The sequence below is a fragment of the Lampetra planeri genome, chromosome 7 (genome assembly GCF_965212315.1).
Source record: "Lampetra planeri chromosome 7, kcLamPlan1.2.h2, whole genome shotgun sequence".
Taxonomy (NCBI): domain Eukaryota; kingdom Metazoa; phylum Chordata; class Hyperoartia; order Petromyzontiformes; family Petromyzontidae; genus Lampetra; species Lampetra planeri.
The window spans coordinates 3,652,041-3,905,734 of record NC_136113.1 but is presented as its reverse complement, the minus strand read 5'-3'; the positions used below and the strand labels follow the sequence as shown (position 1 = coordinate 3,905,734).

The window sequence follows — 253,694 nt, the reverse complement described above, 5'->3', positions numbered from 1 at the left end:
GCCTACGACGAAATCGGGGTAAATGCATTCATTCGCGTGCCCCTGTGCTATTGTTGCTAGAATAGCAGTGACGACGATGATGATGTTGTTGTCTGTGTATGGGTTGCGCTTGTGTGGGATTCGCTGGGGTGAGGGCTCACATTGGCATGCCGCGGCGCGCGCCGTGCACACGCACAACACACACCATACACAATATACACACACGTGAGCAACGCGGCGCAGGCCGGGCAGAAACACACCCCCCATACACACACCGTATACACACACCATACACACCATACACCGTATACACAATATACACAATACACAATATATACACACACCACGCACACCATACACACACCATACACACCGTATACACAATATACACACCATACACACACCATACACACACCACACACACCATACACACCGTATACACAATATACACACACCATACACAATATACACACACACCATATACATACAACATACACACCGTATACACAATATACACAATACACACAATATACACACACCATACACAATATACACACACCATACACAATATACACACACCATATAATACAATACACACACACCGTATACACAATACACACCGTACACAATACACACACTATACACACCGTATACACAATACACACCGTATACACACAATACACACACCGTATACACAATACACACCGTATACAATATACACACACACACCATACACACACCATACACACACACCGTATACACACCATATACACACACACCATACACAATATACACACCATACACAATATACACCGTACACACACAATACACACAATATACACACGCCGTATACACACAATGCACACACCGTATACACACACAATATACACACACACACACCGTATACATACAATACACACGTCATATACACATAATACACCCACACAATACACACACTACACACACACCAGAGGTGGGACAAAGTCATTGTTATGCAAGTCCAAGTCGAGTCGCAAGTCATCAAATTCATGACTCGAGTCTGACTCGAGTCCAAGTCACATGACTCGAGTCCACACCTCTGACACACACCCCATATATACACACACACCATACACACACACACCATATACACACTACACACACAATATACACACACTACACACACCATAAACACACAATACAGACCATATACATACAATATACACGCACAATACACATACACAATATACACACACCGTATACATACAATACACACACATCATATACACACAGAATAGACACGTAAAATACACACACACACAATACACACATCATATACACACACACACACCCCATACACACACCATACATGCACCATATACTCTCCATACATACACCATATACACACCATACACAGCCAAAACACACCAAATATACACACTGTACACACATACACATACACACCCAATACAACCAAAATAAACCCCTACACACACCGTACACACATACACACACCAAACAAAGAAACACAATACACACTATACTGTAGACACAATACAAAATACACACGCACACACCACACACACCCATTACAACCCGTACACCCACACCATCCACACGATACACACCCCAAAACCACATGCACCCTCACACCATATACACACATACCACACACCCCCATACATGCGTACACAGCCCAACATACACACACACACACCTATCAACCCATACGATTTACTCGTATATTATTGTACAGGGAAATTTAGTTACACAAAGACACACACACCATAACAAAGACACACCCACCATAACAAAGACACACCATCACATACACAAAGACACACAATACCATACACAAGAACACACACCATAACAAAGACACCCGCCATTCGCCACTAAGTGGCGGTAACGTCACCACGACGCTTGTGCCAGGCTATGTGCACCTTGAGGCCACGTGGAGTGTCGAACGCCCGCTGGCAGGAGGTCACGGGGCAGACCCAGGTGCCACGGGTCGACTGACTGAGATGACCGAGATGACTGGCTGATGCCCCACCTGTGCCCCCTACTGTGCCACAGTTGGCACACCATGACATACACAACGACACACACACCATAACATACACAAAGACACACACACCATCACATACACAAAGACACACACACCATAACAAAGACACACATCATAACATACACAAAGACACACACACCATGACTACACAAGAACACACACCATAACAAAAACACACCATGACATACACAAAGACACACACACACCATGACATACACAAAGACACACACACCATGACATACACAAAGACATACACCATAACAAAGACACACCATATACACAAAGACACACCATAACAAAGACACACCATAACATACACAAAGACACACCATAACATACACAAAGACACACACCATAACATACACAAAGACACACACACACACCATGACATACACAAACACACACACACACCTCCAACACTCAGGCACGAATCCCCTCCCTCTTCCTCTCGCATCCACGCAGTCTCATCCACGCAGTCTCGCGCCCACGGGGGCGACTCGAGCGAGTTGCTGGGGGCAGCAGCCGGGATTGTCAGAACGAGGATCGTGTCGCGTTGTGTGCCCAGTCACGGGGGACGAGGGGAACGAGGGGGACAGGACCCCTGGGGGGGGGGGGGCACTGTAGTGAATTAACTGGAGGAGGTGGTGGGGGGGGGTCGAGGAGTCAGTGGGTGAGGGAATGACAGGGAGTCACGGGACCCTGTGGTGAGCGGACTGGGAACGAGATGACTTTGTGATGAGCGGATAAGTGGACCACCCTCCCCTACCGCGATAGGGGTTCTGGAGTGGTGGAGAGGGAGGAGGACCACGAGGGGATTTGCCCCGTGCGCTCCCTTTCAGCGGGCGCCGTGCTCTGGAGTTTGGCTCTTCCGGGGCCGAATCAAGCGATGGGTCTTGAGTCAACGATTTCGCCTGGCTAATACCTTGAGACGGACCATCTGCTTTGCGAGGTGGTCCAGGACTCCAGGGCGCGCCGTGTGACTAATGCGAGGCCCCGCGTCACCCCGCGCTCTCTCCGTCTCGCCCAGGAGGTCGGGCGCCCTGAATCGAGGGGGAAGGCGCCACCAGGCGAAGATGAGGAAGGAGCGCGTTCGGGGCCGTGGAGGGCCTCACCTGACCGCCTGAGGGAGCCTCACCTGGTGACCTGAGGGAGCCTCACCTGGCGACCTGAGGGGACCTCACCTGGTGACCTGAGGGGACCTCACCTGGTGACCTGAAGGGACCTCACCTGGTGACCTGAGGGGACCTCACCTGGTGACCTGAGGGGACCTCACCTGGTGACCTGAAGGGACCTCACCTGGTGACCTGAGGGGACCTCACCTGGTGACCTGAAGGGACCTCACCTGACGACCTGAGGGGACCTCACCTGGCGGCCTGAGGGGACCTCACCTGGCGACCTGAGGGGACCTCACCTGGTGACTTGAGGGGACCTCGCCTGGCGACCTGAGGGGACCTCACCTGGCGGCCTGAGGGGACCTCACCTGGCGACCTGAGGGGACCTCACCTGGTGACCTGAGGGGACCTCACCTGGCGACCTGAGGGGACCTCACCTGGCGGCCTGAGGGGACCTCACCTGGCGACCTGAGGGGACCTCACCTGGTGACCTGAAGGGACCTCACCTGGCGACCTGAGGGGACCTCACCTGGTGGCCTGAGGGGACCTCACCTGGCGACCTGAGGGGACCTCACCTGGTGACCTGAAGGGACCTCACCTGGCGACCTGAGGGGACCTCACCTGGTGGCCTGAGGGGACCTCACTTGGCGGCCTGAGGGGACCTCACCTGGTGACCTGAGGGGACCTCACCTGGCGGCCTGAGGGGACCTCACCTGGTGGCCTGAGGGGACCTCACCTGGTGGCCTGAGGGGACCTCACCTGGTGGCCTGAGGGGACCTCACCTGGTGGCCTGAGGGGACCTCACCTGGCGGCCTGAGGGGACCTCACCTGGTGGCCTGAGGGGACCTCACCTGGCGACCTGAGGGGACCTCACCTGGCGGCCTGAGGGGACCTCACCTGGCGACCTGAGTGGGCCCTTGTTCACTGCGCGCGCCCCCCTGCCAACATGAACGACAGCAGGCCGGGGCCCCTGCTGGCGCCGCTGCACGCGTCCGCCTCCCCGAGCCACCACCTCCTCCTCCTGCCCCACAGCCAGCCGCAGCAGCAGCAGCAGCAGCACCTCCTCCCCGACACCGGCGGCTCCGGACCCGATGGGGTCGGCCCCGCGGCGCCGGCCCTGTCCCGCGCCACGCTGGCCGCCTGCACCCTTCTGCTGGCGCTGCTCTTTTGCGTGGGCACGTACGGGAACCTCGTGGTGTTCCTCTCCTTCTTCGACCCGTCGCTGCGCAAGCTGCGCACCCACTTCGACTTCTTGGTGCTGAACCTCTCCTTCTGCGACCTGTTCGTGTCGTGCGCCACGGCGCCCATGCTGGGCTCCGTGCTGCTCGTGCGCCACTGGGCGCGCGGCGCCGTCTCGCACTCGCTCTGCTTCTCGCTGCAGCTCACGGCCGCCGCCTTCCCGCTGCTGTCGCTTCAGACGGTGTCGGTCATCGCCGTGCAGAGGCTGCGCCTCGTGCTGGGTCAGCAGCCGAGCCAGGCAGCGGCGATGCTCGTGTCGCACGCCTCCTCCGCCTCGGCGCTCCTCCTGTCGCTGCTGCTCTGGGCGCTGGGGCTCATCCTCGCCGCGCTCGCCGCCCTCCGCGGGCACACGAGGGGCCCCGGGCCGGGCCCGCAGCTCTGCCTGCCCCTGCTCTCGGGGGGCCTCGTGCTCTACGCGTACGCCGCCGACTTCCTGCTGTGCCTCGTGGTGCTCACCGTCTCGTACGCGCTCATCGCGCACGCCCTGCGGCTCAAGGCGCGGGTGCGCAAGGGGGCCATCATCACCGTGGACGTGGCACCGGGGGCCGGGGAACGGCCGTGCGCGCCCGACGCGGCGGCCGCGGCGGCAGCGGCCCCATGCGCCGGCGCGACCCGCGACCACGGGCCTGGCCCCGCCGACGACCCCGCGTCGAGGATGCGAGGGCCCGGCCTCATGGCCACGGCAAAGGACTCGAAGGCGCTGCTCACGTGCCTCGTGATCGCCCTGTCGGCCCTCGCCTGCTGCATGCCGCTGTCCGTGGCGCTGCTGCAGGGGGTCATGTCCGCGGGCCCCAACGGCGGCGTGGCCAGCACGCAGCTGGAGGTGTTCGGCTACACGCTGCTCTTCCTCAAGTCGGGTCTCAACCCGTTCCTCTACTCGCGCAGCGGGGCAGGGCTGTGGAAGCGCCTCTCCTGCTGCCTCCGCGCGCTCTTCGCGCCGCTGCTCGGCGTCTGCACCTGCTGCACCTGCTGCTCCTCTTGCTGCTGCTGCTGCCGGCCCAAGACGCGGCTGCGCGCCGTGGGGAGAGGAAACCTGAGCGCAAATTGCGCAAAGTCGTCCCACCACGACACCAACTCCGCCTGCATCCTCTCCCCGAAGCGGCCGGCGTCTACGTACGACCGTCCCCACCACCACCACCATCATCACCACCATCGGCACCACCGGCATCAACAGCAGCAGCAGCAGCCGCAGCCACCTGGTCCACGCGGGGGCCGCGTGGACCAGGCGTGCGGGCCCAGCCTGCACAGCCTCCAGGCCGGTGCCGAGGGGCGCCGGGGCCCCGGGCCGCGTTCCGAGCGCCGCCCGTTCGCGCACAGCGCCTCGTCGCCCATCAACAGCCGCGTGGAGCCCTACTACAGCATCTACAACAGCAGCCCGTCCCCTCCCAGCAGCCCGGGGGGCAGCGTGCAGCACCAGCGAAGGGGGCAGCATCCCCGTCGGGGGCAGCGCGGGGCCAGCGGCTGCGTGTGCGCTGCCCCCGCGCTCACGGAGTTGCTGATGGAGCCCGAGAGGCCAGCGGACAGGAACATGATCCCCCTTCCGTCCGTGTGACCGCGGGATCGCTCCCCTGCCCAGTCCTCGCGTCTCTCCCCCTCGACACTCTCCGCTCTCCGCCCTCCGCTCCCCACTCCGCTCTCGATGCATCCTGTCTCCACTCTCCCCTCTTCTCATCTTTCCACTTCTCCATTCCCGTGTCTCCTCTCATCCTTCCTCTCCTATCTCCACCCTTCTGTCTCCAGTTCCTACTCTGCACTCTCCTCTCCGTGGTCCCCTCTATGCCGTCGTCTTGTCACTCTCCTCTCTCCACTCGCATCTCCTCTCTCCACGGAACTGGTTCGCCGATGATTTCGCATCAGCCGCACCGCGCAACCTCCGCGCTCAAGCGGGTCCGACACGGACACTGTCGTGACTGAGCTAACGCGGGCACAGGGACCTGGGACACGCACGCAGAGACAGGGACCTGGGACACACACACAGAGACAGGTACCTGGGACACGCACGCAGAGACAGGGACCTGGGACACACACACAGAGACAGGTACCTGGGACACACACACAGAGACAGGGACCTGGGACACACACACAGAGACAGGGACCTGGGACACACACGCAGAGACAGGGACCTGGGACACACACACAGAGACAGGGACCTGGGACACACACACAGAGACAGGGACCTGGGACACACACACAGAGACAGGGACCTGGGACACACACGCAGAGACAGGGACCTGGGACACACACACAGAGACAGGGACCTGGGACACACACACAGAGACAGGGACCTGGGACACACACGCAGAGACAGGGACCTGGGACACACACACAGAGACAGGGACCTGGGACACACACACAGAGACAGGGACCTGGGACACACACGCAGAGACAGGGACCTGGGACACACACACAGAGACAGGGACCTGGGACACACACACAGAGACAGGGACCTGGGACACACACGCAGAGACAGGGACCTGGGACACACACACAGAGACAGGGACCTGGGACACACACACAGAGACAGGGACCTGGGACACACACACAGAGACAGGGACCTGGGACACACACGCAGAGACAGGGACCTGGGACACACACACAGAGACAGGGACCTGGGACACACACACAGAGACAGGGACCTGGGACACACACGCAGAGACAGGGACCTGGGACACACACACAGAGACAGGGACCTGGGACACACACACAGAGACAGGGACCTGGGACACACACGCAGAGACAGGGACCTGGGACACACACACAGAGACAGGGACCTGGGACACACACACAGAGACAGGGACCTGGGACACACACGCAGAGACATGGACCTGGGACACACACACAGAGACAGGGACCTGGGACACACACACAGAGACAGGGACCTGGGACACACACACACAGAGACAGGGACCTGGGACACGCACGCAGAGACAGGGACCTGGGACACACACACAGAGACAGGGACCTGGGACACACACACAGAGACAGGGACCTGGGACACACACAGAGACAGGGACCTGTGACACACACACAGAGACAGGGACCTGGGACAGACACAGAGACAGGGACCTGTGACACACACGCAGAGACAGGGACCTGGGACACACACACAGAGACAGGGACCTGGGACACACACACAGAGAGACAGGGACCTGGGACACACACACAGAGACAGGGACTTAGGACACACACACACAGAGACAGGGACCTGGGACACACACACAGAGACAGGGACTTGGGACACACACACACAGAGACAGGGACCTGGGACACACACACAGAGACAGGGACCTGGGACACACACACAGAGACAGGGACCTGGGACACACACAGAGAGACAGGGACCTGGGACACACACACAGAGACAGGGACCTGGGACACACACACAGAGACAGGGACCTGGGACACTCACACAGAGACAGGGACCTGGGACACACACACAGAGACAGGGACCTGGGACACACACACAGAGAGACAGGGACCTGGGACACGCACGCAGAGACAGGGACCTGGGACACACACACAGAGACAGGGACCTGGGACACACACACAGAGACAGGGACCTGGGACACACACAGAGACAGGGACCTGTGACACACACACAGAGACAGGGACCTGGGACAGACACAGAGACAGGGACCTGTGACACACACGCAGAGACAGGGACCTGGGACACACACACAGAGACAGGGACCTGGGACACACACACAGAGAGACAGGGACCTGGGACACACACACAGAGACAGGGACTTGGGACACACACACACAGAGACAGGGACCTGGGACACACACAGAGAGACAGGGACTTGGGACACACACACAGAGACAGGGACCTGGGACACACACACAGAGACAGGGACCTGGGACACTCACACAGAGACAGGGACCTGGGACACACACACAGAGACAGGGACCTGGGACACACACACAGAGACAGGGACCTGGGACACACACAGAGAGACAGGGACCTGGGACACTCACACAGAGACAGTGACCTGGGACACACACACAGAGACAGGGACCTGGGACACACACACAGAGACAGGGACCTGGGACACACACACAGAGACAGGGACCTGGGACACTCACACAGAGACAGGGACCTGGGACACACACACAGAGACAGGGACCTGTGACACACACAGAGACAGGGACCTGTGACACACACACAGAGACAGGGACCTGGGACACACACAGAGAGACAGGGACCTGGGACACACACACAGAGACAGGGACCTGGGACACACACACAGAGAGACAGGGACCTGGGACACACACACAGAGACAGGGACCTGGGACACACACAGAGAGACAGGGACCTGGGACACACACACAGAGACAGGGACCTGGGACACACACGCAGAGACAGGGACCTGGGACACACACACAGAGACAGGGACCTGGGACACACACACAGAGACAGGGACCTGGGACACACACGCAGAGACATGGACCTGGGACACACACACAGAGACAGGGACCTGGGACACACACACAGAGACAGGGACCTGGGACACACACACACAGAGACAGGGACCTGGGACACGCACGCAGAGACAGGGACCTGGGACACACACACAGAGACAGGGACCTGGGACACACACACAGAGACAGGGACCTGGGACACACACAGAGACAGGGACCTGTGACACACACACAGAGACAGGGACCTGGGACAGACACAGAGACAGGGACCTGTGACACACACGCAGAGACAGGGACCTGGGACACACACACAGAGACAGGGACCTGGGACACACACACAGAGAGACAGGGACCTGGGACACACACACAGAGACAGGGACTTAGGACACACACACACAGAGACAGGGACCTGGGACACACACACAGAGACAGGGACTTGGGACACACACACACAGAGACAGGGACCTGGGACACACACACAGAGACAGGGACCTGGGACACACACACAGAGACAGGGACCTGGGACACACACAGAGAGACAGGGACCTGGGACACACACACAGAGACAGGGACCTGGGACACACACACAGAGACAGGGACCTGGGACACTCACACAGAGACAGGGACCTGGGACACACACACAGAGACAGGGACCTGGGACACACACACAGAGAGACAGGGACCTGGGACACGCACGCAGAGACAGGGACCTGGGACACACACACAGAGACAGGGACCTGGGACACACACACAGAGACAGGGACCTGGGACACACACAGAGACAGGGACCTGTGACACACACACAGAGACAGGGACCTGGGACAGACACAGAGACAGGGACCTGTGACACACACGCAGAGACAGGGACCTGGGACACACACACAGAGACAGGGACCTGGGACACACACACAGAGAGACAGGGACCTGGGACACACACACAGAGACAGGGACTTGGGACACACACACACAGAGACAGGGACCTGGGACACACACAGAGAGACAGGGACCTGGGACACACACACAGAGACAGGGACCTGGGACACACACACAGAGACAGGGACCTGGGACACTCACACAGAGACAGGGACCTGGGACACACACACAGAGACAGGGACCTGGGACACACACACAGAGACAGGGACCTGGGACACACACAGAGAGACAGGGACCTGGGACACTCACACAGAGACAGTGACCTGGGACACACACACAGAGACAGGGACCTGGGACACACACACAGAGACAGGGACCTGGGACACACACACAGAGACAGGGACCTGGGACACTCACACAGAGACAGGGACCTGGGACACACACACAGAGACAGGGACCTGTGACACACACAGAGACAGGGACCTGTGACACACACACAGAGACAGGGACCTGGGACACACACAGAGAGACAGGGACCTGGGACACACACACAGAGACAGGGACCTGGGACACACACACAGAGAGACAGGGACCTGGGACACACACACAGAGACAGGGACCTGGGACACACACAGAGAGACAGGGACCTGGGACACACACACAGAGACAGGGACCTGGGACAGGCACGTGGCCGCGATGTGCATCTCTCGCAGTCGCGCGGCCCGTTTCGTTATCAAACGCGGCGAGACCGAGGAGCGGGTCTGTGTCGGCTCTTCCGCCCGTTATCACGCGAATGTTGCGAGGCTGTACTTGTGTTTGGTTGAGCGCACAAGTAATGTACCGTATTATAATTGGTGTAAACTACTGCTTTCTTGAATTGTTGAGCAAATTCCTGCGATGCTCCAGACGTTCGTGCGGGGATCTGCTTCAGGGCAGGACACCGCAGACGCACGTGCACAAACGGTGCCTCTCCCCAGGCCACCCGTCCCCGATCCCCTCCACGAACTCTGTGAAACTTCTGTGACCCCGAGCGGCGCTTTGGTTGTAAACTGCTATGAACGGACGAATGGATTAGCCGTGTCCAACAAAATTCACCATTTGGCTGCCAAAACCCCACTGCGCAGCTCGTCACCCATTCTTTATTAACGACTGCAGTGTCGTGTGCTGGGGAGCTGTGGAGATGGAAGCTGTGGAGATGGGAGCTGTGGAGATGGGAGCTGTGGAGATGGGAGCTGTGGAGATGGGAGCTGTGGAGATGGGAGCTGTGGAGATGGGAGCTGTGGAGATGGGAGCTGTGGAGATGGAAGCTGTGGAGATGAGAGCTGTGGAGATGGGAGCTGGTGGCTGGGAGCTGTGGAGATGGCAGCTGTGGAGATGGGAGCTGTGGAGATGGGAGCTGTGGAGATGGAAGCTGTGGAGATGGGAGCTGGTGGCTGGGAGCTGTGGAGATGGCAGCTGTGGAGATGGGAGCTGGGGAGATGGGAGCTGTGGAGATGGGAGCTGTGGAGATGGGAGCTGGTGGCTGGGAGCTGTGGAGATGGCAGCTGTGGAGATGGGAGCTGGGGAGATGGGAGCTGTGGAGATGGGAGCTGTGGAGATGGGAGCTGGGGAGATGGAAGCTGTGGAGATGGGAGCTGTGGAGATGGGAGCTGTGGAGATGGGAGCTGTGGAGATGGGAGCTGGGGAGATGAGAGCTGGGGAGATGGGAGCTGGGGAGATGGGAGCTGTGGAGATGGAAGCTGTGGAGATGGGAGATATGAAGCTGGGGAGATGGGAAGCTGGGAGCTGTGGAGATGGGAGCTGTGGAGATGGGAGCTGGAGAGATGGGAGCTGTGGAGATGGGAGCTGTAGAGATGGGAGCTGGGGAGATGGGAGCTGGGGAGATGGGAGCTGGGGAGATGGGAGCTGGGGAGATGGGAGCTGTGGAGATGGGAGCTGTGGAGATGGGAGCTGTGGAGATGGGAGCTGGGGAGATGGGAGCTGGGGAGATGGGAGCTGGGGAGATGGGAGCTGGGGAGATGGGAGCTGGGGAGATGGGAGCTGGGGAGATTGGAGCTGTGGAGATGGGAGCTGTGGAGATGAGAGCTGTGGAGATGGGAGCTGGGGAGATGGGAGCTGGTGGCTGGGAGCTGTGGAGATGGGAGCTGTGGAGTAGGGAGCTGGGGAGATGGGAGCTGTGGAGATGGGAGCTGTGGAGATGGGAGCTGTGGAGATGGGAGCTGTGGAGATGTAATCTGGGGAGATGGGAGCTGTGGAGATGGAAGCTGGGGAGATGGGAGCTGTGGAGATGGGAGCTGTGGAGATGGAAGCTGGGGAGATGGGAGTTGTGGAGACGGAAGCTGGGGAGATGGGAGCTGTGGAGATGGGAGCTTTGGAGATGGGAGCTGTGGAGATGGGAGCTGTGGAGATGGAAGCTGGGGAGATGGGAGCTGTGGAGATGGAAGCTGGGGAGATGGGAGCTGTGGACATGGAAGCTGGGGATATGGGAGCTGTGGAGATGGGAGCTGTGGAGATGGGAGATATGAAGCTGGGGAGATAGGAAGCTGGGAGCTGTAGAGCTGTGGACCTGTGGAGATGAGAGCTGTGGAGCTGGGAAGCTGGGAGCTGGGAGCTGTGGAGATGGGAGATGTAAAGCTAGGAGCTGTGGAGATGTGGAGATGTGAAGCTGGAGAACTGACAATGTGGGGGAATGCTTTAGTTTCGTGTTTGAGTTGTGCGTTCACGCCTGCTTGAACCAATGGCAGGCAGTGGCAGGCAGTAAGTTCACAGTGTATCGGTGTTATTATTACAATATTGGTGTTAACCGTGTTAAGAGATGGGCACATTTTAGTATTCAGCAGCAGATCGCTTTGATTTGTACATTTCTTAAACGCGTAAATAGGTTGAAAGGAAGTACTGTGCGGTATTGTAACACGACGGAGGGTATATTTTATCGTTTTTTTTCAGTACTGTACATAATAGAGAGTGGAAAGTAATTTGTAACAAAAACATTGGCCGACTGAAAACGCCAAATCTCGCTCAGCCATGAAACGAAACAATCTGTGTGCTTTTCCTATTTCGTATTGAATAAACGGATGATCACTGAAGAATCACCACCGATAGTTTGTATAATGCTCACGCTTGCAGAGTTCCACTTTGAGACATGCTGTTGCATGGCAAATCGGCGATGTGTGTGTGTGCGCGCGTCTGTGCACAGGTGATTGTGGTGCGCGTGTCAAGGTGTGTGTGTGGGGAGCGGTGGTGTAGCGGTTAGCGCGCTGGGCTACAAACCCGACGACCCGAGTTCGATTGCCGCTCACGGCCAACACCAATGACGCTCATATTATCTGAACGGATTCTGGGCCTCCTCTAGGTCGACTCAGTCTCAAATGGGTACCTGGGGCGATGTGTTAAACGTTGCCACTAGGGAGACAAAGGCGGCCGCGCGTGGTGTTGACTATGTGCTCTGCCGGCCTTGACAGGTGGTCGCTCACAGCACTTGCCCCAAAAGTCTGTTTACGGCTATACGGGGGATCTTTGTCTTGTATGTGTGTATAGGTATTCAGTGTACTCTGTTACAAAAAAAAACAATTCACCAGCAGCGTCGTAAACAATGGCCTTCTCACACATCGTCAAGATAACAGGCGACGGTTTCGAGCAATAGCTCTTTCTTTTTTTCAAGAACTATTGTTTGAAACGTTAGCGTCCTGTCGGGAAGCTGTTGTGCGCGCGTGTAACTTGATAGCCGAGGTGTTTTATGGAATTGGGCTCCACCGCAATTCGTCATCTAACTCAGTGGCTCTTCTTCTTCTGAACCTGGGGGGTGCATCACGCGCTCCCTGGGGGTGCGAGATGCCCTCTCTGGGGGGGTAGCGGTTTTTTTGAAAGCTAAATCGTCAAAACACGGCCACGTAAATGCAACTTAATTTTTATTTCATCAACCCCTACGTATTTTTTTAACGTTATATATATTTATTTTTTTACGATTGAGAACCAAAGGGGTTTTGCAAGGCTGCAGTCAAGGTGAAGAACCACTGCCCTGACTACTCTATACGCGCCACCAATGTCACGACTGACGTGGCTGATGTTGATGTAGACCAGTGGCTCTTCACCTGGGGTGCACGCATCCCCTAAGGGCGTGCGAGATGCCCCTTCTGGGGGTACGAGCCATGGCCAGATTTCTTTAGAAGGTAGAATCATCGCAACACACAAATTTATTAACATGCTACGTTGTTTTACGATTGATAACCAAAGCGTGCAAGGCTGCAGTAAAGGCTATCCCAGTGTTCTTCATCGCAAGGCCTGCCAGCCACTGGTGCCCCCCTTGGTGGCCTTTAGTGCGGCCCCCCCCCCCCCCCCCGACAATAGACACACGTGAGAACACCCATCATCATCATCGTCGTCGTCGTGCTGCCAAATCCCAGTGGTTTCAAATGTGTGGCGGCCCTCACACTGATGCCTTGTCGGCGAAAGTGCCCCCCTCCCCCCCGCTCTGACAATGAGTGAAGATCGCTGCTAAGGGGCCGTCCATAAATGACGTCACGCACCTAGGGGCGGGGGGGGTTAGATATTTGTGACGATGTGTGACGAGGGGGGGGGGGGTGAGAAATGTAACGTCACATTAAAATGCGCAACTTTAAACAAATATAGACAACACGTTCTACTTAATTAAATAGACGTTTTGATAAATGTTTTCTCCTACAACATCAGATTGCAGTGCCACATTAAATACGCACTACAATGACAATAGTTTAAAGCGATTTGAAGCATGTAAAAAAAATATTTGGGGGGGGGGCAGAGCTTTGTGACGTCATATTTGAGGGGGGGGGTCTGACTTTTGTGACGCCGTGTGACGAAGGGTTGGGGGGGGTCAAAAATCGTCAAAAATCGCGTGACGTCATTTATGGACGGCCCCAAAGAGCGCCTAATGTTACATCGGCGGCGGTCGAGGCAGATTAATTATTTGCGTCAGGAGTATCGGATTCTTAGGTTTTTTCGGTAAAGTCACGTAGGTAAAACATCAAAATTAATGAAAATAAAATAAAAACAAAAATCACGACGTTTCGGAGGCAACACAAGTCTCCGTCATCAGGTGGGACCGTCACAGCCGAATTAGCTGCATCTAGTGTTGCCTCCGAAACGTCGTGATTTTTGTTTTTATTTTATTTTCATTAATTTTGATGTTTTACCTACGTGACTTTACCGAAAAAACCTAAGAATATGATGCCTTGCAGTCACGAAAGCTTCAAATCTAGAATTAAGGAGTATCGGAGTTGGTGTATCGCCGTGATCATTTGGGAATCGGGCATTGAGTCGTGGGATGTCCCACGGTCTGTTGTGGGTAGGGTGACCACAGTCGGCACAATTCGCTCTCTTAAAACCATGGCTTGTTTAGAAGGGCCATTGGCACGAAACGTCGCCCATTATAAATGCACTGTATTTTCACCCCACCTTGAGGACGATGGTAGTGGCACAGACTGGAAAAAGCGTTGCCCGGCCGAACCGCAGCAGTGACGTCAATGCATTTAAATTGCCTCGAGACGCTGGTGGGGGTAGTGGGGGGGATGGAGTGTTGAACGGCGTTCGATCTTAATTTTGGAGCTTTCGTGACTGCAGGAATTATTCTTTGGTTCTTTAGATCGTCGCGGCGAAGACGGCGCTGCCCGCAACTTTTACGGTGACCATTCCCCTTGCTCGCGTTCCCTCCGCGGCCTCACCAGAACACAACAGCGACCGTGCGCACGAGCATTGACAATGTCAGCCTCTCAACACGCTCGTCACTGACACCGCTCTTCAACAGCAATTACAATATACTGTGCTAAGCGACGTTTCGGGCAATGACCACTAGTTCATAGCCACTTTGTCCCGCTGATTAGAAGGCCCATTGCCCGAAACGTCGCCCGTTATATTTACCCCCATTTAAGGACGGCGCTGTTGATCAATGTGTTGAGTTGTTGTTTTTTCTCTACGAGATCTGTGTTCCCCCTCCCTCCCCCCTCCCTCCCCCCTCTACCCAGGGTTGCGTCTTCTGCCAATTAAGGCCGAATACACAGCAGCCTGATAGCACGAGCGCCAATGCTGTGACGGCGGTGGTGGTGGTGGGGATGTGATGAATGATGGAGCAGCGCGGGAGGGTGGTGACTCGGGGGAGCCGAGCTCGCGCACAATCCGCGCGCGATGACGTCAATCGCGAGCTGCCACCACCACCACCGCCCGCCCGCCCGCCTCGGCCTCTGCGTCACCGGGAGGACGAGGAGAGGGGGTCACACGGCCCTCTCGAATTTCCTTCGCTTTTTCTGTCCCTCCCCTCCTCTCCTCTCACCTCACCCACCCGCGGCGCCGCATTCCCTCGTTTTATTTCCTTCCTCCTCCTCCTCTCTCCTCTCCTCCCACTCCAGCCTTCCCATTTCCCTCGATTCTCCCAACGTCACGTCGCCCTCCATCTCATGGTTCTCGTTGCTTTCCTCTCTACTCTCCTGCTTCCGCATCGTCTGGCCTCCCTCCCCCATCTTCCTGTCCCTTCTGTCCTCCTATCTCTCTACATCATCCCCTAGCTTCCATAAATTCTCAAAATATCGCCTGCCCCCCCCCCATGCTCCGCCCATCTCAATCCCATTTCGCCCGGAGCACCTCCTGATCGCCCACGCGGCCCGGCGATGAGGACACGTGTGCCGCTTTCAGCGTCCGTCCGTGCCCACCTCCCTCCTCTCAATCCCTTCGTCGCATAGCTGGCAACCCATACGGTTTACCCGAATTATTTTACGGGGAAATTGAGTTTTCAGGTCCATACGGCGTACAGCCGTTTCAATACGGGCACATTTTTTTTATGCTTTGTCTGTTTGTGTTTCTCCCTTGTGATGGGACTTTGTAGGATGAAAGTTGCGATTTATAAGGGCACGGGGTGACCAACAAGGTCTGAATTGGTCGTAATAAAGGAGGCACTGATAAGGGGTTGACAGGTTCCCATAACCCGATGCCAAAGCGAACAATGCAACCTCAGTGACTGCGTTTCCATCGTGGTGCAATTGCCCCACGCTTGCGAGTTCTACATTATAAAAGATGAGTTGTATCCGTCCTACGGACCGACTAAAACTCATTTATTCAAATAAAAACATCAATTAACTCCAGCAAACACGCTAATTGGAAGCAGGCTCAGCCTGCTGTTTATGATACAGGTGATACGTTCACCACGCGGATGGGTGAGGGTGGCCTTCATGCAGTTGGTGGATTGACCACGTGCACGTTGTAAGAGTGCAAGCTATTGGGGACAGTAAACGTGGCATTTTCTCAGACACTGCACGCGTCTATCGATGAGTGAATATGTACACGAGAGGGGATTGCATTGTGTACGTGTTGTGTGGCGATTAGCCACGTGTTTTTGTCCATATATAAATTAGGGTCCGTATAAATTTCGATTTAAAGCTTACGTGACTGCAGGGCAACAACACAAGCAGCCGTCCTCAGGTGAAGAACAGGTCTGTCGGAAAGACAGCATCTTTCAGCGTCTTTCCGGCAGACCTGTTGTGGCCGAAACGTCGTGAGAATTGTATTTTATTGTTTTATTTTTATTATTGTATTATTTCCCTTCTACGTGACTTTACCGAAAGAACCAAGAAGAAGGGTCCGTATACTTGTATGTACGCAATAGGAGTGATGACCAATACACAATCCCTTTGGGTTTTAACAAATCACGCCCACGTCAATGCCCTAATTTGCCCCAGTGATTAATTCTCCACGTGGAAGACCATCGGTCTCAATCATATACGTATTTTAATTGCGATTACGTTCAGGCAAGATGCAGCTGTGAGGCTTTGTGCACATAGACGACGACAATGTAAACAAACAAAAAATGACAAGAATCGGATAACGCGAATCAGAAACAAAATCATGCCGGAGGAGAGTGAATTCGGCATCCCTCCCGTGGTGTCTCAGCTGCCCCAAAAGCAGCAGCAGCCTTGTGTAGCTGCCCCATCACTGCCCCCCCCCCCCCCAATCACGTAATCTGCCTTCTCATGAAAATACAGGAATTTGTAATGCTTAACAACATTGCACTTGTTACGATTTAAACAATTCCATTATAATAACTCAAGACTTTAACACTGTACGTAAATGGACTTGGCAGTTAGTTGGCAGGCTGAAAACACTTGACTGCCACCATTAACAAACACTGGCCTATAACTCAAATATACACAAACATCGAGGGCACTGTCAATCACAGTTGCGGTAGTTGTGTGGATAATAAAGTTGGCCAATAACTGGTACTACTTCTAGTCCTTTAATCCCAGGCATGACATTTAATCATAATGAGCAACAATCAGAATAATACACTGCAGTGGCTGAATATCAAATATTAGCACAATAAATATGAAATGTATCTTCAAAACAAGTCACGATAACACAGCTCTCCCGAAACCTGTGAGACTTCTCTCATCATAAGTGGCTTCCAATTGTGAACACGTGCCACCCCGTTTGCGAGTTACGCTTGCATTGAGAGTTTCGTTCAGCTTCAGTGGTTATAAAGACCATTGGCCTACTCAGCCACGAACCTCCAACCCAGAACTCCACCCTCGCCACCGCTACGCCCGTCGTCCTCGCTTCGCGTCGTTGCCGGCTCCTGCCTAGACGAGGTTGTCCAGCGTGAGCTGCTGGGGCCTGACGTCGATGTCTTCGTGGTCGTCACACGGCCCCTCGTACTCCGGCGCCAGCTCCTCCTCAAACATGCGCTGCAGCAGCGTGTCCACCGTCCTGTAGCCTGCGCCGCACGCACGCGCACACACCCACGCACACGCACACACCCACGCACACTCCAGTGATCATACGAATCTCTCACCGCGTTCCACTCACAGTCGTTCATCATCACCTCCGATTAGCACGGTTGGCTACGTACGGTGCGAAAGAAGTTCACCATACATCATTACATACGTTGGCGCCTTTCTAGCACAAATCTGCCACTCAAAGTGAGTTATGTATGTTGAACTTCTGTCGCACTGTACATAGCCAACCGTGCTAATCGGAGGTGCAGGAGGACAACGGCCGTATAATCGCATCTGAAAGCGCGCAATGCAGTGACCGTCTTTGTTGAATGGCCAGCCAAAAGCTGCTGCGTGGATGACTGGAGTTTACGCTCCTTGACGAGATCAGCGACGTATTGTGGTTCATTTGTGGCGAGCACTTTGTGTGTAACGAGTGCGACATCATAATGTTTTCGTTCGGCAACCGGAAAGCAATGCAGCTTGACGAGCACTGGACAGATCTGGTCAGATCTTGCAATTTGCACACGCTGCAGCTGAGTAATGTTTTCCTTACTGAGAGCCGAATGTGACTTTCAAATATGGTACCTTCAGTGGACCACACATGACCACATACACCTCAACCACTTCTGTCACTGCAAGAGGCCCTTGCGGTGACGAACGTGAGACTTGAGCGTGCTCAAATTAGAAACGCGCTGTTGCCACGTCAAAAATATTCCAATCCAGTACCGGATACATGCGGCTAATATGCTTGCAGCGATAGATAAAATATAATTTGGATGGTTTGGGAATGGTAGGCCCCGTGTGGGCACGAGCCGTATGAAATGAATGAGCAGGCTGTATCGGCCCATGGTCTGAAGCTTTCCCAACTCTAGTTTCACTCCCGGGAAAACACATTCCGCAGACTCTCTCTCTGCGCTGCTGCTACATTAACAGGGGCAACGTCGTGGGTGGCGTCATCGGTTTGAGGGAGCAGCACGTACGCTTGTCCGATATTTTGAACATGATGCGGCTGCCGGCGGGCTTGCTGGTCTCCACGCCGCTCGGCTCCTGGTCCTGCGTCTCCATGTTGTCGACGAGCACCATGCCGTTACCCGCCGCGTCCTCCCTGGGAAGACAGCTGTGGCTCGGAAAACGAAAATTTTTCTCCTGCATCTACGGCCATCGCTGCCACCCCCATTATTATTATTATTCACAACCCTCTGTCAATCCACTTCTGGAAAAAGGGATCCCCACACTGTCGATCATGGGGTTTGACCGTACTCCACTACGCTGGCCTGTGAGGATTGATAAACTAGAAACTAAAACTATTTTTTATTTTGCCAGGTAAGGCCCACTACCTTTTACAGCTCTAATGGATGTGACTACTCAACATCTATTGGTCTGCCAGCTTCTGGAGAAGTCATGTACTGTAAAGGACACGCCAGGCCTATAGTCTGAGCCATACTGAAAAAAAACCCAACAACAACCACCTATTATTGTGGCGCATCAGACAACATTTAAAGTCATGTTTACAATTTTTTTTATTTTACCAGTTAAGGCCCACTGAGCTATGTAGCTCTTCTCCAGAAACGACCTGGCCACATATGATAGCTCAACGAAGTGGCTTATCGCTTGGAAATGTATAGCAGCCAAATACTCAAAATGCATGTGGATTCCAAATGTGGAAAGAAAAACTGGAGGACCCGGAGGAAAATCTACACAACCACGGGGAGAACATGGAAACTCCTAATATACAGCCGTCAGGGTCAGGATAAAGCCACACCCTCCTGCATACCAGGCGAGGGAGTTAACATCTCACCACCATGGATTGGTAAGGGCATGGGGGGCAGAACCGGTTCAGATGTTAGCCGTGACCGATAATCAAACTTTGGTAACCAGCCATAGCGCAGTTTAAAAACCACTGTGCCACTGCTCTCCCCCTCCCCCCACCACCCATTTCCTCTGCTGTAATGTCCAGAGTTGAAGTTGATCTGGCTTACCATCATACCTGTAAATTGTACGCATTCATTTTAAATAGAGCTAATCTCAAGGACCGAACAGCCTGGATGATCATTGCTCATCCGTCGTCAATGACGCGGGGTTGCGTGCACGCTCCTCTCCGATAATGGAGCCGCCCAGCTCGGGCTGTGTTGAGTAGCCTCGGGGTGTCGCGTGGAGCCTCACTCGGCGATGCCCAGCCCCAACTCCTGGATCTTCTTTTCTATCGCCGACTCCGTCTCGCCCTTGTCGAGCGTGTACTCCAGGATGAATGCCTCCAGGATGAAGGCGATGAATATGCTGGAAAGGGAAACCGTACGCGCAGCACGCGGCATTGAGCTACTTGACTCTGGGCAAGAGAAATGCAGGATGCAAAAAAACTTATTTGTTATCAAAATGCGTCGCCGTAGAGGAGCAAACTCACTTGATGACCAAGATGACGACGATCATGTGGAAGAGGATGAAGTAAACCCTGGCTCCTACGTTGGTAACGGCCACAAATCCGCTGGCGAGAAGTGCTTGCATCAAGGAGATCAACTTCAAACATTTCTAAAGCCTCTCGTTGTACTTTTCCCAGAACTACTATAAACGATGCCAACTAACCTACGAGAGAAGCTATTGCTTAACAGCAACTACGGTCTTTGGACGTTTTGTGAATAATGTGAACCTAATTCCCAATACACCTTGGCACATTCCAAGGTGCTGTGTATGAAAATATATAAGACAGAGAGTTGCATTGAAAAGCAAATTATGGAAAGGGGTGTTTGTTCAAGAAGACACGTATAATGCGTTAGATTGCTACGGTATGGCAGCTTAAGCTTGGGTTTATAATTAATTAGATTTTAACCGACTTTCTCGAACGAGGTAATCATCAACCGGGCCTACATCTCCCGCCCCCCCCCCCCCCCCACATAATAACTCGCGTGGGGGCTGCGAGAGGGAGGATATCATGCCACTGGTTCACCACGGTGAGCTCCACCAGCAGGACGAAGGAGGAGGAGAGATCGTTGAAGTTGTTCTTGCAGTACTTCTCGTTGTAGAACTTGGAGCCATTGAGCAGGGGGTTTCCGCAGAACGGCTGAGCGTCCGAGCTGCCAGCCGGAAAGAATCGGATCTTTCCCTGGAACAGCTCCATCCCGAGGATGGCAAACGTGTAGTAAAACACCTGGGGCGGGACGAGGTGGCCTGTCAGAGGTGGCCTGCTGCACGCGCCTCTGCTCACGGAGCGCAGCAAAGACGACGACAGCGGTTCTCAACCTGTGGGGGTGTACGGCCACCCCCCCAGCTCCACCCCCACCCGCCCCTCCCCCCGGCACCAGCCCTGGCTCCGCCACCCTATACGGAAGGGTGCAGGTTGCAGCATGAATACTGTGCAAGAGAAATGTTTTTATGTGCGCGGGGAATGTCCGCTCCACGTTGCAAGTGACAAAACACACTCCTACGCAGCATGAAACGAATGACTCACTCGCACATTTCCGCGTTGACTCGAGACGGGGGCATGTGATTTGTCTGTATTATCGTGACTTTAGTAAACTCGGTTAGCGGAGTGGGGCGTACCAATGAGAGCTGCTGCCCAATGATCAAGAATGTGCCCGTGCTGGTTGGATCTTGGAAGCTAAGCAGGTCTGAACTTGGCTGGTGTTGTAGTGACCACATGAACATACCAGATATTGTAGGCACATGATTAGAAGTGCTGAGGTACCAGGAGATGGTACTACAGCAACGGCGTTTGCTCTAGACGTAGATTTTATCCACACATCAGATTTGAGTGTATGTGGAATCAATAAGGCTGTGCAGAGCTATGTTATCCCCTCGTATGCTTGGGTTTTCTCCATGTAGCTTGACTTCAATAAAAATCCGAATACTCGTAAATAGTATTGGCCAAACATCCCAATGCACGGCTCTCCTATAAAAAAAAAAAAGTGTCTTGAGACTTGTCAGGCTTTGCTGGCTAAATAATTGGTATCATTATTATGAACAACGGCCTGGTCGGCAATCCACAATCACTCTCACCATGACGAGCCCTGCGTACGTCACCATAGTGGGGCCGATGTTGATCATGGTGTGAATCACCACGCGGAATCTGTGGCGAGACCATAAATCGGCAGCAATTACATTTACTTGTCAGCAGTGACTGCCGTACGTTGCAGGGCGAGGACAGAGTTGTGAGTGACGTAGCCTGACGAACGTTAAACATTTCTGTGCAATACACCCTTCCTTGCCTGCAGAATTAACACAAAAACTCAACATCAAGAGTGAATGAAAATAATAACACCTGAAATATCGTCACACTAATTATCAGAATTGTTATGGGAATAACGATGCATGAGGTCATAGATTAATAATGATTCGATTGCTGGCCGTATATGCATCGAATCATGCGTGTACGGATCAATTCCTTTTGATTGGTGCATTGTTCGGTACCTGTAAATTATAGTTATTAGTATTACTGCTACCTTGTTTTGGGTTCATTTGACCCCTGCTGGCCACAAGATGGCGCCACATTGACCACAACAGAAACAAGAACCGCAACCCCCGAACCGTGACGATTCGTTAAATTGTGAGGTAGTGGAGGGGGGGAAATCGTGATTAACCGAAACACATTCCTGCGGAGTGAGCTGGTAGGAACGTTGGGTTGTTCGGTCAATGGCCAGGGTCAACGGCGGCGTGGCGTATTCCGCAAATATGGCCGACTGTGAGGGCGGGCACAAGCCGGCGTGAGAAGGTTAAACGTTGAGTTTTATAAGGGCACCACAGGGTGACCAGCCCCTCCCCACGCCTCCCACCCCCCACCCAGCCCCACCCCTCCCACCCCCCACCCAGCCCTTCCCCACCCAGCCCCTCCCCACCCTCCCCACCCAGCCCCTCCCCACCCTCCCCTCTCCACCCAGCCCCTCCCCACCCTCCCCTCTCCACCCAGCCCCACCCCTCCCATTTTTGGATGCACGACGGACGGACAGAATAAACCCCTGTGGGCTGGTGTAACCAGGAGGTTCCTACCAGCATAATTATGCTTTTGCAGACAACCCTGTGTCTGTCCGAGATTTAGACCGTTAAATATACGCCACTTGGCTTTTCCCTCACAACTCACCGCTCAAAACTTTCAACGATCCTCAACAACCGCAACACACGGATGATCAACAAGAAGTCCAAAATCTGAGTGCTGGACGTGGCTGGAAAAAACGAAACAGAGGCGGTCAAGACTCCTGTAAGCTTACTCGATCTGCACGGCAGTAATTGAAGCTGCATTGCTATAGGCGTGCCTCCTTCTGTAATAAAAAATAGATTCCCGTAGAAGCAGGTTCATCATAATCCTCTGACAATACAATTGCATTATCCCCCGAATGTACGGGCGATTGTGAGAGATAGCACTGCAATGAGGAGGCATGGCAACATTCATCGCTGATGTCGGCGCTACGCGCAGCGCTATGCAAGGCCATAGGAGGGTTACTGCTGGTGCTTGTTGGGATTATAGATTGGATTAATTTAGGAGGAGGTAAACACCTATTGCGATTAGAAGTGTCTCAACCCGAAACCTGGGTCAAGTTTCAATAAACAGCGTACATCGAGCAGTTGGCAGAGTAAAACATTAAGTCAGAATCCACAAATTGAACTGGATCCCTAACACTGATATAATTTACTGAATAATAATACTTAACTGCAGCCAAGTGTAATTATATGAGTGCAAAAGTAAAACAAAACCAAACACACACTTGCACGTATTATTAATAGAGATTTAAAAATGGCTCTTTCCATGAAGCGAAAGCAAATGTCATTGAGTATTTTTTTTTGGTAATTGATATAATATTTCACTGAACGGATGCTCATATTTCACATAACTGCACCTTTAAGTGAGGGTTCAAATGCATGGACAATTTGAATCTGGCTACATATATCACCCATCAAATACCAGCACTTCTCAACAATATATTCTGTAGCCCTCATAAACAGTCATGATTAAACCCACAACTGCATTACCATAGCAGGGAATAAGGGTTCTGACCTCCCACAGATGTGTTCACGTACAATAATATAATATTAAAGCAGTTATAATAACGTGCGTGTCATCCTTTAGCCATGAATGAGCCGTGATTGTTTACTCACTGGAATGTACGATGATCGTTGCAAGTAGAGCCGAGACGACGATCATCACGTCAAACCTGCATTTAAAAATAAAGATTATTGTGCGGCAAAGTGGAGTCACATGGGCAGCGAAAGAGACGTACGTCACTTGGTCAGCCTTTATTGGGGCGACTTGAGGACACGTGGTCGAAAAGTATTCCAGGCGGGGTCATGGAATTGACCCAGACCAGTCTTGTAGTGCCATGGGCCACGTCTTGACTTGTGTTCGCGGCTCGCTGCATCAAATGTTGTGGGTGTTATAAATATAACTTATCTATTATTTTAAATAGGGTTGCATCTAGTAAATGCTTACCCCGAGCTCTCAATACTCTGATAGTGCGCTGTTTTTGAGTTGTATGCCTTTTAGCGTCATCTGGTCCAACACCAGTGGAGACTAGGCTCTAAGAAAAGCCGTCTCGGGTGTGGACCAATCAATTTCAAGGACAGTGCATATCATTATCAGAGTTGTCTATTTTTGTTTGCATTTTGACTGCTTGTGTTGTGGTTATTGCAAACATGATCCCTTGTATAAAGGTGTCAGTTTTGGTGCCAGATAAAAGGGTAAAAACCTACTACTATATCTTGCTACTGGCAAAGGAGGTCTCATAAAGGGTTGCATCTGTTCTGGTCAATTTATGATTCTGAACAGGGCTGCAAAATCTTAACATGGCCCCACTCATCTTCCTTAATGAGAGCACTCCACACCACCCTTGCGAGAAGGGTGTGTATGATGTACTGTGGAATGAATGCAGACCGTGCAATGCACCACGGGATGAAGCTTGTTTCACTTGCCAGTTCCAGAAGTTGCTGCGTGAGAAGAAGGTCTGTGGCTCGTACGTGTACAGCTTGAGCAAGATCTCCAGCACGTAGAGGCCCAGGAAGAGCCACTCAGCTTGGCGGATCACCAGGCTCGCCTCGTCACCCGCGATGAAGCCCGCGTTCAGCAGGATGACCCCATCGAAGAAGTAGCGGAAAAACCTGCGCCGATTCGGCAAGATGGCTCGTGATTACCGAGGACTATAATCGGAATATTTATTTATACGGGGGGGAATCCGATGAGCTATAAAGCGCTTTTTCACAGATGTGCAGTAGGGGTGGTTCAAAATGTTACAATAACAAAACAAAAATATGATAGGAGTGCAAAGTATATGAAAGTTCAGCAAATCGCCAAAAAAAAAACAAAACTGAACTAATTTTTTATTTCACCAGCTAAAGCCCACTGAGCTATTAGCTTTTTTTTTCAGAAGCGACCTGACCACAAATGATATCTCAACGAAGTGGCTTGTGTCAAAAATTATAGCAGCCAAATGATCTAAACACGTTTCCAATTTACAAGCAACTAGACAAAAGCCCTGTTACACGGCAGGACGACAAGGTCGGTGCAATCGACAAGGCAAGTATTGGCGACCTGCACTCTACAAATGTTTTAGGAGTTTCATTCTTACACAGGCTTTCACAACCAATATTACGATTGACAATTGTATCCTTTCGGGTTAGATCGCCTACGTATAATGGCAATTAGAAAGAAAGCAAAACTCGACAATTTTAATAAACTTTGTCAAAACTTTTGCTGAAAAGCAAATTCGCACATTTGCCCACGTGATATGTATCCCGCATCTCCGATTAGCACGGTTGGCTACGTACGGTGGCTCTCACTGATATCATACCTGCACGATCTCACCCAAAATAAACCAATTCCGAATAATTTTTGTAAGTTGCCTATTCTCAATGGTGCAGAGCAGTGGTGTGGTGGTTCATGCATTTGTCCAAGAACCGGGGGGCAACCTGAGTTTGCTTCCTCGTCATGGCCTGCATGAGTGGCGATGTCTAAACTGGTGCAGCAGTGAACACAGCAGCGTCGTATCATGGTGAAGATATATGTTGAACTTCTTTGACACCGTACGTAGTCAACCGTGCTAATCGGAGGGGCAGGCGAAAGACAACAAACTAAACACAAAAATCATGATGATGATGATGATTACGATCCACTCAATGGAAGGGGCACGAGACGCGTAGCATCGCGCTGACCTGTGATGTACGACGTGACGCAGGGCCTGGCTTGCGGCGGAGCTGTAGACGCGGGGGGCACAGCTCTGCAGGGGGTGCTGCCGCCCCCTCGTCTCGATGACCTCGATGTTGAGCAGATCGGTGAGCCGCACGAACGCCTGTTTGCCTGCCACACGGCACCGGGTGAACGCGCACCGCCATGACGAAATCACGCAAACGTAACTTGTGTAAAAAGAATAATGCACGATTGCACTTTGGCCCTGGCGATTTGTGCAGTATTTGTTGAATATTAGACGATTGATTCCCATCCATATGAATGTTAAATAGCCACCATTTCCTCAAGACACTCAATAAAAACTAAATTAAGTAATAAATACAATAATAGATACAATAATAACATTATTGTTACGGGAGCCACAACTCACATCAGTGACAAAGTCGTATCGAAACTGGCCTTAGGCCTCCCATAGGTTGATGAGCCCCGCCCCCCCCCTCCCGATACGTTCCATTCATTGACCACATTCTGATAAGCTCCCCCCCCCCTCTCCTCCCCCTTAACTTGTATTTAAGAGCTTGCATCTTGAATCCCTGCCTCACTTGATGCAGCAAATCTGGCTGTGACGGTCCCACCTGATGACGGAGACTTGTGTTGCCTCCGAAACGTCGTGAATTTATTATTTTATTTTTATTAATTTTAATTTCATTTTTTACCTACGTGACTTTACCGAAAGAACCAAGAGTATGATGAGTACCTGCCGTGGCGAGCAAACATCGGCACTGGGGAGATGGAGGTGGCCAGGCCATGGTTCCGGACACGCCATCCCCTCGTGTGCCGTGCCAGCCTTAATCGGTGCTCACTGACAGCACGACGATGTTTTGCCCCAGCAGTGTATACATGCGCAAGCCTTACCAATGTGGCCCGTGTGCTCCTCGTCAGACACCTGCCACAGCAGCAGGCGCTGGGCCTGGCTCATGCTCGGCACTGCCATCCCCACCAGCTGCATCCAGCTGTGCTGGCTCACCGCCCAGCCCTCCCCGAGCCGCTCGCGCAGGATCCCAAAGGCCTTGGCCATCGTCCGCCGCTTGCTGAACACCGAGTTGCGAACCTCATTCTGGAGAACGCAAAATGCACATTGATCCCATTTGTCCTTCACGTCGTCATCGTTATCATCATCAAGATCATTATAGTCATCGTTATCATCATCAAGATCATTATAGTCATCGTTATCATCATCAAGGTCATTATAGTCATCGTTATCATCATCAAGATCATTATAGTCATCGTTATCATCATCAAGATCATTGTAGTCATTGTTATCAAGATCAAGGTCATTGTAGTCATTGTTATCATCATCAAGATCATTATAGTCATCGTTATCAAGATCAAGGTCATTATAGTCATTGTTATCATCATCAAGATCATTATAGTCATCATTATCATCATCAATATCATTATAGTCATCGTTATCAAGATCAAGGTCATTATAGTCATCGTTATCATCATCAAGGTCATTATAGTCATCGTTATCATCATCAATATCATTATAGTCATCGTTATCAAGATCAAGGTCATTATAGTCATCGTTATCATCATCAAGATCATTATAGTCATGGTTATCATCATCAAGGTCATTATAGTCATCGTTATCATCATCAAGGTCATTATAGTCATCGTTATCATCATCAATATCATTGTAGTCATCGTTATCAAGATCAAGGTCATTATAGTCATCGTTATCATCATCAAGATCATTATAGTCATCGTTATCATCATCAAGGTCATTATAGTCATCGTTATCATCATCAAGATCATTGTAGTCATCGTTATCAAGATCAAGGTCATTATAGTCATCGTTATCATCATCAAGGTCATTATAGTCATCGTTATCATCATCAAGATCATTATAGTCATCGTTATCATCATCAAGATCATTATAGTCATCGTTATCATCATCAAGGTCATTATAGTCATCGTTATCATCATCAATATCATTATAGTCATCGTTATCAAGATCAAGGTCATTATAGTCATCGTTATCATCATCAAGATCATTATAGTCATCGTTATCATCATCAAGATCATTGTAGTCATCGTTATCAAGATCAAGGTCATTATAGTCATTGTTATCATCATCAAGATCATTATAGTCATCGTTATCATCATCAAGATCATTATAGTCATCGTTATCATCATCAAGATCATTGTAGTCATCGTTATCAAGATCAAGGTCATTATAGTCATTGTTATCATCATCAAGATCATTATAGTCATCGTTATCATCATCAAGGTCATTATAGTCATCGTTATCAAGATCAAGGTCATTATAGTCATCGTTATCATCATCAAGATCATTATAGTCATCGTTATCAAGATCAAGGTCATTATAGTCATCGTTATCATCATCAAGATCATTGTAGTCATCGTTATCAAGATCAAGGTCATTATAGTCATCGTTATCATCATCAAGATCATTATAGTCATCGTTATCATCATCAAGATCATTATAGTCATCGTTATCATCATCAAGATCATTGTAGTCATCGTTATCAAGATCAAGGTCATTATAGTCATTGTTATCATCATCAAGATCATTATAGTCATCGTTATCATCATCAAGGTCATTATAGTCATCGTTATCATCATCAAGATCATCATAGTCATCGTTATCAAGATCAAGGTCATTATAGTCATCGTTATCATCATCAAGATCATTATAGTCATCGTTATCATCATCAAGATCATTATAGTCATCGTTATCAAGATCAAGGTCATTATAGTCATCGTTATCATCATCAAGGTCATTATAGTCATCGTTATCATCATCAAGGTCATTATAGTCATCGTTATCATCATCAAGGTCATTATAGTCATCGTTATCATCATCAAGGTCATTATAGTCATCGTTATCATCATCAAGATCATCATAGTCATCGTTATCATCATCAAGGTCATTATAGTCATCGTTATCATCATCAAGGTCATTATAGTCATCGTTATCAAGATCAAGGTCATTATAGTCATCGTTATCATCATCAAGATCATTATAGTCATCGTTATCATCATCAAGATCATTATAGTCATCGTTATCATCATCAAGGTCATTATAGTCATCGTTATCAAGATCAAGGTCATTATAGTCATCGTTATCATCATCAAGATCATTATAGTCATCGTTATCAAGATCAAGGTCATTATAGTCATCGTTATCATCATCAAGATCATTATAGTCATCGTTATCATCATCAAGGTCATTGTAGTCATCGTTATCAAGATCAAGGTCATTATAGTCATCGTTATCATCATCAAGATCATTATAGTCATCGTTATCATCATCAAGATCATTATAGTCATCGTTATCATCATCAAGATCATTGCAGTCATTGTTATCATCATCAAGGTCATTATAGTCATCGTTATCATCATCAAGGTCATTATAGTCATCGTTATCATCATCAAGATCATCATAGTCATCGTTATCATCATCAAGATCATTATAGTCATCGTTATCAAGATCAAGGTCATTATAGTCATCGTTATCATCATCAAGATCATTATAGTCATCGTTATCATCATCAAGGTCATTATAGTCATCGTTATCATCATCAAGATCATAGTCATCGTTATCAAGATCAAGGTCATTATAGTCATCGTTATCATCATCAAGATCATCATAGTCATCGTTATCAAGATCAAGGTCATTATAGTCATCGTTATCATCAAGATCATTATAGTCATCGTTATCATCATCAAGATCATCATAGTCATCGTTAAGGCTTCGGTTTGTTAAGACACGAGCGATGTTGGTTAGAGGTGACCTGCTCGCACACACCGTGGTAACACTTCCTCTTGTAGTGACGTGCACATGGAATATCCTCTCTCATGCTGGCGGGGGGGGGCTAAATTTAAATCTCTGAGCCTGAGATACTTCTGCTAAATGCTAAACATTCCAATTACCCACAGTTCAGCTTTGATTTACAAATGACAAAGTTCACATGGCACAGTTTTGCTTCACTGTGTACCCGTCGCACTGATCAATTACCCGTAACCGTTGCCGCCTGGTAATGCACGTGTACCGCGAACGCTCGGCAGCATGCGACAATCGAGGATTGCGACGGAGGGGCGTCAAACCGGGACTGGGCCCGTGCGCCCCGGCCGTCCGGGGTTGTGCGTGCGGACCCAGCCCGTGTTCACCTTGAGGTGCTTCCTGTAGTTGTTGTAGACCACCGCCAGGAAGATGGACATGAACAGGTAGGTGTTCACCACGATGTAGATGATGAAGAAAATGGCATACCAGCTGCTGCTGTTGTAGGCTGGCATCCTGCCGACGATGAATTCACATTTGAAGGTGGTCGTGGCGGGGGGATATGCGTTTGCGTCTGTGTGTGTGTGTGGTGCGTGCGAGAATGAGGAGTGGTAGCAAAGTGGTTAATGCCCTGCGCTTCGAACCCAGATACCCGGTGTTTGACTTCTGCTCACGGCCACCATCAGTGACTATTATCTTAACCGCTCTTGGGCCTCCCCTAGGTCGGCTCGACCTCAATATACGTACCTGGTGAGGCGTGTAAACATCGCCACTAGGGAGACAAAGGTGGCGAGGCGTGGTGCTGGCTAACAGCACTTGCCTCAACAGTCTGTTAAGTCTATACAGGGGGTCTTTGTGCATGCGAGTGAACTTCAGCGACTTGTTATTATGATTGCTTGGTGCATGGTAAAGTGACGTGAGTAATCTAACGAACCGTGCATTGGGTTTCATTTTGGCAATTCAAAAACCTGCTCGTTAAATTTATTGAAGGTGGTAAAACGACGACAGTAGGAGCAGAAACGCTGAGCTGGGAATGGTGACGCACGCCTGCTGTGATCCGGCGATTTGGAAGCGAGGGGGTCAGTGACTCTCGTAGATTTGTAAAAGCACAAAACCCAGGAAGTGGGCTTGTGAAACCCATGTGTGGATGCTTGAGTGTTATATCTTTGTAGGAGTGGTGTTTCGCTGGGTATTCCCAATTCCTTCTACACACAAAACTTCCTGAAATGAAATCGGCCATACATTCCAATTTAGGACCCCTTGAGAAAATAGTCTTGAGACTCAGTGTGGCTTTTCTTGTTGAGTAAAACACATTATGATTGTTTACATTATAATTTATCCGAATTCCCCAAAAATCCACTTTCTTTGGCAACAACGGCCTTACTCAGTACGCCTGTGCTGCAAGTTGCTTCTGTTGTTGCGCACGAGCTTATATCAACATCTATCTGCCACACTCCAGGCTGTCTTGAGTCAGCCTGGTGTGTGTGTGTCCTTCACTGAGTGTGTGGAGCCATGTATCTACTGTGTAATGGATCTCAACATATTAGGAAGCCACTGGAGCTATGCACTTTTAAATCGAAATTGAAGACTAATTTCTCTAGAACTGGTTTTCGTGTTTAGTTTGCTGTCCTTCCCCCGCATCTCCAATTAGCACGGTTGGCTATGTATGGTGCGAAAGAAGTTCAACATGCATACGACATGGGTGTCGAGCAAGCGCCCCTTGCCTTGCAACTCACATGACGTCAGGGCTGTTGGACGTCGTCACCAGCACATAGAGCTCAAAGAAAATATTCAAGTAGTTCTGAAAGTACGGCTTCCCTTCACCTGTGATCAAATGTCTGAAATGAAACAACAGTGCGTGTCAGACAGGGCAACTCTCTAGAGCCCATTCAACGAGTAGAAAATTTGCAACCATAACATGTTCCTTCGGAGTGGGCAGGTAGGAACTTGGTTGGACAGCGCATTTGTGCACGACAGACAGAGAAATAATACCTGGTGGGCAGTGTGGAACCTGTTGTTCCTACCTGTATAAAAGATAACTTTACTTGAGGTAGCCAGGCAGCCAGCCAGGTAGCCAGCCTCCTTAACTATCGGCCCCTCCCCCTTGCTTAGGCCCCTCCCCTTACCCCCCTCCCTTAGGCCCCTCCCCTGACCCCCCTCCCTTAGGCCCCTCCCCTGACCCCCCCCCCCATATCCTTAGGCCCCTCCCTTGACCCCCCCCCCCATATCCTTAGGCCCCTCCCCTGACCCCCCTTGCCTTAGGCCCCTCCCCTGACCCCCCCCCCCCATATCCTTAGGCCCCTCCCCTGACCCCCCCTCCCTTAGGCCCCTCCTCTGACCTCCCCCTCAGGCCCCTCTCCTGACTTCCCCCTTCCTTAGGCCCCTCCCCTGACCCTCCTTCCTTAGACACCTCCCCTCTCCGTACCCGGCAGTAGGTCTCCACCAATCAAAGAGCTGTTTATATTATATATTTATATTTATGCACGACAGACAGTCAGACAGACAAAAAATCCCTGGTGGGCAGTGTGGAACATATTGATCCTACCTGTATAATTTTGGATGTACATTCCCACCGAGCGTATTTCTGGGTCACTAGAAGACTGAACTTGTAGCCACAGACAAAAGAAAATAGGTCGACTGGATGTGGCGTGTCACATCCAGTATACCAGACAGACCAGGTTGAATTAAGCCCCGGTCTCAATGACCGTAATGTGCAGATATTGAAAGAATGATCCGAGTGTGCCGACACCTTTTCCTGAAGAGCTTGAATGCCATGAGGGAGAATATGGCAATGCTGAAGAGGAAGAGCACCAGCACGCCCAGGATTTCCGGCAGTGTTCGTCGGATGTTCCGGAACGAGCGACGCAGCTGCACACCCGAAGCACACAGCACAATGTCACGACCTCGAGACGGGAAAAAAGGGCGCACGGCACCGACACAGACACGGAGAGAGTGAGAGAGATGGCGACAGTTCCGGCCTCAAGTTGGGCTCTCACCTGCCTGCTCTCGCTGAAGTTGATGACGAAGAGCGGCCGGAGAGCACGCGACCACCTCACGATGTAATAGCCGCTGTGCGTGAGCGCAACGTAAATAACCATGTCGATCACCGTCAGCTGTGGCAGTGGGAAGACATTACGCAAACATTCGCTTTGCTGGGCAGACGGCCTCGTGAACAGAACTCACATCAGCCACAGGTCCTGCAGCAGTGGCAGCTGTGGTTGGCCACTTTGGAGGCAAGGGTTGGTGGATCATGCAGATTTTTTTAACTCCCCAACCCACTGGGCTGTCATGAATTTGGCGGTACGGCAAGTGGATTAGTTTGTTCCTTGAGTGCATATCTTTAAGTGTTAACCCTTTAAATGCATGGGGTTTTTTCTGTGTTCTCTGGTTTCCTCCCACATGCCAGACACCTATTGACAGAATTAGCCGTTGAGTCTCAAGACTGAAAAATAATATAGTGGTTTAGCAAGGCTTTTATGAATAAATAAAGGGAATTCTGATTTAGGGCACAATAATGACTGTTGTTTTTTGTATACTCTGATGACTCAAGTACCACTCTGGGGTTGAACAGAAATGAAAATGGTCATATTACGAGAGGGGAAAGCATCTACTGCTAACATAAACTTGAGGCACAACCATTCGGTAGCCTCAGTCATCTGCACGGAAGGTAACTGTGCGGTAGAACAATATAAATTTGATGCTTCTAGCTTTTGTAGAAAAAGTTCCAGCAATCAACGAAAAATAATTATTTCATGAGCAGGCATTTGTGTTTTTTTTAAAGAACCCAACATACAAACATCTGCGAGGGAAACACAGCTCATGAAGGCGTAACATTTCTGGGCGAAACCCCCTTTAATAACGGGAACTACTGGAAACACTTGGACTCACAGCCCTACCATCGTCAGAGATGATGATCGGGAATAGCCCATGGGCAGACATTTACAAAGGCACGTGAAAGACGTTCAATCTTGACCACTTACGATAATGGTGACCAGGACACAAATGTTCTTGGGGTCCTTCCAAAACACGCTGCGCTCCGTGAACTTTGCCAGGTGCACGAGGCGAACCGAGAAGGCCACGAGGCAGAGGCTCTCCAGAAGCATGGTGACCTGCGTGGAGGCGGCCAGCGCTGGGGTCATGCGTCGGTCTTATCAGCTGCAGGCAGCATCAATCAAGTAGAGCTGGATTCTTAAACTAGATTTTCTGGTGGGCCACACGTGTAGACCATGGTCTAGAGCAGCAGGCAGTACCGCCAAACGTAGCACCGATTTATTGCTACGGATGATAAAAGTTAATTATTTGATAACTCATTTAAATTGGTTTTCACATCATTCACAGCTGTTGGCCACAGAAACAAATTGGAACCACTAAGGTTTTGCGACCCTGAGGTGGTACCAACAGGTGAAATATCTAGTCTGGCCTGACAGACTAATAGTACATTTGTGTGCGTCGTTGGGCCACATGACATCGAACGTTATGGCGGCATACATCGCCGTGACGCCATAACCTCTCTATATTTTGTCTCCAGGTCTCTCTTCCTATTGCTGATGTCGCTTGCACCTCGCTAATCTCGATCTCTTGGATTCGGCTCTCTCATCTCGGTCTCTTGGTTATGTATCTTTCACCTAACTAATCTGTATCTCGAAATGTCTCGGCGAAAGGGTTAGCATCTGTGTTTTGGTGGCAGGAAGTAATGTGTACCAAGATCTGGTGACAATGTGTTGCATTTTATTACAGTGTACTGTACAGTTTTTTTTATAGAGCTTGACTGACTGGTCTGTGGAAAGGTTGTATCTTTTGGCAGGCAACATAGAGTATTGCAGGATGCACCACGGGCCGCAACATATGGTCAATAACCTGCTTAAAACATCGAAAGAATGTGAAAGCATCCTGCAGTAGGACCCTCATGAAGCCAAGTTGAGACTCGGTGAGGCCTTCCTAGGTGATAATATAAAATAAGTTACGTGACGTTAGGACTTGTATGCCTTACCCAGAGAGGTGATTCCAGCTGAGGTTTAGCAGGGCTCTCCAGGAAGGCCAGAGCCAGGTTCAGCGCCAGAAACACGTACATGGGTCCCCAGGTGACCCAGCGCGTGTACAGGCGGTAGTACCTGATTGGGGTCATGGCACAGATCACATTTCGTGGGTTTTTAATTGGCATTAGTAATATTTATGAATGCAAAGATTATGAATGTAATTTAAAATATATTACTATCATGTTAATACGAATTACCTGATTATCACTGTGATAATTCATAACATCATACTAAGATCATTGTTATATTCATGAACGATGTGTGTAACAAAATTATTATTTTTGTTCCTGGGTAGTAAGTGTTATTTCCTAATTGCTTATGCCTCAAAAGTACATAGAATGGCTATTATTCCTCACAAACTTTGCTTTTGTGACCAGGACAGTGATATTTAGAAATGTACCTATTTTCAATGAGAAAGCGTGTGCATTTGTGCCATTCCTTCACATAAAGTCCTGATCACAAAAACAAAGTTTGTGGGGAATAATAGCCATTTTCTATACTTTTGAGGAATAAGCATTTAGAAAATAACACTTAGTACCCAGGAACAAAAATCGTGTTACATATCAATATTAATCAAAATGTACTATTGTCATGGGTTAAAATTTTAACAGTTGCGCCATTATCATTTGGCAACGTTGATGATAGGTTCAATTTCACTATTGCGGAATGACACTGCGGTTATATTTTTTCAACCATTTGCTGACCAGATGCAGCGGCGGGCCGTTTGGAAGGGGATGTTTCGCGCAAACTGCGCGTCCGAGACATACGCGGCGGCGAGCTGGAATGCCTGGGGAAGGGAAGCAGCGATCACCACACACAGCACACGGACCTCGGCTGCCTGCAGACTTACCCAATCACTAACCGTCCATAATCCCACCCCTTTCGTCTTTGCTACAGTGGGAACTCGGTCGGAAACGTGCCTATTACATCACACCACGTGGTCATCAGCGTCGTTGTGGAGAATATAAGCATCGAAATAAATCATTTGGACAATACGCCTCCTACTCGTATCTGTGCAACATAAATTTAATTCTAATTTACAGATTTGTCGGCCACCACAACCTTCTGTGGAGTAACTTGTTTATCAGCAGTAATTATTTAATACAACAAAAATATGAACCTGTTTTGACATTGAGTGTCTCCTCAGAAATCGAAAATTCACTCCCAGAAGATCGGTTGGACCGATGGGATGTAAAAAAAACCTTTAGAAAAATGTGTCATGTGGTAATACGGGTTTCGGAATGAGGCGTAGCGCCAGTTTATTCACTTTGTGACAGTAACATTACATCGCAGGTAGTCTGTGTGCAGTCGCCAAGTGACCCTTACAGCTGTCAGACAATGCTGGTTATGTACACGTGCTCTGTCGCGTGTGTGTACACACTGTGTGGACAACCGTCATGTTTGTCAATGCCTATACAAATTGCGCTATGGCTGTGTAGAACAAATAATAATCTTGTGTGCACTTAACTCTAGGCAATCGAATGGTCGCATTTTGTCTCTGTGTACGTTTCACCAGGGCAGACGGTGCTTGCCCCGTGTGATGTGTTCCACATGTCTGAGCTCAGTCGCCTTTGCTGACAGTGTTTGCATTCACGCAGTGGCGGCAGCAGCAGCTCTCTGCACTCATGCAAGAAGTTATACTGGTAGGAACGAAGTGAACCATCCTACAATAGATTATATCGTCCGTCCGTCCGATTAGGTGTAGCAACATCGCCCCCTACTGCAAACACTTGGCAGGACCCTACAAAAACCTTTACACGCAGTGAGGCTTTCCTGGCTAAACAAGTGTAATAATACATAATGTTTATATTCTTTGGTTATTAGTTCCTACCAGCCCACCCTGCAGGGACCTGTTTGAACTCTACCTGGATAAACGGGTGGGGGGAGAGGGGGGCATGGATTGTTCATATACGCAGAGGGTTGGCTCGAGTACGGGGAGGTTATTGTTATTTATCACTGTTATTATGCTTGTTTACCCAGGAAGGTATCAAGACCCTTTTTCCAGGAAGGGCTCTGCCAATTTTTCTCAAGGGGAGGCGATACTGCTGTGTGTAATCCCAATTGGGATATTTGGCCAATACCACACATCCAGTTCACCATCATCACGATCCATGGGGAGATAGCACGTCGGTGGCCACTGCATATTTCGTCACTTCCAGTTACATTTTAACACGTAAGCTTTCGCGACCAATATCCATAATAGAGGGGTTTTTGGGGTTAAATCGCGTAAATATAATTGTGTCGTTAAACCTGCCACCACCCGACACAGTCAATGAGTAAGGTTTGTCACGCAAACAGAACATGACAATTAGTTACTACTTCAGCACACCGATCTAACCCCCCCGAAAAAACCCCATTTATTATGGATAATATTTGTCGCGAAAGCCTAAACCAACCCGCACTCGTCGACGTGGTCAAGTTTGGTCAAAGTAACCCACGCGGAAGCCCTCATCCAGAAGTGCATTCGCGTTTTTATAACTGGTGATGTGGCGGTGGCATGACGTGGCAGCATCCTGACTTACAATAAACCCGCTTGCTCACAAATTCCAGCAAGGAAAAGTAATCCTCAGTGTAAGAAGTCGGTCAACATTTGGTTATCCAATCGGTGCGTCTGGGCCCCGTCATCATAACGTGGAACCTCCACCAATATGCGTGGGTCCTCAACAGTTACGAGGTTCGCTCACCGCGTGACGGAGTAAGAATCAGAATATTGAGTTATCCTGGAGGAATCCGATGAGCTAAAAAGATATTTTTCACAGATATCCAGTAGGGGGCACGTCAGAACGTTACAACAACAAAACACAAACACGATGGGAGTGCAAAGTAGTGGAAAGGTAAACAAATCACTTTAAAAAAATACATACAAATAAAACTAAACTATTTATATCTTACCAGTTAAAGCCCTCTGAGCTATTAGCTTATTTTTCTGAAACGACCTGGCAACGAGTGATAGCTCGACGAAGTGGCTTATCGCGCGGACATTCATCACGGCAAAAAAACAACAGAAATAAATAATATTTAAAAATAACTTTTTAGAAACACGCTTTAATGAAATGTACCCTATTAGTAATGGAAGAACTCCACGACTCCAGGAAGTGGCCCCGAAGCTTGCAATAACGAAAGGGACCGTCGTGATTTACAGCCAACGTCAGTTTACCGTTGACAATTAGAGGCAAGCCGAAACATAACATATAAAAAAATAATGTTTTAAAATATGTTTTTTTTCTTTTTTATGATAGAATATAGTATTGTCATCAGTATGACATAAGTATACCAAGTTTGCAGTCGATACCACATTGGGAAGTGGGTAAAAATTGAGTTACAAGATTTGAGGATACAACAACAACAGACAGAGTTAATAAAAAGCGTGTAATAAAATAATAATAACATCGGCGCAATGTTTCTAAATGCGGTGGGATAAACCCTGGAGAGTCCGTAGAAGCAAGCGAGGAGCGCGCAACACGCGTTGAGACTCGGTGTGGGTGCGCGCATCAAGGCAGCGTGACCTTGCAATCATTAACCCGACACAAGCCCCTGGCTGAGTTGGACACCCCGTTAGGGTCTCAGCAGACGCGGCGCTCACCGTCCGCCACTGCGTCGTTCTCGAAGAGTCAACGCGTCTCACAAGAAGAGCACATACTCTTTGGTTCTTTCGGTAAAGTCACGTAGGTGAAAATAAAAATGTTTTTTTGCAGTCACGAAAACTTCAAATATAGAAGAGCTCAGTTCAGTTTTTCAGTTTCATGTATTTGGTATAGCCCTGTGAGCCATTCGGCTCTTGAATCGGGTGCAACCGCAACAAACAAAAACATGAACAAGAAAACATCTTAAAGTGACTATGCGCAAACAGAAAAATCCAGGTAAAAACTGCAAAGTCTTCTAGAAAAAAAGCACCGTACACCAACGCTGTGCAAAAAATCCCAGTGGGATGCAAGTCAAACAACAACAATCAACAAAAGACAACTTAGATTAAAGAGCGAATAGGGGGGGGGTTCTTAACCCCGCCACCAGCTCCAGATTCTGCTCGGATGGTGTGGCCACATTGTGGTTGCTCGAACACCAAATAATCTTGATTTGAAGCTTTCATGACAGCTCAGACCCCGATTGCTTGCCCATCGCCACATCAATAACCTCTTGTTGTAACAGCTCTCTCGCTGGTTCAGCAGTTCCACTGCTGGATTATTTTGTCCGCCTGAGGACGACCGCTTGTGTTGGGATCGAAGCGTCGTGATTTTTATTTTATTTTTCTACCTACGTGACTTTACCGAAAGAACCAAAGAGTAAGGATGCCTTTTGCAAGGAATCACGTCTTCATTGACCATACGTACGCGTGGTAAAACATGCAAACACACTTGCTCTGATAATAAATGCATTGTCTTTGAAAACGGATTGGCCAACACCAGAGAGAGAGAGCCTTCTTTATGGCCTTACAACATCAGTGTCAGACGAGAAAACGCCAAAATACGAACAGTACAAAGACTGCACGTAATCAGAACATTTTAGCTCGGCTTGAGCAGTTATTTCCAGAAAGGGTAACACCTATTCTTATTTTACATATACTTTGATACTGGCAATAAAAAGGTCCCATAGATATTCTAGTTGGTCTTGTCTGGCATGTCTGTTTACGTGCTATGCCAAAGGGCCATTGTCCGAAACGCCGCCAATAATAGCTGTTTATTTGAAGACCAAAGTGTGTGTTGACGAATGCGTTGAATTTATTTGTGCCTGTGCACCGCTGCCAACGGGAGTATCGCCACTTCATTTGTATAACGGCAAAGCTGTCAAGCCCTTATCAGCGCCGACTTTATTACACACCAATTCAGACCTTTATTGGTCACCCCGTGCCCTTATAAATCTCAGCGTTCATCCTACAAAGTCCCATCACAAGGGAGAAATAAACAAACAAATAGACAAAACATTGTTTTGCCCGTATTGAAACGGCTGTACGTCGTATGGACCTGAAAACTACATTTCCCTGTGCAAGAATTCGGGTAAACCGTGTGGGTTCACAGCTATGCATCTGCTCCGTCTCTCTGGCTTCTCTGTTTATGTCGAAGGGCCACTGTCCGAAACGTCGCCAGTTATACATGTTTATTTTAAGGCCAAAGTGTGCGTTGACGAATGCGTTGAATGTATTATTTGTGCCTGTGCACCACCAATTCACTTGATGATAGACCCGCTAATGGGAGTGAACATTGGTCCGCCCAAAGGGGCATTTGGTGGCGCAGGGCCCAATTCCAAAGTACCCCTGCAGCGCCGACTCTGAAGGAGACCGATGATCCTTGACGACTGATTTGCCTGCCGAGGCGTGGCAGGTGAGTTCTGTGTTTTTAAATCCTTTATATTAAGTTCACTTGCTTGCTTGCGCGCTTACGACCGTGCAAATCTTTCGGTCGTTTTTTAACCCACTTCCCGTGATCCAATCGAGCTGACATTTTGCACACAGACTCGTTGTGCGTGACAATTTATTTTCGTGAAATTTTTTCCCCAAAATTTTACACTTTTTAGGAATTTTTTTAAAATATTTAATTACCAATTGCTTAATGGTGGCAGGCAATCATCTGACCCATAGGTGGCAGCCATCTCAAGCCAGAGGACGAGAGGACTCTAGCCGCCACGCATATAAAGGATTTATAGTGAAAAACTTTGTTTTTACGGGTAAATTTTTTTATACTGCAGCTGCATCATCATTATCAAAGATTCGACGGCTTGCGAGTGCGGCCAGGAATCCAATACCATCGACCCACATCGTAAACACTCCGCCGCTGCTGCGGTTTGCTGCCATCACCCACTTTAAAGGAGGAATGGACGAGATCGACTCTGCTTCTGAACAAACAATCGAGTGGATAACAACATCTAAAATCACACCTTGAATCTGCTGCTATGAATCAGTACGAAAGAGGAAGACCACCATCATCATCACCATCGTCATACGCCAGTTCAGGCTGATTAAATTAATCGAACAAAGTAACTTTTTTTTATGTGCACGTGGAAATCAGTCGAGCACCACTACAATTTCGCAATTTGAGGGGTGGAGAGGCTGTAATGCGTTAATTACACTCTGCAGACGTAATTACCGCGCATTACAAATCGACCCACAACTCGTAGCAATGCGATGAGAATTTGTGGCTCCATTGTGATCATCACGTAGCCACCTCTTCCCATCATCACCTCTCGCAACCCCCACCACTCTCATCACCTTCTCCCTCCCTTCCCATCTCCTCTCACCTCCTGCCCCGTCTCATCTAATCTCTCCACTCTCATTTCATCGCCGTCCTCACCCACAAACCCCCTCCTTCATCACCGAGCCACCGTCCTCACCTCTTCGTCTGTCGGGCCCCGCTCGTTCTCGCGACCCTGAGGCTGCATCGTGACTGCTGCAGCCGCGGGCTTCTTCTGCCCTTGCTGCTTCTGCAGCTGTGTGGTTTAAAACACAACTTCTCTCCTGCAATCCGATTCGGCCGGGCACCACCAGGGCGTTCGAACCGGTTTTTGTCGAGGTTCGCAGTCTTTTCCCCTCCCTATCCCACCACCACCACCCCCCACCCAGATGGAAGTCTTCAACGCGAGTTCCGAGTCCCCGTGTAGGAGTCAGGGATGTGCGTGCCGCGGCGGCGTTGAGAACGTCGCAAGTTTACGCCAAAAAAACAAAACTAAAGTTGATTTATACAAGTTTGTTTTTTAAAGAGAGAAAGAGACAAACGCGCACTGTGTTCGTTGCAGTGGAGGCGCGGGCGAGGTCGTCATGTGACGGCGCTTCCTGCGCAAAGTCCGGCCCCAGAACCCTGCCCCGTTCCAAACCAGCGGGCCAATTCCTCCGCCGTCCGCGATGGGACACTTTGATCACTCCTCCCGTCGTTCGGCGACGGGCAACTCTCGCTCTTCCCGTGACGAATGAGCCCCCTTCAACCTTCTGCCGCTCGCTGCTAAGACTCCCACGACTCCCCTGGATGGACACCAACAGCACTCCCACTCGTCCGTGGTGGACGCTTCAATTATTCGCCGAGCGAATGTCTTCTTCTTTACCCCCCCCCACACACACACACGATGAAGATGGTTACCGAACTCTCATGGCAATAAGGCTGGTGGATAACTAGCATTCCTCAAAAGAAACCCAATATAGCCCTCGTTTAAACAGGCTAGGGGGGGGGGTACAATCGTTAATGTTGAACGACAGCTCAACAGTAATGAGTAACAAGACAATCTGCGTGCCACTCCCGTGCATTTCTGCCGTCACCCCCCCCACCCCCACGTATGTTTATAAAAGCCGAAGGAAAACAGCCACTGCAGTTGAATATTGCACCAACATGTTTTGAAGGATTTAGAAGATAAGGGGGGTGTGCTGAGCCTTCAGGAAGTGGGAAGGGGGTTTGGTGTGGGGGGGGTCAGCAGTCTGCAGCCCCCTGAAAGCTGAGTCGTCACTCCCGTTGTGTCATCACCTCGGTGATTTCCATGTTCGGTTACCATTCTTCTTTCAACCTCGGGGCAGCTGCATTGCAGGCGCAACAGAATCAACTAAATGATGAAATAAAGAGGCGGACGAGAGTGGGATGGAGTGCTTTTGGGAAGCTGAACTCGATAGTGAAAAGTCACCTACCGGTGTACCTTGAGAATATATTGTATTCAGTGTAATTACCAGAGGTGGGACAAAGTCATTGTTATGCAAGTCCAAGTCGAGTCGCAAGTCATCAAATTCATGACTCGAGTCTGACTCGAGTCCAAGTCACATGACTCGAGTCCACATCTCATAGGTGGGACAAAGTCATTGTTATGCAAGTCCAAGTCGAGTCGCAAGTCATCAAATTCATGACTCGAGTCTGACTCGAGTCCAAGTCACATGACTCGAGTCCACACCTCTGGTAATTACTGCCTGCTATGACATGGATCAGGGTCAGACATGAATGGAAATGGAACAATGTGGAACCTTGCACAAAGCATACTGAATAAACGGTTGCTTGAGGTTACGTGGAACAGAAACAATAAAACATGAATTAAAGAGCATGCGTAGATTGACAATTCATCACAAGTCGGCTTGGGCAGGACACGTCGTGTTTGCACGAGTCTTCATTACATGTTGGTTCTTTCAGTAAAGTCTTTAAATCAGGATTGAACCGCCTCTACGGGGAGAGTTTCCACACAACTATTATATATTTTAACAGACTGCGAGCAGTTTTTTTTGCTGTTGTCCCACCTGATGACGATTGCTTGTGTTGCGATCGAAACGTCGTGATCTATTAGTTTTCTACCTACGTGACTTTACCGAAAGAACCAAAGAGTATGGATTCCGGCAGTCACGAAAGCTTCAAAAATCAAGCCTTCATTATCAACTTTTTTTGTTTCCTGCCAGGTTTGACGGTAGGGGACGATGTTGCCGAGTAATTTGCAGTTACATTTTCAGCATTTGGATATTTGATCAATACCAGTTATCTTCTTGGTTCTTTCGGTAAAGTCACGTAGAAGGGAAATAGACCTGTTCTTCACCTGAGGACGGCTGCTTGCGTTGTGGCCAAAACGTCGTGAGAATTGTATTTTATTATGTTTTATTTTTTTATTATTTCCCTTCTACGTGACTTTACCGAAAGACCCAAGAAGATGAATCCCTGCAGTCACGAAAGCTTTAAATCGAAATTCAATACCAGTTACATTATACTGTTTGTTTTTAGCTATGGAAGAACACCAGAGAACCCAAGAGGTTGGAGAAAATACAAACTCCACACTCAAAGGCACCCGATACCTTCTTGCAGCGAGGCAGGCACACGTGTTTGCCACTGCACCACCCCCCCTGCCCTCCATAAGACCCAACGGTAATGGATGACGGGAGTGGTCGCCAAGGGATGTAACGCTTCCCAAGGGTCGTTCACCGAGATGAACATGCTAAAATATTCCCAGAGATCGATTAATTCTATTTCACCGGTGCTTTGTGAATCTCACCCGTTTCCACGATACACATTCTATACGAAGCCAAACAGTCAAGCCTTCGTAAAACGAGCATATTATTTTATGCACGGTCAATGATTCACTTAACCATTAACAGCTTGATGTACCAGGTAAACCAATAGGCAGTGCAATGTCCAATAGAAATGGCGTACTGCAGTTTTGCAGAGCTTTCAAGTACAATTAGCGGTTGTCATTGTAAGTGCAAATATATTTATATTTTTAACGTCAGGAAAATAGAAAAATTGACAAGCAATGTATCTTCTGAAATGAACCCACTAGTATTTCAGCAGTATATACCGCATACAATGACGAGCATGGAAAAAGGCACCAAAATTCAGTAGTGATCATGCTTGATGATGACCAAACTCCAGTTTCACCTGTTACCATATTCCAAGAGATAATTTCGTTTTATTTCACTGGTACTTTGTGTGTGGATCTCACCTGTTTTCACAAGACACATTCTATATGGAGCCACCACATTGGCAAACCCTCTAGTAAAACGACTTTATTAAGTTTTACGAGCAGTCGAGCATGTCATGTTTTATGCACGGTCAATTATTCACTTAACCATTAAAAGCTTGATGTACCATGTAAACCAATAGGCAGTGTAATGTCTAATAGAAATGGCATACTGTACAGTTTTGCAATGCCTTTATGTACAATTATTAGTTGTCACTGGAAGTGTAATAATAAAGTGGGATCTTTATAACGTAATGAAAATAGAAAATATGACAAGCAATTTATCTCCTCAAATAAACCCACACTATCGTGGTTCAGCAGCATATACAGCATATATGATGACGACCCAGGGAAAGGCACCAACATTATCTGGCTTGCAAACTCAAACAGAGATGTTGCTCTTAGTTCTTTCGGTAAAGTCACGTAGGTAAAAAATGAAATTCAAATTAATAAAAATAAAACAATAAAAATCACGACGTTTCGAAGACGGAAGCTTGTGTTGCCTCCGAAACGTCGTGATATTTATTGTTTTATCTTTATTAATTTGAATTTCATTTTTTACCTATGTGACTTTACCGAAAGAACTAAGAGCATGAATCCTTGCAGTCACGAAAGCTTCAAATCTAGAATCAAACACAGATGTTGCTCTTCACGGGTGACAGGGGAAGCGTACTTCTTGTAGACATCAAGTTCTCGGTTTCCCTACGGGTTGGGTAGGAAATCAAACAGATTTATCCTCACGAAAATTCATACTGTCTATTAACTTTTTTAAAGAATACATTTTTTTTTTCAATTCACAAAATTGCAGCCCACCTTTTATATTGGAAATTGCTCCAGAGGTTGCTGAGCGTTGGTTGAGAGCCTTGGCTCAGGTTCTCAGAGTTGTTGTGTTTTACAGGTTTTTTGCGGCTAAGGCCGCTGGCCTTGGCCTGGCCGAACATGCGGGGGCTGTGGCTGCCTCCAGAGAAGACCTTGCCTGCCTTCGACAGCCCCACACCCTGCGCAAAGCACATGTTGTTTTAATGGCGCACTTTGGAATAACTTGAATATTGTGCGAGATTTTGCAATGCCACGTAAAAATATCAACTCCTAACTAATCAATTATGATGGCAAGTGCAATTACTAAAAATATATAAGTTTGAAATTAAGTCTGAATTTTCCCAAAATTAGATTTCTATGTACCGATCTAAAATATGTAGATATACACAAGACATTTTATTTTAAAAAATTCAACATCTCACATCACTCTTCTTAAACATCTCACTCAATATACTTGTTAAATCTTTTGAACTCTCCTCTGTAAGATATGGAGCCATAGCTTTCACAATATGCAGTCATATGTTGAGAAGATAGTCATGAGAAATTAGTAGAGCATCTATAAAAGGATCACCCTGTATATTTGGCCATCATTATTCAGGTTTACATAAACATGTTAAGATTAACACTTTTTGTTATGCGTATGCTCTGGAAATGAGTGGCATTTGCTCTATTTTGAAACGATAAGAATGCAGCTGCTCAAGTTGGTGGCATTGCTGAAGTTAATTACACGATAATCATAGGACTGGAATTATTTGTAAAATTACCTTAAAATGCGGATTGGGTGGACAGCTTGTAAAATCCTGTGCAGGAGAGGTAACAATAATTCCTCTGGCAGGAGATTGGAGGCTGGCACGTGGTAATGATGGTGGGGAGGATGAGAGGGAGGCCTCATGGCCATCCTCAGTCTCACTCAGGTTGCCACCACCATCTCCTGCTGCCCGAGTCTGTAAACATCTTTGACCCATTTGAGCAAATGGATTTAACGTATTTGTGCTTGGTAGGTTCGTTGTTGAAACTGCTTCCTGTTGGGAAATAAAATGTACACCGCAATGTTATTACTGACGCATGCAGGAGACTCTTCAATATTGCGGGGGTTATGTTCTTTGAAAGTTCCGCGAAAGTAAAAACCACGATATTCAATATTTAAGCCTTACCTAAATAATGGGGTAAGGTACATGGCAACCAAAAAGGCACATCACAATTTAAACAAGTACTGTATGCCCAATAAACGAAAAACTAAATAACTGAAATGAACATGTAAAAACCCTATATAAAAAAATCTGTTTAGACAATAGTATAAATCCTAAATACTGTATTTATTGATGACGATGATCCAAAGCTTGTGTTTGTCCACGAGTGTGGGGCAGTAGTGTAGCGGTTAGCGCATTGCGCTACGAACCCGGCGACCGGAGTTCGATTCCCGCTCACAGCCAACACCAGTGATAATTATCTGAACCGGTCATGGGCCTCCCCTAGGTCGACTCCACCTAAAAAGAGTACCTAGTGTGATCTGTAAACATCACCACTGGGCAGATGAAACGGCGGCCAGGCATGGTGTTGGCCACCCACCCCCTCGTGTGCCGTGCCAGCCTTTATCGGTGCTCGCTATCAGCACTTACCCCAACAGTCTGTTAGGAGGTTATAATAGGGTTCTTTGTCCGCAAGATGCTTGCATGGCAAAGGTTGAGGTGCCACTGACTGCCTCATGTCCCTCGCCCGCCCCACGGTATCAGCCAATGATACAGTAGACTCGCAAAAGGCCCAAACGCACCCCCGCGCGAGATAAATTGGTATACAAAGAGGTTGACCGAAATAGGCCGAAACCGCGGACGTAAACCCGCGATATTCAAGGTTCTCCTGTGTAAAATAATGCATTATCACCTCATTTATTAACAAGGAAAATAAGTATAATTCAAACCTGTGGTTGCCTTCTAAAACGGCTAAGTTTGTCGATGGCAGAGTTGCTCTCTTGTGCATGTCTTGTCGTGCTCCCGGACCAACTGAAGGCAGTTGCAGTCACCTGCCGTGGCTGTGCACTGGATATTTTACTTTCTGTCATTGTGACATTCTCTGGAAAATTTGAAAGTGGTGACCCTTCATCTTGTGCTGAGGATGTCAGACAGTGTGTCTCCTTTAAGGGTGATGACACTTCTCCTGATTGGTTTGAACTGCCAGTTAGTTCTTGATCAACTGTTGCCTCCGATTGTCCTTGATCTTTACTAGACTTGACCTCGGTTTGACTTGGCGATAATGATTTTACCAAGTTTGGTGATTGTGCTTCTTCTTTTGATGGGTAGAAAAACCTAAAAAAAATATTAGACAAAATAACAGCTCACATTTTATTCCTGACAAAAGCCACGAGTGTGGGGCAGAGTACCTCCAAGACGGACGTACTCTGCAAACCCACCGGCTACTTTCAGAGATTTGTTCATGAAGCCATCTAGATATATAAACACAGACACAACTTCAACCGAGAGGATGGGTACAAACTGAGCAATCATTGGAAGGATGTTATTAACCAGGTAAAGTCTTAACTGACTGATGTTTCCATCCTACCTGCCTATGTCAGCTGTTATTTCGACTCTCTGTGTCTCTCTCTATGCCTCTCTCATGCTCACATGTCCGTTGCATTGCACTCTCTTGCCTTTGGATTGCACTCTCATGCTCGCATGTCTTTTGAATTGCACTCTCATACTCACAGGCCCTTTGGATTACACCCGTTGGGTTGCTCTCCTTTTCTTCAGTTACATGCTAATTTATAAAATTAACATAGCCACTTCCGTGCCCTCTAATTTCTCACATTAACATCATGCTAATCTCTCACATTAACATAGCCACTTCCGTGCCCTCTAATTTCTCACATTAACATCATGCTAATCTCTCACATTAACATAGCCACTTCCGTGCCCTCGTCTAGGCCGCTTTACTTCTTTTCTACAGTTACATGCTAATTTCTCACGTTAACATCACTAGCCCCGACCACTTATTTATGACCCTTAGGCTACACCCATTTCAAACCTTTTAAAACAGTCTGCCTCAGCAGCAGACCATGCTTTCCCACCTGATGACGGACGCTTGTGTTGCGCCCGAAACGTCGTTATTTATTTCATTTTATTTTATACCTACGTGACTTTACCGAAAGAACCAAAGAGTATGGATTCCTGCAGTCACGAAAGCTTCAAATCAAGATTAAAAGCTGTTAAATATGTTTAAATGTTGCTGAGAATCACCTGCTTCTTGTGCCAGGTGTGAACACAATTTCTTGCTGTTGATCCTTCTTGTTCAACAAGCGGGTGAACCTGCTCTTGTGATTGGAAACGTTGGAGCTGTGCTTCACTTGTTGCTGCTGAGAACATGATTGTTCACCCCCAACTCCACCCTCACTCAAGGGAAGGCTGTCTGTTACATCTGAGCTTTTGCACATTTTTTTGTTTCCGGAAAAGGAATACTGTTCAAGTAGGTCCATTTCCAACACCTTTGACTCGTCTGCGTGAAAACATTCAAAGCAGCAAAAAGATCAACATGCACAATAATGTACCGTTCACAAAAAAAACGTTGTAAACTTTTACAGGCATACAATAGATTTAGTTAACGAGATAAAATATATTTCCAATGTATGAACAGACTCATAAAAATCGACAAAATGTTTTCTAAGTGCAACACACCTTGCCTCTGCCTCTTGGAAGCCGCATCTGTCTTGCGTGACTTCATGAAAGACGCAACAATGACTCTCTCCTTCCCTTTCATGCAGCCACTCCTTTCTGGAAGTATCTGGTTCTTTGCTTTGACTGGGGAAGGACCATTGCCTGCAGAAACACCATCCTTGCCAGCAGGGCGGTATCTTTTGTCCCAAATGCTCAGCATGTGTGCATTACTGTCCACACGCTGTGAATTACGATACCAGCTGTGACTCTTCACAGCAACAGGCTAATGCCAAAACCAGAGAAAAGCACACGTTAACACAAATTATATTTCGACAAAAGTCCTCTGTTTGATAGGCAAACTGTTGAAATGTGCATGTGCATTACCTTGCTTGTGTCTGGATTGAAGTTATCTATTTTCATCATGTTGTTGATATCGATGTTACCCAGCGCAATCTGTAGGGCCTGAGAACTGTCGATCCATCTGTTTAATAGTATAATGTAAGGTCAAAGTACAAATATCATTTTCTTAGGTGTTGGAATGTCACTCACTTTTTTTCTGAATAAAACTTGATCAGTATTAATCTAGCACATAACCGAATAATGCTGGGCGCGATATCAGGCTTTGTTAATGTGGGCCTGTTTTCTTGTGAACAATGCTTTGAAAGGATACGCCCCTGCGTAGGACAGCTGGCTGGAGTCAAGATCCTCGGGATATGGGTTGAGGGGACACAGCTGCCGGGATATCGGGTCAAAAACGAGCTGGTAGCGGAAGGTGTTGTCAGCACGTACAAACCCCTCGATGTACTCCTCCGGCACAGTCACATTCATCTTAAGGTAATGGCCCATTTTTCGGATTACCTATTTTAAAGGAACACGCACACGCATGGGTACAGGAAAATTATTAATCTAATCATTAAAGTAATGTGTTGTCACAACAGAAAAAAAAAATCTAAATGGCTTGGCTGTGGACAGTACCTTCACTATATTGGGGTCATTGGACAACTTGAGGACCTTGCTGGCTTTCACCAGGCCAATGCCTGGAATGGAGGGCAGGTAGTCACATCCAGAGAGGATGCACATGTGGCGGAACTTCTCTTCTGTGAAGTAGTTGCCCAGGTGTGTAACACGGCCAAGTCGAGACCGAGAAATTTCAACTCCATTTCCTGACTGATCCATCTTGAGAATTACCTGGAAATCAAAACACGTTCGATTTGACCTCAGAAATAAATGTAGTTTTCAAAATTAAAGTCTTGATTGACATAAAACAACATAGGCTCTGTTGTTAAAAAAACCCAGCACCTTGTCGCATCCAAATGCAAGCAAATCTGAGTCTTCTGTGATGACTGCTTGAACGATCCCAGACCGGTTCAAGTAGGCAAGCTGTGCATCGGCCTCGTACGGAGCGACGATGCAGTCCACACCCCGGGCACGTGCTGCCTGCAGGGGTCAAGCACTTCACTTGTATACAACCTTCAAGGTATACAACTTGGAAAAAACTTGAGCACTCATTATATAGTACACATTGAGTGGAGCTTGGTTTGAAGATGTCCTGCGTGTGGTACCTTGATGACCTCTAGAGCCATCTGTGGGGTGACGTTGATGCAGCGTGTGAAGCAGGCACGCGCCTCTGACACTTTTCCTTCCCGCAGTAGCTGCTTGCCTTTCTGTAGATTCAGCTGTCGCCTCCTACACTCGCACACAATGGTGGCAATAGATTTAAATGTCATGTCTCGACATATTGCTGTTTCATTTGAGCATCTGCACTATTCAGAATCAGAATCTTAATTTAGACTGGAGGAATCCAATGAGCATAAAGCTCTTTACACGGATGTCCAGTACAGAAATAAGTCAGCCTACCAATGTATTCCATTCACCAATTGGAAGTAACCTGGAAGGCAGTACGGAACAGGTGTATGTGCATAGTAGAATCAGATAATATCGGAGATGCAGAGTATTTGTCAATATACTGTATTGTGCTTGGATAAAGCTCACACTTTGTCACTTAACACTTGGCTATCAAGCCCTGGCAGATGCTACCATGGCTTGATGGCAGATGCTGCCTTTTTATTCTTTGACACTCACTCTCTCCTCGATTTCTCCACTTCTTTCTTGGAGGGCAGCATGCAACCGTCAAACACCAGGATTGGTTTCACATCACAGCCCAGCAGCATCTCAATGAACTTGACGCAGTAGAACACATACCTGAACACAACGTGCATAATAATGTTACTCATTTTTTCTCTCTTCTAGTGGATGTTTTTTCTTTGACATTTACTTTACAATAACTGTAGTAATACTTGACACGTTTATTAATAAACTAGATTCAAAATTTTCGGTAAAGTCACGTAGAAATAAATAAAACATAGTAAACTTGGAAATATAATGCAATTCAACACAACACAGAGAGTCGGCCAACAAAACAGTCAACACCCTACCTGGTTGATTACATTCTTCCAAAGATTGCTACATTTGAGAAAGAGCCAAAACATAGACACGGAGACACACAGACAGACGCAAGCAGAGAGAGACTCACACAGAGACAAACAGAGAGAAACAAAAACATAGGCACACAGAAAGACGTCTCTGTGTTGAGACCTTAAATAGAGAGAGGGGGGCAGAGGGGGTTTGTGTGGAATTCCTGCCCATAGGGGACGGACGAACTGGACACTGGACTTCTGAACAAACAAGCACGGAGCGTTGCGTGGAATTACTGCCCATAGCGCCCGGAGGAGAGAATGGACGGTAGAAAGCAAATTTAGCAAAATTATTTAGTGAAATTATTAATAACCTGGGGGAAAGCTGTGGCACAATTGTTAGAGCACTTCACTATGAATCTGGTGACCCGTGTTCAATTCCCAGCCATGGCTGACATTAGTGGTGAGTGATAACTCAACTGATCCTGACTCTCTTCCCCCCTTCACCAACCTATATTAGCCAGCATGATTATGGTCATTCAAACCCAACGACCAAAAGGTGTGGAGAGTTCTTCATCCAGCAGTGGATTGACAAAAGGCTGTAAGTTGTTGTGTTGGGAGAATATATCAATACTCCATCATTCCTTACAATAAAAGTTAACAATCCATTCTAGTTTAGCTAAGAGGGTCTGTTTAGCAAGAGATGCATCTACGACAAAGTGATTACCTAACTTTGATTTGATTGAGCCAGTATACAGTGGCAGAGAAATGTATACCACGTTTGGATGGGCCTGCAAGTATGACTGCCAGGCTATAAAAATCCAAGAGGCCATAGGGTAGGGGTCAGCAACCTACGCTCCGGAGTCACGTACGGCTCTTCAAGGACTGCTTCGTGACATTATACACATGCATTGTGGTTCTTGAATTTTTTTTTAACCGAATACGTAAAAAATGGCTCTTGTTATTTTGATTACGGACCCCTGCCATAGGAGGTTCGTAAAGAGATGCAGTATGAGATTCGACGATGCATTCAATTGCACCCACACTACTCATCAGTTGTGTCATGTGGTTTGCATGGGCCCTGATGCAATTCATTAAATGGGACTTCCTGTCCAAATCCCCCTCTTCGTAGCGCAGTGCCTGGGTCCCTCTTACTCGTGGGACCTCGCGCAGCTTCACTGCCTCTGCAATCTCCAAAGCAAGCACATTTCCCTGCTGCTCACTATAGAGTAATGGAGTCTGTAATCGACTTTAACAAGTGGCCATGTAGAAAACGGAGCGATTTCGTCACTAGATCTAGTGACTTTTTTGGGTTTCCCTAGCAATAACACATTGTTCATAGAATTATGGAAAGATCTAGCAACACCACATTATGCAGAATTAAAAGTATATAGAGGATCCTGTATCATTTTACTATGTTTAATAATTGTCAAATTGTCTCGTGACCTATTTGATGACTTTAGAATATATAGTGACATGCCGAGACTTCAATACGGTTTGTGACTTCTGCTTTAAGGCATTTGAACACTGGAAACAAGTATAATAGTGTTTAGTTTGTTGTCATTCCCCCGCACTTCTGATTAGCACTGTTGTCTATGTACGGTGCGAAAGAAGTTCAACGTACATAATTTGGGATTTGTAACACACGGTTTTGACTCGTCAAGAGAACGCGAGAACAATCCAAGGATGGCCCGAACCCACAAATAAGATCTAGATTTGAAGTTTTCGTGACTGCAGGGATCCATACTCTTTGGTTCTTTCGGTAAAGTCACGTAGGTATATAATAAAATAAATCACGACGTTTCGGGCGCAACACAAGCGTCTTCGTCCGGCAGCACTCCACTCCCCCCCCCTCTCCTCCCTGCCCCCCCCCTCTCTTACCTATAACACATTCCTGCGGAGGGAGCTATGAGGAACGTTGGGTTGCTCCGTCAATGGCCAGGGTCAACGGCGGCGTGGTGTATTCTGCAGGCGGGCACAAGCCGGCGTGAGTAGGTTAAACGTTGAGTTTTATAAGGGCACCACGGGGTGACCAGCCCCTCTCCACCCAGCCCCTCTCCACCCAGCCCCTCCCCAGCCCCTCCCTGCAAGACGGACGGACATAATAATCCCGTGGGCTGGTGTAACCAGGAGGTTCCTACCAGTATAACCTCGTATTACGAGAGTCCTTCTACCCACTTCAGCAATTGTATCTTGCTGTGGTTGTCCCACCTGATGACGGACGCTTGTGTTGCGCCAGAAACGTCGTGATTTAATTCATTTGAGACCTACGTTACTTTACCGAAAGAACCAAAGAGCACAAACAGGATGGCTGCCAGAACGGGCGACCAAACAATTCCCCAAGATTTGTGGTCCTATAGGTGGGATGTTTGTCAGCAGTACTGGTTAGTGTTCTCGCCCTTGGCCAGGCGGTCCGCACACGCGAAGGCCCCCTTGTGTAGCCAGCAGTAGGTGTCCACGGCCACGGTCTGTCCGCGGTAGCGGCTCACGTTCATGGGCTCCGACGCCTCCTTCAGGAACTGCAGAAGCCCCGAGATCCCCATGGGGGACGGCGATGAGGGGACGGGGAGACAAATTGGGGGGCTGGGGAGAAAGGAGATGGAGTTAGGGCTGGGAGGAGGAGTGGGGGGGAATCTCAGGACAGAACAGTGGGACAATATGTCAGGTAGGGGACTATCAGAGATTCTAGTTTTTTCGGTAAAGCCACGTAGGTAAAGAGATAACGACGTTTCGGGCGCAACACAAGCGTCCTTCTTCAGGTGGGGACAACTTAGCGAAAGCACACCGCTTAAGCCCATCAGAGAGGAGACAAAGATAGGTGAGGGTAGGGGACAGTGGAGATAGAATGGAGACAGCCGAGACAGAAAACAATCGCGGGAGACAACGAACTTCATTCGCCGACGGTGCGCATCTGGACAACCGTTGTTGTGTATGCGGCAGTAAACAACGACGGTTCGAAATGACGAGAGCGCGGTACTGTACTGCAGTCGAGAGCCAGGCGTGTGTACCGAGCAGAGAGGTTGAACGGTGGCGATGAAAGTTGATGAAAAACAACGAGAGGTTGATGAATGGGCCTCGGCGCTGACGGGGAAGTCCCAAAAGTAGTTCGCGAGCGGAGATCGGCGCGCTATTGACTCGTGCCCTTGATTACAAACGCCGATAAAAAAAATAATTAATCTCACAGGCTCCGACGAGGCTCCGACGAGGAGCCTGTGGGTGATTGTTGTTATGTTTATACGGGAATATTAGTTGCGATCCGTCGTCTTTCTTGTATCCGTGTGTGGCTCTTGAGCAGTGACGCCGGGCTGAGATTACTGCGCGGTGACGTTCGCGCGCCAAATTTCCCGCGCGCCGCTCTCTGATTGGTGCAGCGGCGGCGGTGGCCACGCCTCCTCCTCCTCATTAACATAACGACGACAAACCCAACGCTGAAAACAATACACCGACGTATTAAATTAATAGTTGTGATAATAAGACAACGCCAGTGTTAGGGTTAGTTTTTATTAATTTAATTTTTGTCAATTTAAAATAATAACTCGCCCCCGGTAGCGACGTGGAGATTTCCCGTGGGGCACCGCGCGGGCAACGATGGCGGCGCGGCCTAGCGAAGGCGCGCGATAGGCGAGGCCTCGGTCTGCTGACAGCAGCGTTAGTCATCACAAGAGCTAAAACAACAAGAACAACGATTATTATCATCATCACTACAGCCACTACTACTCGCTGAGATGAATCCTCCGAACGTGCCACAGGAGCGGTTCGCGCCCGGGAACGGCGACTTCACGTTCGTGGCGTCGCCAGGGAACGAGGGTGAGCGCAGAGTTGACACGGCGAGGAGGGTTCAATGCGGAAAGTGATTTAGCGCCTCCTAAGTCATCGACTCGAGGCAACTGTTACACTCAAAGGTGGTCTGTGCGATCCGCCACTGTTACTTGGGTGTATCGGCGTCATCTCACAGGTTTTTCGCGCCGACCAACGTGGTGAAGTATGGTCAAACACAACCCCCCGTGACCTGAACGGAGTCAGGAAACCAGAATCCAGCAGTTTCCTTGTCCATCGTCTTCATGTCCCCTCGTCCTTATAATCTGTCTTCCTGGACTGGGCACTCCGCAGTTGTATCCCCCCTCTCTCCATGTCTGCACATCTTTCTGTTCATCTCTTGCTGTCTCACCTCTGTGCTCGTCTGTCACCGTGTCTCTCTTGCCTTCAAGACTCCCCGCACTGTCATGCCTATGCTTGTCCCCGTATCATCACATGCAATATCTACACTATGTAAGCAGAACTCTGTTCTGTTTCCACAAAAACATAAAATGTTTAGCTGCTGGATTTCCAACCCAATAATATCCAGCAACTATTGTTTAACCAAGAAAACTCTGGACCGGTTGTGTCCGACAGGGGAGGCTCATCGGAGTTCAGGGTAAACATTCTGCTGCGTTACCAGTTCTTGGCAATAGCATCCCATCAAAACTATTGGGCTTATTCAACGTAAGAAGCAATACAGTATCCCAACTCATGCGTTGTTGTGGACCATAATGGGTAAAAGTGTATGTGAACAGATTTTCTTTCTGTCTCCACTCAAGTGTTGGTTTTCCTCGCATTAGAACTCTCTCGGTTTAATCTTATTACCCGCATCGCCATCGCTGCCTTTGGGACTCCACATCTCACTGCCTTGTCTCTTCACCTGCCTGGCTTTTTTCTCAGCCTGCTTGTTGACCTATCCAACTGCTTTGCTATTTACTTTATTTCGCTAAGAGAAAGACATTGTTACTTCCAGATCTGAGTGGTAATATAGCAGCGGAGGACGTGAAGGTGCAGTTTGGTGAGGACGTGAAGACTGACTCCACCGCTACGACCTTCCTGCGCAAGAAGGGCTATGGCTGGCTCCTGGAGGTGGAGGAGGGTGATGAACCAGAAGACAGCAAGCCGCTTCTGTAAGCCTCAGTCATGGGTGTGTGTGATCAAAAGCCAGGACCGTGCAATCGTGATTTTCCACAATTGAAGAAAGTAACCCAATGAAGGCAATGTTTGTGAAAAGTGTTTATACAGTATAACTGTCTTCAAATAACCCCTCCAAGAGTGTTTGGGGGCAGTAGCATGACCCAGCGGTAGCACGTTTGCAACTTGTTGCAGGGATTTGCTGTTTGAACGCAGCAGGCCGCTCTGGTTATTAGTGTGGGTATATTAACCATAATTGACACCAGCCATTGTGCTGGTGTCAATTCTAAAATCATCTGCAAATTACTCCGTTGGTATTACTCGCAGCAATCATTGTCCCATACTGGCAGATTTTAGCCTAAGAGAGGTTTTTTGGGTTAGATCGCGTAAATATAAATGTTGTTAAACCCGTCACCACCTGACAGTCAATTTGTTAGGTTTGTCACATATACAAAATATGGTAATTAGTTATTAGTTCAGCACACCGGTGTGTTGGAGAGTAAACCCACAACATTTACAATTCGAGTACCGACGTGATTACAACCACCAGTCTGATCAGAGGAGAGCCAAAATTGTGGAGAAATCCTGTTTTAAAGATGGATAGATGTGATGTCATCACTTGTAAGCCAATCGGGTGCAAAGACCAGAGGAGGGAGGTTAATGTTCTCATATAAATTACAATGGATATCTATTATTGGTGGATTATTCACAGTTAATCAACGTACATAATGTAAAGCACATGTATGTACATTATGCCGTTTTTGGGTAAAAAAATCGCAATACCTGTTCTTAGCTGCTCACAGTAATCACCATCGACGTATGGTGATCTTGTATAGGCATGCAGTGTATTACTTGATAATATGATTCCATGCAGCACTAAACCTTTAACTATCAGAACGGTTAAAATCATTCTTATTTCTCTCTATTTCAATGGATTTTCTAATTAGTCTTTGCCAGTAGTAACTAGTTTTGCACTTCATTCATTTGAATGACTCTGTTATGATATCTGTTGTGCTGCACAGGGAGGAGCTTGACATCGACCTGAAGGATATCTATTACAAACTACGATGTGTCCTTATGCCATTGCCAGCACTTGGCTTTAATCGCCAGGTCGTGCGAGACAATCCTGACTTCTGGGGGCCACTGGCTGTGGTTCTCTTCTTTGCCATGGTTTCTCTCTATGGCCAATTCAGGGTAAGTTTCTTAAGTCTTCCTTTAGTTTTATCCACTTAATTAGTGAATATTTTTTTTTACTGAAATTACAATATTAACGTGACGTGTTTTTATTTTCCCTGCAGGTAGTTTCATGGATTATAACAATATGGATCTTTGGTTCCTTAACCATCTTCCTGTTGGCCAGAGTTTTGGGTGGAGAGGTCAGAACATAATACACTTGTTTTTTTATATTATATTTGAATTATGTTGCATTTGTGTCTTTAAGGTATATCAAAAGAAATAATCATTTTCTGTGTGCAGGTGTCCTATGGGCAGGTTTTGGGAGTGATTGGGTACTCTCTCCTGCCACTCGTAGTAATCGTGCCTATGCTGCTGGTGGTGACCTCTTTTGACTTTCTATCTGTTCTTGTCAAGGTAAGAAATTCATAATACAGGTTTTTTGGGTTAGATCGCGTAAATATAAATGTGTCGTTAAACCCGCCACCACCCGACAGCCAATTAGTAAGGTTTGTCACGTAAACAGAACATGCCAATTCGTTACTAGTACAGCACACCGGTGTGTTGGAGAGCAAAGCCACAACATTTACAATCTGTACGACGTTTCGCCAGTAATTACAACTAGTATCATCAGGCGGGAGCCAGATTTGTGGACAAATCCTCCTGTTACGTTCCTTAAATAGAGGGATACATTTAGAAATGTTAAATATATTTTCCAAAATGCTTCTTTTTTTCACAACATGATTATTAAATCGTGTTTTAAGTGTTTGTTTTTGTACTTTCAGCTGTTTGGTGTTTTCTGGTCAGCATACAGTGCTGCTTCACTTCTTGTTGGAGACGAGTTCAAGGCGAAGAAGCCTCTCCTCATCTACCCCATATTTCTACTGTACATTTACTTCCTGTCCCTCTACAGTGGGGCCTGAAATGTGTATATTTCACAACAGATGTTAAAAAAAAAATTAAATCATGTATGCCCTTGTTATCATGTATGTCTTTGTTACATGTATGCCCTTGTTACATTTAATTCAGTAAATAAATAAGGTTTTATGGCAAAGTTTGACAGATGCTGCAAATAATTCTACCTCGGTTTTTGCAAAATCCTCGCTTATGGTTTTGATCCTGATAGGTTAACATAAATCTTTGACCAAAGGAATCTGGAAACCCAAGGTGGAATTTATCGCAGCCCCAAAACTCATACAATCCGGGGTATAGACAGTTATTAATAGCAGTAACACTTGTATATAAAAAGTACGTTTAAGTACTTTTTATATACGTTTAAAGGGGGATAATTGAAACTAATGCAGACTAACTTTCTCTAAGAATATGGGGACAACCATTTTCTCTTGTAGTCCCAGAAAAACTGAATGGAAAATCTGTACTCATTGGGATTTACTCATCCAATACTCTATGCAGATATCATTCAGAATGTTTCGTTCGCCAGGATGTGTTACCATCATAAATGAATGACATTCTCCCACCCTATACAGATATGTGTAAAGAAGATATATTTTCTAGTGCTCTACTCTTAATAGTTCATGGTGTAATCATTGTGGTGCTTTGGTTTTTGTTTGTTTAGAAGTGCTTCAAAATTGTTGCATGGGTAAAGCACATTGCAGGTACAATATACAAAGGTATACAAATAAAAATTGCTGTCACTTATTTAATTTATGGGATTATTTTGGTAAATGTGTTCACATTAATTGCAAATGTTTATGTTGTAGCAGCTTTTTAAACAAACACGTTTTATTAGTAAATAGGTTAATATCTTGGTTCACTGGGATATTTTCAAAAATTCAGTCATTTGAAATATACACCAACATAACTAATCTGAGTTATAGCTAAGGGCTGAAGAAGAATAGTGCAATACTGAAAGTACAATATTGAAAGTACAATATTAAATTAGCAGGCAAATTATACATTTTATTTTTCAATCGAATATTCTTTCACTTGTTTCTTTACTGTAACATTGGTATCGATACTATAATTGCATTTTGTGCATCTGAGTCCGTTTTGCTTAACCCTAAAATATTGGTATGTACAATGTGATTAGTCTAAAAGATGAGAGTAATGTTTAGTCAAAAGTACAGAATATTACTTTCGCCTTTTATTATATGCATACAATATACTGTACTTTGCAAATGTTAAATGATCATTTTTATTTCCATTGAATGGGACTCGGCAGGTTAAGAACCCATGAATTGTTTACATATGTATACAGCGAGATGCATTTTGTATATGATCCGTAATGTTTATAGTTGTTTTGGGTTTGTATACATATACATGTTTGTATACATATGAAGAATTCCTCCTTCTGATTCCTTATTTCATTTTGGTGTATTAAAACTAATAAAGGAATGGGAAATAAACTCCAAATTACGTGTCGTACATTACCATGTTTTACGAAATAGTGAAACATGCATGAGTACAACAAGCCAAGTTACAGTAATCTTTGTCAAAGTAACACACTCAATTAGTTAAACACCGTTTTATAATCTCGTCTTCCACATAGTTCAGAATCAGAATATTTATACTGAAGGAATTTGATGAGCTATCAAGATATTTTTCACATATGTCCAATAAGGGCTGTTAAGAACGTTACAACGGTACAAAAACATGATAGTGCAAAGTACAAGAAAGGTAAACAAATCTTCCAAACATACAAATAAAGCGATACCATCCCCATCCTACCTCGGCAAAGCCCACTGAGGTATTAACTTTTTTTCCATAAGTGACCTGGCCACATGATAGCTCACCAAAGTTGCCCATCATTTGGACATTTCTAGCACTAAAATAATCTAAATGACCTTAATGCATGTTTCTAAACGTGGAGGGAAAACACCGGAGGTTGTGTATCATTACCACAATAGTGTTTACATTTGTGCATCTTGTACCAAAGCCGTTCTCGCTTCCACTGCACTTGACAAAGGCTTTTTTTCCAGCTGTGGAATATACTTATGCATCTATGTTCATCACACACCTGAGTGGTTAATCCTATACACGTGTTTAAAGAGCCCTGCAAATATGCTTATGCTTCCAATACGACGCTACATTTGGGGAGCAAAAATGTAGGAGCATAGACATACAGTGCAATATATTTTTAAGTCCTTTATATTAAGTTCACTTGCTTGCGTGCTTACGACCGTGCAAATCTTTCGGTCGTTTTTTTAACCCACTTCCCGTGATCCAATCGGGCTGACATTTGCACACAGACTCGTGCGTGACAATGTATTTTCGTGAAATTTTTTTTCCAAAATTTTCCACTTTTTAGGAATTTTTTTTTTATATTTAATTACCAATTGCTTAATGGTGGCATGCAATCATCTGACCCATAGGTGGCAGCCATCTCAAGCCAGAGGACGAGAGGACTCTAGCCGCCACGCATATAAAGGATTTATAGTGAAAAACTTTGTTTTTACGGGTTAATTTTTTGTGCACTGCCTTTTTCTGCCAACTTTGTAGCTCTGCAGCCTATAACATGTTGGGTGCCTAGTGGTCACACATCCAAGCCCTATTCAGTTTCACGCCTGCTTAGCTTACAAGTTTTGATGAGATTGATTGCATTCCGATAAAACAGGAAACTTAGGCAACTACTAACCTCTCGGCCAAAAACTGAGGTTTGTTTCAGGGTGGTTCAAGTAATTATTGGACTTCGCTCAGAGGAAAAAAAAAGTTTTAATTGGAAGATCATGGCAGCTCTATCTCTCAACATAGTACAGTATCTATTGATGGTACAACACGTCCCCCACTGATGTACAAGTGCCTGAATGCCTACAGTAGGGGTGGCAGACCTTTAACAGACCAAGAGCCACAAAGAACCCAGGAGTTCTGCAAAGAGCTTATTTATATATCTTAAATTCATTATTTTTTGCTACTGTGATGGCATGTTCTGTGTTATGCCCATTCAATAGAGCCACGTGTGGTGGATTAAAGAGCCGCATGCGGCTCAGGAGACGTCAATTGACCACCACTGGCCAACACCATCGAAAGAAATGTCCCCACTTGAACCATTTGTGGACACATTTGAACTCGACTGGAATTGTTGGCCACACAAGTGCATCTTCGAAAGAGCAACACACATCGCTGCGAGCCAAGTCTGGATAATAACGGACGTCCACCAATCCCTGTTCATTCGTGGATTGTTGTCAGTTTGAGCTCCTGTGGTCCATGGTACATCGGGGCCAATTGAAAACTCTTCATGGACCACATTCGATCTCCACAAATGAGCTGGGTTAACGCAGAGCTGGAGATCTTCAAGGGAAATGTCGAGGTAACGGATGTTGGGTATTTTTCGCCCCACGAGTACAGAAAAAGGTTGTGCTGACTTTGTTTTGTCGCAACAGATTTTTTTTTTTGGATTTGCTTTATTCTTGGATATAAATTCAGTACAGTATAAACTTAACCGACCTATACGGCACATATGCGTCATATGTGCCGCGGATTAGAGGATCCGCGTCATGGCTCCCCTTTATGTAAACGCGGATCATTGTATTTCTGCTGCGAAAGCATTTGCCAGCCCAGCTGTATCTTATTAAGCGTGCCTGACTGCTGAAGACACACTGAATGTCGAAACCGATCCAGAGTTTGCCTTTCTTGAACCAATGTTGCCGAAATGATGCACTCCCCGAAGGCCGTGTGACTGATGTGTCCATAGTATAGTTTTTCTTGCGTTAGATCGTGTAAATATATCGTTAAACCCGCCACAGCCAATTAGTAAGGTTTGTCACGTAAACAGAACATGCCAATTCGTTACATTTGTAAATGTTGTGGATTTGCTCTCCAACACACCGGTGTGCTGTACTAGTAACGATTTGGCCACGTTCTGTTTACGTGACAAACCTTACTAACTGGCTGTCGGTTGGTGGCGGGTTTAACGACACATTTTTACCCGATAAAACCTCTCCCAAAAAACCTCTTATTATGGATGATAGTGCTCGCGAAAGCCTCCTACGTATTAAACCGACTGATGCGCGTTCACTTGAACCGCGTCCGGGAGTGTGTGCCGCTTCCGTACACATCGATGGGGCACATCAACCCCGGTGCCCAGCAAGCTCGCTGTTGTGATTGCGTGGCGCAGGAGACCCCGGCGCGGCTCGGCTCCGGCTGTGGAGTGCGTCAAGGCGTGCCGGGCGGATTGGTTTGTCCTGCACGTGAAAGGGGGAAGCTGTCAACATTGGCTCTGTGGCTACTTGACGTTTAGGCCGACGTACACTCGCATAACACATCGGAAATACGTATCCATGATTTAATTGCTTAGTTTTTTTTCTGTATCTGGTGCCGGTGTGTGAGAGTCACGCGTGAAAAAAAAGCATTCGCTAAATTAAAAAAAACTGAAGCGATGTTGACACAAAATACGCGCACGTCACGTGGTGACAAGCTACGTGAAGTGGGGCGCATGATCGATCTACTTTATCGATCGATGCTATTTGTTGACGCATTCCGCCTCAAGCTGTTTTACAAGAAAAGCTGTACCCCTTGAACTCGCGGGTTAATGAATAATAAAGCAAGTTAATTCAAGAGTCGCGACATTTCCTCCCACCCCTGCCAGCGCCGGTCACCACGCGTCCACAACGCGTGCTTGTCACGCCGCTCCGCAGGTGGCGTGCGATGTGACAGGCGCGGCCATCTTACTAAGGGAGGGGGGGGCGGTTGCGAAACTCCTGACAGCGCCGTGACACAGCACGCCTCGGAGCGCTGCAGAATAAATTATGTTAATGTTGAAGATAAGCCAATCGGCGTGAAGGAGCGGCCTAATGTGGGCGCGCGACAGAATTAATGATAAATTATGTTAATAATGAAGGAAGCCAATCAGCGCCCACATTAGTCGGCCGCTCGACGCCGATTGGCTTCCTTCTACATTAACATAATATATCATTAATTCTATGGCGGATTAATTGTAAGCCATTTGAATTTCGATTTAAAGCTTTCATGACTGCAGGGATTCATCTTCTTGGTTCTTTCGGTAAAGTCACGTAGAAGGGAAATAATAATAAAATAATAAAAATAAAACGTAATAAAATAAAATTCTCACGACGTTTCGGCCACAACGTCGTGAGAATACCGAAAGAACCAAGAATATATTCGTGTTTCTTTCGGTAAAGTCACGTAGAAGGGAAATAATACAATAATATAAATATAAAACAATAAAAATTCTCACGACGTTTCGACTGCAACACAAGCAGTCATCATCAGGTGTGAAATCCACAGCAAGAACATTTTCTTGAGAATTTTGTTTTATATTTTTATTATTTTATTATTTCCCTTCTACGTGACTTTACCGAAAGAACCAAGAATATGAATCCCTGCAGTCACGAAAGCTTTAAATCAAAATTTAACCAAGAAGATATAGCCCATGAGAATAGAGCCCCGCCCCACCAACAAATCCCTCCCCCACCCAACATGGCCTAAAGAAGTCGCTCGCTCGCCCACGTCACCGCCTCTCGGGCTTGTGGGCGTATCCGACGGAAGTGACGTAACGCGCAAGAGGCGGGGCTAGTGGTGGGGGGTGGGGTCAGACGGTCACGGCCCGTGGTCCGCAGCGAACATGGCCGCGGCGGAGTGGGTGGTGACGAGCGATGGCTGCCTCCGGTGCGAGGAGGGCCTCCACGGCTTGGCCTACCACCCGTCCCTCAACGCCGTGCTCGCCGTCACCCGCAGCGCCACGGTCAAGGTCATCGACGGCACGTCGGGCGCGCTGCTGCAGGTGTCGGGGCTCAACGGTGAGTGCGGCCCAGTGTTGAGGAAGAGGCGAGGAGGAAGGGGGGGGTGGAGGAGTTCGTCTCCCGCCGCTCTTCCGCCGCTCTTCCGCGTCGGCCGCTCGCTCGCACGGCGCGGGTCTCTGCGCGATGCCGGCCTCTGTCTGTCTGTCTCTCGCTTGTCTCCTGCCTCGGTGTCTCTGCCGTGTCTCTCTCCGTGTCTCCCCTGGCTCTCTCACGTTGCGTGTGTGTCTGTCTGTGGGCTCGCCTTCCCTGCCACTTTGGGCCCTCTCGACTCGGGTGCTCTCTCCCCTCTTTATCTGCCTGTCACTCGTCTTCTCGTGAGGCTCATCTCACGATCGCTTATCTCTCCCCGTCCTCGTCTCTCTGTCTCATCTCTCACGTATTATCGGTCTCCCTGTTCCATCTCTCGCGTATTTTCGTCTCCCTGTATCTTCGTTATCCTCTCATCTCCTGTCCTATCCCTGTCTCAGCATCGTCTCATGCCGGTATTTTTTATTTCCTCTTTTCAGCTTCCCTCTCACAGACTTATCAGTCTTGTTTATCCCCTCGCTTTTTTCCACTTTCACTGTCTCGTTTCCCGCCTTCGTCTCTCTTGTGTTTAACTCTTCCCCCCCCCCCATCTACGTCACCTTTCCACTCTCGCATTCCCACTGAAGATTTTCGCCGCTTCCTTCCCCTGCCCTGGTCTTTTCTTCTAGTGTTAGTCGCCTCCACGCCTCTCAATCCCCAGTAATCGTTCCCCCCCTCTTACAATTCCTCCCTGCCCTCTTCCCTCCATTCCTCCATCACTTCTCATCCCCACTTGTATCCGCCGTCTGCCTCGTGCCCTCCCCTCTCCACCTCTCTGCCGGCCGCGCCGTCCACCGACAACACGACGAGGCTCTTCGCTACCGTCGGTCCACCGCTCCTTGGCCCTAGCCTCAGACGAGAATGAGGAAGACGTGGCTGTGACGAAGCCACTACCACCACCATCGCAATACCTCTTCCTCCCCATTGAGTTTCAGCGGCCGCGCTCCAGGCCGCAGGGCGTCGTTCACTCCCGAACCAGGGCGGACCCGGACCCGGCGCCGGCCCCAGACCCGGCCCCAGACCCGGCCTCAGACCCGGCCTCTGGGCCCAGTTTGAACCGCGTTATTCATTATTGACGGCATCTTGCCGCGTCGCGTTTACGACCTCGCCACCCACCACCCACGTGTAGATTGAGATATGCCGCTTCGATCTGGACCAAAGAGCCCTCCTGCTGGTGGTGCACGCTGCTTTGTCTCCGCGCTGTCACTTTTTTTTAACCTTTGTTGCGTGGTGTGTATTTGGTTGCAACATATTTATGAATTTCTCTAATACGGCGCTTCACGGGCTGGTGACATGATTTCCTGAATTGAAAATCAATGTGGAGTGTTCACGTGCACATACTGTCCTTTACGACATGGCTTTAACTGCGTGCGTGGTGAGAGGAAGACGCATTTAGACTGCACAATCCCATGTTTATTGGCAAGCCATTGAATGTAACATTCCAGAAACACCGGGATGATGGCACTGCTCGAGTTCACATCCCAGCGGGTGGTCGATTCATCCCATCATCTCACTGGTTGATAAAAAATAAGTACGCCTTTATCCAAAGTCAATCGTGGGCATTTTGTGTAATTCTTGGATATGTTGTGGTAATATGCAATTTTCGTCATCGGCTCAGAGCTTCCAACAGAGGCAAACACCGTCATGCACGTGTTTTGAGAATAAAAATACTTAATTTTTTCATAACATGAGAATTATTCTAATTTTGTTGATATAACAATGGCAGTTATAAACAAAGGCTATACCTTAATGTTTAAAATCCATTCCAAGAATGTTATATTTATAGTTTCAACACAAGATGTTTATATAATGATTGATATAGTTCGCTTAAAGTGTCAATTACTGTTGCGGTAAACTCCCCATGAAACTAACTTCCCAGATATCAGATATAGACACATCTCTTCGTTTGCTTCGATTGTCTTCTCTGAAGGTCAACTTCAGTTCCATAACTTATAATCATTGGTTCTAAATTCTACTCGATGTAAGCAAGTGTTATTTATGATCATAAATTATTATCTATACACTGCTGGATAAAGTCCTTCCCAAGCAGTAGCTATCTCTTGGTCACGCAATGCAACAATCCATCTTGCTCCTGCACAACCGATTTCATCGCTCCATCCCCGTATTGGACATCCCCTCAAGCATGTGCCCTCCTTTGCCTGCCACTCTTGTCATGAGCCTAGACCACTGGCCATCATCCCTTCTCCTCTTCTAACGACATATCATGCCCTAGCCCACTTACATTCCTCAAAGTCAACAAGATATCTTGAACCGGCGTTCGCTCTCTGGTCCGCGTGTCTCGGTGTAATTCCTAGCAGGTACTGCTTTCCATGGTTTTATTTTCAGCTTTGTAATTTTTTTAGCAATTTCCAAGTTTCTGATCCATATAGCAGGTAATATAGAATGCACAATACGTTTCTTTTTATGTAAATTGGTATGTTGATTTCCATTAACTTCGGTTTCCCAAGCCAGTGTTGACCACGGAATGTATATTATTGCATGTGCTGCAACGTATGTGTGAAGATTAACTCCCAACTTTTTTTTCTTATATTATCATTTATTGGCTGAAAACTTTTGTACTGTGATAGGATATCCAATTAAGACTGTTTTTAAGACCGGTTTAACCTAATTTTAGTATAATAAGTGCCTTCTTTTGGCAGCATGAGCCATAGGCACATGTACCAAATGCTAAACTTTGTGTGTGCTTTATAGTCAGATTCTACAAGCATGGTTATAATTTAAACCTTTGAGTTCAGAAATATAAGTAGATGGTCTTATTTTGGCCTCTTTAGTATTCTCATCTATTGAATTATAAGTTCATAAACATTAGAGTGTCGTTCGGTTTATGACCTAGGGACTTTACATAACCTTCACTTGACTGTTGTCATGCGTGTGGTTACTATGCTTGGGGTTTGATGTCACGACATACATCTATACTGCATCATTAGGTGCCTAAGATATGGCACCAAAACATGCCTCTAGTTAAGTAATTTTCAGGAACACCAGCTGGAGTGTATGGCCGTTTGGTCCATATCCACGGTGCCCCACTATTGATGAGACGGTGGCCATGCTTGACTCAAGCCAATTCGACACGTTGGTGTCGTGACATCACACATGGCTTGTGATTCCTAGATTACTCGGCCGTTTGCACTGAATGTGGAGCTTGATGCGTTTCATATGAAGGTCATCATGTCTAGGCATAATGGAAAAGTTTGAAAGGCGAGATGATGAGCCATTATTTTTGTTTTGTCATTACAATATGTAACGTGCTCACTGCACACTGTTAAACTTAGCTGTGGTAAAATGTATTTAAATACAGACAAACATTTGTTGGTTGTGCATATCCCTTAATCATTTACGTTCATACCTAGGCAAATGTGTTTGTGGTTATGTGGTGAGTGTAAATTATGTATTAAGGTGTCAAGTGTATGGCAATTGTTAACATCCTAAATTTAGACTATTGTGAAGATTCATGCCATGGAAAATCTACCTCTAAATATGAGGCCAGATTTTCTATGTTATTGTTAATAAAATTTCAGTATTACTATTTCATACATTAAGTATATTTATTCTAGAGTTCTTAGGTCGTTATTGTTGTAAGAGAAGTCAAGATTTATCACGGGATGTTATAACTTTTATTCACATAGTAAACCTATGCATAAGACCAATTCCAGGAAAATTGTAGTGTTGTTTTTTAATATTGCTACTGTTGGTGGCCAAATGAGCTCTCCCGCGCAGTAGTTGGTACCGGCATATATTAGAGAATAAGAAACTGGTTCTTGGATGCCATAGGCGGCGAGGTAATTTGTGTGAGGAAAAGTTCAACCAGAGTGCAGTAACAAAAGTACTCACTATTGCAATAGCAATAAGTGGATATCATAAATAATGTATTTTATTTCTGAGAATGGCTTGCACATCTCTAAAGGTATTGTCAAAGTCGAACTGCTTTTAACCAACATGACTTTTTTTTTGCCTGTGTTTTACACATTTTCTATATATGATGGCTTAGTTAATTTGTAATTTACCATTGTAGATTGTTCTACCTTTGGGCTTACAAACATTTGCCTAGTATGCCCATCAACCGATGATGTAATGTCAAATTAAATAGTTTATCCAATGCAATTGGCATCAAGACTACCTAAATTAAACTGCATCGCAAGATGCCGTACAGAAACAGTGGGAATATTTATTTTATAGATATGCAGTCAGCCGGAGGTAGAGGCAACAAGGAATATGTAAAGTTGAGACTTGAATAGGTTCAGGGAGTCTGGCATTGATGGTTGGTGGAAGGAATCTCTCTGGGGGCAGCAGAGTAGAATGAGCGACATGCTGAGGAGAAAGATTGACTGGAGATTTCAAAATACTCTTTTTGTTTGTTGGAGATGTTGAGTGATCTTCAAATTAATTTTGGATGCTCGTAGAGGAATATGAGTATTGGAGTGATGTCTCACTACCACAACTATTTCACTCGAGTTGTGGTAGTGTTTTTTTTTACTTGGTAAGTAATTGTTCTTAATTAGTGAACTTGTTTTAATACTTACGACTGTTATAATTGCGTATAATTCATTTGACAGGGCTACAGAGCATGATGTATACATGTTTCTTGACACATCATTGTCTTAATCATTATGGTATTCAATCTTCATTTATCGTCTGCCTGCATTCCTGATTGTGAATTATTGATCCCATGAATGTATGCTGCTGTTTTTTTTTATTACAAAGTGAAACCATCTGTCTTCCACTTTTGGTCCACATCTCCCCTAGCTTCACATTTACACACTGTGATTCATTTCAAGTTGGCATATGTGTTATTTCAGAAAGTTAACAATGCTCACACATATTTGGTTTTTACTTTTTAAAAGTGCATTTGCAGCCATATGACATAATCTCAACAAAGCATTTGTATTTTGTGCGGCTGCTCACAGAATAATGTGTCTCCGTAAGGAACATGATTAAAATGCCATCATTGTTTTCCTTTCCTTCGTACCTTCCAGCCAAGGCAGGTGGTCAGATCGAGTGCCATTACCTGTCGGGGGTAGATAAGGTGGTTTTCACGGATGGGTTTGCTGTCGGCTGCCGGAAGGATCTTAATGGCATCCTGCTGCTGGACACAGCGTTGCAGGCCGCCGTCACCAAGCCTGACGACCCGGTGCACTTGGAGCTGCCCGTCTCAGAGGCAAGTGTTACCTGCGGACACTCCCCTCCATCGGCTCGCCCGTCTCGCACATGTGGTGCTGCCGCCGAGCCCCTGTCTTCCACTGTCACTTAACTGTCATGATAGACCATCGTTTGGACATTATTGTTTATTGGAATGTATTTGAATTCAATGCATTTTGGACTCCACCCATAACGCACTGCCTCTTTTTTTATATAACTAGCTTTACTACCCTGCTTTGCCCGAGACTTGGATTCTTGTCTTGGACTAATACACGGCCTACGCGGAGGGTTGGGGTGGGGGGATGCGTGACGTCAGCAGGCACACTGCGTAACGCTTCCGCATGCGGGTGACATCACAGATGTGACGTCACCGCTCACTTGCCGTGCAAAATATATGCATTATTGCGCCCCCTCTCCCAAATACAAAAGTCTATTTTCCATTGTGTACAGTCTGGAAGCTACCCACATGCCAAATTTCAAGTTTGTTGCATGTCGGGAAGTATGCTAAACATTTCGAACAGATACACATTCACAAATTTCCCTTTTGTATATATAGATAAATATGCCCACTCTATACAGCATCTTGAGATGTGGTTGCAATAATGCTTTATCAATCCATATTGTACTGCAGTATACAAGTGGTGAAAATAATACACATTTATAGTTTGTGGGTACTATTTTTTAATGTTTCAGGCCCAGCAGCTGCTCTCAGTTTGCCAGAGGAAGATTGATGTTTCTGGCACGGAGGGTTATGACCAGTTCATCTCTCAGCTAAGGGATGGTGTCAGGAGCTCAACACAGGAGCCAGCTCTCAGCCACAAGGTGGCGAAGGTAAGTGAACTGCGTTTAATATTTTGTTCAATTTGGAGATTTATACATGAATATTCCATCTATAATTAGACCCTAAGTACAAAATGTACTTTTATTTGAGCAGGTGGGCATTCTTCCAAAAATGTTGGACGTTGGACACGTTGCATCACTGCTATCTCAAGACCGAAGCCATGTGCTTGTGCTGGAGATGGAGAAGGTCCTGCGACCACTAATGAGTTTGGTTTAACCTCCCACTGACAGTGGGCGACGGTGAAGCTGTGCCTGCCGCACCACGTGCTGCGCTCTGCAGCGGCTGGGGTGGTGAACGAGCTCAAGCGTGTCGGCCTCAACTTGGCCGCGCTGCCCGTGGCAGCCGCCCTCATGGACCGCCTCGCCTACCTTCTGCCCAGCGCTCAGGCCGAGCTGGGAGGGGGACCAGGGCGGCCCGTAGACAGGCAAGTCGCTGGTGCAGGCTGAGCTCCCACACGTACTGCGTCACATTTAAGTGGTTGAGCCTTTTTAACGCTCCGGTTGCTTTTTCTGATATCGGGTTTCATTTATTTTAGTGTAGTGCTTCTAATGGAAAAAAATACATTATCTGCCTTGGGCTGCATTACAAGAAAGGCTGATTTGAATGATTGACGTATTATCTAATAGTTATTGTCTTTTGGATTCTCTGTAATGTCCGTTTGTCTAGCTTGGTGATGGGGGTTTAATTGCGGATCGCTTAATAAAATGTAGTTTTTGGTTGTGTTAGGTCCCTGATGTACAGCGAGGCGAACCGGCGGGAGACGTTCACGTCGTGGCCTCATGCCCACTACAGATGGGCACAGCCCGACCCCATGGCTCAAGCCGGCTTCTACCACCAGGTTGTACGAACGCTCTCGCTACCTTGGCGCGCCCGCACCCAAAGCATGGTCCACAAAAACCTGTTTGCTTTATTATTATGCTTGTTCTAGCCAGAGTGTTGGGCAACTGCCACCTTTGCATTTGTCATTCGGGAATAAATCTTAGCATTTTTCCCACGTGTTACATTTTTATCGCACTTGTAAGCCGTGTGAATGTACGCTTTATTTGTTTACCAGTTTTAGGTTTTGTTCTCGATTGCCTTAATTTTTGACCTTGTCTTTGACACTTTTTCATCATAAACATGTGGATATATAACGGTGTAAATAGACGGGCGCAAATTATGTGGCACTGTACATCTCATTGGCACTGAAACCAGATCGCGCCAGATGCACTGCTTCAAACAGGTAAACAGGTTGCCAAGTGAGCAGCCCAAGCCTTGCACGAGGAAATCCCCTGTGAAGGCGAACCCACATTTATGAATTCAAATATTTTATGATTACTGTACTTGACATCTTCGTTGAACGGCTAAAGGAATGTGTACAAGCATGGTTTGTGATGACGCTTAAGGAACACGTTTGTTTGGGCGTAATGGTTATCCACCCCTTACGTGTCACATTTTACCAATGTATAGGCGTGTCCTCACGAAAATGCCATTTGCTCATGGCAGCTCTCATGGTCTGATATTAGCTAGAAGCTTTTAGTTTCCATGCCGATGAAAAGTTAACCATCCATGTAAAAAGACAATTGCTCAAGGCATAGGGGCTTAAGATTACTTTATTTATATATGAAATGCTCTCGGATTTAATGGGTGTGACAATTACATTTGTGCTTAAAGTCTACTGCTCACGAATGCTCCCACTCATAATATTAAAACATGCTCGTTTTGCCCATACAGCCGACCTCCAATGGAGATGACAGAGCCATGTGCTTCACATGCAGTGTGTGCCTCGTCTCTTGGGAGCCCACAGATGAGCCCTGGTGAGCACAGGGTTCACATGTTGTGCCCTGCTTTGTGTGGCAGCACTGCCTTTCCTACTATAGACGTACACCTGTTACTCAATGTGTCGTGGTAAATATGGCATCCTTGTGTATATTATTGATACTATAGAAGTCAAATTCCAATGTTTGCTAGTTGTTTGTGTGCGTGAATATATGCTCCAACGCACGGATATATGCACAATACTTACACCGGCGCAAATTAAAATTATTTTACTGCATTATATACTTTTAAAATAGACTTCATGTCAATAAAATGTTTTGGTGCTACAGTGCTTGTTATTATCTTAACAGGTTGTTGTACTGCTTATACTGATTTTCCTACAACAAATTCAACTGCACTGCACTTGATATCAGATTTTGGAATCTGAACAGGTGATGGGCCTGGTTACTGGTTGCATGGGTAACCACTGTGCACAGTTGTCATGGGCGGCTTGGAACCTGTACTGCATGGTAATCAGCAGAGGGCACTGCATCAGAAATAATTGTATTATGGTGATTCAATCCCCCCCGCCTTCACCAATCCACACTTACAAGCATGCTGAAATATAGTCGAATATCCACCATGACATCCCACACGGCATGGGAGGGGGGGGCGGGCTTCGTCCAGAGGTACCGTTGCATGAGGCAGTGTAGTTAAACCCAGCGTGGTTACTCTGGTTACGTTTGTCAGCTCTTTGCCCCCCTGTCTCTGCACCTCTGCTGTGTGCATTGGGCTTCAGGTCTGAGCATGAGCGACACTCGCCGAACTGCCCGTACGTCAAGGGCGAGCACACGCAGAACGTGCCGATTGCAGTGACGCTGGCAACAGCGCCATCTCAGGTGCCCCAGGGCGATGGTTCGGAGCGCGTGGCCTGGCTGGGTGTTGGCAGCTGCCCCGCCACGCTCGCCACCAGCACCCGTCATGGCCGCGTCTGCATTTGGGACGTCCACAAGCAGATGAAGGTACGGGGGGTGGTCTTATGTCTACTCAGGACCGGTTCCACTGAGCTGCATCACTGCTAGTGATGGTATGCCTTAAGAAAGTTGTTCAGTGCGTGACACCCGAGTCATTCTGTTCGTGTGGCCTTGAATGCGACATTTTCCTTGCTCATGTAACGAATCGTGGCTCGCAGGTGCAAGCACGGTTCTGCATGAACCCCCGCGACCCCATGATTATGCGGAGATTGGCGCGCACTGAGCGCATTTCCGCCGACGAGGATTCCACAAAGCCCTGCCTCACGTGGACCGACGACACCTCGAGCAGCTCGGATGTGCCTCGCCTTGAGAGCGACAGGTGACCCTGCCGGCAGCCTTCCCTTGCCATATAGCTCCGATTTTTGCAATCGCATGAACCTTGACAAAATTGCAATGGTCCAGCCTGGTGTGAAGTGTGGTCAAATAAACTTCAGAAGGGTTGTAAAGTATGCATGTCAGCAAGCACAAAAAGGAACGCACAACCAACAAGTATCTACCTAGGCTGTGTTGTTCCAGGCTGTCTGGCATGCACTTGAGGCTTTCAAACCATTAAATAGATAGTCCAACCCATAATTTTATATTACGTCAATGTAGTGATGTCACTTGCGTGATGTGCTCGTGTTTGATCCTGATTTATAAGTTTAGCGTTAACTCATGTTGGACAGTCGGGGGGGACACTGGATAGTTATGTATATACAAGAAAGTGGTGGTTGCTTCACATCATTGAACAGTGATTGTACAAAACATTTGCAAGTAGAAATGCATTTCTAGAACAATTCTGTGCTTAAACATATTTTCACTGTTGAAATAATGTATGCAAATGATATACAAATTGTATCTTAATTTTATCATTCATCATAATTGAAACTTCAAACTATTATGTTTATTAACCGATTTTGTGAAATAGGTGATAGTTTGCAGCTCTAAAAAAAATCTGTTCTTTCATGTTCAATCTTTTGTCTGCAGTGATGACCAGCTTGAAGATTCTGACTCCGAACCTCTTCCTTCACTTGCTGAATTAATAATGGGTGAGCAAGCGTTTGTTCACTGGAATTTATTGTTTAAGAATAAATGAACAATTCGCTTTATCTGTTAAATGTCCTTTTTCTAAAACGAGCATTTGACAAAATTTGCGTTCAATTAAACAGTCAAACGCCTCTTTTCCACGTGCCCTGGCTGTCCGGACAGGTGCGTCGAGTGTCAAGGAGGATTCCGCAGCAGTCACGTCCCTCGAGGTCACGGCGCTGACCCTGCTGCAGCAGCCCGAGACGCAGCAGTGGGAAATGGTCGCCAGTGTCATCGACGGGGCGGTGAAGGACTTGGAGGAGCTGCAAGAGAACATGTCCCCGGTGCTGTGTGGTGGCGGGGGGAAGCAAGCCAGCTCCAAGGGCGGCGGGAACAAGGAACAGATGAGCCTCCTCTCGGTTCCCTGCTTGCTGGCCGGCGTGCTCGTTATCTCTAAAGCAGCTCCAGTGGGCTCCAGCGAGTGCAGTCAGCTGCAGAATGCCGAGCCCTCTCAGACCGAACGGGTAATGGCTATGGAGGTGGAGTCTTCGCTGAACCTGAGCCAAGGCTCCTCTCAGACGGGGCCACGCATGGTCCCCATGCTGCTTACGTACGCCATCAAGGGCTCAGAGGAGAAGGAAGGGAAGAGCTTCTCACAGCTGGATGCCCTGGTGAGTGGGAAGAGCCTGCCAGAGGAGGACATTGGGGTGGGTGGTACCTTCCCAGTACCGCAAATCCTGGAGCTGGAGCTCGATCAGCACCAGTTCTTCCTGCAGGTAGGTTGTGCATTCGGGAAACGCTGCTCAGATTGAGTCGGCTTACGGCTCTTGTATATTTTGTTACTTTCTCCGGTCTTTGACAAATCCCCTTGTTCTAAAGTCAGCATGCCCAGGATAAGAGAATCCTAAATATAGAGCAATAAATATACCAATAGGAAAACAAAGCGCAAGTAAAACTATTGCAACAAGGCACAATGAGATGGCGCTCCATGCTGAGAGTATTTTTTTATGTTTTTTTGCTTATTGCAGGAGCCCATTGGCGTGAGCTACGTGCAGCAGCTGGCGCAGGCCACCCAGGGCCTAACAAATGTGGACCGGAAGTCGTCCGCGACTGTGGTTCCAAGGCCTGGGGCACTGGTGCAGTGCCTCCCTCTTCCCCGCTTTTCTGAGGAGGAACGGATGTCCGTGCATTCCATCACGCCGTGCTCGGACGGGATGCACATCCTCGTCATTCTGGAGCCCCGTGCCTCGGATGCCACCACGGCAAGTGGCGTGGAGGCCATGAACAGGCTCAACTCTGCACTGTGTGAGGCCGAGGGGCAGGGCATGAACAGTAGCTCGCTTAAGCCGCCGCTCAACCGGCACGAAAGCGACGCCGAGGACGCTGAGACCAGGGCTACGAGCGGTGGCTACTGCCTGCTGTACAAGCTCAACTTCAACACCCGCACCGTGACCCTGCACGAGGAGCCTGTCAGAATACACCGCATCGCCGACCCCAGCAACGCCATCACATCGCTCATCCTCCTCTCTCCCGACGCCTTCAACGGGCGAGACGAAGACCTGGAGGAGCAGTCCGAGAAGGTGCACTTGGGCCAGACTCAGCCTTCCAAGCCCGGCGTGCCAGATGAAAAAAGGATGCTTGGTGCTCACCTAGGCCACTTTGTGGTGACGACGCGAGAAGGTTATGTGAAGATCATGGAGCTGTCTACGTTTGAGACGGTGGCTTCAGTTGTCCCACCGAAAAAGGACAACAATGGCGCAGTCGACCCTTTTGTGTCTGTGGTGTACTGCTCAGGCTCCGACAGGCTGTGTTCCTGCACACGAGGTACGTGCTTTGCCCCCCCTGTTGTTTCGTCACTGCAACACACGTGCTCACGTCTTTATGGTGCTGTGTTCTTCATGGTGAATTGTACACACATGGTGCTGTGACTGAGTTTCCAATGCTTGGCTGTGTGCTGTGGCTGACTCTTGTAAAATTCCATAGGTGGCGAGATCCACTTTCTGCAGGTGGGGGAGCCGAACGAGGAGGTGGATTCGGTGACCATGTTTCAGGAGAGCTCATGCACGAAGGCCGAGGAGAAGGTCCAGGAAGCAAGCAAGCACTCTGCAAGCCCTGCCAGCCCTGCCATGGCCGGTCAGTACCGTCATATTTCAAAGCAGCGGTACGTGCAGGTACCAGCGTTACAGCCTGCATGGCGGAAAGTGCAGAAAAATCCTAGAAATATTTGTATTATTATTTCTATGATTGTTTACCCAGGAAAACCACACTAAGTCTCGTGGTTATTTCAGGGCCCATGCCATGTTTTATGCAGTTGGGGGCAATGATTAGTATGTAGATTCCAATATTGAACGATTCATAACCAGTATATTGCCAATAATGACGTCCTTAATTGTGATACAGTGCTCTATCAAATTAGTTAAATTTGTGAAAATAAAACATGCCATATTCATCATTATGATTGCCTTGTAAAAAAAAATGAGGGGCGGAACATTTTGAGCAACAGCCTTCAGAGTAATCATGTCCCCATATCGTTCAAAAGCCCCTACTTTTTCTGTTATAAAGCAGTGTTAATGATTTTTTACGTGTTGACTATCGATTTTGTTTTTATAATCAACGTCTATAGATGTAAATATGGCAAACTGCATGTGTTCATAAGGCACAGCAAGTATTGGAGTAATTTCAAATGGACAGGGTCGAGTGAGGACTTCTGTTAACCAAAAAGAGCCAATGAGCGTTGACCAAGGTGTTAAAGCAAAAGAGTGACTGGAACATGTCAACATTCTAGTCACAACAAGGTGTGGACAGACCTGGGTATTGCATTGCTTGCAGATACACTGGAAGGTGGAACCTAATAAGTATTTACTTCACTCATGCAATATAAACTATTTTAGTTTCCTAAAGTACAAATAACTCACTCTGGCCATAGGATAGATGTATTAATTATTAGGGTTTAATTGATACATTTTGTCCCCCTATAAAGATGTCAAACAAGACCGTTTTCTACTTACATAAAAAAAATCTTTAGTCTTGTGTTATTTTTCTCTCACTCACCGATCGTGTACAACGAGCAGGAGTAATTACATAGTAACAAAAACGCTACTATATCGTGGCCAATGCTGGGTCACGGCATGAGCATTTACGATTTGCCTTGCCACGTGGCTGGTGTGGTGTGTGCAGGGGTGGAGCTCCTGGCGGCACAGCCTGTGCTCACTACGTCTGCCCTGACGGCGCTGGTGGAGCTCACGCAGTTCGAGACTCTGACGCCGCGCTTCTCGGCCACGGTGCCGCCCTGCTGGGCCGAGCTGCAGCAGGAGCAGCAGCAGAGACGCCACCCGCAGCATCTGCACGGGCAGCAGCACGGGGATGCAGCGCAGCATACGCGCACCTGGAAGTTGCAACCGGACAAGTGAGCCCTGAGATGCCACCTTGGCAATTGATTGTTTTTTTTTGTTCTCTGATTTCTACTTGCTTCATTGTTATTTTATTTGTTTTTCATTTGTTAGTTTTGGTGGGACAGGTTACTCTTGCAAATAAAACTATACTGCTCTCTTTGAGTTTCTCACCTGGTTAAACAAATAAAGTTTAACTTCAATTATCGGCTTGTTCTCTATGTCCTTGTGAACAGAACTTAGGAAATGCATCGTTCTGTATTTGGTCGTGGGCATTAGTTTGTTGCTTAGCCATGTGCAGGGCATTAAATTCACTGTGCTCTTTAATAATGAAATCTTCATTGCCACCTTTTCTCTTACAATCCTTCTCTTTGTGTGAGCCGGTGATTGGTTAATTATATTTTCATCCTTTATAACCCGCGAGGTGGATATTGAGACCAAAATGTGACTGTTCTTCATGTATAAGTTACGATTTCATATTCTTCATATATTTCAGTGGTTGACTTTTGTTTGTCCAATTCTTTTTTCAGTAAAAGCTGGGATGAGCAGATATTTGAGATTGTGCTGCCCAAAGTGTGCATGGTTGGTCACGTGGACCTGAAGTTCATACTGAACACAGACGTGGCCAGCATTCCTCAGATCCAAGTTACACTGCTGCGGAATCGCTCTCCTGGCCTCGGCAAGATCAATGGTAAAACCCACATGGGCAGCACACCCACACCTGCCAAAGCCATGTCACTTAAACACTAATGAGCCTTGTTTATCCTTGACGAATTACTAAATTGTCAGCATAATGTTTAAAATGATCAGCCAGGTGATGATGTTTTGTCGTCATGTGGCCAGGTACGTGTAGCTTTGACAACACTTTTTCAGTGGCTTTATTTAGTCTAAATTGTCATTCGTGTTGCTTGTGGTGTTTGTATCTCAGATTGTGCCGTTGACTCGAAAGTCGCATTTCCTTTGACTACCCCATGGTGCATGAACTCAGCGGGTCAGGGCTCTTCACTGTTAGATGGAAGGGAGGGTTGCGAGGCCATGGATATCGATGAGGGCACAGGTGAGAGGTCACCTACCATTGCCTGTTTTTCACGCAAAAAAATATTGTAACCCATGTTTTGCGACGAACCAGAATCAAGATAACCAGGTATTTTTTACATGCACGTCCGTAGTGTGAAATATAATTCTGCCCTGGTCACCTTCCCCATCCCCCTCAATGTTTCTGGTTGCACACAGAAGCCGGCACAAAGTTGTGCCCCTTCCTGGATGACCACAAAGAGGACATCCTGTGTGGGCCTGAGTGGCTGGGCAATGGCTTGGACTTGTCCGGCCATGCCGGCGTGCTCACCCTTACCAGCCCCGCACTCATCAAGGGTATGTTCACCACACTTCTGGAGACCTATCACGATTGAAATGTCTTGTTTTGCACAGTATTATAACCTACATTCATTGTTTTTTGTATTTTAAATATTTTGGGGTGGAGTAACACCTTAATGTATTTATATCCAGCTGATATTGTTGCCTTCTTTTTACTCTGCTGTTGTAACAGGCATGGCCGGGGGAAAGTACAGATCGTTTCTCATTCACATCAAGGCGGTCAATGGTGATAGGGCAAATGAGGATGGGAGTTACGCAGGGAACAATGGTCGCTCGATTTACCGAGCCCCAACACTCAAACCGACCACCAACCAGGGCCACTCTTTGGCCACGTTCCTCCTCAAAGCCACAGCCACCAAAGTAAGCCCTCGCTTTTAAGCAGCACTTTGTGATGCTCACCTTGAGATGCAATGTTCATACAATCCATGTTTTTTTTAGGTTAAGCCGTCGTTTTATGCCAAAATTCTTCTCTACTCTTTACCGCCAAACAAGATTATCACTTTTACAAAAATATTATTTGTACATTGGTCACCGGTGGTGTGAGACTTTTCCTGATATTTTACGTTCACTCAAACTGCATTAAGCTTCTTCAAGTAGTGTACTCAAAAATGGAGTGGACTGCGTTAGCTTACTCTGTGTTTAATGACAATAATTTTGGAATTAAATGATTGTGTGGCCTAACCCAAAAACTAAATATAGATCATCCTGTTTGCTATTAAAAAAAAAATCGATATTTTAAGTTGCATGATCACATGTTGATCGCTTTGTAAGGAGCATTTCTTATGGTTTGTGAGATGGTTATTGTATTTTTAATGGTTTGCTAGGATAAAGGAGCCACACCCAAGTTTGGAGAGAATGGCAACTCATCCAAGAAGTCTAAGAAGTTGCAGGGCTGTGATGTGCTGCAGGAGGTGTCCATCACCATACGCAAATTTAAAAAGACTTCCATTCCAAAAGAAAGGTGAGATATATTTTCATGAAACATACAGTCCTAAGCACATGGATAAATCCTTAGGTTATATTGTAGACTTTGGCATAGGTGATTTTGTTTTGCAAAATAGTGAGCAAATGGAGGTTTTGACGGTTTTAATACCAAAAGTTGATGTTTGCAAAAATGTCTCATTAAGACAAGCCCAGAAAGATCTCTTTTAGAACCCATTTTTTAAAATAAAAAGTGCTGCAGTAGCATGTGATGTGGATGTGGTGTTACATAGGTGTTAAATGTCGTCTGTGCTGTCGATATTTGTTTTACACCGCAGGGTTCAGCGGCTGGCGATGCTGGAGCTGGCGGACTTCCCCGAGCGGCTGCTGCTCCTGCTGTGCCTCCGGACAGACGAGGGGCCACCCGCCACGGAGCAGGCCCGGAGCCTGGCCCTCGACGTGTTGTGCTGGCTGGCGGGCGTGCATGCTCATGCGCAGCAGTGCAGGTACACTCGCAGCGCTATTCTTAGCGCACAGCCTATGAAAAATAGAGCCAAGTGTTGAACTATGCCTCTGACAAAATCTCCTGGAAGGATGCCTGATCGTGCTTTGATAGCTGACCGACGTGCATAAAGCAAAAGTTAAAGGCTGCTGCGGGTCTTCGTTGCCAACAGAGTAAAGTGTATACAAATATTTGTTTTTCTACTATGCTCAAACCTGCATGGTGTTATATGCTCCAATAACACCCACCACCTTTCCAGCAGTGGATTAACAAATTGGCTGTCCTTGTATGTAGAAAATTGGCCAGGCATCTGCACGTAGCGGAAGTTGGAGGTCAAGCTTTGAACGGGTCTTTGCGGAGGCGGGTAGTTTAATCCAATTATGTCCCATGCCCTGCCCGCCCAGCTCCAAGGATGGTGTGGACAGCCTGTCGATTAAAACGCAGTGCCATCTGGTGGATCTGGTGCGGTGCTGCTTCCTGGAGGCTGGCCGCAGTATCGCTCACAAGTGCGCCAAGTTTCTCACGCTCTGCATCAGGTAACGCTGTACAATTTTTTTCACGTAGCAGTCATATGTTTACGTGGTGTAAGAAATGTGATTATTTTGAGTGTGAATTAACTTCCTTAACGTTGTAAACATTACACTAAACCCTATCTATCCACGAGGGTTACGTTCTTACAAATGTTCGTGAATGCTGAATTCGCGAATGCATAAACCTTGTTCCAATGGATAAAATGGAGTTACGTTCCTAGTACGAGTGAACATAGGGGGGAGTGGTAAATGTTTACTAACAATGACTACAATAAATAACAAATTACAAAGAACAACGTGTTTTTTCATTACCTTTGAAGATGATTTGATGACGATGGAGGTAGTGGTAATGGTGAGGCATTCAGGAGGATGACTCCTCGGGAGATACAGGTGTTTCATAACAATGCCGCACAGCTGTTATCATTTTTGCACTCTGGGGGAGCACGAGTCGCAACATTTTCCCCGATTGCATTCGTATTCGTTTTAATGGACCTCAGTTGACTTGTTTATACCAAAATGTATAATCGAGTCGACTTGTAAGTACGTATAAAGTAAACATGCACAATCATGAGCTCCGCGAGATTACGGCGAGACTGAGGACTAAGCGGGCAGCCGAGGTGGCGTGCCGAATCTTCGCCGACAGTTTAAAATGTAAAATTCTGCGCGCACCTCCACGGTGTTAGAGGTCTGGCACGAGGTACACTTGCGAATGCTGGAGTCTGGGGGGTCGCGAATAGGGAATTGGTATACATTTAGTAACTGGTGAATCCAGAACTCGTGCATAGCGATGGTTTTTACTGTATTTACTATTCCTAAGCATGTATATTTTGTGAGCTGGATTATTGCATTGCAGGATCCTGAGAGGTCGGTGTTGGCTTGGGAGAAGCTTTCATCCTGCAGTCGATTGAGTGGCCAATGATGATTTGTTTAAAACATTTTTTTAATTAACTTTCCAACAGTAATGGAAGGACGGAAGCAATCAGAAAAGAGTTCAGCCGAGCTCTGCTCCTGGCCCTGCTGGACAATCTCCCGTACATTCCTGCGGCTGCCACTGCAGGTGAGCCTGCCTTGCAATCCCCGAAGGTTTATCTGAGGTGACTGAGTTTGGCTAAATTGCATGCATTGATCTGTGACCGAAGCAAATCCAGCAGCGTAGGTGTGCATTTTGACCATGGGTGACACCAGCAAAAAGTCTATTTTTTATCTTATTATTTAGGCTTTTCTGAGATGAATCCATCTTCAAATTACTTGCACCAAGTTAACTTCGAAATATGGCTGGCAAAAGTTTCTGGCCGCTTGGTTTATCCAGCTTGCATTGCATGCCAACTATTAAGTGTTAAATAGGCACATGCCATCAGCTTGCTCTAAAAATGTAAGCTTTGTTACTAGCGTACATTTATTTTTCTTTTGGCTTTAGGAGCACACACAGTCATCACAAGTTGGATGACATGTATAGAAATATGCACATGACTCTCGGATCAATATGAGAAACACCTACCACTTTGGACAGCAGATGAATAGTTTGAGCTAGTATGCTGTAGGAGTCCACAGCCCATTAAGTCATCATACTTTTAGAGCTATCGCCTTTAATGATTCCTTTCAACAATCAAAATATTCGCGAGAGTTTGTGGAGGAAATTTATTCTGTCACTGCCACGCTGCTGAAATGGAAGGTAGGGAGGGAGGAAAATGTGTTGGTGCTGCCAAATTAGGGTAGTAGAGGTGAGGCAACTGTCCAGAAAACTTTCAGGAGGGTACTGCCAAATTTGAGCAGTGGGGTTGATCTTGAAGTAATTTGTGAGCCATTTTGGCAAATTTAGACGGACGTTTTTAGCACACCTTGGTGTAGCTCCCATGAAAATACCAGCGAAGGTTGTAGGTGCTGCCAGGGCATACAAAAATACATTCCACATAAATGTTGATTTTTTTTTTGTCCAGATGTCTGTGTGTGTTTATGGGGAGTGATATGGGTAGCAGTTCGCGCGCTACGCTACAAACCCAGCTACCCGAGTTCGATTCCTGCTCGCAGCCAACACCAGTGACGATTATCTGAACCTCTTCTGGGCCTCCCTTTTGATCGACTCTGCTTCAAATGAGTACCTGGTGCAATGTGTAAACATTGTCACTTGGGGTGTTGTGTGGGCCACTCCACCCCCTCGTATGCAGTGCTGCCATTCATAGGTGCTTGCTAAGAGCAGCTGACCCAACAATCTGTTAACGCTTGTCTTTTTTTTATTTGTGTAGGAGCTCTGTACTGGTATTTCGTGCTGCTGAATTACGTGAAGGAGGAGGACCTGGCTGAGTGCAGCACGGCGTGCGCCGCTTTGCTCATGGCTGTGTCGCGTCAACTCACAGACAGACTCACGCCACTGGAGGCGCTGCTGCGGGCACGGTGAGACATGCGTGCGCACACCGAGCCCGGGCTTGGCTCTTGAGCTCACGTTTTAAAGTTGCTTTTGTTTAACCGGGTGCGCACGCAAGAGAGACCATTGGCAAGAGTGAACTGGGGCATTCGTCTTCCAGTAGGGGGTGATGATTGCTATATATCGTCCAAAATTATTGATTTGCGGGTAATTTACAATTAGTTATATTTGGACTATTCTTTTGAATAATAATGGATCTTTTGCATCCACTGGGAAGCAGACAGCACATATTAGACCCACAGTATTAATTAAGGCAGCCTTTGGATTCAAACCATGAGCCTCTGCAACAAGTGGGGCGAATGTGATACCGCACGGCCGCTTCACTGCCCCCGGAGTAGCAGAATGATATGAGCAGTAGCAGAATAATATAATCGGCTTAATTCTAGTATATTGCAGTTTTAACATTATATAGCATGCAAATACAAAATCGTCTCCAGGTTGTATCCGTTTTAATTTATTTAATGAACACAGGGATATAACGTGAGAAATTAACCCATTGCTGAAGACCTCCTGCTATGTCGATTCTTGGGGTTGTATGGCCATACTTCATCACGCTGGTCAGTGCAGGTTCGTGAAAGGGAGGACTGGCTCAGATAGCGATCATCACCGATATTAGCCATGGCTTAGAACAAAACTCATGTCGACAGGTTCACAGAGCAGTGTGCTAAAAACTGCACCATGCCTTCACCCAATAATAACCTAAATTGATTTGTAGTTATGCATGTCTAACTTAGCGTTGCTCATCGGTCAATATCTTAACCAGAGGCTTTTCCAATAACTCATGTGTTCCATGTGACCCCAGGTATGGGCTGTACCGCTCCCCGTTCGACCCCCTCTTGTTTGACTTTGAGATGAGCGGCTCCTCTTACAAAAACGCCTACCTGGTGAGCAGCTCCAGCAACGTGCAGTCCGACGAGATCGACCTCTCCGAGATCATGACAGGTGGGGAGCTTCATCGTGAGTTACATGATGCTGCATCATGGAAGCATGCGTGTTAATTACAAAGCATATGCAAATAACATTTCACTTTGCATGACAGGAGCATTCAATTTAAGCCTATGTAGAATGTTGTGAAGAGGGTGATGTTTATTAACTTTTTCCAATGGAATATATTGGCCACTGTTTGAAGAACGTTTAATTGCCACGACTGTCTCATGAAGCCAAGAGCCCCTCTCCCCAATGCTCATTTAAGTGTGTAGACACTTTAACTTTGCGTTTTAAGATCAGCTTCCCTGACTAGTGCATGTCCCTTGTGTGTGGTGGCGCAGGTAATGGCAAGGTGGCTGGAGGTGCAGCTGCCGACAGCAGCTTCACCGCACTCACGGGGCTGCTGGAGGTGGAGCCACTGCACTTCACGTGTGTGGCCACCAGCGACGGCACCCGCGTGGAGAAAGACGAGAGGGGTGCGCCATTTCACGTCACTTTTACCCCCATAGGCGATTGCTTTAGCACAATCTCGTGCGTGTAGTTGAAACTCTTTTTTTATTCCAATAACGTATGTATGTTTAACTTATTTTGCACTGTATGTGGACAACCGTGCAAATCGGAATGCTGGCCATAGTCAAGTTTCTAATTTCAACATTTCTGTGTAATTTTGTTTCCAAATAATATCTTAGGCAATGGGTTTGGCATGATGGCGGGGCCAGGTGGAGCAGCAGCGGCCAATAGTGGCGGGGACACGAGCCAGGCCTTGAGCACTGCCGCCCAGGCCGCGCTGCATTCTCTGTCCACTGCTATGGCCACGGCCGAGCATCAGCTGCACGCCCTGCAAGAGAAGCAGCACCAGCTGCTCAAGCTGCAGCAGCAGAAGGTGAAGCTGGAGGCGAAGCTACATCAGACAACGGCGGCAGCAGCGGCCGCGGCCTCGGCTGCGGGGGCCTCGGTGACGGCAGGGCCCTCGGCCGCTCCCCTCATGTCGTCGGCGGCTGCCGCTGTGGCCCACCACCCTGGCTACTACCCCTACAGCTCGGAGCTTTTCCCACCCACGCCCAAGACGACACCCCTGTTCATGACCCCGCCGCTCACACCGCCCAACGAGCCGGTCCACGTGCCCGTCACCTCTGCGCCGACCGTCAACGGGGACCTCTCCCACTTCTTCCCACCGCCTGCCTTTTCGGAGCTCAACCCAGTCACTGTGGCTCTGCACACCTCCAAGTCTAGCAAGAGCAAATCGGTGGGTGCACAGGCAACCACATGCTAGCATCATGAACATATAAAGCACTATTTAATTTCCTTAATGCAGTTTTGTGTCTTAAGCACATCGTGGCTTCATGTTGTTCGGAATTGATTTCTCGTCATTTTATGGGCAGAGCTCCGCGGGAAAGTCATCTGCTGCTTCCCCCTGCTCGTCTGGACCAACCTCTCTGGCGGGCGGGGGTCTGGCTCAGGCTCTCACGCAGGCGTCCCAGCTGCTGCAGCCACCAACGTACCAGTCAATGGTCATTGAGCGAATGCACTCGGGTACTTGACCGTCTTTTGTACATGCACCTCCTCTTACGCCGAGTACATCCGTCCTGCGAGTAGTTCTTCATATTATTGGACTTCGTGCGTATCGAGCATTTGCACGTTCGTTTTTATTTCTGCTCAATTTTACGAACGCAGGTGCCCGTCGTTTTGTGACCCTGGACTTTGGGCGGCCGGTGCTGTTGACGGACCTGCTCGTGCCGGCATGTTCGGAGCTGGCATCGCTCGCCATCGACGTGTGGACTCGCGGAGAGGAGGTGGACGGGCGGCGGTTGGTGGTGACGCCCGACATCGGCACCCACTCGCTCATCCTGCACGACCTGCTGCCCGCACCCGTGTGCCGCTTCCTCAAGGTGCCTTGCGGCTTATTGTATGCACGTTGACACTGGTGACCCGGTGCATTGGGTACGATGCACCTGTATGCTCCGTCCCCATTGTGTGCTTAATGGTTCCTTTCTCCATTAGGTGACGGTCATTGGCAAGTACGGCAGCACCAACGCGCGTGCAAAAATCCCCCTGGGGCTGTACTACGGCCACACATACATCCTTCCGTGGGAACAGGAGGGACGGACGATAGTCGGAGAGCCGGATAGCACGAGCCGGGAGGCTGAGAGTCAGGAGGAGCTGGAACAACAACTCAGCACGCTCGTCACTCTTCAGGAGGACATCCAGTGCAGGTGTGTGCGCACACTGCCCCTTTGGTGACCCGCACTAGAGAAACTCTTCTTTCTGTAATGGTGCTGATGAATGAAAATAGTTCAGTGATATAAATTTTAGATTTCTAATGATCAATTGGTTATACTCTTTTGTTCTTTTGGTAAAGTCACGTCGGTAGGACGCTACGTCAGCAGTCCTCCTGCTGTGTTTGTTTCACACCTGATGACGGTTGCTTGTGTTGCGATCGAAACTTCGTGATCTATTATTTTTTCTACCTACGTGACTTTACCGAAAGATCCAAAGAGTATGGATTCCTGCAGTCACGAAAGCCTAAAATCAAGATCAATTGGTTATGTTTTTAGAAATGTTGTAAGCAAGCTTTCTTCATTTTTCAAGCTGGCACGTTTTTATTATTTTTTTATTTCGTTGGTTGTTCTGCTGTTGCCTTATTAAACCTCGCAATTGAAGGCGCAGCATTCCGTGTTGGTTGTATACCAGCAGTGGTTGTTTTTAAAGTATAGTCTCAATGCAGGTACAATCTGGCGTGCCACCGCCTGGAGACCCTGCTGCATGCCGTCGACCTGCCCCCGCTCTCAAGCGCTGGCAACGGCCACCACTCCCTGCGGCGGCCGGAGCGCGCGGCCGAGGAGGACGCCCGCGTGTGTGCCGCCTATCAGGCGTGTGCGCAGCTGCAGCTGCAGCTCAACCTGGCTCACCACGCTGTGGCCCGGCTGCGTGTGGCCCTGGGGGCGCCGCGCTCTGAGGGCGGATTCGTAGGCGGCGGTGGCCCCACCACGGCGTGGTCCAGCCGGAAAGAGGAGGACGCCGCGGCGGGCGGTGGCCTGCCGGAGAGCAACCGTTCCCAGAGGGACCTGATCCTCGGCTCGTCGACCGAGCAGCTGCGTACCGTTATCAAGTACCTGCTCGACACGCTCCTCAGCGTGCTGCACACATCCAATGGTACCCGTCCATCATTACACAAGCAAATCATATTTGGAGCTATAACTCCTGGAGCTATAGGTTTGTGTCTGAAGAATGGCCCATTTTTTAAAAAACATACTGCATATTTTTGGGTTGTAAGATATTGTTAAATGATGGCGGTGTTTTATGGCAATGCAAACTGTATTCCGTTTTCCAGATCAAGCTCACAGCGTGCGTGAAGGACATCGTGCTGAAAGCAGCGTGTTGCGTGTACTCCGTATCACAGGTCAGCCCGTGCCGTCGGTGCTGCAGCAGACATTCCAGGCGACGGCCTGCGAGGAGCTCTTCAAGCACTTGTGCCTGAGTGGGACGCCGCGCATCCGCCTGCACGCGGGGCTGCTGCTGGTGCAGCTGTGTGGGGGCGAGCGCTGGTGGGGCCGCTTTCTCGCCAACGTGCTGCAGGAGCTCTACAACTCGCAGCAGCTGCTTGTCTTCCCGCAAGACCGGTGCGTCTATCTTTACCCGTGTGACTGCACACCAAGGTGGCTTGCTTATATAAAATGTTATGCTGTGTGGTTGGCAGCAGAGGGCCAGTGCAGGAAAATTTATATGTTGTACTGTACTACTATTTCTCTCCCATATCCACACCTTTCCAAATCTACACTGACCAAAATCGTCAAGGATTCTCAAAGACTATTGACCTCCACAGCTTGCACAGCTTGCAGATGCCCTCATTCAACTGTGGATTAAGAAAGGGTTGTACATGAACCTGATAAACGCTTGTGAATCATCTTACCAGATTAACTCACTGTCATGCATATTTACAAATGTGACTTCATTGTGGGTCTGTCCATTTGTAGAGTATTTATTCTGCTGTCGTGCCTGGGCCGGAGATCCCTGAGCAACAGTGGAGTTCTTGAGTCGCTGCTGGCTCTCTTGGACCGCCTGCTCTCTCCACTGCAGCCACAGTCTGCCGGCTGGGAAGATGTTCAACCTTGCGGTACACGCGCTGCTTAATATCCCCACATTGCTTTGTGGCATGCTTGCCCTCGTTAGCGCAATAGTCTGAGCTGTAACTAACGGTGTCACCCCCGTGTTGTATATATATGTGTGTGTGTATGCAGGTGTGCTGGATATCCCGCTTGTGAGCTGGGTGCTCATGCTGGTGTCTCGCCTGCTGGACTGTGTAACCAGCGCCGAGGATGAGGGCCTGGCGGTCGGGGCTGGGGGCAAAAAAATTGCTGTCGACAAAGAGATCGAAAGGCTTCTGGCCGGTGAGTTTCTCCGTTAAAAAAGAGTTGCTCGCGCTGCTAACAATCGGGCTGCGAGCGGAGATAACCTGCGATGTTCATACGCCGAGTGATCGCTCTGTCATGGTTGTTGTTGATCAGGAAACCAGTGGAGCTTTGTCAACAACAGTTTCCAGCCTCAGAGCTTAAGCCGGTCCAGCAAGGGCCACAGCAGGCTCTACCTGAACAAAATCCGCAAGCAACTCATGCACCACAAGCAGGTATTGTATGCAGCACTTGAGCACATTTTACATTTAAACGAAAATTACCAGTGTGCATCATCTTGATGGGGGTTTTGTATTCTGGTGTTGTGCGTAACTCGACAGCAACTGAGTGTCCTGAAGGCCAAGCAGAAAGCCCTGGTGGAGCAGATTGAGAAGGAGAAAACGCAGATCAACAAGGGGGGTTCCTACAAACTATTGATGGAGCAGGCCAAGCTCAAGCAGGCCACCTCCAAGGTACGATCTAACACCTTTGTTTGGAATGGGTGCTCGCTGCATTTTTTTGGAACAAGACTTGGTCTAACATGGTGTGCTTGAGTCATTCTGTAAAATGGATTTATGGGACCCTTTTTGGATGGATGTTGAACTTCTTTCGCACTGTATGTAGCCAACTGCTAATCGGAGGTGCGGACAAGATGATGCCTTGCAATAGTTGTCTATTTGGTGTTTGAACATCTTAACACCTTTATTATTATTTCATCCTCTGTAAAATTGAATTTAAATGTAATTAGGTTACTAAAGGCCAGGTGGTGCTGTGCATAGAACTCAACGTGCCACTGGAATGTTGCAATTCCATATTCAAGTCAGATGTCAACTCGATCCATAATACCTCCACTTTGTGGAAACACTGATCCCCCTGCCTTGTACATGTGTTGTACAGTACAACCACGCGGAGACGAGGAATACTATAAGGGCTGTTGCCGTTTATTAAAACACTCTCACACTCGGCATCCTACACTCACACCAGTGGAGGTGCACTCTCTCTCAGACCTTCACCCCAGACACTGAATAACTATGGACCCGACCCTGGCTATCCCTTTGGCTAACTCACTTGTTTGCCCGGAGCGGGGGATCGGCCAACACCGCTCCGCGATGAGGAGAGACCCTACTCCAGCCAAGCCTTACCCTGGCCCCCGACGACAACCAAGCATCCATCACGGGGTCCCCCTGAAGAACCCTTTGGGCGGCTCCTCCCCCCAGCTCGGCCCTGCCCACTTTTCTGAAAGTCGTTTCCGAAAGCCCCTTGACGTAACCCGTGACGTTACATCGTCCTTGGCCCCGCTTGACTCTCAACCCGCTCGCACCTCCTTCCACTCACCCCTCATTGGTTACACACACTACTCCTCTACACATGTACAGCCCTTTTGTAAATCCACTGCTGAATAAGGACCACTCCATGCCATGTGGGTCATGGGGGATGTTCTCTTGACTGTACTTCACTCTGCTTGTAAATGTTGGTTGGTGAAATCGGGTACCATAGAAGAACTACCTTCTGCGTAACACTTAGCCGCTCACTAAGGTGCCTACCATATATATGTAGAAATTACGTAATCGGATTTAACTGCCAATTATTACCGCCAGGTGGTCGATTCAGTATTAAGTAAAGGCAGCAGCCATGCTGGAGGAGGATTGTAAACCGTGGTCGTGTCGGCCGTATTCACGCAGCATTTCAAGGACCTCCTTCGCCTGCGCCGTGTGTCGGGCTGGGCCCGTCCGGGTGGCGAGGCCGGCGAGCAAGCGGCAGGCACCGGCTGGGATGGGCCCGAGGTGGAGCCGTTGCCGTTCACCCTGCCCCACCAGCAGTGCATCCCCGTGGTGCAGAAGCTGCTCTCGTTCCTGCTAGCCATGGACTTCACGTGCCACGCCGACCTCTTCCTCTTCGTGTGCAAGGTAGCGGAGTGACCACCAGGTGTCTCACTAAGCCACGATTGGTGGCATTTTGAAGATGACTACATAAGTGTATCAATTTGCAAGTCTTTTGTTGCAATGTTATGGTCTCGTCAAGGAATGCATGAAACGGTGTCGCATGCATACCACGCATCTTTGCTGATTGTGTTATTAAATTGCAATATTGCCCACTATGTTAATTTAACGGATGCAACTGTATATATATTTTAGACCCAGGAAAGCCTCACTTAGGTTTTTCTCAACACTCAAAACTCTTTTCAGAAAAGCCCAGTTTGACCTCGGCATCTGCCACTTGCTGCTTCGTTGGCACTCATTCACACGAAACATAAAGTAAGCCACGTGTCTTACTCTGCCTTCACAGGTGCTGGCACGGCTGTCCAACTGCACGCGTCCCAGCATCCACCTGAGCGAGATCGTGACGGAGAGGCAGCTGGAGCGCCTGCTGCTCCTCATGGTCGGGACGGACTTCAACAAGGGCACCATCGCGTGGGGCGGAGCTTGGGCGCAGCATGCGCTCACCTGCATGCTACAGGACATCCTAGCAGGTAAGCAGAGGCCACCACCCTGAAGGCAGTTCGGGGAAGGGGAGAGTGGAGAGAAGAGAAATCTCTAGGTTTGGCTGAGCGGCTGAGAAAGGGCTCCCCCCCCCCCCTCCTAATGTGTCGTCCCGAGGTCAACGGAACTTGAAGAAAACTCAGAAGTTGGCTCAATGGTGTCCGCTTCTGCAGACTTTTCTTTAACATGAATTGTTGCACTGATCTCTGAAATCTGAATAGATTATCTAACCTCATGACACCAACAGCACAATTTGGATACATATTCTTGGGTCTTTCGGTAAAGTCAAGTAGATAGGTTCAAAGAAAATAACAAAAAATTACGATGTTTCGATCGCAACACAAGCGTTCGTCATCTGTCCCCCTCTTTTTTTTCTTCTTGATGACGAACGCTTGTGTTGCGATCGAAACGTCGTAGTTTTTTTGTTATTTTTTTTATTTTCTTTGAACCTATCTACGTGACTTTACCGAAAGACCCAATAATATGAATGCTTGCAGTCACGAAAGCGTTAAGTCAAGATTTAATTTGGATACATTTTTGGGAAAGGGATGAAACAATATTTTTTTACTTCTAGTTTGTCCTGTTGCTTCTCCAGGGCTGTGTTTGAGAGTGTAGCCCCGTCAACATTCGGGACATGGAATTATGGGCAGAGTGGCTGGGAGTAAAGGATTGTTGACGGAGATTTAAATTGGACGTTGATGTTTAAAATTTGCAGGCATTTGTTGAATTTTCTGCAGATTTAATTAAAGTAACACATTTTTCCTTAAATCCAGTTTTCATTGCAAATCCAGTTTTTGTGCAAAAATGAAGTGTCTTTATGGACATGATGCAATTAGGTACTGAAATTAAATTTGTGTTTAGCTAATTTGCATTGTTAACCATAATTGATGGAAAAATTATTCCGATTATGAATAATACAAGTGTGTACTTTACGGCTAATTTCATAACTTAAAATCTCATTTGTCAGAATTCTGAGCGATAAAATATTCTTTAATTATCCTCTGCAACAAAACACTGCCAAGGTTTCCCTGGATCCTCCAAAAATCTATCATCAACAATTGAAACCTAAGTGATATGTGATGTCTTATGATCATTAATGTCAATCATGAGAGAGTGAGGAAATTATTTGGCTGAAGTTAATCCGATGTATAAAAAAGTGGAGACCCTTGTAATTCAGCAAGTTGTGTATTTACATATACTTTACTTCGTTTTTATTTATTTAGACAGCGATATACTGATGATCAAATAATGTTTACATGACTGTCTTGTAATGAAAGCATATACAGACAACACATTGCAGACAACACAAGTCTGTAAATAAACAAATTTAACCAAGATGGAACCATAGGTATGGTTATTTTCAACAATTTAAAAACAACTTCAGAAATGTTCGTTTTTGCTTGGCGGATCATTCAAGGTGTGGTGGTCATGCTGAGATGCGTCTCTGTGTATTAGGGGAGCTGCAGTCATCTGGCTCGGTAGGAGACGGGGTCACTGACGATGGCGTGACGCTTGGAGACGAAGCGGCCGGTGCCATGCCCGACATGTCTGATGACAGCCCCCAGCCGTCCACCTCCAATTCCATCGGAGAGCCCAGCGAGAGTGAGCCAGTGACGCCTGACATCTTGGGTAATCTGTCCTGCTGCTTTCAATGGCTGCTCTGCTTTCAGCTCTTTTCTCGCTTTTCCTATTATGTTTTCCTCCTCCTGCAGTGGTTTCCTTTCATGTTGATGTTGTTGGGTGTCGTCAACAGATACTGAGTGTGGCATTACAACCATGTAGACCCGATTTTACACGTTAGGAAATAATATTTAAAAAAAATTAGAGCTGTTGGAAAATGCATGCCAGTGTCTCTTTTCTCTACCACCATTGGTGAGGCAAATCGCCAATTAGTCCATGAGCCCAGACCAGATCTATTACTTTTCAGTACCACCTGATGTGGCATACGTGTCGTGGTCCTAAATTTCTTAAGCCAATAACAGTGACATTTGTGATAAACATTATGAGTGGGTTATCAATTAACTCTAATGAATTGTATAAATAAATATGTGCTACAAAAGATGTGCTCCCTTCGATGGTGCCAATTTCTGCACTGGCCCATTAACTCCACATATTTGGGTAATTTTGTCAAAATGTTAATCTGGCCCTGCATTTCCATTTCTACATATAAGGTGAGGTTTATGTACTTTTCGTTTGTTGTATTTCATTATGATGAGATGCTATTTTTGTGCAGCAGTTACCGTAACGGCAGCTTCCATGGAGAAGGACAAAGACATGGAGATGCTTCAGGATTTCGCTGAAATCCCTGTTTTCCCGTTTGATGTCTACTACGATGACGACCCTCTGGCTGCCAAAGTTTTCAAGGTGGCGTTTATTAAGCCATGCACTCATCAGAAATCACCTGCCACGTTGCGGCCGAGCACCAGGAACAATGCAGCGATGCTGACTTGAGTTGTTGTTGTCGGCATCATCGTTGTGTGTTGCAGCCCCCAGGAGGCTCATGGTACGATCACTGGGTCTACTCGGACTACACGACCTATGCTTACCCGACGCACAGCGGAGTCACTGTGCCTGTCACCAAGACGGCCAACAATACCAATAATAACAATGTGGACAAGGCCAGCACTCAGACTTTTTCCATCTTGGTCTCGCAAGGTGAGTGATGTGTCCAAGGTGACCTTTTATTAAAATAAAATCATTTTGAGGACGTTGGCAGCAAAACCATCAACAAAAGTGAATATATCACAAGTATCTTGTTTTATATTTATAGAGCGTCTTTGCTTAAGATTATCAGCACGGTTGACTAAAGATGCAAAATAAGTTCAACATACATAGTACAAACACTATAAGGTGTTTAACATAGTGAAAAAAATGGTATAATAAAATTATGATTTAGATGCAAGGGCTGAGAAATAGGTGATTGCGATGGAGGATACTTGGGGGTTACGAAAGGTTAGGGGAAGGACGCGGAGAAGTGGTGAGGTGCTCTTGGCATGCGATGATGAGTTTCTGGCGGCCGTGCTGTGATTTTAATCCATGTGGTTTATTTGCTCCAGCGGTGGACGCGCGACTGGAGGTCGGACTGGACCTGCAGGCAGAGCTGATGCTCAAGATGATGGCGACCCTCGAGGCGGACTCGGTGCTGCAGGCCCTCACAACCGCCACGCCCTCCGGTGAGCACAGATTGCGCAATTATCACCATATTCCAGCCAGCTAATAGTGCCACAGAGGCATTGGTGAGTCCATAATAGAGCAGTGTGCGTGCAGACAGGAATGTTAGGTGATGGGGCATTGATATAAAATATTTATCATATTATACTCATTGGTTCTTTCGGTAAAGTCACGTATGTAGAAATAAAATTAAATTAAAATTAATCCGACGTTTCGAACGCATCACAAGCGCTCCTCCTCAGATGCAAATGGCGTAAACCACACAGCGAGGGAACACACAGAGGGACATCGCACACAAAGCACACAGAGAACAGCAAACTGCACGGAGGCAAATACAGAACCAATGAGTATATTAATTCCTGCAGTCACGAAAGCTTCAATCCTAGATTTTTCATATTGTGCTGTGACCTGTTTGCAAGTGGTAATTCTTGCTTCTGATGACACATGGATGGATACATGACAGTACTCCCCAAGACTGTGCATCCCAACTAGACATATAACAATGCATCGATTTAAAAGTAAATATTACATTTACGATACCTGCATAGAAGGGCATTTGTGAGTGGACATTTTACCACTTTTGCAAATTTTACGTGACATCTTGACTTAAAGCTTTCGTGACTGCAGGAATTCATATTCCTTGGGTCTTTCGGTAAAGTCACGTAGATAGGTTCAAAGAAAATAACAAAATAACGAACACGGTCCGACATTTCTCGGACCGTGTTTGTGAACATATGGCAGATCTGAAACACGGTAGGACCAATACCTCGGCCGTGGCTGATAATTGTTTTAATGCAGTGGGCTCACAGGAAATTGATTTCTCCAAGACGAAGGTACTTTGCAAACCCACTGGCTATCAACAAAGATTCATTCATGAAGCCATCCATATATATATAGACACAAACACGATTTCAACCAAGAAGATGGGAACAAACTGAGCAATTATTGGAAGGACGTTATTAACCAGTTGAAGTCATAATTGGCTGTGATGTTCCCAGCCTTTACCACCTTCCGATGTTAGTTGTTATTTTCGGCTCTGATTTTTTACATTAACAGATTCAATTTCTCACTAATACAGCTATCTCGTGTACCATCCTCGAGGCTGCTGCTTCACGAAAATTTTTGCCTGCAGCCCTTTGATTGGTGGAAAGCCCACCACCGCCGCGGTCGCGGCCCACCACTTGCATTGGCATTGGCTGCTGACATTTGGGCTACGCTCATTTCAAACCTTTATAAGGCATTTATTCCTGAATTGAATCGTGACCCCAAAATGGTGTCGATTCGGTGCATTGCTTGTGGGAATGGCGAATCATCACAAGCCTAATGTCCATCACGGTCACTGAAAATATGAACACCAATGAACAAACCATGCGAGCATGTGCAGTGGCTCTGCCAGTGTGGTGCCGTCGTCGTTGCCGATGGCACTGCCTGCATATTGTTGGTATCTTTCTGCACGCAGCTGCTATGGTGCGGCAGGGCATGGTGCTGGAGACGCTGCTCTGGGGATCCAACAACCAGGCCCAGGCAGTCTCCACCCCCGCTGCCTCAACGCCGATGCTCAGCGCCTGCTTCAATCGACTCTTCTCTTCGCTACAACTGCACCAGGTTCAGGTGGGGAGGACGTTTATTGTGGCCTTTGGTCGAAGGGTTGTTCATTGATTGTGATTAAAAAAAAAACTTTTTGGAATGCAATGTCGATCCCAAAATTAATGGAAACTATCATCGAATCCAGATAAATTGTCCGAATGATTGAACTGACTGGTACGTGCGACCGTTTAAAATGGGTGGGGAACCTTTTTTCTGCCAAGGGCCATTTAGATATTTATAACATCATTCGCGGGCCATACAAAATTACATTTATGTTGCTATGAAAAAAGCGCCTAGATTTATTGAATTTCGAGTCGTGCGGTTGCCTTGGCAGAGCTAGACCAAATGATTTTGCGGGCCTTATACGGCCCGCGGGCCGGACTTTCCCCACCCCTGGTTTAAACCATACAGCACTTTGGAATGTGATTTGTCAACGGCAACCATCATAAGGCACCAGCCATAGAGCCAATAGTCACCGTTTGGTCACTTCTGACACAAGGACACACATACACAGGGCTACACTTTCATTTTATTGTCTAACTTTACATTGCAGAAAACCTACAATTGATTTAAAGAAATCGTTTTTGCATGCGGCTATCGATAACGATAAACCTAAACTAACGACCCTCTTGTTGCCTATGCGACAATACAGGATTCAAAGCAATACATCTAAATCATCCCTTGAGGTTCACAACTACATGACTGGAGCTGTCGTTATTTACTGTTGGGTCTTATATTATTTGCGTTGTGGACAGGCATGCGTGAAGAGATTTTGGCACCAGCATCATGAGATGTTAACATTCAGAACGTTTGTGTGCAGTTTATGACATGCTCATATGACCGTGCTGCGGGAGCTCTTTTTCTATTTCATAAGTGGGTATCAAATTTTGGTTGTTGTGCAAGTCATCCTCTGAATAGATGCCCATTTTTTAAAGGGGAGCTATATCGTTAGTCTTTGTCATTGTCGTAATTATGTGGCGATGGCTCTTTCCAAGCTCTGTCCGAGCTTACATTTACAAGCACATTTCTTACATTTATATGCTCATCTCTATTCTTTGGTTCTTTACCGAAAGAACCAAAGAATATGGATCCTTGCAGTCACGAAAACTTCAAATCTAGAATGCTAATCTCTCACAATACAATGGCCACCCCCACAGCTTCGTTCTGAGTCACATTCACTAACACGGCCACCGTTAGCTGCATTAGTAAATGGCGGCTTGCCATCCTTTTCCACCTCCATGTGGCGATGGCTCTTTCCTAGCTCTCTCCGAGCTTACTTTTACAAGCATTTCTAAACCTGTATTAACAGCTCTTTGATTGGTGTAGACCTACTGCAGGTTACGGAGACCTCTCCTACATTAACATTAACTGCCCGCCCATCTCTAAACCTTTATAAACAGCCTGCCTCAGCAGCTTTCTCCCTCTTTTTTTCACCTGATGATGATTGCTTGTGTTGCGATCGAAACGTCATGATATTGTTCTTATTTTTTTTTCTATCTACGTGGCTTTACCGAAAGACCCAAAGAATATGAATTCCTGCAGTAACGAAAGCTTTAAGTCAAGATGTAATCTTTTTTATAAAAGGGAAATTTGTGAATGTGTGTCTGTTCAAAATGTTTAGCGTACTTCCCGACATGCAACAAACTTGAAATTTGCCATGTGGGTACTTTCCCAGACTGTACACCATGCAAAAATAATGAAAATAGATTTTTGTATTTTTTACGGGGGGGGGGGGGGGGGGAGGGGCGCAATAATGCATATTTTGCACGGCAAGTGAGCGGTGATGTCACATCTGTGGTGTCACCCGCATGCGTCAGCGTCACGCAGTGTGCCTGCTGACGTCACGCATCCCCCCCCCCAACCCTTCGCGTAGGCCGTGTATTAATCCAAGAGAAGAATCCAAGTGTCGGGCCAAGCCGGGTAGTACAGCTAGTTATTAACATAAAGCAAATGCGTGCCCCTTGGTTCTCACAGCTGGACTCACTGCTCCACCTCTGGCTGACCCTGAGCCAGAGCTCGTCTCCATCCAGCCTGGATGACAACACCTCCGAGTTGTACACCTTCTGTGCCAACAAGGCCCCGGCGATTCCTCTCTCACAGGGTTCGTCCACTCATCACGCCCATCCTATTCATCTCAATTCATGCTATTAGGAGTCGCGCGGCAGCAGTCCAGCTCACGTTGGTCGTTATCATCAATCACCGGAGGCTTTAGCCGCTAAATTGATTGCGCTGTTGTAATTGTTATTAATTTCTCATTTGCAATGTCAATTTATTTAGTGGCTCGTGTAGTTTTTCTGTCATTTGATTAAATACCGTTGTAACTTTGCTTCTAAAAATAAAATGGCTGTGCATTAATGTTGCATGAGGGCATGATGAAGATTGTGCTCCAAGGTCACTGTGCAACCTCGCTGCTGTTCTTGTGGCCCTGCCACTTGAATGAACCCTGATCTGTGTGTTCTAATGCGATGATAATAAATATGGTTTGAAATGCTTGGAAAGTTTAAGTGTTGCAAGAGACTTGAATTATTAGTGACATTGAAGAGTAGGGTAATTAAGCACAGTGCATTGTGTTCTTGAGTTTATTGGAACAGTAAATGACGCAAAGCGGGTGCTGGGTGTTGTGTTTGTGTTGGCAGTGTCAATTTCCACGCTGCTGGCAGCATTGGCGTGGTATCCGGATGCCAGCCTTCGCACCTGGTGTCTGGCCCTGCAGAGCTTGGCTCTCATGACTAACATTCAGGCCACACGTAAGCTCGCCCCTGCAGTGGGAGCCTCCATGCTGTTGCAGTCACCGGAATGCGCTTCTGCAGATGTTACCAACCGTGTTCAATATTGCCATATGGCAAAGTTTTAATTAGATTCCTTCGCTGCTGTTTTTTCACATTTCCCAGCTTCGGCAGGCGTGTCCTCTGCTACCACGGACAGCATTGCACAAGCGATGGTCCTGGACACCAACCTGGTGGTGGCGTTGGGTCGGTTCCTCTCGGGGCGGAATCTGCACAGCACCAACCATTACAGCACCCAGGTGCAGCCTCTGCAGATGGAGCCCCATTTGTTAATAAGGGCAGTCCTGGTGGGGACGCCCGTGTGATCTAGCACTTTGAGGGCGAGGTTTGCTGGATCGTGATGGTTTGTGAAACTCCTACACTCAGATTTTTACAAAAAGGCCAGGTGATGACAGTACAGAAATTTGGGTTGTGAACCCATTTGTCTCAACAGTTGGAGTGTTGTCCGCTTGGGTACTGTGGTTCTACCTGGAAAAGAGTTATAAGACTCTATGTGAGGCTTTCTTGGATAAGAAAATTACTTAATTATTATAAGTGATGGGACTTCAGTGGTCTTTGTGAGCTTGAAATTATAATCAGTGGTATTTATTTTTAGTGTTGAGAAAATCGCCCGCTATAAGAAAGCTATTGCCTGAAGTGTCCAATTGTTGCGATTCCATGTTCAATTGTTGTTGCGATTCCATGCCTTTGTGATGGTCTGACTGTTGATCAGGTGGGGCCAACAGTGATTCAAGCTCTGCAGGAGTTCCTGAGCCGCCTACAGGTCCACCTGTCCCCCACATACCCCAGCCTCTTCAACGAGTTCCTGCTCAGGCTCGTGCAGACCCTCTCTGCAGAACGGTAAGGAAAGCTGCACCTGTGCTGTGGGACTTTTGATCTGCCATGCTTTCAAGTGAGGCATCCATTTATTGTTAACATGGCTTAGTCGATTATTCAAAGTGAGCCTCTGTAGTGGACTGATAAAAGGGAATACTCATTAAGGAATTGGCTTCATATAAAAATGCTGGATGCTTATGAGTGGACACCCAGCGAATCTTTCTGTGATGAATAATTGGTCAATTATTTATGTCTGGCTGCTTGGCAATTTGATAAGTGCACTTGACCCACAATCTTAAGTGTTTCGAGATCAAAATCTGGTCAGAGGTTGAATAAGTCCATCCATCAAGGATCAATAAAGATGGGAACACTTTGCAGACAACCAAAAGTGGCCCTATGGAAATACCAACCCCTGCATTGGAATAAGCAGCTACTACTGGCATAGGGCTAAGATGCCAGATTCCTCGGTCCATCAGGGAAACCTTAAACTTTTATTTAGTATAACCATGTTTGTGTGTTGCATTGAGTCAAGGGCGGATAATAAAGCAAAAGACTCGAGCAATGTGCGCCCGTGTGTCTGCATACAGAGGACCATTCTACACGGGGGAGGGTCCGCTGGATGCACAGGTGAAGCTGCTGGAGTTCACACTGGAGCAGGCTTACGAGAGCGTGGTCGTGGAGGCCGCTTTGGGCACCGTGGAGTCGGTGGCTGCCCTCGTGCACACGTACATCACCTGCTCGGACCGCCTGGTGTCGCGCAGCAGCTCGGAGGGGGCCGTGGGGGCACGCTCCTGCTTCGGGGGCCTCTTTTCCAACAGCACGCGGCCCGGCGAGACCCAGGCGCCCATGTGTTCCGGCGCCGAGGTGACACGCGACCGTCTCATGTTCAACCTCCTCAAGCTGCTCAGCCTCCTGGTGCGCCTGCCCCTGTCCGGCGACCGTACTCACACCACCCGTGTTCAGCCAGGTATGGGATGCTGCATTGTATGTATGTATGTTGAACTTAATTCACACCGTACGGAGCCAACCGTGCTTATCGGGGTGCATTAACCTGCTGCTGTGTGAATCACCATTGATGTAGATTACTTCCTTGAAGGCCATTTAGCTATAATATTGATCTTCTTTTACTCTCGGTGACAATAAAAAATAGTGTATTTGCATCTTATTGGCATTTTATTATTCATAGCCTTTGACCAAATCACCCTGAGTGTGCTCAATCTCATCGGATCTCGTTAGCTTAGCAGTGCTAAGCCTGGATAGTGCTTGGATCGGTCACCACCAATGCCATTCGGTTGTCAAAGGTGGCTCAGGTATGGGGCTCTGCTACGTAGTAGCTAACAAATGACAGTGCAGCAAAATCTGTCCTTGTAGGTTTCTCTACTGTCAGGTCCGTGCACCCAGCCTTCACTAACCCACACTGATCAGCGTGGAGAAGTATTGTCAAATAACCGTACGGTGTGGGGAGGACCCTCATCCAGCAGTGGATTGACAGAGGGGCTGTGCTTGCATAGAACGTGAATCACAACTGGTGTTGTGACGTGTGGTCTGCGTGTGTGCGTGTGTTGTTGTTGGACTCGCTCACTGCTCGCTCTCGCCGCAGAGGCCACCGGTGCGACTGCCACTGGCTCGAGCTCTACGGGCAGCGTGTCCGACGAGGAGAAGGCATCATCGGGCGGGGGCAGGGACGCCGAGGGTGGCCTCACGCCCGAGAGGCCCGCTCAGGCCTGCGTGGCCGACCTGGTACTCGCCAACCAGCAGATCATGAGCCAGATTCTGTCAGCCCTCAGCCAGTGCAACAGCAACACCATGGCCATGATTATGGGTGAGGCCCTGCACTCCCCCCGCCACTTCTCGCCATGGTTTGTCTGCGAGCGTTTGCAACGTTGAGAATTTAATGCAATGTGGAATCTCTACCGCTGGTCCAGAGGTTACCCATTGGTTATGAGCACTTAGTTCCATGCTTGTTTGAGCATGGCGACTCAACCATGAGTGTCACATTGTGAAACATAGCGCCTCCTTGAATATCCTTGCGCTAAAAGAATGGACGAAATACGGAATTTAATACATTATTACCTGAAATTATGCAAATGTTTTTTTTCATACAAATATATTTTTTTACTATATTATGAATAACAGAACATTCATATTGTAATGGTAATATTATAAGTATAATTAGTGATTGATTACCATAGCGAATATTAGGCTTTTTTACTGCTCAGTGAAGCAACACTTTTAAACAACTACGGGTATGATGAGTTCAATCAGCATTTGTTTTGCATGTTTTTCACTCCAGGTTTTCAGCTTTTACCATACACTGCTTGCTAATTTACCATTGAGTATATTAATATCCTGTTTGAGTGATTGTAAATAAGACTAATTTACAAAGAAATCTCAATTGTTAAAGATATTAATTGGACAGTCAATCTGAGCAAAATGCCTTGCAAAAAGACGACAAATTTATATTCACTTTTACAGCTTGTGTTACCAATTGACTTACTAGAGCTAGAAAGCACGGTTTGCTACGGATGGTGCTCAATCAATTCAACATACGTACGTATATAGGAAGGAAATTCCCTAACGTCGGGCCTGCTATTGGAGGATATTGTGCAAGAAAGTAAACTGCAAGAACAGCGGAGACCCCCACACTAATTCCCACTTGGTGTTCATCTTCACACACGATGCAATTATTGTTGAGATTCAGCTCGCTCTGTCCGTGCCTCCCTCCGCCCACCGCGGGTCATTCAGGCGCGAGTGGACTCCACCTGAGCAAGCATGAGAGCCTGCACAGTGGCATGGATGCCATCTCCGTGGGCGACGGGCTCTTCTCCATCCTGAGCACCCTGAGCCAGCGTGCCACATCTCCCCAGCTCATGCTCCAGCCCATCCTCACCTACATGGCCTGCGGCTACATGGGTCGCCAGGTTAGTCCAACGCCAGCCCGTCCTCGGCGGCTTTTAAACAGCACGTTGCGCCGTAGCCATGTTCATATTGGACATAACGTTGTAATAATTTTTATTGAGATATTTGCATCAAATGCAGGTGTGAAAGCAATAAAACGTGTTTTTTTTCAGGGGTCCCTTGCCACTTGTCAAATGTCCGAGCCACTCCTGTGGTTCATTTTGAGGGTGCTGGATTCTGCAGAGGCCCTCAAAACTTTTCATCTAATGGGTAAGATTTGTCTCATTACTTGCAAAGTGTGATGGATAACTGTTGTTGCGATGAGCTGATGATTTGTTGTGCATACATTAATTCACTGTATATGGCACCGGGGCTCCCTTGGAACGAACATTAATTGATGAAGTGCCTTTGAACATTTTCTTGTGTTGGGAGCACAAACATTTACATTCAGGTGGGGCTTTGTTGAGAGCAAAGTTAGGTTTCTAGTTAAAATCCAATTTTGGGGTTAATTTGGCCCATAATACATTCTGGAACAGTAATATTAGTACTTGTCCTTTGTATGGAATTTCCACTGTGAGCTCATGGCCGTTTGCGATCATGAGCGCCGCCCTGATGTTCGTTTGAGTGTGGAAACACTTGTATATTGGCGACTGTGTGAGCAGGTGGAGTACAGCTCATCTGCAACAACATGGTGACGAGCACACGTGCCGTAATCAACACAGCGCGGAGCATGGTGTCCACCATCATGCGCTTCCTCGACCTGGGCCCCGGTCGCTCGCACGATGGTGGCCTCAAGGCACGCGTGCTCACCTCCGAGGCCGACAACTCCGAAGGACTGCACAACTTTGCTCCGTATGGTGAGCGGGCGACCCTGGACACATCGAAGTTGTAGATTAACAGCAGTGATGGGCACAGCAGAGGGAGGGTGAGAGCTCCAAACAATAGAAGAGAGAGGATTTGAACTTGGTATTATAACAAGTGGAAGATTGGTTTGTTCTTTGCAATGCAGTACTACGTTTCAATGTGAATTCAAGTGGCTGTATTACTCAGCCTCCTAAAGGTTTGACATTTTCACAAAAACGTCACTCCCGCGGGCAATGGCGGAGCCAGGATTTTCAGGTAGGGGGGCAACCCCTCCAGCAATGAAAAATGATGGGAGTTAGTAAGTAAGGACTTGTCCCTTGCTTCTTATTCGACACGTGTGCGGCGATGACACCGCCATCGATCGAGGGTCGAATTCGAACCATGTGTGATCGGCATCGTGCTCGCTGAAGGTGAATGCCTTCAGGAAAGTCGTGTACTGTATACGCAACTGCGCACAATTCTGTGAGTCACTTATAACTGCTTTGCCGTTACTTATTGGCAATTATGGACTCAGACTATTGTCCTATCATCTCATAGAGTCCCTGGCACATAAGAATATGCTACACAGTGGCAGTGGGGGTCGCAAAATGCCGATTTATTACTAATAAACCCCAATGATCCGATCGAAATCCCTCATTTCGATCGGATCATTGGGGGGGCACGTGCCAGCCCACCCCCCCCCACTGGCTCCGCCAGTGCCCGCGGGCACCTTGAACTTCTGTTGATACCTACAATGGTGACCGGCGACAGTTTGAGGGAATAAATGTTCAACGTATGGGCTAACCCTGAAGGCTACACTTGGCTTTCAAGTTGGTGCTTAAACCTAAGTGCTGAAGGTAATGTTGAGCGTTTGTTTATTCGTTTGTTTAAAAGGTACGATCACATCGAGCAGCCCAACAGCGCAGCCTGCCGAGGTGTTGCTGCAGGCCACGCCGCCCCACCGCCGAGCGCGCTCCGCCGCCTGGTCCTACGTGTTCCTGCCCGAGGAGGCGTGGAGCGACCTCACCATCCACCTGCCGGCTGCCGTGCTGCTTCGCGAAATCCACATCCAACCGCACCTCGCCTCGCTCGCCAGTACGCCCCTCCCCTCGCCATGCCTTTCTGTGCACCTCCAGCACGGTTCCGTAACTCGGATGTAAGCTCGGCCTGAACCCTGTCCCATTCGGAGATGTCTGCAAGTTGCAGGGTGGGTCCCGTTCACCGCTGAATCTTGGAATGCGCAAGCGGTTAGCGTAAATTTTATTTAGAAAGGCATAGCACTGTTGTTTTTAAAGACATTGTACTCGCACCGCAGAGAACTGTTGCGACACGACCGCACTCTTGGATAGCTGGCACCAAACTGTGCCACATGCCCTCCCGCTTGGCCATCTTCCGATTCTGTTACGATGACGTTCTCTTACGTCATCAGAACGGAATCGAAGAAAAACTGATAACGTGCACGTACGTGAACGGAATGGGTTAAGATGCATGCTGATTGACTTTGCTCATGAATTCACGCGTGCCTCTCTACGCTGCCCCATGCAGCGTGCCCCTCGTCCGTGTCTGTGGAGCTGAGTGCGGACGGTGTGAGCATGCTGCCCGTCTCGTGCCCAGTCGTCACGTCCGGACTCACGTACATCAAGTTGCAGCTCGTCAAGGCCGAGGTGGCGACAGCCGTGTGCCTGCGCCTGCACCGCCCGCGCGACTCTGGAACTCTGGGCCTCTCGCAGATCAAGCTGCTGGGCCTGACTGCCTTTGGGGGCATGTCTTGCTCCACAGTCAACAATCCGTTTCTGCCCACCGAGGACCAGGTGTCCAAGACCAGGTGATGAGGCTTTGGCCACGAGTTACATCTCGGTGACGACCATAAATAGTGGCATTTCACAAGGAGTCGGTTGAGTTAACAAAATAATGATTTGACAATTGGTACTTGGGTTAGTATACTGTTTACAGGATTTAAACTGGCCTTTTTGGAATCCGAAGATATTAATCTTCCTTCATATAATGAAGGCAATGCATATAATCTCACAGCCAACATCCATTTGTTTTATACTTGTGTATTATGGGTTTTTTTTACACTTGTGCTTATCTATTATCGAGAACATGATATTGTCCAGTCTGTATCCCTGGCGAGGACATACACAGTGCATCGCTCAGTATAATAGTGTGTACTCTTATGTGGGCAAAGGAAGTGAAATAGAAACAGAAGACTTCTAAATGGACACTGATGCTGCTAATAACAATTGTTAACATACAAGTATGTACATGACACCTTGTACATTTGTTGTAGCGCAATTCACGACTCCGAGGCAGGTTGCTGTTAGGGGCTCACGCCACGTTTACTTAAGGGCTTACGCCAGGTTGTTATGGGCTTAGGCCGAACCAAAACCCCCCCCTAGCCAATAACTCCCCAAGGAGACAGGGTACTGGGATCCCTACACCCCGGCTAACTCGGCTCTGCACCCTGCCCCGGCCCGGGACCACCCCCAACCTCGGCCGGTCGGGTGGAGTAGCCTCCCCTAGCCTCGTGTGAGGACCAACTCCCCGAGTCCCCACTCCTACCCCCGACGAACCCCGGTTACATCCAGGGTCCCCCTTTAAATACCCCCCCGGGGCATGACGTCACCGTCCACCACGGCCCGCCAGACGTCACGGCCCGCGACACAACTCTCTCCGAGGGCGCGCGCGACGGGATGTCACCCACTACACCTCTACACATTGATGCCGATGCATGCCCACCTAGTCAATAGGTGTTTCTGTGACAAATTCAAAGTTACCAATGCAAATAAACGATTTGTTCGAGTAATTTTCCTTCCCAGTAACGTGTTCCTACTCCTGTTTGTCACCCCGCTATTCTGCTGACTACACCCTGCTCCTCCACATGAGTAGCATTGGCTGGCTGCGGTTGCTGCACCACTGCATGACTCACGTGAGTGAGCTGGAGGGCGTGATGGCGAGCGCCGCCGCTCCGACGGCCAACCTGCTGCAGACGTGCGCCGCGCTGCTCGTGTCGCCCTACTGCGGCATGCACGCGCCCAGCATTGAGGCCGTGCTGGTACGGCTCGGCCTGCAGTCCGCGCCAATGGGTCTGCGCCTCATCGACATCTTGCTGAGGGACGGCGCCGCTTGCGGGACGCGCCCTAACGGTGAGTCTAGTTCCGGTGAGTCGCTTGGAACGACCAATCCCTTTTTCAGAGCAGCGAGCTGCGTCATTTCTCTTCTATTGGGCGCTGGATGTCAAAGATACAATTTTCTGTGTTTCTTGCAGATTTGAACAGCCCTTTGCTCCTGGGTAGACTCAATGGGCTGTCCTCTGACTCAACCGTGGACATTCTCTATCAGCTGGGCACCACACAGGACAGCGGCACGAGGGCCAGGTACCAGATGGTCGCAATATTACCAGAAGACCCATCAACTGTTCTGCACTACTTTTACATCACATTGCAGCTGTAAAAGTTAAATGATTGCAATGGACCGGTGCTAATGTGGTGCTTGTGCACGTTGTCCAGGGTGCGGTCGCTGCTGCAGTGGGTAGCCGAGTGTGCGCGGCTGGGCGGGTCTCGGCGGCCCGATGCGCTGTCGTCGGAGCAGGGCCTGTTGGTGCCATCACCGTCCCATGTGCACTGTGTTGCTGCCATCCTGTGGCACAGCTACGAGTTGCCCGTGCAGTACGACCTGCCCGGCTTGCTCACGCGCGAGCTCTTCCAGTAGGTCCCACACGCTGCACCCCCACAATATCAGACACCCTGCAAACACTGCTTTACTTTTTAACCCTAGGATGCATCCATGGGTTAAAGAGACCCAGCATGGTGTCTTTTGTATCGATGTTACAGGCTCTTGCATGACCTTCATACAACGCATCTTAACATTTCATTAAATGAACGGATCACTGAATCATATTTTGTGAGCAAATATCTCTTGTGCGGGTCTTCCAAACCCAACCTCTGGGACAATGTAAAGTAAATTAGAGCTTTGTCTCCTAGCGATATCATAATTATGATTAGTGTGTGGCTGTGATGACTAGCTGTAATATTTCACAATCGTAAATGACAACATATCATACTGTTAATGTAATTATTATTGCTTTGAATTGAACACAATGTTCTCTTGCTTTGCAGGGCGTTGTACACCTGGTCCACCTCCCTTCCCTTCAGCGTGGCTCTCAAGAAGGCGGTGGACTGGCTGTTGTGCACATTCTGCCACATCCACCCGAGCTACTTCCCAGGACTGCTGGGCTGGCTCGGTGTGCCCCTCCCCTCCCTGCAGGCCCAGCGCAGCATGGCTCTCACAGACGACAGCAAAAAGGCCGATCTGCGTGAGGGTCTCACGGATGACTCTAAGCGCGGCAGCGCCATGCTGAACACCGACGATCGCGTTCCCTTAGCGTCCACCCTGGACGAATTGCGACTGGCGACACTGGCGGCTGTAGCCCAGTCCCCTGAAGCCACACGGCAGCTGCTGGACTCACGGTTTCCCGCGCACCTAGCCCAGGGGTTGGTGGACTGTTGCTTGGCCCTCATTTCTGCTACAGCCTCAAGCCCCAGCTCAGACCAAGCGCCTTGCACCAGCAGAAACGGTGCGTACGCCGAGGCAGACGGCCCACACCACATGGAATTGACGGCAGACCTCGTCACGCCGGTGCTGCGGTTCTTCACCGAGGTTGGCAGCAGTCACACGATGAAGGACTGGCTCGGAGGGCCTGAGGGCCGCCCATTGTGGACGTCGCTGTTGTCCCTGCTCTGCTACTCTGTGTCCACCTCGTCCCCATCCACTTTGTCCTCCTCTGCCACCTCGTCCTCGTCCACGCCGTCATCGTCCTCTGCCTCGCTGTCCACTGGGGGCTGCAGCGCTAACGGTGCCGCCAGCAGTTGTGGTGCTCCGCGGCCGTGCTTGACCTCGCTGGCCTCCGCTTCGCCAGGGGTCCTCACCACACAGCAGAAGAGCAGCATTGAGAATGCGGCGGTTGCATTCTTCACACAGTGCATCTGTGGGCACCCTTCCAACCAGAAACTCATGGCCCAGGCAAGTGCTGCACATGAAGGCACATTGTGGTGGCGTCGTTGCTCTCACCTAAATTGTTAACTCCTTCCATAATCTTTGCATCAGGCCGCATATATTTTTTTAAACCGACAATTTTGTGGTTCACACTTGCAATTGCCATTCCTGGACAACCCACAAGGAGTAGCTAGTTTGGTTTTGTTAAACGGTGCCATGTAATTTTGAGGCAATGGAGGGATCCACTCTTGTAGGTGTGCATTGGGTAAGGAGGACTGATGTGGGAGTGGCTGTCTCTCCGTGCAGGTGCTCTGCGAGCTGTTCCACGTGACGCCCCTGCGCAACAACTTGCCCGTGTCGGGCAGCATTTCGGGCTTCATGCGCCGCCTCTTCCTGCAACTCATGCTGGAGGACGAGAAGGTGTTGGTGTTCCTGCACTCGCCATGCCCGGTACGTCCCATGCAACCGCACATTCAGCTTTCTTTATCATTGTTGTAATCCAGCAATCCTATTTTCATTTATACATTGACATTTTTATTATTATTTCACATTCTTGTGTTTTTTATAGAATTCTTATACTTTTTAGTTCTTGGAGTAAATGTAAGGTTGTGTGTCTGTTGGGGGTAAATGCTGTTATGTGGCCAAGAGAATAATATGGCCAGCACCACACCCAGCCACCTGTGATTCCCCAGAGCAGATGTTTACAAAGGCTACACGGGGAGGATCTTTTTATTTCTGTGTATCCGTGCGCTGTCACTGCCAGCTGTACAAGGGACGAGTGAACGCCATCAGCCACATGATTCAGCACCCCATGTACGGAGCCGGCCACAAGTTCCGCACCCTACAACTGCCCGTCTCGACCACGCTGGCCAGCGTGCTCGACCGTGTATCTGGTCAGCAAGACTTTCTAATTCTAACCCCACGACCTTGGGCTCCACAATGAAACCCTTAACACGCAGTAACCTTTTACACTCCCCCCCCACGCCTCCTTCGCTGGCAATTAAATGAATTGTTATGCATCAGAGTTGCTGTTGAATAAAAATTAATAAAGTATATTTTTTACTTTGAATGTAGCACCGCTAGTGGCTGCAGAGGTTACGTGAATATTACATGAAACATGTGAATACACTCTTGATTGGATTCGCGTATCAAGCGTTAGAATCGCGTTTAAACTTTTGAATCGATGCACCTTTGGGTATACAATTGACAGCCACAGGGGTTCCTCCCCACTGTTCTAGAGATCCCCAAGTGTCAAAATGTTGACAACTTGTAACTGAAATGACAAACATATCGGTAATGTTAATAGCAGAGTTCATAATACGCTAGTCAAATGTATGACTTTCAGTTACTTTATTTAATTTCCAGACTCAATAATTATTGTGGAAAATAGTCGGCACTGCGCTTGAAAATCCTGACCATGTTTAACACTGGCGGCGAGTAATATCTCATCCCGTGTGCACATCAGCACAGTGGAGTGTGGTCTAATAACTCGCACGGCGTGGAGAGGCCCTCTTCCAGCAGCAGATTGACAAAGGGCTGTACATGTTCCATGGCAAACGATGGTGTCGCTAATTTAACAGATGCGCTGTTGATGTGCTTTGCAATTTTGAAGGGTGACCGAAGCGTGCTCTGTGTAGTTGCTCAGCTGCGACCCTGTTTGACAGATACACCAAGCATAACTGCGAAGCTCTTTGGCGGGCAGAAGGAGGAGAAGGAGAAGAAGCCCCAGGAGAGGAAGGAGAAGGGCAAGTTTGACAGTGGCTTGCAGGATGCCTATGGAGTTGTCATGGCTTCCGGTAATATATGACATAACCGCAGTGTGGCTGTGATCACATTTTAAACAGGGCAAAACGTGTCAGTGGCTGTTTATGGAACAATTAGCTACATGTTATTAACTTGTTTTTATCACAAAATATGTTTCTGGATCAATAGCTTCATGTAAGCAATTTGCTTAACTCCAAAAATAATGATTGCCAAAGTGAGTGGTCGTTATTAAGTGACAGGCAATTTATATTTTTTTATAGATACTTGAGTCACAATTTGTTAACATTAAATGTTGTCAATTGGTCTTAAGTACTTTTTTTATGCAAGACTAGTTATGTACAAATGATTTATGTACGTTCTCTATATTGAAAATGGCAACGGTATATTTGGTAAGAATAGGTTTTTCCCCTTTTTTCTGGCAAAAAAGTGAAACCTTTTTACAAGGATTCATGTCTGGATTAACCACAACACTTGTGGTCAGAATGCAAACAAAAAACACACTCTAAAATATGCATTGTCCTTGAAACTGATTGGTCCACACCAGAGACAGCTTTCTTTTGAGCCTTGTCTCATGATTCCTTGTAAAAAGGTTTCAGTTTTGTTGCCAGAAAAATGGGGAAAACCTATTCTTATATTTGGGTACTGGCAAAGGAGGTCGTATATATTGTAGTCAAGGTTGGCTTGGTGGTGGAAGTCTTTGAACTCTGTTCGTGGCTGCTATAGGCTGCTGTACATGATGGGGTGGTTCTGGCGCTGATGCCATCTCTGATGCCCTCTCTTGCAATTCTCCTCGGTCCCAACCCTGAAGGCCTCAAGTCGCAGTCAAAGCGCTCTGTGTCGGCGACGCCTCCGCGACCCCCTACGCGCCGCGGCCGAACAGCGGTAAACCCTACCCTGGCCGAGAGGGCATCTGCCGACTCTGCCAGCAAGACCATCAGCATCCCTGTGCTGTTACTGTACCACCGTCTGCTGCCTGGTGAGGTCCCCAGTTGCTCTGCCAGCCCTTCTTCCCCTGTCCCGTTAGCTTGGCCCGTCAGAGATCTCGCTGTGGACACAGGAAAGTTAGGGGAGGTTTAATCGCTACCCGTTTCCTCAAACGGAAATGTTTTGAGATTGGCTTATTTAACCGTTATGTGCACTGCACCTTCATTGTTGTTTTTGGGATTTAACCAAGGTTCTTATTTAAGTTGTAATGACTATTAGTTTATATTTTTGTTCATTTCTTTGGTTCTGTAAAAAAAAATCCACAAAACGAATCGTCAAATCCAGCAATGTCTCTTTTTAAGTATGAACATATTGAAATTTTTTATTAGCGATCTGAAAGTTAGTACATTGTGAAATAAAACTTGGTAGATTATTTCAGGTGACCAAGTGCATGCTGGGTAAGATGTCTAGAGGCTGCCAAATGCCACCTACTTGTCCCAATGCACAGAAAATACGACTGCGTAGTTTACCTCTCGCTAAAAAAACACGCTCTGCGTTGAATATTAACTGGATATTCCGCAGGCAAAGAAAAATGTAAAATATGTAACATTCCAAATATCAATGTGCAACGTCTCATAGAATAATTGAACGCTTATGGTATGACACTAGCATTCTTCAATGTGCCCTGCAGCTGAGGAGTTAAAAAAAAACATGTGGAAGTTTAATTGTCTGTCTTTTAGGATAATTCTTGTAAAACACTATATAATGGAAATTAATAGTTGACGGGTTTATTGATGCACTGTGTAACGTAATGCTTTTTTTAAGCTGGAGTGCCAATGCTTTTATAGGATCCCAGCTTTACATATCCACAGAGGTTCATCTGGAGAACAGCGATACATTATTCTTTCCTTGAAGATTTATTTTTTTAAGTCTGCTGACATTTTCATGTGGCCATAAAGTTATCTTAAAATTGTGAGAGGTGTCATTTTCTGCTGAAGGACAAGTAATTAATTCTAAGCCATGCGGTCTCCCATGCTCCCTGATGGACGACTGTTAAAAGCTTAAAATGGTGGATGTGAGCACCTTGCATATCATTTACATAATCAGATGTTTCGCTGTCTCGTCCAAAATACAAAAAGTGGCGATATTGCAATGATTCTCCTTTTGGTTCCCCAATCACCATGGGGCCCAACCAGTGCGTTTGACGAGCTGCCAGTGTTTCCAGATATAATTTGTTCTTTTCTATGGATGTGTCGAGTGTATGGAATTTTATATAGCTTTTATCACATTCCAGTCTTGATCTTTAACTGGTGCAGTAATTGGCTCTGCAAATTGCATTTTTCTTTCCAACTTTGTTGGAATACTTCAAAGTACTGATAGACATCTCAAAATGATTTTTTTTTATATATATTCATAATTGCTTGCAGGGTTCGGAGGGGGGGGTTGATACAATAGTAAGGAAAATGATCAAGAGTCTGTAGCTTGTCATTGCTTTAAGAAAAGTACTCGGTGCTGTTGTTATAAAACAACATCACGTAAGAGTCTCAGACTATCTTCCCTTTAAATGCAATTTTTTGTCTGTCTGTCTGTCCGTCTGTCTGTCTGCGTGGGTACCTTGAGATGTTTTTAACTGACAACCTGTGGGGTTTATCTCATTCGCGTAAAAAATGCAAAATATATACACAGCGCTATTATAGCCCCTAGATACTATTACTGTAGAGCGGGCGGGGGGATGGTGGGGGGGGTAGCAGCCCAGCCCCAGCCTGCAAAGGTGCCACCTCGGCCGGCTGGGCAATCTGGGCGAGGCCAGGGGGCTGTGCACGGGACTAGGCCTCACAACGGCACTTTGTATACTTAATAGATACCATTATAGAGTCGATATATACTGTTATAGAGTCGGTAGATACGACTATAGAGTGGGTAGATACTACTGTAGAGTTGGTAGATACTACTGTAGAGTCAGTAGATACTGCTATAGAGTCAGTAGATACTGCTATAGAGTCAGTAGATACTGCTATAGAGTCAGCTGATACTACTATAGAGTCAGCAGATACTGATATAGAGTTAGTAGTTACGACTATAGTCAGTGGATAGTACTATAGCGTCAATAGATGCTACTATAAATTCCATAGATACTACTATAGTCATTAGATACTACTGTAGAGTCAGTTTTATACTATAGAGTTGGTTGATACTATTACGGTTAGTTAATACTACAGTCAGATACTACCAGAGGGACAGTAGATACTTCTTTTGAGTTAGTAGTTACTACTCTAGTCAGTGGATACCATAGGTGGGACAAAGTCATTGTTATGCAAGTCCAAGTCGAGTCGCAAGTCATCAAATTCATGACTCGAGTCTGACTCGAGTCCAAGTCACATGACTCGAGTCCACATCTCATAGGTGGGACAAAGTCATTGTTATGCAAGTCCAAGTCGAGTCGCAAGTCATCAAATTCATGACTCGAGTCTGACTCGAGTCCAAGTCACATGACTCGAGTCCACACCTCTGGTGGATACTACTGTAGTCAGTAGTTACTACTGTTGAGTCGATACTACTATAGAGTCAGTAGATACTACTATGGAGTCACTAGATAATACTGCAGTCAGTAGATACCACTATAGTCAGTATCCTACTGCAGAGTCGATAGATACAACTATAGAGTCAGTAGATACTGCTATAGAGTCTGCAGATAATACTGACTTCGTAGTTACTACTATAGTCAGAGGATACTGCTATAGTGCCAGGGTGTTTAGGTATATATGCCTATGTGGGGGTAATTAATATTTTTTGAGGGGGGGGGGGGGCGACATTTTTCGGAAACCTTTTAGATCAAATATTTACCCCCCCACTTTCTATAACTTTTTGGACTTCTGCAAGCCTCTTATAATTTTATTGACGGACAAATGGACAGACAAACGGCATGCCGGGCTTTCACAATAGCTTAGTATTTGTGTATGTATATGTTATGTTTTTAAGATACATTTTTTAATATATTTTACCCCCGGGTAACGCCGGGTACTTCCTGCTAGTGCATTATAAAATCTATCTTTGACTTAGTGCCATAGCATGTCATCAGCAGCTCTTTGCATGGAACCTGTTGACTGTTTGAGGCTCACACTGAATCCTAATCAACCTCCAATAGCTGTTCCTATTTCGAGATTCTGAAGGTCATACCTCGAGTTAATCGAAGAGGCCAAGAAATGCACGAACCACATTTTCTGTAATTCTAACAAGGCCTTCCCACACTGTGGTTTTCGATGTCTCTTTTTACAGTGTTTGCTGGCCAGTGAAACCTCCATAATCATGTAATTGGTATTTTTTTAAACAACAGAAACACAATGCTGTTTCTTCCGACACATGACAGTGTTTGCCAGTGGATATATTTCCTTACCATTAGCGTTGAAATATTATCAATGCAGGGCATTTATTTAGATAACCAAAAACATTTCTTAAAAAATACTTTGCATACCCACTTCATTTCCACATGCTTACACGCTGGACAAAATTAACATTATCTTAATTTAATAGCTAATGGCATTTATTTATTTTATCCAGGAAAGCCTTACCAAGTCTTCAAACATTTTCCATGACCGTTTTGAATTGAATTTTTTACTCGCTCGTATGGGGCGAATAACGCTCAGTTTCAACCCATTTGTTCAATTGCCATCTGGCCACTTTGCAGCCTAATGCATTTTAGAGTTTTACAAATCTAGGTGATCTCCCATCCTCTGCCTCCAAAGTGCTGGATTATAGATATGCAGCACCACGGACAGCTCTACTGTGATCAGCATTGAGTCTCACTGCTGGGAAACTCACTTGAATGGTATCGGATCGTCCTAATACATAGTGTTCAAACTTAAATTAAACTATATCCATGAGATGTACAATTAAATAAAAAGTAAACTGAAATGTAATATAACATTAAATTTGGATGATACAGCTATAAATGCGATATTACCGCTGTTCCCATAAGGCTAACCTACGCAGTAATGAGCCACTAGATTCTAGATTTGAAGCTTTCGTGACTGCAAGGATTCATACTCTTAGGTTTTTTCGGTAAAGTCACGTAGGTAAAAATAAAAATAAAATAATAGAAATAATAATAGAAATAAAATATAGCTGTGACAGTCTCATCTGATGACGGAGACTTGTGTTGCCTCCGAAATAGTCGTGATTTATAATTTTATTTCTATTATTTCTATTATTTTATTTTTATTATTTATTTTTACCTACGTGACTTTACGGAAAAAACCTAAGAGCCACTAGATTGCCACTGCAGTGATCCAATGAGCCGAGGACGGTAGACTTTGACAAAACGGCCCACCTTTTTCTCCCACCAGTAATCCGTTACCATCAATTGACGTAGCGGCGTTATCAATAATGACACAATTGTGCCTTAGTCTTGAACTATGACCAATCAACATATGTGGCGCTTTTATTAGAACCTATGCCACTTCCGCTCGCCTCCCCACCCTTGAGCCATGTGAAGTGATGACGAGTGATGGGGCGATTAACGTGCTGAGCAGCAGCCGGCGGAGGGTGAGGGTGTTTTGAGAGTCAATAACCCAACACAATTGGCAAACATCCATCACTGCACCGCCACCACTCTATGCAAATGCACGAACGCGAGAGACACGGCCGCCTTGCAGCCATTTGTTAGCTTCGCCGCATTGGCAACACACGCCGATTCTCTTCTCTTCATTGGCGCACATTTGCACTCCTTCTGTAGTCGGAAATCATGTAATTTTAATAACAGATTCTGCTGTTTGTCATGGTAAAATTGTTTTGTGTTAAGTCAGTCCTTACCCTGCACCTCCGATTAGCACGTTTGGCTACGGACGGTGCGAAAGAAGTTCAACATACGTAAATGTATAATGTTACATCTGAGCGGTTTCATTTATGTACCAAAACCCCTAGCTGCAAGGTGGATATAATTGGCAAAAGTCCCTTTAAAGGCAGCGTGAGTGCAGATGTTTTCTTTATTCAACTATGCATCTCAAATAAGCGAATATTCCAAACAACACGAACTAAAATCTCTAACCATCTGCTGGGATTAATCGAGCAAAACCCACTTAATAAACTGACGGAGAAACATTCACCTTCAGTGACACATAATTTGTTATTGCACTACAGTGTTTGCCAGCAGTCTCGCATACCAATGGCCAGCAAAAATGCATAGGCTGAGTGCAGTTGTGTTTTCCAAATCTAATTGCAGTAAAGTAGTCTGAGTAAATGTTGTTGCAATAAATGTTAATCACCTCCAAATATAGCGGATTCCAATTTGCCTGCTTTGCATGTTGTCAACGAGCTGGGCATGCATTTGGTTTTCTATTAAATATCGTGTCACTTCGTCCCCAGATGCTCGTAAAAACCCACGGTCATCTTTCTCTTAGAATATTAACCGTGGCACATTTCATTCTGCTGTGGATTTCAGTGTCCAGCACCTTTTCTCAAATTTTAAGTAATATTGCCTGTTAATACTGACTTTTAACTTGTGCCTTTTTCGATTTTAATTGCAGCAGAAAATAGCCAAATTGTCTAATTTAAGAACTCAATGGAATCATATATTAAAGCTGTCAAACGAGATGTTCTGCTAATGCGTTAAAAACCTCTTTTGAGACTTTTCAATTAGATTGATGAGCAGAATTTGGATTGTGTTTCAGTCGGTTTTGCTGTACGTTATTGGATAACATTTCCCACCCCAGATATTTGGAGGTTAGGATAAAATAACTCTCTTCTGTAATTCGCTTTAATCTGTTTGTCTATTTTATAGCCAGTCTTGATATGTATACGTTTGTAATGTGTTTTTCTCCTTTCCAGAAAAAAGTTATTCTGTTGATCTTTGTACAGAAATGCAGGAGTCAATTCTTTCTTCTTGAAATACTCTCTTAACCAGCCAGCTCTGATTTGTCTGTCATTCTTGTGTTTTATATTTTTCTTGAGTTTTATATTTCACTTTATTGGGATGAGTCATATCAAGTTGTTTTCGTCTGCGGAATAGGATAGAAAATTCAAATGTGCTTATAATTTAACTGGTGACTTACTTGGTCTCTACTGCTTCTATCTCTACAACAATTCATCACCATTTTTCAATTTTTGGAGGGTTATTTTTTTGGTGTGAAATAAATTTGAATGAAATATGTATAAAAAATGAGCCTATATCATGTAATACAGAAATATCCCGATTGTTAGCCGTTCAATCTACAAAGTGCAAGGGCATTTTAAGCCATTGAATTTATACTACAGACATTAATATTTATTAAGGATCCATATATATGGCTACATGGACCAGATTTAAATCGCCTTGAGCTGTTCCGCATACTAACATGTGCAAATGCAACAGCCTGCAGCATCTGTATTTTGCTCCATTTTGTGGACATATGCACAGCTTTACATGATTTGATGGTGTCACTTGGCCTATTTTGGCATTATATTATCAGCGTTTCAGAAAATCCACCATGGCCCAGGTGTTCGATTTGCAGCAATTTAGGGCCCCCTCTTTGTAGAAAATAGTAAATGTTCAGCTCTTCGATGATTATTTAGTATTTTCAACGTTCCACAAGTATATGTAACATTTTACATTTACATGCGCGCAATTCGAGGGCATCCAGCATGTTTGGAGGTCTCAATAACATGTTGGTTAGCGCACGCCGTTGATGCTCTGTGCCGTCGCTCACAGGTCAGCCCCTTCCTCCCGAGCTCACCTTGGCACAGCTCTTGGCCCTGCTACACGACCTCAAGTTGCCACAGGGATTTTGTTCCATTGACCTCACCGTCAAGCTTGGCTCAAAGGTCATTCCTGACTCCAGCCTGTCCAAGACTGATGCCTACAAACGCCTGAGGACAGAGAAAGGTGAAATCTTCAGTTTGTGGAGAATAAAAACATTGTATCTTGTACGTTATTTAAAAAGCCCCTCAACAGATTTACAGTTCTAGTAATAGTTTTAATTTCTTACTGTGAATATATTTTTTCACACAATGCCATCCGCTAAAAATAACAATACCTTACAGTCCTTTGTCAATCTATTGCTTGATGAAGGTCTTCGCAATCACTCGCCCCTGATGTTAACCGTGATCGGGAATCCAACTCGCATCACCAAGTTTACGACTCTGTGTGCCAACCAATGCACCACTGCTTCCCCGTATATTCCATAATGCGTTCTCGTATATACCCATGCATATTACTCTAAGCTGTTGTTTTACACTGAGCAGGGTCTGTACCTTAAACAGATCACGTCCAAGCCAGGTTTTTTAGTCTAAGGACCTGGCTTGGCATTTGCAGGTGAGGTTCTGCCACGAAGAAATGAAGAGCGTGTGTGTTTGTTTGTGCAGAGCAAGGCGTGGAGCTGCCGCTGGCATGCGTAGAGGCAGAGGGGCTGCAGACTGTGGAGGAGTCCATGGACGTGGCCCTGGACGAATCTCTGCTGGAGACGGCGCCCGTGCAGTCTCCGCTGCAGGTGTTTGCGGGTCTTGGGGGCCTGGCGCTTATTGCCGAGCGGTTGCCCATGCTCTACCCAGACATCATTCAGCAGGTCAGTTCTTCAGATTGCCTCTCCAACTACTGCACTCTTCATCCTTGCCACCAGCTGTGAATTCCTCTCCTTCCTTATGGTAACCTGGATGTGGATCAATGTTTTTTCGACTCGAGTGTGAGTGCTTTGTGGGATCTTATTTGATGCGCTCCGTTGAATTGAGATTTTTTTCAGTTCAGGATTTTTTATTTTATCACATTTCTGTATGGTACGCAGATTATTTTCAGATAGCATTGCACTCCTGCCTTTAGTCTTGCCCCAGCTCATTTGTACCGGTATTTAGTGGTAGTTACTTCTGCTAAATGTGCTTTAAAAAAAAAACACAGTGATGTTTTTTGAGCTGGCAGCAGATTTAATTGTATAATGCGATTTCTTTTCACCCAACAAAGTTGTCATTGCCACAATATAACACTTTGAATGCGATATGGTCTTCTCCCTTAAAATTGCAATGACATTCTTGGTTGAGTGATGAGAGCAGAAGATAATAAATGGGTAAAATTAAATATTTATTTTCGCGAGCATTTTAGCAATGCAGACATTCTTTGCTCGCTCGGCATAATTTCCAAATTGGTTATATTCCACGTTGGGTCGCGGTAATATGTGACATGGTGACAGCTTGGGAGACCTTCACACAGCAGCAGATAGATCGTGGCTGCTCATGATACGCCGTGTGTAAGTAGCACATTTGCGAATTGATGATATCCTGTTTCACGAGCCATGTATGTGTTGGTTAGGTTTGTTGTATTGTAAGAGGTAATCTGAACAGCAGGTGGTGTTAAGAGTCTGCCAAATTGATATATAACAAATGTAAGTATTTGAAGCATGCTTCAAATGATGGAAATTCTCCCGTCTGATGCAAAGCAAATGGTTATTCAGATGCAAAATTGAAAGACCCTCAATCCTTTGAACAGATTGCTATTTCCATGTATATTGTTTTCTGAACCTTTGAACTAAGCCACGATGGCAATGCATCACACATTTAAGAAAGTATTTTAATGAAATATACTGTTTACCAATATAATCAAAACACCCACCCTCTATATATTGTTTGGTGCTTTAAATATTGTCATTGCAAAGCTGTTTGCATTTTAACCAAAACAAAAATGCATGCTATATATCTGCTTCTACATTCATCTATGAGGGGATTTGTATTTGTAATGGCATGTATTTTCATGTTGTCTGACATTTAGTCTACAAAGTGCATACAAAATCAATCTGCCAGAACTGTAAGCAGCATGACATCAAACATAATTATGTTCGTTGGGTGCGATTTGTATAGGGCTTGTGAAATATTAGTGTCTGTGGGTGTAAGCAGCTAAGGTACTGGTAGCTAATAAGGGTGATAAAAATGTTTTTTTATCAATTCAATGCATCACGCGTTTTCAATTTGAATGTTATGTTTTAAGTGTCACGGGCGGTCACTGCGCATGCTATAACCTGGCATATTGCGGCTTTAACCGAGCATTCCTATTGCTCTTTTGAACTTTTTACATTTTGGATTTTGCTGGTGCGTACTTGCACATGCGGGGTTTGTACAAACAGGTCGTGTAGGTTGGCCGTAAACCTTTTCCCGTACAGAGCGTTTATAACCTGATTACATGAGCTGCTGTTTTGGTAATTACACGAAGCAGATGTCTGCTGAATGGAATGAGGCACTAATGAGATGGTATGTGATTAATATGGCATTTGCAGTTTCACTAGCTTGCGGATTTGTGTACGGCTTACTTTGTGGGTTCGTTTCCATGTGGACTGTGCTGCGGCCTTCATTTTCAAAATACTTCTCGGGGGATAGTTGTGGGCTCACCGATGCTGTAAACGTGACCATTGTGAAATGCATTGTGGATGTTTTTTGTGACTGGCCAGGTGAGCGGGCCAATGATGGCTGCATCGGGACAGGACCGTGGCACGCGGGACCCTGAGCAGTTTGAATGGGTCACATTAGAGCCGAGCGGGGAGATGGGCGGATATGAGCCGACGGAGATCCTGGAGCCCTGCGTCGCACCCTCCACCTCGGGCTCCACCGTGGCGGTCTCCGTCGCGAAGCCTCTGCCGCGGCCGCCGTCTTTCTGCCCCATCCCTGCGCATTCCCTGGCCGCGTTCGGCCTGTTCCTGCGGCTGCCCGGCTACGCCGAGGTGCTGCTCCGGGAGAGGAAGCATGCGCAGTGCCTGCTGCGCCTCGTGCTGGGCGTCACTGACGATGCCGAAGGAGGTGATCACCATATTTCCTTTGTTGTTTCCCGTTATCCTTTACAGTTTTTAATGGATGTATATCTTTCTCCCCCTCTGCTTTATTCTAAAGAGGAAAAATAGGCTAACATAAAAAAAAGTAATTTATACTGTCTGATCCAGAAGATGGCTGTTCTGGTTGTTCACCTCCCGCTGACATACCGCCCACTCCAAAGATTTTGCTCCATCTGAAAACCTCTCCCTTTTTTTGCGGTTGTAAAGCAATTTTCCTTCAGCCAGACCAGTCTAACATTCTTATAGTTTTGATCTGATGGCAATTTTATTTTCATTTTAACAGTTGCTGACATTCCAGGAAAAATTGTGTCATGAAAAATTAATGGTGCTATCTTTCCCCCACAAGTTTTTTTTTAGAAAAAAAATTCCCGATGAACAATTTGGAGCACTTCGATGTGGCAATGGCTGGCTACGAGTTCACGAGGAGCGAGCGTGGTTGGAAGTGAAAACGCAAGTGCATTGCGTGCTGTTTCTAGGAGCCGACATCTCTCTCCCTTGCGCGTGCGTGTGCGCAGGCCATATCCTGCAGTCGCCATCGGCGGGTGTCCTGCCCACGCTGCCCTTCCACGTGCTGCGCACACTCTTCAGCTCCACGCCGCTCACGACGGACGATGGCGTGCTGCTGCGCCGCATGGCGCTGGAGATCGGTGCCGTGCACCTGCTGCTCGCGTGCCTCTCGGTGCTGTCGCACCATGCGCCACGAGTCAGCAGCTCCAGCCTCACGCAGGCCGAGGTGAGCTCCCGGGCCCTGTGGAGGTGAACGTTACTTCATAATGATCAGTACATTTGGTATCGGGCTATCACAAAGGCTGCTATTAGGTCTGCCAATAGGTTGCGATGTTGCCATCTGTTTTTACCCGAGTTAAGCCTTCAGGGAATTTTTCTAGTGTAGCATATTAGAAACAACATTTTATATTGCCATACTAATTTAAAATGCTTCAAGAGAAAGAATGAGTGATGTGTTGTTCAGTCAAACAAACTCACGTTAAAGACACCATAGTGATGGTGAAGAAAAATGTGGGCTTGGGCAAGACGCATGTTGAGAAGAGATGATGACCACCGGGCAAGACAGTTGACGAATTGGCAGCCAAAGAAAATAACACGTATCAGGGATGACGGCAGTGGTGATGAAGCGAAGACATCCACTCATGTGCAGGAGCGAAATGATGGACTGTGTCATTGCTGGACTGAGCGATGCCAACAGTGTGGGGGAGGCCTTCATCCAGTAGTTGGTAGAACAAGGCTAGTGATTTACTTATTGACACGTGTTTTTTCGTTCCTATTATAACACGAAAACTTCAAGTCTAAGGATGGCCAATAGCTAAAAATCTTGCAAGGGGTGAGCCCCTGTGGAGAGGAATCTCCATGTGTACATGGTTGTACTACCAAATGCACACGCCGTAGGTAGTCGAGTTACAAAACCGGCATCTGAAATGAGAATCGGGTGGTGCTCATCTCCATTGACAGTCCTAATCAAGTTGCAGCTATTACAATTCCTACCAATATCACCATACGTCCCTGCTGTGAAAGAATTGTAATTTCTTGTTCTGTAGCTGCTGCTTGGTTTCAATGCATTACAGTGCAGTAGGGTTTTAAAAAGCGTATAAATGCAACTGCATCTCCAGATGCTCTCCAAATTATTTGATTTACGTAGACGTGTTTGATCCACAGTTTCCTGGGAATGGCTGTGGAAAAAATCTCGTGCATAGTAGGTTTTGCACTTCCATTTCTGTTATCCACTTTTTACAGCATGGTTTGATGTAATCTGCACCCTTAAGATCACCTGAAAAACCCTGATACACTCTATGTCATTGTGAAAAGGCAATTCATTACAGCTGGCAGGGTTGCACAAGTCATTGCACAAGGGTCAGAGCACCTTGTTTGTGCCAATCTCTTTGCATCTGCATGAGAAACGTGAGCTTGCACAGCCTTCGCTGTTTTACAATACATTTTAGTTTTCATAAAACCCCACACTAAGAGGGATATGGAGGATGGTGGTCGAGACTAATGGTGGAATGGCAGCCAAAGTAGGGAAACGCACCGTGGAGATGATGCGATGAAATCTGCATGTGCACAGGATTGTTGATATACAGGATTGTTGAATCACAAAAGAAAGCTGTCTGGTGTGGACCAATCTGTTTCAAAGACAATGCATATATTATCAGAGGTTTTTTGTTTGCATTCTGACCACAAGTATTGTGGTTAATGCAGACATGATTCCTTGTTAAAGGTTTCAGTTTGGTGTTTTTACATCTTAACACCTGTTTTGTTGCCAGAAAAAAGGGGAAAACCTATTCTCAATCACAAGACTGTTATAGATGGCTTTCTTGGGGAGGTCTTTGTCCAGTAGTGGGTAAGACCATGGCTGATGACAATAATGAAAACATCGGTGGCATCTAAAGTTGATGCACTGCATCGTCTACCTTGATTTTGTTTTTTGCATCTTTGCTCAATGTCAACGTCATTGCAATTACATTGAAGACTTTTCGGAGAGCCTGGATATACTCAAATTGTAAGCAATAGAAAAAAATAGAAAAAAAGTCATATTATTTCAATTTTTTTTGTTCCAATAAAGCATGCAGTCAGTATCTTTGATACACACCTTTAAATCATGGAGTATCCTCCATCTGGGAAAATAATAAAAAATAATTGAACAAGGATATCTTAAAATGGCTTTAGTCTTGGTTAACTCCAATTCTTATCAACGTGTCACATTTGAAACCTGTGCTGATGATACTGCTTATGCAGGTGGCACTTTTTACAGTGAACATTTGGGTCTTGTGCAGCATCAGTGGGTGTGAAAGTCGGTCTGGGTACAGCTATTCATTACCATATTTGGCAACCATAAATCTCCATCTGGGTACCATTACCCTGCTGTAAGTAATTCGGGGATTAGTGTGGAACACAGGTGATTTTTCCTTTCACTTCCCCACCACCAGTCCCTGAAGATGGAACATATTGTGATATTCTGTGCCGGTCCGCTTTGATTGAACTTTATTTCTCTGCCTCGGTTGGTGTTGATGGATACAGCAGCCTGTTTTGTGCCAAAGCTCCTCTCTCTTGCTGAGGGAATGATTTACGAGATGGCTGCTTTGTAACGAGCTGCCACCGGTGTGTTTGTAAAATTCTTTTTACGTCCCAATTTGGCTGGAGTTGGGCAGCCTGCAGATTCTCGGATGCTGATTATTTTAACCACTTTTTCTTTGTCAGTTCAGGCTCGATGACCTTTGAAATTGCGCTTTTGGGGAAACCACATTGCTGGGAGTATTAACTGGCCATCTTGAAAATAAATTACAAGCGAACGAAGTGCAAAGTTGTTAAAGACACTGAAAGACATCGTCAAACAAAGAACAAAAACGTTTATTTAAATGGAAGTCTGCCGTTTGCATTTTTAACCAAGATTGTGTAATTCTGACTGGGAGCTTTTAAAGTGCTGAGCCAGATCAAAAGGCAAATAAAGTTGGTGAAAGTTGTAAAAAGGATAATAACATCTAGGGTGTCCATTGACGTCCAAAATGAAAGTGTGAATGGCCAACTGTGCATGCCAGGGAGAGATAAAAAGAGCAAAAAGAAAATTGTTTAGAAGCGTAGTCCTGCACGGCCCAGCTTAACCCCTACGAGACCTTGCATGGGCAGCCCAGTCTACAGAAATGCACCATTATATGACATGCATGCCGCACTTACTAAAACATTTACTAAGCATCTTCAAGATCCCAGAGCTGTGTATTAAATATGGCAGCAGAGTCTCAGTGCTGGCACAATCGCCTCTGTCCCCGGGCTGCTGGTTTGACTCTGCTGTGTGTGATGCAGTGAGTGGGTGGGTGCATGGGCACATATTTGCAGAGTATGCTGTCCTCAGCTTGAATGTTAATATGGCCGACCAAGTTGCCTGCTGATGGGTGTTAGGCCCAGTCTCGCCTACGCATTTATGTTGGAGAAACAGAGATATTTGCACTGAAAATTAAAACAAGCGACTTGCCGTCTCCCAGAGTGATTTGGCGAGCTCCAAGAAGCTTTGGGCGACAACAGAAAATAATGGGACATATAACTTCCTGTGATGTGACTTCTAACGGAAAGATGCTATGATTTTGGCACGATGTTATGATATAGTCACCACTGATTGGCCCTTCTACCAGTCCATATGTTTGTCCTGCTGTTGTCACTTGAAATAATGGGCACTGCTACATAATCTATTGACAGAGCGATAATACTGGCACACTTTTGGCATGTAGTATATAACGACAGAGCGACGCTCTTGAAAAAATGTACGTGTGGATTGAAGCTTTTCGAGCATCGTTTACAACTCCAGTGCTTGCGACTTCCCACAAATTGTCCTTTTTCGTGATTACCAATCTCTTGTGCTCATTGGTAATAATGCTAATTTGTAACGCGCACAATTTTCACTTGCCTGAAGGCAGCGACCCTGACGCACATTGCATGCACCTGATGTTTGGTAGTCACGCAGAGTTGCAACGTGGGGGGTCGCTTGGACCTGTTGAGAACCCAAAGCACCCTTCACCGCAGGAAGCTGGTGGTGGCTCGTTCCACCGCAAAATTAACCACGGGCTGTGGCGTGTTCCTTGGGGGTGAGAACAAATGGAGCTGGCCAGTAAACAAGCCTTAAACAGATGCAGATATTTAATAAGATATTCAAGTTCATCTGGTTAACGTAATTCATGCAGATTAGTGGCGGTGCTCTATCATAAGCTGAATAACAAATCGGCTGCCCATGTAAATGACCTGCAAGAAGTTCAAAGGATATTTTATGTGTTATTAGAAAAACACAATATGGTAAGCAAATACCATTGATGAATACATTTTTTATCTTTTGCAACATTTTTTAATCAAGGATATTTATTTTTGGTGGTGATGTTGCTGATGTTTCAGCTCTTAGCGATTTGGGTTTTTTTTATTCAATATAATGCAGTGTTGTGTGAAAAGACGTAAAAATGTTGTTCGCCTTTTACATTTTATTGAATCTCAGCTATTATATGTCTTGGTTGATGTAAAAAGTTCAGCAATTCAGAGGACAACTGCCATTATTCCAAGGTCGTAACTCTTTTATGGCACCCTCGGAGATTGTACCGTAAACCGCATAGGAGAATTCCTCAATTGCATTGCGCCCATTGTGCTGCTGTTATGAAAGCTTGTGCACAGTACAGCCTGACAGCATTCAAGTCATCCACCAATTGAATTGCAAAGGTCATTCAAACAATGCTGTTCTCTTGCATAACCATACAAAAAATATCTGAGTGTTTTATATTATTCCAGCTAAAATTCAGTATTCCACGTAATATGTTTTTCATGCTCTCACCGTTTGAAGATAATTAATGATCGTTGTGCGTCATTGCTACTTTGATACTCTGGAACATGATCTGTCTTGGGGAAAAATTACTTTGTGTAAGGAGACTGTGGACCACTCGTAGGCTGAAAGAGATTATTTTGAGAAATGTGCCCTATGTTATTTATCTTTGCTCTGGTGATGCATTTGAAAAGTAAAAAATGATGCCCCAGGTAGCAATGGGTGACTGTGCCATAATATGGTTCAATATAGGTTACTCGCATAAAAATGTAACTCCGCGATGCTGCATGTCCAGTGCTCTGTCGCGGCTCGTGAACATTTTGCTTTTTACCCCCCGGCCCCCACCCTGGGTAGATGGCGACGGGCGGGGCTGGGCAGGTGGCGGCTGGCCCCGGAGACGATCAGCAGCTCTACTGGGCTAAAGGGACTGGCTTCGGCACTGGATCCACCACCTCGGGCTGGGACGTGGAGCAGGCACTAAGCAAGCAGCGCATGGAGGAGGAGCACGTCACTTGCCTGCTTCAGGTACCGGCCGTGGCTGCGGGTTCCGCGTATAGCCCTTCTCTTGCGAGCACAGTGCATGAAACCGCCCACCCTGCGTTTGGACTCTGCTCTGAACCATTGTGAATTGAAGCTGGTAGGTCCCTGCTTGAATCAGACTGCTTAACGTGGACATTTAATTCAGTGAGCCTATTTTATGTGGCTGACTTTTGGTGTCATCTTCACACAGGCATTCCATTTATGTGCAATTACTTAGATGATTGCACTTTCAACCCAAAGCCGTCATTCTATTAAATATGCAGAAGCAAGCCAAGCGGCATAATTGATGTGCTACTCAATGCCTGTGTGACTTTACGAATGGCTGGCCACACGTTTGTCATGGAATAACTACTTGAGTGTGACACCATATTATTTATGAATGGGGCGAGCATCCCTGAGCCCCACTTATCCTTGGTGAAAATGAACTGAATCGGTCTCAACACAAAACGTTGTGTTTTTTTCAGAAATGTTAATGGAGTTCCAAACCCCCTCCCCCCATAACAGCTCCTCCAGTGGAACTGGCATGCTAGAGTGGGCAGGTGGTAATGTTTGGTAGCTTTCTTGAAATTCTGCCATTCAGGATGAAGCTATTTATAATTTAACACGATTTCTTAAAGTTCAGGCAAAGTTAGTTGAACCGGCCAATTTTCAACTCTGTGAAGAAGTGGTTTTCCACTTGAGAAGAGCAATTTGCTTTAATTTATCATCACAAATGACAAACGTGAGCAAAGGGTTTCATTAACGCTTTGATAGTGTGTGCATTTCGCCCATGTTTTAAGCATCATAATCCATGATCTTTTTACTGCTGGATGAAAGGTATCCCAAAACGATTACTTCTTTCTCATTGTTTTGTGTTGCAAGAATACATCTAGCTCTTGCACACATGCTAATCTAATTGCTATATTTCCATGCTAGATGTATTCGTGTTCTGCCACTGTCAATCCTTTCCAAACCAATGTATATTTAGTCAATATGATGTGTTTGTATGTTCTCCAATCCTCGAGTTTAAATTTACTTTATCTCGGTGCAATTCCACGCATGCGCCTGTTCATGCTTTTAAAAAAAAAATGTGCAGCTTTTGTTTCTCCTGTTCCTGATAATGTTTATAGGCTCCCCGACCTTACGAGCAAACTGGGTTATGGAATTATTCTATACCATTGACCACATGCCATCAATCAGATTATAGTTAAGACTCATGAATATCAATCTCTCTACATTAAAACTGATTTTTTATCCTACAACCTATCGGCTCCACAGCCTTCTTGGAGTACACAATTTCAGCAGCATTGATTCAGCACAAGCAAACTTTGGACTATGATTATTTTGCGTCATGAATGTCAACTGGTATTACGCCTTGCCTCTGTAGACTATGAAATTCCATTATACCGAGTGGAAATTCATGCAGCCATCCAAACTCTAACAAAACAAGTCCTGCAACATTATTTAGATAATTTTTGGGATAAATAGAACTTTATTACGTTAAAAAGTACCAATTATAAATGGAGTCGTACAGGGAGACAGAGCGGCATTCGAATTTTTTTTCATAAAATTTTATTTCAGAAACCATCTCTCTCTGCATGTGTGTCTGCCTATGCTGTTCCCGTGTCTGTGTTTTATCATTCATTCTTACCTTATTTGATTTGATTTTCTACGTGACTTTACTGAAAGAACCAAAGAGTCATTCCTGCAGTCACGAAAGCTTTGAATCTAGTTTGAACGTAATAATCATCAACTAATGGAAATGAACACGAGTAAATTATTGAATAACCTCATAAAGAAGGCCACAAAGTTTGGTAATGTTTCTTAGGTATTGTATTCTTTATCTTAAACTAATAATTATGCTCCTCCGAATATCTCATGTCTTTAAAATACATCAGGAAATAATCACTGGTGGTGTTCGATACACTTACAGTTTGCTTCAATTTTTTTCAATCAGGCCCTGAGCAAGTCACTGCCTCATCAAACGAACAAACAAACATCGCTGAGGAGCAGAATCCTCTGCGGGGGGCGACGGTCGACTTTCGCTGTGCTTTCCAGCGGCGTAATTCCACGTGTGCGCGCCTTCCCTGCCAGGTGCTGGCGAGCTACATGAACCCCGGCGGGGTGTATCCTGCTGCGGAGGCGCACGGTGGGGAGGCCGGGCGGCCCAGCCACACGCCGCTGCCGCCCATGCTGCTTGAATTGCTGTGCCAGTCGTGCCTCACCCTGGCCGTGGCCTCGTATCTGCGCAACGACTCGGGTAAGTGCCTCGCCGCACAGTCGGCCGGACACCAAGGAAGCGTTGTTGCCAGCCTGTTGATGCCAGTAAAGTTTCTCTAGATTGTGCTTTGTTTCGGTTGTGGGTCTTGTATTATTTTGTTTCTGTCGTTGTTGGTCGTTATCCAAAGTGGATTCCCTGTTTTTTTTCAAGCAATTATTTTAATAGTTATTAACAGGTTTCTTTTAACAGACACATGATATTGGGTTTATTGGAAATGTGAATCTTGTTGTTTTGTGCTTTGTTTAAATACATATTTCAAGGATCACACACCTTTCGGTCATGCAGAGTTTGCATTTAAAATGGGATTGTCTTTTTTAAGCTTTGTGTGTTTAAGGTTTGTGAGAGAAGTGCTTGATCGCAGAGATGGACGGTGTCATTTGTGCTTGAGCAAAAAAAAAGAATAGAAATAAGCTCCCTTGGGTCAGCATTATGTTGGTAAAGAGCTTTTATGAAATATTTTATCCTGCAATATGCAGCATGGTAATGAGCTGTGCTCATATTTTATTTAAAGTCTCTGAATAAATAGAGTTGATGCGAATGCAGCACTGCGACGAAAGCCCCTTCTGTGGGTCTTGCCGATTCAGAATTTTCATCTTGGTCCTGGTGAGATAATTTCACGCTAATGCGTGATAAATTTAATTTGTCAGAAATCAGTTCCTCTGCAATTTGATGTGTTATACATATATACACATTTGCAAAATTGGTTCTTTCGTAGATTTGAATGAGCCGTTGGGGCTGTGACTCCCAGTGGACTTGTGCATTCTCTGCAGCAATAGCGTTTGCTGCACCCCCCCCCCCATCACCACCCGTCGCCATGCCGTCCAGTGAAATGCAAGCACGCACCCTTGGGAAACAAGCTTTAGCGTTACGATGGGAGGAAACCAGAGAACCCTGGTGGAAACTCATGCAGAACAAGGGGAGAACATATAAATGTCACACACTGACACACACACCGAAACTCTTACTCGCCCACAAACAACAAACTCTGCACACAACACTGTATGTTCATGCAAATGTAAACCCTAGCTCTTGCCAGAAAAATATACATGTGATAGGTTAGCCGTCATAGCAAAGCTATATTTAAATTAGAAAATGACCCACATTATGTTATTTTTCAAAATGATCGAGATATCTTGTACAGTGGAATATGCTGATATGCTTCTGGTACATTAATGCTGTCTTGTCATCAAGCATAAAAAGAAAATATGCGTGTGATTCTTTGAAGTTTCGGTTGTGTGTTCAGATGTAATTCTCCAGCTAAGAGAGGGTGCGTCTGCTGGGAGTCCAGAGTTAATTTTAAGCTTGTCACATGTAATACATCACACAGGAGAGCCTACAACTCCTCTTTTCTCAAAACCACCTCTAAAAAATACATCTGTTTTTCTATCAGCTTTTTTTTATTGCTGTTGTTTGTGTTTCATTGGTCAGTGTTGGACATCAATTTACGGTGTTAATACAAATTTTAAGTGAAATCGTGTTTGGCTTGACCTAACATTATATTACCGTTGTGTATGTGTGCATGCACGTGTGTTTGCGCACACCATACTATACACTTGCTGCATATATGTTGGATTTTAAATGAGGCTGAAGACAATTAGCTAAAATAATCCTCATTGTGCAACTTGATTGAGCATCATCTGAAGGTAATGTTTAATGCAATAAATATGTATTGCTTAATGCCTTACAAATGCAGCCCTACATTCATTACAGTTTCTCACGGTTCATAAAATGGTAAATATACGTTTCCGTGCAGAGCACCAGTAACGTGATGCAGTATTTGACTGCAATTATGTGTTGGGTGTGTGTGTGGTGTTGAATCGGTATGCCTGGGTGAGTGGTAGGCAGCCGTTCGGCCACTATACTCCAAACCCGTCAACCCAAATTTGATTCCCTCTCACGACCAATGATGCTGGCATATATTTGAATCGGTCCTGGTGGACCTCCCCGAGGTCGACTCTGCCTTAAACGAGTATCTGGTACAGTGTGTAAAGATCAGTACTGTGGAGACGAAGGCGACTGGGCGTGGGTGTTGGCCATGCCACCCCTCCATGTGCCGTGCCAGCCTTCATAGGTGCTCACTAACAGCACTTGTCCCAAACAGTCTGTCTAAGGCTGTACAGGGGGATCTTTGTCTTTTTTTTGGTCTGTATGCCCTGGAGATTGTTTTCCCTTGGAGCTCGTTGACCCCTTGTTGTACTTACATGTGCTCATTTTTAAACGTTCCTACACAACTCCCCATTGTTGCACAATGTACTCTCATGTTACGATGCCGCCACACCTCAAAAAGCAGAGGTTACGGTGTTACACTTTGCCGCTAAACACTTAGTAACAGAGCAGCCTTGCATAAATCTCTTGTAATTAGCTGAAGGTAGGAAAGGAGCAGATGTTATACGGGGCACTTTCTGGGATAATTCCAGCCTTTTATAGTTGTGAGCGGGAAAATCCCTGAAGCAGATGCTGCCGCTAATCTGAGAGGGCCAAATTGGCATTTTGAGAGAATAAATCCAGAGTGGGGGAAAAAAAGAGCGGTGTTTGCTATGGCCGATGTATTCAAATAATGAGATTTTTAATGGTGCACGGTTATTGTTGAGTAATGGCATATTGGCGATTGTGAACTTGACAGCAGCTGACAGCCTGCAAGACCATTGTTTTGTCAAATAATGTGAAATGAAGCAACGGGAGTTATTGCCGAGTCCCCTGCTGCTTCACACATGCCATGCACGTTGAGCAACGCGGAACGGCAGGTGTGTGTGACGGCTTTGAGTAACCCTAATGCTGCAGGAATGCTCCTTTGAATCCATTTTGTGTGAGATGAGCGAGGTCAGCTGAGGTGGGTGACCTTACGGTTAAAATAACAATATCAGAGATTTATTTTTTGAAATGACATATGTTCACTTAGCCTTAAGAGACCCTGTAAAAAATGTACGCATAACGTTAATATTATGCATTAGTCGGCGAATGCTTAAAATAGTGCATTTATGCAGCCATTCAATAATGCAAGCTCACGTGAGCCCAAGGAAACGACTGAGTTTCAGGAATCTACCTTCGAAATACTACTTGCTTCACTAGTCCTTGCGTGTAAACGGTAATACTTTATCTTCGTGGATTTCTTTTTTAATGCCCTCTTCCCCTGCAACGTTAAACTAAATGTCAAAACATTGTCACATTTTGAAAATGTGCTTGATCCCGTGCCGCATGTTGCTTTTGCAGACCCATCGGCGGGTTTGCACAGGCGCATGCCCATCTGCCGCGTTTGCACTGTAATCACGCGTCATTGGCACGAAGATACTTGTTTCTGTTACAATATTCCAGAAAAATGTTGAGTGTCTTGCGTACCTTTTGGGGTATTGCACGATACAACTACTGAACCTGAAATCATTAAATTGTTTCGGTAAAGTCACGTAAATAGGTTCAAAGAAAATAACAAAGAGCGTCGTTGTTTCGATCGCAACACAAGCTGATGAGGAACAGAAGTCGATGACAAACGCTTGTGTTGCGATCGAAACGTCGTAGTTTTTTGTTATTTTTGTTATTTTCTTTGAACCTATCTACGTGACTACCGAAAGAGCCAAAGAATATGAATTCCTGCAGTCACAAAAGCTTTAAGTCAAAATACATATTGTTGTTAATTTATGTATGTTTAACTTATTTTGCATTGTATGTAGCCAACCGTGATAATCGGAGGTGTGGGAGAACAACAACAAACTAAACACAAAAAAATGCATTTCTTGTGAAACGAGTTTTCAATCTTGATTTAAAAGTGCATAGCTCAAATGTTGTGCAACTCCCTTCTTGTGGGCGTCGAGGTGGCATATCCTGGTTCAACAGGACAGCAAGTAGACTAATCGTTATAGAGTGCTGCCCCCTCGTGCGTGTGGGTTTTTCTTCGGATTTCCTCCCAAAAGTATGAACACAACTCATTGTTAATTGGCTACAAACATCTTAAAATAAAAACCCGATGCAGGACCTTCCTGAAAACGAGTCCTATGACTCAGTATGTTTTTTTCTGGAAAAAAAAGGTAATGTCATGAGTAACCTAACCAATAATGGATATCCATTGTAATTTACATGAATAAATGTACCCCCCCCCATCTGTGCACCTGATTGGCTCACAAGCGACGAAATCACATGTATCCCTCTATTTAAGACCGAAATAGGAGGATTATCCACAATTCTGGCTTATGCCTGATGATGCTGGTTGTAATTACTGGCAAAACATCGTGCTTGAATTGTAAATGTTGTGGGTTTCCTCTTCAACACACCGGTGTGCTGAACTAGTAATTAATTGGCATGTTTTGTTTATGTGACCAAACCTTACTAATTGGCTGTGTTGGGTGGTGGCGGGTTTAACTACACATTCATATTTACGCGATCTAACCCACAAACCTCTTATGGGAAAAAGTAATATTCTAAATTATTAAAAGAAAATAACAAAATTGATGCAACTAATATTAAGTTGAGAAATTGTGTTTATTCTGTGGATGAATGCCATGGAATCTCGAATCTCCTTAAAAAACACAACCACAAAAGCGCACGACATCACTAAGGTAAAAATTTGGGGAAAGGATATAGGGGAAAAAATAAACCAAAGACAATAGAATAAACATCGAATGAACGGCATCAGACGCAGGGAAAACCGTAACCCCGAAAGACACACTAGGGCTGCGATAGCCATATGACAACCAAGCATCAGCAGAGTCCCAGGGAAGGTTAAGCAACGGCTGGCCTAGTTCACCATCCGCACACCTAATCTAGTCACCACCCCATCCCCACTAACCACCAAGTTTATATATCACATTGCATTGTTTATTTTCACAAGCAGAGCCAGTCCAGCGACATTGAAGCGCGCAGGCCCAGCATGTTAATATGTCTTGTTCAGTCACAGGCGTCCTTAATAGGTGCCTTTTGTCTTAGTTATGGTACAGAGCAATATAAATCGGGCAGCTTGGCTTCTGCATTCTCACAACAAATGCATCTGTCCCAGGAGTACCATCCACCGGACGAGCACAGCCGACATGAAAGCCGAGACTTGAGCCAGGACTCCAATCACCGCACTTGAAACGCATCAGTACACCCCCGAGATGATGAATGTGTTTACAGTGAAATTTCACGGGTTGGATTTGAACTGAGGATTTCGGCTGTGCTGGCTCAATACTTTGTCTTTAGAGATTAGGTCACCGAAGACTGAAATGGCACAATGAACAACACACTTTATGCTGTCCACAAGATTAATTACTGGCTTGTACTGGAACTTTTAGGGATACCTTCTACTGTCGTAACATGTCACCAATTTCCAAGGTCATAATTTTTTACAACGCTGATTTGTTTGCGTATTAAATGTTTTACTTCACCCAAAGTGGCTACTATTGCATGTAGAAGCAATTACCTCTTCAACCTTTTAAGTGTTTGATCAATTCAGCCAAACGACTCTGGGAATGAAGTCTTGGGAGGCTTGTATGATTAAGAGGTGATAGCCAAGCCCCGTGTAAACGTTACATATACATCCTGATTTTGTCAATTAGGAAATGGACTAATGGGGTCTGGTGTAGGATGTTTGTAGCCAAGACATGCGATTATTAGTTATCACGTTATGTCCTTTGTTAATCATTGAGCCATTATTGTGTCCGCACACATCAAATGGGGTGTACGTTTGTGCTTAGCTCTTTATGTATTCGTATGACATGACAAAGGTACAAAGACTTTTATTTTACTTATAAAATCACCAGACCCGACATCCCAACCGACCTTTGGCCAGCACAACCAGTCTTAGTTGTTGTGCAGTCATGTTTGGGTATGGAGTGACAATGTGGTCCTCAACTCCTCGTGTTTAACACCGTAGCTTAAAATAAATTTTAGGCTTGCGTGCCCCACTCCATACCAGGAAGATTATGTATTTCCAGTGTCTTGTGTGACGCCGGTGTTAAGAGATATGCATTGGGATGGTTAATTGCCATTTGATTACTAAGTCCATCTGGGTTGCTGAAAGCTTTGGTCATTGTGCATGTACTGCAAAGCGTGAAATCCAGTTAAAAAAATTTAAATTTTATAATAAATAAATCTCCATTGTAGTATAAGTAAAGCCTTCTTACCATTGCAGTACAAGCATTGTTTGTTAATTCAACTTTTTATTATTATTTGATCCCATGGCGTTAATCATATTCGCTCCAGCATCGACAACAGAAGGGCAACCATTAGCAGTGCTAGCTTTAGGCAAGCAAATAATTTCTAAGCGTGTGAAGCTCAGGATCGACAAGTGATAGTGCATGAGTGAAGTAGTCTTGAGGCTACCTCTTCATTTGAATGAATTGCGTTTGGAAATCTAAAGCCCGTCGAGGCATTTACCCGGTCAAGGTTAAATGTCACAGTATAAGCAACTAAATAAAATCGAAAATTTCAGGGGAAGGGTTGGGATGATAGAAATCCAAACTTTAGTGTGAGGGACCAGCTACCTAGAGCACATTACAATGTTGAGTATTCACGAACTGATGAAAAATCCTTCCCGTGTTACATTTCCCAAAAGTATTTATTTCGTCCTTGTCAGCCAATGTCACCGGTATGTATATGCCTCCAACCATGAGGCATTTTTTGGAGGGTGGGGAGGGGCTCGGTGGGGAGGGGCTGGGTGGGGGAGGGGTGGGGCTGGGTGGGGAGGGGCTGGTCACCCCGTGGTGCCCTTATAAAACTCACGTTTAACCTACTCACGCCGGCTTGTGCCCGCCCTCACAGTCGGGCATATTTGCAGAATACACCACGCCGCCATTGACCCTGGCCATTGACCGAGCAACCCAACGTTCCTACCAGCTCCCTCCACAGGAATGTGTTTCTCTTCCTTGCTTCTTTCACTAAACTCCTAAACTCGCGTACATATAATCCTGTTATTCTAATAATCTCCTTCAAAATATAAAAACATTGATTTTTGCGTGCTCACAATTAACATTCTTTCAATACCTTGGTCATTAATAATATTCTTATTATTGTGTCAACTAACGTTGACAGAAACCGTAATTTGAAAGAATCACCTTGCAAATATTACATTCATAATGTTTGTGTGCTGACAAATAAGATTTCAAAATTTACTTGGTCAATATTAATATCTTTTTAATTGTGTCTAAGTCCTTGTGTGCGTGCGAGTCCATGTGCGTGTCTGCCACCATGTGTGTGTGTCAGTCGATGTGTGTGTGCATGATTTGATATCTGTGTGTCAGTCGCTGTGTGTTAGTCAATGTGTGTGGTGGTGTGTGTGTGTACGCAACTAATATTTAACAATAAGGTTACTTCAATTTTAAATAAGTATGTGTGTGTCTGCGTCGATATGTGTGTGAGTCGACGTGTCTGTATGTGCGAGTCCATGTGTGTGTCAGTCGGTGTGTGTGAGAGTCCATGTGTGTGTGCGTGAGTCGATGTGTGTGTGTGTCAGTCAATGTGTGTGCGTGTTTTTTGTGTGCATAGTCAACTAAGATTTTACAATTTTAATAGTACATTTCTTTATTTATATATGTCTAAGTACATGTGTGAGTCGATGTGTGTGTGTGGCTCCATGTGAGCGTCTTAGTCCATTTCTTTGTGTGTGTGTGAGTCGATGTGTCTGTGTGTGAGTCAATGTGTGTGTGTGTGAGTCGATGTGTGTGTGTGTGAGTCAATGTGTTGTGTGTGAGTCGATGTGTGTGTGTGAGGCTCCATGTGAGCGTCTTAGTCCATTTCTGTGTGTGTGTGTGTGTGTGAGTCGATGTGTCTGTGTGTGAGTCGATGTGTGTGTGTGAGTCGATGTGCGTCTGAGAGTCGATGTATGTGTGTGAGGGTCCATGTGTGTGTGAGAGTCGATGTGGCTCTGTGTGTCAGTCAATGTGTGTGTGTGGCTCCATGTAAGTGTGTAAGTCCATTTCTTTGTGTGTGTGTTAGTTCATGTGTGTGTGTAAGTCGATGTCTTTGTGTGTGTGTGGGTCAATGTCTGTGTGTGTAGGTTGATGTGTGTGTCTGTCTTTCGCCCGGGCAACGCCGGATACTTACCGCTAGTTGGTTATATAATGCGTATCTTGTTATATAACATCACAAGAAAATGGATTATTGCATCATAAGACTTTATTACTTAAAAAATGGCATTTTGCTCCTTGGTTTAATGCATCATTGTGGACTAAAATCTCAACAGATTCATGCTTTGTGCTATGAAGAAGGGCTATTTGCCCAAATGTCACCTATTATATACTTTTCTATTGAGGTCACATTGCTATTGATAAATTTGAGTATATTGTTGGTTGTGCTTGTGCACGACAGCGGTTTCACCAAATCATTTGTTTGGAGTAGACTAAGATGTCGTTCTTTGCAAGATAAAATGTGTTTACTCTGCAACGTAATCACAAAAATCATCACCGGTGAGAGTGCTGCATAGGCAACTGATAAAAGAAAATGTAGGCTGTATGAAATCACACAGCAGTACACAGTCGATGTATTGTAGCCGGATGCTGTCCTTGAATTGGTTACAGCTTCACATCTGTAAAGTTCTCGTTAACGTGTAAATGTTGGCATGGTATTGCCCTGGGAGAGGTTGTTTATCGCGACGCGTGTGGATGAAGCGCGTATCTGCTTTATTGAGCTCATCCTTGTACCGGATGTTGTTGCTCTGCATCTACATCAGCCGTATGAAAGAAGAGAAGGGGATTTTCAACTTAAATTTGAACCCAAATAGTTTTTTATTGATTTCATTATACAATTGGGTTTTTGTGAAATTGACTCCCATACTTTGTTAATTATATTGGCCGGGGAAATGTAAACAAAAAAATCTAATTTGTGTTGTGAATTAATTGAATAGATATTGGGAAATAGATTTTGCTATGGTGCGTTTGCGGTATTGATTGAAAGCTTGTCTAGCTTGGTTAAAATCTTGTTGCATGTTATATATAGCATGTCTTTGATGTCCTTTCATTTTTACTGGGGAGGTAAAGGAAACTGTATTTAAGAAGGGATTATAATTAATTTCTTCAGTTAAGTTGCAGGAACTATTCCGTAGAAAGATTTTTACTTCAACGGCATTCAATTTTATTCTGTTGTGAATTAGGTCCACATTTGTCAGTTGTACCTCTGCAACCTCAACAAAGGATGTGTTGGTAGGCTATTGCAATGCAAGTTACACTTCAACATTGCCAAAGGAAGGCCAAAGCTGACCAAAACAAGTTGGTTCGCATAAGAAAATCCTAATTCAGTAGGTGGGAGACGTTTGACTGATTCTAGGAAGCAAAATGTTCAAAATAATCAAATCGGTGTTGTAAATGAAATATCTAGCATAGGCATAATGGACAGTAAAAAGCACATGGCAAACAAGCTTTGCAAGATCACAAGTGGTAACAACAGCAAGGAGAACACAAAGGGATTTGAATGCTCAACAATACATGGAACACTGTAGAGCTGTTAGGGGAAACTAAATTATAGAACAAAGCACAAAAAATATCTAAAATGTCATAAGCAAGAAATGGGGGCATGAAAACAGGAAAAAAAATGGAGCTGATGATTGGTAATAACAAATTGTAACCCTGAAAGCATGACCGAAGCCGTGATGCTTCAGCAGCATGTTAACGAGTAGAGGAATTCCATGCAGATCTCTTTTGGAACAAAATATATATCCCAGGAATTGAAAGTAAATATGATGACAACCACCATACCAATGTACCTAAAAATGAAAGTTTTTAGTACATTTATATTATCTTGCCGTGACATATACACTTGATCATCGATAATTATCCAGCGCGAACTTAGCCGGCTCCAACATTATCCGGCAGTCTCTGCTCCAAAGGCTGTACCAGTCTGGCGATCGGCACCATGTCCATACATTAAACAAGAGGGTTTCTGTGCAATATGGCAAACATCACTTTTTTAATCACATTTCATGAATTGAGTGAAGTTGCATCCCATAGTATTGCAGTGTATACAATGGAGATTTTTACATTTTGTCAACAAAATATTGACGTTCGTTTTGAGTTGTGTTGCCTGCATTATTACATCTGCAGCCACATTGTTCGCCTTGAGACCTCACACTGTGAATTGCTTCGCAGTTGCATGCCTACACTGGGCCCAATGTGTTAACATTAACTCTGGCATGCCCAAGTGTCAAGATGTCGAACACAGTGTGTTTACATTTTGTTACCAATATGTCACTTCTATTGATTGATACTTAATTTAGTATGGTTGGTATTCACACCATTCTTGATGGTTTGTACACCTGAAGTAAAATAACTAAAGTGACCTACCGGGTTAGAACCACAAACCCTCACTACCACTTGGCCATGTTATCGCCCGGATAAAAATACCGTTCCAGGTTTTTCTCCTCCTAAATTATTAGCTAACAAGCAAATGGTTAACTTTCCTGTTGAAAACAGGTTTGGCACATGTACACAGTACGTTTGCATGACTTGTTTGACGTATTTTTAGTGACCAACTGCTCACTGTCTAAATTTCGATTTAAAGCTTTCGTGACTGCAGGGATTCATCTTCTTGGTTCTTTTGGTAAAGTCACGTAGAAGGGAAGTAATAAAATAATAAAAATAAAACATAATAAAATAATTCTCACGACGTTTCGGCCACAACACAAGACGCTGTCGCCTCGACAGACCTGGTCTTCACCTGAGGACGGCTGCTTGTGTTGTGACCGAAACGTCGTGAGAATTATTTTATTATGTTTTATTTTTATTATTTTATTACTTCCCTTCTACGTAACTTTACCGAAAGAACCAAGAAGATTCTCACTGTCTGTGACGCTTCTGGACCTGTCCCTTGTCTTTACTTCATTGTCCAAGAGTCAACAACTTTTTAATGTATTTTTTTATTACCTCTCTGGATAACTTTTTAACGAACAATTCTCAAACATACATTTCTCCTACCATTTGGTAGAGGTTAGGATTACTTATAGGACCTTTTAGCACCATCACAATGAGCAAAAAAAAGCCCACATTGGACGGGCGGTCAAAGTTTATTTTGAAATTGGCGTCGTGAGGTATAAGCTGGCGATGAAGGTTTGACAGCACAAGGCTCCCGGTTATAAAACTTGTGAAAAATAGCTGAGACTCGTGTCCCCACTGAGAAAGGGACCGTGATACTGGGAATATGCCCTGTGCAAGGAATGCACACCCCCACACCGAGCTGCAGCAGGACGACGTGGCGGCAAGTGTAATCCCGCTGCTGCTGCCTGTTCAGTTGTTTGCCAAATGATTGTCCGTGTCATGTAATGGTAATGCGTTGTAATGGCCTTCCACGTGTCTCTGGATACAGACTAACAGTGATTCATTATTTTGTCACACAGCCTTCCATGGCCTTCCATCGTGTTTTGTGCCGTTTGCACAAGCAAACTTACACTTCAGGGTTGATGTAAAATGAGCGGAAGATTCGTTTTTGTTTACCCTTGTGAGCAAGCTAGGAAAATACATCTGCTTTTTACAGGTGGGAGAGCTCGTGAGTACAAAATTGCACCTGTGTAAGAAAACTAATGGTGACATGGAATTTGACAGGCGATGCTTCAGAATAATGGACAGCCCTTTGTCAATCCACCTCTGGATGAAGACCTCCCCATGTCATGTTGACTGGTGGTTTTTACCATACTTCACCACTCCGGTTAGTGCGGGTAGGTTAAGGGGGATGACTCAGGACTGGTACAGATATCAATTTCCCACCTGCACCCCGTCCTGGTGTTCATTTGCAGATTATATGCCGAATGTGCCGTATGAAGCCTAATTTGATATCGCATGGCCACAAAGGAGTGATGTTCTTTCCACCATGGACTGGATGCATTGTGGTCTCGGATTCTGCTAATTCATCTTGGGGGATGGCCAGATTATTTAAGTTTTCAGGGTTAAAGAGTCAAGGTTAGAGGTTAGTAATGTGTTTTTTTTTTAATGGCTTGAATGTATAGATGCAATGGAGTGATTATCATGATTCTTAATGTACGAATGTCTGCTGATATCAACATTTTACTCCCTGGGTAATGTAATGCACTCTCTGTATCATTGTAATTTAAAAACGTAGAAAATAATATAATCTCACTATATATACACACACACTGCTTCTCATTAGCCAGGGAATGCAAATAATGCAGTTCACATTATTATATGCATTGCTTGAATAAAAACCTCACCAGTATGAGCCAAATGTTTGATTTTAACATTTTCCACAATTGTAAAAAAAAATTATTCTTCAGCTGCAAGGGTAAAAGCATTAGGCTAGCCAAATACAAGACATGCCAAATATATATATAATACTAGCTTTACTACCCGGCTTCGCATGGGACTTGGATTCACCACGCCCGGCCGCCTTTGTCTCCCCAGTGGCGATGTTAATACACCACACCAATTACTCGTTTCAGGCTGAGTCGACCTAGGGGGAGGCCCAGGAGCGGTTAAAATAATCGTCACCGGTGGTGGCCGTGAGCGGGAATCGAACTCGGGTCGCCGGGTTCGTAGCGCAGCGTAGCGCTAACCACTACACTACAATGCGTTACGCTTCCACATGCGCGGGTCACGTGGCAGATTTGACGTCACAGCTCACTTGCCGTGCAAAAAATGTATGCATTATTGAGCTCCCCCCCCCCCCCCCAAAAAGTGTATTTTAATAATTTTTGCATGGTGTACAGTCTGGAAAGTACCCACATGGCAAATTTCCAGTTTGTTGCATGTCGGGAAGTACGCTAAACATTTTGAACAGACCACCCATTCACAACTTTGCCTTTTATATATAATGAGATATAGGATTCCTTTATATGCATTGAGGATATAGAGGTCCACATATATATAATGTTGCATACATTCAGTGTTGACTATTACTGATTTTTGGCCACGGGTCTGTTGTTGCCTGTGCGTCAAACCTCACCGCTTTGACGAAGCTGCTGGCCAGTTTCCTCGCCTACCACTTAACAATGCATTTTTGTGAAAAGATTATGGGAAAAGGTAACTGCGATCTTTTTGTCCAAATCTTTAATATGCAGTTGATGATTACCGGTGGCTTGTAGTGCGAATATTAAATCCGCATATGACAGTCTTAAAATGCCATGAATCCAATTTACACTTTACATTGTCACGGGGGCTGTCATTCATAATTGTGTTTTAATATAAGGCAGCTGTGCCCCCCTCATCCATTATTGAACAACGTAGGGAAATTGACGGTTTAACAATACCCAACGCAGCAAAGAATGGAAAAACAAGATGTAATGTTTTTTTACTCTACAATCGTCAGAAGAAGCACGTTAATTGCAGGAGTCATTTTATTACATGCCTTAGACATTCTATACAGGAGTGTGCATATTAGTCCCTTGTCTCTTGCCAAGTGCTGACTCCAGCCGAGATGCTGTTTACCCGCTTGGCAAGTGAAATGGACATTCAGCCCTGCGTGTGCGATGGCTTCATACTGCACGGCAAATGGGTCATGTTATTGGTGGGATGATTAAGCAGAACAATTAGAATACGCTGATGTGGAAAGATAATCGTCATCTGTGCATCGTGTATTCCCGTACAGCAGCACCTGCCCAATGGTCGTGGGGGGGGGGACTGGCCATGCCATCTTGCAGTGCTTGTCATTATGGATGTGCCAGGGTAATTAAAAGATGATGAAAAATATTTTTTCTTTAAATACACAAAAGGAGAGCTGGAAATGTTTCACCAAATATAGATAACGTTACCGTGAATGCCACTAGCAACAGCTGATGTTTTGAGCTCTGTTTCTCTGCAATTTTTTTGTATAATTCAAGAATATGGGGAGTCATCTGAGCCCTCTGCAGACCTTCATCTCCTGTTACACAACCCAACTGAGGCCCTGCTGCAATGTGTTTACATGTACCGGTCGAGGCTCCTCTGGAAGGGATTTGCCAGCGTTCTTTTCTTTCACAAGGAGCTTGCATTGAACCCTTGGGGTGATCCAAGACAAGTATTACGAGCTTCATCACATTGTGATGGGCTTTCATACATTAAGATGAAACGATTTTGAAAGTTAATGACGTTATTTGGTCATCACGATCCGTCAGCAGATAGTTCGTTGGTGTCCACCTCACATGTTGTCACGTGTTTCCACTTGCCTCTGTCTTGTGCCAAAATTCTCAAATGGTTTTTTTTAAGGCCGGCTTTATTTGATACAAATTTACAATACATTTGCAAATATAGACGAGCACTCATTCAGCATGTAAGGGTCCATGTACTGTATCAGAAAATAGTTTTGCTGTCTCGATTCCGCCTGTCTGCTGAACAAGTGTGGTGATGACGTCATCTGCATCCCACAGTGTTGAGTAATATGGAGAGAGATGTAGAAAGTGGACAGGAGAATGGAGAAAGAAAAGTAATATTTTAAAAAACTTTTTTTTTTAAACACGCTTTAATGAAATGTACCGTACTGGTAATGGCAGAACTCCACAACTCCAGGAAGTGGCCCCGAGGCTTGCCATAACGTAAGGGGCCGTGGTGATTTACAGCCAACGTGAGTTGAGCGTGGACAATTAGAGCCAAGGCGAAACATAACATGTAAAAAAGATGGTTTCAAAATATATTTTTATGATAGAATATAGTATTGTCATCAGTATGACATACGTATACCAAGTTTGCAGTCGATACCACATTAGGAAGTGGGTTAAAATTGAGTTACAAGATTTGAGGATACGACAACAACAACAGACATCGTGAGTTCGTAGAAAGCGTGTAAAAAGATTGCTTAAAAATATATTTTTCATTTTTTATGATAGAAAATTGTATTGTCATCAGTAAGACATATGTATACCAAGTTTGCAGTCGATACCACATTGGGAAGTGGGTTAAAATTGAGTTACAATATTTGAGGATACGACAACAATGACAATAACAGACAGAGTGAGTTAAATAAAAGCGTGTAATAAAAACGGAGACGATGCGAGAAATCGAGATGCATTGGGATGTACTGTACAGAGAAGCCAAGAGAAAGGTGGAGAGACAGGGTTTTCTATAATATAACAACTTTTGTTGGCTGGCTGGGAGGAACTGATGGATGGATGGTCACGTCCAAATGACGCGCAGGCCGCTTGTAACTTATTAAAATATTTAGTTAGTACGTAGAGGTATGACAATTGCACAAAATGAAAGTAAGGTAAGCGATGAGACACTCATTGTTTATTAATGCAACGCATTTTCAATATTTACTATATTGCATTTTAACTTTTTCAGTTTTGTAATTAATTGGTGTTAAAATGATGTCTAACGCATACTTTTAATCAACCGTAACGTATGCATTGTTGATTTTCGTGTCCTCTTTGGTGTTTGCAAGGGTAGCAGCTGCCTTTTAATGTTTAATAAGTAGGCATTACCCTGGTCTGAATATACTTACTGTCAATTAAATTCAGCCGCCGTAGGTCGAGGCACAGCCTTTGTTTACTGACACGCTATACCATGCATGCTGTACAAGTGTGCAGGAAATGAATTGTTTATGCTGGTAGCCTTGTGTCGGTGGTGCACCATCGTTTCGTATTACGGGGATCACTCTTGCGTTTGAAATGGAAATGGGGAGCGTAGCCTGAATACAGTTCAATAGCTGTGAACCTCGCTGGAAGCTCCAGGCAGTTAACCGTTTCAAGTCCATCCCAGGTTTCGCATGCATGCTCTAGTCCCACTTTCTCGTGCCATTATTTACCCTGGCCATTTTTTTGCTGGGGGAGTATAAAGTGATGTTTATCCAGCAATATGAATTGGCCATATTTAGTTCAATTTACAGTAATCGCAATCCACATTTAGGAAAAATGTGAATAGTTTTAAAACTGTTACTTCATTTGAGACACCCGAATCAATACTCTCCTAACCCTTTGTATTTGATGTTTTTTTTGCTCCGTTGAATTAGTGGTATATAATTGCACATACTCATTTATTGATTCCACACTGCTGATCGAGATAGAACACGATTGCCGGCGCGCAGCTTTTATCAGAACCCTTTGCAAATCATCGACTGGCTTCTCCGTTACCGCCATTGCGGTTTGGTTGAATTACACCTTTAATTAAAAGACGGTATTGCATGGGCGCTAAGGCAGTTTACACGGGCCAGCTCGGAGAAAGGGCACGTCTACAGCGTCGCGACGGGAAGCGGGCAACGCTCTCTAAGTGCAGCAGGAGCAGCCTCCCCCCACCGATTTATGGCCTCTTAAACCCCCTCCCCTGCTGGATGAAGCACGTGGGTTGAGCGGGCACCATCGAAGATAATTCTTGTTACACTGGCAGGAAGAAAATGAAGTGCGTTTGTCATGTGCCAAAGCCGCCTCCTTCCCTGCCGCCGCTACCGCACGCCGGCTACGGAGCGCTTCCCGTTTTTTTTTTATCTCGTTGGTCGTGCGGTGATGAAAAAAACATCGGTAGCCACACTTGTGAAAGATTGCGGGGCAGTGTTTATTATCGTCCATTTTTTTGTTTATTTATTTTTCGGTGAAGTGACCATTTCCGCAATTCAATCCCGTTATTGCAGATAAAGGTATGGTAATGTGATTCGTTTTAACGCATTGCCTCCTGAGCTACGTTTATGCATTTCCCGTAAACTAGTGCTGTTTTGTGTAATATCATCAACATTTCCACTTATTCTTGCCTTTTAAATCTTAACTAAGGAGCTATCTCTTCAATATGCTTTTTGATTATACTACTACTTAAGCAGATTTTTCTTGCTGTGGTTGTCCCACCTGATGACGATTGCTTGTGTTGCGATCGAAACGTCGTGATCTATTATTTTTCTACCTACGTGACTTTACCGAAAGAACCATAGAGTATGGATTCCTGCAGTCACGAAAGCGTCAAATCAAGATAGTAATACATTCCACTCACAAAATGTGTTTGCTTTTATACAATGAAGGGTGGGTTTATCAAAGTACAAATTTATCCGTGTGAAAATGTAATTGGAATGTTCTATTTTGATTAAAATCACTAGCCATCATGATTCCACTGCTGGATGAATTATTCCCCATGCTCTCATCATCTGCAATGTGTAATTTGCGTCTGCATGTGTTCCTCTTACTCTAATTCCAAGCATGCATCTCCTCGTGATTTATTTGTGCACTCATCTCGTATCCAATTTTTAGTTATCATTGTCCGTTTTTTTCTGGTCCAGAAGTTTATAGCAGGTAATATGGCCTTTGACAAAAAACCTCCACAGGTCTCCCTAAGTCTATGAAAATACATTTGACTCATGGGAAATTGATGGGATCCTCATGCTCTCACAACTCAAGGTCTAAATAATAAATATTAAATGTGACGCAAAGATATATAATTACATGGAATTACTAGCATTTTCCAATATGGGTGAAAGCAGCATATGAAGAATTGGTGTTGGGGTTTAATGAGGGTCCGACCTGCCGCTCGGTTGCATATTGTGCTGCAATCTCCTATCAGATCTCTTTCAGACAGCCTGGTCATGGTGTGTTTACTAATGTGTGGACATGTTTACACAAGGCTTTGGCGGTTAGTGTGAAAATTACAATCGGGAAAACAATATTTTCATTTGTCTTTATTCAATATCCACATTCATGACCTTAATCCACCCACTCTGCCTGAATGGGGAAAGGAAGCTTGAAATGAAGGCCTACTCGTGTCTGAATGTGAAAACCGCTTTTGTATCTATGCGCTATCAAATTTTACATATTTTATGAAATTATTTTTAAATTCATATTTAAGTAGACCATTTTGGAACCGCATTATAGCCCAAATCTACATTTTTTTGATAGCCTGTCACTAAATTACAAAAGCAGTTATAATCTTTCATACATTAATACAAATACTCACCTGCCGCAGAAAAGCAGATTCTATAACTTTAAAAGACATTTAATGAAATTGGATTTATCTTCTTGGTTCTTTCGGTAATGTCACGTAGAAGGGAAGTAATAAAATAATAAAAATAAAACATAATAAAATTATTCTCACGACGTTTCAGCCACAACGCAAGCAGCCGTCCTCGATGGACCTGGTTTTCACCTGAGGACGGCTGCTTGCGTTGTGGCCGAAATGTCGTGAGAATAATTTTATTATGTTTTATTTTTATTATTTTATTACTTCCCTTCTACGTGACTTTACCGAAAGAACCAAGAAGATGAATCCCTGCAGTCACGAAAGCTTTAAATCGAAATGAAATTGGATTTGTTTAATGTATTAATGTCTGTTGAACTTTTTTCACACCGTACGTAGCCAACCGTGCTAATCTTCATCGGCCATGGTCAATCCACTGCTGCATGACAGCATTCCCAAGCCACCGCCATCTCTTATTACCCTGCAATGTCCCCAGCACCTGCACACAAGCTGATTTCATTGCTCCATCTCTTTCGTTGGACGTCCCTTCCCGACGTGCTGTTTTAGTAGCTGCCGCAATAGACTGCACATATGAGGGACACACCTTGCTGTACCTCTTCAAGTAAAGCCTCGTTATATAACTGCCTCGTTATCCACCGCGCGCAATGTTGTCCCTGAAAGTGAAACATCCATTGTGTAAAGGTGGATTTATTATGAATCTGATGGAAAAAAAAATTCCCCGTTCTCTCTGCACAGTAGATGTTCCTCTACACTTATTTTTTTTAAAAACACACAAAGCACATCACCACTTAGATGCTGCTTGAGACACTATCCATATTGCCTGGCTCGCAAGCTGTCGGTGATGTTCTATTTTATCGTCATGTAATTTAATAATAGTGTGCTGCTGTCACAGCCATGCTTTGCCCCGCGCAAATAAAGCAGTTCAGCTCATGAATGAAAATTGATTTAATGTCCGTCCTTTGTGGACCACCCTGTTGTCGTCATCCAATTTTTGAATTTGAGCTGAACTGAATAAAATGATAAACACACATGTAATGATTTGAGTGTATTTTGGGGTTGGCGTGGGGGAGGTCTTCCTTGATGTTTAAAGCTAAAGCCTCAATCCACCACAGGAATAGAGCAGTGGGTTCTGGTGGTGGCACAGGGTCACATTTCATCAGGAATTTGCAATGCAGTAGCCACACTCAATTGAAACGACAGTGTATTGCAGATGTATTAAATAAATAACTCATACATGCTATAATTTCATTTTTGTTTTTAAAATGCTGCTGTTGAATTTCACGGTCTAAAGCAAGGCTCTTACAGTTTTTGAGGTCACTTCACACACACCATCTGATTAATATTGAATTTACATTTTTATTTTTGTCACGTTTTGCTTGGAAAGTCAATAAGTCGTAAAGTTACCAGCATTTTCCCACTCCCTGCACTGTCCAATCAGCGCATGTATTTACAGCATAATTTAGTCTTAGCCTGAGTCTTGTTTAAACCTTACACTTGGAAGCACTGTTGTATTTTTGATGTGCATATTTATTTCATTTAAACTCTGTACAGATTGTTACCCCCGGGCAGTGCTGGCGGCCGCCTGTTTTCCAGCACTGTGGAGGTGAGGGTTGGTGGTTTACACGTCCGATTAGCACAGTTGAATACGTATGGTGCGAAAAAAGTTCAGCAAACATACAAATGTTGCGAAACTTGGGCATCGGGGCACAATATTCCAACTCGCCAGGAAAAGGCGGTGTGGACTAATATCATCTGCCCCTCTTGTATAGGAGAGTGTTGCCCTTCTCATGCGTATTTTTTTGTCTGTTTTCTCTAGTAACCTCCTACTTGTGTAAGCACTCATAAATTGGCTGCAAATATCTTAATATATAACAGATTCTAGAACTTGGGCAATTGTTGGCCCCGGCTCACTTGCCTGACTGCTGCCTCCTAGCTTTCCAGGCTGTGGTGGCGAGATGTTAACTACCTCGCCTGGTACGCAGGAGGTCGTGGGTTCAATCCCAACCCTGACGCCTGCATATTTGGAGTTTGCATCTTCTCCCTGTGGTCGTGTGGACTTTTATTGAGGTCCTATGATTTTCCCCTCCACATTTAGAAACATGAATTTAGAGTATTTGGCTGCTATAAATTTCCACATGGTAAGCCACTTCGTTGTGCGATCATTTGTGGCCGGGTCACTTCTGAAAAATAAAAATAGTTTAGTCCGTGGTTCGTCAGCGATTGTTTTAGACGTGGACTTGGTTACTAGGTTTAAGTGAACTGGTGTGTTCATATTTTAAAATTTGTATTATTTAAACCCCACCACAGTTTCATAAAGTATAACAAGAATTGTCTAATTTTCGTTATTCTGTCTGTTTCATTAGTTTCATTCACCTAAATGTAACATTACATATAATTGGCATAAATAATCGATTTTTATCTGCACGAATTGGTGTGTATATCATGAGCATGATAATTCACTCTAATCAATAAACTGCTAAGTATGTGCAGGCTATAATCTTTATCTTGTATGTCTCTCCCTCCTGAAGTCACTGTGAGATTTTCTTCATCTCCTTTAACTGTCCTGAGCCAATTGTTGAAATTTGACAAACCTGCAGAGTCGAGCCTCTCCAAAGGACAACCACTTGATTTCCAGTAAAGTGATGACTTGAACCTATTTTCTCTACTCTTTTAACACGATACCGCTCGGTAATATAGAAGGGGACCACACGTGCTAGGTCTGTAACCACGTCAGTCTTTATACCTTGTGTGCCGGCAAGTGTGATCCATCTGACATGCACTGCAAAGGGGTGTATAGTTATCTCTATGCACGAAGCTGATTTAGATTTAAAACCAGACATCGCCGAATGCCATTTATACGAGAGTCTCATGATTAAACAAATTATATGATGCCTTGTTCTCCGCCCGGTGGCCCGTGTGATGTGTTTACTTGATCAAAATGGATATTTCCACCTCCATAAAACTTTGAATTCGAGTTTAATCCGTCTCCGGTAAGCAGTGCAGCAGCAACAAACAGCGTAGAAGACTGCAGCTTGTGTATCAATCTGCATTTTCCCCTTTTCAGTTACAACCAATGTCACGGAGTGCATTTTCAGGTTTGGTTCTTGAAAATGCGTCCTTTAAAGACAGTGTCATAGATCATGAAATACGCTGGAAATAAAAATAAACATCCATTTCAAGGTCCTATTACTATGTAAATTTAAATGGCAGCCAGTTTTGTCCTTTGACTCGTGTGAAAATACAAAGGCTGTGCCCCGAACAGCACAACGGGTCGTAAAAATTCATCAACATTATAATTTTAAATGGGTTTGCATTTTTTAGAAAGCAAAATTTATTTCACAATATAGCATGGGTTTCAATGAAAATGAGTTCATTTCCATTGTATTTATTTCAAGGGAACTAATTTCTCCGTCGTATTTAAAATGCTATTTTATATATTTTGTCCCAAGTTCACAAATATTTAGCTTGGCTCTACTTATAACATCTGCGTACAATATGATCTGCGCATGAAATGTGATAGCTGTTTTGTAATACATTATATAATTGGGATTTGCAACTATTAAAACTTGCTAGGCTCTGTCCATAGATTTCAGAGACAAACCATACCTTGTATATTGCAAGCCATGTGATTTTCTAAGTGAAGTGACCAGTGGGCAGGAGCATATTTAACAAGCTTTTGCCAACTTCCCCCCCCCCCAACAAACAGATTACAATCGACCTGTTTACAATCAGAATGCCTTTGCAGTGTGTGACGAACATTTTTTCGTCAGCACGCTGGTGGTGAGTCGTGGATGGATGATTTGTATATTTAAAGGTTTGTGGCTGCAATTTAGTGCAGTGAACACCAGGTTTTGGAGATGCCTAATGAAGCCAATCGAGACTTTGGTGTTTAACCATTATTTTCTCGAAGGAGTTGAGCGTCGGTGAGCTGCGTCTCACCTAAGCAATGTGCAGGATGGTGGTCAACCATTGGGGGGAGCTCAAGATGCACACTCACGTGGGTATGAATAGCAACGCTTACCAAGACCTCAGATTGCTTGTAATCTTACACGGTGTTCTTGTCGATGGAAATCAAACTTTGTTCCTGTAATCTTTACGAAGTGGTGGCACAGGACTTCAGGCAAGTGGGGCATAGAAGGGGCATTGTGGTTGCTGAATATTTCAACCAGCCATCTTTTGTGAAATGGCCATGTCAGGTATAGTGTGCCAAGACACCACCAACACACTATAGCATACTCTTGCAAAGGCTGTAAAGGGTTCACCAACATATTTTACCACAAATTTGTTTTGGTAATATCAACATTTCCCATGTGTTATTCGAAATTGTACGCATGTTGCTATGTATGTAATCCAGTTATATTTGAAAAAAATGACACATTATCCTTACTGTGTAGCTAGAAGGCAAAATAACCATAGATTTTGAGTTGTCTTTAAAAGGAAGACATTACGTCCTTTAAGTTAGGCGGAGTATTGTTGATGAGTGGAAAGAGGTGGGACGTTTTGTTTCCAGCCAGTTGCAATTGCAAGGATAATGAACTGCATATGTAAAAATATAGCATTGCTCCTAGTAAAAATAATAATAAGCAATATATGCTATAATAATACGTTTATCCTTTACATGTAAAATTATACATCCCTGTGAAAATAAAGTTCCAGTAGAAGTGCTTGTTATGGGAGTTTATACTTTTTAACGATAATATATTTTAACTTGTCTGCCTTGTGTGACTTGTAATATATTTGAAAACATTTAAGAGCTGATATCGGTGTATTGTGATCACAGGACATGATGCCGTTTGTTTGTAGTTCTTGAAGTAAGAGGGCCCTTTAACACTTTAATGACCCATCATTTCATCGCCTAACATTTGTAATTTTAATATCCTTCCATTGCTTCTGTCAGCAATAAGTTATTTTGGAAATCTATCAGCACAGCTGACCTTTTCCACACCAGTGATGATGAAAATGACTTATCTATCGTGCTGGCTTATCAAGCGCGTCTCTGCTGTGTTCTCTCGTCGACACGATGTTTTGGACTCCTGCAGGGTTTGGAAAGGTCACATTTAATGATTTTTCTCAGCAAGGAATGGTGGTGGGGAAACATTTTATTGAAAAAATGTTGTTTCTTTTTTTATATATTAATAATTTGTGCTTAAAATTCCATTATGTGTTGTGTAATATGTGCTTGGTGTCGTGTTCTGGTTGGATTGCTGAAACATCTCTAGGCCATGAGATTTTGGGTTGGTGTGCCTTATTGCCCGTCGACCCTCACTGGGGACAATGCGGTATTCAGTTTTCAAAATCCCCTGAAATGATTAGCTATTTTGGATGAAATCTCAATTGTATCATTTATTTTATACAGCGATTTATACATTTCGTTGCACTCTTGAATTAAATTTTTTAATGTTTTGCTACTTTATATTTTTCTTGCTGGTAAAATCAATCTGCCACCTTTATCTGGGTTAAATGCCTGACAAATATTATTAAATGTTGTATCATATCTGAATTATTGTACTGGATTGTCAGTTGAACAGATGAAACAGAAATGCTCGGATTCATAATTTATTTCGCTAAATGCTGTTTGACAGATTCTTTTACTCAACTTCGTTCGAGGTATTACAAATATCATTGCAAAATAATTATATCAATGAAAATTTACTTTCTGGTAAAATACGAGGGCTGGGTAGCCTTTTAATCAACACACCGCCATGAGTTGGATGGACTGACTCACACAATTAAAAAGTACCCTGTAAGGTTGGCCGAGCCAATATGTGTATGTCCACGTGAAATACGCTGTTTTTGTTAACGTACATGCACAGTTACCATTGGCAGATTTAAATCTCTTGTAAAGCACTATGGTTGTGAAAATGACCGTGTCTGACATGACACCTTGAGGTGCAACTTGAAACACGTTCACTGTGTAATGTGCAAGGGAAATGTGGCTGATTTTTAAAACAATAATGATAACAACCTGCCACCGAAAGCCTAGATTCTCCAGGCGTGAATTTTTTAGCAGGGACGCACTGCAAGCCAACCCTGCAACAAACGCCAGTCCGATGCTCAGTCGGTTGTGCTTGAGTGTTTTTATGTCACTATGCTCCATGGCTATGATGCATGTGAAAACACATGTCGATTTTGTACCCTGCATAACAGAATAGTTATTAACCAGCTTGATGGATTCCAAATAATATTGTGCAAATGAAAGCTTTGCACGAGTTTTACGTATCTTCTGTTGCAACCTGGTTTGCAGAAGAAAAAGTATTGGTAAAGTCACGACTGCATTGATGTTGATGGTGAGCTGATGTGGAACTGTAGCCTTTATAGTCTGGCAGGTATGCTCATTACATGAGCATTTAATGACAATGATACAGCCAGTAAGTTAATTGGAGACCTATTGTTGTGCATAAACGAATCTACCCAGTCCAAGTTTTTTTTTAAAGTTTTGTGTGCGTGCATGCATGCATTTGTCCTGTCTGCTTTATCACCAAAATTTAGTTTTTTTTTATTACAGATTCAATTGGGCAGAGGGGAAGTGACAATTATTTGCAAAAAAAAAACACTTTGCTCTGCAGATACCACATACGATGGTGGAATGCTCTGAGAACAGAAATGTTAGACAATCTTTGCGTGGCATCCACGCCGTCACTCTCCAAAGCCTCGTGCATGTTGAGCATTAATATTCTGCATTTCTCAGAATGGTAATCTTTGCGCTCCTGTTGGGAAGCATGTCAGCACGGCCCCGTGCTGCAATCGCTGTGGCTCTGCTCCCATCGTGATCTCATTTGACTTCGCATTTGTGCCACTTGCCCTCTCCGATTGCTTTATTTCAGTGGCCTCTTATCGGATTTCTTATATAAAAAAGAAGAGAAAATTGAGTTAGAGCCATAAAGAGGGGCCCTGCATTTTCCATTGATGTGATGGCGAAATGCTTTATTGTTTTGCTGACCGTTTTCAAGGGCTTGTGTGGCAGTCCAGCCGAGGTGTAGAGTACCAGGTGGTGTTTGGTGTTGCTTGTGATTGCTGCGGTGTGCGGTGGTTGTGCCGATTTTAACGCACTTCTCATGCTTGCCTGCATGTGGGTATTGCGAGGGTCCCTCTGTAAACAACAAAAAGGCCCTCGGTAAATGTATCATTTTATAGCAATGTGATTTCCTTTCGATGATATGTGGTAATGTTGCAATTTTTTTCTCACTTTGAGCACATTAAACTTATTTAATCATAGTATGTTGTCTGAAGCAGTTGATAAAAACATACTTTTATTTTTACCTTTTATTAGCGTAACAGTTTTTTATAACTCTGTATATACTCACTGAAATATCAACCTACTGTCATACTTTCCTTCACTTTAACAAATTTAAGTTTAGTGAGTAAAATGTATGCAGTTTCCTCTTCTTTCATTGGTCTTAGTTGTGAAGATTTTTAAACCAACCATATTTTCTTGCAGTAACCGTCAATCCAAGATGCAGTGGACTTGATCCCAAATGTTAACCAAAGGAATAGTCTCTAAAGTGAGTGGGGCTGTGTTTGTCAACTTGCTAAACAAGTATGTTGCAACTGGCAATTGACTGGCATTGTTTTGTTTACGAGTCTTTTGTTTTTAACGAATCTGGAGGCCATTTTCCACTGGGGGCTACATTGAAGACTCGATGTGCAGCATTAAAACTGCTAACCAAACACCCTCAATGCCGTTCACATTTAATACTGTGCATTATTTATCCACTGCAGAATGAATATGATGACTGCGGTGCATACAATCCTGTGCAATTGCAATCTGTCTCGCTCGGGCAATTTCCTTAATTTTCAGCTATCTCTATCTCTTAGTCCCTCGTGTTGTTTAGCCTCTTGGCTGCAAGACGAAAGTAATGATATTATGATACCATATCCATATACGAATATGTATAGTGTTTGTACTCGCATCCAAGGGTGGTTGTCATCTCAACATTACAGCTATTGGCTTATCGTTCCTCTAGGGTCCGCAGTTCCTTTTGGAGGCTGCCGTGTGCTTGTGTGTGTATTTGCGCTCGCATGGAAGCACCTTTTACCATGGGTGCCTTTGTATCAATCATACAAGTACATCCGTAATACCCCGCACCCCTGATTTAGCACGGTTGGATACCTACTGTGCGAAAGAAGTTCTACATACATCGTGTGTCCTCGTCTTAACCTTGGCCTCAACGATTGTATAACCAGCCTCCTAATTTTCGTTGTCTTAATAAAGGCCCTTTTATTGGGGGAGGGTGTAGGGAGGGTGGTGGGGGAAGTGTTCCTCAGTTTTTATGGCTTAATGACGTTGATCACTTGTGGCGTTGCGCAGTCTGTGCAGGCAATAAGCTGGTGCATGCCGGGAGTGAAAAGCCTGGCGGCTCGTGTACAGCAGCAGTGGCTTGTTCCCCCGAACGAGCTCGCGGATAATTGTTGGAGCCTGCCTTAAATTAACGTCCGAAAGGAAACGTGTTGTTCTTTTTGTTGTTGTTGATCACGGAATATAAAAGAGAAATGTGTAATTTTCAACAGTCATTGGTGAACAAAATGCAGGTCGTACAATAGCCATACCTTTCCTGTACAAAGTACCATTGGGTTTTTAAACATTTAAGTATATTTTCTTTTCTTTTAATCGGTCATATAAATGTAACATTTAAAAAAATAATCTTTTACATTTGGTTGGTAGTAGTTTTACACTCAAAGGACGAGGAAGTGTACATTTCTTTAAATATATTACTGTGTTTTATCACAAGAAAAAGCCAGAGCAGATGCATTTGTTGGTTTCCCCTTTCATATCTCGAGCAAGTGTCTGTGATAACAAAGAGTCAGGTTGCACTATTGCTACTTTAAACCAATGTATTTTGTTAAAAATGTGATAGTCATTTATAAGCACAAGTGACAGACGGTTGTAGAATATTCAGCTTCGACCGACAGACGACGCACTGTCTGTCAATTAAAGTACGAAGCATCGTCTCTCATCGTTAATTTAATACGAAATATTGATGAAGAAAAGCTCATACTTTTTTTTTTACAGGCAAGTTGTATACTTGTAGGCACTGAATTAATACCTTACCATTACATCAGGATTATGCATTCTATATTCTGTAAGATAAGTAAATTAAAACAAAACTGTACCTTGTTATTATATTCGATGATTAAATTAAGGTATAAAGACATGATTTTTTTTTACTGAAATGCAATGAAATGGCTCTTCTATATACATGAAGAGCTTGAATTCTAACGACAAGCCATTGAAGTATGTACACGGTGTACGCAGGATTGATTTACACATAAAGCAACAGTTTATTATTCTGGAGTGGTTTTGATGATCCCCGATTTGATATCAACGTGCAAAAAAATTGCATCTTACTCGTGATGTAATATTAAGGTACTTGATCGAGAATATCTCACTGCAATATCCCCTGATGTCCGTTATCCTTGTACGTGTCGGTGATTATACGTGTTCCTTACCCACAACTCGAGCTTACGTTGTAAACATAAAAATACTGAGATGCCCATTGTGTTTGTTAACCTCACTGTTCTGAAGTAGAGGAATTCCAGAGGTATTAATGTCCATCTGACACCCAGTTCATTGTCAACAAGGCTTCACAGTCTCCCTCGGCCTTTGATCGTCTTCGATTTGTTGACCTGCAACATAAGTGCAAGCCGCTGCTAACGTCTCCGCCGCCTGCGCTGCAGTCCAGTGTTTTTTTCGCCGCCGTCGTCTTATCACGCGGAGGGTTCCTTCGTTATTTCTCCCAAAGCTCAAGCTCACGTCGGGCTCCCGCGCGTGTGAAAAGCCATCGATCGCTCGGGCGTCGGACGCGGGTGCCGTGGGTGGCCTCTCCCGAGCCCGAGCAGCGCCTCCTCCCTCGTTGGTGGCCGCTGGCAGGCCGGCTGGCGGCCCCGACGGCTGGGTCGCAGCTTGGCGCTCAGGCGGTGGTGTAAATGTAGACGAAGATGATGACGATGAGGTTGAGGATGGTCCCCGTGATCCCCAGCATGGCCAGAATAGACTCCTCTCTCTCTTCTCTACGCACATTGACAATGTCCTCTTCCTCCGCGGATAACGACATGCCCATTGTTGCTGTGGGTCTTCGCAGCCTCAGTCCCGAGGATGTCTCCATGAAACAAGTTGAAGTGCAGAGGTGGTGGGCAGATATCGGCATGGGGAAAAAACAACATTCTCAATAACATGCAATTTAAAACGCATGACAGTGCATCCTTTTACAGAGTAAAAAAAAGCTTTTGTCTAAAATTAAACATTTAGTAATGCCATGCTTGTTCCAATACATTGTATTTGCTTCTGCACCAAGTATATAATTTAAGGAATGTCAACCAGAATACAGGTAAATTAGAAGTAATCTGCTGCTTTTAACGTTACATTATTGACCCTATTGGGCCTGTGATGAGTAGTACTTTGCATGTGCTGATATGCCGAGCAGTACTGAGCAATACTTTGATGTGTGAACATTATTCTCCACACACATTAAGACTTAAAGAAGGCGCTTGCAGTTCTGAAACTGAACATTGCTGTCAAGCGATCAAAGCAGGAGACACCTTAGCAGTCTTGAAACAGCAGCGCTCACCGTTAATTCATGCATACTGTCTCAGTGAATAAGTCTCTCTGCGTTTTAATAACGAAACATTGACGAGCAACCTAGAGAGATGCATTTTAAAAAAAAAACATACTTAGTGGGGTAAACGCATCACGGCGTTCACGCAGTGCCAAATCATTCGTTCACGTGGCCCGAGCTCGCTGGCATTCATTGTCCCGTCGTCGTCGTCCCCCGGACGACAGAGAATGTGCAAATTGCACAGACGTGTCCGTCGGCATGCACGCGCACGTGTGCCCCGCACTGGGGGTGCGAGCTGTGGTTTGCCGCCTTCTCGAGCATTACCGATTTGCCGGGGGGGGGGGGGGAACAAAACACATTGCATGAGACGCATGTAAAGAAAAAAACACGCGCACACACAGATGTGAAAGAGAGGCAACTTACCACACATTGCATGAGGAGCAGAGCAGCAATTGGCATGCTTCAGAGGAGAAAAGGAGTGACGACGCGAGACATGGTTTCGGTGGTTCTCTCCACAGTGGGACGAATCTTGGGGCTTCTTGTGAGCAAGTATAAAGCTGTTCTCCCGGTGACGATATATACAGTTTTTCTCCCGTGTGTTTTTCTCTCGCTCTCTCTCTCTCTGTCAGCAACAGCGGCTATGCCTCGCAGAGAGGCAAAAACACACCCTCCTCTGGGAATTACCTCTCTTCGATGGCCGTGTCGGTTACTTGCCTGTAAAACATTCTCCGAAATCAGAGAGGGAGAGGGACAGGAAGAGCACAAAATCCAGTCGAGGCTGGAAGGAGAGGAGAGGAGCGAGACTGAGAGGGGAGGGGGGGGAAGAAGAGATGGAGGGGGGGGTGGTGAAATTTGGTCACTATGGAAACGATGACTCACTGGTGCCACACACAGCTGTAAGTGTTTGGAGCTGAGACGTGGTGCTGGTGGTGTTTACAACGTCACCTTGTTTTCATTGTTGTTGTTGTTTTGTAAAGCGCACTTTGCCAACGTGAAGACCTGCCGCAGATTAAACGCCGAATTTAGTTGACGGCTCGGCCATGTTTCAGTGTGTGGGTATCTAGTAAAACACCACACCAGCTGCACTTGTGACCGACACGAGCGTGTTTCACCACACACCTTCTTTGTTGAAAATCACGTGGAGTCGGGGTCGCGTGTTTTCGCTGGTGAGTGGGTCACCTCACGACGGCCGCAGGCGTGCGCCTCCAAACCAGCGCCGCGGGACAAGTGACGGCAAGGATGCCGACTGTCAAACATAAATCGCGGTCACAAATATTTATTCGTAATGAAGGAATCCGATGAGCTGTCAAGTTCTTTTCCCACAGATGTCCAGTCGGGGCAGGTCAGAACATTATAACATAAAAATAATATAACGCACGATCGTGCAAAGCATAGGAAAGGTAAGAAAATGACAAATAAATATATACAAATAAACTAAACTATTTGTATTTTACCAGGTAAGGCCCACTGCGCTATTAGCTTTTTTTTTCAGAAGCGACCTGGCCACAAATGATAGCTCAACAAAGTGGCTTGTGGAAATTTGTAGCAGCCAAATACTCATAAATGATCTTAAACGGACGACCGGAACGCCTGCTGTTGTAGGGGGAGCACACACACGTGTGTGCCACTCCGACCAGCGCCTCGGGCAAGTCCCGGCAGTCACGACGACGGTGGCTGGCTACTGTCCGAGTTAATGAATTGTCAGTGCCGCTCGCTAACGAAGGTTCTGCTTCCTGTCATAATCCTGTCATCGTTGTACGTCGTTTTATTTTTCAAGCGCTCTGAGATGCGTGTTTACGTTACGGGTGCATTACAATTACGAATGCAAGTTGTATATATATTATTTGTTTTTAGCTTCTGTTCGTGCTAGTATTTTCCCCTCCCTTGATTATTATATATCATTATTCTTACTTGTGTACCTCGGAAAGTCTAAGAGCGTGCATTATCAGAGTTAGATAATTATTGACCTATTTGCATTTAATTCTGGCTTTTTAAAATATTTCACCCTTAATAAACCCTGATAGCTTTTGTCGTGCATATTAAGCTATGCTGGCACCAAGCAAACTCTAAACAACACGATGCAAGCAAAATAATACATCCATGACGCTGGCAGTGCCGTGCCCGTATGTCGAGCGCGTTTGGAAAACACGAGCAGGTTAATGTTCTGAAACCCAGCGGTGTCGTTATAAAAGGGTCTCCTTACCTGAAGGAGTGTCAACACTTTGGGTCAGAAAGCCATTGTGCATTATATTCCCATGAATTGCCTCGAGTATTTTAATGAGAGTGGCTATTCAGCCAGCTGTCTTGAAATGATACAGAGTGGCTAATAATGAGGGATGACCGTCAATTGTTTTCTTTTCTATTCTCTCTCAAGAGACGTGGGCACATACAGCACTGGCTCTTGTCCATGGTCCCAGCTGCCTTGCAAATTGAATTCATGGGGGAATATTATGGATTTTACCCCTTTTTTGCGCACTGGTTGGATGTGCATTTTTCTGTTCCCATTGTCTCTATAAGCCAAGCGCGGTGGCTGCAGTTGCTTTGGGCTGGTGGAGTTTTTCAAGAGTCCATTTCTTCACGCCACTTTCATTTCATAGAAGCCAGCAAAGCTTATTTACAGTTTTTTTTGCCTTCACTAATGTTTGAGCAGTGAAGGTCATTTTAAAAGTGCATTGCTTCATATGTACAGGAGCTTTTAAGTAATGTACCATCTGCTTTGTTGCAGGTTAACACGGTAGGATTGATGCTTCGCCGTTAAGTTGTTTAAAAAAAAATGTGTACACAAAGAAGCATTAACTGGTTATTACCAAAATGATTTGACGGTCTTTCATCTATTGTGCTCCCAGAGGTGGAAGGCTTGCCATATAACCCTAGTACGGCAAGTGATTTGGCATTTTTACAAGGTGTGTATCACGAGGAGACCTTAAAGCAGCAGCTTGCTCCAACAGGAAGGCAAGTGTCTCGCGAGTGCACAAGAGGAGCTCTCAAATGGGCTCCATTTCATTACAGCGCACGGTCGGTATGCCTGCCAGTATGCTGCTGTGTACGTCACTCTGTGCGTAGCGATTGCCTTCCCGAAGGAAGCTAGTGTGACATGTGCTGCCTGCAGTGATATATTGATATGCACGGGTGGCTAGGTTGCAGCAGCATGGACATGTTGGCCAGATTCCAACGTCGGCCACACTTGACACTGCTCGCAGGTGAATGGTGAGAATTTTCAAAAGGTGACCACAACACGAGGGAGAACTTTTATTGTGTGGGAGAGTATTATTTTTCATTTTTTTCCTGCGGCTTGTGGCACTGTGTAGTGCAACTTTAAACATTGTTTATTTTTGGGGGGGCGGGCGGGTGTTGTTGAAGTTGTTAGGGCACTACGTTTGAACCCCAGTGGGCCTGGCTTTGAGTCCTTCCCATGGCTTATATCGGCGGGGAGTGATATCTGAATGAGACCTAGTCCTTTTGCCCCCCTACCCCCCTTTTTCATCTTCAACTCAAACTGACCAGAATTATGAAGTATGGGCACGATCATGTTACAACAGCCACAATCACCGACTCGCAACCCTTTGGATTAACAAAGGGCTGCCAGTTATCAATTATTATTTACTTTTAAATATCATTGGTTTCCAGTCAAGTCTGTTGCCATCAGCATTATTAGTTACAGAATTCGATTCCCAAGGATGTACATTTTGTCAGCATTGTCCTGTGGTTGTAGAATTGCAGTGTGTAGAGCGCATACATTTATAGTATGCATGAAAGACTTTAAATTAAGGGAAAATGTTTAATAAGTGATTTCAATATGTACCGTATTTTCCCACATATAGTCCGCATACGCATATAGCCCTCAAAAATAGCGTTTTGTGTAAACAAATTTCAGATAGCCCGCACCTCCATATACCCCGCATGTATTCATATCTTTAACGTCGTTACCACAGCTTAATTCCATCATATTAATACGAAGTTTACATTTGTAATACATTCCACTATCAACTGTTAACATTAAAATCATAACGTGCACGAAGAAAACAAACTAACCGGAAACGAGTGAACTTAAAACACTAAATAAGTAACAAAAGTAAATATCCAATAAATAGGTAACACATAACTGGTAGATAAGTAAGTGTCCTGTTGGGCTTACCAGCATTCGACCTCATCATATTACAGCAAAGGACTTTCAGACTGGAGATATCTTGCTGATTTCATTGTCCAAATTTGAGTCTGAGTCGTGATATAAAATCGGACCTGTGGATATTTTCCTCTTCAGAGATTCATGGTTTATAAATTATGTTGTAAAAGGTTGGTACTTAGGGCTATGGGGATGCCGGTGCCGAGTGAAAGGAGTCAGGGGAGATGGAGGAAGTATGCAGTGAAATGAGATACAATGGAAGTGGATGTGACTGAGAGAAGTAGCACAATATATATGTGTACATGCAAGAAAGGAAATCCAAGCAGCTGCCTCCATGCATTAATGGGACTGGATTTAAAGGATTGAGGCAGTTGCTACATCTTGCTTCAAAAATGACCACATTTACAGGCCCACCGAGGGACATTGGCTCTCTGAAACTCAACCAGCAGTGGCAGCACGGTAGTTAGTGTATGGGCAGTCGATGCTGGAGTGGGCATCGTACCAAACAGGGGCGGTTTCTTCATTAGGGCGATTGGGCGATGCACCACCAATGTCATTCAACCACAGAGTCACGCTAGCCGTCACTGTGCCTCTGGATATAGTCCAATCAGCGTCATGCTACGTTCTGTGGAGTACCGCCTCTTTTTGGGCGATTTCTCTCCAGCTGAGAATCGCCCCGAGTGGTCCCATAGACTTACATTCAAAGATGATTTTTTTTCGAACGGGGGCGCTGCAATGCATTCTCTGGCTTCCGGGAGGGCTCGCCCTAACGTGCTTACGTCATCATACGTGCTTACGTCATCATACGTAAGCACGTTTCATCCAACAATATAATTTATCGCCACCTAGTGGAATCTTTAATAAAATAAACTTGAGTGGTTTGTTTTAATAGTGAGTATAGAAACAAACAAATGTATTGTAAGAGTCACTTTATTTTTCATTAATATTAAAGAAGTGAAGTTGCCTTTACATGCTTAAGCTGTTAATTTATCCATTGCATGGGTGGACCTTATCCTTATCAATCATCCAGACATTTGCCCCCCCTGAGAGATTTTGCAGGAGCCGCCACTGGTACCAAATGGACGACTCGGAAGTCTTGTGGTTAGCATGCCAGAGTTCACAAACTGGAGCATTTATATCATCTACCTTCTGAGGGCACATAAAATATTTCTTCTTATCGGTCGAAAAAAAGAACCAAAACTCGGCAAGAGGAGGTGACTTGTGCTGCAGTATCAGGGCCACACGTTTTTTTAGGAAATATGGATGTCACATCTGAATTTATCGCGAGGTACCACTGTTTTAATTGGGCTTTATTTTTGTATACCTCGTGTTTATTATTGATGTAACTGTTGCTTTTAATTTGGATCTAATAATTCTCCCCTGTGGGGGCAGATATTGCATACATGGAGAGATGAATGCTGAGAATTAAACACGACAAAAATAACACATGGATCCTGAGAACAAATGCAAATTATGCATCTTTTTTACGGTTCATTTAAGTGGGCCCGGCCGGTGACATTGCTTTCAGGGATGACAGCCGACAGATGAGATTGTAGATTGAATTGCCACCAAAGGAGGAACACACCTGAGAGAATGAGGACCGCGTTGGAATGATGAGATCAGCTCCTGCACAGGAGTGAAATGGATTGTAGCATCATAGGACCAGAGGATGGAGACGACATCAATCATGGTCAATTATGTCTGTGAATATTGTGCGCATTATGAATGGCATTATTTTTCATCCAGCAGTGGATAGTTACTGCTGTGGATGATTACAGGAATAGAAAAGCAGAGTATATAATTGATGCATTTTTAATACACACGAGAGGGATTTTTCGGCCAATTAATTAATAAAACTGATCATTGATATTTATATTTTCTTTCCAAAATATGATTTATTGGGCTCTTACATGTAGGTAAAAAATTCCATTGACATACCATTTGCTCGGATCACACCACAAAGTGGTTAAAAGCTGTTAACATTGGCCCAAGTATAAATAAGAGTTCCACATTCCCACGAAAGAAAATGGCCTATTGATTGTGTCACAGATGCAGTACAAGTGTGGGTGATATGTTTTACCCCAAGCTTTATTTACCAAGTAATTGTTAAAACAATTAATGGAAAATATTGGACATTTCTTGTTTGTGTAGTGGTCACAAACTATAGCATGTTAAAGAGCAACATTTTACAGCTAATTTATTTTAATTTGCTTTGATATCAACAGCCTCAGGGGTGGCTTAACATGGTGACTGTGACCATTACTGTGATTTTTCTCCCAAGTAACGATTCCCCCTCCTGGCTACGTCAGTTGGCAAATAAATTCACGTAGTTGCGCATTACTTTTTTGCTGTTTATGATTACTTTGCTTGAACCACGGCACAGAGGAATGATGGACACTAACAGAGTAACAGCGTAGTGCTGATCGTAGTGTAATAGCCCTTCAGTGTGTGTGTGTTGCTGCCTGGGCCCTGCGAAGCTTATTCGCGAACATTGCTGCCACCTTCCAAGTGACCACGTGCCCCACCCCACATCAGCAGGTGGAATGGTGCACTCACAAGTGGAAAACACAGCCACTCCACTCGTGGATGGTGGGCTGTGGAATGGTAGCCAGTTTCTCTACATCCATGCCGCCGCCCACTGGTCCATTGTCTATCTTAACATTTAGCAATTCCCTTTGGACCACAGAACATGTTTCAAACACTATCCCTGCCCTCTACCCTTAAGCTTCACTCTTCCTTTTGCACTTCGGGCGAGTTGCAGCTAAGGCTAAAGCCATCCTAGTTGAGAGTAGAGCACGCCGGATGATGTCCATTGCGAAGCAGGGGCTTAATGCAGGGGCTTATCAGCGCCCCTGACCAGCCATCCAAGGACAATGAACTCGTCACTGAGGCAGCTTCTCGTCAGGAAGAGGAGGCGGGCAAAGCCATGGAGATGACACAAGCCTCATCGGGTACTTCGTTGCGCATACCATGCAGACAAGGATGTCGTCAACGTATATTCAGTGCAGTTCTGCTAACGGTGGCCACCAAACACCCCGTTGCTCCCGACCCAATAACTGAGGCAAATGGCACATACCCACCACACTACTGTGGAAGTGTCAGCCTCGGAACACTGTAACATCTTCCTGAAACCAGTCCGACAGAGCATCAGTCAGGGCCACCTCACTGTTGCTGGTCTGAGGCAAGCGCCACATACCCAGCACACTACTGCGCGAGTTGTTAACGTCTTCCTGGGACCGACCGACAGCTGGTTGGCTTTGGTTCCCGCGCTGTTACTGGTCACAGGTTAATGCCACAGACGCTGCGTGTCAACTCTGAAGATGACATTGTCGCTGGGACAAGTACATCTACCGGGAGCCCTGGATGCAGCTGAACCTGCATAAGCTGTGCACCTTCATGCAAATATCCATAAGAGAGGAGTTGAAAGAGATGTAATAGAGGATGTAGGATATAACTCCTTTTAGGGTCAATCTCAGATCGTGATTCGTCGGACCATGAGAGGGCGACGAAATAGATGTTTCTATCGAATCTTCTGTTGTCTAAGAAGCAAGATCAGGTGCAAGCCCAATCTCTCTGAACAGAAGCAACCACAGACGACTGAACCTGAGACATTTCTCTCCAGGCATCAGTTATCGTAGAATGCGTCACTTCCGTTTCCAAAGTCTCTTGAAGAAACAGAATCGGCGGGAGTGGACCAAATCAGCACGGGCTCCATGGACCATGCACAGCCTCGAGGCTTGTTACGCACTGGTCCCATCTGTGGATGTGCAATGATATCAGTTATGCTCGCATGTCGCCCTGCTCTAAATGTAGAAGGTTCCCAAGCCCTACTGGATGCAACAGACAGGGCTCTGGACAAGGAATTTTAATAAGGCCTTTGAGCTGCAGCCTCTGCAGTATCCATCGCAAAGTATGCAACGTACACATGGAGTCATTCCAGACCCTCGAGCCCAATGAGGAGGAGGACCAGGAATTCTACCAGGCCTACCTCGACATTCGGGATGTGGCCGTGTCTGCCGTTGACTTTGGAAGGGCTATGTAGGACACCGCCTCCCAAGCGGCAGCTGGCCGCTGTGATGGAAAGGAGACTGATCTAGCAGAAAGGAACCAAGCGGACCGCCAGGTGACGGGTGGTATTAACCGCAAGGAGCCCACCTCTATGCCGACCTACAAGTCCCACTTTGTCAGAAGGACAAGTCAAAATTGCCACAGCACCAGCATTACACAGCCACTTCAGCAAACAAGTTGCAGCAGCACTGATGGTGCCAAAGAGAACAGCTGGACCCCACCATCTCCTGCATACATCGGGGACCCTTTAGCAGAGTTTACGCAAGCATGTGCGTACACGAACATGGATGCATGGATCCGAGCAGATGAAGGAGCATGGCTACAAGCTGGATTCCCAGGAGTTTTCACGCTTCACTGGATTCCAACCTTTGCGTTCATTTGGATGATCCAGAGCTCATACAGACACTCACCCAGGAAATGTCATGGCTTAAACATTAAAACCATTAAATACGTGGCTACCTACCAACAAAGACTGGGCTTCTACTCCAGATGTCTCATTGTCAGAAAAAAAAGCTCAGGGGTCTTGAGAGCAATCCTATATCCTCGAAAGGTAAATGTCTTCCTCAAGAAGGCGCACTTCAAGATGAAGTCCTTGCGCTACATCAGGATTTTCCTGCAACGTGGGGATTTGACCTTAAAAATGCCTACCTGAACGTGCCAATGTACCCATGGTCCTTCCAGTACTTGCGTTTCTACGCCCTACACCCCCAAAGCTTTATCGATAGCATGTTTCGTTGGCTGAAGGACATGTTTCAACATTAAGAATAACATTGGACCAGTTAGCGATAGCATAGACTAGAGAAGCAATTTTGTACAACGTTACAAAAGTTTATATCTGGATGCTTAAGTGCATTAAAGTGCCACGTGCATTTCAGACCACAAGGACCGGGCCCACATCCCCCACACAGCCTGCAATTGGCGATAATTTTAACCACAGGCCCAGCCAGATAAGTTCAGGTGACATCCCCTTGGCATTCCATTTTTACTTAATTTCTGCAATTGAAATGTGAATTACAAAATAACTTCAAAAGGAGCAAAATGCCCAGCTGTTTTGCTGACTTACAGCGATGATGCATGCACGAAGGGGGTTGTTTGTATTTCGCCAACATCACGAGAGTGTGAGGTCTTTTTACTGTGATGGAAGATTGGCATTGGGGTGGGTGGCATTTGGGATCACGTTGCCCAGCAGCAGGGTGATCAGATTTTTTTTACATTTGTGACTGAAGTTACGAAAAAATTAAGAAACGATAACCCAGTTATCATGCTCGAAAAATACACACACTCAAAAACACAGCGAAAGGGAGATCAAAGGGTTAAGAAGTATCATAGCTTTCAGCAATTTTACACCAACGTATAATAGTCTGGGTTGTGGAGTTTGAACATTACATATTCATGCAGGGATATACCCAAAATACCTCCTCAGGAAACTCCCAACAACAGAGAAAGAACGGAAAGTACATTTCTATCATGTGAATTTGGAGAAAGAAATTGGCTTCTCGAAAGGGTCCGAATGTGTATTTGAATATGTTTTTTCTGTTTAAATAAGTCACACAGTTGTTCTGGAGCTGTTATTTCATGCACTTTTTAAATGCCAAACGATAAACTTTGGTCTGTTCCTTCCATTCTCAGAGTTTAGCAAATCTAGCTGTGCTATAACAAATCTGAAGGAGCAGTCTGTTATATAGTGTGGTCAGCTTTCTAATGCACATTGATTTTTTCCCCCCACGTTTTGGAGATGGCCACTCTGTGCCTTATCGGTGGCCTCTAATGCAGCCTGACAACCAATTGTACGGCAAAAAGTTAGGAAACGAGTAAAGTCCATGTGAATGCTAATGCATAAAAAGTCACATTTAGAAGAATTCCCAAGCAAAATAATCCATCGCAGTAGGGTGGCGTAGAGGGGAGTAGGTGCAAGGGCAAGATACATGTAGAGCTACCCCTTGAGCATTTTGTGGCTGCTAAGTTGTTTCAAAGTGGAAACCAAGCCTTTATGTTCTGATCTTTCTGGCGTTTTTTTACACAGGCCTGGGACCAATTAAATAGTCTAAGTTTTGTAAAAAAAAAAATATTCAGCTGTGAAGTGAAAATGATCATTGTTTGCCATATGTTGTGAATTGCCTGGCTTCGTTATAGCTGATGTGTTTCACAGCACTTGTTTTAAACCCTGAGGTGAATGGGGATTGGGAATCTGGTAGCAATATTTATAGACATCTACTAGTTTTTACTACCCTGCTTCGTCCGAAACTTGGATTCTTGTCTTGGATTAATATACGTCCTACGCGGAGGGTGGGGGGGGATACGTGACGTCACCAGGCACACACTGCGTGACGCTGCCGCATGTGGGTGACATGACAGATGTGACGTCACCGCTCACTTGCCATGCAAAATATATGCATTATTGCGCCCCCCCCCCCCCCCCAAAATACAAAAGTCTGTTTTTATACTTTTTGCAGTGCGTACAGTCTGGAAGCTACCCACATGCCAAATTTAAAGTTTGTTGCATGTTGGGAAGTATGCTAAACATTTCGATCAGACACACATTCACAAATTTCCCTTTTATATTTTTTAGATTTGTCTGCCTGGGCCTGATGGCTCGGTGGCATTCACATTTGTCAGCACATTTGCCTATTCACAGCCATGTTTGCAGCAGCAGAAGATGAAATCAAGTTTAGTCAAACCAGCATTGTATGTCTGGGACACTCAACCATTTAGCTCTAAGTGACATTACGGGATTGAATTATTGTTTTACCTTTTGTGTACAGGTCAGTGCTTTCATCATATAAATGCCAATGCTTTCATTGTTACAAGATTAATGGCACCTTTAAGGCTATGTTGGGAGAATATTTTAATTCCATTTGTTAATATTACATTTATTAATCACCCTTGCCTTGGGTATTCATTACATTTCAATAAAATCGGAAGTATAAATGGAGCAGACAGATTTTCCCAAAAAAATCATTTGTACAAATCGCACGTTTCCTTAAGGTGTCATCATCCGAGTACGGTAATAGATTAGCACGCGTGTCTTCATTCGTATCGAACCTGCACAACCAGTCGTGCTTTATGCAGATTGCAAACACCCATATGGATGGAAGTGAACGTTTGTAAGCTTGTCCGTGATATCTTTGTCAGATGCACATTGGATGGAAAGTGATGAAGATGTCGACACATTCTCCAATGTGGAGATGAGATGATGGTGCTTTGGGTTTGACCTGGGGTGAGCGGTAGTGGTAGCGTCTAGCACGCTGAGTTACAAACCCGGTGACCCGGGATTGATTCCCACTCACGGCCAACACCAATGATGATTATCTGAACCGGGTCTGGGCCTCCCCAAGCTGAACTTAGCCTCAAATGAGTACCTGGTGTGGTGTGTCAACATCGCCACTGCGGAGACAAAGGTGGTCGGGCGTAGTGGTGGCCACCCACCCCTCGTGTGCCGTGCCGGCCTTCCTTGGTACCCGCTAACAGCACTTGCCCCAAAAGTCTGTTAAAGCTATATATTTATAGTATAGAAAATGAGCTGTTTGTTTATATGGTGGTCACCGACACGATCTGGTTAAGGTCCTCTTGAACTCCATCCCTTGTGCTGGGCACCCATGAACTCCATATAAATGTAATGTTTAACTATTACTCATGTGCAAGGAAGAGGGGGGGGGGCACTGCCCATGTGACCCCTCCACCACCTTTTTCCCTTAGTGTTAAGTTCAAGTCTGTGCTCATATAAATGTGATGTGGGGCATTAGGTTTGGCCTCTACTTTTATAGTAAAGACAATGTGCTGTTTTTAGGTGGCTATTATAATTTCAACAAAAAATACTTTGTTTTTATTTTATTTATGTCAGTATTGTTAGCTTAAGGGTCTATGCAGGCTTTGCGAGATTTGAAGAGTAATAACCATGTTACATTTTAAACTGTCCCAGTATTCAGAGTGTAAATCAAGTCAAGTGACTTTATTTCATATGTTTAACTCTGAAAGTCGTCTGCACAGTCAATATCTATTCCTAATTTGACAAATATTTTAATATACACTTTCTGATTCGATTAATACATCTGTCACATGAACAAACATGTAAATATGTTAGTGCTTCAGCACAGGGATGTGTTGGAGAGCAACCATTCAACATGTAATACATTCGGTATGACATTTCACTGGTAGTTACAACCAGCATCATCAGGCAGTTCCCAGAATTGTGAAAACGTCCTCCAGTCTTGGGCCTTACATAAGGGATATGATGTCATCAACTTGCGCCCACAAGGGAGCAGGACGTAACTCTTTAAAAGTGAATATATTTGCATACATTATGTTATTTTAGTTTCCATTTTTTTTATTTGATAATATAAAGATATATATATAATCTTAACTTAAAGCTTTTGTGACTGCAGGAATTCATATTCTTTGGGTCTTTCGGTAAAGTCACGTAGATAGGTTCAAAGAAAATAACAAAAAACTACGACGTTTCGATCGCAACACAAGCGGTCGTCTTCAGGAAAATGGGGGTTAGCTTCCAAAGGCAAACTATAAGGGTTTGAAATGGGCGTAGCCCAAATGTCAGCAGCCAATATTAATGCAAGTGGTGGGCAACCAACCCGACGGTGGTTGGTTTTCCACCGATCAAAGGGCTGCCAGGTGAAAATTAGCATGTTAATGAGAGATTAGCAAGTTAATGGAAAATCGCAGAGCCGCAACCGAGGGGTAGTCGGCGCGCGAAGTGGCTGTGTTGGTGTGAAGCCTGTGAAATGGGCGTAAAGCACAACTAACATCGGAAGGTGGTAGGATGGGAACATCATAGCCAGTTATGATTTAAACTGGTTGATAACGTCCTTCCAATGATTGCTCAGTTTGTACCCATCTTCTCGGTTTAAATTGTGTCTGTGTCTAAACAAATGGTGGCTTAATGAACGAATCTTTGTTGATAGCCAGTGGGCTTGCAAAGTACCTTCGTCTTAGAGAAATACATTTCGTGTGAGCCCACCACATTAAAACAATGATCAGCCACGGCCGAGGTATTGGTCCGACCGTGTTTCAGATCTGCCTTATGTTCACGAACACGGACCGAGACCTGTCGCTGTGTCTGCGGCAGTAGTTACATTGGGGAAACCTACATCACGATACAAGTTAGGCATAATTATCTGGTTGTAGTGGATGGTTGTGTTTGATTATATATATAATGAATTATTTGAGATGCCAGTAAGCTACATATATTTACGTGATGATACTGGTTAGTCATAGTTAATTAGTTGTTCTACATGGTTAGTAATGTTGTAATCATGCTGTGTTCGTTTTGATTAATGTAAATACATTTTTGTTTAAGGTTGTCATGTGATGACTTAATGATGCGTTTCCAAGCCATACTCGGCATTTAAAGAATATAATTTTGTTATTCCTCTCCGTTAAATGGATTCTTGAATTTGGCTTGGCCAATAGTAATTAGCTTTGTGCAGAACATCAACGTTATCAAAATCAATTGAAGGCCCTTGTTGGTGAGCGTGTTCCGCAGCTGCCGACAATTGTGTTCGTGAATATTTCACGGTCCTCAGGTGTTCTTTTATTTTTGTGCTAATCTTATAAACAGCATTCCCTCGTTATTCGTGAACATGCTAGCCCGCGATTTTGGCTATCTGCATCGACAGAGGGAAAGAAAGTGAGATAAAGTGATGAGAGAGAGTGATGAGATAAAGAGATGAAAGAGAGACATTACCGGAGCTTTAGAAGCATCTGCAGGCGTTGCGCTTCGATATTCGTAGGCCACCATCATTATCTGTGAAATTTGCTGTTCACGTGCAACTCTAGAACGTATCCTTCACAAATAACGATATTGTACTTTCCAACTCTTGTCTTGCCTCCACAACTGTGGAGAGTAATGACCTGTAAGGACAAGTTCACGAGACATACGGAACCGAGGCGTGCACAAGGTGGACCAGAGCATACGTTGTGCCAATGACTGTGAGGACTTTGAATGTGCTTTGATTTGACAGTTCGAACGTGAACCACGAGGAAGGTCACAAACTCCAGGATTCACTTTTCTATTGAGGTCTAAAGTGCCTTGGCACCATACTCGACCAGAATGTCATTTGATCACCACATGCAAAATATAGTCAGGTCCTTGCAATTTTCATATCGGGGTTCTATAACACATTTGACGACGATTGAGTCGTGACATAGCCAACACGGTGGAATGTAGCACAGTATCGACAAGGCTCGATTGTTGCAACTCACTCCTGTACGTCCCTGGACGTCTGGCAAAAACATGAAGCTGAAGCATGTACATTATTCTCTGGCACGTGTCGTGACGGGTACTGCAAGATCCGACCATGTCCATCCAGTCGCCTAGCTTCCGGTTGCCCGAATGAATACATTATACCAGTAGGAACCTCCTGGTTACACCAGCCCATAGGGGATTATTGTGTCCGTCTGTCGTGGAGGGAGGGGCTGGGTGGGGAGGGGAGGGTGGGGAGGGGAGGGTGGGGAGGGGCTGGGTGGGGAGGGTGGGGGGTGGGAGGGGCTGGTCACCCCGTGGTACCCTTATAATACTCAACGTTTAACCTACTCATGCCGGCTTGTGCCCGCCCTCACAGTCGGGCATATTTACGGAATACACCACGCCGCCGTTGGCCCTGGCCAATGACCGAGCAACCCAACGTTCCTACCAGCTCCCTCCGCAGAAATGTGTTATGGTCACACTCATTACACACACAGTGCTTGCCAAAACTGAAACCACAATACCTTGCTGATCTCAAGGAGCATAAACCATGACACAAACACCTGTCATCCTCGCAGCAGCTTTTGGCTAGCCATCGAACAAAGATGGTCACCGCATCGCATGCTTCCAGATGCACTTCTGTGGCCGTCTGGAACGCTCTCATGGTATTCAGAAGCCACTGGAGCTATGGTACTTTTAAATCTATATTGAAAACCCATTTCTTTAGAACTGCTTTTTCTGTTAAGTTTGTCCTTCCCCCGCACCTCCGATGAGCACGGTTAACTACGATGCCAAAAACTTTTCACGTACATACATGCGTACATGTAGAAGTTTTCTCAGGTACATTGTCATCCCCGGAGCGCCTCAATGTTGTGATGAGTCGAAGTGTGTGCAGTTCTTTTCCTTACTTGTAAGCACCTGCACATGAAAGCCTGTAACTCGAAACGAATTGTCTGTGCCATTGGCATTACTTTCAAGCCATGCCAGCATTACTTTTAAGTTCATGAAAGTAATGCTGGCATGGCTGGATTGTATATTTGGCATTCCATTCTATTATCAGTTATGCATAGCAAATAAGAGACAGCCTTAACTTTTAAATGGCAATGAGCAGGTACTTGTCGGTTATAAAACCAGCGTGGTGTTTCGTGAAATTGGCATTGTGCATTTAAACTTCCTAAAAAGTAACATTACATTTTACGAGTAATTGTTGTAACGTTGGTAGCAATGACAAAACGTAATTATAGTGTGCAATAATATGGCATAATTTAAAGGTTCGCATTTAATATTTAAGAAGTATTTAAAAGACTTTGAGTAAGACACGAAACTAACAAAGTCGCTCGTCATGTGGGACTGCTCTCGTTAGTAGAAACTTATGCATTTCTAATGTTTGCGCTAGACAGTGAGCGTTGTGGCCAGACACTGGGGAAGAGTGGTGTGTGAGCCACCAGTTCAATTGGGTTGCAGCTCGTCCACTCGCGCAGTGCAGCAAGCCAAGAAATTGGCATGCGCCCATTCGGTGAGGCAGCCTCAATCTCACTCCGCCTTTCTCAAAAGTATGGCCGCAAAGAGTTGTAGTTGTTGTCGTCGATGATGTTGGTGACAAAACAAATATGTTTCCAGCGTAAACCAATTGCTCGAGTATGTATTTTTTTTTAATCGAGAAACCTAACCTTACGTTCTGTTGTGCTCCCATCACAACAGGAGCGCATACTTCCTTTCGGCAATGTGAGCCTGATAAATTGGCCATACTGCAATGTTTTCTTGGCTGCAGTGAAACTAGTTGCTTGCTGTCCTCCGTTGCTTTGGTGTTGCCTGCCCCGTGCAGGACATTGTGCGAATGTGTGTTGGAGGCATTTGCATTGTGAAGAAGGTTGCTCGTCACCCCTGTGGTTCCCGTTGCTCCGCAGTGTTTTTCATCAGCTGTGGAGGTGTTAACGGATTGAGAAAAACCACTTCATATATCATGGGCACTTAATTGGGCTTGTAAGAATTCCTTCCAACGCACAGCATCCGCTTGCTAAATGGTATGATAAATGATGGTACCAGGATGTTTTGAGGAGATGGGTAATTAGGTGATTGAAAGGGACATAATTGACCTTGAATTATGCAGTGCCTGATTTGATGTTTTCAAGTATCCGTTGTTATTCTGGTTGGCTGCTATCATGGTTTGCTATGCTATTGAGCAGCCTGTTGTGTGTTACACTTAAGGTCATTCATTTGCAATTGTCATTTATTCCATGTAGAGATATAGAAATGACAGTCATTTGGTAATGTATTATACTAGCAAGGTACACAAATGTTTCACAATACAGTGCTTATTTGAAGCTGTTTACTTCATGAAACCAATTTTGAAGATGGACTTTTGAAATGTAATTTAAATACAACCACACTTTAAATACAACCGTTATAAGTGCTTTATAGGACACAAAACAGGACATTGTGTGGGACAATTCAGCTGCTCAGTAGAATGCCATCGGCGATAATAATGTGTTTTCTGAGGTTATTCACTGAAGCCTCGTCTAGTGCATGATGCAGCATTGTTATCCGTTATGTAGACTGACTTTAATGAAAATTGCATTGAATGGTAAGTTTAACTCATCCAAACTATAGTCTTCTACTGTGCTTTATGCACTGTTCTGAATTGTTTTAATTGGGATTTCCCCTTGAGACATTTGGTAATTCTTACAACCTAATGGGCTGTGCACAATAAGTCTGAGCAGATATGTGTAGCAGATTGGTGACCGTGATGGCAGGTGGGAGGGACTCTGAGATTTTCTGCATTCCATGAATGCCCCATTTGGTAAGAACATTAATTACTGTGCCGCAGTCTTGGCATTGCTCTTGATCATGAGCTCGTAAGCGATGCCTTAATGCAGTGCTTACCATCTCTCAATGACACGGAGACACATTTATGACGCTGTGGGGACCGGCTTCACTTCAATTTATGGCTTGTTTCTTGAAGCTGGAAGTGCTATAAAATCTTGATGCATAATTTTGACGTACGCTATCTTGTTTGAATAGTGCACAGTATTAGGGATGAAACAATTTTTAATGTGTGAGAGCAACTGTACGTACATATATGAATGCGTTGGTGACGAATTTTACTATTATCATGGGGCAAGTAATAGAAAGTGAAATGTGAAAACTGGTCATGTCACGAAGCCACTTTTGTGCAGTGAAACTTGCTGATCAATTGGGCAGTTTGACCAAACAAGATGTTCGCGACGATTCACAGCCACCGCTGCCACCTTTGTCAGTATGATCAGTCCTACCACACAGTGACATTGGACAAAACCGCACAGTGGCATTCAATATTGAATGTGCGTATATGCTCATAATGCATTGCGTTAGTGTTTTTAGTGGCACGTTTAAATTCTTGTGTATTCGGTATATTGTTTGGCTTGGAGCATGACTATTGCCAATGTATTGTTTTTGTTCAGTTTAATTTCACATTGCCGTTATTGTACTTGCAAACTCAGCAGGGAAAAGCTTAGGTGGTTAGGGTTACTTTGGTGGCCACTGACCTGGCTTCCGTGCAGGGGTCTGATTGGATGTGAAATAAAATAGCACATTCTGTCCACACTGATTGTCTCCAAATCTGACGACGCTGCTGCTCAAGTAATGATAGCCGAGCAGGGAATGTGCGGTCATGTACATTTAAATAGCATAGTGATACAAAGCGCTAACAATTTTAGCCATTTAGGGGTCACAGTTGAATCGGCCGCAGGTGTGCTGAGGTAACACAATGGTACCTGAGCCCAGGGGAATAATAACGGGCATGTTCTTATGCAGTAGCGCTGCGTGTTGTTGCCACGTTCCTGGTGGCACATAGTAGTAGTCAGTTCTCCTACAATATGGTCCTTGCGTTCCTCAAGAACGCCACGTGAAGGAAAAGTTGCGTTATAATCAACATTGATTCAATGGGGGTTAAGGGGTAATAGGTTTCGAAAACACCACGACTAAAATTTTTCTTGCCAGTTTGTTTTAATATTGTTGATTTTTAAGTGTTCTTTTATAATTAAATTATAACATGAAAATGGGTGAAAAATGCACGTTACATTGTTAGTCGCTAAGCGATAGACAAACTTAGCCATTGAGGAGGGTGAGTAGAGAAAATAATGAAGGGTATGAAGTGATAACTCCTTGTAATGTGGCAGTGCGATGGAAAACAAGGTTAAAACAAGGTTTTAACAAAGGGTTTAACAGTGCTGTTTAGAATACGGTTTGTTTATGGAAATGGGTAATTTGCATTGCAATGATGACATTTGTATCATGAATAATATTGCTGTTCTATATGAAAGCAACCATATCTGTAGTTTTAATTGCTTTAACTACAGTGGTATGTTCAAAATATTAAAGCCATTATTGTGAATATTCTCGTGAGTATGATGCCCCTCATACATTATATTGTCTCTCTGCATCCGATTTAAATACGTTTTTAGATTATATGGGTTTTATGAATGCAGGCAGGTGTTTTTAAATTGCACTTGTGAAATGTTTTACACTGAGGGTATGCATCTTTCAAATATGTTAATGCTCTTTTATTTGTTGGTCTTTGCTTAAATTTAGACTGTTGAATAATGAATTGCACTTTATATTTAGTTTTTTTATTGTCTGTTTACTTCAAATGTAATCTTTTTTCAATTACTCATTTGGAATCTCCAGAACAATCATCGACCTACAGTGCGGAAACTCGGCAGAATTCTTGCAGTATAGGGTGATGATTGATATGCTCTGAGACTCAGGGTTTCTGTATGAACAAACACAATAATACATTTTTTTTATTAGCTTTCATGGTTTTTTCTTCCCGTTATTTTTAATTTTCTGTGCTTTTAATCATTGCTGTCATTTATATTTTGTCATGTTTGTAATTGTTTGACCTAGCGTGCCTTAAATATGACTGTCTCAATGAGCTCTCGCCCCGCTCCAAAAATGGATGTCCTTGTGTGTTTGTACCACATGTATACGTACGAGCATGTGGGCCCATATGCCGTTAAGTGGCTGTGATGTAAACCTGATGAATGTTCAGCTGCAATCTGGACCTAGAAACCTCATAAATTGAAAAACTTGAAGAATTATATACAGCTCCCGAAATGTAAATTAGGTTTCGTATACAATTGTCAACATTTTAATTATGGGCATTTTTTAGACTACTTTATTGTCACCTATCACTCGAATATAAATGTATTTTCTGCTAATTATTAATTTAAATTTGATCCTCGTTTTTGTCTTTGGAATGCATGAAATGGGGCTATTATCGGAGGCACCGCGTTTTAGAAAATGCTTACATCAAACGCACGATTTAAATAAACGCCTGAGAAAAACAGCTCTGACATTATTATTTGGCAAAAACAACGTAGCTGTTATGCTCCCATAAAAGCCATTGTAGCTTCTTGATGCAAGCTTTCTAATTTTTGCGCCTCAAATACTGCACTGCAGGTACAAGGCATTTGCACTGCTCATGAAACCACTTCTATTAACAAGTTCTGAACATTGGCACTGCTTCATTTTAGCGCAATGTTTTTTTTATATAAAAAAATATTGTGGTGGTGTTGGCATTGCAGTTTTCCCATTATTGAGTGCGATTATTATAGTTTTTAACATTTATTTCATACACCATCTGGAAGTGTGATAGCATTAAGTATCTTCATAGCATTTTTTTTCAAGGTTTAATTTCTTCTCTAGTCTTCCTAGGTGTAAGTTTCAGGGCCTCCAAAGCCTTTGGTTTAATAAGAATTAGATTTTTTTCCTTTCCAAAGCCTCACAGATTGATTTTTTACTACATACCATTGTTTCCACCAATTGCTGCAGTTTATTACAACGTCATACAAGAGACTATAAAAATGTGCATTTAACGTGCATGAAATGTATTCAGTCTGAATCACATTTGAAGTAAAAATATATCAATATTTTTATGGGAATAACTTTATGTATTCAGGGCCTTCTTTTTCAAAGTTGAATTTTCCTTAAATTTCACAGTGTTTGAGGTTATCTTGGTTGTTAAAGTCTTTCCAATTTTTTTAAAAGAAAAGCATTGTTTTACAACTTTGACCTGATTTCAAGGATAATCCAACCGGAATGACAATTCAATCATTAGAGCAACTCTCCCTTTTGGGTTAACTCTGCATTTTGTTCCTGCCATGAAATTGCACATCACAATTCTTTGCTTGAAATGTGATATTACTTGTCAGAAAATTATAGGTCTCCCATAAATGCCATGGAGTACTTTGATGCCCACCAAATAATCTTTGTTTCTTGCTGATATTCATTCTCTTTGTACTTTAATAAGATTCTTGGCTTATACATATGGCAAAGAGCAAAAGCCGCTGGCCTTATTTTAAAGCTTTTTAAGGCAGCTTCTGGGACTTGGTTTTTAAGTAGACGTGCCCAATAAGCCACCCAACACTGGGTGCTATGGTGTGGCCTCACGTTTGCGTAACACTGTTGCTGTGTCATTTTCAGTTAGCGGTGCTGTCCTGTGTGTGTTTTTTTTCTCAGTTGCGGAGCACCGGCCCAGATGCTCAAAATTCCAAACAGCAACAAACATTACTCTTGAATCTTCTTGGTTCTTTCGGTAAAGTCACGTAGAAGGGAAATAATAAAATAATAAAAATTTACATAATAAAATTCTCATGACGTTTCGGCCACAACGCAAGCAGCCATCCTCAGGTGAAGAACAGGGCTGTCGGAAAGACAGATAGATAAGAGTAAATACGTTTCCTGAATTTAAAGGTTATAAGAACTTGGAAACAGAGATGATGAGAGGGAATTCCAAAGTCAAGCAATGCGGGAAAAGAAGCGGAAGTAGAATTATTGTGACCTGCAGCGTGGTGGTGGTGGTTGAACGCCGTGTGTATTGAGACGACACTGGGCCTGGTAGACCAAGTCCTCAACATGGGTGGAGGAATCGACGCGTTAAGTTTACAAGACTAGTAACTATGGTAATGTTATTGCAGCATGTGCTTGTGGGGCTTGTGTCCCGTTCTGCCGAGTGACACGTGCGATGCACTGCTGCTGTGTCCGCAGTTTTGGACATGGCGCGCCACGTGCCGCTGTACCGGGCTCTGCTGGAGCTGCTTCGCGCCATCGCCCTCTGCCCGCCGCTCGTGCCCCTTCTGCTGCCCCTCTCGGGAGGGCCACCCTCCGACGTCCAGGAGGACTCTGAGACCGCGTCTCAAGGCTGCATCTCTGCCCTGCTCACAAAGATGAAAACCTGTGTTGACACGTACAGTAACAGACTCAGGTGAGAGGCACACACACACATACAACTGCCAGTTCACAAGGTTGCAACTATGAAAAAGAGCTGTAGGGCTGCGTGTGAACCAGCTTGTGACCCTGTTGAGTGGTGGGGCACAGCTGATCGCATATTACACGTGAAGAGTATGACTCACTATGAGATATGTTTGATGAATGTGATATATTTTCAAATATACAAATTGTCCTTTGAATCATCAGTATTTTCTTTCATCTGTGTTTGATTGAATATTGAATGGAAGAATAAATTGCGGTGATGTAAGTCTTTCATTGCTTGGTTCCATAAAATTGGAAGATTACATTGCTTGGGGACATTTTATTTCAGGACAAATGTTTGCTTGGACGCTGTGAATGTTTGTAGTTTAGCATGCTTTTGTGGTAGGAGCGTCTTGGCTTAAGTGGGTTTTATTTAAGGCAGAATATGACCTGGAAAAATGTGTACCCCCTTTCATTTAATATTTGATTGACGTGTTCTTCCTTGGTAAGGACTTTATGCTTTTACTCATTTGTACCAGTTACCAGTGCATGAGTGCAACAAGAAATTTGGCTGAACATTACCAGATTTCTCATTTCTTGTAAGACTTTGAACAGGTTTGAATAGCAAGTGCAAACCGCATTGTGGAGTGACTGAATTTGCTTAACTATCGGGCTTCGAGTTACTTATATATTCTGCTCCTGAATTCCTTTCTGCTCATATTTTGATTTTTTGGGACACATTTGCAGGAATGTGTTTTTTATATTCTTCGGCTCTTTCGGTAAAGTCACATAGATAGGTTCAAAAATGTTACACAAAACTATGACGTTTTGATCGCAACACAAGCGGTCGTCATTAGGTGGAGAAAAGAAAAAAAGAGGGGTTAGCCTCGAAGGCAAACTCTTTATAAAGGTTTAAAATGGGCGTAGCCCAAGTGTCAGAACGGAGTGGGCGAGGCAAAAGAGCCCTTGGGGGAGCATGAGCGGAGGGATTAAAAACGGTGGGCCTCGGCATATTGAGCGGCGAAGGTTCTGAAAAGATGCCGCAACACCAAGGTAATACCAATCTCCTTTACATTGACATCTGCTGCTGTCACATCTTCTAATGCTAAACAGATCTTGTTCAGGGGCAGGCTTAGCCCTGATCTCAGAGATAATAAGATTGCTCCGAATTGAAGTAGATCTTTTGGACAAGACACTCCTGAAATCACACTTAACATTGACAGAAAAAATGTCTACATCTGATTGGGAACATGTAGATGACATGACAGCCTCTTCAGCCGCTTCAATGTCGGCTAAATGCAAAGATAACCTGATTTCCAAGTTCAACCTCCTTTCCAAGAAGCAGCCAGATCTACACATTAACAAGTTAGACGTTGACAAGGTTGTTATTAATCCGAGTAATAGTCCAATTTCTGACAGGCTAAAATCGGTTCTAGGTGAAGGGTTGAATTTCGCAGTCACCCCTAAACACATCCCAGTGGATGAAATTATTGCCCAGGTCGATGTAGCCCTTAAGGGTGTGGGATACATCACTGCAGATGTGGCAAGATCGGAAATCGCTGCAATCCTCAAAAACGCTAAGACACCTATCAGCAACATCAGTAAGGATGAGCGTGAGCTATCTCAATTAAAAAATAGGGATGACATTGTCATCCTCTCAGCCGACAAGGGCAATGCCACAGTCATCATGGACAAAACCACATACAATAACAAAATTCAGAACCTACTTAATGATGGTAGCTATACATAAATTGAGAGATCCCACCAACAGCCTCGTTACAAAAAACAACAATATCACTGATTCGACTTCTTGAATCGAACAAACCAAGCGGTTTCCTTAAACCCTTTGCTGCTAGACCACCCATATTGTATGGCTTACCAAAAATCCATAAAGAGGGTACACCCCTTCGTCCTATCGTCTCCACCATTGACTCACCCACCTACAAACTGGCCCGATTTCTGTCTGAGACCTTACAACCATTCACTGGTAATACCTCCTCAACTGTACTTAACTCAGCTCACTTGGTATCGTTAATTAAGAACATCTCACTATCTCCAGGTGATTTTGCTCATTAGTTTCAATGTAGTCTCTTTGTTTACCAAAGTTCCTGTGCCTGACACCATTGCAATCATTGAAGGTTTGGTCCAACAAGGACTGAATGCTGATGTATCGGCCCTGGTGGTACGTAACCTCCGCTCATGCTCCCCCAGGGCTCATGTGCCCCGCCCACTCCATTCTGTCACTTGGGCTATGCCCATTTTAAACCTTTATAAACAGTTTGCCTTTAGAGGCTAACCCCTTCTTTTTTCTTTTCCCCACCTGATGACGACCGCTTGTATTGCGATCGAAACGTCGTAGTTTAAAAAAATATATTTTTAACCTATCTACGTGACTTTACCGAAAGACCCAAAGAATATGAATTACTGCAGTCACGAAAGCTTTAAGTCAATGTATTTTTTGCAGGATATCTACTCGTTTAGCTAATATATGAAGTTGGAAATTTTTTTTTTTAATAACGACAGTAACAGCAAAATTTACTTGACGAAAAATGTGCTGTGCACCACAGATTATATTTTAAAGTGTAGCTTTGTACCAGGGATTGTATATGTATAAAAAAAAATTGGCTCTTCTTATTGGCCCTGAAAACTTTTTACTTTTGAACCCAGCAACCTTTCACGGCATTGCGGAGGCGGAATACGAAATGCAGTTCTCAACTCATCGCTGTACAGCAGACAAACGTAATGCACATTAATGCTGCCACACACTTTAAGCTCATTTACATTTGCTTGGCTTCCCCGTGAGTTTGCACTTATCCATTGGTTTGCAGCTCTTACGCAGTTGGCAGCTATGCAATCCAAATCTCCAAAGCCTTAATTTACCTGCTATGGACACTGCTTTAATAAAAATGTGGTGTTTATTACAGGCCCCCACAGTTTTTCAGGGTCATATCAGCTGTCCACCCACACTAGCTGTGTGTATTATGTTGGGTAACAGTCGAGGGGCCACAGGGCGTGACTGCGTGGTCTGGGGTTGGCTTAATATGTGATGGTTATTTTGCTAGGACTCAGGAACAAGATCCCTGTGTTATTAAAAAAAATCACGGATGTGGCTGGGTGGCTCATAGGTCATAGCGCAGAGCTAGCACCGCTGAGATCTTTGGATCGAATCCAGGCGGCCGCCTGTGATTAAACCAGGTTCTCAAGTTCAGTGAGTTGAACGCAATAAAAAAAAAGCCGTCAAGTTACGTTTGTTTCTACAAATAATTTGGCTAAATCCCAGCTCTGGGAAATAAAATATCGGTTTTACAGTGCTTTGAACATTACTCTCATGCAGAGTGAATGAGGTGTGCTCAGAGGTCGTTGTGACCAGAGGTCGTTTGAAGAACGACCTTTGAGATTCCTTCAAGCGACCTTTCATAGGCCACTTTATAGCACTCAGCATTGCACTACTTCATGGGAGCAATGGATTTTTAATCTCATGACTTGACAACCGATAGCACAATCTGTATCACATTAGTGAACATGACAATGATTTTTTCATTTTTTTTGGATGTTCTTGTTTTAACAAAAAAAAGTATTTTTTATATTAAACATATTACTTTTGTCAAAAAATGTATGGGGGTTAAAGGAAACAAATAAAGTGCACCGGAACATTGAAATGATGGTGCTGTAAATTTAGGTTGTACTCAGTAAATGGAGCAAGTTAGTGACTCATTTCTAAGAAGCATTATTTATAATGGGGGAATGATGGGGAGATGTAATGTCTTGCAATTGTGATGCACATTTGTCTTGGTGAAGTGGCAACCTGTAATTCACATTGCAACTGGTTTCATTGGCAACTCCTCTTGGCTCTAACCCCGCTTGTTTTGATGTTTGTGTTTGTCACGAGAATCTCACGCCATCTATAGACAGTTCGTTGGTGTATTTCCTATTAATCTTGTATTTTCACGCTCATTTGAAAATGTAAAAAATGTTTCGCATGAGTGACGTCGTTAAATATCTGCAGGTCAAAGAAAGAACGGGGCAAAGCCAATGGGAAAGTGGATTCGGAAGCCGAAGCCGAGGGCCTCACCCTGCTGGTACCTGACATCCAGAGGACAGCGGAGATTGTGCACAAGGCAACCACCAGCCTCAAGCAGGCCACACTCGGTACGCTGGCCCACCAGCTTCTCATACTCATGCCTCCATTCAAACCATGTGTATTCCCTACTGTGCTCCACTCCCAACTGTTCACATGCGCTTGTGTTTTTCCTTTAAACCACATTTTTAGCGCGGTTGGCTACGTATGGTGCGAATTAAGTTCTACATACATACATACATGTACTCATTACCACATTCCACTGCCACTTCATACATTTGTTCATGCCTACATTCGAACCACATCCACTCGCCATTCTTCTCCACTAATATCCCTTCTCACACGAAAACACTCGTGGCCAACATGCCGGACTTGCTTGGGCCCACTAACGCTTTCTCACGTACTCATGTGAACATGCAGGTTCGCGATTGCTATCACACTCGCACCAATCAGCTTTTCATGCAACCACTTATGATCACTACAGAATTCTACGCAGGCCTTTGGTTTTTGTTCACGTAGTTTACGTACACTTTTATCAACTCGAAAAAAATCCCTCTTTTCCTAGCTAAGATGTACTTTTGGAATGTCCAATACACTTGTTTGAACAAGGTCCTCCTTTCAGCTTCTTTCTGGCTATGCGTTTTAAAAATAAATGTACGGTTGGCTTGGATAACCTTCCTCATTCCCCATGGGAATACTGCATTGCTACAATTGAGCGTATTGCTATTGAATCTTCACTGCTTTTGTGTATTGCCTAATTTATAAGGACTAATAAACAATTAATGTTCTGTTAAGCAATTTGCACTTAAAGCTATTAAGATGGTCTGAACATTCGGCTTAATTTTCCTTTTCTTTATTCAATGGCTGTCCCTTGCTTTCTTGCAGATGTTTGTTTGCAACACACATCTTAGCTCATCTTTCTGTAGTTGTAAAAACAATTGTTTACTCATTTGTATAAGTGGTAATGATAATTTTGGTGTAGCTAATGTGTATTACGTACAGATATACTGCAATGTTATTGATGTCCTTTGCACGTTGAGTATTTAGTTTTTTTAATTAACAGGAAACCAGATTTGTTTTTTCCATTTTGTACATTCTTCATAGGACACAAAAACTTCCATTTCCCTAATTCTGTGGTTTTATGAGAGGCGTATGAAACTTTTATTGAAATTGTTTCTCGACCAAAGAAAACGGACAGAAAACTTAAGGCTTATACAAATGCTGCAGAGCATTTTAAATTGGTTATTGCATGCAGTGCGAGTACATTGCCTACAATACCCAGTAAATCCTACAACAATGCGAGGCGTTGCCTGTCTCTCGAGACGAGACAGCCTTCTGGAATGTGTGCACTTTCTTGCCATGGAGCGCATTACTTGTTCACACGAGCAGGGGCAAGTTCTTGCAAGTTCTGTTTGCAGAGCTTTGTGCTAAGAATGGTGCTTTATGCTGCCTTTGCGATAGTCGCACAATGGATATGGCTGCCACATCAGGAGTTGTGTTTCGGCTGCCCTTATCTTGGTTTGCTAGGTGACTGTCCTTGCTAGGGCAAACAGTGTCGCTGTTCAGCTTCGATTTTCATTTCTTCATATCTCTGCTTATATCAAAGTGCTGCCTCTGCACAAACCTCCCTTTTTACCCTTTGCTTGCCGCCTTTCAAGCTGAGATTTTGAAAAGTGCAATGTGGTGTGAGATCATGAATTCTGAGTGTGGCTTCTTTGAAAGAAAATAAATGTCTGTTCTTAATATTTCCTTCAGTATGTTCCATATTTCTATTATCCTGTTCTCCTTGTTGCGGCACTTGTTCCAGGAGACACCTGGCTAAATGTTTGATTCTTCGCCCATTCTGAATTTCAGACAAACAAGATCTTGAAAACAGGAGTATTTTTTCAAGACCCAGGATGTCTACTGCTGGAAAATCAATGGAGGAAAGATATGTTTCCATTATGAAGGACTTACAGTTTGGTGAGTAATTTTGTCCCAATTTGAGCCATTTTTTTCTTGTTGTGGCCAATTATTTGGCACCTTTATAGCCTCTATGGGAACCCTATGTTGTTTTTCAGAGTCTAAGCGCAGGTCTTATGCTTTCACGTTATGCAAATCAGAAATTGCCTAGTTAACAGTGTGCTAATTCTGCTGAACTGTTCGGAGGATTGCTTCAGACTTTTATTTTAGTGTGGCCCATGACATAATTTTGCCTTGATTATTATGACTTCGCGTATGTTTTCCATTTATCAAATGTTGACGCACACGGATGATTATTTGCTCACGTGTTGTGTGAGCATTACCAGGTATCATTTCGGTACCATTCGTCTTTTCCTGAATGCGCAATTGTATTCCATCATTGGAAACCTTAATATCCCAAATTTGGCATCATATCTGAGCCTCTTGAGATATTTATTGGACTACCCAAAGTGTTCCCCACAAAGCAAAATCACGGGTCGTTTCCACTGCTCAGTAGCAATGATTTTTAGTGGCTGCATCCATATGCATACACGTTCACATCACTACCTCAAGCAGTAGGCCCTACGTTGGCTTGGGTCAATTGAACCGGACGCTCACAGGCCTACGGCTGAGCAGCCGTGTTGCGAAACATGATCGTCGCTGGCCGCCCCCCCTACACCTGCCTGCTTGCCTGTCCCTGTATTGATTCGTAGTGCAGCAATTGAGGCGATTGACTTTTGATTGGACCATGAAATAACCGTTTCGGCTAACGAGCAGTTATTTTCTGTGGCACACCATGGCATGCTATACCTGAATCACATTGATGTGGTTCAGTGTATAAAAAAAAACATACCTAAATACAGCATGTACATGTGCTGTAAGTAATATATTATGGTTATTGATAAATCATTATTTAAATGTATTCCATTACTGAAAATTATGAGTGCCTTGGTGCATGACTAGTTAATTACATTATGTGTATAATGTTCGGCTGTTTTTTCCTTTGGCAATTAAGTGGCTGTTTTGAATACACAATCATCTATCAGTGGCACATGTTTTGGCTCTCGTGACAATGAGCTGCACGCAGCTCCAAGGGGAGAAGGACTGTGGTGCTTTGGTTGAGCTTCATTCTCCAAAATTTTGAGCATTCAACGATTGGGGAATTTTTTTAGCTGCTTTGAGATATTGGTGGTTTTTTCATTACCTATTACTGTATACTATGTGTATTATGTAACGTGTGTCATTTATGTGTCTTGTTTGTTTTATTTTATCAGTGGAGAGCTTTGGTTTTCATGTCGTGTAGTGCATTTATTGGGACTGGCGAGCTAGTGCCCTTTCCCTTTTTAGATGCCGAAAAATTGTTCATCGATTTCCTAATGCTCGTATTTCTCCGCAGGCCGTTAAAGTCACGGCACGAGTCAGAAAGTTCTGTTTCAACATGTGATGCGTGTGCCTTTAATGGAAGGTGGCTTTCAAGTGCTATAGATCTTACCTTGATTTTTTTTCTCGTGAGAAAATGTCTCTCCATTGTAATGTAACTCATTAAGGGGGGAAAACTTCAACGTTTCTCCTGTTATTATTGACAACTTATGCAATGTCACGTCTTTGAGAACATTCAGTTTTCCGAGGTCCGCATTTTGTGTGAATTTAACAGATTCAAAAGTAACGCGTTTAATATACTGTATAAAGATTTTGCTTCGGGCCAAAAAACCTCATGGTTTTTTAAATGATTGCCGGGTAAAATTAGCAAATTACTCATTTTGGGCATTTGGTAATTATTGTACGTGTGCAATGTTCACTAATCAAAATGCTAGTTTACGAACTCAAAAGTATTTTGCATGTATTTTTTTATAATGCAAAACAGGCTTTAGTGTTCTTGGGTGTTTAATGAAAAAGGAAAAAAACGTGTTAACCAGCCACAAAATTCAAAAGTTTTTACAAGCTTTGTTAACACATTATATGAGCACGGTATCTGGCATTAATATAATTATTTACGTATTAATGCTTTCATTTTTCTTCAATACTCTTGACCCAACGTAACGGTCTTCGTTTTTAATTCCCGTCGATATTTTTCACCACTGTTTCGGTCGCCGTGTGTGACAAAAAAAGTGTTGACGTTTGCGTGGCAGACACGTTTGAGCTGGTGTCCGAGGACGAGGATGGCAAGCTGGTCTTCAAGGTGAGCCACCACTACATGTCGCAGGTGAAGAGCGCCAACGACAGCAACGGGGCACCGCGTGCCCGCCGCTTGGCGCAGGAGGCCGTCACCCTCTCCACCTCACTGCCGCTCTCCGCGTGCTCCAGCGTGTTCGTGCGCTGCGACGAGGAACGGTTGGACATCATGAAGGTGAGCACTGCCGTGCACGTTTTAAATCAACTATCGGTTTTCTGTTACCATATTCTCTGATGTGGCGGGGTGCGTCTCATAATCTGGGTGGTGTATGTGTGTGACTAGCTTTGTACGGTGTTATTGTATTGACGCCGGGCAAAACATTAAGAAGCAGAATTAACATTTGTAAGGCGCATTTCATCCGTAGATCCCAATACTTTTGGGAGTCTTATAATCCAGAGAATATGGTAACGTTGTTTTGAAGACGAGTTGATGGACCGTGTAGATAATGTCCAATGAATGTTCCAGCTAGTAGGATTATGAGATAGCCATCTGATGACAGTACAGCAAGTAGGTTACATACCTCTTCGTGTAATATTTAGGGCTATTCCATCCTATGCTTGTGTTCCTTCCAGTTTCCTCCCACACGCAACAACATATACTCGGCAATTGGTCAAACATCCTCAGCAAGACCCTCCTGAAAATGAGTCCACGAGACACATTAATTCTGTTATACTAATCATTATAGCTACCAAACAAAACAATATCCATGGCCTAATATGAACAGTCTGCAGAAATATACAGGAGCTCCAACGTCTTGAACACTTAACTCATTCAAAGCTTAATCAAATTAAAAACCCACATGCCTCATGCCGCTGTCAATGTCTCTCTGGCTCACGTCGTGTTTGAGTGAGTTTCTGTGCAGGAGTTGGCTCCGTCTGGTTTATCATTTTCTTTCGAGGACCTTGAAAATGTTTTCTGCAGCACTGCGAGTTAAAGTGTTCCCGATTAGTATTGCTCCTTCTTCACATCATTAAAGGACAAAAATATACAGTGGATTATCGATTACACTGTGTAACACAATTTTTGTTCCTGGGTAGTAAGTGTTATTTCGTAATTGCTTATGCCTAAAAAGTATTGAAAATGGCTATTATTCCCCACAAACTTTGCTTTTGTGACCAGGACAGTGATATTTTGAAATGTACCTATTTTCAATGAGAAAACGGGCGAATTTGTGTCTTTTCGTTCACGTAAAGTCAGAAAAAAACAACATGAATCTAAAGTAACATGTATTTATACTAAAGTTGTCACTCATGGGTCAGGACGTGGCCAAAGCAGCCAGGTCGCGGTCATTCACTCAATTTGCCATTTCATTTGGCGCCAGCAGTCACAGCTCGGCACACTCCTTGGGTTTCAGCCATTCATAAAAACCCAACAGATTTATAGCGCAAATGTTTAAAGATAAATAAGTGAAATAAAGCATTTAGCATGACAATATTCAAGCCGTCAATAATGTGGTTTTAATGGGGCTCGAGAGTATTTCTGCTCTCGGCCGAGATTCTCTGATATGAGCATATTTCTCCTTCCCAATAAGCCAAATCTCTCGGACCCAGATGTGCTTAATATGGTGGGATTCCAGTCTTGTTCACGATACTATAGAATCTTTGGCCTGCCATTATTCGTCTTTTTACCTTGGGTAACCATCGGCATGTCCTCCCGTACAATATGAATTTCTCTAGAACCCAAGGCTTGAAGAATGTCCGAGCATCAGGAGCAAGTTTGTGTTATTGAACATGCCGACAGCTGCCTTAGAAAGCCAGATTTCAGTTTGAGTAAACCTAGTTAGGAAATGGAGGCAGGCTTTGCGAAATGGAGAGTGAAGCTCGAGTTTTATGTGTGTGTAACGGTACACAGCATGTGCGATCCCTTGTGGTTTAATTACGCTCTATTAGTTTGTTTGTTTAGTTAATTATGACCAGTGTGTGTGCAAATCCACACATTGCAACCCTGAGATTGTTGAGATCCACAGTTGATGTTTTAAATGTTACACACGAGTCATTGAATAATACAATTTATGTTTTGAGCAGTCATCTAATTTATTTAGATGTTTCGCTTATTTATTGAAATAGATCGAAATATCATTTTCGGAGTCCTGTGCCTTTTAAATTATGACTTTATTTATTTATCAGTGTTATAAGACTGCATGTATTGGTGTTCCTGATTTCAAATACATCCCTGTTTTTTGCAACACATCTCTATAATTCCCTCAAAATAACATGAAGCCTCTTCAGCATTGTCTCAGTAATTATGCTTCAGTGCTAATTTTAGTCTGCAAGTCTTAAGGCCTCATTTGCTCATGTAATTTAACTCCAGGTACCTCATTTATGCCGTCTCATAGCTAGTGAACATGTGTTTCGGCATCCATATGGAAGGGATTTTATTCTTCTTTCTATTGTGGCTTGAGATTTTTTTCAAATCTTATGACATCATCATTCTTTTGTCCGAGACTTAAAATTTTGAAATCTCATGCCGAGCGATTTTGTGCCGAGTGGCAGGCATCGTTACAATGGTCCTTTCACGTGCATACTACTTTCATCCTTACGTCCTTTTATTCCTTTATGTTGGATCCCCAGTGCTCACTCCTGTGACGCTCTTCACAACATTGCCATTGACATTGCGAGTCGGTGTCAAGGCCAATGCGCGCCGCCCAAGTTGCAGCAAAATATAGTTTGGCCGCAAACGCGTCGCACATAATAAGCAAACCTTCTGCTCGTGGTTCCGGGGCTCAGTATTAACGGTGGAGGAACCTGAAAGGCAGTTGAACATTTTTTAAGGAAGTGAAATTGGCATTTTCTTTGAATAAGTTGTTTAAGATGGCATTTTTTTTAGGGGGTGGGGGGGGGTGAGAGGACTGTTTGACACCACAGTTGATCATCGATTTATTTTCTGCTCGATTATCTGGCTTCCAACATATCCGGCAGTCCCCGGTCGATCTGGCAAAACCACTACAAAGGCTGTACTAATCCAGCGATCGGCACCATGTGCGCGACAAAAAAAGCCTCTCTGCTTGATTTCAGTGTCAAATATTATATACTCGCCTTTTGCTCGTCCAAGGACGGGTGTCTTGCAGTAAATCTGAAACTTGCAATCGAAAAGCAGACCGCGACGTAATATTCATTACATTAATGCGTGGGCAATTTGTAAGGGCGCAGTGACACAGACCTATTTAATTTTAAGGTTATAATCCCTTGTTCATCATGACGTCCTATTTACTTTGATGTCTCAATAGCGTGACGGAGATCGCGTGACGTGAGGGTTCTGCCTTTGTAGTGAGGGTTGTGAGTTGACGCCGAGGAGGGGGGAGGAGGCGCCTCGGCCCCCCATGTGGAGTGACGTCACCCGCTAATTATTATTAATTGGGGGGGGGTTCCATTTGGAGGACGTCACCTTATGATTATTAATGAGGGGGGCTGTTCGATGTGGAGGGACGTCATTTGCTCATGATTATTAATGAGGGGGGAGGGTGCTGCATGTGGTGTGATGTTACCCGCTCATGATTATGAATGAGGACGGGTGGGGGGTTGGCCATTTGGGGGACGTCACCTGCTCATTAATATTAATGAGGGGGGCTGGTCTATGTGGAGTGACGTCACGTGCGTTAAGGACACATTCCACGGTGATTTTAGTAGGTATAGTGCATTATACACTACATACAAGTGCAACATTGAAAATACTGCACATATATAAATTTTTCATGACTAATAACTCCAGTAGTAAAAACAGAAAATATATGGTGCGATCCGACGAGATGCGCATGGAAATTTCGGCGTTCACATCAGTCCTGCGATCATGAAACACATGGTTGTTGAAACAAGAGCATAATACATACATCACCCCATGCAGAGTCTTCGAGATTGGAGTGGTAAGTACGGTACAGTAAATACAGTAACTTTTTAGAGTAGGACATTTATTTTTGTCATTTTGTCTGTTTATTTATGCCAATTTCAAATTGTAAACCAATTTAAAACACTAAAAATCATACACACAACACCTATAACATAATGTCATGCAAGGATGTGCAAAAATAAACTATTTTAAATAATGATGTGATTATCCAGCGTTTTCGAGAATCCGGCGCCCCGTCTCCCCGAAGCCGCCGGATAATCTGATCTCATGTAATTTGAAATTTGAGGGCTCCGTGCCATACTGACCATTTATTTCACGGTTGGGATGTCACGTACTGTCAAATAATGACAAAAACAGTGATTGTCTTAAATAGTGATTTTTTTTTACTTCAATGCCACGTGTTGTTATACATATTTTAGGGATTTGAATTCCTGATTAAGATGCTGAAAAATAAAAACATTGTTTCGACTTGTGCAGCATTGTCTTGTGAAAAGTGAATCCTTAAACCAGACAGGGCAAGATTGTGTTTGCAGTGGCGGTGCTGGCTGTGCTTCCATGTCGTAGAAGTTCATTTATTAACTACGATTATACTCGACTAAAAAAGCAACGGCTGTTTGATATTTTTGGTCAAGAATAATTCACGCACTTAATTATAAAGCTCCTGCTGTTGGTTTTGTAGCTGTTTAAACAGGTCTTCGCTCGAGTAAGTATGGAGATGTTTTATTCGTATAATGTGCTCATTTCTGGACATTTGGCATGCAAATTACATTGTTCCACTAGGGGCTCACAGCAGTCTGTGTGTTATTTGCAAAAGTAAACTGCACTTATAACAGCATTCTGAATGGGTTGCTTATTGGTGTTCTTTTTTGCTTTTGCATCTGATCCAGGTTCTAATCACGGGCCCCGCTGATACCCCGTACGCTAATGGCTGTTTTGAGTTTGATGTCTACTTCCCGCAAGATTATCCCAACTCCCCGCCGCTCGTGAACCTCGAAACAACGGGGCGGAACAGCGTGCGATTCAATCCCAACCTTTACAACGACGGCAAGGCAAGCCTGCACCCCCCTCACCCTCCTGCCCCATACCATCACACTGCTTATTCAGAAATACACACTGTCCTTCTCACCGTGTGACCTGGTCAACGTTACGAAAACATATTTGTTCATGTATGGGTTTGTTTGTGTTTTGTGCGTTAAATGGGAAAGAAAGAGTATGCAGGCAGCTGCAGGCAAATAAAAAAAATCGGTAGATTTCTGGGTCAGTGGCTTGCTAGTGTTAACGCTCTTGCGCCGTGACAGGCTTGTCCAGCAGAGCCTTTGGGAAGGTTTTTCTGTCACTTTCACTGCCTTCATTAGCTTTCAAAGGTACCTCTTCTGGTCCCGCTGGGGACAGATGGTGATTTACTTTCAGCTCTGGCATTAAACATTTCAAATAGGTGAAACATTTTGTTTTCTGCTGTGGTGTGTGGCAATTAGCACAAATCCCGCCACTGGACTGGAGATGTGTCTGCTCTAATGAGCAGGATTCTCACCAGATGCAGCTGAAGCTGCACTATTGTTGTTGTTGGCCTCTGAGATCTCTGCACATGATGATACCGCATTTATCATCTGCTGGTCAGGGGGTGTTAATTAGAAGTTGTACAGTGCTAGGATCATTATAGTTTTACGAATTTCCAGCCCTGCTATCGCACCATCCACCAAAAAGAAGCCCACCTTAATTAGTACGGAATGATCACTGCAGCACAAGAGCTGTTTGCTGGCGCATGAATGCCGTTATCGACGCTCATTTGTCAGGCTTATGTTCCGTGCCGGCACCCGTCGTCCCATTGCAGGTTTGCCTGAGCATATTGAACACGTGGCATGGTCGCCCCGAGGAAAAGTGGAATCCGCAGACGTCCAGCTTTCTGCAGGTAAGAGCGCACGATGACATTCCACCCCACAGGTCAGGCCTCGCTGCACCCGCCACAGGCTATTCGGCGCAGCTTATAGGGCTGGCATCTCCACGGGTCTGGGGGCTCGTGCGCTGATTATTGCCACCTCCATCCCAAAAACAATGTGCACTTATTTCAGATTACAGTTATTTGCCGATCTAGCCAGTTGCCACTGTGGCAAGAGTGTCGGAAGTTCGTGAGGTCAGGTCTCGGCCAGGGGGTTAGTTCAGCTCCGGGGTTGATAAAAATGAATACCACTTTGTGGCAAGTCAACCGTATTCGTGTTATGGTTTGAACGACCCCCATTTATATGAATGTGAACTTTCTATCACTGGCTCTGGGCTGTAAATGGGAGATGAGAACTGCCTCATGCTTGTTTTATGGTGAAACCACGTCTATATTATGTGGGACTTATGCGTTGTCAGATCTCATAGTGAGTGGCCTTAAAAAGATGGGGAAGAACCTAAAGAAGCCGTGGTTTTACGGTGTTCCCAGGCAGCATTTGATAGTGAAACATAATTAGTGGATTAGGCTTGCATTTCAATCACTGCTCAGGATGGCAGAGGCTGGCAGTAGGCCTACCATGCTTCTGGGTAAACACAAAAAAGCACTTGCAGAGCAATGGAAACCAACTCAGTAGGCGTGTAAATCACATTTCTCGGCGCTTGTGGCAGGAGTGTGCGGTGAATTTTGGTGAGGTGCACTAAGCCGGTGTTTGTGGGTTTTGAGAAAGCCGTGGGCAGAGAGCAGATTGAAGCGAACAGATTGACGGTAGCCAAGCTGGTTGCAGAGTCTTCAAGAGCTTTATAGTTACTGCTTGTTGGTTCTTGGGGTATTTAAAATAACTATATTTTTTTTAAGTTGAACTGTCAAACTTTTAAATATATGTATTACACTTATAAATATTTTAGTGATTATATTTATTTTATGCATGAACAGTATAAAAGTCATATAATTCGTAATTTTTTTTCAAGAGGTCGGAATATGATAATTTGTAATGCGGTTTGTGAAGACAATGCCACTAGCTATTGCGCTAATATGTCATGAAATATTGTTTCCATGGCTGCCACCAGCAGCTGCCACAGCCGAAGACCCTGTGGGCAGACAAACGGAGTTGAACGTTAACAGCTGCTCCGAAAGGCGTTTATTTGACTTGGCGAATTTAGTTATTATAATGCCTGAGTTGACATTCGAGAGCCATCTCACAGCACCTTAGCTTGCATTCACGGAGACAATGCTGACATGGAGAAGAGTTCCACGTTTTCATTAAGCTCCTATATTTTAGAATGTCACGTGTTTTTAATTGAATTCACGAGCAAAGCACTTCTCGTAAAAAAATGTATTTCGTGTGTTAAACCTGTGTACAGTGCAAAAAAAAATGTGTTCACAAAACGCTGGCCTTCGATTGAACTAGGATTCCATTAAGCCTCCTGTGATGGAGGCTTAGAGCATTTCTATTTGGTATCGCATAACCAGGCTGACTGACATTTTTAATTATAAATGCATATTCCCTCTAGCCTTCGCATAAGAGAGGGGCCAACGTGATTGTTATGATTTCAAGGTTTATTATCTCATAACCTACACTGCAATAACAGAAGATGGGTAATAAGGTTTTACATTTTGTCGATACATGCAAATTATTTCCCAAGAGTATAAATCACAGAGGTCTCTTTATGGTAGCGATTCCAACATCAAGCAGTGTAATATATTTCGTTATTTGTCTTCACAGTAAAAACTGTATTTTTTCTCAACCATTCTTATGGTTAAACAGGAGATAAAGATTGTCTCGGAGGTGACGGCAATCTAAACCGAGTCAGTTGAAGACCAAATCCCGGTCTTCAGTTTAATGTGGCACCCAATGAATGTAACAAAGTGCGCCGTTTGAGAAAGGGACATCAGGGCGGTTGAGCTGTGAACATTGGGGACCCGAATTCTTGCAATTAACATCCTTGCTTGCCATATGATGACCATCTTATCAGATGTTTATCTGAGCATAATACATGCTCAGGTAAATCAAAACATTGCCTTTATCTTTGTCTTCATAAACAATTAATTTAGTTTAGTATAGTATGCACTTTAACACGTAGGCTTCGCGACCAATATTATTCATAATTAACGTTTTTGGGTTAGATCGCGTTATTTATAAATGTGTCGTAACCCTCCACCACCCGACATGGCCAATTATTTGTGAAACCACAACATTTACAATTTGTAAATATTGTGGTTTCACGCTTCAACACACCGGTGGGCTAAAGCAGTGAACTAATTGTCTTTTGTCAACGTGACACTTTTTTTCTGATTGGCCGTGTCGGGTGGTGGAGGGTTACGACACATTTATAAATAACGCGATCTAACCCAAAAACGTTGATTATGGATAGTATGCACTCTTTAGGATGTGAATAAATATTAGTGTTTGATGTTGTCACACCTGGTCCATGCTTTGTCCCCCTCCCCCGTGCTCCTGGCCATGCTTTGTTTTGTCTATCTGTGGTGGTGTTCGCACATCCGATGAGCACGGTTGGCTACGGACATTGTGAAAGAGGTTCTACATACATGCATAGGTTCTTCTACATTTTTTATGATGTTCATTTTGTTTTTAAAGATGGTGGGTCAAATTCTAAGTGTTTTAGAGATGCAATCTGCATGAATGACATTACATGACAACAAAATATACTGATTCATATTAGACACACGAATTGATTGTGGATGTGAGTGTATCTGAGGCCAACTCCTCCAGCCATTATCAACTCGCTCCGAGTCTTATATTAGGGGTATCCTCACAAGGCCAATTGAGGAACCATATTCTTGACAAGATCATTCTTTCTTCACTGATTGACCTATTACAACTTGCAGCAGCATTACAGATCGTTGTCTGCTGATGGTGACGGATTGGGTTTTTTTATTACAAATGTATATATTTTTTTGCATCTCATCACCGTGCCTTAGCTTGGCTGAGTGAGTCATTTTGTCTTATCATTGCGTGTACAAGAATATGAATGGGTTTAGATAATGCCAAAACTAATTGGACGGCTATTAATAATATCTGGTGATACTAAGAAAGGTACAGAAAAGTACAGTTCATGTAAGTTACCATTGCCTGCCTACTGAATGGATTATATTATATGTAATACTTTAAAGCTCTCCAGCATATTTTTTCACCTGATGACGATTGCTTGTGTTGCGATCGAAATGTCGTGATATATATATTTTTTTATAATTTTTCTATCTACGTGGCTTTACCGAAAGACCTAAAGAATACTTTAAAGGATCTTTTATTCCCAACATTCACTAAAGGAAGTTACCTTACAATGTACAATAATTAATTATGTAAAAAGAAAGCAGAGCGGTTAGGTCATGCGTGTGTGTCGCAGTTACATTGGGCACACTACTCTGGGATTCCCTTCGTAGATGTATGAAGTTTTAGGGAATGTATATCTTTGCGACATGCTCTTCTTTAAGGATCTCTACGAATGATTTGCTTTTGTTCTTCTAGCCAGATTCACAAAATTTTGCAAATTGTAGGGATTTGTGGTTGAAAGGCTGCAGCATAATGAATAAATTCAAATCGATTGTGGAATTGATTCTTGAAGAAGCTTTTGAGCCGTTAAATGGCTAACACTATCTGGAATTGATTCCACGCATTGCGTTTATTTGCTGCTAGCAAATATTTTGTAAAAGAGGTCTGAATATTGCCACGTATTTGCTATTTGAGCTTTTTAGGTGCATCTGACCAATGCTAGGTCACCAAATTCATAGGGAGGGGGGAATGTAAATATTTAAGCCCTGGATTCTGAAGTTATATCAGTAAGAGATAAGCACAGTAGTCCTCAAACACTAGGCTTCACACTCCTTATGTCCAGACATGTGAAAGCAATGTGATAAGCTTGTGAAGGCTCAGAGCTTTAGAACAGATGTTTGAGAAACACCAGTAAAGAATTGCTTTAATTGAGATCTCATCTTTTACATAAATGTGACACTTTTATACCTTTTGTTACCCTTTTAAGTATGTCCCAATAATGTTTTGTTCGTTATAAGTACAGGCATGTTGGAAGGTGTACTAAAACTCATCTGGTGGAAGAGTGGAGTGAGTCTTTGTGCATACTAGTAAACTTACGAATACACGTTCATGCATTGTGTGCAGCCTGTCTGGGTGAAAATCCATTCTTTTTTTTCTGTACCATGTCGCCCTTCTTATCTTGTTGCCGTCAACCTTCCCCCTCTTTCGACAGGTGCTGGTGTCCGTGCAGTCACTTATCCTGGTGTCGGAGCCGTACTTTAACGAGCCAGGCTATGAGCGGTCACGCGGCACGCCCAGTGGCGCGCAAAGCTCTCGCGAGTATGACGCCAACATCCGGCAGGCGACGGTCAAGTGGGCCATGCTAGAACAGATCTGCAGCCCGTCGCCCTGCTTCCGGGAGGTGAGCACCACCTCCCTTACCCCCCCCTCCACACGATCGAGATTCTTGACATTATTTCGGCACCCAGGAAAAGCATGAGTGTTACCTTCATGAGTGGTCACAGTATCTTGCCATTTTGGTTAAAATGGCCAGACCTTAATTCTCTGCGGAGTATGCAGTGATGGATTGAATATCTTGAAAGCATCCTTATGGTATGTTGTTTTTGTAGATTTTTTTGCAGAATATGGATGGCCCTTTTTTTTGTGTAACCTATTACAAAGTTGGTCGTTGAAAAATGTTGTATTAATGTTTTGGCCAGAATTGCTGTAGCGGTAGGCATTCCCGGTAATGCAGTTTACTGCTTGAGAGAGGCTAATCGGGAGTCTCTGTGGGGGGGAAGGGTTTTTGCTGCCAGGCATGCTGTTTTTTGTGAAATAGCATGAGGCTCGCAAATGAATGTGTGCCTGGACTATTGGGTTTTTATTAACACTCCTCACAGCAACATCAACCGAGATTATTTTGTGTATAACCATGCGATAAGGCCTTGCAATGAGCACACGGGGTAGTGATTTTAGTACAGAATCAAGATGTGTCATCTTCGGGATGGGTTTTCTTCTCGTGGGTTTTTTAAAGCCCGTAGCCTCAATAAAGACTTTTAGTGCCTATCTTAGGGAGGGGACATCGATTTGTGCTTTATGTTGATTTTAAATACTGTTGCAAAGAGAACCCAAAATGTACTTGAGGCTTACACAATAGATACCGTGTAGCTTGAAATGAGTTGTCCAAAATTAGTTTATCAGTATTGATGATTTTTGCATGATTGTGAATTATTTGCATCTATAAAATGTCATTAAATATGCCTACCAGGAAGTGTCGTATTGGCGATGCCGGTTATTCGTTTAGAGTTTTCACGCTAGATGTTACAGATGCAACTCGGATCTCTTGAATATATTTTGTCCAAGCTTCTAAACAGGACCTTTGTCAGAACCTTGGCTGATGACATGAAACATCTGGTGCAATGTTTGCGGTGCTGCAGTGGAAATTGGCTCCAGGGGATCGTCAAAGGCCAGATTTTTTATTTAAATCAGAATTGTAGGGTAGACTTTAAAGAATTAATGTGGCCCACTGTTTGTGTTTCAGAGGATTTTTTCTTGCTTTCATAACATCTCGCAGGGCATTTTTCAAATTGACAATTTTAACTGAAAGCATTTTATAAACAAGTTTTACAATAAATGTAATAATTTCACCCCACTGAAGATTTCCCTTACCATACAAGCTTGGTCAGTGTGAAATTATGCTGCCTGTGTGCACAACCGTAAGGATGTTGAGCAGCAGAGCTCTTGAAAAATATTTTACACAAAAAGGAATGACATACAAATTTATGGCGCTGAATTGCTTAACAAAGGACGGAAACCAGATGCACTGATGGCTGGGAATAATGCCCATTCTTTCTCTTAAGTCTAAGTCGCAAACGCATTCAAAAAGAATCCACTCTCAGCAAGATTGCTTTTCGACTTTTATTAAATGCGTATTGGAAAAAATACGGAAATGCAGAAGATAGAAAAAAATATCGTCTGGCAGCTGAGTAGGTAAATAAATAAACAAGCAATGAAAAGAAATAAATGTAAGTTATAATTTTATTTCTCTATAGCAGTAAGCGCCAAATCAAAACTGACGCAGGCTTTTAACCAGTTGAGAAAATGTCAAACGTGGGTGGTGCAGTGTAGGCATAAGCGGCGGTTGGCTTAATGACCAGAAAAATGTGGTTTTTACTTTGTAGCGGCTCCAAATGTACTCATTAAACTTGTGTATTTTTTGCTAATTTCTACATTTTCCTTGTGCACCTTAATCACCTTCGGGGTTCCACTATTCCTGGTGTTACATGGTCCATAAGTATTTTTCTGTCTGTTAATCTCTGTGTCAGTGTTTAATTAATAGAGCCTTTAAATGAAATGTCTTCATTACCTTATGTAATGCAAGTGTCAGTATTTTTAATTGCTAGAGCATTATGCACTTCACGAGTGGCAAGCATTGAATTGATAGCGTTTGCTGCTCTTTGTAATACATTAAAAAGCTGCAGTGTGAAAAAAGCATTGATATTGTTTTGAAAGATATAACACAAGTATTGGCTCATCCCTTAAAGTATACGGTGAATTTTTGATCAACAATGCGCACAATGGTATGCAATTGGGTCTATAATCTTCTAGTTCTAATGTGTGTTGGCTGTGTTTGATTTTTTAAAAATAACGTCCAGACAGAACACACAATCTACTGGCTCGTTGCACATTTACAAATTTAGCAAACCATATTACGCATGTTTTATATTCCAAAGTGATGTTGGCTGTTTATCCTCATTTTGCTAGCGTTACAGATTATTCATGTGCACAATATGCTTAGTTCATCATATGCACAATATGCTTAGTTCATTGATCATTCACCATTTACCTTGGTTAGTTATGGGCAATCATGTGAAGACATGCTTTATAACAATATAATAAACAGCCATTGGTTGCACACGGCTGACCAGGCCACTGTAATGATCAACCAAATGGAACAGCAGTGGTGCTAATCTCTTTCATGGTGCTTTTCAGCACCCTAATTGGATACTGTTAATTAGCCATCATGAAATATCATGGTGATTAACAATGTATTGAAATCACCCAAGTTGTACATGCCTTAATTTTTTCAGTGTCTTAAAATGTTAATTGCATTTACTTGCTTTGTAAATGCAATTTGTTTTGCACGAGTAACCTGTTCCAACAATGACAATTTTCTTATAACAGGACATTCCCATTCTAGTTGCTTTCTCCGCTAATTTAGCATTGCTTACCTCTTACCTGTAAAGGCCACTCACTATTTCTGGATGTTTAGTGTTCATGAAATTCTGTTTTCAAATCATCTCGCTCCTAATATAAAAAAAATAAAACTGCCCATTGGCACTTTGGTTGGCTGTGCAAGCTTTGAGCCCTGCTGTGGCTGTAATTGTGTGTCGGTCGGCAGTGAATAATTCGGAGTTCATCCGAAGATATTCACAGGAATAATAATCTTTTTAAAAAATTTTAAGTAGACAACATTTTTAGTATTATGTTCTTGACATAAAGAAGTTAGCTTGCATTTTAAAAAACGACTGCTGGAGACATTAGCATAATGTTGCATTTCATTAATAGTGAAAGACAAGCCTTGCACGCCACAGAAGTTGGGTTCATGCACAGAGCTAGTTTGCAAATCCCAGACCGCAGCACTAATTAATGAACTGTGTGCATTTTGCCTGGAGGGTGCAACCCAGCACACCCCTTTAGCACGCTTGCTCGCTGATAAGACATGAAGTCTGTGACGCCGGGCAAGGGCCACTGTGCTGCAGTGGGAATGTTCAGGGTACTGCCGCGTTAGTTAAGGCCCACATCTGGTTGGCGGAGGGCAACACTCTGAGAAGGCCACACGCAATCCGTGTGCCTTTTAACGTAAAAATTTGATCGGACCGAAGATTGAAACGGTGAATATCTTGTTGCGGCAAGCGAATACTATTTTCTCATCACATAGCATCACATTTGTACTCAAAGTTGACGGTTTGATTATGCAGTTAATATAATGAACCAATGCAGAATTCCCATTGAGTGAGGTGAGTGGCGCACTTGGCTGCCAACCCACTCTGCGGTGTTCATCGTTGGTATGGTGGTGATGCTGGTTGTCGGGCAGACTGTTTATATAAGACACTTATTGATATATGTTTTTAAAGTCAGACTTAGGAATCTACAATTGAGCGACACATTTATTGTAATACGACACGTGTGAAAGCTCATAGCCAAAAGATAATAAATCTGTCCCACACGTAACAATTTTCCCAAAAATTTCTAACCTTAAGGTTATGTATGCTTGTCAATAGTCTGCATTAATATTGCATTTTGAGTAGTCAGGGATTACCGTATCTATAGCTAACATAATTTAAATCACATTTATAACATCCAATAGGAGCACATGTTTCATGATTGAAATTAACCCCTGAAAATAAATAAAAACGATGAAACATCTATGCCGATGTGAAGCCTACCTGCAGTGCAAACAATGCCTTCCTGCACTAACCCTGACCCTAAAAACCTAAAACAACAGACCGTGCTCCTCTCAAGGGGATAGACCCCACCAAAATAGAAATGCAATAAAAAATATAAATGGACGTTCAGCACTGGCACAGCCAGTACTGCGCAGCAGCATCACGCTCACATTGGTGAACTTTAATCCCAGACTCATAGGCTGAACTGCCATTCATGTGATGATGCCCCCATGTGCCTTGCTCGTCCGGAAAACAGCTTTGCTTTGGGTCATTGCTGTACTCGGGTACCTTTTATGAGCTCACTTGTTGAAAGTACATTTCACATTTTACTTGATACGTCTTATTTCCGTGTCACATGGTACTTTTTACACAGTGTGCCGTGTCAAACGGGAATGTCAGCCTGACGCGAAGCGTTAACCGGCGGCGCTTGCCGGAAAGCAAGTTTCGCTGTGACCCTGCTTCCTCTCGAAGCCCTTGGCGTTTACTTTCCTTTAATTTCATCATCTGCTGGATGAAGGGCCTTCCCACATCTCCATCTCTCGTGGTCCTGCGATGCCACACTCGTTCATGCTTTTGCACACATGCTGATCTCATCTCCCACCTCTGCAGCGGTCATCATCTCGGGCATGTTTCTTCCTTCGCCTGTCATTTCATCACCATTTTTCCAATGGCTGTCATTCCTTATTGTAATGTCCTCTCTAAGCCCATACCTTTATTAACAGTCGATATGTCTCCGATTTTAATAGGTCCTCTACTTTTACATCTTCATGGCCTTTCAGTAGGATTGTATTACTGAATTATATTTGAATTGTAGCATCCCTTTCATCTGCAATGAACTACAACGAAAACTGCATATGAAATGGACATGGCAGCGAATATTACGTGGCCACTTCCATTGCCCTTTATCAAACTAACGTGGGAAAATGTTGCTGTCAAGTTGCCCATGGAGATGGGATGCCAGTCTGATAATGACCAAGAGTGACTGCAGTCCTTACCAAGTGTGGATGTGTTACTCGCAACACATCCTCGGATGCTCTTGGGTGAGGCGCATTGTTTGCTTATGCTATTTAAACCATTTCACAACAGCCCTTTAAAGCCATGCTTAGACAATACACAAGCCAACCTCTGGTTTTGGGTGACCTCTGCTATTGTGACGTACCTCTCCCGAAATGTTCCACGCGTTTTGAGTGGCACTTGAGAGACACAATAAATGCTGCGGTACGACCATGCCACAGTGAACAATGGCAGCTCCCTGCAGAGATGCTGCGTGCGCGTGTGTGGGCTGTGTACACATGGTACCACCAGCCCTTCCAGCATGTTCTTATTGCGTCCATCGCCCTTGACTGCTGCTCCTCTACAGGTTTAGGGGATGGCTGCTGCAAATGCAGATTTTGTTTTCAATTTGAATTGCAAAATCTTCTCATGGCGACCGCACCCCGGGGCTCGTTGAGTCAGCCAAGCCCACAAGTAGTGCTCCATTTTAGTCTATTGGGGTTTCAGATTTGTAATTATCCCTTTAGTAAATTGAAGTGCCTCAGCTTATTAATAATAATACTAATTAATAGTTCACCATTTTGATTTGAAACACGCTGTACAGTATTCGCTCACTCTTGAAGAGAGAATCATTGTGGCGCGATAAACCACGGACGTGGGAAGGCGCCAGGTGCTGAGCGAGCCGGCGCCAACAATTGTCCAAGCTCTGCGGCCTCCTGCATATTCAGACATTTCGTGTTTACTTGTGGGCGGAAATCGCGTCGCCAAGAGAAAACCCACCCATACAGAATGGAACAGATGTAGTCCACATTTTCTGTGACCACCTTATCTTGGTAGGCCAGGGAATGGCACCTCTAAATACCAATGGGAAATAAGTTTCACGACATTTGTGTGGCTCACGAATGCTCTTCTCCACAGCGCTGGATTTCAGGCATGCACCACCACCACCCGGCATGATTGCGTGAATGGGCTTTGATCTCAATACTACTTGAGTAATTTTATTGCATAATTAAAACTTACTGAAATTTCCCCCCCTTTATTACATATTCACTGCAGCTGAACATGAAAGAAATGTGCATTTCTCCTTCTGCCATAAAAATTAGAACCGTAAAAATGTTTTCTTAATTATTAGTACACTCCGTGTGCCCTAATGTAGTCAATTCATAAACACACTACAATTAATTATGAAGATGAAGGAAACTCGATTTTTCAGAAAAGTGTACACTCACGGAGGCAAAGTGGACACCAGAAATCCACGGAATAATTTAATTTCTTTCATTAAATAACAATGTATTCATCTTTTTGCTTAGAGTGTGGTGGTGGAATCGTAACAAAGGTAATTGATCAAGAAAAGGTCATTGAAGCAATGTTATTGGCTGCGGTTTGAAGGCCACTGTGCCCGTTGTGGTCACTACGTTTGGGAAATTTTGGCATTTGGGGGAGCTCATGATTATTCCTTCAGAGATGGCTGCCATTTTGGACAATGAGGAACATTGACCTCAACTTTAGGATATCATAAGTTTACGTCTCAATTCAGTGTATATGATAAATTTGGTCTTTGAAAATGTATGCCTGTGCAACGCTGCCAACACACATGTTTCAAACTACACGCAAACATGTGTTTAGAGCGCACAGGCTCTGCATATCCATACACCATCAGCATTTCCTGAAGAAGCTCAATGTGTTCCTTTAATCCGAGATAAGAATCTAAATAAACGTGAGCAGTTGTGACCAACTGACAGGCATCACTCATGCAGTAAAAAACACCGGTGCTGATGAGTCATTCGGTCACATTTGCTGAAATTTATTTTGATATTTTGATGGTGACCTATGATGAAAGCACCACAAACCACGTGTTCAAGATATGCTGATGGTTTCTGCATATGCACAAATAGCTGTAATTTTTACACATGTTTGCGTCTTGTCTGCACTTATTCTATCATGATGTGTTTTTGTCATACATTTACAGATTTTAAATACTGCCAACAATAGTCCACATAACTTCTTTGTGTTTTAAAGTACTGCCAGTTGTATTTCCTTTCCCTTGATGTGTTCTGTATTCCATATAACAAGTAATATTTACGAATACTTTTTTCAAAACACGCTTTAATGAAATGTACCGTACGAGTAATGGCAGAACTCCACGACTCCAGAAAGTGGCCCCGAGGCTTTCCATAACGTAAGGGACCGTGGTCAATTACAGCCAACGTCAGTTGAGCGTGGACAATTAGACCCATGGTGAAACATAACATGTAAAAAAGATCGTTGAAAAATACATTTTTAATGATAGAATATAGTATTGTCATCAGTAAGACGTAAGTTTACGAAGTTTGCAGTCGATAGCACATTGGGAAGTGGGTTAAAATTGAATTGCAAGATTTGAGGTGTACGACGACAACAACAACAGACAGAATGAGTTAAATAAAAGCGTGTAGAACGCAGCAAGACAATCATGCTGATGATAGCCAGGGCAGTGTGGCACAGACTCGGCCTAGCATGAGCGTAACTGCCCATTGTGTGCCCTTATCATTTGCTTCTTTCAAGCCCAAATAAAATGGCTCTTTACAAGATAGTGAACTATAATAGAGACCGCTCGGGCTGGAGACTTGGAGCTTTTCTGAGCTATTGCACTCAAGGGAGACTGCAGAGTACTGCATGTCTCCTTAACCACATGGTGATTTCAGGGCTGAGAAGATTCTCAGTTGATTGTTTAAAATGTTTATATTCTAAGCTTTGATGTCTGTGTTGCATCTCTACTTTAAAGTGACACTTAGATAGCTACACATGGTGGCTTATGCCATCATGCTGTTATTGTGATTACAGGCGCTTTAATAGTATCCTGCTCGGTCGGAGGGAGGTGGTGTTAATGCTTGCTGGGTCACAGGGATCTGTGATGGCAGTGTCACGCACAAGTGCTGCAGTTGGGATGCAGATTGCAGTGCATTAAATATCGGTTTGATTTAAGCAGTCTAAACACATTGCAGAAAAAATATTTGTTTATGCGGAACTTATGAAGAAACATTAGCCTGGTACGTAGCGTCGAGGAAAGCTTGCAGAGGTGGTGTTGACGTTGTATACAGAGACTCGAATAACAGCCGGCCGTGAATCACTGCTGCCTTGGCTATTGATGTTTGGATGTGTCGTGAGAGATTTTAGGAGGAAAACATTTCTCTTTGGGGTTTGACGATGAAGCTCTGAAACTTGTGCTCTCAAGCCAATGTCGCAGGACAGGTGCCATCGGTCTTCGTGCAGGCTTGGCCACGTTTGTGGCAGCATGCAGGGTGTCTGTGCCGGCGTGCGGTTTGTGAATGTAACAAATTCGTTGGGCGTAATACCGTCTAATTAGCCCCAGCTCAGGCGGTACTTGCCACGGCATAGCGAAGAAGTATAGCTACTCCAACACCGGTAATTACGTTCCTCCAGACACACTAAACAGTTCTCGGTTTACTTGCTGCCAGATATGATTAATGCCATGTGCGAGTAGGGAGCCGCCGTTGTTTGTCATTGATAGATTCTGCCGCTAATGATGAAGCATCGCCTTACCTCTTAAGGCATTAGGCAAATTGGCTCGCGTGTCGTTGAGCACGGATGCTGCGATACGTTTTATCACTTTATGGCAAATCATTTTACAAGGTGGGATTTTCCAGGGTGGCCTGAACTTGAGCACACGAAGCTAACTGATTTGCATTACAATTAACGTTTGTAATTAACGGATGTTAACAGGTTTTGTGTGTGTGCAATTATTTGGAGATTAATCTCGGATAGCTCCTTTCATTGGGTTGAACATTGCTCATGTCAAGGTTATTGTGGCCAAGTGGGTGGGTGGGTATGCAATTCTATCTCTGCGGCTATATTTACCAGAACATGACTTAGTTGGCCTTTATTTATTTTTTAACAAAAAGTTTTACCACTTTTATCGTGTGTTTGCTCAGTGTTGTGATATTTTAAAATGTAGTTACCAAACCCATTTTAATGTTTGACCCATAGTAATTTAATGACAACTCTCCATAGAATTCCTCTGTTTACACAATGAGTTTGCTTGGGGGGGAACATGAAAGTGGCATCATTCAGACGATAAATAATACCATACAGCTAATGATGGCGTAACCTCTGTGAGTTACTGTTATTGGTATTTCTAAATGTGAACTTTTATATATTTGAAAAATTTGTCTTAATCATAAAGCACTTTAGATTTGTCGTATCAATGAAGTAGACGTGCACAGTTGATTGTACTTTGTTGTTACTGCGCACTCGCTGGTTTTGCTTTCTTCTTCAACATAAGTGCATCCAACAGCACACAGAATCATGCACAGGTGCCTTGTTTTGATAGGTTAAGCTCGGGGTAAGCAGAGTTTTGAGTCAATTTGAACCATTCAATTCCATTATTACAGCAAACTACATATGGACCAAAACATGATAAGTAAGCAGTGACATTTTGGCAAGGCTGTTGGTCAATGTGCTCATCGTTTGCGTGAGCAAAGCCAAGTTCTTCGTTTTTTTTTGTGTTTTTGTCTACACATTTTCTCGTTTGCCCACATATTTGTGTCTCTTAGTGATTGTGGATCTATCTGTGCAACTCTGTGTGTGTGCCTTGAGAGAAGATGGACATGGTTATTGAACTGCACCATTAAGCTAAAAAACTATATTTTTATATTTCAGGGAAATGCCCACTGAGCTTTGTAGCTCTTTCTCAGAAGTGACCTGGCCACACATGATAGCTCGGGGAAGTGGCTTATCACGTGGACATTTATAGCAGGCAAATACTAATGCAAGTTTCTAAATATGGAGAGAAACACCGGAGGTCCTCGATTAAAATCCACATGACCACGGAGTACATGCAAACTCCAAATATACAGGCGTCGGGGTTGGGATCGAACCCACGACGACCTCCTGTATACCAGGCGAGGTAGTGAACATATCGCGCCATTGTGGCGCCCTCTCACCACCGTGGCACCGAAGGTTCACTTCCTGGTCGTGCATACCAGAAGAAGTTAGTTTATGTACCTGGTGGGTGTCGCTCAGGGTGAATCGCCCTACGACGTGTGCTTGCGATGTGTATTATCACGGGCCTTGGAGGACACCAAGGTGGCCAGGTTTAGTGCTTGCCCTAACGACATCGCTGTGTGCGGTTTTTGGCATTGTTAGGCATTTACAAGCAACACTTGCTCTCAGCAGCTGAAAGAGGAAGCATGTATGTGTGTTCTGTGTGTGTGTATGTATGACATTTAGTGTGCTGTGTGCTCCTCCTCGGCAGGTTATTCTCAAGCACTTTTACCTGAAGAGGGTGGAGATAATGGCACAGTGTGAGGAGTGGATCACCGACATCCAGCAGTACAGCACAGACAAGCGCGTGGGCCGCACCATGGCACACCACGCCGCCGCGCTCAAGGTACTGCCCCAGATCCTGTCCTGTAGCAGCTGCAACGAGACCTTGTGTCGTAAAAAAAAATAATACTTCACCATTTATCTGAAGCTAATGCCGAGCTGTGCGGTCCTCGCAGGATTGGTTGTAAAACATTCGTCATGAAATCCTTAACCATGAGTTTAAGCTGATTTGTTGTGCTAATATGGCAGTGCATGTGAATGTCTTAATTCTGTGCCTAGTTTATTGTGTATGCAACTTGTTTATAAGCGTAGTATTGATGAATGCAATTATTCATGCTGCATTTAGAATTGTATATATTAAATAAATAGGTTTTGATTCCAAAATTGGTCCAATTTATGCAAGATGTTTTAAAATGCTTTAGAAGCATCTTACTACGTTGTCTTATTTAGTACATTTGTAAGTGTGTGAAAATCGGCACATGTTTCAAGGACCTGGGCTCTCAATTGCTGATCAGGCCTGAAGTCGTCGGGCAGATGCCTTTGCTTAGCCCAGCATGTACCCAGCCGGTCATGTGTGCATGCCCCTGGCTAAACATCGAATTTATAATTGCCAGCCTGTAGGCTGCACTAAAGTCGAGCAGTCACCTGCTATTGCTGTTAAGCTGATCTGGTGTCTACACAAATGCACACAAACGCACACACGTGCGATTGCTCGCTGAACACGTGCATACAGACAGTATGCTACAAAGAATACACTTCCACTTGGGAGAGAAATTAGCAGTTATCTGAGCCATTTAAAGTAAAACATGTAATAGATCTTTAAATCAAAAATTGAGTAATAAAACATTTTTGTAGGTGCAATTAACTTAGTCGTATTTTATTTAACATTTACATCTCAGGTTAATTTAATAGTTCGTAATGGAAAGACTGATGAGTAATAGGCTCAAATTGCAATTTTAAATTGATGATCTTATTATGGATTAAATCAATTCTCTTTTATCACGGATGCTGTTGAGATGATTGCGTTGCATTGCTTCCTTTGCATTCTCTGTTGCAATTGGCGAAGACAGCCTTTCCGCTCACGGCTACATAAGCGCACGTTAGTCATCGCAGCCCTTCATCGCAGTAATGCGATCCCACCTCCTTTCTACCATCATTCAGATAAATTCAGTTTATGCAGCAGACGACGGGATAACTCCTGCAAACCCTTCCTGTTTATACGCCACAGACCATAATCCTGTTCCGAGGCAAAGCTCGTCCCACACCAGCGTGTGGATTGCCTGCCGCTCCTGGAGTTAATATGCTTCTCTCTCTTTTGCCACATTGTTTTATGCATTAGCGCCCAGCTTGAGCCCTCCATCTGTCTTGTGTTTTGAAGGCAGAAAGGGATATATAGAAAAGAGCCTGGAGCGCGACCATTAATCTGGACAGAGTAATTTGGCTCCGTTGGTTAGAGAATTATAAGCAGCCTACACAGTATTTTATGATCCTGTCAGCTGCTATCGGAGGCTCTGCTTGAAATTCCACCCTTCCCATTTACCTCCATGCTGTTGTATTTATCAAGTGTTTGATTCTTTTTTTCAACGGGCCATTTTTGCTTCCACTGTTTTATAGCAAAACGATACCTGCTGTGCTCTTGTTACATTCTGGGCTAGGCACATATCTTGATTTAAGGTCGCCCCCAGTGCTCGCACATGAGCACCAAGCGACATCACGTCAAAAAACCAGCCTGGAAGGTGGATCAATGAAGAGTGCGCTTGCACCGGTGTAAATCGTGGAACCTCAATTGGCTTATCATATAAACAACCATCTAATTTGCTTTTATTGATAAATTAAAAAGCTCATTATGCCCCTGGGCTCAATAAAAATGGGTTTGACTTTGTGGACACTCAATAGTGGTTCTCCTGTGGACAGACTGACCCCTGCCATGTGAATGTGTAATTTTCCACCACTGGCTCAGGGTCATCTACAAAGGTGAGCAAGCCATTGGCTCGTTTGAACTTGCTACCAATTTAACGTAAATTTCCGTAACTTTATTTCCACAGCACTCTTAAAATATCTATTAATCTAGTTGTGGTATCAGTTATTTGTGGAGACTTGTATTTCACAGCACCAATTTTATAATACCTTGACTGAAATCAATTGTGGCAGTGTTGCGAGCACCTTCATTACACTGCATTGCACCGCATTTACACTGCATTGCGTAATATAATGCCGTGCCAGAGCAATAGACAACGGCCTACTCGCTTACCAAGTGCAGAACCTGGGTCTCTGGATGCAGCCCTTGGACAGGCATTGAGCAGGCATAAGACCTGAATAAAATGGTGTTTTGTGGTGTCTTGTCATACATTGTTGGAAAGCTGGAATTTCGATGACATTTTTTAGTGTTTTGGTCCTTTTTCATGATTATTCTTCATTATGTTGTGATCAACAATCTTCACCTTAACACTAAATTAGAGTTCTTAAAAACATCACCAATTGCAGAACAGCTGATGATCGACCAGCTGTTACTTTGCTTGAAAGCAGCAGAAAGAGGGTGGTTGTTCAGGCACTTACCAGCACTCCTGACAAGCTCTCAGAGGATGGAGACCTCGTCACCAGGGCAGCTCCACCTCATCATGAGGAGCAGGAAGCAGGTGCAACCGTGGAGGTCACTAAAACCTTTGAGCTCACTCAAAAGGTCAGACACCCAAGAATCCGGCTGCGGATGTGTCGACCTCCGAGGATGAGTTAATCGTCCAGGATGAGTGTGGCTACCAGGGACCCTGTCTACCTCGGCATCCTGGATGCAGTCAAGTTCGTTATTGACATCAGCAGGGACCTTATGACTGTTGCCTTACAGGCAGTGGTAGCCATGGTCCGGGGCAGAAAGGTGATTTGGAAAAAGGGTACCAAGTTGACCGTCTTTTCAAAAGCAGTCCTGAGCGCTCTTCCGAGCGACTCAAGAAGGTATACGATACCAAGAAGGTGGAGCTGCGCAAGCCCTTTACCTCCTTTCATGCCTCTGGACGTCTGAGCCAATCATGGAACAGATACCAGCTGGACTTCTAGGAGCTGGCCTACCTTGCCAAAGTCATTGTTCCAATGTACTTGTTTCCCTTCCACTGTTTGAGATTATATGCCCTCATACAGTAATAGCAGTATTGCACCTTACCTTTTGGTCTGGCGTAAGCTCCAATTTTTACGAAGCTTCTCGTAATCTTCATGTCGGCAATCAGCAAACTGAGAATTCACATCTATCACCAACTTGGCAACCTTATCAGGGCTACGTAAAGCCCAAGTTCAAGTGGGAGACTGACATCGTCTTTCAGCTGCTCAAAGACCACAGGTGGGTGGTGAATCTGACCAAGTGCCTCCTATATCCAACCCAACGAATTTACCACCTCAGAGTCGACATCTAGGTGGATGAGGGCCAAATGTGTCGACCAGACAAAAAAGCGCTCATCAGCCAGCACTTCAAAGATCTGCAAGTCAGACCAGTGGCCTCAACAACATAATTGTTGCCCTGGTCGGACCTTTATATGAGGCTGCTTCAGTGGGTTCTGCTGTGCTATTGGGACCCTATTCCCGACAATCAATCGGTGGGTCATATTGACCGAACAGGCGGTCGAGAGCCTCCCTTGGTGGACAGCATGAAAAAATCTGAAGAATGGTCGACCATTGGGGGGCCCTCCACGAGACCTCATCCTCTAGAGTGATGCGAGCGCATGGGAGTGGGTAGCTCACCTGCAAATGGCCACCACACACTGAAGGGAGCCTCATTCTCCAGTAACTCAGAGCAGTGCATATGGCCTCACATCATTTTCCTATTCGGATTTGCCAGAAATCGTATCTCACTTGCTGGGACAACACGAGTGGTGGTCAGGATGAGGGCAGGGCATTCGTTATGTTGCTTGCCTTTCATTGGGCCGGACAACATTTGTTTTCCTCGCATTGGACCGGGTTAACATTGGTATTTACATCTCCTACTGTGGTGGGGCAAAGGGTGTTTCCCAGACGTCAGGCGTTTCCGTCTGACTGCATGGACGTTAAAAGGGTAAGGTTCACTTACCTGGGTTTTTCAGAACAGGTGCTGGGCTGGTGAGGATCACAGCAACTGTTTGTCCTGTATAGGAACGCTGTCAGATGAAATGTGGCCTGAAAGGTCTGAATTTCTGGATGGCCATAGGAGCGCATTAGACACTGCTACACTCTAGCCAGAAAGGATTCATCCGAGGTGTTAAAGGACCATTCAACAAGAGCAGTGGGGGAATCATGGGCCAGGGCATTCAACGTGTCATTGGAGGTCACCGCATACATGTGCCAGAAACTACAGGCTTGGACACCTTGGCTTTGCAGGATGCTCCTTTGGGAGAACAGTTCTGTCTGCTACCATTCGAGGAGTTACCTGTCCCTCCGCCAGTTACGACCTTTGGTATGATTGCTAATAGTGTCCAGCAGCATAGACGAAGATAAAAAAAGGTTTCTGTACCTGGATAAAATCTTGGTTTTTGAGGTAATGCCACCTGTCCACTGGTCTCCCTGCCATACATCCCTACATTAAACTCCTCTAATCACTGGGAAGTTGTGTCTGGGTTCATCCCTTTGCTCAGGTAAGTTGCATGTGTTGGTTCTGTTCTCATACCTCCTTTCCTGTTTATTTACAGGTACATGTTGAGTCGTCTCTACTGTTTTGTTTAGGTGTCAGTCTTCTTTCTCACCCCCCCCCTTCTCCCCTATTTTCCACGTTGGTTTCTCTTGGGCTCATGGAATGAGGATGTTATGGTCCCTTGTGGCATATGCTCATACTTAATACTAATCGACCAGTGGATGGGGGCATGGGCTAGAAAATCAAGTTTTTAGCTAGGCAAAAAACCTTGTCTTGAAGGTGTTAGGTAAAGTGTTGCTTCTCAATACCGTGAGAGATGGTGGCAGTTTGGAGAGGCCTTCATCCCGCAGTGGCTGGTGCTGTAGCTGATGTTCTCCAAAAAGCCTCATAGAAATTATATGTAATTGTAAATCATTTGATATCCTGCATCAAAAGAAAACGGTCGAGGTTATTTTGTTCCATTAAAAAAAAAATTATCGCATATTTCATGTTCAGTAAACTAACTTTTCAGGCTAAATCAACCACAATCGTGGTGCACCAAGTGAGATGCGGTATTCTGTGTCTGTCCTGGGGTGCAGCGACACACAGCACAGCTGCGGGAGGTGCTCATGAAGCTGCCATGCCCCGACGGCCTCGATCCGGATGAAGCAATGACAGCGGCGAACCCGGCTGCCATGCTACACAGCGACACCGGCTCCCAGCAGCCTCTGCACGGCAGTCAATTCGACTCGGGACTAGGCAGGCCAAGCCCCGGGTCTCTCGGTGAAATGATGATGGGTCTAGTGACCGGTGCATCCCAGTGGCCGAGTTTAGCTGCAGAATATCCGGAAGAGACTGAGCTTGTTCCCGGAGATGGCTCAGAGCTAGAGACCAAGGCAGAACTGCCCCCAGCTGAGGGTGGTGTGGATGACGGGACCTCATCAGACATGGGAAAGCTGTGACCGATTACCTGCCTGTTGACATGGGCAACGTAAAATATAACATCGAAAGGCATTGCCTCGGACTGCAAACACCTTTAGGGAGCTGTGTGCAGCATTGTGCAGCAAAGTGTGGACAAGTGGGACTTGAATAATTTATCAGCTGTTGTGTAATCTTACAAGGAGTTTGAGCCTTCTGTCGGTTTAATTTTCATTGCTGAGAGGTGTGTGATGTGTGGCATCTCCAAATCCCGAAGAAATCCCGGCAGTTTTTTTACTTCCTCTCGTAGGAGGACTGATTTATGTATTGATGATCCCACTGTATACAGAAGAGCACGGTGATTTATTCTGTCATCAAAGGCCCAACTCCAAAATGCTGATCTATCGTGGTATGATGGGAAACATTCACGGTGGGGGAGGGGGGGGGTCATATAAAGCAGCCACCTAAATGTAATAAAATATCCATAATTTCTGTCTAATAGCAGCAATCTCACAGTTGTTTAATATCACCCAACACTTGTATTATTTAATCCGCGTAGCTTGTGTTTACTTTGGAAGTGTTTGTTATTGTGTCTTGCTGAGATATTTTCACATTTTATTATTTCCATTTGGATTTCTATCCAAGCCATTGATGCTGAAATAAAGCATACTCAACATTCTACTAATGTCTGTGTTTGTCGCTTTGTTTTTTTTTCACCCACAAGATTTTCTTTCGGTAATTGCATCAAACATTACGAGAATGGTACATTCGGTAAAATCGAGCAGGCAGCTCTTGCAGCACGGTCCTCAGCTCGGGGTTAGTATTGGTTAACAATAGGCACATGGTTCCGCAGGAATCGTCCATAGATATGTCCTCATGGGCAGGCAGATTTACCAGGGGCATTCATCCAACTCGCCCTTACACTTGGACAGATGACTGCAGCTTGGAGCCTGACGTACGGTGCAGTGAAGGACATGCTGTTCCTGATCAGAGACCAGTGTCCTTTGCGTATTAAGAATTCATGCTGTTGTTTTCCCTGCTCTCCCTTTGTTATTCCGTCGTAATTTACTCAAATGTGTTGGGTAAAATAGCCGTGAAAGCAGTGCAATGCACTGCGGCAGCTATAACCACATCAGTTGGTAAAATGGATGCACATATATACCATAATTTACCCTCGAATGTTGCTCTGGGCTCAAGAAAGAGATTCCATCCATACGTGGTATAGCACGTCGCTAAGGCAATTGCTTTTTTAACAACCCCTATCAATACGCCTCGAATATATATTTTTAAATATGTTCTAGTTTTTGCACAATCCTATAATCATTTTTGTTTTTTGTCATCTGCTTTTATACCATAGACATGTGTCACATATAATTAGAGGGTTTTTTTTAATAGTTTAATAATGCATTGCTTTGTCTGCGTGCTCCGTTTCTCTATCCTAAGAATAGGGAAAAGTGACGTTGATAGTCTTTACGACTGACTTGGACTTTATCTGTTGGAAAGATGACGAACAGTTGTATCTGAGAGAAACACATCTGGTTTAGCCATGCTGAAGATGTGTTATCATTCCGGTGCTTCCTGAAGATGTGGGTAAAATGTCCAACCTTTAACCTTTTTGATCGTGATATCTTCGTGTGATATGACCGTAAATGTTTGCTAGCCGTGAGGCTGATAAATCCTATAAAACCAATAGTTATTTTTTTGGATACCACTTTTTCAATTTGTGCCAAAAACACACCATAATAAAGGGTTTGTGCAGTAGAGATGGTTATCAAAAACGAATATAGGACGCAATCGGAGAGGAGCAGGTATTGACGGTTTAAAGGGCCTCAAAATATTAGCCAGTAAAAAAACACTTTCCTTGTTTATGGTGTTTAATCTTATCCTGTGATGAAGTACGATGAAATATGTCTTAGCAATCTGATAACGCCACAAGATTGTGTTAAATCAAAGAGGCTATACACCATGCAGCCAGCTTAATCTCTGCATCTCCAAACGTGCCCTTTTACTCTTTAAGGACTATACAACAGGAAAGACGCTACGGTTAAAAATCTCTGTTTTATAAGCGATTTGTATTTTCTGTGGAAAATGTGCACGGCTAATATCACACTTGTGCAAAGTTTAACTTATGGGTTGTAAATGATCACTGCTTCATTGATTGATTGGTCAATTTTACAAAACATCCGTTGCGCTGTAAAGTGCATTAAAATGCATCAACGAATCCTGAGTTGTATGTCACAGTTGCACATATGCTGTGATGCAGCTGTAAACATGTCGTAAGTCAAAGTATCTGCTAAAGTTATTACGATGTTATTTGAAAAAGTAGTGTTTCAGTTTGCGATCTGGCAATTGATGTAAGCTTGATACTTACAGTGCTTTCACAGCTTCATTCTGTCTGCCCATCACAACTTTGTAAAAGATTCGAAATTTACGTTGAAAGTTAATGAGAATCTTTTACCAAGTTGGAAAAGATTTTCGCGATGTGTTTCAACATACATTCTTTCCGTGTAAATATTTGCTCAATTTTCCTTGGAATTCTCGCTTAGGGTTTCTTTAAATGTGAGTTATCTGGCAATCTTCTTTTTAGAGTTTCATTTTTTTGCTCTCTCAATGCAGTGACACATTCATTTGGTGCACAGGGATTGATGCAAGCCCACAAAGCCACCGATTTTAGTTTAGGAGGCTTGCAACCAACAGGATCCGCTCCATTCGTCTCAATCTTGATCAACCTGGCATTTGGAGAGCCCTGCAGGGATGGATGGGGGGGGGGGGTAGCAAGGGGTGCCACGCCAGCAAGATGTTAACTACCTCACCTGGTATACAGGAGGTCATGGGTTCGATCCCGACCCTAATGCCTGTTTTTTTGGAGTTGGCATGTTTTCCCTGTAGTCGCGCAGATTTTTCTTCGGGTCCTCCGCTTATTCCCTCCACATTTAGAAACATTCGTTTAGAGTACTTTGCTGCTATACACTTCCACAAGATAAGCCACTTTAGTGAGCTATCAATTGTGGCCAGGTCACTTGTGAAAAAGAGCTAGATAGCTCAGTGGGCCTTCCCTAGTAAAATAATAGTGGTTTGGCCATTTCCAACCGCGGCACTTACAGGACGTAGACTCAACCGTTTCTGGTAAATTACAGAGATTTGGACAGTTGTACTTGTTGGAACAATTAATTGCTTTGGGGTTTTAAGTAGACATCGGGATTAATTAAACGGAGAGTACACTCGCAACGGAGGAGGGTGTGGAGTTGGGTCACCACCCGTCCCTGCAGGCAAGACGGAGTCCAGTTGGGGCCGCAAGGCAATAAAAGGCCACGAAATTAATTCCGATCCTATCGGCCTTTAGTAAATGGCTAACTGTGAGCGATTGGCACCATCGCTTGACCCTGAGGTACCAGAGGTAAACCTGACCGATAAGATAAGCTGCAAGTTGATAAAATTGTCTCTTAAGCTGTTTGAGTCAATGTGCTGCACATTGTTGTCGTTGCTGCCATTGAAGCACAACTGGGACCAACCTGTCGCTGCGCTGGTGGCTTTGAAAGGTGATGCAGAGACACCGCAATGTGTACAACCTCCCCGATTGTTTGCCATTACAATGATGAAACGCATATGGGTGGATGAGAATAACTTTCAATCGTTGCCATTGAGTGTCATTTACGCAAGAAATGTATCGCGAGCTTTTACAAAACGCTTTGTAGGTGGAGGGACCTTGATGACGTGTGCGTTCAAGTAGGCCAATGTCACATCGTAGTTCGGAATCTTTGTAAATTCCAGTATCGTTCATGTTTTTTGGTGAAGATAACCGACAGGACAACTCCACATGCAATGTTGTACAAAACCGAGGAGTCCCAAAACATACGGCTATGTCAGCGTTCTTCATTGCAAGGTCTGCGGGCCCCTGGTGGCTCCTGGTGGCCTTTCGTGCGGCCCCCGACAATACACGAATGTGAAAGCGCCTCTCATCATCGTGCTGCTGTCAAACCCAAATGGTTTCAAATGTGTGGCGGCCCTCACACTGGTGATGTCTTATCGGTGTAAGTGCACCCCCCCCCCCTTCCCCTCTGAAAATCAGTGAAGAATACTGGGCTCGATACGACCGGTACAAAAAACTCGCATGGTGTTGAATTCAAACTCCTCTTTATTTGTACGTGGAGGGAAGAAGAGAGATATTTCACATCTCCGCAACCAGCCAAGATGTAGCATGTGAGCAGTAGGACGAAGCATGGTGGTGGTGTGATGTTGCCATCTTAGAGGAGGGGGACTGATTGCGGTACATGTCGGTGGGGGTAGGAAGGGGGGGTCCGGGTGCACTTTCCTGCCCCCCCCCCCAGACCGAACCAATACAGTGATTTGAGGTGTTGGAGATTTGTGATCAAGTGTTGGCATCAAAGCTGTGGAAGATAATTATTCGATACTCGAGGGGGGGCTCGCTGTGGATATATTGAACGTTGCTTTCGTATGTTGAGTAATTTCTCTACAGCGCTTTGTCACATCTACTGCTGGATACAAGATTCCACAAACGTTTCGGTCATGGGGCTTGTTTGACTTTATCATGCTGGTCACTGCCGGGTGATGTGGGTACCCTGGGCTTGCACAGATATCACTTGGCCATGGGCGGGAATCGAACTTGGGTCGTAAGGTTTACCCATCAACCTCAATTAAGCATGTGTGTATGTACGATTAGTAGAAACCAAAAATGAGACGACATATCTTTGGAAAGCGAGACCTGAAAAAGATGACGAGCTTTATCTAGACGAGAGCTATTGACGTGAAGTGGATATGGCTTAAAATCCTGCGCCGTGTGTTGCGTTCAGATGAAGCTTGACAAGTCGGGCAAGATTTATTGTCAAGGATGAGGGATTTCGTGCATTAAAATGCACATCTTGAGATTAACATTCATAAAGTAAAGTGGAGAGCGAAAATAGTTATGGGAAAGAGGAGTTGCGCAAATGCAACTTAAGAGTTGAAACGTGGCCATTCATTCATTGGTCACTGCATCAGCCACGTATTGTCCCAGTGCTCCTGCTTTCTCACTATCCAGAAGGGTTGCTGATGAGTGCTGAAGTTTTAAGACTCGTGAACGCATTGTTGGTATTTTCGCAGCCGAGAACACGTGTGCTTGAAATGTTCTGCAATGTGTGCATCGAGTTTGGCTGCTCCGTTGGGTGGAATAAAAGCTGAGTCGAGGAATGCAGCAAACTGCCGTCGCGACTCGTGTCAAGACTGCAAGTCTCTGCCATTACAAATAATGAGCGTGTAAAAAAAATGGGGAAAATAAAATATAATATTCTACTGAATTGTCTTCAAATATTGCATTGTGCGTCTGTTTTTAAAATGAGAACAAAAAATCAATTATGATGCTGCTTTTGTGACCGTTGCATTGTTTGTTTGATGCTCGCCGCCACGGGTTGTGATGTGTCACACGGCCTTTGATGTGGTATGCAGCACGTTACATATGAAAGGGCTTCAACCACCTGTCTTCAGAACATTCGGTGGCAGAGACAAATACATCCGTGAGCCAAGCGGCGCGCTCAACGGAGGCGCGCGCTTGCCGCTCAATAACCACGGGGGAGCACACCACTGCACCTCAGTGGACAGGAAACCCGCACCTGCCAATACAATCGTGAGGCTGGACTGGAGTCTCCCAGTGTGGGCTGGCAGGATGGAGTTTCCTGTCACAGGGTGGGGGTGGGGGCATCTACATTGTTTGGCGCTGGGGGCACGTTAATTTAATAGAAGGTGGCGTCTTGGAAGGGAATATTGTGCCCACGTGCCTTTGTTGCTGAGACAGTCTTGCTAAGTGCACTGACAAAAACAAACTTTGACAGTGTCCTCCCGACACAGATGATAGGTAGGGAATTTGTTGGGCACGTGGTGTCGGGAAAGGCTTCCCAACCAGGTGTTCGTTAACTTTGGTCATGGCAACGCTGAAGAAAGCTGGAAAAACGGAGAGCCAGGGTGTAATGCAGCATACTCGATTTGGCTTGTGCCAGCTATGAGTGTCCTCATATCAAATTTTAGGGGTTCTAATGTCATGGGTGACTTTAAAGCTTTCACCGGGGAAGGAAATTAATATGAAACACGTTTAGAATTTCCCCATCATTGGAGAGACTGTAAACTGTTTATGTTTTTTTTTATGGTGTTATTGTGGAGGTCCTAGTTGATTAGATTTTGTTGGTTTTAGTATTACTGTGCATGTTTCTAAATGCATTTAAATAGTACCCTTTCATCACAATAACCTGCGCATGTTGAACCCATGATGAAATTTGGAGAATTACATCTGCATAAAATAGCTACGAATGATTTGCCATGTAACCAGGATACTTATGTAATGATGGTTTGTGATTCTGGAAGCGGATGTTTATTTCTACATGAAACATTTAATCAAATAGGCACATGCAAGAGTATGTAAATTGCTGATTTGATAAATAATATCAGGTGGCATTTGCATGTGATCGGCATGGGAATTTAAAACATATATATATTGGTGTGCAAATAGTTACTGTCTCTTTATTTCAAATTCAGTTTCACCATCCCCATTTGTTCTACTTTTTGCACCGTTGGTTTGATTGCCATGATGGCGTTTTGGGGTGGCGTGACTCCCCGTAGGACCTGTGTTGCTCTGCTCAGGTCCTGTGCGTGCGCAGTACAAATTTGCACTCCGTATTTACAGGCAATCTCACCAAGAGTTATTCCCCGGCCTTCTCTGCCACCCGTGGGTCGCAGGATGACGCAGAGCACATAAATAATGAGCAGTGCATGTGGCATGCAATTACGACTTTAATAGACCTAATACCCCATGTACCGATTTCTATCTGAAACTTTGCACAAAAATAGATAAATCATAATGTCCATTTTGTCTCCCACAGAAACCTCAGTGCAGCTCAAGGCTGCTAAGTTACTTTGCAAACACGATGGTGATTTCACATGCAGGCTAAACACGCATCGATTGTGTACACTCGGTGGGAAAATGGGGGTTGTTATACAGAGGCAATTTTAAAGACATAGCACATTTTTAATCTGCATTCCCCGAGTGGAGCGCATTTTAAGTCGTGATGTTGTCAGAACGGTGGCAACGCTTTGCATGCAGCAGCTGTCTTGATTTCCAAATGCGTCTCCACTGTCAAGCAGAGGCACAATTTGTGATCGAGAGGGGGAGGCATAGCAGAAGCCGCCGGCCATTGGGTGGAGGGCATCCACAACTGCGGGGAATGAGAAGATACTGGGAGGCGGGAGAGGAGTTGTGGGTGTTTTGTTTAGAATGCGCCACAGGAGCGGCAGTTATTGTAAAGAGAGTGTCGAGGGTGCACGCGGTGACCGTCCCCATGGGGGATTGGGGGTGGTGGGGTGCGAGGGGTGCGTCACGCGAGGCCGGGTAACGCGACGTCGCGATAAGCGCGCTCCAGGCGGCGGCTGCTGCTGCATCCGCACCGTGAACAGCGAGCGCCGAATCCCGCCGTAGCCACGTGGCTGGCTTGGCAACGGCGGTCTCGCATATCGCGCCTTGGGGGGGGGGGGGCTGATCGGCTGTTACGTAAACTAACTTGGTTTGTATTCTTGGTTCTTTCGGTAAAGTCACGTAGAAGGGAAATAAGAAATTAATACAAATAGAAAAACAAATGTAGATTTGTTTTATTATATATTTAACAATAAAGATTTTTTTTATTGTTTTATATTTGTATTGTTTTATTATTTCCCTTCTACGTGGCTACCGAAAGAACCAATAATATGAATCACTGCAGTCACGAAAGCTTTCAATCAAAATTTAACTTGGTTTGGTTTAATAAGGAATACACGCAGACGAGAGATAGAGCTCAGGGAGGCCAAACGCATTTTTTGTTGTTGTAAATATTTGTCAAGGTCAAACAAATCAACACATTTTGGTTCACGTTGACGGTGACGTTTATTAAAGGTCGTGTGTGATCCATTCCAAACGCCGGAGTGCAGCACGAAAGGCGCGGTTCTGAAACGAGACCGCTGGCAGCACAATTAAGTTGTGGCCGCAACTATCGTCGCAAAGCATTTGCACGAAGTTGTTGCGAACAAATTGTATCACCTATTAATGTTTCATTAGCTACTTAGTGGGGCACCATTCTAATCTCTGTTCGCAAGTAATATCTAATCACAGCCATCTCTTAATCCGGTATCCAGGCTCGCTGCGCAACACTAGAACATTTTCATTATGCACATCTCCGGGTTTCTTTATTTAGGGAATCTCTAAATTGCAGTGTACTACACATTTATTTTTATGTAATAACCGTGTTGCTTGAGAGATGGGACGAGTGATGGAGGGAGAGTTTTTACAGCCCTAAATTGTGGCGATGCACAAAATATATCTAGCAGGTGGCGTGTAATCCATGTGCCTCATCGTAAGGCAGACGCGTTGCGCCCCCCCCACTCCCCCTGCCCCCCCACAGCTCTTCGGGTCGCCAACACGCGATGCGGTCATCCGTCTGCCCTGTGCATCACGGGGGATAGTCTGGGTTCCCCCGCCCCCATCTCCCCTTCCCCGTGTAACACATGGTGCAGCTCAGTGGCTCTCGTGGGCTTAAAAGTTTCCAGAAAGTAGTCGGCTCTTGTGGTTGCGCTGGCACGAGACAAAACTTTTAGTGGTAGTTCTGACAGCAGCGCTAGTTTGAACGCGTAGGAGGGGCCCTACACGCCACAAATATGCCTCTAGAGGCCTCTGATAATTATATAATTTGAATCATCGGCGTAATGCGGCGGACCTCGAATGTCCATCTGCAACCCTCCATTTTCAATATTTTTATTTTTCAAATGTGTATTGGGAAATTATGCATTGCTCATTTCTGTCGGTTGGCAAATGTGTAAATGCGAACACAAGGAACGGGGGAGTCATGAGATTGTCTGGTGGTATACAAAGGCGCTGAATTGGACAGCGTCCCGTATATGGTGCTCTGTGGGGCAGCAAAGATGATAAAGGAAATGTACCAACGCTAGCACCAGTAGGCACCAAGGGGAGGAGATGAGGTTCGCCGAGTAGGGCTGTGGGTCCCAAAGCAGTATCGCTGTTGTCTTTGAACACAATGTGTAATCGCTGCACATTTTGCCAATTTTTTTTTTAAGTAGAACATCCACGTCCCAGATGTGTGAGCGTGGCCAAGAGTGTGAGATTAAAATGTATCTGTGTTTACCCAGTACAGCCTTAACGGAGACTGCTCCAATAAAGGTGAAAAATTGTTGTGGTCCAAACTGCATTAATCAGATTCATCCGAAATGGTTCCGTTGAATAGGGGCACGAGACCGATTGAAATTACCATGATTACACTGCTTGCTGCAGTGATTGAATATCTGCTTGTCGTATATTAGTAGCAGTGGAGGTGAGATTTTTTTTTTAATGGGATGTTCCAACACCTTTTAAAGTCCGCGAATGTGCTTTCACCTTGTTTTAATGTGTTTGTCGCTCATTGTATAATGGTGAACGTTGATGCTGCTGGGCTCAAGACAATTTTCAACGAATAATCGCCCGTAGGGAATTAATATTCCATGCGAGTGGCAGGACACTGATTTCATGATGATGTGCCCAGCCTGGGCATTGTGTCAGAAGCGCTAATAGAATCGATGCGTCACGTTAATGGCTTTATGGTGTCGCTAGTGGCTACAGATTACGCAGTCAAAAGTTACAAAACAAAGCTGAGAGTGTATACTTAACTTACTGTTTGCCTCCCCTATAACAATGATGAGAGCATTATATTCTGCAGCGTGGGTCCGTTGCACTGAAAGCTCGAGGAAAACCATACATTTAAATTGACCGTACTGCCACGTTCTTTGGCGCTTTGAGTCGTACACGGCTTGTGAGTTTGCCAGACCACGAAGCGAGGCGCTGAGGCACCTTGTTTTGGTATGTGGAAGATAATTAATTATAATCAAATTTTTGTTGGTCATTCGACGATAATCAGATGGGGTTGTTGTCGTTGTTGCAGTTTTTCAATGTCAGCCAATGTCAAAGATGTTGATAAACGCACGCTGGCAATTTAGCAGCAACGTGATGGCACACATTCACGCACCCGGGGTCGATTTCCACGGCAGCGAGGGGGGAGGTTATTGTGGGGCCCTTGGAGGCATTCTGCTCGTGCTACTTGTCCAACAAGTTAGTATCGATATTTACTGATGTTCGACTGCACCATGAAGGTCATGTGTTCCTTTTGCATGCAAATTATATATGGTAAAGCGGCCAAAACCTTTCGGTCAATATGCTAAAACAACGGTGTTAGTTTAACACGTAGGCTTTCGTGACCAATATTATCCACAATATAGGTACACTTGAATTGTAGATGGTGTGGGTTTACTCTCCAACACACCGGTGTTTCTGAACTAGTAAGGGGCCGTCCATAAATGACGTCACGCGATTTTGGACGATTTTTGACCCACCCCCCCGTCGTCACACGGCATCACAAAAAGTCAGACCCCCCCCCCTTAAATATGACGTCACAAAGCTCTGCCCCCCCCAAAGAAAATATTAAACATGCTTCAAATCGCTTTAAACTATTGTCATTGTAGTGCGTATTTAATGTGCCGCTGCACTCTGATGTTGTAGGAGAAAACATTTATTAAAAAGTCTATTTAATTAAGTAGAACGTGTTGTCTATATTTATTTAAAGTTGCGCATTTAGATGTGACGTCACATTTCTCAAACCCCCCTCGTCACACATCGTCACAAATGTCTGACCCCCCCCCCCCCTAAATGCGTGACGTCATTTATGGACGGCCCCTAACGAATTGGCATGTTTTGTTAACGTGACAAACCTTACTAATTGGCTGCATCGGGTGGTGGCGGGTTTAACGACGCGTTTATATTTACGCGTTCTAACCCAAAAACCCGAGTATGGGCAATGGTGTTCGTCTTGTGTTCTGTAACCTGCTCTACGTCCACATAAGCCAGTGGGTTTCACGGCACGTATTACACACGAGCATCGACAGCGAATTAAAAGCGATGGTATATTCGCAACTGTTATTTTAAGATCAATACTGGAATTCTCCTCCGCTATTGGAGTACGTATTATCTCATGCCGGTTGCGTGATGGGTTTGAGCTATCTTCTCTATGGCGATAACATACTCTTGTAAAGTGCTCGCTCTTTTGGAACGGCACTTGTGTGCGGACAGCTGCGTGTGATTTCAATTGTGTCCGTGCTGCTAAATGAACTCTGCGTGTTTATTTTTCGGACGCTGGGCTCAGTGCCTCCGCTGGGCACTCGCGCCGTTAAAGCGGTGGCCAGATATTGCGTCTCGCAAGACGTTGCGCGTCGCGTTAGAACGCAAACGATCGGGACGAAGTCGCGGAAAGAAGGCGGCACGCGCGGCCAATAGATGGGAGTTCGAGAAAAATGTTAAACAACAAAAGAATTACACTGGAAATTAAGACAAGTTGCCTATCTACGGAGGGCTGACGGTTGGGTGTATTGCGTCGAGCTGGTGTTAAACCACTTAGAGACATGGCTGTTAGGGATGTCAGCTTTTATTTCTACGCGAGCTGACACCAACCACCCCAAGCAGAGGAGCTATAGTCTGGTAGCAGGCTACCACAAAGAAAATCAAACGAATAAGAATAAGCAGAAAACCACCCACACATATCCAATCACACCTCGTGTTCCTAATGCCTCCCAGAGACTCGCACAGAAGCTTCGAGGGGGGGGGGGTCATACACCTTCCCTCCTCTCCCACACGCAACTCTGCTTTACAGATGGCCCCGTGTTCCTCCTCAGGGGTTTCCACTCCTCGCCTGCTCACCCCTCGCAGTGGGCAGCTCGTGCCTCGAGCTTTTCCCCGCTTTGAGCAGTGGGAGATGTCAACAGCTAGCCAAGCTGCCACCCAGGGAACCAGATGGTAACAGTTTCCAAGCTTGGCCAGTGCCAGGCTGCAACCGGCTTGGTTCCCCGCTCCTGCCGCTCCTGTCATGCCCTTGCTCTGTCCCAGAAGTCCCACCTGCCCAGGTTCAATCCCCAGATTGGCCGAGTGAAGATTCCCTGGTCCTCACTCGCGTCGCTGCTTGAGGGTGGGAGCTCGCCCAGCCACTACTGGGGGGTGGTGGTGGCGAAATGTTGCCGCCACCACCACCACCACCACTGCTGCTTCTGAGTTGAGATCCACCCAACCCCCCACTGCCGATTTGGGTGCTCCTTTTATCGTGCTGCTCTCAGCCCATTGTTTAGCCCCTGGGCCAATCACGTGAGAGGTCCGAATATAAATGGTCAGATTCCCTCCCCCTGGTTGGCCTGTTCCACTCAAAACCTGTCCCCACGCCGGTCTGACCACGCTGTGGTGGCTCCTGGCTCCACACAAAGGACCGCGCCCAAAAACACGAGTTTCTCTCTCCAGCTTGATGGGTAGGCCTCACGCACTACGCCACAATGCCCCCTCCCCCCTTCGTACGCTGAGGCTCCCTCAACTCTCCCTTGCGTTGTGCGTTGAAGCATCCTTAAACAGTTGGGGACCCAGTCTCGCTTCGACTCAGGAAATCCGCCCCGATGTTCTCACATCCTTTAAGAACCCTCACCCTGTAATTATATGGCTGTAGTGACAAGGCCAAACACATCACCCTGCTATTCTCCATTTTAGCCCAATTCAGGCACAAGAGGGGTTTGTGATCGGTCTCTAATATGAACTCCCTTCCATATAGATACATTCGCAACTTGTGTACCGCCCATTCTAGAGCTAGGCACTCCCGCTCAATTGTGGAATAGTTTCACTCCCTGGATAGCAGTTTTCGACTGGCATAGAGTACTGGAAACAACTCTCCCTCACACTCCTGGAGAAACACTGCACCTAGCCCGTTTTCCGATGCATCTGTGTGGAGCACAAACGCTTTGTCCACATCTGTCAGCTTCAGACTTGGTTCATGGGTCAAGGCTTTTCGTAGCCCCTCAAAACTCTGCTTTGCCTCCTCACTCCACGTTACGTGGTTCGGTTCTCCCTTGCAAGTTCTATCCGTCAAAAGTTTAGCCACTTCGGCAAAGTTTGGGATGAACTTGCGGTAAAACCCAACCAATCCTAAAAACGAATGCAGTTCCCTTTTCGTGCCCGGAACTTTGGCCTCCTGAGGCCGAATGTTCCCTTCACCCACCCGATGTCCAAGGCCATCAAGAGCCCTCTTACCAACTTCACACTTTGTCGGTCGGGCCGTCAGGTGTCTGTTCTTCAAACGCTCTTGCACTGCTTCCAATACCTCCAGGTGCTCTTTACAAGTTGCCGTGTGGATGAGTTTCTCATCTATGTAGTTTACAGCCTGGGGAATGCCTGTCAGCAGCCGTCTCATCATTTGACTGAACACTGCCGGTGCATTTACCACACCGAAGGGGATTTTCGCAAAATTATTCAAACCATTATGAGTTGCAAATGCCGTCTTGTGCCGATCGTTCTTTGCCACTGATATTTGCCAGTACCCTTTTGTAAGGTCAAGCTTTGAAAAGTACCGACATCCCCCCAGTTGTGTGAACAATGCCTCCATGTTTGGGCTCAGCATCTGCCACCGTGATTCTATTCAGCGTCGACTATCCACACAGAATCGCACTGTGCCATCCTTCTTCCCCACGCAGACAACAGGGCCGGAATACTGAGAGTCTGACTCCTCAACCACCCCCATGTGAAGCATTGCCTTCACTTCATGATCAAGTTGATCCTTCACTGCGATTGGTGCAGGGTATGGGTTCTGTCTCACGGGCGTGTTATCTGTCAGCATGATGCGGTAGGTAGCTAGTTCTGTACTGCCTGGACTACCTGTTAGTACCTCGTTATACCTCTGCAAGAGGTTACACACTAATTGCTGTCGTTGGGGCCTTCGGTCAGTACCGACACTAACGTCCCCCCACCTCTCTTCTGGATCCCGTGGTAATGGTACCAAACCAATTCCTGGTTTCTTGCCTACCTCCCCATCTTCAGCCAAGCAGGTGTTACCCCCCCCCCTCATCACGACCTCCAGGTGGGTGATGCCACACCCATTCACCTCCATATCAGACTTCAAAGCAGGGGGCGTTTCTCTCTTAATATCGTTCTTTAGGATGTTGGCATGGTACAGGCGTTCAGTCCCATTGACCTCTACCCTATAATCTGCCACTCCCACCTTTCTGATTACGTTGTATGAACCTTTCCATCTCAGCAGCAGTTTGTTTTGCTCCGTAGGCAACAACAATAGAACGAAATCTCCTACCATAAAGTTCCGGTCTTTAGCCCGTCGAATTATATAATCCCTTCTGCTTCCCTGCAGCTGTCCTTCACGACTCTAGCCAATTAGCAGGTTTGCTCTAAATTTCGATTCAAAGCTTTCGTGACTGCAGGGATTCATCTTCTTGGTTCTTTCGGTAAAGTCACGTAGAAGGGAAATAATAAAATAATAAAAATAAAACATAATAAAATACAATTATTCTCACGACGTTTCGGCCACAACGCAAGCAGCCGTCCTCAGGTGAAGAACAGGTCTGTCGGAAAGACAGCGTCTGAATGTTTCGGCGTCTGAATGTTTCAGACGCTGTCTTTCCGACAGACCTGTTCTTCACCTGAGGACGGCTGCTTGCGTTGTGGCCGAAACGTCGTGAGAATTCTATTTTATTATGTTTTATTATTTTATTATTTCCCTTCTACGTGACTTTACCGAAAGAACCAAGAAGGTTTGCTCTAGCCTATTTTTCGGAGCTCAAAAACATGCTGGTAGGTCGTCTTCACCGCTTCCTCAGTCTCGTCTTTTGACCACAGTGTATTAAGTATGCTTAGGGGTCCACGCACCGAGCGACCATGTAACAACTCGAATGGGGCAAACCCCAAGCTTTCTTGTGGTGCTTCTCTGTGGGCAAAAAGTAATGCTGGTAAGCCGTGGTTGCGTCGGGTAGTGCCGACTGTCCGCCAACATTCCTGACACGGGAATTGCTGTTTCATCTTGCAACATGGCTGACTGCCTAGCGCTCACAGATGTCGCCCCTGCTTCTCCCACCAAGCCAGGGTGGGGCTTTAGATCTCTGCCAAGTGGTCCAGGTTGGCTTTCTTTTCTGACAAAATCTCGCAATATGCCCTGCTCTCCCACAGAGGTAACAACTTCACGGGTTTATAAGAGTTATCGCCTTCCCCCTTTGCCTCATGTCCTCTAACCGGTTTCTGCTTTGTACCTGGTTTGCCAAATCCAGGCCCACTTTTGGAAAACTTCTCTCGTGGACAAATGTCGTTGGTTCGGTCCCGTGCTGCTAGGGGGGAGGGAATGACGTGAGGAGTGGAAACGTTGAAGGGGGAACTGATGCGGGGGCTGAATTCAGGATAAGCAAAGTAGAGTCACGGCATGAAGGATGAGGCAGTGCAGGAGCCGCTCGAATTAGAGTAGACTCCGATACGAGGCGCGCAATGGCAGAGAGACATTCGTTGCGATAGTGGAGAAGGCAAAAAAGGCAAACATTAATTGTGAATAATTGCCAGAGGCGAAGTTTGACGTCTATATTTGGGAGGGGGTGGGGGGGGGAGTTCGCTTTGTCCCTCACATTAGGAATCGCGGTTGCATTTAAATAAATGATGTGTTTTTTTTCTTCATTGCAACCTACCGAAAATAAATGTGCCCAGTTGTGGGGGGGGGGGGGCGTTGCCACCCCGTGCCGCCCTTCCCCCTGCAACTTCCACCCATGATAATTGCACAAAGCGACTAAAGTTGCAATACGTAATTAGCCATGGACAGGTGTGAAGACGTAAACAGTTGTAACGACTGTGCCGAGGACGAGAATCATGGGAAGGCAAAATATATATTTGTTAAAGTGTCTTCCAAGTACTGTCTCGGCGTCCTGTGCTACACTTTACCTGCAGAGCGGACGAGGAAGGGCACCTGACGCTCTACGGGCACGGTTTACCCTCATCTCCTCTCCGTGCTCGCAGTCGTGACGTATCCTTTAGAGTTGCCTGCGAATGAGGCTATAGATCCCGGAGGGGGTTTCTCCCTCACACACACAGAGAGAGAGACAGGGGAGCCAGTGGTGTATAGCTCGCGACACGGGGCGGTGGGGGGCATTTAGCGTCGTCCTGACGTTGTGCGTGATGTGGCGACAAGGCGTAGGCGCATTCCAATTAGTGGCGGCGGCTGCGGCGGCGGCGGCAAAGGTGCTTCCTCTGTGAAGTTGGTAAGGGTGGCGTCAAATCAGACAGCCTCGGCCATGCACGGGACCTCCCCCGCAGCACGGCGGACGTGCCCGGGACGGGAATAGCGACCCGGTGGGAAATCTCAACGCGAGCTCAGCCCACGGCCTGAAAACGGCGAGAATTGAGACTTCAGCGCCACAATAGTGGCGAGCGCAAGCGAGCTCCCTTTAGCCAAACCTGTCCTCAATAATCCATTGCTCCGGGGCTGTTCGTGGTGACAGCTCTAATGGCTTAATAGTTTAAAGTCAAAATGATTTCTTGCTCAGCTGAGCAATGAGGCGCTGTTCGTCTTCTGTTTACAGCCCAGAGCCAGTGGTGAAACTTCCACCTTCCTTTTGGTGGGGGCGAGTTTCTCCATAGGACAACCGCTGTTCACTTCCCTACAAAGTGGTACTTTATTTTCATCTCCAGCGGGGTGCTCGTCTGAGTCAAGATCCCAACCAGGAATTAAACTCGCAACTTTCCAATTGTGAACCGATCACTTTGTCAGGGAACCATCTGACCGGTTGTAGTAGTTTAAAGGACATGAAGAATGCATAAAACATTTAAATATGCCGAGCGTTGCATTTCGATTGCCATAGGCCATGCTCAGTAAAGTTTCCAGCTTGAACGTGCGCCTCCTAGATTCTGGCATCATGCTGGCAAGAGTGAGAACTTGAAGTTGCCATTGATTCCGAGCTCTCATTCCCTTCTATCACGTCGCTCAACTCTACATGCCATCTTCCACGTCCACTAATCCCTGACCCCAGCTGTTGCTGAGATCCTCGTTCCGACTCGACCATCGAAACTGCGTCTTTCACGGCCATCCGAATCCCTCGTCTCCAAACTCTGGACTAAACTAACAATGCTGCTGCTGCAAGATTTCCTACCCGTACTCGTCAATGTCAACACATCATCTCAACGCTCCGTCACCTTCACCGGCTCCCATTTCCCCAAAATCAATTTCGAGATCACACTCTCCGTCTTTCAAGATCCTCAGCGGGGTTCGCCGCTGCCTACCACTCCACTCTAATCCCATCGTGCTCCCCGCTGCATTACTCTCCAGCGCGGCCACCAACCCCCTATTCTTGATATCCAGTGGGAAGTTGCTCTTTCTCCTCTGCTACCTCATTAGTCTCGAAGCCTCCCTCCCCCCCTCCCCCCCTGCACCCATCCATGCTGTCGACTCCCTTCCCGTGATCACGCTCAGGCTCGAGACCCTCTCTTCTTCTCATCTCTGTGTGGCTGTGTTTTTTCTCTCTTCATAAAATAAATCCCGTACACATTCATGTGCCTCCTTGCCATCGGGGCATAGAACACCCACGCGCCTCTGTCTCTGCACAGTGTCTCGAGATACGGTCGCGTTTGGACGCCGTATGAATCCAAATCGTATTGTTTATGGCTTTGCTTTCCGAATGACCCGATGACTGCTGCTGCTATCCGTGGCTTCTCGCTCAGAGCAGATCATCCGCTGCCTTTCTTGGTGAAAGTAAAAAAAAATGTGTTTGCGCACACTGTGGCCTTTAGCACTCAGATGTAATTATCCCGGCCAAATGAGGTCATAGATTTTCATTCGGTGGGGTTTTTTTTAACTGGTGCTTTGTAGAATTACCGAAGACTTCAAATCCATCACTACGGCTACAAATGGGACATAAATCATGTGGCCATGAAGAGTTTAGTCCTGTAATTATAAACTTGTTGTGCTGGCTCCACTCTGTTTAGGTAAAAGTAAAATCCAGTTACAGCAGTTGCCACGTCTCGTCGTAATATGCCAGCCCTTTAATCATGGAGAAGGAGGATCCTTGTGGTCCATATTGTTCCTCCGCGAGTGGAACGTTGCACTTTTAACAATGAGGTCTCTTCCAGCCCTGCCTGTTCCAGTGCGTGCTGCTAGAGAGTCACGGGTGTTGGTGAGACTAAAACAATCATTCATCATCTGCAACCTATTACAGGGGCTGAATAATAATAACAACCTGCTTCCATTGCTCCTGAAATAAATTAATCCACAGATAAACAAATGAATGAAGGTAACTGTTGCGAAATCAGTTTCGCAAAGCTCTCTAATGTGACCACGAATGTCGAGCGGCGATGGCTGAGACTGATGAGGTTGATGCTCGCAGGGTATTCCCGCTTGGGTGGGGGTTGTGTGTTCCTTGCTGTGCATCACCTCCCCGCCGAGTGGCTTCCCTTCTCTCCCTCCTCCTGTGTCCACTCTTCCACGGTATGTTGAACTTATTTCGAGCCGTACGTAGCCAACCGTGCTAATCGGAGTTGCCCGGGGGGGAGGGGGGGGATGACAACATACTGATAACAAAAAAGCAGTTCTAAAGAAAGGAGTTTTCAATCTCGATGATGATCTAAAGGTGTATAGCTACCAGTGGAACATCGGAAGGAAGAGCCGTTTTTCAGGCGGCCGCAGAAGCGCATCTGAAAGCGCCGATGGCGAGCAGCCAGAAAGTGGCCATGATATCAGCGGCACTGTTCTAAAACGCATTGTTGTATTGCCATCGCTCCTAGATTTTAGGGTGTTTTTCTTTGTCATGCTCCAATAAAACCGTAATTCCCAGTTTTGGAATATTATAACATTGTTCATAATAAACGTTTTTGGGTTCGATCGCGTTATTTATAAATGTGTCGCAACCCTCCACCACCCGACACGGCAAAATCAGTAAAAAAAAAGTGTCACGTTGACAAAAGACAAATAGTTCACTACTTTAGCCCGCCGGTGTGTTGAAGAGTGAATCCACAACATTTACAAGTTTTGAGTACGACGTTTCGCTGGTAATTACATCCAGAATCATCGGGCAATTTGCCAGAAAAGTGAAGCCCTCCACCTGCTCTCGGTCTTAAATAGAGCAGCAGGGTGACGTCATCGTTTAACCCAATGATGACGTCTTGCTTGGTGTTAAGACGCCTTAGAGGACACATTGACTAGTCTCCTTTGCCGACATATTTAGCTGCTTGTATCAGAGATGTATTACTAATAACTCGATTGCATCGCAACATCGCTGTACTAACTTGTGCAGAAGGCTGACATTGCATCATGAAGATAAATCGTTTGTCAGAACCTCCAGTTTGAGGCTCACTGTATTGCCTTTCGAGACTCATTCTGCCACAAGGAACTTTGTTCTCCACAATTAAGTTACGTTACTTTTATTGCGTTCATCATCGTCGTGAGTCTGATTATTTCACTGCTGGATGAAGGCCTCCTCAAGCTGTCACCATCTCTCGGTCCTGGGAGCTAGTTTCATGACTCCTACACTTTTCCCACCTGAAGACGATCGCTTGTGTTGTGATCGAAACGTCGTGTTTGTTTATTTTTTTGAATTAATTTTGAACCTATCTACGTGATTTTACCGAAAGACCCAAAGAAGAGAGGCGTGCCCGCAGGCGTGTTCTCCTCTTTGGCTGCCACTCTGTCATTAGTCTCGACGACCGATCGTCACCCCGTCTGCCCACAGCCCGCGTACTTTTCTTAACAGTCCATACGGTGAACGTCAATATTATGGCAATACATGGGGACGAATTGAAGGGCATTACAGAATAACTGAATAAAGAAAGGCCACACGGTGGGGATTCAAAATGAATATTCTCAAAGAACAAAGGTCACGCACAAGTTCGCTCAAGAACTAAACATGTCTGTGTGAGCAACACACCGTGAAAAGAGCATCGGAGCGCGTAGACCAACCAAGGCTAGTTGTTGTGTGTGGCCCCGGGGATCAATGCGATGAAAAAGTAAACTTAGCAATGAAAAGTAAAATACCAATGTGCCTAACGAAGCACATTGTTTTGTTGCTATCAGTATATATCTACCTGCTATACATTGCAGAATCAGAATCTTTATTTTTCCTGGATGAATCCGATGACCTGTGAAGCTCTTTTTCACAGATGTCCAGTGGGGGCGACTCAGATGGTTACAACAACGAACAATACAAAACCCCATAGGAGTGTAAAGTATAGGAAATGTAAGCAAGTCACTCCTTCCCCCGCAACCCCAATGTCCTTTCCCCGCACCTCCGATGATCAGGGTTGGCTACGTACGGTGCGAAATAAATGCAACACACTCATGGATCAGAGACGTGCCCGTTGATCAAGAACACAATCTGAAAAGTGCACGCAAGCAACGTGTGTGTGTGTGTGATGCTTGCCTCAGAATTGCACCGGGAGACAGGAAGGGCAACACGCGGATGAGAGGACACACACAGGCACGAGTGTGAAGTCTCAATGTGCTGCCAGTGTCGCTACGTCGAGCCAAAGCAATCTTCCTGGCAGTGCAGGCTTATAACTGCTGCCCAGGAGCCCACCGTGAAGTCTGATGCCGTGGCGCCACCAAAGCACTTGCTGCACATCTCGCGATACGAGTCTGCGACTTGCATGCTCCACTCGCGTACGGCAATTATGGTGATTGGCAAGCTCGCCACGGGAGGAGGGCTGCAGGAGAGAGAGAGAGAGTTCGTGTCGTTTTGTAACTCCTCCATTGAAGGAGCGCAGACTACGTTGGTTTGCTTTATGATTCACTTGTGCAAATGCAACTCCTTTATGCGTTTGGTTAAAGGGCAGTTGTCAGCCGTTTTTATATGTATATTTTTTAAACGTATTTGTTAATTTTTTTACCAGCTATGGTTTTATGTATATTTGTATATGTCGGTTCCGTAGCCAAGCGCTGAGGCGTCTGCTGATGCGAACTTGCCAACCCCGCTGATTTAAGACGAAGACTGCTGCCCAATTATTAAACTCGTTAACCGTACACCGATTTTTCTATGGATAAATTTCGTAAATGTCTCCGGTTTTTTTAATGTATGAAGCAGCGTGATTAGCTTGGACACTTCGCAGAGGGTGAATTATTTTTTAAAAATCGGCAGCCGACCGCTTCCATCGACAGGGCCGGGGAGTTTTGTTGAGGTAGTCAGGGGCCGTCCATAAATGACGTCACGCGATTTTGGACGATTTTTGACCCCCCCCCACCTCGTCACACGGCGTCACAAAAAGTCAGACCCCCCCCCCTCAAATATGACGTCACAAAGCTCTGCCTACCCCCCCCCCCCCCCCAAAATAAAACATGCTTCAAATCGCCCTTTAAACTATTGTCATTGTAGTGCATATTTAATGTGGCGCTGCGCTCTGATGTTGTAGGAGAAAACATTTATTAAAAAAGTCTATTTAATTAAGTAGAACGTGTTGTCTATATTTATTTAAAGTTGCGCATTTTGATGTGACGTCACATTTCTCACCCCCCCCCCCCCCTTCGTCACACATCGTCACAAATGTCTGACCCCCCCCCTCCCTAGGTGCGTGACGTCTTGTATGGACGGCCCTTCACGCACGCGGGTGTTTAATTATTTCGCTTTACTACGTTACGTAACTATTTGAGGTCAACACCGAGAGCACTGACGTACATGTTGACGTTATGAAACGAGTTGCACCACTCCGCGCTATTCCGCGACGATTGGAGACGCTTCGCCGGAGCGGACGGCTTCATACACGAGATAGGATCGTTGTGATTTTGCAGCCTGGGTGCTTTTGTGACTCAAATTAGTCGTGCTTTTCCTGGTAGATTATTGCTCGTGTCAAAATAAAATGATGTTGAGCGTGCAATTCTGCAAAGGATATTGTTGGGAGGTTTTTTTTTTACTGGTCCAACACGTGAGGGGGGTAGGGGGGTAGGGGGGGGGGGGTGAGAAGTGCATGGGATGGTGAAGTAATTGAAATTAATGAAGGTAACATCAGGGAGCAAGCCCGACACAGCGTGCTACTGATTGCAGCCAATTAGGTCAATGCTCACCGTGGCACCGCAGTGCAGGTATGGCAGTGCCGGATTAAGCTAGCGCGGGGCCTGTAGCATATGTTATGAATGGGCCCTAAAAAAGATATATTAAAATACTAATTTCTTACTTGCATAGTAAAGTCATTATATTTTTCATTTGCCATACAGCCAGATAAAGCGACAAATCGCTAACCTTAAACACCCAATCGTTCATAAAATTTGAAGGCAGTATAGTACTATTGTAATAGAGCAAGTGCAGAATCACTGAACCGTAATTGATAGCTTGAAAGCGTTTAGCGCATGGCCTTTGAAAGTGCGGGGCCTGTATCATATGTAGCTATTACATATTTAGTAGCTACATATGTAGCTACGTTTGCTAGTAGGACAATCCGGCACTGATGAGTGGCTCTCGCCATGGAGTCTGCCGCTGCACTTTGTGAGGCTGCGTGGGTTAAATACCGGCAGCAGCAGCAGTGTGGAATCTTTAAAAAGTTGTGTTTGTTTTCTTCAACCAGGTGATAATTCAAGACACCAAGATCGTCTCATTTTGCAAGAGTGGCCCGGGTCACCGAAATGACGAAAACCAAAATAAATACTACAAAGTACAGCAATTAAGCGGATATAATTCGGCGCAAAACTACTTTGTCACACGAGGAATATAAAATATTGCACAAAGATAAATCGGTGTTACATAATAAGCTTCCGACAGTATAAGTTGGCTCGGGAAGATTATATTTAGACCGATCATAAACACATTTAGAATGAATTTACAGGAACGTGAAGCAGAAATAAGGGTGACTATTAAACAGATGTCGGGTGACTATTTTGAATCACGTGGTGGTACAAGAATGTCAAACGCCCATGAGCATCGTGGCAAACGATGCTAAGGACCATTAGTTGGCACCGACGTCCCGCCTATCGGACATGTGACCCTTGCACTCGTGCGATACCTGCTGCCTGAGTGTGACGAAAAACAGCGTGGGCCAATATATGTCCTGGCTGGGCCAGTGGACACACCCGTTGTAGTTATAGGCCCTCTCTACCAATGGCCCGATGGAACATGCTCCTGTGAGCTCCGTCGGAGACCCAAACTCGCAACCTTATCTGGGGGAAACATGTTTTTTGTCCACAAGCAGCAATTACCATGCTGCATTTCGAGTTTAACATTCAATTACAGGACATTTAATTCTGAAAATTGTCGTGCTAAATTGGATTGTGATTACTGCCACAGCCAGTGTGTGGCCGAGATTGTTGGCCCAATTGCACGGTAATCACAATGAACAGTTGCGTCTTTTTTTAATCACTCAAAGGCAAAGCTGCTTACACAATATATTTACATGTGGGCATTTTCTGCCACGATTACTCTCTTAATCGATGGAGGAGTCGCGCCTCGGCCTCACAGTGCATTTACGCAGCCAAGAAACCCAACCGAACACCATCTGCATGTTACGCCTGGCCCATATGGATAGTAATAAATTAATGATTACGCTACGGTGTATTAATTAATTAAATCAGTACAGCCAATCGCCATCCTAATGACGATTGGAAGATGTCATAAATTACATTGTTGCGTCACAACACGATAATAAAACTGGATACTTCGGTGTAATGGACTGGTGCTTTATAATGATTGTTACTGCAGACGATCGCACGCTTAATGCGCAATAGGCCATTATAGCTGCTCAACGCAAAATGGGTTGGGGTGGCATGAGTTGGGGGAGGGCTTTTGGAACATCTTGAGCGGATAGAAATCCATATAAGCGCTCATTTCTCCCCGAAAGTTGGCTCACTTTTTAAGCTGGTCTCAGAATGGAAGTGGCGAGCTAGGCCACAAGATTGCCACGAATTTACAATTTCCAAAGAAGCCATTGATTTTGTGAAACTTTAATGAAAAAAATCAAGCAAATGCTGGAGAGCAAAACATTTGGAGACTCAGAACAAAAGACGGATGGAATGAGGTGATATGAAACTCTGGGCTCGCAGATTGCTCTATGCGCTATCCTCTATAGACCACCCGGTGCAGTGAGAGCATAATATTGAATATCAGGGACATGTGGGAATGTGCCAGTTAAATTAGACTCCGTTGCCTTCTCGGTCCAAGCTCTTCCCTTGGGAATTTAATGGACCGCTCGGTAACGTATCAGGAGCAAACTCCGGCTTCAGGAAGAAATTAACGAGGCCGTGTAAAGCTCCCAGGCCCTCCATCTGCGCGGTCCTTGGTCCAGCCCAGAGTTAGAGCAAGAGGAAGCGACCACAAAGCTACGTGCTCAAGCAATGTGGTCTCCTTTTAACGCTTTGTTGGTAAAAACAAATGGAAGTGTTCAGTCTATGCATAAGATCACGAGAAGAACGCAGTTATACTGCACACGAGGTTCGCCCTGTGAGCGTTAGGCACTCAAGCCTGCCTATGGTCCTGCGGGAATAGAACGGGCACGGCGGTGGTAGCAATGACACCAGGCGACGGTTTGGGACTATGATGTACGTTTAGACGAGGCTGTCCCCGGGACCTGACACAGCTAGCCAGCTGTAGGGGACGTTGTTGAAGTGGGAGGGAGGAGGGGGGGGGTGCCTAAAAGCCATCATAATTGTCTGGCCCTCTGCACATTGCCCTAATGCTGTGTGTGCTGCTTCAATGTCCAAAACAATTCGAGCATTGCTGAGGGCAGATTGGCCTATTTCTTGCGCACATTATCACGCGAAGAATATATAAATTACGCCGGCATGAAGGGCGCGCACCATGAAAAAGACCTTCTTCTCAGATCCACTCTCACTTTTGTTTCTGCAAGCTCCCTCGGGACGTTGGTCTGCCAGGGCAGGCGATTGCTCTGCACCCATCTCACCTGCGATCAACACGGTTGGCTACGTACGGTGCGAAATAAGTTCCAACGTGCATGCATCTCTCCGTCTCTCTCACCGCCGTGGGAGGAGTGCTAGCGCTGCGTCCACTTTACATGTCGGTGTCAGCGAGTTCATTTGCTCGTCACTCGTGCGGGGATCACATTCTGTCCATTTGCGCGGTGCGGTGTGCAGAACGTTTGTGCGGTGGATGTCTGTGTGGGCGTGTCTGTGTGTGCAGTGGGTGTGCGGTGAGTGTCTGAGTGCTGGGCGAGTGTGTGCAGTGACTGTGTGCAGTGCGTGTGATGGGTGCGTGCGGTGGATGTGCAGTGTATGGGGTGTGTGTGTGTGTGTGATTGTAGGCAACGGTGGGTGTGCGATGCGTGGCGGATGTGCGGTGGTTGCAGGAGAGTGTGCCCGACGTCTGGAAATCCATGGCTCAGGGCTTTCAGACAAAGCCAACGCTCATTTGCATCGCTTGCAGAAGCATTGCGTATTTGAACATGATGAATCCTTGGGGTAATAGGCAGTGGTAAATGCGCAGCGCATGCAAGTGCACAATTGCAAATGCTACAACCCCAAGGAGGCGATATCTAATACAATATAATTCCATGTCACCTCCCCAAGTGGGGCCCGGAAATGTCTTTCCAGGGAGCGCTGCGATATTGCTTCAGCCGGCCCTGATTATTAGATTATGTCACAAGGACCTTGACTCCGAACGAATGGGAAGCCCTGCGATGCTGTAAACCCACGTTTCCCCCGTAACAGTATGCAGCGGATGAGCAATACAATGAGCATCAAATAAGCAATGGAAACACGCAGGAATCTTATGGCAAACATCTTTAACATCCCGTGCAACATTTTGGAATCTCTCGCAGAAATCAAGTCCGTGTGGAACACCTTCAAGGCGCATCGCATTCACTGCGGCGAGTTCCCCGCATCTGCACACGCGCGTGCGCCATTTGTCACCTCTCGTTTCGCGCCTACACACACACACAGACACACACAGACACACACAGACACACACAAACACAGACACACACAGACACACACAGAGAGAGAGAGACACACACAGACACACACAAACACAGACACACGCAGACACACACAGAGAGAGAGAGACACACACAGACACACACAAACACAGACACACAGAGAGAGAGAGAAACGCACAAACACACACAAACACAGACACACACAGACACACAGAGACACACACAGACACACAGAGAGAGAGACACACACAGACACACACAAACACAGACACACACAGACACACAGAGACACACACAGACACACACAGAGAGAGAGAGAGACACACACAGACACACACAAACACAGACACACACAGACACACACAGAGAGAGAGACACACACAGACACACACAAACACAGACACACACATACACACACAGAGAGAGAGAGACACACACAGACACACACAAACACAGACACACGCAGACACACACAGAGAGAGAGAAACGCACAGACCCACACAAACACAGACACACACAGACACACAGAGACACACACAGAGAGAGAGAAACGCACAGACGCACACAAACACAGACACACACACACACATAGACAGACACACACAGACAGACACACACACAGAGACAGACAGACACACAGAGAGAGAGAAACAGAGAGGAATCGCAGGCGGGGGTTCTTACACCTTTCCTGCAAAGACTTGAAAAATGCCCCTCCCCCTCTCACCGCCCGCAGTCCCACCGCTGCTCAAAGTGTGCAAATATATATCTGCGTTTCGCTCCCATCTAGTTTGTACAATTGTCAACACGAGAAGTACTCAACACATTGGTCAATAACGCAGTTGCCTTAAAAGTATAGAATAAGGCGACATTTTTGGTAATGGCCCATCTTCATAACAACTGTACCCCTTCTTCATCTTGCTGCTGTGAAGAAGGGCCATTGCCCGAGACGTCACCTGCTATTCTATATATTGTTTCTCTTCAGGCCACAGTGTTATTGGTGAATGTGTTGACGGGGTTTTTTTTATTTGTGTTTGCTACACCACTGCAAATGCAGTATCACCAAATAACGTGTTTTGTTTTGTACAGACAGCTGTTATTGTTTGTGTCCCACCAAATCTGATTGAAAATGGAAATCCATGTTGGATACGGTTTTTCCCCGCGCAGGCAAAATCGCTTTTTTATATACACATATATAAGATTTAATTGAAAGTAAAATAATAAATGCTTAACACGTGGCTTTGGGGTCAGAGTTGATGAGGGGGCTTGGTTTGATCAATGAGCTCTCAATTTCGGAGATTATCTACGCTGTGGAATTGATATAGAAACACGGGGGTGGGGGTGGGGGGGTTGTGGTTGTTTCTCCCTGAATACAAAATCCTCTAAATATTTAACGAGTCTTGGGTTTGAGGGGAAAACGTATTTATGAAGGAAAACTGCTTCTCTGACCTCCGTCTCGTTGCGGCACCTGCACGGCTGCTATATCGCCCGCCCTCATTACATTTTCATGCCTCTGTTTGCATTCGAAATGGCCTCACGTGGCTGTTTCGTGTTTTTGCCCTGTTACGGGCGATGTTTAGTATGACGCATTTGCCGAGGTGTTTTCTCCACTTGGAATTCCTGAGCTCTGTTGTGTGTGTGGTTGGGGTGGGGGGGGTGGTATTGTAATATCTGGGGGAGAAAAAAATCGGCGTTGTAAGATTCCTTCAAATTAGGTCATTGCTCTCGCCGCCGTCGAGTGTATATCCCTGTTGGAACATATTGCTGCGTTCTTCACCAGCAAAGGAAGACCTAATCATAAAAGATCCCTCCACCACCGCCATTTGCTCCACTCTTCACGTGCACTCCACAACGGTTATCCGAACAAGATTCCCATTGCAAGTTTAAATGTATCGAGCGTCTTCTATTTAATTCTAGATTTGAAGCTTTCGTGACTGCAAGGATGCATATTCTTAGGTTATTTAGGTAAAGTCACGTAGGTAAAAAATTAAAATTTAAATTCATGTGTTGCCTCCGAAACGTCGTGATTTTTATTTTATTTTTTATTTTACTTTTATTAATTTAAATTTTGTTACCTACGTGACTGTACCGAAATAACCTAAGAATATACTGCTTCTATTTGTTTGCAACGAGTCTCATTCACTACATTGGTAGAACTATCGGGGCGTCGAGCAGTCGGCAATCCTGAAATTGTGGGCGGAAATGACATCAATAATGGAAGACGTTATTATAAGAAATGAGTTTTTTTGCTGCTGCTGCTGCTGTTTGACAGCGTTGAATTAGAGCAGCGATCGCGTGCTATTAACGCAGAAAGTGATCTGATCATGTTTTCGCGGCGGTCAGGATTCGTGGTGGGCAAATTTGCATGCGCGGCGACCACTTGTTAATACGTTCGGCACACTCAAGCTGCTTAGATCGCCGCAGGATGGAGCCTGCGATCACTTGGTATGCCGGGTCCGTTGTCGTTCCTTTAGTGGGGTAATAAATCAGCTCTTGGTGCCCCCCCCTCCCATAGCATTACAATTTTCAGCCATCTCAAAGTAAGACACTGGTAAGACACTGGTTTGCCACCTCGGAGCATTACAATTTTCAGCCATCTCAAAGTAAGACACTGGTTTGCCACCTCGGAGCAGTGGTCAAGCGAAATTAATGTTTGCACCTGTTCAATGTCACATTTTGAATAAGCTATTGGCCTCTATATCACAGTCTGCATTTAAATATAGCTATAGACAACACAACACCTTCATAACAACAACAAGAAGCTTGCTTTTTTTTAAACTTTCATGGCTTTTGTTGATGATGTTCAATGAAAACATTGTCATTTACGCGGGCGGGGGGGGGGATGAGGCTTTAGGAGGTTCTGGCGCTAAGCACCCGTGGTCTCTCGCCGCATGCGAAGCCGTAGCCAGGACCACACGACGACGCAGCGCCGCTAATTCCTCGCTCCGAGGCTTTTCATTAATCTGAGTATCTGGGCACGAGTGCCCATTTTTTGGGGGGCAGGAATTCGGGCTTTTTTTTTCTCGTGAGCGAAAACCCTCTCCCGCCCGTCGCTGCCTTATTTTGGCCAAACTTCATGGCCTAAATGGGCAACCTTGGCACAGCGACACCGTCAACGATGGTCTTTACTTGCCCATCTGCTTGAGTAAAACAAGACATGTGCAACTAAGGTCTTGCATCACGATGGCGGCTTTTGTCATCAGCATGCTGGCCCAGTGCACTGCACCGTGCTTTCGTCTCGTTTTCTGAAACAGTAAAACAGTAACAATGTGGATATTTTGTAAACAATTGCATTCGTTGTCATCTTGATGAAAACCTGAGTGTTTTGTTTTTAATTCTTGCATTTGGGTGGCTCGTGCAGACCATAGGACCCTACGTCAGGTGTTTACAGGCTTTTGCATGCGATGCTTTCCTTGATTATATATTCACTCTGACCATTGCTGGCTTCTGTGGCTAACGATGCTGATGATTCGTTATTCATCGGCTGCGTTATCGGACATTTACTGTGGCGCCCGCTGGTTGTGAAATTCCCGACTGGTGCCCCCCCAGTTGTGGAACTCCCTTTAAGTCCTTACTAAAAACAGCTTTCTTCTGATCGCCGTTCTTCTTCTCTGGCTCTTATTTTGCCACACGGCTCTCCATTATCTTCGTCCTTTTCACACACGGTGCCTTGAGCCTTTGTGAAAGGCGCCTAATAAGTGGAAGTTACTATGATTAATACCATTTATCTGTCCAGAAAATCTCACTATTATTCTGCGGCCCCCTGCATTGGGGATGTTTGGAACCCATGAAGAACAATACGCATTTATTCAATTATGTTGCTTGTATGTATTATTGCGACAAACTAGAAGATATGACAAATGTCTACTGGGGAAGGAGAGAATGGGGAAACAGTTTGCATCCACACACGCATTTATCATGAAAAGAAATTCACATTTTACAATAGCCCTTAGCGGTCACATCATGCTGCTTGTTTGCCTCAGTGCACTCAGCTATGTATATTACATATTTTATTCGGCGTAGGGGGGGGGGGGATCCTCGAGTCAGTTTCACGTTCGTTCTGGCGAAGACGGCATTCATCACGGTGATGGAACTCTCGGAGTAAAATAACCAATGTGGGCGAAAAGGCTTTCGGGATGAGATTTAAGCGCGCGGAGATGAGAACGAGAGAGGCGAGGTGGGAGGCTCGCTCGAGAAGAGGCCCCACTCTGATTATTCCGCGTCCGCTGAAGGGCACGCGGCATGTTGTTCACACGCTCGCAAAACCCATCGCGAGCAGTCACAGGTGCCCACAATTTAATTTGCATCATTGATTGCCATTCATAGACAGTACATGGAGGGAGGGGACATTTAAACCCAGCCTCTGCAAGTCACAACAAGGAGAGAGATTTCCCCCCCAGTAAAAAGTGTTTTCAATCAAACGCGCAGGCACGGATTCTTTTGCAGATGCACTGGTCTCTCTCTCTGCAGTTTCCTGTAAGTTTCCCGTTTGTGGACACGACTTTTGTTGGGGGGGGCAGGGCAGGTGGATGGTCCGAGGGTTGTCTCCTTGCCCCGTGCTGCACCTGCCCGCACACGGGCGTGCGCCGTGCAGCCCTCGTCGTCCCACCGAGGGTCTTGCCGTTGCAATAATGGTTTTCTCGGCCCGAGATCCTGCGGTTGGTCCTGTTGGGAAGCTAAAGAACTCGTGACCAGCCAAATCCCAAAAGCAATTTGCTGATGGGGAATTGATGTCCAAGCCACAGCAATGCAGCTCTAATGGCTTTTGTTACTGTTTGGCTGAAAACGCTGCTGCTCCCTATCCCGGCCAAACAGATTGTTAGCACTGGGATTACAGAGGCCTCTGTGTTTATGGCACATTTGGCTACCAATTACAGCAGAAACAGCCTATATGCACCGTACACGAGCTATGCAAATAGCATACTTAGCGTGACTTTCTGTCAACGGATTTTTGAAATGTGTTATTGTTTGGTTCGGTGAGTGTGGTGGCAGATTTTGTTTTACTCATTACTGCGTCTAAAAATAGGTCTTGTAAAATACGTATTTTAATAAGGAGTCATTTATTACGAGGCTGTGTGACAAATTAGAGCGCACATTTGCATGTGCGTGGGCATAAAGAGCTCGTCTATGCTTGTAACGCCGCTTTATTAAATCAAACTTCGCAACGATTGGCACTTGTTTTTCCTCTCATTTCCAATTCTCGGGTGATCAAAGAAGCAGGTAGGACTCTCGTGGGGGGATGCGAGGGGTGCTGTTGGGGTTAACGAAATGGTCTCATCGAGGTAGGAATGGTATTTCGAGCTGGGGACGGGGAGGATACAAGCACACAGACCACTGTGACACAGGTGAAGCAGTTCCCTACCCCCCCACACACCTGCACGACCAACATCGCCAAAGCGTGGGTGGCTCAGAACGAGTCCCTTCGTCGTCTTCTGGCGAAGAATCAAGTTGCTTTATTTCGATAATTAATCGGCGTTTAACATTCACTCTTACCTCCGGCTGCATCTCAGCTCGGCGCATTCATCTCACGCGGTGGTGATATCTGGAAGTGCAGTCGACGCAGGCGCGCTTCAACAAGCATTTGGGGGTAAAAGTTTGAGTCTTTTTAAACCATGAAAGTTTATTTCAACTTCAAAACGGCGTCGGATCCAAAAGCGCAGAGCCCCGCGGCTGCGTGAGGTGGATGCTGCTCTAGTCGAGGCAGATCTGTAGATGTGGAGCGTAGCGAGCGATGTTGGGCGGGGAGAGAGAGAGCGAGGGAGCTGGGGAGACCGCTGGGCTGGCCGAGCGACGTGTACGGCGAGGCTACTTGACTTTGCACGACGCTGAGCCGTAAAATAGCTTTAAAAAATAGACGCCGAGAAAACATTCGCTGCCTTTGAGTCTGTAAATTAGGTGGTACCAAGTGGAGGCTCTGGGGGTCGTGCTGCCGTGCCGGCGCCGCTGAGGATCGGCGATTTGAATCTGGGTTTCAGCCAATTGTGATTAAATAAGTCCTGAAGTGAAGCGAGTTGTTGCTCTCGACTGGTATGAGGCATGGTTGGATTAAAAAATAAACAGCAATATTAAGGAATTTGTTTTACTATACAGCTCTGAGAACGTAATCTTAGTTTGACTGATACGTGGTGAATATTTGTTTGTGGCCGTGCACGTGGGAAAGTGCAGTGGTCCCCTAACATGTGGATAAAATCACGTTGCTAAGACATAAACATTTGATTTTAGCTGGAAGAACCCGATGAGCTATGAAGTTCTTATTCCCGGGTGTACAGCCAAATCTTGGCTCTACAACGGTGGAAAATATACCGAGAAAGTTACATAAGTAGATAAAGTTAGCAAACAGAATAGCGATCGGACAACAACGGAATAATATAGCAGGGGAGGGGGGATTAAATAACAGCAAAAGTTAAAAACGATCCTATTAATCTTGATTTGAAGCTTTCGTGACTGCAGGAACCCATACTCTTTGGTTCTTTCGGTAAAGTGACGTAGGTAGAAATAAATTATAAAAGTAAGCTAAACTATATTTTTTAACTAGGTAAGGCACACTGAGCTGTATAGCTCTTTTTCAGAAGCGACCTGGCCATAAATGAAATCTCAACGAAGTGGTTGATCACGTGGACGTTTGTTGCAACCAAATATTCTTAACAGACATGCTTCTAATTGTGGAGGGAAAAACCGGAGGATCCAGAGAAAAATCCACGCAACCACAGGAAGAAAGAACCACACACATTCCAAATATACAAGGGTCAGGGGTCGGGATGGAATCCACGACCTCGCGTATACCAGGTGAGGAAATGAACATTTTGTCACCGTGGCGCTTTGCAGAGAAAGGATACATTACACTTGGGCATCTCCTTTCATGGCCTTTCTCCAGCACACAGGGCAATCCACTACACGGACAGAGTTCTGAATCGACACTTGGACTCGCGACATGACAGAGATAACACTGTTGGCACAACACTGGGTAAAACGATTCAAACGTATCGCACTTGAAGGGTTCGTTTGGTGGTGTTGTTATGTTAGCAAGCCACAAGCAAAGCCATTTGGTCATTTTGTGAGTGGTGAATTATTCACACTTTAGCCACTTGGTCAGTGACGCTTGACATTCATTAACATATTTTCAGGAAGGTTTCCAAAAACCCAGTACTCGTGACCCACAACGGCACTCGTCTTTCCGCGTTTTTTTCCTTACCAATTTGGTCCACATTCCAACACAAACGAACTCGTTTCACGCCGCACGTGCCCGACCGTTTACACGGTTGACCACGTACGGTGCGAAAGAAGTTCAACATACATACGAACACGCCCCACGTGCTAAGCATTTAACCCCGATCTGCTTCGTTTGGAACACGCGTACACTCCTTTAACTCAGATGGCGTTAATGGCTTTGCGTGTCACGTGAAGCCTGTGTAGTGACAGAGAAAGGTCACTACTGTGTCGGCCCGTACGAAGGCTGGGGGCCCCAAGGGGGTGCCTGGGGGTCGCGTGGTGGAGGGATCCGGACCCTCCCAGAGGTGGGGGAAGTGAGGCGCGTCCTGGGAAGGGAGGCGTGGCCTGGAGAGAGCCAGCCACGCTGGGGCGGAGCCAGCCACGCGAAACCAAATATAAGCGTGGTGTGAACGCAGAGCGAGGCTGCTGTTGTACTGTACTCCAAAGTGAAGACATCATCGGTCGTCAAGTCCCGAGTCGTCGTCCTGGGCCAGGCAGGCCGTTGCCTGCCTGGTCCAGTCTGTGTCGTGTTCCAGAGTGTTAGTGAGTTGAGGAAGGTGGTCACCACCTTATGTACAGTGTTATATTACTTGCCGTTTAATAAATAGTGTTGCCTCCAAGCTGCGTGTGTGTGCACCTAATTCGAACCTACTACATTTGGTGTAGAAGTGGTCATCGAACTTTCGCTGATTAATTTGAAGAAGCTGTACCCTTCGCTGCCATGGTGTAAAAGCTGGCAGCGGAGTGCAAGACCCAACCGGAGGTGCGGATGGACGGTGTGGGTTGCACCTGGCCTCTCCCTGCGACGACCACGGAGTCTGGGGCCCCGGGGATGTGCCCCGGGGGATGGGCGACTGCAGCCTGCATGGGAGGAGGCTGCGAGCCCGGGCTGGTCGCCATCGACGGCGAGTTGGAGCGACGTCGCTCGTCAACTCGACCAGCTGCTGGTGGCAAGGGAGTGGCCGGGTGTTGGTGAGTGATAGCGAAATTGCAAGATGACGCAGCTGTGGCGTTCGCGCCGTTTCGGCGGTGCCGGCGTTCCTGCATTTCACTGCGGCGGCGTTCCCGCCAGTTTCACAGCGCCGGCGTTCCCGCCATTTGCACCATGCCGGGGGTTTCCCGCCACTTCAACGTGCCGGCGTTCCCGCCATTTTTTTACGTGCCAGCGTTCCCGCGGCGACGGCGTTCCCGCCATTTCAACGTGTGGGCGTTCCCGCACTTCCCACAGCGGCGTTCCCGCCATTTTCACCGCGGCAGTGTTTTCGCGATGGCGGCGTTCCCGCCTTTTGCGCCTTGTGTGCTGCGCCGGCCTGGCGGTGCGTTGTTGCAGCCCTGTGATTACGGGCCTCCCTCCCCACATTGAAGTAAGAAGAGCGGGGGAGGGCATCGGTGGTGAGAGCGAGAGGGGCCCGTGATTGAAGAGAGGGTTTCGACGTTGGAGACACTGCTGGGAGGGACTTTTTCAGTTTGACTCTCCGGTTTTGGGTTCCTCGCGGACGGTTAAATACGGCGTCGAGATCGGTATCTTCTGGGTGTAGTTAATGATTAATTCGTTGTTGGTGTCCCGAGCTCCGTTGATATGCTGTAGGTTGCCGTGTTAACGACTCGTGTTGTTACATCGTTTTGTTGCGAAATCGCCATTGTTATTGTGTATACTGTATGGAGGTTCGCTCGTGATTGTCACGTGTAACTGTAAGAAACTTTGATCGTCATTGTTGCCAAGGTACAGACCGTATGGAGCTTTGCTTGGAATTGTTAACAGTGTATGGAATGTTGGGTACTTGCTTGTGATTGTTTACTATGTACGGATTGTCTGGAGTATTGATTGTGTGTGTTGCCATGTGGGGACTGGATGGAGCATTGCGCCAAACGATTTACTGTACGAACTTCGTATACTGCATATACTGTATTAATCAATTCGGCGATTCTTGGGGTTTGTGTATAGTTTTTTTGCTCTCAAAATTCGAATGCCCTGAGTCCCATGGTTAATGTTGAAGGGGATTTAGAAATGACAGGTTCGGTTTGTTTCAAACTCGCTGGTTGGTTCCTGTCCGTTGTTGCACAGATGATGTCTTTTGTGCGGGAATGCTCCTTGTGTTCTGTATGGATCGGGGGTGCGTTTCCGTTAATTGCCGTCAAATTGCATTGCTCTCTCCACTCGGTTGGTACAGCTGCATGCTGCAATGCGAGTCTCGGAGATGATGTGTACGGATACGGGATGTGAGGTGTATTGTTGTGACCATTGAATATTCGGGATCGTCACAAATTGTGCGTACCTGTTTGGCATTGGATCAGTTCTGTGGGGGATCATAATTCAAATTGTATGTGTTGTGATGGTGTTAAATTGCGATGGTGACATGCTGCCAGGGATTTGTAATTGTGCTGCTGGCTGTCACCTATCTTGGGGCGCAGGTCCTGACCAGGATGGCCCAGTGAGTGTTGCGTGTCTAACATGAACGTTGTGGTCCCGTCATGCAATGGCTGACGGCTTGACCTGACAGCCCGGAGATTGAAACACTCCGTGGTATGTCTAGCCTAGTGGGCTGTGCGCTCACAGGGCTCAGAGTGTGGTCCCGTCATGCAATGGCTGATGGCTTGACCTGACAGCCCGGAGATCGAGACACTCCGTGGCTTGTCTAGCCTAGTGGGCTGTGCGCTCACATGGCTCGGGGAGTGTGGTCCCGTCATGCTGTGTCTGACGGCTTGACCTGACAGCCCGGAGATCGAGACACTCCGTGGCTTGTCTAGCCTAGTGGGCTGTGCGCTCACATGGCTCAGAGAGTGTGGTCCCGTCATGCTGTCTGACAGCTTGACCTGACAGCCCGGAGATCGAGACACTCCGTGGCTTGTCTAGCCAAGTGGGCTGTGCGCTCACATGGCTCAGAGAGTGTGGTCCCATCATGCTGTGTCTGATGGCTTGACCTGACGGCCCGGAGAGTGAGACACTCGGAGGTGCGTTGAAACAGTGGGCTGGGGATTCGTAAGGTTCAGGTGGAGTTGTCCTGTTACGTTGGGACTGTATCCCTCAGTTGTTAGGGTGCATGTTGTGCAATGAGTGAACGATGGGTCATCTCAGCTCGGTCGGTACAGTTATATGCTGCGATGCGAGTCTTCGAGAGAGACTGGCTCGTCTCAGCTCGGTCGGTACAGCTATATGCTGCGATGCGAGTCTTGGAGAGAGACTGGGTCGTCTCAGCTCGGTCGGTACAGCTATATGCTGCGATGCGAGTCTTGGAGAGAGACTGGGTCGTCTCAGCTCGGTCGGTACAGCTATATGCTGCGATGCGAGTCTTGGAGAGAGACTGGGTCTCAGCTCGGTCGGTACAGCTATATGCTGCGATGCGAGTCTTGGAGAGAGACTGGGTTAAAATCCCACCGATATGGCCGACGCGTGCTAACGGGTGACTGTCATTGCATGCGTGATTCTAACGGGTGGGGGGGCTGTGCTGGAGCGTAAGTGGGTTAGCCAGTTTTCATGTATAATTGTTGTTAATTCCCCGTTTTCTATGCGGTTCCCTTTTACCCTCGTCGATTCTGTATATATTACGTGATTGTATTTCTTATCGGTCGCCGGTCATTTATTGATGTTGTTGGTTCGGAGGCACACCTTTTCGATGTTTCACAGTTGTGTTACAGCCGGGGACGGCTGTGTGTTTATACAGGAGGGGGTGATGTAGTGACAGAGAAAGGTCACTACTGTGTCGGCCCGTACGAAGGCTGGGGGCCCCAAGGGGGTGCCTGGGGGGTCGCGTGGTGGAGGGATCCGGACCCTCCCAGAGGTGGGGGAAGTGAGGCGTGTCCTGGGAAGGGAGGCGTGGCCTGGAGAGAGCCAGCCACGCCGGGGCGGAGCCAGCCACGCGAAACCAAATATAAGCGTGGTGTGAACGCAGAGCGAGGCTGCTGTTGTACTGTACTCCAAAGTGAAGACATCATCGGTCGTCAAGTCCCGAGTCGTCGTCCTGGGCCAGGCAGGCCGTTGCCTGCCTGGTCCAGTCTGTGTCGTGTTCCAGAGTGTTAGTGAGTTGAGGAAGGTGGTCACCACCTTATGTACAGTGTTATATTACTTGCCGTTTAATAAATAGTGTTGCCTCCAAGCTGCGTGTGTGTGCACCTAATTTGAACCTACTACACCTGTTTAACAATTATCGGGCGCGTGCAGCGTGGAGCGAGTTAATTTGTAATCGAATGAGAGTAAATTGGTAATCGCGTGATATATGTGGTTGGGTCGCCAGCACTGGAGTTTGGGAAACCCTTAATTTACAGTAAGCGACACTGGTGGATTTCCAAATGCGGTTAATAAAATGTTCAGGTGTGTTAACCGGGAATGGGACTGAACATCATTTTTATAACCGCGGTCTTGCCGGTGTTAATGTTGTTTTATTGTTGTTGGTTGTTGTACCCCAGACTGACGTAGCTGAGCATTGTGATTGAGATTTTTCGGACACGGAGGGATTGACCGGCCAGTCAATGTGGAGGGTGCTGCTTCGCAGGGTATCAGTGCATCACATGACAGCAGCATGCACAGTGTTTACAAGACCTGATCTGTGAGCACTTTGTGCACCTAAGCATACTAATACAATACAATTTGGAAAACAAATTATGCGTGCAAAATATGTAGGGTGGAAGAGTAGGCCAAATTTTCTCTTGAGAAGGCTCTATAGCTCCCTCTAGTGGAGATCCTTCCACCAGCAGTTTAGTGAGTAAGACATTGCAGGGCTGCACCTTTAACTCACTTTGACAATTTGCATTTATACATTTCCTTTTGGGAAAACACGTCTAAAACGCTGTTCATCGCATGATACGTGTTACCTGTGGGCTTTGATTCGTTTGTTTGTGGAAAGGGGGCAGTCTGATATTTATCAGAAGAAAAACAAGCCACATCTGCAGAAAATATCAGTTAAATCAGCCATTTTTCCACCTCCTAAAGGCAGTGAAAGCCATTTTTCTTCCGGAACAAATTAACCGGGCCCTCGATGCGAAAGCAGATTTTTTTTTTCTGCTACTGATTAGGGAGATGCAAATCTGCAAATCTGCTCGGCTGGTCCCAGTCTTGTCGCGGGTGCAGCACTCAGTAGTGGTACGGGGAGACAGCGGGGCGACGGGGCAGCAGCAGCATCAGTCATCCGGAAAAAAGGCGGACTCTCCGTACAGGCACGGTTGTACTTTGATCTTTGATTCATGCTGCGTCTCTTACTGCACGCGCTTTAATCTCACGGAACATGTCCCTATTGTGGATGCAAGTGTGGGTAGCATTATTTTATAGCGCCTTGGATAGAACATTTTAGGGTTTTTTTTTTACACTAAAAGTTTATTTTTCTCAGACGTGGCTAAATAGATTCCATGTGTATGTGACACAACGCCGTATCGCACATCCAGGGATGACTGAAGGTGGCGGGATTAACGACACATTTTTATTTACGCGATGTAATCCAAAGCACTTTTATTATGGATAATATTAGTCGCGAAAGCCTACGTGTTAAACTGCAAAGAAAATAGTTTGGTGCTTCTCGTTTATACGAAAATAAAATGTCCCCAATGTAGCAATAAAGCAATCGGGGGCATTTGTATTGATGGCACTGCTTTTTCTTGAGTTGTAAATCAATATGAAGGTAAAAATATGTCCTGCTTAATTTTAGCTTGGGGCCACGTGCTGACGAGACTCCATCTGATTGGCATCAAACAAAGGGGGTTGCGGCAGCCGAGTCAATATTTCCCAGTGCAAAGGAAAATGCGCAAATGATTAAGATATAAATCTAAAACAGGGTCCTTGAGATAGGTTCTTCAGAATTGCGACATTAATTTATTTTTTCGAAATTTAATGTCTAAATAAACCGTCCGCGTGAGTTTTAATAATTCCCATACTTCTTTAGTATATGATAAAAAAAATCGCTACTTTTTTCAGCCCGATGGAATCAATGAAATACATGATAACGATGTCTAAAAAATAATAATAACGCTATGAATTTGATTCAAAACTTTTGGGGGGCACACGAATTGGTCTCGAACACAAACAGGTGGGCCTCTTGTCCCATACGATGAAGATGCGTCAATGAAATTATTTATTGTTATTTCAAAGGAATCGCTGTACTTTTTAGTCTTATGAATAACAGCCATTACAGCGCTGTCAACAGAAGATATTCGTCAACGCAGTGTCCACAGCTTTGTCAATCTTATCATGTGGGAATTATCATCTGTTTTGGTGGTAGGGCTTTCAATGCTAGAATTACACGACAAAGTCTCTTGGCACAGCACGAGTTTTCATTTAAAAAAAATGGTTCAGGAGATTGTAAACACAGCTCTCCTGCGGCTTCAAAAGATCATGCTTGCAATTAAATGCGTCCGGATTGTTAAATCGGATAAAGCGGAGTCATTTAAATTATTGCGAAAATTGTTTAATGGTCGAACAAGGCACGAGACCTGAGAACGAGTGATACGTGTTCAATATTCCCAACCCTCTTGTGATAATTGCTGGCTTTGTCGAAAGGACAGCAAGAAAGGCTCCGTGGGGACTGCTCGCATTCTGTGAATAGAGCAGCGAACAAAACTGCGCATTCAGCGATATTCCAAAGAGTACGCCACACGCCGCACGCGATTCGGGCTCTCACGACGACACTGCGGCCCCCCGAAAAAAGCCGCGGCTTAGCACAGCAGCAGCCTGGCGTGGTTGGCATAGACCCTGGAATTAATTGGGACCCTCTCCTCCTCCCCCCCCCGTGCCCCGTCCAATTTCCCACCTCTTGATAACCAAGCTCCTGGGAACCTCTGGCGCGTGGGCCTTTTGGTGTACGTGCGTGCGTGCTGTCCGAATGTCGTTGTGTGTACTGACTGTCAATGTGAGCGTGTTGATTGTATGTGTACTGACTGTGTGTGTGTGTGTTGACCACGTGTGTGTGTTCCGACTCGGGGCGCAATATTTTGTGGGTGCCTCTTATCCATACGTAAACATTTTTGGGGGTGTCCAGACACCCACGACGCCAACAGTGAGTGGATGCACCCCTGCCCTGGGTCCCAGTGCAGGTCCACCGCCTGCACACTCAATGGCGACACCACTGCCTGTGCACATAAATCCCCTCTGAGCCTATGCTGCAGGCAATGCAGTCCGCCAATGCGATACCCAGGAGCTGGGATGCATGCGGTGTTGCTTTGGGAATCTCCGCCCCCTCCATCAAGGACAGGGCGTTCTGCACTGACCTTTCCAGTGGAGATATGTGTGCTGCAATCCCTGATTAAACCCGTTGTCTGCCTTTGGCCAATATTTCCAAATACTGGTAGGCTAGAATCTGGCCATCACATCATATTTTCTTCATCCGTTTATTGTATAAATTGCGTGTTCATGGCTGCAAAAATCAGGGTCACCGTTTCACGCGTTGTAGGTGTTTATTTGTATATTTATGATGCATTTAGTTTGTTGTTTAAAGTACAGATTTTTAACTTTTTTAAAATATGGTCATAATCCTTGTTTAAGTAGCTCCCTGGGCCATAGACAAATCCTTTCATAGGTGTGTTTGTGTTGAATAAAACATTCTACCAATATCCTCCAGCAAAGCAGCTTATCAAATAAAGGTCATTAAAACTAAGGAAGCAAACGACTGCACAAATCCCTGCACGAAAATATGAAAACATGGATTTATGTAGCCATTTTGGAAGGACTCGTGAATTCTCACCGAGAACTTTAGACCAGGATTTTTTTTATTTTCCAGACGTGACAGATAACGACGCAATTCTGACTCAGTTCTATATTACAAGTACCATATATACAAATGAGG

General features: G+C 45.3%; 5 protein-coding genes across 11 annotated transcripts; 3 read left to right on the top strand and 2 right to left on the bottom strand.

The window, feature by feature from the left end:
* The first annotated feature begins 3,535 nt into the window (after positions 1-3,535).
* Positions 3,536-6,239, top strand: GPR75 (G protein-coupled receptor 75). Its single transcript, XM_078595988.1, has one exon. The coding sequence runs from the start codon at positions 4,085-4,087 to the stop codon at positions 5,927-5,929; it is 1,845 nt and encodes a 614-aa protein (XP_078452114.1). The 5' UTR covers positions 3,536-4,084; the 3' UTR covers positions 5,930-6,239.
* Positions 6,240-17,402: 11,163 nt separating this feature from the next.
* Positions 17,403-42,452, bottom strand: LOC144719791 (two pore calcium channel protein 1-like). The gene is made up of 19 exons (XM_078595987.1): positions 41,671-42,452; positions 36,054-36,136; positions 35,304-35,424; positions 34,294-34,422; positions 33,310-33,426; positions 33,063-33,181; positions 32,050-32,151; positions 30,703-30,829; positions 27,421-27,622; positions 26,532-26,676; positions 25,296-25,481; positions 24,486-24,541; positions 23,473-23,554; positions 22,395-22,464; positions 21,330-21,546; positions 20,806-20,896; positions 20,568-20,681; positions 19,385-19,509; positions 17,403-18,403 (listed from the first exon to the last, which is right to left on the bottom strand). The coding sequence occupies exons 1-19, from the start codon at positions 41,716-41,718 to the stop codon at positions 18,270-18,272; spliced, it is 2,268 nt and encodes a 755-aa protein (XP_078452113.1). The 5' UTR covers positions 41,719-42,452; the 3' UTR covers positions 17,403-18,269.
* A 2,324-nt stretch (positions 42,453-44,776) lies between these two features.
* EXO1 (exonuclease 1) lies at positions 44,777-54,948 on the bottom strand. Of its 2 annotated transcripts, XM_078595983.1 has the most exons (14): positions 54,631-54,948; positions 54,005-54,205; positions 51,291-51,410; positions 50,771-50,894; positions 50,508-50,645; positions 50,184-50,396; positions 49,879-50,066; positions 49,593-49,689; positions 49,230-49,491; positions 48,795-49,050; positions 47,483-47,867; positions 46,329-46,586; positions 45,559-45,743; positions 44,777-45,447 (listed from the first exon to the last, which is right to left on the bottom strand). In XM_078595983.1, exons 2-14 carry the CDS (start codon positions 54,163-54,165, stop codon positions 45,375-45,377), a joined length of 2,460 nt encoding a protein of 819 aa, XP_078452109.1. In that variant the 5' UTR covers positions 54,166-54,205; positions 54,631-54,948; the 3' UTR covers positions 44,777-45,374. The 2 variants fall into 2 exon arrangements, with proteins under 2 accessions (XP_078452109.1, XP_078452110.1); XM_078595984.1 differs by lacking the exons at positions 54,005-54,205; positions 54,631-54,948 and adding an exon at positions 53,504-53,585.
* Positions 54,949-55,040: 92 nt separating this feature from the next.
* Positions 55,041-60,093, top strand: YIPF4 (Yip1 domain family member 4). Its single transcript, XM_078595985.1, has 6 exons — positions 55,041-55,429; positions 56,394-56,550; positions 57,577-57,748; positions 57,853-57,930; positions 58,031-58,144; positions 58,513-60,093. Exons 1-6 carry the CDS (start codon positions 55,348-55,350, stop codon positions 58,648-58,650), a joined length of 741 nt encoding a protein of 246 aa, XP_078452111.1. The 5' UTR covers positions 55,041-55,347; the 3' UTR covers positions 58,651-60,093.
* A 4,149-nt stretch (positions 60,094-64,242) lies between these two features.
* BIRC6 (baculoviral IAP repeat containing 6) lies at positions 64,243-213,710 on the top strand. Of its 6 annotated transcripts, none has more exons than XM_078595979.1 (76): positions 64,243-64,443; positions 69,507-69,688; positions 70,363-70,500; positions 70,741-70,934; positions 71,237-71,348; positions 72,224-72,306; positions 73,047-73,269; positions 73,440-73,600; positions 74,248-74,309; positions 74,470-75,062; positions 75,315-76,110; positions 76,270-76,419; positions 77,464-77,692; positions 78,206-78,366; positions 78,604-78,732; positions 78,912-79,046; positions 79,222-79,409; positions 79,874-80,010; positions 80,309-80,476; positions 80,877-81,008; positions 81,962-82,059; positions 83,246-83,393; positions 84,227-84,366; positions 84,693-84,827; positions 85,041-85,597; positions 85,734-85,884; positions 86,026-86,240; positions 86,353-86,564; positions 87,077-87,504; positions 87,752-87,971; positions 88,326-88,465; positions 88,590-88,739; positions 88,857-88,975; positions 89,081-89,212; positions 90,422-90,646; positions 91,026-91,209; positions 92,675-92,848; positions 93,453-93,583; positions 93,706-93,874; positions 94,276-94,392; positions 95,850-96,001; positions 97,952-98,078; positions 98,614-98,724; positions 98,869-99,002; positions 99,476-99,603; positions 100,167-100,546; positions 101,180-101,401; positions 102,325-102,500; positions 102,651-102,747; positions 103,140-103,334; positions 104,215-104,415; positions 104,866-105,145; positions 106,210-106,466; positions 106,589-106,697; positions 106,830-107,027; positions 107,439-108,342; positions 108,622-108,765; positions 109,079-109,208; positions 109,980-110,111; positions 110,888-111,055; positions 117,686-117,859; positions 118,339-118,538; positions 120,402-120,747; positions 121,295-121,512; positions 126,436-126,606; positions 128,695-128,860; positions 178,613-178,829; positions 181,484-181,555; positions 182,823-182,965; positions 184,749-184,856; positions 186,965-187,182; positions 191,739-191,900; positions 192,683-192,760; positions 197,011-197,199; positions 207,474-207,608; positions 212,711-213,710. In XM_078595979.1, the coding sequence occupies exons 1-76, from the start codon at positions 64,269-64,271 to the stop codon at positions 213,071-213,073; spliced, it is 15,198 nt and encodes a 5,065-aa protein (XP_078452105.1). In that variant the 5' UTR covers positions 64,243-64,268; the 3' UTR covers positions 213,074-213,710. The 6 variants fall into 6 exon arrangements, with proteins under 6 accessions (XP_078452105.1, XP_078452107.1, XP_078452106.1 ...); XM_078595981.1 differs by having other exon boundaries at positions 78,909-79,046; positions 92,675-92,821; positions 93,456-93,583; XM_078595980.1 differs by having other exon boundaries at positions 78,909-79,046; positions 92,675-92,821.
* The last annotated feature ends 39,984 nt before the right edge of the window (positions 213,711-253,694 follow it).

What these genes read in the sequence shown, in the direction of transcription:
- BIRC6 (XM_078595976.1), top strand. Translation starts at nt 64,269, where the DNA reads ATGGCCGCGGCGGAGTGGGTGGTGACGAGCGATGGCTGCCTCCGGTGC. An exon ending in TGGAGCTGCCCGTCTCAGAG is followed by an intron (nt 69,689 to 70,362) that starts GCAAGTGTTACC and finishes TTAATGTTTCAG; the next exon opens with GCCCAGCAGCTGCTCTCAGT. An exon ending in CTTGTCTTCCCGCAAGACCG is followed by an intron (nt 87,972 to 88,325) that starts GTGCGTCTATCT and finishes GTCCATTTGTAG; the next exon opens with AGTATTTATTCTGCTGTCGT.
- EXO1 (XM_078595983.1), bottom strand. Translation starts at nt 54,165, where the DNA reads ATGGGGATCTCGGGGCTTCTGCAGTTCCTGAAGGAGGCGTCGGAGCCC. An exon ending in ATGACCCCAATATAGTGAAG is followed by an intron (nt 50,067 to 50,183) that starts GTACTGTCCACA and finishes CCTTTAAAATAG; the next exon opens with GTAATCCGAAAAATGGGCCA. An exon ending in ACACCTGGCACAAGAAGCAG is followed by an intron (nt 47,868 to 48,794) that starts GTGATTCTCAGC and finishes TATTTTTTTTAG; the next exon opens with GTTTTTCTACCCATCAAAAG.
- YIPF4 (XM_078595985.1), top strand. Translation starts at nt 55,348, where the DNA reads ATGAATCCTCCGAACGTGCCACAGGAGCGGTTCGCGCCCGGGAACGGC. An exon ending in GAAGACAGCAAGCCGCTTCT is followed by an intron (nt 56,551 to 57,576) that starts GTAAGCCTCAGT and finishes TGTGCTGCACAG; the next exon opens with GGAGGAGCTTGACATCGACC. An exon ending in CTCTCTATGGCCAATTCAGG is followed by an intron (nt 57,749 to 57,852) that starts GTAAGTTTCTTA and finishes TTTTCCCTGCAG; the next exon opens with GTAGTTTCATGGATTATAAC.
- LOC144719791 (XM_078595987.1), bottom strand. Translation starts at nt 41,718, where the DNA reads ATGCAGCCTCAGGGTCGCGAGAACGAGCGGGGCCCGACAGACGAAGAG. An exon ending in ACTTCAGCGAGAGCAGGCAG is followed by an intron (nt 33,182 to 33,309) that starts GTGAGAGCCCAA and finishes TCGGGTGTGCAG; the next exon opens with CTGCGTCGCTCGTTCCGGAA. An exon ending in GTCGTCATCTTGGTCATCAA is followed by an intron (nt 20,682 to 20,805) that starts GTGAGTTTGCTC and finishes TTCCCTTTCCAG; the next exon opens with CATATTCATCGCCTTCATCC.
- GPR75 (XM_078595988.1), top strand. Translation starts at nt 4,085, where the DNA reads ATGAACGACAGCAGGCCGGGGCCCCTGCTGGCGCCGCTGCACGCGTCC.